General features: G+C 47.1%; 3 protein-coding genes across 5 annotated transcripts in view; 2 read left to right on the top strand and 1 right to left on the bottom strand.

Moving 5' to 3' along the window:
- The first annotated feature begins 130,762 nt into the window (after positions 1-130,762).
- On the top strand, positions 130,763-213,006 carry LOC140204745 (caspase recruitment domain-containing protein 11-like). Of its 3 annotated transcripts, XM_072271501.1 has the most exons (23): positions 130,763-130,973; positions 140,129-140,353; positions 143,923-144,060; positions 149,068-149,393; positions 156,568-156,747; positions 157,037-157,186; positions 157,824-157,949; positions 160,838-161,047; positions 166,266-166,382; positions 170,915-170,954; positions 178,533-178,564; positions 179,236-179,354; positions 180,924-180,976; positions 182,355-182,472; positions 184,702-184,864; positions 187,084-187,198; positions 190,375-190,615; positions 193,888-193,960; positions 196,184-196,295; positions 200,854-201,009; positions 204,795-204,910; positions 206,098-206,213; positions 211,560-213,006. In XM_072271501.1, the coding sequence occupies exons 2-23, from the start codon at positions 140,143-140,145 to the stop codon at positions 211,759-211,761; spliced, it is 3,114 nt and encodes a 1,037-aa protein (XP_072127602.1). In that variant the 5' UTR covers positions 130,763-130,973; positions 140,129-140,142; the 3' UTR covers positions 211,762-213,006. The 3 variants fall into 3 exon arrangements, with proteins under 3 accessions (XP_072127602.1, XP_072127604.1, XP_072127603.1); XM_072271503.1 differs by lacking the exon at positions 157,824-157,949; XM_072271502.1 differs by lacking the exon at positions 166,266-166,382.
- Positions 213,007-226,361: 13,355 nt separating this feature from the next.
- Positions 226,362-258,427, top strand: LOC140204744 (guanine nucleotide-binding protein subunit alpha-12-like). Its single transcript, XM_072271500.1, has 3 exons — positions 226,362-227,720; positions 254,981-255,031; positions 256,795-258,427. The coding sequence occupies exons 1-3, from the start codon at positions 227,235-227,237 to the stop codon at positions 257,362-257,364; spliced, it is 1,107 nt and encodes a 368-aa protein (XP_072127601.1). The 5' UTR covers positions 226,362-227,234; the 3' UTR covers positions 257,365-258,427.
- A 19,877-nt stretch (positions 258,428-278,304) lies between these two features.
- Positions 278,305-288,358, bottom strand: part of LOC140205382 (perforin-1-like) — an 11,059-nt gene continuing 1,005 nt past the window's right edge. Inside the window, exon 2 of the mRNA XM_072272973.1 lies at positions 278,305-280,680. Within this exon, the coding sequence (XP_072129074.1) occupies positions 279,262-280,635 (1,374 nt within the window). The 5' untranslated portion in view covers positions 280,636-280,680 and the 3' untranslated portion in view covers positions 278,305-279,261. The remainder of the gene's footprint in view (positions 280,681-288,358) is intronic.

The following is a 288,358-nucleotide window of genomic DNA, read 5'->3' as shown; positions in this document are numbered from 1 at the left end:
AGAATTAGGCCATTTGGCCCATCAAATCAACTCTGCCATTTTAACATGGGTTGATCCATTTCCCTCTCAGCCCCAATCTTCTGCCTTCTCCCTGTATCCCTTCATGCCCTGACTAACCACAAATCTATAGTCATATAGATCCCGGGGGAAATTAGTTTTCATTACAGTTGCACCATAAATAATAAATAGTAATAAAACCATAAATAGTTAAATAGTGATATGTAAATTATGCCAGGAAATAAGTCCAGGACCAGCCTATTGGCTCAGGGTGTCTGACCCTCCAAGGGAGGAGTTGTAAAGTTTGATGGCCACAGGCAGGAGTGACTTCCTATGACGCTCTGTGTTGCATCTCGGTGGAATGAGTCTCTGGCTGAATGTACTCCTGTGCCCACCCAGTACATTATGTAGTGGATAGGAGACATTGTCCAAGATGGCATGCAACTTGGGCAGCATCCTCTTTTCAGACAGCACCGTCAGAGAGTCCAGTTCCATCCCCACAACATCACTGGCCTTACGAATGAGTTTGTTGATTCTGTTGGTGTCTGCCACCCTCAGCCTGCTGCCCCAACACACAACAGCAAACATGATCGCACTGGCCACCACAGACTCGTAGAACATCCTCAGCATCATCCGGCAGATGTTAAAGGACCTCAGTGTCCTCAGGAAATAGAGACGGCTCTGACCCTTCTTGTAGACAGCCTCTGTGTTCTTTGACCAGTCCAGTTTATTGTCAATTCGTATCCCCAGGTACTTGTAAACCTCCACCATGTCCACACTGACCCCCTGGATGGAAACAGGTCACCGGTGCCTTAGCTCTCCTCAGGTCTACCACCAGCTCCTTAGTCTTTTTCACATTAAGCTCTGCCTTAAATATATCCATGACCTGGCCTCCACAGCACAGATTCACCAGCCTCTGGCTATAGAAATTCCCCCTCATCTCCGTTCTAAACGGACTTCCCTCTATTCTGAAGCTGTGTCTTCTGGTCTTAGACTTCCCGCACCATAGGAAACATCCTCTCAAGTCCACTCCATCGAGGTCTTTCAACATCCAGTAGGTTTAAATGAGGTCACCCCTCATTCTTCTGAATTCCAGACAGCAGAGGCCCAGAGCCAACAAAAGTTCCTCATATGACAAGCCTTTCAATTCCAGAATCACTTTTGTGAACCTCCTTTGTACTCTCTCCAATGTCAGCACATCCCTTCTCAGATAGCGAGCCTAAGTCTGCTCACAATACTTCAAGTGAAGCCTCACGAGTATTTCATAAAGCCTCAACACTATATCTTTGCTTTTATATTCTACCCCAGTATGGGCCTCAGAAGAGCTGCCATCTCACAGATGCAAGGGCCAAAGGCTTGATCCTGACTTCTGGTGCTTTCTGTGTGGAGTTTGCAGGCTCTGTCTGTGACCACAGGACCAACTTTTATCCCACATCCCAAAGACATGTGGACTGGTTAGTTGGTTGGTTGTCCGCTGTAAATTGCCTCTAGTATGGAGGTGAGAGGTTGAATCAGGAGAGGGGATGGATGCTGATGGGAATGTACAGACAATAAAATGGGACTAGGGTTGATTTGAAGTAAGTGGGGGCTTGCTGAAAGATGCGGACTTACTGGGTTGAGATGTTGTGACTTCCTGTTCTATTCCCAGCTCCAGTTTCCTGGTCAGCTGTATTCCTCATCTCATTGGATAAACCATCGGATACCACTGGATTCTGGAACACCCACTCCCAGCTCTCCCTGTCCCTCTGAACGAGCCTTATCATTGCTAATATATATTGTGAAACCCATTGTTTTGTTGCTGCAGTATGAGGTGATATATAAAATACTATAAATTACAGCAATATATATATAAATGGATTAAGTAAGTGGAGCAAAAAGACAGCAAAACTAGTGAGGTAGTGTCCATACATTCATGGACCGTTCAGAAATCTGATGGTGGAGGGGAAGAAGAATTGAGTGTATGTCTTCAGGCTCCTGTGCCTCCTCCTACTGTAACAATGAGAGGAGGGCATGTCTGGGGGTCCTGAGTGAAAGATGCTAACTCCTTCAGGCATTGCCTCTTCATGCTGGGAAGGCTGGTGCCCATGACAGAGTTGGCTGAGTTCACAGTCCCCTGCAGCTTTGTCTGATCCCCCATACCACCATGGGCTCCTGTGAAATGCACTGGACACTACGAGATGCTGATCCTGCTGTCGACCAAGGAACTGGTTGCAGACTTCAGCAGAAGGAAACCAGACATCCATAAGCCTGTACTCATCGGAGGATCAGAGGTAGAGAGAGTCTGTAACTTTAAATTCCTGGGTGTAGCTATCTCAGAGGACCTGTCCTGGACACATCATATAGATATGATTGCAAAGAAAGCACGACAGTGCCTCTACTTCCTCAGGAGTCTGCGGGATTGAGCATGTCATCAAAAACTTTGGCAAACTTCTATAGAAGTGTGGTGGAAATTGCGTTGACCGGCTGTGTTTTGGCCTGGTATGAAAACACCAATGCCTTCGAGAGGGAAATCCTACAAAAGGTAGTGGATTCAGCTCAGTACATCACGGGTAAAGCCCTCCCAACTATTGAGCATAACCACGTGAAACGTTGCCATAGAAAAGCAGCATCCATCATCAAAAATCGTCACCACCCAGGCCATGCTCTTTCCTCACCACTGCCATCAGGTAGAAGGTACAAGATCCTCAGGATTTGCACCACCAGGTTCAGGAACAGTTCCTACCCCTCAACCATCAGGCTCCTGAACAAAAGGGGATAACTATACCCATTCTATTTCTGGTGCTCCCACAACCAATGGTCTCACTTTAAGGACTCTTTGTCTTGTTATTTCATGCTCTCATTACTTATTGACATTTATTTATATCTGGGTTTTCACAGTTTGTTGTTCATTGATCCTGTTTACAGTTACTGTTCTTTTTGCTAAATATACTCATCTATTGAGATGTTCCCGCAACCAATGATTAGGCCATCAAGTCTGCTCCGCTATTTGATCAAAGCCAATTTATTTTGCCTCTCAACCCCATTCTCGTGCCTCCTCTCATGTAACTTTTTACACCCTTAATAATCAAAAATCTATCAACCTTCATCTTAAGTATAGCCAGTAACTTAGCCTCCACAACCATCTGGCTAAGCAAGTTCCTCCTCATCTCTGTTCCGAAGGGATGAGGAATTCCTTTCACTCTGAGGCTGTTCCCTCTGTTCCTGGACTCTCCCACTATTGGAAACATCATAGAAAACATAGAAAATAGGTGCAGGAATAGGCCATTCGGCCCTTCGAGCCTGCACCGCCATTCAGTATGATCATGTCTGATTATCCAACTCAGAACCCTGTACCAGCCTTCCCTCCACATCCCCTGATCCCTTTAGCCACAAGTGCCATATCTAACTCCCTCTAAAATATAGCCAATGAACTGGCCTCAACTGTTTCCTGTGGCAGAGAATTCCACAGATTCACCACTCCCTGTGTGAAGAAGTTTTTCCTCATCTCGGTCCTAAAAGGCTTCCCCTTTATCCTCAAACTGTGACCCCTCGTTCTGGACTTTCCCCAACATTGGGAACAATCTTCCTGCATCTAGCCTGTCCAATCCCTTTAGGATTTTATACGTTTCAATAAGATCCCCCTGCAATCTTCTAAATTCCAATGAGTATAAGCCTAGTCAATCCAGTCTTTCATCATATGAAAGTCCTGCCATCCCAGGAATCAGTCTGGTGAACCTGGAAGATCGTCTTCACATCCACTCTATCTAGGCCCTTCTGTGATGCATCTGTAAAAATTGATAAGGATTATGTCCATCGGAACTCCAGGCTGCAGTTTGTATCTTAACCAGAGCAACCCAAGCATGTGCCATCTTCAGGCCAGCTCAGGTTCTGAATAAACCACTCAGGGTCAGCTCAGACCGGTCTCCCAAGAAGGCAGCAGCTATCATAAAGGACCCCCTGGTACGGAGAGTGCTCGCAGGCTGGACCCAGGTGCGGAGGAATGGCAGTCTCCCTCTGTCACGGTGGGCCCTGGCATCGCCTCAGCCCGGGAGTGGTGGACGACAGGCTCACACCTCACCCCAAGAGCGGAGGAATGGCAGACGACCCACGAAGAGGCAGAAACAAGGGGGTTAGGCACAGGTACACCAACAGAGCCCCAGACAGATGACTGAGCGACATCGCGAGACAATTCATCCTCTGTAACGCAGTCGGACCCCACTAAAGAGCCAACTGGAGACCTCCTTAAATAATTATAGAATGAGGAAAGCCCATGCCAGTCACCATTAACTTGACAAGTTTAAACCGAAAGCACAAGGGTTTAATAATTCTGGTTAAGGTAACAACTAGTAAATATAGGTGCTCTCGAAACCTAGAAGGTTAACGTTGTACAGCAAGCCCGCAAGGTTCATGACACCCTCACTGTCTAGGACATGCCCTCTTCTCGTTACTGCAATCAGGGAGGAGGTGCAGGAACCTGCAAACACAGGTCTTCTAGGAAGAGCTTCTTCCCTTTTGCCATCAGATTTCTGAGTGGTCCATGAACCCAAGAACACTGCCTCACTGCTCTTCCTTTGCACCACTTAGAGCACAGAACGTTACAGCACTCTGCAGGCCTTTTAATCCCTTCTAAGGTTAACCAAACCCTTCCCTCGTACGTAGCTGTCCATTTTTCTATCATCAGCATTTTAAATGTCGTAATGTATCTGCTTCTACCGTCATTTCTGGCAGGACGTTCCAAGCATCCACCACCGACTGTGGGAAAAAAAACTACCTCTGACATCCCCCCCCCCCCACCATACTTTCCTCCAGTCACCTGAAAATTATGCCCCCTTGTTGATATGGCTCGACTGCATCAGCTTCTGGGGATTAGACGCTCCAACTCTCCGGAACACCGATAGCAGGCGAGGTCTCTCCTCTAACTTGTCGCCGTTTTAGGCACTAGGATTTTAATATTTAAAGAGCACCTGAAATGAGGTCCAGTGCTCCACTGTCAGCTCACTGTCTCGTATCTAGTTCAGGACCCTGTCTTTGTTTCAGGTCTGTATCATGTCTCAATTCTAGTCTCAGACACTCCCGCACTTGGCTCCTATCTATCCTCACCTAGATCTCTCATCACAGTTGGATTAACCATTTCTGCCCTGGGAAAAAGAATCTGGCTGTCAACTAGATCTAAGATCTGTACACCTCTGTCAAGTCATTGGTTTAATAGACTAAATAAAACGAAGTTTTCAATGGTAACGCCCAGTAATTTTCTCTGTATTGATGTATATTGCTGCCACTGCAGGTTTCATGGCATCTGTATTGGTGATAATAAACAAGATTCTGAACCAGGCTGTCTGACCTCCGAACCTTATCCATGTCCGGATAACTGGCTGCATATCTCCTTCTGTCCTCTGTTCCCGATTTATACCAGGATTAGGAGGATTACATTATAAGGAAGATCTAGACAGGCCAGGCTTGTAGAGTGACAGGGGACATATAAGGTCCTGAGAGTCAACTGTCTAACTGTAGAGAGAATGTTTCTCTGTGTGGGAGAACCTGGAACCATTGATCACTAAATAAATATTTATTTCTTTGTTTATTGATTGATTGAGAGAGATACAGCCTGGAATAGGTCCTTCCAGCCCCCGGAGCCGCACGCTCCTAGTTAACCCTGGCCTCGTCACGGGACAAGTTACAATGACCAATTAACCTCCCAACCGGTACGGCTTTAAATTGTGCGAGAAAACTGGAACACCCAGAAGAAACCCACGTGGTTCACGGGGAGAATGTACAAACTTTCTTACAAACAGCGGTGGGAATTGAACCTCGGTCGCTGGTACTGTAAAGTGTTGTGCTAACCATTACGTTACCATGCCACCCCAATAGCAAAATATATAAAAATAAAGGGCCACTAATCGAAAACCTGGATGAGAAGAACTTTTTTAGAGTTATAGAGATATACAACACAGAAAGAGGCTTTTTGGCCCAACTTGTGCATGCCGGCCAAGATGCCTTCCTGAGCTAGTCCAATTTGCTTGCCCATATCCTTCGAGACCTTTCCGATCATTTTTCCCTCAGAGGGTCACAAATGTTTGGAACCCTCTTCCTCAAAGCTGTTTCTTTGAGTATTGTTAAGGTAAAATTAGTGAGTTACTTGAGAGATACAAAGGGGTGCAAGGTGATTAGGATTAGACAGGGATGTTCAGTTAACTTTGATCCCGTGACCTAATTAAACAGTGAGGCAGGCTTGAGGCCTACCTCTGCTCCTAGTTATTATATTTGTAGATATCTGTGGTCCATACCAATAAATGCCATGGTAGCATTTAGCGCGATGCCATCGGAGTTCGGAGTCAGTACATTTTCCATGTGGACTGCATGGGTTTCCTCCGGGTGCTCCAGTTTCCTCCCACAATCCAAAGACCTACCGGTTGGTAGGTTAATTGGTCATTGTATATAAAAGTTGCTGGTGGAACGGAACAGGCCAGGCAGCATCTCTAGGAAGAGGTACAGTGGATGTTTCAGGCCAAGACCCTTCGTCAGGACTAACTGAAAGAAGAGATAGTAAGAGATTTGAAAGTGGGAGGGCGAGGGGGAGCCATCCCTCCCCCTCCTGTCTTCTCCTATCATTCGGATCTCCCCCTCCCCCTCCCACTATTTCGGGGTAACATGAGGGGGAAGTTCTTTACTCAGAGAGTGGTAGCTGTGTGGAACGAGCTTCCAGCAGAAGTGGTTGAGGCAGGTTGGATGTTGTCATTTAAAGTTAAATTGGACAGCTATATGGACAGGAAAGGAATGGAGGGTTATCGGCTGAGTGCAGGTCGGTGGGACTAGGTGAGAGTAAGAGTTCGGCACGGACTAGAAGGGCTGAGACAGCCTGTGTCCGTGCTGTAATTGTTATATGGTTATATTAGACTGGGGGGTGGTGAGGTCTGGGCCCGACGTCCCGCTCACCCAGGGAAAGTGAACGCACAATACATCGCCTCTCCTTTCCCGGTGTAGTGATCGCCACATGGTCACCGTCTGGCCTGCTAGGCCTCTCCTACATTACTGTGTCCGTAGCAACACCTTCTCGTCAGTGCCCCCTGTTTCCACCGAGCTTGCTACATCATGGCGTGACCGAGTGTCCAGCGGTATAACTGGATGGGTCGGCTGGGCTTGGTAGCCTTGGTTGGAATTGGCAGCCAGCCTAAAAGAAGGACCACTCTGAATCCAAATCCGGGCTGGTGGGGCTCGTTAGCCTTGTCAGGCTGCCCACCACGGAGAAGGACCCTCCGACGTAAATCCTACGACCCGAGGACCTCGTTGTCACCGTCCCAGCTTGCTGGGTTAGTGCAGATGAACTCCGGGTGTAAAGGATGGGGCCAGTACCACGCACACTGCACTCCACCTAAAATACCATCGCGCAGGCCGAAGGACGCGCCCACACCTACGACCATCCTCCCCGACACAGCCGCTGAGGCCAGGCCTGCCTGTCCCGCATTTGCCTCGTCAGCCACCAGCGAGCCTGCAGAAGGCGTGGGCAGCCCCCTTCCTGAATCTTCATTCGCGAAGCCGAGTTATGGTGATGATGATGATGAGGCTAGGGTTAAATCAGGGGTTGTTGGTGGTGCAGCTCGAAAAGCCAGAAGTGCCTGCTTCATGATGTATCTCTGGGTGAAAAGCAAAGAAAAGGTAATCATGGTTGTCTCACACACAGACGAAAGAGACAACAAAGAATTCCAGTGATAACAATTAACCTATAAAATCGATTCAAGTAATATGATATCTGCTCCTGAATACTAAGAAGTTTCTAGAGAAATACTGAAGCAACTGTAACATAATTACTAGAAAAATCACTGAACATGTGATGATAAAAAAATTCAACAGGGCTTAGGAAAGTTAGGCTACAAGGAAACTATCAGTTCCACACCCCCTAAAAAAGCCATCCTGTTTACGTAATTTATACAGAAAGCCTAATGATGGCCATTAACTGCCTTATGTGGATGGGCTTTGATACTGTCTCGCAATAGTGTAACGCCTTTACCAAAACGTGGAGATTATTCTCATCATAGGTCCCAGGTTCTGCTGTGACACAGTCCCTCAGGCAAAGTGACACTGTGGGTGCTGATCCTGAAAACCTGAAATAAATTCCGAGAAACCAGGAAGCATTCAACGTCGGCGGCATCTGTGGGGTGAACGTTTCCAGCGAAGACCTTCAAACTGACATCTGAACTCTTTCAGATTCATACAGCCATAGAGTCATGGAGCACAGAGGCTCTTCGGCCCATCTAGTTGTTCTGTGTGGGCGTGCCTTATTCTGAGTGTCAAAAGTTGCTTCCGTTGTGATTGGTTAGTTTAGAAACTGCAGCTGCTTTTCCTGCTGGTGTCCAGTTTCAAGAATCCTGGGTATATAAAATAGAATGTGGAAGGGGCTTGCTCTCATCTTCCTTTGCTTAAGGTAAGGATGCACAAGATGATTGGGAAGGTAGGCTCCATGCGCACTTTTAAATAAGTATGCTCAATAAATGTAAGTATGTTTGTTGAGTATTCAGCTTTGTAGTGTCTGTAACTTGGGGAACATGAAAGCTTAGTCAAATTTTTATTGTTTGTAAATAAGTGGTTTACAAACCCATTTGAAGTCAGTGCATTTCCTGTCTCACTTGCCAGACCCGCGAATCCGATTCAACATTACACTAGTCCATGCCAAGCTATTTCTTTGCTAGTCCCATTACCCCACACCAGGACCACATCCCTTCAAACCTCTTCAATCCATGTACTTATCCAAGCTTCTCTTAAATGTTGAGAGTGAATCCCCTCGCTCAGAGAAACCAGCCCTGCAGGGGTTAATGCTGCCACGTACTCCCCATCGTCCAGTCGAATGAGAACTGCTGGGAAAAGCCACCCACTAGACTTCTTCGAAAATGACTCAGTATTAATAATCACAGTAAAATTTGTGGGCCTGGTGTTAACATAGTCAGCTCCACTGCCAAACATCTTGTCCCTGGATGCACTTCCACTGAAAGCTGGCTGCAGGAGGTTCTTGGTGAAAGCAGCTGAATATTCTGAAGCAGCAAGGCTTCCAGCATCTCCAGCAGATGTCAACTATCCAGGGAGGCATGAGTTTAAAAGCCGATGCTGGACATCTGACAGAGAGCGAAGCAGAAATGATGTCTGACCTCGGGAGCTCACTGCCTTCCCAAAGTTCAAAGGTCAAAGTAGATTTATTATCAAAGCCCACATTTATATCTTCCTGATAGGCTGAATGATTTTTACGCTCAATTTAATGCACAGAACAATGTGCTAGTGAGGAAAGCCCCCCATCCCCCTGAAGAGCAGGCACTTTGTCTGACCCCAGCAGATGCAATGATAGCAAACCTTTCTACTAGGATATTAGTCCCTCTCCCGTTCAGGTGCAAACGTTCTCTTCTGTACAGGTCCCAAAGAGCCCTCCTTCCCACACCAACTCCTTAGCCACATGTTAAACTGTAAGATCTTCCTCTTTCTGGCCTCACTAACCCTTGGCACGGGTAGCAATCCTGAGATCACAACCCTGTAGGTCCTGTCCTTTAACCTAGCACCAACCTCCCCAAGCTCCCTTTGCAGAACCTTACACCTCTTCCTGCCGAGATGGACCACAACCTCCGACTGCTTACCCTCCCGCTTAAGAACGCCGAGGACTCGATTCGAGATATCCTGGATTGGGGCATCTGCGGGGCGACATGTCATCCAGGAATCTCGTTCTCGCCCATACAACTTCCTTTCTGTTCCCCTAACTAACAAATCCTCGATCACCCCAGCCCATCTCCTCTCTCCACTTGCCTTCTGGGTCACAGACAGACACCGTGCCAGAGACCTGACCACTGTGACTTTCCTCTGCCAGGTCATCCTCCCCCCACCCCCCCAACAGTATCTACCTGTTATTGAGAGGGATAGACAACATCAGTGTCACGGAGAGGGGTGACTTGCAGCATGGGCAACTGCTGGTCTTCCATACAACCTTGCCCAGGCCTGGTCATATCTTCTATCAAGCATTAGGGTAAAAAAAATATGGACAGCCTAATTATGCCACGTGGAAAGAGAAGGGGAATATTATGGTCAAGAGATGACGCCGTCTTGCTACGCCTCTTTCTTCTTTAATAAACTGAGTTATTCTTCTTTGATTTCCAAAGCACATCACATCAGACTGTGCTACCTTTCTTTCAAAGGGTGCCCCACTGGTCACCGGGTTGTCTAATATATATTAAAAAAAAGGCATCCGTTAGTCTTGCGAGGCCATGGATCTGTGCCTGGAAAGTCTTCACTCTCCAGGGCGCAGGCCTGGGCAAGGTTGTATGGAAGACCAGCAGTTGCCCATGCTGCAAGTCTCCCCTCTCCACGACACCGACATTGTCCAAGGGAAGGGCATTAGGACCCATACAGCTTGGCAGCCGTGTCGTGGCAGAGCAGTGTGTGATTAAGTGCCTTGCTCAAGGACACAACACGCTGCCTCGGCTGGGGCTCGAACTCACGACCTTCAGATCGCTAGTCCAATGCCTTAACCACTTGGCCACATGCCCACTAATATATATTTGTATATGAAATAGCTAAGGTTTCTGTACCTCCTTCCTGACAGTAGCAATGAGAACAAGGCATGACCTGGGTGATGGGGGTCCTTTAATGATGGTTGCCGCCTTCCTGAGGCATTGCTTCTTGAAGGTGGCTTGGGCACTACAGAGACTAGTGCTCATGATGGAGATGACTACTTTTATAACTTTCTGTAACGACTTCAATTCTGTGCAGTAGGCTCCCTGCACCAGACGGTGATGCAGCCAGTTAGAATGTTCTCCATGGTACATCTGTAGAAGTTTTCGAGTGTTTTAGTGACAAACCAAATCCCCTCAAACTCCTAAAGAAATATAGCCACTGTCTTGCCTTCTCTGTGGCTGCATCAAAATGTCACAGATTAGATCCTCAGCAATGTTGACATCCAGGTACTAGAAATTGCTCACCCTCTCCACTTCTGATCCCCCGATGAGGATTGGTTTGTGTTTCCTCGTTCTGCCCTTTCTGAAGTTCACCATCAGCTCTTTGGTCCTACTGACACTGAGTGCAAGGTTGTGGTTGTGACACCTCTCAGATAGCTGGCATATCTCGCTCTCTCATCACCATCCGAGATTCTGCCAACTATGGTTGTATCATCAGCAAATTTATAGATGGCGTTTGAGCTGTGCCTAGGTGTAGAAAAGGTAGCATGGTGGGCTAAGCACACACTACGGTGGTGGGCCAGAGTTGATTGTCAGCAAGGTGGAGATATTGTTTCCAATCCACACAGATTGTGGTCTTCCAGTAGAAACTCCAGTTGCAGAGGGAGGGACAGAGGCCCAAGTTCTGTAACCTTTTTGATCAGGACTGTAGAAATGCTGGTGTTAACCATGAGCAATAGTCAATAAACAGCATCCAGACATTGCTGAACACCTACGCTCTGTCCACCAGAGAAAGCAGGATCTCCCAGTGGCCACACATTTTAATTCCACATCCCATTCCCATTCTGACATGTCTATCCATGGCTTCCTCTACTGTAAAGATGAAGCCACACTCAGGCTGGAGGAACAACACCTTATATTCCGTCTGGGTAGCCTCCAACCTGATGGCATGAACATTGACTTCTCTAACTTCCGCTAATGCCCCACCTCCCCCTCGTACCCCATCCATTATTTATTTTTATACACACATTCTTTCTCTCTCTCTCCTTTTTCTCCCTCTGTCCCTCTCACTATACCCCTTGCCCATCCTCTGGGTTCCCCCCCGACCCCTTGTCTTTCTTCCCGGACCTCCTGTCCCATGATCCTCTCGTATCCCCTTTTGCCAATCACCTGTCCAGCTCTTGGCCCCATCCCTCCCCCTCCTGTCTTCTCCTATCATTTTGGATCTCCCCCTCCCCCTCCAACCTTCAAATCTCTTACTAGCTCTTCATTCAGTTAGTCCTGACGAAGGGTCTGGGCCCGAAACGTCGACTGTACCTCTTCCCAGAGATGCTGCTTGGCCTGCTGCGTTCACCAGCAACTTTGATGTGTGTTCCAGACATTGTTATTTGTATTGTCCAGGTGACCCAAGGCTGTGTGAAGAGCCACTGAGGTCGCGCCTGCCGTCGACCTATTGTGACGATATGCAAGTTGTCGTGAATCCAGGTCCTTCCTGAGACAGGAGTTGATTCTAGCCATGACCAATCTCTCAAAGCACGTCATCGTCGTAGATGTGAGTACTACCAGTCAATAGTCATTAAGGCAGCTCACACTGCTTTTCCTGGACACTGGTATAATTGTTGCCCTTTTGAAGCAGGTACAGGGGAGGCTGCTGCCCGTGACAGCGCTGGCTGAGTTTACAGCTTAATGCAGCTTTTTCCAATCCTGTGCAGTGGCCACTCCGTACCAGATGGTGATGCAACCAGTTAGAATGCTCTCCACGCTACAATAAGAAAGACTCTAGACACCTTTTTATCTATCTGCACTGCACTTTCTCTGGAACTGTAGCACTTTATTCTGCATTCAGTTATCATTCGACCTCAGTGCCCTGAGTAGTGATCTGATCTGTTTGAACAGTAAGCAAGTCAAGCTCTTCACTGTATCTCAGTACATGTGACAGTAGTAAACCAATATCAATACCGATACTCTGAATGGTTCCCCTCTCCCCACGTTCATATTTGGTTCACAGCCCACCTATCATCTTGCACTCACTCTCCCTCCAGCCGGTACGTGATGGCAGGGAGAGAGACAGGCAGACAGATAGCATCCAAGAAGGTTTAAACCAATCGATTCGTTGTTTCAGACCAACCCTTCAATATAACATCCCAACTTCTGTCCTCAATACTGTGGTTTATGAAGACCATAACTCTCTTTATGACCCTATCTACCTGTGACACCACTTTCAGGGAGTTGTGGATCCCTATTCCCAGATCCCTCTGTTCTAGTTCACTCCTCATGTTCTACTGTTTGCAGTGTAAGTCCCACCCTGGTTTGTCCTCCCAAAGTGCAACACTTCACAACTGCCTGAATTAAATTCCATTTGCCATTTTTTGTTCGCCCATCGAAAGCCTGGTGAGATTTTGATTTCCCCCTGGTCTGTTGCAAGGACGTGGCTGGGGGTAAACCCAAGTGCAGGATATAGATGCTGAGGCAGAGTCGTAGGCGTTAGCACCACCGCGAATGGGGAGCCGGTATCCGGGAGACGATGCGAAGCTTAGAACTAACAGTTCTCAGGAATAGGAGACAAGGTTTACCTCACAAGAGTCGACCAACGAACTGGCAGCTTACCGCTGTGGTCACAGGGTTTTTATCCTGCCGTTTCTCATGGGAAGCAGGTGCGTGTAGTTAGTGGAACCTGGGAATGACTGGAATCTAAATGAGGTGATTGAGGCCCAATTCTTGAGGCAAATGCCAAGGTGGGGGATTGCCAGAAGGAACCATGACATGGCCTGGCCAGAGCTTCCAGTCTGGGGCCTGTAAGGTGCCCACAACAGCATATATCTTCATACCATGCTCTGATTGTTGTGCTTCAGGTTAGACCCACACCTGAAGATCAGGTGGCAACTGCCCCAGGCAGGGATGAATTTGCCCTTCATGACTAGATGATGGCCTTCAGCATGGAGTTTGTGCAGATGGGTGTCTAATGGCTGCTAGAATGCTCTGTCACTTCCTCTTTTGCCCCGTTGGAAGTGAGCCGGTGTTGGACTTCAGCAAGCTCGACAGATCCACCACTGCACATGGCACCAGTCGACTTTCAAATCCTTAAGAAAGTTTCACCTCTGAGGACAAACAGCTTGTGGGGATGTAACAAGTTCAAGCTGAGAAACCTCAGCTTCCTTTTTTTTATTTTTTAACTTGTCACTGTTCCACTGAACCTTCACAGTTCCTTCCTCTTTTTTTGTTTGGTTAAAAGAAAATTAAGAGCATGAAGAAAATATATGTCCCCGGTGAAGAAAGAGTTCTTGGAATTATTCAGTAAGACCACAGGACCATAAGATATAAGAGCAGAATGAGGCTATTTGGCCCATTGAGTCTGCTCTGACATTGCCAGATGGCAGATCCATTTCCCTCTCATCCCCAGTCTTCTGCCCTCTCTTAATATCCCTTCATGCCCTGACTAACCACAAACCTATCAACCTCTGGCTTAAATGTACCCAATGACTCACAACCACCTGTGGCAACGAATTCCATAGATTCACCCCTCTCTGGCTAAAGAAGTTCCCCCTCATCTCCATTCTAGGAGGATGCCCATGTATTCTGAAGCCGTGTCCTCTGGTCTTAGACTCCAACGGCACATAGTCCAGAAATTGCTTCCTTGTTGGGCCATAAATGTATTTGTCAAGACAGTCGTCCTGAATATCAGAATCAGGTTTAATATCACCGGCTTATGTTGTGAAATTTGTTGTTATGTGACAGCAGTACATTGCAATACATAATAATGAAAACTGTAAATTACATTAAGAGTTTTATATATATGTTTAAAAAGTAAAATTAAATGAGTAGTGCAAAAACGCATTGAGGTAGTGTTCATGGATTCAATGTCCATTCAGAAATTGGATGGCAGAGGGGAAGAAGCTGTTCCTGGATCATTGAGTGAGTGCCGTCAGGCTCCTATACCTCCTTCCTGATGATAGCAATGAGAAGAGGGCACATCCTGGGCGATGGGGATGAACGCCACCTTTTTGAGGCTTTGCTCCTTCAAGATGTCCTGGATGCAGGGAAGGCTAATGCCCATGGTGGAACTGACTGAGTTTACAACTCTTTGCAGCTTATTTCAATCCTGTGCGGAGCACCCCTCCCCACCCCTCCCCACCCCTCCCCACCCCACAGCAGACGGTGATGCAGCCAGTTGGAATGCTCTCCATTGTACTTCTGTAGAAATAGGAGCTGTTCTGTGCCATTTCAGGCAGGACAGTAGCATGGTTGTAAGCACAACGCTTTACAGTCCCAGTGATCGGGGTTCAATTCCCGCTGCTGCCTGTAAGGACTTCTTACGTCATCCCCGTGACCGCATGGATTTCCTCCAGGGACACTGGTTTCCTCCCACAGTCCAAAGATGTATTGGTTGGTAGGTTAATTGCTCATTGTAAATTGTCCTGTGATTGGGCTAGCATTAAATCGGGGGTTGCTGGCAGCATAGCTCGAAGGATGGGAGAGACTATTACGCACTTTATCTCAATAAATTAATATCAAGGTATAGTGAGAAGCTTGTATTGCATTCTCATACAGATCATTATAGAGGTATAGCAAGGTACGATCACAACAGAATACAGAATAAAATGTAACAGCTACAGAGACAGTTCAAAGTTCAAAACTCAAAGTAAATTTATTATCAGTGTACATACAGTATATGTCTCCATAATCTACCCTCATATTTCACAGAAAATACAAATAAACACACCAGGATCAATGAAAAAACAGACAACAAAATGGACGAACAACCAACATGCAAAAGACAACAAACTGTGAAAATACAAAAAAGAAAAATAAATAAATACTATCCAGAATATGAGATGAAGAGTCCTTGAAAGTGAGTCTAGAGTGTTGGCAGAAAGAACGACAGTCTACAAATCAGTGAATGCGAATGAATCAAGGATGGTTTAAGCAGACACTCTAATTGTCTTTGTTCTTGCCGCGTGCTTGGGGATGGAGGCCGCCATTTTGTGAAGAAACTCTGTTCTCCATTTTGTGAGCTTGAATTTTTTTGGCTTGATTGATATTTTAAAGTAGGCGCAATGATGCTCCCAGTGATCTGCCGGACTAGAGATCGTTTCCAAATAAGAAGTTATTTGTGAAATGTTCTTTGTTTGGATATAACGTACAGGATTGTTGGGTTGGTGCTGGGCTGGAGTGATTCGAGCTCATTGCTGGTTGAGAACAAAGAGCCATAAATTATCGACAGTCACTTGCCGGGAGGAGGGCCGTAAATGGATGCTGGCTTGGAGCAGGGCCAATAACAAGGTGGTAAAGGTCAGACACATGACCTGTTGCCAATGGCACTGGAATACGATATTTGAATTGATAAGGAATGAATGTAAAAGTGGATGCTTTGTGTGTGCTGGCAGTGGTAACTTCGAAGGGTAACCATCACAGATACAAGAACACATGGAGAGTGAATCAGAACTATGAAAAATGCCTGGCCAGTGTAGACCCCTTTGCCCGGGTAATACCTTCGCTATTCTTTGACTAGTTCTCTGAGGAGAGCTAAGGCACCGGTGACCCCTCTTTCCATCCAGGGGGTCAGTGTGGACATGGTGGAGGATTACAAATACCTGGGGATACAAATTGACAATAAACTGGACTGGTCAAAGAACACTGAGGCTGTCTACAAGAAGGGTCAGAGCCGTCTCTATTTCCTGAGGAGACTGAGGTCCTTTAACATCTGTCGGACGACGCTGAAGATGTCCTACGAGTCTGTGGTGGCCAGTACGATCATGTTTGCTGTTGTGTGCTGGGGCAGCAGGCTGAGGGTAGCAGACACCAACAGAATCAACAAACTCATTCGTAAGGCCAGTGATGTTGTGGGGATGGAACTGGACTCTCTGACGGTGGTGTCTGAAAAGAGGATTCTGTCCAAGTTGCATGCCATCTTGGACAATGTCTCCCATCCACTACATAATATACTGGGTGGGCACAGGAGTACATTCAGCCAGAGACTCATTCCACCGAGATGCAACACAGAGCATCATAGGAAGTCATTCCTGCCTGTGGCCATCAAACTTTATAACTCCTCCCTTGGAGGGTCAGACACCCTGAGCCAATAGGCTGGTCCTGGACTTATTTCCTGGCATAATTTACATATTACTATTTAATTATTTATGGTGCAACTGTAACGAAAACCAATTTCCCCCGGGATCAATAAAGTATGACTCTGACTGTGACTATGACTACTCAGGAGAGTCAGGGAAACTTAGAGGATATGCACAAAAGGTATTTAATGTTTGAATTCACATACTTGTTAATTTAAACAATAAAGGTACTTGTCAGTAAATACAGATTCTCTCTCTCTGCCTCACTGACCATTGATACAAGGGGTGATTCTTATAAAAATATGTTGTGGGAACAGTTCATTGCTGGGTTGAGTCGAGTAATCTCCTCTGGTTGAACATCCTGATGGTTGAGGAGTAGTAACTGTTCCTGAACCTGGTGGTGCGAGTCCTGAGACCCCTGTACCTTCTACCTGATGGCAGCAGCAAGAAGAGGGCATGGGCTGGGTGTGGGGATCCTTGATGGTGGATAGATGGATGGTATGAAGTGCAGGTTCAAGATCTTAACAAGGTAGAACTGTGAGGTCGGGAGGATGTCGACTAAGCGGTCTCCTTCCGTTCTGTAACTAGAGAAAAAGATTAAGATTAGATTTACTTGTCACATGTACATCAAAACCTTGAAACACACATTCAAATGTGTTGCATTCGTCAACGACCAACACAGTCCGAGTATCTGCTGGGGCCAGCTCACAGTGTCGCCATACAGCATGCCCACAACTCAGCAGCCCTACCCTATACATCTTTGGACTGTGGGGGAAAACTAGAGCAGCCGGAGGAGACCCACATGGTCATGGGGAGAACATACAAACTCCTTACGGACAGCACTGGGAATTGGCGTGCTAACGTTCTACGCTAACTGCTAAGCTACTGTGCCGCCCCGCGTCATTCTGTGAACTTTCTGTGTGTAAATGACTGATAGATTTAATGAGTTTATCTCCATTTTAAATAGGAAGCAGTGTTTCTATGTCCAAGGGCAGTTATAAGATCTGAGCAAATTGAATAGAAGGTACAGGAGCCTCAGGACTCACACCACCAGGTTCTAGAACAGTTACTACCCCTCAACCATCAGGCTCTTAAACAAAAGAGGATAATTACACTCATCTAACTCTGATGTTCCCACAACTGATAATCTCACTTTAAGGACTCTCTATCTTGTTATTTCACACTCTTGTTATTTATTGCTATTTATTTATATTTGCATTTGCGCAGTTTGTGGTTCAGTGATCCTGTTTACAGTTACTATTCTATAGATTTGCTGAGTATGCCCGCAGGAAAAAGAATCTCAGGATTGTGTGTGGTGACATGTATGTACTCTGATAGTAGATTTTACTTTGACCTTTGTATAGAGTGTCATAGTTGAACTAAAGTGCACAAATATAATCAAATTTGTTTTTAGTTGTAAATCTTATCACACCCTACCTCATTAACATCTGGCGGCTGTTTTGGAACAGCTGACCCCTTATTTATAGACTGTTTTGGTAAATTTTCTGAAAGGCTTCATATTCCCATGAGACTGTGCAACTGAGCTCTCACGCACATCAAGCTGTCATACAACAGCCTCAGCCCAATGTTGCTTTTTCAGGCCTTTTTTTTTTACCAAAACAAAATATATTTCTTATCATCTGTCTATAGCAAAAATCTTTGGATTTTAGACAGGAAATGGCATCTTTCAGAGACACTTTCGCTCTCTCCCCCCCCCCCCCCCGTTCCTCTATTCCCCACTCTGTCCTCTTACCGCCTCTCACCTGCCTATCACCTTCCCCGGTGCCCCTCCTCCTTCCCTGTATCCCATGGTCCACTCTCCTCTCCTATCAGATTCCTTCCTCCCCTGACCTTGACTTTTCCACCCGCCTTGACCTATCACCTTCCAGCTGTCCTCCTTCTCCACCCCCCCACCTTTTTATTCTGGCATCTTCCCCCTTCTTTTCCAGTCCCGAAGAAGGATCTCAGCCTGAAACATTGGCTACGTACTCATTTCCATAGATGCTACTGGACTTGCTGACATCCTGCAGCATTTTGCGTATGCTGCTCCGGATTTACAGTGTCTGCAGCCTTCCTGGTGTTTATCTTTTCAGAGGAGACGTTTGTCATTCATCCCCTCAAAACTAATCAATAAGCTTCAAGACCTTAGCCTCAATAACTCCTTATGCAATTGGATCATTGATTTTCGTAGTTGCAGACCCCAGTCAGTTCAGATTGGCAACATCTCCTCCACAATCTCCAGCAGCACTGGTGCACCACAGGCCTGTGTGCTTAGCCCACTGCTCTACTCACGTTACACTTATGACTGAGTGGCGAAGTACAGCTCCAATGCCATATTCAAGGTGGTGACAAATCAGCATGTAGGAGGGAGATTGAAAACGTGACTGAGTGGTGCCACAACAACAACATCTCACTCAATGTCAGGAGGGGAGGAGAAGATGGCGGCACGACGCAGCGTGCGCGGCCGCTCCGAATTGATATTGTATTTGTTAAATAGGGGCCGTGCACAAGCCTGATTTGATGGAGACAGATGTAAAAAGCACAGAGGAACATCCGGAGAAACTTCTGAAATGCCTGCTTCGCTGCCGCTGCTACTGTGCAATCGAGAATCTCCGGAGGGGAAGGCCCCAAATCCTCGGCTTTGCCTATTGCCTGTTGCCGGGGCCGTGGTTGAAGCGCTCGGCAGAGATGGTGCTCGGTGCTCGGTGTCGGAGAGCCGGTCGGAGGCTCGGAGTTTTCGGACGGACTTGGAGTCGGACTGTGGTCGGGTGCTTCCAGGGTGCTGCATCGGCAAGTTTGCGGCTCTGGAAGCTCATGGCAGGGAGAGTTTCTCCCTTCTACCGTCTGCGTGAGGTGATGGGACTTTGGAGAGACTTTGAGACTTTATTTACCGTGTCCATGGTCTGTTCTTCATCAAATTACAGTATTGCTTTGCACTGTTGTAACTATATGTTATAATTATGTGGTTTTTGTCAGTTCTTTTTAGTCTTGGTTTGTCTTGTGTTTATCATTCTGGAGGAACAAATTGTATTATTTCTTAATGCATGCATTACTAAATGACAATAAAAGAGGACTTCATGTCCTCATAATCTAATGTCAGCAAGACCAGGAAGCTGATTATTGACTTCAGGAGGAGGAAACTAGAGGTCCATGAGCCAGTCCTCATAAGGGGGATCAGAGGTGGAGAGGGTCAGCAACTTTACTTCCTTAGGAGTTTACAAAGACTCTGCATGACACCCAGAGAAACATCTATAGATGTTTGACAAACTTCTATAGATGTGTAATGGAGAGTATATTGACTGGCTGCATCATAGCCTCGTATTGAAGCAGCAACACCCTTGAACAGAATATCTTACAAAATTTAGTGGATACAGCCCAGTCTATCGCAGGTAAAGCCCTCCCAGCTGTTGAGCACATCTACATGAAACACTGCCGTAGGAAAGCAGCATCCATCACCAGGGACCCCCACCACTAATGACATGCTCCCTTCTCACTCTGCCATCAGGAAGAAGGCACAGGAGTCTTCGATCCCACAGCACCAGGCTCAGGAACAGTTATTACCCCTCAACCATCAGGCTCTTGAACCAGTGGGGATGACTTGCCCCATCACTGAGCTGTTCCCACAACCAGTGGTCTCACTTTCAAGGACTCTTCATCTCGTACTTGATATTCATTGCTTATTTATTTATCATTATTATTTCTTATTGTATTTGTACTATTTGTTGTCTTCTGCATATTGTTTGTCTGCGCTGTTGGTATGGCCTTTCATTGATTCTATTATAGTTATGGGATTTATTGAGTATTCCCGGAAGGAAGTGAACTTCAGGGTTGAAATATGGTGACATATAAGTACTTTGATAATAAAGTCATTTTGAACTTTGAACTTTTCCCATTCCATCGTGGTTGATTTATTATCCTGTTCAACCCCATTCTCCTGCCTTCTCCCTGTAACCTTTGACACCCTGACTAATCAAGAAACTATCTACCTCTTCTTTAAATATACCCAATGACCTGACCTTCACAGCTGTCTGTGGCAATGAATTCCGCAGATTCACTACCCTCTGGTTAAAGAAATCCCTCCTCATCTCCATTCTAAGTGGATGTCCGTCTGGTCCTAGAAATAGCCAGCCGGTGTGATAGTGGCTTCAGCACTAGACCTGGAGGCGAATGGTCCCAGGTTCGAATCCGGCCGGCTCCCGGCACGCTTTCGATCCACGCTGGGTCGAGCGCCGAACTAGCAACTCAGCCTCGTAAAGAACAGACCAAGTGCAAAAGAGACGGCGAGGTTGCCACCTGGTGCATGACAAAGCGTGGAGATGATTACCAATAACTATAGGAAGCAACCTCTCCACATCAATTGTACCTCGGCCTTCCAATAGATCTCCCCATAGGTTTCAGTGGGATCTCCCCATCTTGATTCCAATTTATAGTCACTGCCCTTCTCCTGTGAATCACCACATTTCTACTTTCACTTCTTATTTTTGTGTCTATCTAAAAACTTTTTCAACACCACTGCTACCCCTGATAAACCACTACAGGTTACTACATGCTTCCAGCTACTCTATGTGTAAAAAACTTGTCTCTCACATCGCTTCTACACTCGCCTCCTTTCAAATGTAGAATCATGTCCTCTGGTGTTAGACATTTCCACCCCACATCCCCGGAGAATGATTCTCTCTGTCTACCTTATCTATGCCTCACAGATTTTTGAGAACCTCTCTCAGGTCTCCCCCCAGCCTCCAATGCTGTAGGGAAGAACAACATAAGTTTGTTCAGCCTTATAATTCATTTCCTCTTATCCTGGCAGCATCCCAGTAAAGCATCCTTTCCACAGTCTCCATCTTTGACCTGTAATTGTGATTGTGACTCCCTCCGTTGGCCAGTGTCGACCCCGGATGTTGTGTCCCAGCCGTCTACGTGACACGCAAGCCCGGACAGTATGATACGGGGAGCAAGCTGTTGCCCATGCAGTAGGCTCCCCCTCTCCATGCAGCTGATGAATCCAAATCAATGGCACAGACTGATACAGTTTGGCACCAGCGGCGTCGCAGGAGCTGCCAGTTAACATTGAACTCAAGGAGCCTTGGTCACTTCAGCTCTAGATTTTTCCATTGGGGTTTACTCCCAAAGCCTCCCCCATGAGTGGGTGTAGCCACAAGGCAGTGGAGGTTTGAGATCAGGGTTTTCCTTCTCCTAGGTGAGCTGCCAACCACAGGCCAGTCCAATCTGCCTGAAGCAACTGGTTGGTAACTGGGCAGGGATTTCTTCGAACAAGCCTCATTGAAATCCCCAACCATGGCATGAAATCCCGGGATGGGCTGTTTCTAGTTTGGTGACAGCATCATGCAGTATCTCAAGCGCTTGATTATAGTCAGCCGATGGTGAGATGTAACCTGTGGTTACGATCACAGATGGGAATTCCCTTGGTAAATAGAACAGATGGCATTTGATCGTTAGGTGTTAGTAAAGCTGACTCGATGGACTGAATGGCCTAATTCTGCTCCTATGCCTTATAGTTCAATAGTTCCATTTATTATCAGAGAATATAGATAATATGCAACCTGAAATTCTTACCCTCCACAGACATCCTCGAAACAGAAGAAAACCCCCAAAGAATGAGTGACAGAAAAAAAACATAAGAACCCCAAAGCCCCCACCCCCTCCCATGCACAAGCAGCAGCAATCCCCCTCCCCACCACCCACCATTCAAATAACAGCAAAGCCCCCAAAGAGAGACCATGGCCTACCGTGCATCAAAAACCAGCTGGTCATTCCAACTTTTCAACATCCAGCAGGCCCTCCCTCTGACTAACAAGGGACAAATATCAGTCGCTATTTCGATGTTACAGTCAGTCTGAAGTATTGCTTTTTACTTCGAGCCACCTGACTCAAGAACTGACAGTAAACTTGAGAGAGAGAAGTCGATTGTTCACCCAGTGCAGAGCCCCTCTGACAGCCACTCTAGCTGTCTTTGATGTTCCGTCTCCCACTACACTTCGGCTCGTAACACCAGCAAGATCCGTGTCCACAGGGCCGCGCAGGGCCCCGAAGGCACCCGACTTCAACTCGAACCTGGACATATGCAAAAACCGCTGACTGGCTAAGATTTGCACAATACGATGGGCTGAATGGCCAGTCCAGTGTTGTACCGTTCCATGTTTGACGTTCAGTGTTATCCTGCTTTTGCAAACAACAACAGAGAGATCACATGGTTTGTCACAGACTAGATGGGCTGAAGGTCCTATTTCTGTGCTGTACTTTTTTATGACTTTATGACAAATACTGCAACACCACCAGAATTTATTTTGAACTATGAGCAGCCCCCTCAATAAACAAGCTCTTTGCTTCTCTCCTTATCGTCCTAAATTTGGAAAGTCAAATTAGCATGCAAAAGTGTTTTTTCACTTATTTGCACAGTTGCTTAAGCTGTGTGGCACTCGGCACTTTGCATTTGGGCCTCCGTCCAACCCAACAGTCCGTCAGCCCAAGGAGACAAACCTTCCTTTCTCAGAAATGCTGCTCCCTTGCCTCCGACATACTGAGAAATCAAGTTCAGATCTGAAATGATGACTTGTAAAATTGATCTCATCTTGCTAGTGTGCTCCTCTCCTTCAAGTCTACCCAGAACCTTCGACTCGCTCTATAAGTTGTCGAACATGCCATGTACTATGAAGAAAACTCCACAGAATTTCATAAGCATTCATAGTTTTAAAAATTTCCAACAATATTTCAGTAACTTCACGTTTTTTTCTAAATCTTCCCACAGCTTACTGAAATTTATACATCAGTAATATTCTATAGCTCATGAGGAAGAGAAACAGAGTTAATATCTCAGCCAGTAGACTTTGTATTCGATTTTGCTAAAGTTTGATACAATTCAGAATCAAGTTTAATATCACCAGCATATGTTCTAAAATGTTTTGTACTATGGCAGCAATATAGTTCAATGCATAAGAATGTCCGGTGACAGCGTGGAGAGACAGCAGACAGCCAGGAAAGACTGGCACAGGGGGTGTCGGGATTGGCAGTCTGGGCACCAGCTCAGAAGAGCACCCACCTCTCGAAACTTCTAGTTTACACGGAGAAACATACCCTCGGGGTCCTCTGAGAGGGAGGGAGAATGATGGACCCAATCGGATGGATACAGTTAATTACAGGGAACGACTATGACCAAGAGCTGGGATAAGAGGCTCTGGGTGTCCAGTGTGTTGGTGTGGGAGAGCGTTTTCCAGCATTAAGGGTTTATGAGTCCACCAAGCAAAGTTGAGGTGCTATTCCATCCCAGCGGATGAAGATGAGGTTACTTCACCAAGCACGGATGATGTGGTCTTTTCAACCACTGATTCACAAGCCACAGCGATTCGCTCTGGAAAGAGTCATAGTCATAGTCATAGTCATACTTTATTGATCCCGGGGGAAATTGGTTTTCGTTACAGTTGCACCATAAATAATTAAATAGTAATAATAAAACCATAAATAATTAAATAGTAATATGTAAGTTATGCCAGATGGAAATAAGTCCAGGACCAGCCTATTGGCTCAGGGTGTCTGACCCTCCAAGGGAGGAGTTGTAAAGTTTCATGGCCACAGGCAGGAATGACTTCCTATGATGCTCTGTGCTGCATCTCGGTGGAATGAGTCTCTGGCTGAATGTGCTCCTGTGCCCAACCAGTACATTATGTAGTGAATGGGAGACATTGTCCAAGATGGCATGCAACTTAGACAGCATCCTCTTTTCAGACACCACCGTGAGAGAGTCCAGTTCCATCCCCACGACATCACTGGCCTTGCGAATGAGTTTGTTGATTCTGTTGGTGTCTGCTACCCTCAGCCTGCTGCCCCAGCACACAACAGCAAACATGATCGCACTGGCCACCACAGACTCGTAGAACATCCTCAGCATCGTCTGGCAGATGTTAAAGGACCTCAGTCTCCTCAGGAAATACTCCATCACACTCCAGGTCAGACGAGAGATAACCCAGGTCAGGTTTCAGACCACAGTACCCAGGTAGATCCTTCGCATGATGGCGGTGGTGAGGAGGTAGAGAAGAAGAGGAAGGTCAAGTGGCCAGCAATGGCAGATGAGAAGGCTTGGCGTGTGTTTGATGAGGATAGCAGTATGATGTTGGAGAACACTCTCAGGGGAACATCGAGGAGACAGTTGGAAGTGATGGGTGATATGATTTACGATGTTGGAAAGTACAGGTTTGGTTTGGTTGAGCTGAAGAAAGCAAAGCCTACACAGCAACCAAGCAGGCACCAGAAGGAGATTAGTAGGTTGAGGAGAGAGCTTAGATCGTTGAGACAGAGGTGGAAGGTAGCAAGTGAGGGTGACAAGCCAGGGCTTGCTGATCTCCGGGAGCATTTTCGAATAAAGTTAACATCACTCTGTCATGCAGAGTCACAATGTAAAAAGAGAAAGAAGAGAGAGAAGGCAAGAAAGTCGTTCTTTGAGAACCCTCACGAGTTCACGAAACTGAACAAAGTAAGAGCGGGCAGCTTAACATCTCTCAACAAGAACTTAAGGATCACCTGGCAAGCACTTACTCTAACAAACAGCGGGAGGTTCCTTTGCTTGACATTTCAGGGCTTGTGAAGCCTACCAAGCCAGGAGTGAAGTTCGATCTATTAGAACCCAAACTGGCAGAAGTCGAACAGTTCATCAGAAAGGCAAGGTCAGGCTCAGTGCCAGGACCTAATGGAGTGCTGTATAAGGTGTTCAAGAAGTGTGAAGAGCTGAGGAAATACTTGTGGAGATTGTTAAAGGTGGTGTGGAAACAAGGTGTTGTTCCTTTGTCATGGAGTGAGGCTGAACGAGTATGCATCCCAAAGGAAGAGAATTCTACTACATTGAATCAGTTCCAACCAATTTCACTCCTGAATGTAGAGGGGAAGATTATGTTTGGCATTCTGGCAGAAAGAATATCTTCATTTGTGATTGAGGATGGATTAGTAAATAGATCTGTGCAGAAGGCAGGAATACCAGGCTTCCCAGGATGCCTTGAACATTCTAGTATGATATGGCAAACCATCCAGGAATCAAAAAGGTTGAGAAGAAATCTGGCTGTAGTTTGGCTTGATCTGGCAAATACGTATGGTTCTGTTCCCCATGTCCTGATTGAGTTTGCGATGGAATTCCTATGGATTCCTGCTGAGGTGAGGAACTTTGTTACAACAATTTCCAGATGACGTTTTCCACTCAGCAGTTTACAACTAGGTGGCAGAGCTTGGATGTTGGAATCCCAATGGGATGTGCAATTTCACCCATCCTTTTTGTGTTAGCCATGGAGGTTATTGTGAGGGCTGCAGAATCAGTGGGACTAGGTGAGGAGTTACCACCAATACGAGCGTTCATGGATGACCTTACCCTTTTGGGTCCCAGCATGGAGGCAATGGAAAATGTACTATCTAGACTCAAGAAGCTGATGGATTGGGGAAGAATGAAATTCAAGAGCAAGAAGCCAAGGAGCCTTGTTCTTAGGAAAGGAAAGCTGGTTGACTTTCATTTCACCGTTTGTGGAGAGGAGATTCCATCCATTCAGGACCAACCAGTTAAGAGCCTCGGGTGATGGTACACAGAGGAGCTGAGAGACACCAAGAGGGTTCAAGAGACAGGAGAACAGATCAGCAGAGGTCTGATGTCTGTTGACAAGTGTGGCTTGCCTGGCAAGTTGAAGTTGTGGCGCTTGTAGTACGGACTGATGCCACGGATAATGTGGCCACTAACTGTCTATGAAGTGGCAATGTCCCATGTTGAGGCAATGGAACGGAAGATCAACAAGTATGTGAAAAAGTGGCTTGGAGTACCGAGCAGCCTCACCAATATTGCAATCCACAGTAGCCAGACAAAGCTTACCATCCCAGTGCAATCCCTTGTTGAAGAGGTCAAGGTAGCCAAGGTAAGATCATTCTTTTCAGGCCGAGACCCTTCGACAGAGTCCTGACGAAGGTTCTCGGCCTGAAACGTCGACTGTACCTCTTCCTAGAGATGCAGCCTGACCTGCTGCGTCCACCAGCAACTTTTATGTGTGTTGCTTGAATTTCCAGCATCTTCAGAATTCCTGTTGTTTGTGTAAGATCATTCTTGATGCTTCGAGACTCAAACGATCCTGTCATCAAGAACACCCAGCCGGATGTGAGATCAGGCAGGAAGTGTTCAGCCCATGTAGCAGTTGATGAGGCAGAGTCCAGATTGAAGCACAAGGAGACGGTTGGGGCTATCCAGCTAGGCCGCCAGGGACTTGAATGGACAACCAGCAAGTGGTGGTCATCTTCTACAGGTAAGGAGCGCCGTGAGCTTGTAACACAAGAAATACGAGAGGTAGAAGAGGAGAAGTGGTTAGCTAAAACAGCTGGCCTGGCCAAACAAGGGGCTTGGACCCGGTGGGAAAGTGTTGAACAACGACATCGATCTTGCAATGTTCTGTGGCAGATGGAACCGCTCCGCATTTCTTTTTTATGCAGAGCAGCGTACGATCGGCTCCCAACACCTGCCAACCTCAGCACCTGGTATGAAGATAAGACAGACAGGTGTGCTGCTTGTGGTGAGAAGGGAACACTTCAACATATCTTGAGTGTATGCAGAGTCAATCTTTCCAGCGGCATGTACATTTGGAGACATAACAACGTTCTCAAAGTTGTGACAGAAGCGGCTGAGCAGAGAGTACTGCAGCACAACTTATCTCATGCCCCATGCTGCACAGAACATCACATATCATTTGTGAAAGAAGGCTCCAAGTCAAGGGTGTACAGCGCAGGCTCACGATCAAGCATACTTTCTTCAGCCAGTGATTGGTGTGTCAAGGCTGACCTGGACGGGAAAGGCAGTTTCCCGGAGCAAATAGCTTTCACCACATTGCGTCCAGATATAATCGTACAGTCTGACACCAGTAGAGAAGTGGTTATTGGTGAACTCACAGTCCCCTGGGAAGACAACATCGATGAAGCCCATGAGCGCAAGTTAACCAAGTATGCAGAGTTGAGATCAGAGTGCAGAGACAGAGGGTGGAAGGTCTCATGCTATCCATTCGAAGTAGGCTGCTGTGGGTTTATTGCGTTCACTCTCCAGAAGTGGCTGCGTGACCTTGGCTTCACTAGAAGAGAGATCAAGTCAACCAGCAGGGCTGTAGCTGAGGCAGCAGAGAAAGGATCAGCATGGGTGTGAACCAAGTATGTCCAGAGGGGCAAATAGTCAGACAGTGTATACATATCTTGCAAACCCTTCAGTAGTTGCATAGACACCTGAAGAGTAGGCTATCTGCTGGATGGAAGTGACCAACAACTCTGATAGAGGCAGATGCCAAGTTTTTAAGCTCACCAGTGGGAGGTGGTGCTTTAGCACTGCTGGCCCACCACCTCGAAGGAGTCTTGATCATAAGCGGCCGACTCTCCTGAAGACAGGTGGCAGATCAACTGATGATCCCACTGGTGATAGCACAGGACAGTTAACATCTTAGTCCACGTGTATTTTTTAACTCTAATAAACACTGTGAATTGTAGTAATAAATAAATAAATAAATATATGTTTAAAAATGTATATGCATACGTAAAATTAAAAAAAGTAGTGAGGTAGTGTTCATGGGTTCAATGTCCATTCAGAAGAGGATGAAGCTGTTCCTGAATCGTTGAGTGTCACTGAGCGCGTTCTAACAGTTAGCTAAAGTTTTCAGGAGAATTTAGAGTTCTGAACATTCACACCCTTAGACCCCTCAAAGTTTCCCCGCGATATGATGGGGTTGCTAAGAAGGCATGTGCTATGTTTACCTTCCTCAGGTGGTTGATTGGGTGCATGAGCCGTGAGGTAATGTTTCTGCTGTATAAAACCTGGTTAGACCACAGTTGGAATATTGTGCTCAGTTCTGGTCACATCATTGTAGAAGGATTTACCAGCATGCTGCCTGGATTAGAGATCATGCCCCATCCCTTCCTCCCATAATACACATATACACAGTCTCCCAGCCGCAAGGCAGGCCACCTTCGGCTTCCAGTGGACTTGGACTCGCAGATGTTAGGCTTTTTTCTTTGGAATAAAAGAAGTTGAAAGATGAATTGATAGAGGTGTACAAGATAATAAGAGGTATTGATCACATGGACAGCCAGAGACTTTTTTCCCAGGGTGGAAACGGCTAATATGAGGGCATAATTTTAAGGTGATTGGAGGAAAGTACGGTGGTGGGGAGACTGATGCTTGTTGTGTATTTAATATTTCAGTTAGATTTGAGCAATATTGTAAATGTATTACTTGATAAAGAATACTTTGTTGTTTGCTTAATGCATTGTGAATTATATGTAGAAGCACGTGAATGGCATACGTCATCATGTCACCACCTCTTATGTTTGCACCTCACTTAAAAGTAAAGAATGAAACTAGAGTACACATTTATCCCAGTCTTCCCATGTTTTTCTCTCAATTAATTTCTGGAGTTACAAAATATAATAGTGGTGACAAGGTATTTTTAAAATGAACCTGAGATGAATACCTACCTGTTGAAGTGCAGTGAGACGTTTGAGTTTAAAAAATCAGTGCAGCACATGTCTCTTCATAAGGGAGAGAGAGAGAGAGAGGACAATTGAGCTAAAAGAAAGGCAGAAAATGGGTGAAATTCATGGGTTTATTATCAGTGATAATAATAATAAAGAAAAAAACAAGCAGAAATGGCTGGCTATATCAGAAAAATATATGCACTCAATTGCACAAGACAACTGGATATTGTGTACTGAGCCAATTGAGCAGTATTGTAAAGCAAATGGAATAACCAATGAGAAATAAGTGCCAGTTTTGTTGAGTGCTATAAGTAGAAGAGCATATAGTTTGCTTAGAAGCTTAATTGCTCCAATCAAACCAGCCAAATAAGTTTTGCTGATATTGTGAAAGTAATGCAGGAACATTTATAACAGAAACGTTTATTGATTGCAGAATGCTTCGGGTTTGATAAGTGGAATCAAAAGGAAGGAGAGTCCTTTTGTCCTTTTAAATGTTATGTGGCTGAATTGAAGAGATTTTCTGAGCACTGTCAGTTCAGTGATGGGCTTAATTACGCACTGAAAGATCACTTAGTTTGTGGAATCTTACAAGAAAACATTCAAAAATAGCTCCTAACTGAAGCACAATCACATTTAAAAGAGCAGTTGAAATTGCTGTATCAATGGAAACAGCAGATTGACACAATTGAGTTGCAGTCAGGAATGAAAGTGAGCATGAACAGAATTGCAATTTCTAAGACTGGGTACACATAAGCTGAATCAAGGCAGTAGGGCATTGGCCCAAGAACATGTCGAACCAGCAGGGCACAGGTCTGAGGACAGAGAATCATCTGAGGTTTGGATGCCTGGCCTTGTGTCTGTAGACTCACTTTCACAAACTTCAGTTCTGAATGTTATTTGTTGTATAAAGTATAATAACTTTGATAATAAGTATACTTTGAACTTTGAACTTTAAACAGAAACCAGCCTGGCTGAACAAATTGTGCTACCATTGTGGTAGGGATTTATCACCAGACCAATGCAGGTTTAAAGGTGAAATTTGTAGAAAATGCAACAAAGTAGGACACTTACAAAGAGCATGTTGGGCAACACGCATCAAATTTGCTGGTGAACGCAGCAGGACAGGCAGTATCTCTAGGAAGAGGTATAGTCGACGTTTCCAGCCGAGACCCTTCGTCTCTTCTCTCTCAAAGGGTCTCGGCCCGAAACGTCGACCGTACCTCTTCCTAGAGATGCTGCTTGGCCTGCTGCGTTCACCAACAACTTCGATGTGTGTTGCTTGAATTTCCAGCATCTGCAGAATTCCTCATGTTTACATGTCGGGCAAACCTTTTCTCTGCCACAGGTAACAGTTGAGGCCAGTTCATTGGCTATATTTAAGAGGGAGTTAGATATGGCCCTTGTGGCTAAAGATATCAGGAGATATGGAGAGAAGGCAGGTACAGGGTTCTGAGCTGGATGATCAGCCATGATCATACTGAACGGCGGTGCAGGCTCGAAGGGCCGAATGGCCTACTCCTGCACCTATTTTCTATGTTTCTATGTAAACAAAAACAAATGGATTGCACAGGGAAGAGAAAAGGATGAAAAGTCAAGTGTCAGTTTCAAAAAGAGCACTAACCTGTGTGCCGTTGAAAAATCTGAGAGCGATACAGGACTGCGTAGCCTTGAGATTTAAAATTTGAAAACTAACAATAGACAAGCAATATGAATTACTCCAGCAGTAAACAGGAAATTAGTTAAAATGGAATTGGGCACCAAGGCAGCTATCTCAGACATTCCACAAAATGAGTTTGAATGACATTTCAAAGGTATTAAACTGAAGCCTGTGGATATCAATTAAGAACTCATAGTGGAGAAAAAATAACTCCTGTGGGAATGAGCTTCGTAAGAGTGAAATGCAACAACCAAGAAGCCACATTGGGCTTGCACATGTGATAAAAAGAGGAAGGGCAGCATTGTGGGGTTATGAGTGGCAGAGACAATACAATTTGATTAGAGGTTCATCCACCATTTGCACTCCAACATCCCCTGTAAAAAAAATCAACGGAAAGTGAGTTAAGAAAGATACTGGATGATATCACAGCAGTATTCAAGGACTGCATTGGAAAACTCAAACATATCAAGGGGAAATCAGCGTTAAATGAAAATGCCACACCCAAGTTTTACAAAGCCCATTCGGTTCCTTACACCACCTGTAACTTCCCATTGAAATTGGAGGCAATTCGGTGTGGCGGAGCCGAGGCAGCTGAGAGTGAGGAAAGTAGTGAGGCCAAGTTGGAAGGATTGGGTACAGGCTGACCAGAGGCATCGGGATCCTGGCCCCTGAGGGTTTCGAAGCGACTGTACCTAATGTTTGGATGACAATTTAAGTGCCAGGCCAGATTGCTCGGAGTGGGGCCCGAGGTGAGCAACGGGACGGTTTAGCTCACTGCTCCACGACGTTTGCTCAGCTCTGCGCTGAACTGAGGATCTGTGAATGGACTCTCTTCCGTGGGCTTCAGTTCTGAACACTGCTTGCTTGTTTTCATTGTTTGCATGATTTGTTTCTTTTTCTCTTTGCACATTTGGGGTTTGACTGTCTTCTTTTTCATAGTGGTTCTTTAGGGGTTCTTTGTTTTGTGGCCGTCTGTAAGGAGACAAATCTCAAGGTTGTATAATATATACATACTTTGATAATCAAAGTGCTTTGAACTTTGATAAAGTAGCCAGTGAACGAGGTCACATGGAGGCTGAAGGAGTTCCCATGTGCTCCAAGGTTGAGTGGAGCACATGGGCAATGCCATTAGTCCCAGGAGCCAAGGATCTGTGGTGAGTTAACCCAGTACTGAAAGTAGATTAATGTACTCTGCCAAGGATAAAGGATAACCCTGGGAAGAAAGCACTTCAGCAAAGTGGACTTAACTGAGGCTTTCCTACAGATGGAGAAGGAAGAAGAGTCCAGAGTGATTCTCACCATCAACACTCACAGAGGGCTGCATTGCTATAACAGGCTTCTTTTTGGAATCACATTTACATCTGCATTCCGGCAAAAAGCAATGGATTAGCTGCTACAAGGCAGCTCAGGCACCCAGTGCTACCTGGATGACATTATTGTTACCAGTAAGAATGTCAAAGAATGACAAAGACTAAGGAGCTGGTGGTAGACCTGAGGAGAGCTAAGGTACCGGTGACCCCTGTTTCCATCCAGGGGGTCAGTGTGGACATGGTGGAGGATTACAAATACCTGGGGATACGAATTGACAATAAACTGGACTGGTCAAAGAACACTGAGGCTGTCTACAAGAAGGGTCAGAGCCGTCTCTATTTCCTGAGGAGGCTGAGATCCTTTAACATCTGCCAGTTGATGCTGAGGATGTTCTACGAGTCTGTGGTGGCCAGTGCGATCATGTTTGCTGTTGTGTGCTGGGGCAGCAGGTTGAGGATAGCAGACACCAACAGAACCAACAAACTCATTCGTAAGGCCCGTGATGTTGTGGGGATGGAACTGGACTCTCTGACGGTGGTGTCTGAAAAGAGGATGCTGTCTAAGTTGCATGCCATCTTGGTCAATGTCTCCCATCCACTACATAATGTACTGGGTGGGCACAGGAGTACATTCAGCCAGAGACTCATTCCACTGAGATGCAACACAGAGCGTCATAGGAAGTCATTCCTGCCTGTGGCCATCAAACTTTACAACTCCTCCCTTGGAGGGTCAGACACCCTGAGCCAATAGGCTGGTCCTGGACTTATTTCCATCTGGCATAATTTACATATTACTATTTAATTATTTATGGTTTTATTACTATTTAATTATTTATGGTGCAACTGTAACGAAAACCAATTTCCCCCGGGATCAATAAAGTATGACTATGACTATGACAAAGAACTCAAAATCTATGACGAAATCTCAAAACATTGTTAAAAAGGGGGTGGGGGGCTAAGCAGGTGCTACACCTTGCCCGAGGGTGACCTGCAAGCTAGAGGAGGGAAGGAGCACCTTACACCTCCTTTGGTGGAGACGTACCTCCACCCTGCCACCCAATATTTACAGTGTACTATATGGTACAGCTACCATATAGACATCACAGCATTGTAAATTTTAAATTGTCCTGTTCAGGCCTAAAGATGAAAATCCACATATAAAGGAAGTCTGAGAAATTGTGGAAAAACAAAAAGAAGCAAGTAATAATATAAATAAATAAATGATACTGTGAGCATGAGATAAAGACTCCTTGAAAGTGTGTCCATTGGTTGTGGAATCAGTTCAGATTTGAGGTTACTCACACCGGTTCGGGGGCCTGAAGAGAGCACGGCCTGGGTCACGGGGGTCCTCGACGGTAGATGCTGCTTTCTTGTGGCTGTGCTCCGTGGGGAGGCATGCTCAGTGCTGGAGAGAACTTAGTCTCTGCTGGACTGGGCCACCCACGCTTCTCTTTGTTGGCTCCTCCGTTCTTGGCCATTGGTGTTTTCATACCAGGCCATGATGCAAACAGTCAGGATACTCTCCACTGTGCATCTACAGAAGTTGTCAGATTTTTAGATGATGTGGCAAATCTGTGCAAACTTCCAAGAAACTAGAAGCACTGTAGTTCTTTCTTTGAAATGACACTTATATTTTGGTCCCAGGATAGATCCCCTGGTATGACAATGCCCAAGAATTTAAAGTTACCGACCCTCTCCACTCCCCATCCCCTAAGATGCCCAGTTTCGTCCACGTGCAGCTAATCAGCTCTTTGGCTTTGCCGATGTTGAGTGAGAGGTTGTTGTTGAGGATCCACTCAACCAATCTCCCACCTACAGTATATGGCGATTTGTCACCGCCTTTGATTCAGCCAACAACAGTGGTGTTGTCAGTGAGCTCAAATATGGCATTAGAGCCTCACAGCCCCAAGGGTAAAGTGAGTAGAGCAGGGGGCTAAGCACACAGCCCTGTGGTGCGACTGTGCTGATGGAGGCTGTGGAGGAGATGTTGTGGCCAATCTGAACTGACTGGGGTCTGCAGTGAGCAAATCCAGGATCCAGTTACACAAGGAGGTATCAAGGTCTAGATCTTAGAGCTTCTTGATTAGTTTTGAGGGGATGATAGTGTTAAATGCTGAGCTGTAGTCAATGAAGAGCATACTGATACATGCAGCTTAGAGCAACATTGTAAAATGCATACATCATTCACCTTACTCTGTTGGGTGGCAGCAACACTGACGAATACGGGCATATCCCAACAATTCCTTGCCCAACAGAGGTAAGCAACTTTGGCAGGGATTAAAATGCAACCATAAAGGTATTTGAGAACCAGTTTATTTTTCCCACTGTATTCATGTGCAGCTAGACAAATGCAGAAGGAAGGCTGCAGATTCTGGAAGTAAGGAGCAACATGCACAAATTGCCAGGGGAACTCAAGGTTCAAGATTCAGATTTATTTGTCACATGTCCAGTGACATATACAGTGAAAAGAGGCATTCATGTTAACAACTGGCATAGCCGAGGATGCGCTAGGGCCAGCGTGCAAGTGTCACCACACGTTCTGGTGCCAACATAACATGCCCACAGTGGTCAGCAGAACAACATGGTGCACAAAAAAAGCAACCGAACAACGGGAAATCGAGCTCTGAAAGAAGATGGCACCAATGATTGACACAACCAAGAGTGACATCCTCCAGAAGGTTCACAAAATTACTTCTTTCACTTCTTTTATGTCTTCTTTTTCTTTCAAATGTGGTTCTGCTGCTGTTGGGGTCTGTGGTCTACATTTTGGTGGTGCGTTTTTGTGTCAATTGATCGATCTGGTGCTTTCCTGTCTCTGAGGGCGTTCGGTGAGGATTCAAGCGAAGCGCGTGGCCTCGAGTCCAAGGAGCATGGACAGAAGACATGATCGACTCCATTTCTCTCTGTTTAAAGTGTCGAGTAAGATTGAAATCATCGAGGCGACAGTGGAAGGCAAGCAGGTGGTCAACACCATCTGCCAGCCTCTGCCGCCGGAGGAAGGTGTCTGCGTGTGGTGGTCTCTCACTCCCTCCCTCTTGCTCACTGTCACCAGAGGAAGGTCCCTGTGTTCTATGGTTTCTCTTTCTCTCTCTCTTTTGTGGTTTGGTCTTTTAAATTCTGTGTTTCTCGCTCATTTTTTCCCTTGACATTGCGTAATTTGCTTTTTTGCAAGTGGGGAAAGAGTGGGTGGGGTGATGTTTTTCTTTGAGCAGGTTCCATGGTTTCTCTTTGTATTATAGCTGCCTGTGGGAAGATGAATCCCAGGGTCATATACTGCATACGTACTTTGATAATAAATATACTTCGAATCTTTGAACTTTGACCTGCAGATTTGTTCTAGTAGTTCATTTTCTAGCTCCACGTCCCAGCACCTACAGTTTCTTGTGTCTCCATGAGGAGGAACACCTTCTGTCAGAAAATAATCTACCCTGAGAGAACTGTGGAGATGGAATCGTTGAAGAGCAGAGATCGATAGACATTTTAATTATGAGGGATGAAAACTGAGCATATCCCTGCAGGAAATCCAGACACTCTGCATCTACTAACTGCCAGGGTTTACAATGGTGTCAAAGGGGTCTGCCTAGACAGCCGTGTCATGCACCATTCAGCTAATACACAGCAAAAAAACTACAACAAATTCAGAGTGGATCAAATTTTAAGCATGTTTGTTATTTTACTTACAAAGGAAGTTCTATCTCAAGATGAGTCAAGGTCTGGAAATAGCTTCAATCTGATAGCTCAAAGCAAACCACTTTCATACATGCATTTTACAGAGGACAATAAATAAGTTGCACAACATTCCTCCATTATCTTATTCTGACATTTGATCTTCAATTTATCTTTAGAAGCTATGTCCTGTTTCCCTCTGTTGTCGAAACATCCCCGCAGCCATAAAACTCATCTCCTCTCAAAAAACACACACCAGTTCCTATAAGCCTCCATCCAAACCAGCAGGGATTTCATAGGTTCCATTTTGTCACATTATATTTTACAAAAATTTCAAATTCATAAAAGACTTCAGGGTTACAGATATATTTCCACAGAAGGAAAGAAGTGCTTAGACAACTGGATCGTGGAGCTGGCCTGATGTTCCAACAGGTCTTTGCTTTTTTTTCTCTTGAATTCGATGTTCTCTGGCTGACGTTGACTGTCCTTCTAAAATGTGTGGGTGAGTGGCCAGACAGTAACTGAAATGCTCCCATGCACGTAGCCTTTGTTGCCCTGCAGCTGGAATTTTATTTTATATAACGTTTTATTAAAGTGATGTGTAGTTTTCAGGCCATGTAACAATTTCCTGCTCAGAGCAATGGTAAGCCCAAGCAGCCGTAAAAAAAATAAAGGGAACATCATCCATATTGTTCTTTGTCAGGCCACAAAGTGTGACCATGTTAGGAATCCAAAATTCATTGTCTCAGTTTTCAGAGCCAATGATAAGTTGCCTTGGATGAAATAATGTATAAAGAGCAAAGAGAACCAGTTGACCCAGAACATCTGAGAAACTTGAACTTGTATATGTATTCTATTCCAGAACATCTCTAATGGGAATTACAGATTCCTTGACTTCATTTGGAACTCAGTCAAAGAATTTGTTAATCCTGGAGGATATATCTGGAACTAAATGCAAGAACATTTTTAAATTTCAATGTTTTTTTCAAGAAGTTTTTGGAAGAACAAGCTGTAGAGAATTGTAAACTCAGCCAGCTCCATCATTGGTATTAGCTCCCATAGTATCCAGGACATCTTCAAGGAGGAATGCCATAAAAAGACAGCCTCCATCAATAAGGACCCCTATCACCCAGGTCATGACCTGTTCTCATCGCTACCATCAGGTAGGAGGTACAGAAGCCTGAAGGCACACACCCAGCGATTCAGGAACAGCTTCTTCCCCTCTGCCATCCGATTTCTGAATGGACATCAAACTCATGGACACAGCCTCGTTAATTTTAATCTTTTTAATTTTGCACTACTTATTTAATATTACTGTTTTATATATATTATATATACTTACTGTACTGTATTTCCATTTTTTCTCTGTTAATATTAATTGCATTGTACTGCTGCTGCAAAGACAACAAATTTCACAGCACGTTAAACCTGATTCAGATTTTGATTCCTGAAGTTAGTTAAAGAATGAAGAAATTGGGAAGGGTCAGTCAAAAGCAGGGCTGAATATTTTTTTAATTTAGAGCTACAGCACATTTGCGCCCTCCTGACCCAACAAACCATATCACCCAATTACACCCACGTGACCAATTAACCTACTAACTAGTACATCTTTGGACTGTGGGAGGAAATCTGAGCACCTGGAGGAAACCCAGGCAGTCATGTGGAGAACGTACAAACTTCTTAAAGACAATGGTGGCAACTGAACCTGGGTCACTGGAGCTGTAATAGCATTACACCAGCCACCGTGATACCAGGCTGAGTGATGAGAAATTACCATAGCTGTCTGTGATACTGGTCTTACAATAATTATAAGGAAAATCTTGGAGACCACATCTAGAATATTATCTCAATATGTTGACATTAATATTCTTGATATTTATTTCTCATAATTTCTTTTCTTTCAATTAGTATTTGCAGTTTGTTGCCATTTGCATTTAGTTTCTTGTCTATCCTGTCGGGCGCAGTCTCTCATTAATTCTATTGTGTTTCTTTTATTTACTGTGAATGCCTTCCAAGAAAATGAATTTCAGGGTTGTATATGATGGCATATATATATATACTTTAAAAATAAATTTACTTTGTACTTTGAACTTTCATCCTCCAAAGACAGGTGTGTTTGTCTTAGAGGGAGCTCTTGACTGTATGGGAAGGTTTGTAAAGCAGGACTGAGTAAAACCAGCTCTGTGTGTGTTAGAGTAGAAACAAGATGGTGGGTGGAAGAAGCCACTGAGCCAGGCATCAACTGTGGAGAAAAGTGGACAGTGAATATTCAAAGATCAATGTAAATTTATTATCAAAGTATATACAGCATATGTCATCATATATGACCCTGAGATTCATTTTGTGGCAAGGCATTCACATTAAATACAAGAGGCACAATAGAATTAATGAAAGACCAGACCCAACAGAATGAGCAAACAACCAGTGTGGAAAAGACAACAAACTGTGCAAATAGAAAAAAATGAAGAATAAAAGGAAAAATACATAAATAAATGACTGAACATATAGAGAGATAGACAGACAGATAAACAGATAGATAGACAGACAGATAAACACAGACAGATAGACAGATGGATAGATAGATAGACAGACAGATAGACAGATAAACAGATAGACAGACAGATAGATGGATAAATAGATAGATAGACAGATAAACAGATAGACAGATAGATAGATAGATAGACAGATAAATACAGACATATAGATGGATAGATAGATAGACAGCTAGATAGACAGACAGATAGACAGATAAGCAGATAGATAGATAGATAGACAGATGGACAGATGGGCAGATAGAAGGATAGACAGGCAGGCAGAAAGATAAGCAATAAATATTGAGAACATGTGATGAAAAGTCCTTGAAAGTGAGTCGATAGGTTGTGGGAAGAATTCCATGATGTTTTAGGTTGTGTCCAGATGAAGAAAGAAAGATTGATAATTCCATTTTTTTTCTTGTAACCTTTGTGACACCCAGTTTAACTCTTGGCTGTGGCATGGGCAAGTGTTGTGTGGCTGGTGTGTTTACCAATTCGCAGTGCTGTTTTCATGGGTACAACGACAGATTCATTGTGAGCTATTTAAAATTTTCACAACTCTGCTTCCCCTGTACTGAGGCATATGCCCCACCCACCCTGTTGGTTGGGCTTGAACATGAATACTGCATCCTAACAGTCTACGTCTGACACACAAGCCAGTACAGGAGCAGGCCAGTGCCACGTGGAGAGCACGCTGCAGCAGGCACCCCCTCTCCACGCAGCAGCGCCGCAGGACTTGCCAGTGAATGTTGACCTCAACGTACGACTGTCTTAGGGACAGTTATTGATTTTCCCTTGGGATCTGCTTCAGGGCCCTCCCCATGAGTGGGTGTAGCCGCAAGGCAGTGCAGGTTTGAGATCAGAGTTTATCTCCTTGATGAGCTGCCAACCACGGCTGACGAACCCTATCTGTCCAAATTCCCATGTAAGTGTGTGTGATAAAGCAATCAGGCCTGTTTGCCATACAGGTGCAAGAACCATTTCCCTGTGGAGCCAAGGTTCTTGACAAGGGACCCAAAATACTGGCTAGTATAACCTTCCCTCAAGTTATTGCCGTTACTGATCATTTTTATCACTGTCTTCAGCGGTTACAATTTGTATTTACACTCAGCGGCCACTTTATTAGATACCTCCTTTACCTGTTCATGGTCTCCAGCCCGTCCACTTCAAGATTAACCTGTTGTGCATTCAGAAATGCTCTTCTGTACACCACTGTTGTAACAAGTGATTATTTGAGTTACTGTCGCCTTCCTGTCAGCTTGAACCAGCCTGGCCCTTCTCCTCTGACCTGTCATTAACAAGGCGTTTTCACCCACAGAACTTACGCTCACTGGATGCTTTTTTTTTTGTTTTCCGGACCATTTTCCACAAACTCTACAGATTGCTGTGAGTGAAAATAGTAGGAGATCGGCAATTTCTGAAATACTCAAACCACCCCTTCAGGGGACAACAATTCTTCTACAGCCAAACATACTAATATCACATTTCTTCCCCATTCCGATGTTTGGTCTGATTCCCAAATGAACCTTTTGACCATGTCCACATGCTTTTATGCATTGAGTTGCTGCCACATGATTGGCTGATTAGATATTTGCCTTAAAGCGCAGGTGTACAGGAAGTACATAATACAGAGGTTGCTGAATGTGTTTTCCTCATAAAATGGACAATTTCACATTTTCCCTCATTATACTCCACTTATTCAGAAAGTCAGAAGGCATGGGATCCAGGGAAGTTTGGCCAGGTGGATTCAGAATTGGCTTGCCTGCAGAAGGCAGAGGGTGGTGGTGGAGGGAGTACATTCAGATTGGAGGATTGTGACTAGTGGTGTCCCACAAGGATCTGTTCTGGGACCTCTACTTTTCTTGATTTTTATTAACGACCTGGATGTGGGGGTAGAAGGGTGGGTTGGCAAGTTTGCAGACGACACAAAGGTTGGTGGTGTTGTAGATAGTGTAGAGGATTGTCAAAGATTGCAGAGAGACATTGATAGGCTGCAGAAGTGGGCTGAGAAGTGGCAGATGGAGTTCAACCCGGAGAAGTGTGAGGTTGTACACTTTGGAAGGACAAACTCCAAGGCAGAGTACAAAGTAAATGGCAGGAAACTTGGTAGTGTGGAGGAGCAGAGGGATCTGGGGGTACATGTCCACAGATCCCTGAAAGTTGCCTCACAGGTGGATAGGGTAGTTAAGAAAGCTTATGGGGTGTTAGCTTTCATAAGTCGAGGGATAGAGTTTAAGAGTCGCGATGTAATGATGCAGCTCTATAAAACTCTGGTTAGGCCACACTTGGAGTATTGTGTCCAGTTCTGGTCACCTCACTATAGGAAGGGTGTGGAAGCATTGGAAACGGTACAGAGGAGATTTACCAGGATGCTGCCTGGTTTAGAAAGTATGCATTATGATCAGAGATTAAGGGAGCTAGGACTTTACTCTTTGGAGAGAAGGAGGATGAGAGGAGACATGATAGAGGTGTACAAGATAATAAGAGGAATAGATAGAGTGGATAGCCAGCGCCTCTTCCCCAGGGCACCACTGCTCAATACAAGAGGACATGGCTTTAAGGTAAGGGGTGAGAAGTTCAAAGGGGATATTAGAGGAAGGTTTTTTACTCAGAGAGTGGTTGGTGCGTGGAATGCACTGCCTGAGTCAGTGGTGGAGGCAGATACACTAGTGAAGTTTAAGAGACTACTAGACAGGTATATGGAGGAATCTAAGGTGGGGGCTTATATGGGAGGCAGGGTTTGAGGGTCGGCACAACATTGTGGGCCAAAGGGCCTGTACTGTGCTGTACTATTCTATGTTCTATGTTTGTCAGACCTTTACCCTCACACTGAACCTGTATATATCCCTCTTACTCTCCTTTTGTACATACGTAGTAAAAAGTCAAAATTCCTGCGATACACCACTTATTGTATCTTGGCAGACACTGAAAAACAATTTGGTTACTTTCTGTGTCCTGTTTGCCAGTCAATCTTCTATCCAGACCAGTATGTTATATCTCATATCAACAACTGTCATTTTCCATTGTATGTGGCACCTTACCAAAACCCTTCTGGTGATCTGGGTATAAAATAATCCTGTTCATCCACTCAGCATCATCATCATCATCATCAGGTGCCATGCCCAGTTTGAGCTTTGACTGCCATGGCCCACACACTCCTGTCTCGGGTCAAGTGGATCAATTCATTGGTATTCATTTCCAGTTCTCTGGCTGCTGTCTTCATCATCATTTCTCTTTGTCTTTCTCTTCTCTTCAATCTTTCCCATAACTACTGCGCATTCTTACTCCTCTTTCCTGATCAGATGTCCCATGAAGTTAGGTTGCCTTTTCATGATCTCATACATTGTTTCTCTTTTTGCATTTGCTCTGTTCATGACATCCTTGTTAGATATTCATTTCGTCCATGATATTCTTTGCATCCTCCTCAAAAACCACATCTCTGCTGCCTCAATTCGTTTCCTCATGTTACTAGATATTGTCCAACATTCTGAGCCATATAACATAACTGTCTTGAAGGCAGGAGGAGAAGATGGTGGCTCAGTGCAGCTCTCAGCAGCCACTCCGGTGGTGATGTCTGTTATCTGTCAAGTAGGGTGCCGTGCACAATCCTGATTTGATGGAGACAGATGTGAGAGCACGGAGGAACATCTGGTGAAACTTCTGAAATGCCTGCTTTGCTGCTGCTGCTGTGTGGTCCAGAATCTCCGGAGGGGAAGGCCCCGAGTCCTTGACTTTGCTTGTTGCTCGGCGGCTGGGGCGGGGTTGAAGCGCTCAGCAGAGGATGCTGCTCGGTGCTTGGTTTCGAAGGGCTGGTTGGAGGCTCGAAGTTTCTGGACGGACTCAGAGTCCGCTGCGGTCGGGTGCTTCCAACGGTGCTGCATCGGCAAGTTGGCGGCAAGTTCATGGCAGGGAGAGTTTCTCCCTTCTACCGCCTGAGTGAGATGATGAGTCTATTGGGACTTTGAGACATTTTTTTACCATGCCTGTGGTTTGCTCTTTATCAAGTGATGGTATTGCTTTGCACTGTTGTAACTATATGTTATACTTATGTGGTTTTGTCAGTTTTAGTCTTGGTTTGTCCTGTGTTCTCTTGTGATATCATTCTGGAGGAATGTTGTATCATTTTTAATGCATGCATTTCTAAATGACAATAAACGAGGACTGAGTGTCCTCATAATCTAATCTAATCTAATCTAATTCAATCTAATCGTCTTGACGCTGTTGTTGTGTGATACATTTTGTGGTTTTCTTAACAAATAGATTTGAGGAAACCTAGTATCTATCAACGGTGGTTTGCTATTTCTTTAAGGACTAATAATAACTTGGTCACGCATAGGCTGCCTTTCACAAGATCATTTTGATATGTCTAATTATCTGGAATTTTAATGCTTTGGCCTAGTTTCTAACACTTTCCCTTTGGCAAATGTTATGAGGCAATGCTTCACCTGTGAATCGGTTGGGGTTGTCCGCTGCATCTGGTGCTCCCAATGTGATCTCCTCTACATTGGGGAACGTAGACTTCACTTTATGTTTCGATGTACATGTGATAAATAAGAAGTAATTTTTTAAATCCAGAAGGCACCAATAGCAAAATCAGAGCCCTTAACTACAGAGGCTTAGTAAATAACATGCACAATATGATGGAGGAATTCAGCAGGTCAGGCATCATCCATGATAATGAATGAACAGTGGATGTTTCAGGCTGAGACCCTTCATCAGGACTGGAAAGGAAGGGAAAAGATGCCAGAATAAGAATAAGAAGATTGGCAGAGAGGAAGGAGGACAAGTTAGAATGTGATAGTGAAGCCAGGTGGGTGGGAAAGGTAAAGGGCTGGAGAAGAAGGAATCTGACATGAGGGGAGAGAGGACCATGGGAGAAAGGGAAGGAAGAGGGGCACCTGGAGGAGGTGAGAGGCAAGTGAGGAGAAGAGGTGAGAATTTGTGGTTGGATTTGAAAAGGGCTGTTCACTCACAATCCCCATACAATCTGACAGAGCTTGAGCAGTTTTGTAAAAAAGAATGGGGAAAAATTGCAGTGTCCAGATATGCAAAGCTGATACAGACCTATCCACACAGACTTGAGGCTGTAATTGCTACCAAAGTTGCACCTACTAAATACTGACTTGAAGGAGGTGACTAATTATAAAATCCATTATTTTGTGTTTACTAATTGTAATACATTTAGAAGAATTTATAGAAATTTGTTTTCAGTTTGACAGGAAAGAGTATTTTCTGTTGATCAGTGTCAAAAAAAAAGCCAAATTAACTCCACTGTGTTGTAAGACAATAAAACATGAAAACTTCTAAGGGAGCATGAATACTTTTTATAGGCACTGTCAATGTACTTTAAATCTTTGGATCTTTTCCGCCCACAGATGCTGCTCAATCTGCAGAGTTCCTCTACCAGATTCTTTGTTGCCCTGTATTCCAGCATCTGTATTTTCTTTGAGTCACAGTACAGCCACAGCCAGGCCTTTCAGCCCATCCAGTCTGTGCTAACTATTACTATGCCTAGTCCCAGCAACCCTTACCCATAGAGTCATCGAGTACTTGTGCCTCCTTTGTATTTCTCCGTTTTTTTTTCCTTGAATTTTTGAATAAATGAGTTAATCTTTTTTGTAATCTAATGGAGACTTCTCCAAATATGGGCAGTTTTAGAAAATTAAGACCAGTCCATCAGCTATCACACTGGCCATATGATACAACACAGAACATCAGAATCAGGTTGGATATCACCGGCATATGTTGTGTAACTTGTCTTTGCAGCAGCAGTACAATGCCATACATAATAATAGAGAAAAAAATAAGCAGAGTGAAAAATAGAATTTTAAAAAAGTAGTGAGGTAGTGTTCACGGGTTCATTGTCCATTCAGAAATAGGATGGCAGAGGGGAAGAAGCTGTTCCTGAATTATTGAGCGTGGCTGCAGGCTCCTGTACCTCCTCCCTGATGGTAGCAGTGAGAACAGGGCATGACCTGGGTGATGGGGGTCCCTTATGACGGATGCCGCACTGTTCCTTGAAGACGTGCTGGATATTATAGAGCCTAGCGCCCATGATGGAGCTGACTGAGTTTACAACTCTCTGCAGCTTATTTCGATCCTGTGCAGTTGACTCCCCAACCCATATCAGACAGTGATGCAGCCAGTCTCCATGGTACATGTGTAGAAATTTTCCAGTGTGTTTGGAGACATAGCAAATCTTCTCAAACTCGTAATGAAATATACTCGCTGTCGTGCCTTCTTGGTAGCTGCATCGATATGTTGGGCCCAGGATAGAACATAAATCATAAAACATAGAACATAAAGCCATAGACCATATCAGAAACTGAATTAGGCCATTCAGCCCATTGAGTCTGCTCTACCATTCTATCATGGCTGATTTATTATCCCTCTCAACTCTATTCCCCTCCCTTCACCCCCACTAATCTTTGATACCCTTACTAATCAAGAACCTATCAACCTCAACTTTGAATAGGAGGCAGAGAGTGGGAATAAAAGGATCCTTTTCTGGTTGGCTGCCAGTGACTAATTGTGTTCCGCAGGGGTCAGTGCTGGGACCGCTTCTTTTTATGCTGTATATCAATGATTTAGATGATCAAATAGATGGCTTTGTTACTAAGTTTGCAGATGATACGAAGATTGGTGGAGGGGCAGGTAGTGTTGAGGGAACAGGTAGGATGCAGAAGGATTTAGACAGATTAGGAGAATTGGCAAGAAAGTGGCAAATGAAATATAATGTTGGAAAATGCATTGTCATGCTCTTTGGTAGTAGAAGTAAATGTGCAGGCTATTTTCTAAACAGGGAGAAAATCCAGGAATCTGAGATGCAGAGGGACTTGGGAGTCCTTGTGCAGAACACCCTGAAGTTGAGTCAGGTGTGCATTCATTTCAAGAGATCTAGAATACGAGAGCAGGGATGTGATGCTGAGGCTTTATAAGACACTGGTGAGGCCTCACCTCGAGTATTGTGAACAGTTTTGAGCCCCGCATCTAAGAAAAGATGTGCTAGCTTTGGAGAGGGTCCAGAGGAGTTTCACAAGGATGATTCCAGGAATGAAAGGGTTATCATACAAGGAACGTTTGATGGCTCTGGGTCTGTACTCACTGGAATTTAGAAGGATGGGGAGGGATCTCATTGAAACCTTTCAAATGTTGAAAGGTGTAGGCAGAGTAGATGTGGAAAGGATGTTTCCCATGGTGGGAGAGTCTAGGACAAGAGGGCACAGCCTCAGGATAGAGGGGCGCCATTTCAAAACAGAGATACAAAGAAATTTCTTTAGCCAAAGGGTGGTGAATTTGTGGAATTTGTTGCCACAGGCAGCAGTGGAGGCCATGTTGTTGGGTGTATTTAAGGCAGAGGTTGATAGGTTCTTGATTGGACATGGCATCACAGGGAGAAGGCCGAGAACTGGGGTCGAGAGGATAAATAAAAAGGATCAGCCGTGATTGAATGGCAGAGCAGACTTGATGGGCCTGATGGCCTAATTCTTCTTCCCTGTCTTATGGTCTTATGGTCTAAATATACCCAATGACTTGGCCACCACTGCCACTGAATTCCAGATTTGCCAACCTCTGGTTAAAATAAATTCCCCTTAACTCTGTTCTAAAGGGATGTTCCTCCATTCTGAGGCTGTACCCTCTGGCCCTAGACTTCCTCACTATAGTAAATGTCTTCTCTAGGTCCACTCTATCTAGGCCTTTCCATATTCGATAGGTTTCAATAAGATTCCCCCCACCTTCTAAGCTCCAGCAAGTACAGCCCCAGAGCCATCAAACACTCCTCATATGTTAACCCTTCCATTCCTAGAATAATTCTTGTGAATCTTTATTCCCTTTCCAACTGGAAGATACAAAAGCTTGAGAAAAAAACCACCATGACGGCTGTTAGAAGACTTTTGAATGGACCTCTTATAACACAGAACAGTACAGTACAAACTCTTCAGCCCACAATGTTGTACTGACCTCTTAACCTATTCCAAGATCCATCTAACCCTTCTCTCCTACATAGCCCTCCATTTTTCTATCATCATGTACTATTCTCAGAGCTTCTTAAATCTCCCAATTGTACCTGCCTCTACTTCCACCCATGGCATCCCCTTCCGACATCCCCTTACACTTTCCTCCAATCTCCTTAAAATTATAAACACAAGAGATTCTGCAGATGCTGGAAACCCAAAGCAATGCACAGAAAATTCTGGAGCAAGTCAGCAGGTCATGCATAGATAGTCAACATTTTGTGTGAGACCCTTCTTCAGGACTGAGAAGGAAAGGGAAGGATGCCAGAATAAAAAGGATGTGGGGGGGAGAGAAAAGGTGCTATCTATGATAGGTGAAGCCAGGTGGGTGGGAAAGGTCAAGAGCTGGAGAGGTGGAGGAAGGGGAGGAGAGTGAGCCATAGCAGAAAGGGAAGAAGGAAGGCACCCAGGGGAAGGTGACGGGGGAGGTGAGAAGTAAAAGGTCAGAGTGAGGAATAGAGAAATTTGTTTACCAAAAGGAGAAACCAATATTCATACTATCAGATTGGAAGGCATTGCTCCTCCACCCTGAGGGTGGCCTCATCTTGGCACGAGGAGGCCGTGGGCTGACTCTTCTCAACTGCCTAATACTTCCCCCAGGTCGCAACATGTTGAAGTTTTGAAAGAATGTGAAAGAACAAGATCATCCAGGCCACGCTCTCCATCAGGAAGGAGGTACGGGAGCCTCAGGGCTCATACCAGCAGGTCCAGGGAAGTTATTACCCTGTAACCATCCGGGTCCTGAACCAGCGTGGATAACTTCACTCACCTCAACACTGAACTGATTCCACAGCCTACAGGCTCACTTTCAAGGACTCTACAACTCATGTTCTCAGTATTATTTATTAAACATTATAATTTGTTTGTATTTGTACTGTTTGCCTTTTTCACATTGGTTGCATTGCATTCTATTTTTGTGTGTGTGTTTTTTTTATTCTATTGTATTTCTTTGCTCTACTGTGAAAGCTCGCAAGAAAATGAATCTCAGGGCAGGATGAGACATTTCAGCCTCTTGAACATGGTCTGCTACTCAATATGATTAGAGTCATGGAGCCATAGAACAGTACAGCACAGAAACAGGCCTTTGGCCCATCTAGTCCATGCCAACCCATTTCCTGCCCAGTCAACTGCAGTAGACCATAGCCCTCCAAACCCCTCTCATCCATGCACCATAAGACATAGGAGCAGAATTAGATTATTTGGCCCATTGAGCCTGCTCTATTTCATCATGTCTGATCCCATTTTCCTCTCAGCCCCAATCCCCTGCCTTCTCCCCATATCCTTTCATACCCTGACCAATCAGGAATCTATCAACGTCTGCCTTACATACACATGAAGACTTGGCCTCCACAGCTGCTTGTGGCAAAGAATTCCACAGATTCACCACTCTCTGGCTAAAGAAACTCCTTCTCATCTCCGGTCTAAAATGATGCCCATCTAATCTGAATCTGTGTCTTCTGGTCTTAGACTCTCCCACCATAGGAAGCATCCTCTCCACATCCACTCTATCAAGGTCTTTCACCATTCGATAAGTTTCAATGAGGTCACCCCTCATTCTTCTGAATTCTAGTGAACACTTAGAGCCATCAGACGCTTTTCATATGACAAGCCATTCAATCTGGAACTATTCTCATGAGCCTCCTTTGAACCCTCTCCAGTTTCAGCACATCCTTTCTAAGATAAGGAGCCTAAAACTGTTCACAATACTCCAGGAGAGGCCTCACCAGTGCTTTATAAAGTTTCAACATTACATCCTTGCCTTTATGTTCTAGTCCTCTTGAAATGAATGCTAACTATGCATTTGCCTGCCTCACCATAGATTCAACCTGCAAATTAATCTTCAGGGAATCCTGCAGAAGAACTCCCAAGTCCCTTACACTTCCTCCCTGACCACCATTCAAGGCCCCAGACAGTCCTTCCAGGTGAGGCGACACTTCACCTGTAAATCGATAGGAACATTGCGAATTGCTTTAGCTGCATGAGAAAGTAGAGGCATCGGTGAGCTTTCTTGACTGTGACAGAAGTGTCGTTGGACTGGGGGACAGGCTACTGGCGAAGTTCACATATACCCACCTGAATCTCTGAGCCCTCTCAACAGCATCATTGAGGTAGACAGAAGCATGTGTACTTCTCCCACTTCTGAAGTCAACGACCAGCTCTTGTGTTTTATTGACGTCGAGGGAAAGGTTGTTGTCATGACAACATGTGACCAGGCTCTCCATCTCCTCCAACACACATAAAAAATACTGGTGAATGCAGCAGGCCAGGTAGCATCTATAGGAAGAGGTACAGCTGACGTTTCGGGCCGAGACCCTTCGTCAGGACTAACTGAAAGAAGAGATAAAGAGATTTGAAAGTGGGAGGGGGAGGGGGAGAACATATAATTCTCTGTAACTTCCGTCACCTCCAACGGGATCCCACCACTAAGTACGTTTTTCCCTCTCTCTGCTTTCTGCAGGGATCGCTTCCTACGTGACTCCCTTGTCCATTTGTCCCCCACATCCCTTCCCACCGATCTCCCTCCCGGCACTTATCCTTGTAAGTGGAACAAGTGCTACACATGCCCTTACACTTCCTCCCTTACCACCATTCAGGGCCCTGGACAGTCCTTCCAGGTGAGGCGACACTTCGCCTGTGAGTCGGCTGGGGTGATATACTGCGACCGGTGCTCCCGATGTGGCCTTCTATATATTGGAGGAACAACACCTTATATTCCGCCTGGGTAGCCTCTAACCTGATGGCATGAACATTGACTCCTCTAACTTCCATTAATGCCCCTCCTCCCCCTTGTACCCCATCCGTTATTTATTTATTTATTATTGTTAGTTTTTTTTTCTCCCTCTGTCCTTTTTCTCCCTCTGTCCCTCTCACTATACCCCTTGCCCATCCTCTGGGCTTCCCCCCTCCCCCTTTTCCTTCTCCCTGGGCCTCCCATCCCATGATGCTCTCATATCCCTTTTGCCAATCACCTGTCCAGCTCTTGGCTCCATCCCTCCCCCTCCTGTCTTCTCCTATCATTTTGGATCTCCCCCTCCCCCTCCCACTTTCAAATCTCTTACTAGTTCTTCCTTCAGTTAGTCCTGACGAAGGTCTCGGCCCAAAACGTCAACTGTACCTTTTCCTAGAGATGCTCCCTGGCCTGCTGCGTTCACCAGCATTTTTTGTGTGTGTTGCTTGAAATTCCAGCATCTGCAGATTTCCCCCTGTTTGTGCTCTCTGTCTCCTTCTTGTACTGACTCACTGTTATTTGAGATACCACCCACTACAGTGATATCATTTACAAACTCGTAGATGGAGTTGGAGTGGGATCTGGACACACAATCCTGAGTGTACAGGGAGCTGAGGACTCAATCCTTGTGGAGGACCAGTGTTTAGAATAATTGTGGTGGACGTGTTTCCGTCTGATTTTAGCGATTGCGGACTGTTGGTCAGGAAGTCCAGGGTCCAGTTGCAGAGGGAGACGTTAACTCGCGGGGTCTGGAGTTTGCTGATGAGTTTGTTTGGAATAACAGTATTGAAAGTGGAGCTGTAGTCAATAAGCAAGTCTGATGTAGATGTCTTGACTGCCCAGACCCTCCACAGATGAGTGCAGGGCCAGGGAAAATGTGTCCACAGCAGACCGGTATCGGTGGTAGGCAAATTGCATTGGGCTGAGGTTGTCTGGAAAGCTGGAGATCATGCGTGCATTCTGCATTGTTACTGATTTACTTTGTTCTTGTCATGAGGCCTGCAGCCTCTGCGGCTTCCAGGATTCGTGTACACCTGATCATTATCTTAAATAGGGTCATTAAGCCCTTGTAATTTCAGTTTAATCCGGTCAAATTAATTGCGACTGGCACGGGTTTCCTGCATTATATGAGTATTTATAGAATTAGTGCAGTCATTGTATTAGAGAGAATGATTTGTTGTGTGGTGTTACTCATTGTCCCCGAGGTTCTGTTGGTATTCCCCTTGTTTGAATTTGAATTTCTTTTATTTATTTTAATCTTACATCTGTCCTACAATGTATGAGAGTAAAAATCTTTGTGTTATAACTCTGTCACAATGTACAGACAGGTGAATTTTTGTAGTAAGAAGCTGTCCCGAAGCCTGTTGGTCCTGGCTTTAATGCAGTGGTACCGTTTGCCAGATGGAAGCAGCTGAGACAGTTTATGGTTGGGGTGACTGGTGTCCCCGATAATCTTCCAGACCTTCTTTCTGTACCTGCTGCTACAAATGTCCTCAATGAAGGGAAGTTCACATCCATGGATGAATGGTGCCCCTGTAGAAGGTCTTGAGGATTTGGGGGCTCATGCTGAACTTCTTCAGTTGTCTGAGGTGGAAGGGATGCTGTTGTGTTTTTTTTCGCCGCACTGCTGGTGGGTACAATCCAGGTGAGATCTTCGGTGATGTGTATACTGAGGAACCTGAAACTATTCACCCTTTCAACTGCAGACCCATTGATGTTGATCGGGGCGAGCCTGTCTCCGTTCCTCCTGTAATCCATAATCAGCTGTTTTGTCTTTTGGATATTGAGGGAGAGGTTGTTATTTTGGCACCACTGTGTCAGAGTGTCAACCTCCTCTGTAGGCTGTCTCGTCATGGCTGGAAATAAGGCTGTGCCATCTGTGAATTTGATCAGCAGATCGGAGCTGTGTGAGGCAGCACAGTCATGGGTGTAAAGGGAGAAGAGGAGGGGACTCAAGACACAACCCTGGGGGCACCTGTGAGGAGCAGAGGTCGGGGAGCCCATCCTCGCCACCTGAAGGTAATCTGATGGGAAGTCTTGGATCCAGCTGCATGAGGCGGAGTGCAGGCTGAGGTCGCTGAGCTTCCTATCGAGTCTGGAATTGTAATGTTGAATGCTGAACCGTAGTCCAGGAAAACGTTCCAACGTAAGCATCCCTCTTCTCCAGGTGAGTGAGGACGGTGTGTAGTGCTGTGGCTGTGGCGTCATCGGTAGGCGAATTGTTGGGGATCCAGTGTGGGGGATAGCATGCTGCAGATGTAGTCTTTAACCAGCCTCTTAAAGCATAGGCTTATAATTGAGTTAAGTGCGACAGGTCGCCAGTCATTCAGGCATGCTGCCTTGGTTTCTGTGTCTTCATTCTTCTGCTCCCAGGATCAGGTCATTGTCAGCACTTCCCACGACAGGGAAAGCAGGCTGTTCCCACACTCTTGGTTCCAGCCTGTCCTCCGAGAGCACACTGACAGCTCTACTTCAAAGCACAGAGTGATAATCTTATCTGCATGAGCAGCATGCAAGACAAGCTTTTCACTGTGTCTCGGTACCTGCAATCCAATTCCAATTCCAATGGCTCTGCCTGCACGTTCCCCTATGGCGATGAAGTCCAGCAATTCTCCACCCTCTGTGGTCAATCTGTGAATTCAGCTAAGCTAATAACTACCTCATAGCGCAAGAACCTGTCAACTTGTAAAACTTATAAATTGTTATAACAATTTGTAATTTTGCTCTTGCAAAAACAAACAGTTCGAGGATAAAGGGGAAGCCTTTTAGGACCGAGATGAGGAAAAACTTCTTCACACAGAGAGTGGTGAATCTGTGGAATTCTCTGCCACAGGACACAGTTGAGGCCAGTTCATTGGCTATATTTAAGAGGAAGTTAGATAAGGCCCTTGTGGCTAAAGGGATCAGGGGGTATGGAGGGAAGGCAGGTACAGGGTTCTGAGTTGGATGATCAGCCATGATCATACTGAATGGCGGTGCAGGCTCAAAGGGCCGAATGGCCTACTCCTGCACCTATTTTCTACGTTTCTATGTTTCTAAGAAATGAGGATTGATTCAGGCAATAATTGTGACTCTGAAGTAGTGGATATGACCCAGTCTGTCACAGGAAAAGCTCGCCCCACCGTTGAGTACTATCACAAGAAAGTTTTTGTTTGTGAGAGAGTGTCTGAACTGAGGCGATCTCAGGCGAAGATTTACTCTCTATAGGCATACAGTGGAGCGCATCCTGACTGGTTGCATCACGGCCTGGTATGGAAATGCAAAGGAACGGAAGACTCTGCAGGAAGTGGTGGGTACAATCCAGCCCATCACAGGTAAAGCCCTCCTCACCACTGAGAACATCCACACGGAGCACTGTCACAGGAAAGCAGCATCCATTGGCAAGGACCCCACCATCCAGTCCATGCTCTCTTCTCACTGCTGCCATTGGGAAGCAGGTCCGGGAGCCTCAGGGCTCAGGAGTAATTATTACCCCGAACCATCAGACTCCTGAACTAGCGTGGATAACTTCACTCACCCCAACTCTGAACTAATTCCAAGTAAGTAAAGGCATCCGTTCGTCTTGCGAGACCATGGATCTGCACCTGGAAAGGCTTCACTCTCCAGGGCGCAGGCCTGGGCAAGGTTGTATGGAAGACCGGCAGTTGCCCATGCTGCAAGTCTCCCCTCTGCATGCCACCGATGTTGTCCGAGGGAAGGACATTAGGACCCATACAGCTTGGCACTGGTGTCGTCGCAGAGCAATGTGTGATTAAGTGCCTTGATCAAGGACACAACACGTTGCCTTGGCTGGGGCTCGAACTCACGACCTTCAGGTTGGTAGTCCAATGCCTTAACCACTTGGCCACGTGCCCACACAACCTATAAACTCACTTTCACAACCTATAAACTCACTTTCAAGGACTCTACAACTCGTGTTTGCGATATTATTTATTTATTGCTTTGTATTTGCACTATTTGACTTTTCTACATGTTGGTAGTTTGCCAGACACAAACGAGAGCAAGTCTGTTGGTGCTGGATTTCCAGAGCAACACACACAAAATGCTGGAGGAACTCAGCAGGTCAGGCAGCATCTCTGGAAATGAATAAAATGTCAACGTTTTGGACCGAGACTGTTCTTCAGGACTGAGAAGGAAGGGGGAAGATGCCAGAATAGCTTGTTTGTTTGTGTGTAGTTTTTCATTGGTTCTATTGTGTTTCATTGTTTGGCTGTGAATGCCTGCAAGAAAATGCATCTTGGGGTAGTACATGGTGCCATATATGTATATACTTTGCGGGGGCTACTGAGGTGACTTTAAACTAGAATGGTTGGGGGGTGGGAATCAAATTAAAGAGGCTAGGCGTGAGGAGGTTAGTTCACAACAGGGGGATGGGAACCAGTGCAGAGAGGCAGAGGGGTGTAAAGTGAGGGTAGAAACAAAAAGTACTATGGAGAAAAGTAAAAGTGGCAGGCCGACAAATCCAGGGCAAGCATTAAAAAGGGCCACTTTTCAGCATAATTGTATAAGGGCTAAGAGAGTTGTAAAAGAGCGCCTGAAGGCTTTGTGTGTCAATGCAAGGAGCATTCGTAATAAGGTGGATGAATTGAAAGTGCAGATTGTTATTAATGATTATGATATAGTTGGGATCACAGAGACATGGCTCCAGGGTGACCAGGGATGGGAGCTCAACGTTCAGGGATATTCAATATTCAGGAGGGATAGACATGAAGGAAGGGGAGGTGGGGTGGCGTTGCTGGTTAAAGAAGAGATTAACGCAATAGAAAGGAAGGACATAAGCCGGGAAGATGTGGAATCGATATGGGTAGAGCTGCGTAACACTAAGGGGCAGAAGATGCTGGTGGGAGTTGTGTACAGGCCACCTAACAGTAGTAGTGAGGTCGGAGATGGTATTAAACAGGAAATTAGAAATGTGTGCAATAAAGGAACAGCAGTTATAATGGGTGACTTCAATCTACATGTAGATTGGGTGAACCAAATTGGTAAAGGTGCTGAGGAAGAGGATTTCTTGGAATGTATGCGGGATGGTTTTTTGAACCAACATGTCGAGGAACCAACTAGAGAGCAGGCTATTCTGGACTGGGTTTTGAGCAATGAGGAAGGGTTAATTAGCAATCTTGTTGTGAGAGGCCCCTTGGGTAAGAGTGACCATAATATGGTGGAATTCTTCATTAAGATGGAGAGTGTCAGAGTTAATTCAGAAACAAAGGTTCTGAACTTAAAGAGGGGTAACTTTGAAGGTATGAGACGTGAATTACCTAAGATAGACTGGCAAATGACACTTAAAGGATTGACGGTGGATATGCAATGGCAAGCATTTAAAGGTTGCATGGATGAACTACAACAATTGTTCATCCCAGTTTGGCAAAAGAATAAATCAAGGAAGGTAGTGCACCCGTGGCTGACAAGAGAAATTAGGGATAGTATCAATTCCAAAGAAGCAGTATACAAATTAGCCAGAGAAAGTGGCTCACCTGAGGACTGGGAGAAATTCAGAGTTCAGCAGAGGAGGACAAAGGGCTTAATTAGGAAGGGGAAAAAAGATTATGAGAGAAAACTGGACTGTAAAAGCTTTTATAGGTATGTAAAAAGGAAAAGACTGGTAAAGACAAATGTAGGTCCCCTGCAGGCAGAAACAGGTGAGTTGATTATGGGGAGCAAGGACATGGCAGACCAATTGAATAATTACTGTGGTTCTGTCTTCACTAAGGAAGACATAAATAATCTTCCAGAAATAGTAGGGGACAGAGGGTCCAGTGAGATGGAGGAACTGAGCGAAATACATGTTAGTAGGGAAGTGGTGTTAGGTAAATTGAAGGGATTGAAGGCAGATAAATCCCCAGGGCCAGATGGTCTGCATCCCAGGGTGCTTAAGGAAGTAGCCCAAGAAATAGTGGATGCATTAGTGATAATTTTTCAAAACTCGTTAAATTCTGGACTAGTTCCTGAGGATTGGAGGGTGGCTAATGTAACTCCCCTTTTTAAAAAAGGAGGGAGAGAGAAACCGGGGAATTATAGCCCGGTTAGCCTAACGTCGGTGGTGGGGAAACTGCTGGAGTCAGTTATCAAGGATGTGATAACAGCACATTTGGAAAGTGGTGAAATGATCGGACAAAGTCAGCATGGATTTGTGAAAGGAAAATCATGTCTGACGAATCTCATAGAATTTTTTGAGGATGTAACTAGTAGAGTGGATAGGGGAGAACCAGTGGATGTGGTATATTTGGATTTTCAGAAGGCTTTTGACAAGGTCTCACACAGGAGATTAGTGTGCAAACTTAAAGCACACGGTATTGGGGGTAAGGTATTGGTGTGGGTGGAGAGTTGGTTAGCAGACAGGAAGCAAAGAGTGGGAATAAACGGGACCTTTTCAGAATGGCAGGCGGTGACTAGTGGGGTACCGCAAGGCTCAGTGCTGGGACCCCAGTTGTTTACAATATATATTAATGACTTGGATGAGGGAATTAAATGCAGCCTCTCCAAGTTTGCGGATGACACGAAGCTGGGTGGCAGTGTTAACTGTGAGGAGGATGCTAAGAGGATGCAGGGTGACTTGGATAGGTTGGGTGAGTGGGCAAATTCATGGCAGATGCAATTTAATGTGGATAAATGTGAAGTTATCCACTTTGGTGGCAAAAATAGGAAAACAGATTATTATCTGAATGGTGGCCGATTAGGAAAAGGGGAGGTGCAACGTGACCTGGGTGTCATTATACACCAGTCATTGAAAGTGGGCATGCAGGTGCAGCAGGCGGTGAAAAAGGCGAATGGTATGCTGGCATTTATAGCGAGAGGATTCGATTACAGGAGCAGGGAGGTACTACTGCAGTTGTACAAGGCCTTGGTGAGACCGCACCTGGAGTATTGTGTGCAGTTTTGGTCCCCTAATCTGAGAAAAGACATCCTTGCCATAGAGGGAGTACAGAGAAGGTTCACCAGATTGATTCCTGGGATGGCAGGACTTTCATATGAAGAAAGACTGGATGAACTGGGCTTGTACTCATTGGAATTTAGAAGATTGAGGGGGGATCTGATTGAAACATATAAGATCCTTAAGGGATTGGACAGGCTAGATGTAGGAAGATTGTTTCCGATGTTGGGGAAGTCCAGGACGAGGGGTCACAGTTTGAGGATAGAGGGGAAGCCTTTTAGGACCGAGATTAGGAAAAACTTCTTCACACAGAGAGTGGTGAATCTGTGGAATTCTCTGCCACAGGAAACAGTTGAGGCCAGTTCATTGGCTATATTTAAGAGGGAGTTAGATATGGCCCTTGTGGCTACGGGGGTCAGGGAGTATGGAGGGAAGGCTGGGGCGGGGTTCTGAGTTGGATGATCAGCCATGATCATAATAAATGGCGGTGCAGGCTCGAAGGGCCGAATGGCCTACTCCTGCACCTATTTTTTATGTTTCTATGTTTCTATAACTTTGAACTTTGATTCTGGCGACAATTGCGACTTTAGGGGTCGTGTCACATGACTGACTGCCCTTCAGATGGAAACGAATTCTGTGAATTTCAGATGCCTTGGGTTCCTTGTGTCTCACGCACATCTCACTGGACACTGTATACATTTGTCGTTCATTTGTTTTCTCTCTTGTGCCTTTCCCTAGACCTCCTCTCCATTCCTTTCAATCCCTCTGCATCTCGAGACTTGCTTGTAACTATGCCAGCTAGGAGCAGCGTGAGAAAAGTTTACCAAGAGGCGAGCAGAACAAGAGGGTCACCCAGCAAAACAACAGGAGATTGCTTCATACTTATATAGAAAACAACAGCTTCTTCGCCACAACCATTAGATTTCTGAACTTTATAACCCTTCCTGTTGGTGCTGTTATTTTCTTGCACTCTTAGTTTTGATATGGGTTTATCAGAATCAGGTTTAATATCACTGACATATGTCATGAAATTTGTTGTTCTGTGGTAACAGTAGGTTTTATTTATTTTATATTTAGCGATACTGTGAGGAATAGGCCCTTCCGGTGCTCTGAGCCACAGTAACGCCACAAGCCCTGACTAATCCTAACCTAATCACAGGACAATTTACAATGCCATTTAACAGCTCTGGACTGTGGGAGGAAACTGGAACATCCAGGGAAAACTTATGCATTACTCAGGAAAAACGTACAGGGACTCCTGACAGAATGGCGCCGGAATTGAACTCTGAACTCTGGAGCACCCCACTACGTCACCCGAGACGGCCAACGCCATTGCAATAGATAATAATCAAAATTACAGTAAGTATATATGTGTGCGTACGTATGTAAGTAGTGAGAAAAGAGAAGTAGTGTTGATGCATTCATTATTGTTGTCACACATCCTGAGTTGCAATAAAAAACTTTTGTTTACGAACCACCCAGGCAGATCATTTCAAACATAAGTACATTACAGCAGCAAAATGTCTATAGATCCCTCTAAGTTGCCACATTCTCCCCGTGGCCACCTGGGTTTCCTCCAGCAGTCCAAAGACATACTAGTTGGTAAGTTAATTGGTCATTGTAACTTGTCCTGTAGCACTGGGACATAAATCGAGAGATAAACTCAGGACATACCTAATAAAGTGGCAACTGAATACGTTCATACATTCATGGTTTTCTGCTGCTGTAGCCCATCAATGGCAGGTTCAACGTGTTGTGTGTTCAGAGATGCTCTTCTGCACACCACTGTTGTAACAGTGGTTATATGAGTTACTTTCGCCTTCCCGTCAACTTGAACCAGCCTGGCCATTGTCCTCTGACCTCTCCCATTAATGAGGCATTTTCACCCACAGACCTGCCACTCACTGAGTGATTTGTTTTTGTTTTTCACACTATTCTCTGTAAACGTTAGAGACTGTAGTGTGTGAAAATCCCAGGAGATCAGCAGTTCCTGAGATACTCAAACCACCCCATCTGGCACCAACAATCATTCCACGGTCAAAGTCATTTAGATCACACTTCTTCCCCATTCTGATGTTTGGCCTGAACAACAACTGGACCTCTTGACCATGTCTGCATGCTTTTATGCATTGAGTTGCTGCCACATGATTGGCTGATTAGATAGCGGCATTAACGAGCAGCTGTACCTAATAAAGTGGCCACTGAGTGTGTGTTACATTAATATTGAATGACACTATACTTCAGAAATAATGCACATGTTAACTGGTGCGTTTACCATATCTGATTAAAGACTCAGTTCTGTCCAGTAGAAACAGTAAATTGGTATATTAGTTTACTGGTGTCACATGTACACCAGTCAACTGAGAAACACTGTTTTGTAAATCATCCACACAGATCATTTCATCACACCTGTGCTTCATGGTACTAAAAGAGAAAAATAAGCGGAATGCAGAATAAAGACCATAAGATTACTCACTGCCTGTTACATCGCTGGTGTTTAGGGCAGCAATGAAGGTCCTCCATCTCTGGCAATGCTCCAGGCTTCCTTCATCGTGTCAGTCATTTCCTCTCAGTTTTCACTACTGTCAGTCATGCAAGTCCCGGGTGGAGACTCAGGAATACCATCACACTCAGATGTAGGAGGATTCTTCATTGCTGTTTTTGTAACAATTTTGTTTTACCAGTCAGGGGTGTTAGCCCTGAACTGAACTTCTCTTGGTCTGGCCTCTACCCTTTGACCTGCTGGCATGGGCGACCCCACCAAGAACCCTTACTCCAGCCAACATTGCTTTCTAGGTCATTGAGGAAGACAAGGTTGTGGTCTTCTTGAAGGAAGACCATAAGATATAGGAGAAGAATTAGGCCCTTTGGCGCTATGCCTCTGCTCCGCCATTTCATCATGGCTGATCTATTTCTCTCTCATGCCCATATCTCTTATCAGGTGGGGAAGGCCCAACAGAGGCTCTACTTCCTAAGGAAGCTAAAGCATGCTCTCCTCCCTCATCACCTGCTGATCAACTTCTATCGGACAATTATAGAGAGTCTCCTGACGTACTGCTGTGCAGTGTGGTTTGCCAGCTGCACAGAACAGAACAGGAAGGACTTGCAGCGGATGGTGAGGGTAGCAGAGCGGGTTATTGGCACAACATTACCCTCCCTCAGAGACATTTATACTGGCAGACTTCAAAAGAAGGCTACTTGTATTTCAAAGGATCCCACTCATCCTGGACATCACCTGTTTTCCCCTCTACCTTCTGGGAAGAGATACAGAGCATTAAGAATAAAAACAAAGAGACTCCTTAACAGCTTCTACCCACGAGCAGTGAAATGTATAACACCCCCTTCCCTTCTCCTGCCCCCCTCCTAAGACGGCGGCAGCTAAATGCATCACACTTCCAGGAATGGCAGGTGTGCAATAGTCCTGCCCCCACCATCCATATATTATTAATTTTGGACTGCATTCCTGAGGTTTTAGAGATTATTTTATGTATATATTCTTTGTTATGCTGCAAAACGTTGAGCTGCTAAACCGTGTTTCATTGCTCCACAACAATGACAATAAAGATATTCTATTCTATTCTATCTCCTGCCTTCTCCCCATATCCCTTCATGCCCTGACTAATCAAAAATCTATCAACCTCTTCCTGACATATACCCAATGACTTGGCCTCCATAGCCAACTGTGGCAATGGATTTCACAGATTCACAACCATCTGGCTGCAGAAATTCCTCCTCATCTCCGTTCTAAATGGATATGCCTCTATTCCTCTCTATCCCTCTATATACTAAAGAGTTACAGTTACAAAGAAAGAGCAGCGCAGACGATAAGGTGCAAGGCCATGATGAAGTAGACTGTGAGGTCAGGACTCCATCCGATTGTACTAGACTCCATTCAATAGTCTTATAACAGTGAGACTGAACTTGACTCTGAGCCTGGCCCACAGGCTTTCAGGCTTTTGTATCTTGTGCCTGATGATGGTGGGGAAAGGAGAGAATGTCCAGAGTGGAAGGGCCATCATGGCAGCGTGATGGCTAGTGTGATGTTTTTCAGTGCCACCACGACCTGGGTTCAATTCCCACCACTCTTTGTAAGGAGTTAGTACTTTTCTCCCCATGACCACTTGGTTTTGGAAGAATGGGCAAAGAAGCGGCAAATGAAGTACAATGTTGGAAAGTGTATGGTTCTGCACTTTGGCAGAAGAAATAAATGGGCAGACTATTATTTAAATGGGGAAAGAATTCAAAGTTCTGAGATGCAAAGGGACTTGGGAGTCCTCGTGCAGGATACCCTTAAGGTTAACCTCCAGGTTGAGTCGGTGGTGAAGAAGGCGAATGCAATGTTGGCATTCATTTCTAGAGGAATAGAGTATAAGAGCAGGGATGTGACGTTGAGGCTCTATAAGGCGCTGGTGAGACCTCACTTGGAGTACTGTGGGCAGTTTTGGTCTCCTTATTTAAGAAAGGATGTGCTGACGTTGGAGAGGGTACAGAGAAGATTCACTAGAATGATTCCGGGAATGAGAGGGTTAACATATGAGGAACGTCTGTCCGCTCTTGGACTGTATTCCTTGGAGTTTAGAAGAATGAGGGGGGGTCCTCATAGAAACATTTCGAATGTTAAAAGGCATGGACAGAGTGGATGTGGCAAAGTTGTTTCCCATGATGGGGGAGTCTAATACGAGAGGGCATGACTTCAGGATTGAAGGGCGCCCATTCAGAACAGAGATGTGAAGATGTGGGGGGGGTTGATGCTTATTTTGCCGTTCTTTTTCTTGTGCAGGGGCTGGGTTTTCTGCTTCTCTTTGAACTGACTTCCATGGCTTTCTTTGTTTTGTGGCTAACTGGAGATGAAGAACTTCAGAGTTGTATACTTCGATAAGAGTACCAACAATTGTATACTGGCTCTATTGTAGGAGAAAATAGCTAACACTGTTAAAGCTCAGACAATTTCCCCCTCTCGGTTATATGTTCGGTTTCATTTTTTTGTGTGGGGCATTTCACATCACAGTCCCTCGCTCTGTGAAGACAGTGTGAATGTTTTTTTACCACCCCCAAACTCCGTTTCCAAACATCAAAGTTCTGCTTGTCCAGGCTTTGTCAGCAGTCCCTTCTCACACTTGTTCATGTCCAGGAATTTTAGTTGCTGTTGCCAGTGTGAATCACCCCAAAATTACCAAACATTAAAAAGCATTACATCAATACATTATTTATAACAGCATATTTTCAAAATTTTGTCATTCAGCACTTTTGTATCAGGAAGTTCGTTGAAACGAGTCCAAGAATCTACACAGGTCAGTTTCTCGTTGATGGGTGGAAAGCTTTGTAGAAGTTCTTTGTACTCTATTGATATCTCTGTCTCTCCCCCCCTCTTCCCCCTCCCTCTCTCCCTCTCTCCCTCTCCCCCCCCCCACCCCCCCCAGCTCTCTCCCTCTCTTGGAGAAGCAATGCAGAAGATTGTAACATCAGAATAGCCAAGTTCTGGTCTGCCCTTTCACTGTTGCAGGAGTGACCTCTCTCTCTCTCACGAGAGAGAGAGCCTATCAGAGATTCAGACCCTGCTGGGTTATGCACTGTGGTTTTGTTGGACTCTGGATCGAGGGCTTTTTGGTGCTTCTGCTTATACGAGTGGGGGTGGGGAGGGAGGGCAGGTTTCAGGGCTTCGATATTCTATTGCTCAATCTATGGGGTTTCTCGCCTCAGGATGTCTGTGAATAGTACGAGTTTCAGGTTGTTTACTGTATAGATTCTCTGATACTAAGTTAACTTAAATGAAATGAAATAAGAAACGTTGATCTGGGATGCAGTTAATGGTCTGCTGGAGGGAAATGGATTAAATGTGACAAATTTACATGGTTTGATTTAGCCAACTTGGCAGAGTTTTTTGATGAGGTAACGTTGAATGGAAGAGGAATACGTGAAGGACTTGCAGAAGGCTTTTGGTAAACTTGCACACAGCAGGCTTTTGAGCAAAGGGGGAAGATTGACAGCGTGTATAAGAAGCTGGCTAATCAGCAGGCCACTGGGCTCTGCGGTGAGCAGTTCCTTCTCTGACTGTGGGAAAGTGAGTTGTCAAACTGCCCAGAGATCACTGAGGGTTATGGCCTACACTTGTGGGGTGCAAGCCTCCACGTCTAAATTTGTGGAAGTTGGAAGACTTGGCAGTACGGGGAATTGCGAGGAGGCGGAGGAAACCAGACTGCTAGAATAGGCAGACATAGTGAGAAGGCAAAGAATAAAAGATTATAGATTGCCTTTATTCATCACACAGAGAGAAATGCTTCATTTGTGTCAAGTGAAATCAGTGAGGGTCGTGGTGGGGGCAGCCCGCAAGTGTTACCACACTTCCGGCTCCAACAGAGCACGTCCACAACTCACTAACCCTCACCTGTCCGTCTTTGGACTATGGGAGGACGCCGGAGCATCAGAAGGTCAGGGAGGGAATGTACAGATGGTGGCAGGAACTGAACGCTGTTGGCGCTGTAAAGCGCCATGCTAACTGCAATGTGACAGTGCTTAGGAAACTTGAGGTGATGCAAATAAGCAACAATATAAAATAAAGGGTAATGTTTTTAAAAGGGTGCAGAAGCTGACAGCCACAAAGATGTGGTTACACAGAGTACTGAAAGTGCCAGGGCAGCTGCGAAATTCAATAATAAGGCGTACACAATTTTGTGCGTACAGGTATAGTGAGGTAGAGCATTAAATCAGAGAATAATGCTGAATATGAATAAAACGTGGGTATGGCCTCATCCAGAGTATTGTGTTCAATGCTAGTTTCCTCATTACAGAAAGGATGTGGAGATATAGAGAGGGTTCAGTGGAGATTCACCAGGACGTGGGTCGGGATATTTACAAGGGGTCTTTTCGAGAGATTCCTTAAGGTTATCATAGCCGGGGTTGATGGTGGGGTTAAGCTCCCACTATTTAATGCTCCCAATAGCGTGTGTCTCAAATAGTCTCTAACAACCAAGTTCAGTTTCTGGCCTTCACGTGTGGCTCAGCTCCTAAGTCCAGCAGAACTTTTTCTACTGACAGGAGATTATTGGCACCTTAAAACCAGTCGCTTTCGGCAGATGGGGCTTGTCAGCCATGGTTGGCAGCTCATCTAGGAGAAGGAGATCTCTGATCTCAAACCTCCGGTGCTTTGTGGCCATACCCACTCACGGGGAAGACTTCAGGAGTAAACCCAGAGGGCAAATCTGCAGCTGGACTCCCTAAGGCAGTCCTGTGTTGCGTTCAACTGTTGCGTGAATCTCTTGGATTCATCATCTGTGTGAGGGGCAGCGGCTTGCTCTCCATATCGTCCTGTCCTGGCTCACGGATCACAGCTGGGACAAACGTCCATGATGGACCCCAACCAAGAGAGGACGTCATTTGGAGTTTTCTTTGGAGAAGAGAAGATTGAGGGGAGATCCAATAGAAGTATATAAAACAATTAGGCATCTAAGTAGTGAGCACCATAAGACCATGAAATATAGGAGCAGATCAGGCCATTCGGCCCATTGAGTCTGCTCCACTATTCAATCATGCCTGATCTTTTTTTCAACCCCATTCTCCTGCCTTCATGGGACCCTGGAAGCCTGTCCCTATTGGTGGAGGGATTGGGGTCACAGGCAGAGAATTAAGAATGATATGGGAGAAAAAACACTTCCCCAGAAATGTGTGATTGGAATTTGCAATCCACAGCCCACAGATATGTTGGAAATATTTTCAACCCTAGCCTTCAAGAGGGATTTGGATAACTATATGGTGGAGAATGATTTGTAAGGCTACAATGACAACGTCATGGTGTAGGAGTCATAATTAGCCGTGGTAGGGGGCTGGCCTGGAGAGGGTGGGCCAAATGCTTCTATGTCGCGATGTGTTATGGAGATGATTGGCTGCGTTCCTGCACTTTCCAGAAGCAGATTTATGATTACAGGTACAGTGAGATGCATTGTTTTTAACAGCCAGCACACTCAAGGGTGTGCTGGGCAGGCAGCCCACAAATGCTGCCACACATCCTGGTGCCAACATAGCTTGCCCACCATGTTCACACAACAACAAGACAAAACAAGCACCTGTCCCGTCCCTCCTACCCTCCACCCAACATAGCACAAAGCTGCCGGCTTATGATGGCACCATGGAAGAGGGGTGACAACTTACTGGTGGTTCCCAAAGCAAGGAATACAACTGCATACTATATTAGTAACACTGTTTCTGTACAACATCATGGCAAACAATCATCGTGAGCAATGACGAGACATGCGGAGACCAGACCGGGTCAAAGCTGGAGCAGAGGGAACCGGGGGGGGGGGTGCGGGCATTGGGTAGGGGCCAGAATGTGGACGCGGGGCCCGGGTTCAGAGCATATCGAAGCGACAGGGTCCAGGTCTCAGAGTGAGGGGGTGACCCAATGTTTGGATGATTTAAACACCAGGCCAGATGGATTGAAAAGGCCGGGTGTCGGGACTGGGGTGAGGGTCAATGAGAGCAATTTGTGAGAGCAGATTTTATTCTATATCTCAAATTCTTTGAAAGAGGTATGTTAATTCTGTGAGGGCAAAGTTGTTAGGCCGGCACAAGCAGGCTCCTCCCTGTTTCCATTCAGCTAATAGGAATCACCTGCCACTCGCTTCCAACTCATCACCTGCAGCTTATTTAAACCAGCTCTCAGGCACAGCCCTTGTTCACTCATTGAACCAGCCAGCCTCAACCAGTTGGTCCCAGCCTTCAGTTGCCTTGATGCATCAAGTATCTGTTTTGGTCTGTGGCCCCCTCATAGCTTGTTATTTTGCAGTTTGTTAGTAAAATATCATGCACTGCTGAATTGTCTCTGCTGCTCTGCTTTTGAGCTAGAGTTTGATGATCTGGACAGCTGCAATGTGACTGTATTCCTTCACTGGGGTTTTGAGTGTGCCATTGGGCTACTGTGTTTTGCAGATTGGCCTCAAAGGAACAATGTTTTGTTTAGCTGTATACATGTATATAGTTGCATAGCGATAAACTTGAACTAGACTGAACAGAAGCTGGATGGGGCCCTTCTAATATGGCTGGTGACTCCTTCACAAGGCTGTGGTATGCCTAGTCAGAGGACAGAGTCTCTGAATAGAGGGATGTCCACTTAGAACAGAAATGAGGAGAAATTTCTCTAGCCAGTGTGTCGTGGATCCATGGAATGTGTTGCCACAGACAGCTGTGGAGGCCAATTCATTGAATGTATCTAAAGTGGAGATTGCAAGGTTCATAATTAGTCAGCGTGTCAAAGGTTACGGGGAGAAGGTAGGAGAATGCGATTCAGAAGGATAATAAATTGGCCATGATGGAATGGCAGAGCAGACTCAATGATGGGATGCACTGCCTGAGTCAGTGGTGGAGGCAGATACACTAGTGAAGTTTAAGAGACTACTAGACAGGTATATGGAGGAATTTAAGGTGGGGGCTTATATGGGAGGCAGGGTTTGAGGGTCAGCACAACATTGTGGGCCGAAGGGCCTGTACTGTGCTGTACTATTCTATGTTCTATGGACGAATGCCCTGTGTGGTCTTCTGGAGTAATGGACTTAAGATGACAGTGTAACAGTAAGTAATCCTCTTTGTCACTTTTCTTGTGATTGCAAGACCCTGTTGGACATTGTTAGAGTGGAATGCTGCAAGACCGATTCCCTGATTGATTGGTGGATGGCGGGGGGCGCGTGGCCTGGGTCATGGCAAGGCCTAGGCCTTAAGCTGTGCTGTCGCCTGTTTACAGCCGATCAGGAGAGAGCCGCCAGAGTCACTGTGTTCCACCGGAGGCAGCGTGCGCAGCACCCGGGCTGGAGTCAGTGTGGCCCTCCACTGTTCACGCAACAGAAGACAAGCTGTATTATGTTTTTAATTGCAGACTGCTGCAACGTTCATGGACGCAGGGTCTTGGATTACAATACTCTTTGTGTGACTGTATTCTACTGATATTGTGTATGTGCTTACATTCCTATATGTGCTTACATTCCTCTATGTGCTCGTGCTGTCTATGACTATCAGTACTGTGTTTAGCACCTTGGCACTGGAATAACGCTGTTTCATTTCACTGTATTCATGTATGGTCGAATGACAATTAAGCTTGAACTTCAACTCGAGGGCACAGTTCTTCCAGTTTCTGTTGAAAGTTAGAATCTGAGATCAGAGAGAGTTTTCATTCTCTCTCTCTTCCAGTGGCTATATTATTAGGTATCAGATATCAACAAGGAAGGTACTAGTGAGGGGAATGTGTGTGCTGTGGTGGACTGTCAGTGAGTTCGAAGGAGAATGGGTACAGTTCCAGCAGTTGCCACACACATTTCAGAAAGAGAAGGAAGACTGGAGACTCCTTGCTAGTGGCACTCAGGTTGTTGAGACAGTCAGTGAACCAGAACCTGGCTGACTCCCACTCCTTCTACACCAGGGTCTGGAATATGCTCGCTCATGCAAATATCTAATCAGCCAATCATGTGGGAGCAGCTCAATGCATAAAAGCACGCAGACGTGGTCAAGAGGTTCACTTGTTGTTTGGAATGCTGGTTGTTGGTGCTAGATGGGGTGGTTTGAGTATCTCAGAAACTGCTGATCTCCTGGGGTTTTCATACACAAGAGTCTCTGGAGTTTACAGAGAATGGTATGAAAAACAAAAAAAACATCCAGTGTACGGCAGTTTTGTGGGTGAAAATGTCTTGTTAATGAGAGAGGTCAGAGGAGAATGGCCAGACTGGTTCAAGCTGACAGGAACGCAACAGTAACTCACATAACCATCCATTACAACAATGGTGTGCAGAAAAGCATCTCTGAATGCACAATACCTCAAAATTTGAAACGGATGGGCCACAGCACTCAGTGGCTGCTTGAGGTACCCTAATAAAGCGGCTACTGTGTGTAATCTTTCGTCTCCTGTCTTTGTTTAAACCCTATATAAGCTGTCTGACTTCTCCCCATTGTGATGAATGGCAATAGACTTAAATTGTTAACTCTCTTTCCTTCAAGGTAGCCTTTATTTCCAGAGCCATTCTCCACCACATTTCCTTACATTCCCCAAAACCGAAGAAAAATAATCAGTAAATTGGCTGCTCATTGTCACAAGTATTGAAGCCCAGCGGCTGTCCTGGGCCCAGCGTATTGGCTTATTACTGGCTCTTATTGTCACAAGTACTGGCGATCTATCCTGGGCCCAACATATTGATGCAGTTACAAAGGAGGCAAGACAGCAGGTAGATTTCATTCGGAGTTTGAGGAGATTTGGTATGTCACCAAAGACGCTCTCAAATTTCCACAGATGTTGAGATTAGAGCCTTGGTAAACTGTTGAATCAGAAGACAAGATACATCATCATCTAACAACTAGATACCACTTAAAAGTAGATCATTTGTAGTACCCAGTTTTGGGTATGAACACAAGGCTTTGGCTGCAGTGCACAGCCAGTAGGCCCTGGTGTATTTAGACACTGAGCGCCAAATAACTTGCAAATTTTTAAAGATATACCTTGGAGAGCATTTGAACTGGCTGCATCGCTGTCTGGTATGGGATGGGGGAGGGCACCGCACAGGATCGAAATAAGCTGCAGACAGTTGTGAACTCAGTCAGCTCCATCATGGGCACTCGCCTCCGTAGTATCCAGGACATCTTCAAGGAGCGATGCCTCAAAAAGATGGTGTCCATCATTAAGGCCCCCCATCATCCAGGATATGCCCTGTCCTCATTGTTACCATCAGGAAGGAGGTGCAGAAGCCTGAAGACACTCACTCAACAATTCAGGAACAGCTTCTTCCCCTCTGCCATCCGATTTCTGAATGGACATTGAACCCATGAACACTACCTCACTACTTTTTTGACTTAACTATTTAATATATTCAAAGATTCAAAGTACATTTATTATCGAAGTATACAACCCCGAACTTCACCTTCCCTGCAGACAGTCACGAAACAAAGAAGAAGCTAATTCGGTGCTGATAGAGTGAAAAATGTTGGTTTGCACACCACCCATACAGATCATTATTAGCCCAGGGGAAAAAATCACAGCATTAGAATCAGGTTTGTTATCACTGACATGTATCGTGTTTTGCAGCAGTACATTGCAAAACATAAAAAGTACTTTCAGTTACAATTAGAAATATTAACAAATAGTGCAAGAAGAGGGGAGAATAGTGAGGTAGTGTTCATGGATTGATGGACTGTTCTGAATATTCTGATAGAGGGAAGAGGGGGAGGCTGAATTTTCCAGTTACGGGGAAAGCACTCTGCAGGTACTCGGTGAGGAGCAAGGTCATAATGAGGTGTACTGTGAAGTCAGAGTCCATTTTATCTTACTAAGGGACAGTTCAGCAGCAGGCTAGATTCTGTCCTTGAGTCTGATTGTACGTGCTTTCAGGCTTTTGTATCTTCTTGCCGAGGGGAGAAGTGGACGGGGTCTTTGATTATGTTGGCTGCGCTAGCGAGATGCGTGGGCAGAGAAGTGGGAGTAGGCTATTTGACACATCACTACTCTAAAGACTAAAGATCTTTACCTCAATGCCTCTTTCCTGCACTATCTCCATATGCCTTTCCTTCTCGTAATCTCTACAAGTCTCTGCCTTGAACATACTGCAGCTGGACCTCCACAGCTTCTTAGGGAGAGAGTTCCACGTGTCCTCCAAAGTTCAAAGCCCAAAGTAAAGTTATTATCAAAGTGCATATATGCCACCATATACAACCCCTTTTCTTGTGGGCATACTCAACAAATCTATAGACTAGTAACTATAACACAATCAATGAAAGACTGCAAACTTAGGAGTTCAGCCAGAGTGCAGAAGACAACAAACTGTGCAAATACAAAGAGAAGAAACAATAATATAAATAAATAGCAATAAATATTGAGAACATGAGATCAAGAGTCATTGAAAGTGAATCCATTGGTTGTGGGAACGTTTCAATGATGGGGTGCTGAGGTCATTGGTTCTGGGAATGTTTCAACGATGGGGTGCTGAGTGAAGAAATTTCTCCCTGCCTGTCTTGAGCCCCTGACCTTCAGACTCAGTGGCAGCTGCCCGATCACCACTGATTCATGAGACCATGAGACTGGGTCAGGGATAATCCACGTCCAAATTATTTCAATATTTCAGCCCTACCTGGCATGACTGACCTCTCACTTTGAGACTGTGGCCTTTGTTCCTTGACTCTGGAGTCAGGAGAAAGATCAACTCTGCATCTACCCTGTCAACTCCCAGCAGAATTTTGGCTTTTCAATGAGATCTCTCTTTTCTCCAAGCACAGGACTAATCTCATGCAATGAAAAGATCTTTTGCACGCACCCATCTGTGTGCTCTTGCAGCTATTTTAACATCCTATTCACTGTAATGTCTTGTTTGCAGGTGTTTAAATGACTTGCATATCCTCCTTCACCCTGGTCTGTGACTGGCCAACCATATCTTCAGAGAATGGTTGCAAAGGTTGCTAAAATATTTTGTGACAGGTTTTGTATTCCCACTAGGTGCGGCAGGTGAAGGGTGTCTGGTTGTAGCCAATTCGTAATGAGTAGGGTGCACAAGAATTTTGTGCTGTGCAATTTTTTGCTCAGTGACATCAATATGTGTGTACTATTTTCTTCAGTAAAATCATTATAAATAAGCCAGTTCCAAAATCTGCAGACAAATCATTGCAAATTCCACCTTCCACATCAGAAATCAGGAAAGGAAGTATGATTGTGTACAATTATGAAATATACTTAACATCCCAATGAGGTAGAGGGGGACAAACTTTTGTGCGCAGTTTAAATTCCTTCGTGCGCTAGCAGCAAAAGAACTGTGCGCGCACAGGAGCCCAACTTGGAGGAAACATTGTTTGTAGCATATTTCAGAGACAAAAGGCATTCTGCTGATACTGGAAATCTGGAACAGCATGCACAAGACGCTGAGGGAACTCAGCCGGTCAAGCAGGGAAATGGAAAGTCAACATCTCGGGCTTTCCTCAGGGCTGGGAAGGAAAAGGGCAGAAGCCAGATTAGAAGGTTGGGGATTGGGAGGGAGGGGGGGAAGAGCACAGGTTGACAAGGTGGAAAGAGGAAATAATGTGATACCTCCAAGAGGACCACAATCTTGTCGTGGTTTGGAGACTTGCCTGCCTCAGTGACCCGGAGGGTTATGTTGGCCGGAGTCAGAGCTTTACACTTAGACTCTAGGTAGACTCACACTTGCCAAACAGGTCACAGGGCCGAGGCCAGACTAAGAGTGACCGACTGATCCTCCAGTTTCTGGGGTTCTGACACACTGACCTCTGATAGCACTATGCTAACCGCTATACTACTGTGGCAGTTAGAGGGCTCCTGACATCAAAGAAGGTTGGAGACGAGCCCATGATTAACTCCATTTGTCACCAATCCCACTGAGGATTGAAATCAATGAGGTCGCGAGCGGAAGGCAAGCAGTTATTCAGTGCCATCGGCCTCCCTGTGACTGATACCTCCCTCTCCCGCTCCCTTTCTCTCTTACCCCTCCACCCTCCACCCTCTCCCTTTCTCTCTAACTCCTCCCTTCCCCCTCCACCCTCCACCTCTCCTTTTCCCCCTCCCCTTCCCCCTCCACCCTCCACCTCTCCTTTTCCCCCTCCCCTTCCCCCTTTCTTTCTAACCCCTCCCCTCCCCCTCTCTCCCTCTCCCTCCTCTCCCTCTCCCTCCTCTCCCTCTCCCTCGTTACTCCCTGAGGAAAGTTTGATTTGTCTCTCTCTCTCTCCCCCCCCCCCCATCACTTGTTGCTGGAGGACGATACCGGAGGTTTGGGTCCTGAGCAAGGCGTAGTTGATGCGGTTTGTGGATTGGACTCTCTAGTTCACATTATGATGTGCTTCTGGTTCCTGGTCCTGACGAAGGGTCTCGGCCTGAAACGTCGACTGTACCTCTGCCTAGAGATGCCGCCTGGCCTGCTGCGTTCACCAGCAACTTTGATGTGTGTTGCTTGAATTTCCAGCATCTGCAGATTTCCTCGTGTCTGCCTTTGTTTTTGTTGCTGCTTGGTGCGATTTTGATCGGAGCGGGACCGGCTCTGCAGTAACACAACCCTGGACCGAACTGAGCTGAGCTGGAACTGAACATTCCTGGACCGTTGAGCTGGCACTGGCGAAGGTCCAGAGGGGGTTCATGAGAATGATTCCCGTATTTAAAGGGCTGTTTGCTGACTCCGGGCCTGTGCTTGCTGGAGTTCAGCAGAATGAGGAGGAGACCTCCCTGAAACCTACCAAATGTTAAACACCTTATTAAAGAATATAAAGTGGTCATGCAGAGGATGTCTCAGATCAGAGCACAGCCTCATTTAGAAGGACATCGCTTTCGAACCGAAATGATGGGGCATTTCTTCAGCGAGAGGATAGAGGAGGCCAAGTCTTTGGAAATATTTAAAACAGGCTGAGAGGGAAAATAAGTCAGCCATGATGGAATGGTGGAGCACTCTCAGTGGGCCAAATAGTTTAAGTCTTCTCCTTCATCTTATGATCCTGTGGTCGCTTTTACACCTGGAAGTCACTGTGACTGATGGGCCCGCTGACAAGTCTCCGGGAGGATGAGGTTCTGAGTTTCCTGGGGAGGAGGCAGCATTGTACAGGGAGCGGTCTGATAACCTCGACCAGTAGGGACAATTCCTGGCATGTCAGCCTTTTTACAGTAAAAAAATACTCAGCAGACCAACAGAACAGAACAGAAGCCAGTGAATGTTTCCTGAGTGACTCATTGCTGAGCTGTCACAGCTGTTGTCAACAACAATCTGCCTGTAATGTCAGCAGAGTGTCAACATGGCTCGGCCCCAATGTTGAGCTCTGCTCTGCAGCTGAGCTTTAGAACGGGGGGCTGGCATCTCAGTGAAACCCGCTGAATATTGAAAGGCCTAAACGGACTGGACCTAGAGAGAATGTTACCTTTAGTGGGGGAGTCTAGGACCAGCCTCAGAACAGAAGCACATTCCTTTAAAACAGAGATGAGGAGGAATTTCTTTAGCCATACGGTGGTGAATCTGTGGAATTCAGGAATCAGAATCAGCTTTAATACCACCGGCATATGTCGTAGAATTTGTTAACTTTGCGGCAGCAGTACAATGCAATATATATAATAAGGAAGAAAAAACGTGAATTACTGTAAGTATATGGTTAGGCCGGTTGGTGGCGTAGAGGCATCAGCGCCGGACTTCGGAGCGAAGGCTCCAGAGTTCGAATCCAGCCGGCTCCCGTGCACACTTTCCATCCGTGCTGGGTTGAGCATCGAGCTAGCAACTCAACCTCATAAAAATAAGAAAGCCTGCTAAAAAAACACCATCATGACGGTGTCCCAGTGACTCCACTCAGAGTTAAGGGCTAAAGAAGAAGAAGAAGAGGGGTATATATAGTTACATTAAATAAGTGATGCAAAAATAGAAAAAAGAGTTCACTGTCCATTCAGAAATCAGATGGCAGAGGGGAAGGAGCTGTTCCTGAATCACTGAGTGTGTGTCTTCAGGCCCCTGTACCTCTTCTGTGATGGTAGCAACGAGAACAGGGCAAGTCCTGGGTGCTGAGAGTCCTTAACGATGGTTGTCACTTTTTTGAGGCAGCGCTCCTGGAAGATGTCCTGGATACTATAGAGGCTGGAGCCCAGGATAGAGCTGACTAAGTTTACAACTCTCTGCAGCTTACTTCCATCCTGTGCCGTAGCCCCCCGCCTCCCCATACCAGACGATGATGCAGCCAGTCAGAATGCTCTCCACGGTACACCTGTCGAAGAGTCTTTGGTCACAGATGCCACAGACGTTGAGAGATTCTTGATTAGCAAGGAAATCAAAGGCTAAGGGGAGAAGGCAGGAGGATAGGGTTGAGAGGAATAATTAATCAGACAGGATGGAATGGCGGTACAGACTCGATGGGCTGAACAGCCTAAATCTTTTCCTATACCTTCTGGACATTATGGTCTAAGTTCCACAATGGGAAATGCTACTTTCCTACAACCTTCAGGTTCTTGATCCTACACAACTGGACCCCTACCTCCATAACGGAACTCTACCGATGGCCCCGTACACCTACCGTAGACTTCTGTCTGATCACGTCTTTGCTTTCACACTGACGTCTTGTCTGGTACAATCATTTTGCTCGTCACTGCCTTGTGTAATTTATAATCTGTGTCTTATCTGCACAAACGTGCCTGTGATCCTGCTTCAAACAAGTTGCTCACCGTACCTGGGCACGTGACAATCAACTCGGACTTGACTTTGACTGCCCCTCCTCAGGTAGAGAATAGAGCGAAGAAATTTCCCCCGCATCTCTGCCACGGTAGCGTAGCTGGTGGCGTGACGCTATTGCAGCGCAGGGAGTCGGAGCTCAGTCCCCGTGAATCCCTATGCCTCCCCCATGGAATACGTGGAGTTCCTCTGGGCGCTCCAGTTCCCTCCTGCAGTCCAAAGGCGTACCGGTTCATAGCTTAATTGGTTGTTGTAAGTAGTGTTAAATTGGGGTTGTTGGGATGCTGCTCAAAGGCCCATCTCGAAAGATAAATAAACAGCCTGATCCTCTCATTCTCAAACTGTGAGCCCTTTCCCTAGACCATAGTCATAGTCATACTTTATTGATCCCGGGGGAAATTGGTTTTCGTTACAGTTGCACCATAAATAATAAATAGTAATAAAACCATAAATAGTTAAATAGTAATATGTAAATTATGCCAGGAAATTATGAAATAAGTCCAGGACCAGCCTATTGGCTCAGGGTGTCTGACCCTCCAAGGGAGGAGTTGTAAAGTTTCATGGCCACAGGCAGGAATGACTTCCTATGACGCTCTGTGTTGCATCTCGGTGGAATGAGTCTCTGGCTGAATGTGCTCCTGTGCCCAACCAGTACATTATGTAGTGGATGGGAGACATTGACCAAGATGGCATGCAACTTGGACAGCATCCTCTTTTCAGACACCACCGTCAGAGAGTCCAGTTCCATCCCCACAACATCACTGGCCTTACAAATGAGTTTGTTGATTCTGTTGGTGTCTGCTACCCTCAGCCTGCTGTCCCAGCACACAACAGCAAACATGATCGCACTGGCCACCACGGACTCGTAGAACATCCTCAGCATCGTCTGGCAGATGTTAAAGGACCTCAGTCTCCTCAGGAAATAGAGACGGCTCTGACCCTTCTCGTAGACAGCTTCAGTGTTCTTTGACCAGTCCAGTTTATTGTCAATTTATTGACCACACTCAAGGGAAGCCAGCATATCAAGTGCTTATACCGGCTTCATCAAGATCTCTAACACCCACCACCCCTTGTACACCTACCTACAGGAAAGGTGTCAATAAGATTGAAAGAGTACAGAGAAAACTTCCAAGGACTTTGCCAGGACCCAAGTTACAGGGAAAGGTTGAATTGGTTTGGACTTTATTCCCTGAAGCATAGAAGATTGAGGGGAGATTTGATAGAGGTATACAAAATTATGAGGGGTATATGAAACGTATGTCACATCCGGAATTTTCTGGTTAGTAGGCAATTTCCTTCCAGGCCGCTCTGACGTATTGGGAAATCATGCTCAAGGCAAGTTATGCAGTAGTTTTTCATTCCCTTCTGCCAGGTGAGTTTTTTTTAAGAGATCACCAGCTCTTAACCCTGCACCGATGGAGAGCGTGCAAGGGTGCCGGCTGGAATCGAACTCGGGACCCCTCGCCCGAAGTCCAGCACTGATGCCACTACGCCACCAGCCGGCCATGAGGGTTATAGGTAGGGTAAATGCAGGCAGGCTTTTTCCACTGAGGGTGAGTGGGACTACAACCAGAGGTCATGGGTTAAGGATGGAAGGTGAAATGTTGAAGGGGACCATGAAGTGGAATTAGGTCACTCAGAGGGTCATTATGGAGGGTTGTGGTCCCGGTGCAGGTCAATGGGATTGGGCAGATCAGCAGTTTAAAACAGGCTAGATGGGCCGAATGTCCCGTTTCAGTGCTGGAGTGCATTATGACTCTAAAACCCAGTGAGTCAACTCCACCTGGCCTGGCTCATCTCCAAAAACCAGTTCAGAAATTTCACTTTCTTTGCAAGGCAAGTAACTTACTCATCAAGAAAGTCCTCCTGAATATCAGATTCAGGTTTAATATCACAGGCATATGTTGTGAATTCTCTTGTTATGAAGCAGCAGCACATTGCAATAGACAATAATAAAATCTGTAAATTACAGTCAGCAGTGTGTGCATATATATATATATATATCCCATACTTATTGTAATTTGCAGATTTTATTGACCTGCACTATTATATAATTTAACTTTATATATAAAAACTTTAAAAAGTTAAGTAGATAGTGCAGGTCAATGGGTCAAGACAGATTAATAGTTTGTATAGACTAGATGGGCCGAAGGACCAGGTTCTGTGCCGTAGTGTTCTATGACTCTAAGAATCTAGAAAATAAATTCACTGCCTGGTTTGATGGTTGAGGCAAATACATTTGAGGCTTTTAAGAGACGTCTAGATAGGCACATGAATGTGAGGAAGACGGAGGGATATGGGCATTATGGAGGTAGGAGGGATAAGTTCTGGGGTTTTTTAAATTTACTTTTTAGCTGGTCAGCACAGCATTGAGGGCCGAAGGGCTTGTTCCTGTGCGGTACTGTTCTATGTTCTATGTAAGACTCATCTTCTCAATCTCTCCTTATACAGCAAATCATTGTTCCTGGAAGAGCTTTGAGGACTCTGAGCTTTTTCTGTACTGAAAGCCATATAAGGAGTGGAAAACAAAAGCCCGTTTCAGATGCTAGTCTTTATCTAGCAGAGTGTTTCAACACACAGGCTTATCTCTCGGCCACCCAACTGAAATGTCTCCCCAGCAGATGATGTGAAGTTATAAACCGAGGACATCATGGACACTGGGGTCAGGGCACAGGGAAGCTCGCAAAGCCAGCAGCAGGATCTAAACCAGCTGGAAAAATGGGAGGTGGAATGCAAAGCAGACAAGAGCGAGGTTTTGCACTTTGACAGGACAAACACAGAGAACAGTAGGACACTGGGGGATGTGGTGGGACAGAGGGATCTGCGAATACAGATCCATAATTCCATGAAAGCAGTGTCACAGATACACAGGCTCATGAAGAGAGACTTGGGCACTTTGGCCTTAATGAGTCAGAGTATTGGGTACAGGGATTGAGACGTTGAGTTGACGGTTTGTCAGATGTTGGTGAGGCCAAATTGGAGAACGTGTGCAGTTCTGGGCACCTACCTAAAGTAACAATATCAATAAGACTGAAAAGCACAGAGAAGATCTACAAGGATGCTACCGGGACTTGAGGACCTGAGATATAGGAAAGGGTTAAATAGGTTAGGATTACTTTCCCTTGAGTGCAGGAGAACGAGGGCAGATTTGATAGGAGTATACAAAATATAGATAGCGTAAGGCTTTTTCCACTGAAGCTGGGTGAGATTACAACTAGAAGCCATGGGCTAAGGGTGAAAAGTGAAATAGATAAGGGGAACATGAGGGTGGAGCTTCCTCACACCGGACAGTGGTGCGAGTGACGAACGAGCTGACGGCAGAAGTGGTGGCTGTGGGGTTCGATTGCAACACTTAAGAGAAGTCTAGATAAGTAATTGGATGGGTGGGGTGCGGACGGCTATGCTCCAAGTGTGGGTTGGTGGAACTCATCAGAACAATAGTATGGAGTAGATGGGCTGAAGGGCCTGCTTCTGTAATGTAGTGCTCCGTGACTCTGTGACTCCAAACTGAAAGCTGCTCAGAAAGACTGTGCATAGACTTGCTGCAAACTCTCTCAGAGGAACAAAGTACCAACTCGCACTGTAAACAACTCCTGCCCCAGGGGCAATGGACACAATCCCACTGTAGACCCCTGCCCACGGACAATGGACACAATCCCACCGTAGACCCCTGCCCACGGACAATGGACACAATCCCACTGTAGACCCCTGCCCAGGGACAATGGACACAATCCCACTGTAAACAACTCCTGCCCCAGGGACAATGGACACAATCCCACTGTAGACCCCTGCCCAGGGACAATGGACACAATCCCACTGTAAACAACCCCTGCCCAGAGACAATGGACACAGTCTCACTGTACATCTCACAAGCCCTGGTTATGCGACCACTGACGCCAGGCAGACAATCTCTGAAAGAGAATTGATAATAGCTGGGGTCGCCTGTCTTGTAAAGACGCTGCCCAGAAGAAGACAATGGCAAACCACTCTGAGTCCTATCGGAGGGTCTCGACCCGAAACGTCGACTGTACTCTTTTCCATAGGTGCTGCCTGGCCTGCTGAGTTCCTCCAGCATTTTTTGTGTGTGTTGCTTGGATTTCCAGCATCTGCAGATTTTCTGTGTAGAAACATTTGCCAAGTACAATCACGTTCATGGAAGGACCATGATTGTCCGTGTCATATGACACAGCGCATAATGATGATGTCATATGACAAGCCACATACTGATGATGATGCTTACTGTAATTTATAGTTTTTGTTATCAGGTATTTCAGTGTACTGCTGCTGCATAACAACAAATTTCAGGGCATGTGCTGGTGATATTAAACCTAATTCTGATTGTTAGCGAGATGCCATGTTGAGACTAACAGCAAGCTGTGTGGCCCAATTGCATCCTATGTGACCAAATAACGCACTAACCTGTGCTTGTTTGTAATGTGTGAGGAAACTGGAGCACCCGGAGGAACGCCACGCCCTCTCCGGGTAAACGTACAAACCCCTTACAGTCAGTGGCGGAATTGAAACCGGGTCGCCGGGGCAGTAATGGCGATACGTGAGCCGCGAAGCTACTGGGTGGTGGTTGCGGTCCATTGTGGGCCACATCACAGGAACCGGCCTCCCCACCGTGGATTCTGCCCGTACTTCTCGTTGTCTCAGTAAAGAGGACAGTACAGTCAAAGACACCCCCCCCCCACCACGCCAGACATTCTCTCCTCCTACCCTCTCACACTCCACCTGACTCAAAGATAGCTTCTGCCCTGCTGTAGAAAATGCTCCCGAGTACGGTAAATTAGTCTCTTGATCTCATAATCTACCTCATTGTGATCTTGCACTTCATTGTTCCCCTGTACTGCACTTCCCCTGTAGCGTTACACTCTATTCTGCATTGATACTGTTTTACCCGTTCTCCCTCAGGAACTGTTTGCAAGACAAGCTTTTCACCGGATCAGAATCAGGTTTACGTTGTGAAATTTGTTGTTATGAGGCACCAGTACATTACAAAACATATTAATAAAAACTGTCAGTAACAGTGAGACGTATATACGTATAAACATTAAAAAGTTAAATTAAATAATTAACGGAAAAACAGTAGTGAGGTAGTGTCCAAAGAGTTAATGTCCGTTTGGGAACCTGATGGCAGAGGGGAAGAAGCTGTTCCTGAATCGCTGAGTGTAGGCCTTCCTCCTCTTCCTCCTCTGGCGGTAGCAATGAGAAGAGGGCGTGTCCTGGATGACAGGGTCCTTAGCGATGGACGCTGCCTTTCTGAGGCATCGCTCCTCGAAGATGTCCTGGACGCTGGGGAGGCTGGTGCCCATGGTGGAGCTGACAGAGTTTACAACTTCCTGCAGCTTATTTCGATCCTGTGCGGTGCCCCTCACACCCATAGCGATGCAGCCAGTTAGAATGCTCTCCACAGTACTTGTATCTCCGGACATGTGAGAATAATAAACCAATTCCAATAACAAAGCTGGGCCTCCTGTCCCATGATCCTCTCATATCCCTTTTGCCAATCACCTGTCCAGCTTTTGGCTCCATCCCTCCCCCTCCTGTCTTCTCCTATCATTTTGGATCTCCCCCTCCCTTCCTACTTTCAAATCTCTTACTTGCTCTTCATTCAGTTAGTCCTGACGAAGGGTCTCGGCCTGAAATGTCGACTGTACCTCTTCCTATAGATGCTGCCTGGCCTGTTGCATTCACCAGCAACTTTGATGTGTGTTGCTCCAATAACAATGCTGCCAGATTTAGGGAATTTCACGGGATGGTCCTGCTGGCTCCACCTTGGTCCAGAGGAACTTTGTTTCATTTGGTGGTGTACAAGTGTATAGCTGACTGACAACAAACTAGAACTGGAACGTACTCCTTGATTCGGAACTCTATAGGAAGTCAGTCATCAACAAACTAATACAACTAGAACATGAGTAAGTGACTCAGCCCTTCGTATCTGCTCCACCATCCAGTTTCAGAATCAGAATCAGGTTTATTATCACTGAAATTTGTTGTTCATGACAGTCTAGTGCAACCTCCAGGGGACCACAACCCTTTTGTTTGGTTTGGAGGCTTGCATGTCTCATTGTCCCACAGAGCGATGTTGGTTGGAGTCGGGGCTTTACGCTTTGGCTCTTGGTGGGGTCACCGATGCCAAACAGGTCAAAGGGTAGAGGCCAGAATAATAATGGTCCACCAGTCCTCCAGGTTCAAAGATTGGGCTCAGGGCTAACTGACGGGACAAACAAAACTGTTACAGAATAAGCAATGAAGAGTCCTTCTACATCTGAGTGCGACGGTATTCCTGCGTCTCCACCCGGGACTTTCTGACTGACGGTAGTGAAAACCGAGGAAGCTACTGACACGATGAAGAAAGCCTGAACACTGCCAGAGATAGAGGACCTTCATAGCTGCCCTAAATGCCAGCGGTGTAACGGGTAATGGAGATAGGGAGTCCAGTGCAAGGCAAAAACAAGCTGAAAAATACTATTAATTGCTCATCTGGCCCTGGTGTCAGCTTCTGGTAACCCTTCTCCCCTCACTTGCTAAGGCCTTACCTATACTCAAAGATCACCCACAGCCCTGTGAAGAGGAGAATTCCAATGTCACAAATCATCTCACCTCTGTCTAAAGTGGGCAATCCCTGATATTGGAACAGCACCGCTGGTTCACGGTTCTCCCAGCACAGGAAACGTCCTCTTCACATCCGCCTTGCCGAGGCCCTGAGGCCCTCACATATTTCAGTCGTTCCGCCTCTATCTGAATGATCACCTTTATTCGGAATATGCATATTACAGGAATTTTCTGTGGGTGCGTAGGCACAACTTGCAACAAAAAACAACAATATTCCCCCCACCTCCACACTATTCATCACAAGCAGGACTTCCCATTGGCCAAGCATTTTAATTTCAGTTCCCATTCCCGATCCAACGTATCGATCCATGGCCTCCTCTTGTGCCGCGATGAGGCCACCCTCAGGGTGACCATAAGACAAAGGAGCAGAAGTCGGCCATTCGGCCCATCGAGTCTGCTCCGCCATTTTATCATGAGCTGATCCATTCTCCCATTTGGTCCCACTCCCTGGCCTTCTCACCATAACCTTTGATGCCCTGGCTACTCAGATACTTATCAATCTCTGCCTTAAATACACCCAATGACTTGGCCTCTGTGGCAACAAATTCCATAGAATCACCACCCTCTGACTAAAAAAATTTCTTCGCGTTTCTGTTCTGAATGGGCGCCCTTCAATCCTTAAGTCATGCCCTCTCATACTAGACTTCCCCATCATGGGAAACAACTTTGCCATATCCACTCTGTCCATGCCTTTCAACATTAAACAGGGTGGAGGAGCAAAACCTTATATTCCGTTTGGGTAGCCTCCAACCTGATGGCATGAACATCGATTTCTCCTTCTGGTGAACAAATTTCACTCCCCCTTCCTCTGTTCCTCACTCTGACGTTTCTCTTCTTCTTACCTGCCTATCACCTCCCCCTGGCTCCCCTCCTCCATCCCTTTCTCCTATGGTCCCCTCTCCTCTCCTTTTAGATCCTGTCTTCTTCAGTCCTTGACCTTTCCCACCCACCTGGCCACACCTATCACCTTTTAGCTAGCCTCCTTCCCCTCCTCCCAGCTTTGTATTTTGACATCTTCCCCCTTCCTTCTCAGTCCTGGTAAAGAGCCTCGGCCTGAAATGTCGACCGTTTACTCTTTTCCACAGATGCTGCCTGCCCTGCTGAGTTCCTCCAGCATTTTGTGTGTGTTGCTTTGGATTTCCAACATCTGAACATTTTCTCAAATTAACATTCAACAATTATAAAGAAGGAAGAAATATATAAAAATAAAAGTTAAAAGTACAGATATGGAATAAAATGTGCATAAACACACAAAAAGCCAACATGTATTTACAGAGTAAACAGCTTTATGAACAGTGGTCTGAAGTATTTACAGTGCAGTGACTGAGGTGACCGGTAGAGGGTGGTGTGGAGGGCTAACCAGATTGGTTGACAACATTAACTGTGTGGGCAAAGACACCTTTAAGATGGTATGAAGTTTTTGCTTTAACACCCCTCTAGCCTCCTCCAGGCTACGAGCTTCATGATATTTTGCTCAACTGTGTGATGAACCAAGGCTGAAGCTGTGGACCCAGTCTGGCTGCTCCGGGCTTCGGTCAACGGACGCACCTTCCTTTGAACTTTGAACTAGTACTTTCCAGAAGGGAATTTTTGAAAAATCCACTTTGCTGGGAGGATAATGTCTGCAGTGATTTGTCCTGCCTGTCTCACTGCTGCTAGATTGAACAGTGGGTATGAGGTGGGATTTGGAGAAAGTAACCACCTTCTGGTTGCAAACTCACCCGTCAGCCCTCACCTTCACTCGCTCCCAAAATCTGCAGATCTGGCAACAAAGACCAGCTCCAGAACCAAGGACTGTACATGCCCCAGCCTGTGAAGAGGAGCCCATTTAACAGCTTTAACCAACTGGTTCGACCAGTTCTAAAACACACAAAACGCTGGAGGAACGCGGGGCCGCATTTATGAAGGGAAATAAAGAGTCGATGTTTCGGGCCGAGAGCCTTCGCCAGGACTGGGTTCTAACCAGTTGCACACGGGCAATGCAGTCAGCTGACATGCAGTGAATGAATTACAGTAGAAAGTAGTGGGGGTAGCATAGGTTCAATGGGATGAATGGCCTCTTCTATGTCATTAGGAAATTAACTTCTATTTCTAAAATATTCCTATCCTATAAAATTATGCACAGGAAATGCAATCGGTACACATCTTCCACTGCGGAAAAGATTGCTTTGGATCTCCGGCATCTGCAGAATCTCTTGTTTTTATGGTTTGCTGCTCCTCTGCAAAGTCTCTTCGAGGGATAGCTACCCTGAAGAAGTTTAAATCCTCTCTTCAATGGGAGTTCAGTGAGATCCTCCCCGTCTGTGATCTCTGCTGCCCTCTGACTCTTCGACCTTGTGACCTGGCTTCACCTATCACCTTCCAGCTTGCCTCTTTCTTCTCTTCCCACCTTTTTTTTTATCCTGGCATCTTTCCCCCTTCCTTCTCAGGCTTGATGAAGGGTCTCGGCCCAAAACGTTGACTGTGGACTCTTTTCCATAGATGCTGCCTGACCTGCTGAGTTCCTCCAGCATTTTATGTGTGTTGCTCTGGATTTCCAGCGTCTCACGTATAGAACTTTATTCCTTGGAGTGCACAGAGGGGCATAGATAGGGTTAATGCACCTAGATTTTTCTCCCCAGGGTTGAGGAATCAAGAATCAGAGGGCACAGGTTGAAGGTGAGAGGGGAAAGATTTAATAGGAACCTGACTTACTTACTGCCTGTTATGCAGCTGATGTTTAGGGCAACAATGAAGGTTGTCCGTCTCTGGTGGTGGTCAGGGCTTCCTTCATCGTGTCGGTAGCTTCCTCTCAGTTTTCACTACTGTCAGTCATGCGAATCCCAGGTGGAGACTTAGGAATGCCGTCACACCCAGATGTTGAAGGATTCTTCGCTGATGTTTCTGTAACCATTTTATTTTACATGCCAGGGTTGTTAGCCCTGAGCTGAACCCCTGAACCCAGAGGACTGGCAGACCACTCTTAGTCTGGCCTCTACCCTTTGACCTGTTTGCTGTGGGTGACCCCACCAAGAGCCAAAGCATAAAGCCCTGACTCCAGCCAGCGTAGCTCTCTGGGTCATTAGGGCACGCAAGCTACTTGGAGGAATAGGAACCTGGGGGAAAATGTGTCAGCGAGAGCAAGCCTACTACAGTCTGTAGTTGAACACAATCCAGCCTATCTTCCACCGAGCGAACACTGGAGACCAGCACCGATGCCAGCACGGATGCTGCGCAACACCACCTCAGGCAGCCTCTCTCCTGCACGGCTGCAAACTGCTGACCCCGTGGCCTGAGGCCTAGTTCTTGCTCCAGCCGAGGCCACGCAGCTTCCCCGCCATCAGCTCCCCCAATAAACCAGTGAAGCAGGGTTGCTGCATTCCACAACACCGCGGTCCTGCGATCACAAGGAGAAGGACTAGGACAATCACTCGTGGTTAGACTGCGCACCAACTCCAACACCTCTCTGTAGCAGGCAGCAACGCGGTCTGCAACAAGTTCAGCTCCTCCACCTACAAGCAACTCACTGATGGGGTAGACATGCAGAACTTGTAATCCTTAATTGAAAGGCTATGGATATACACTGTCCCAGTAGTAATATCTTCAAATGGTGTCATCCCAAAGGCACAACACAAAGCATTAAACAATTAGGCCGACACAGCAATATTATGTAAATCTTCAGAAAGCCACAATGCTAAACACCACCAGAAGTTTCTAGCAATTGAGAAATGAATGTGCTTGGCTGTGCCCCCACCTCAAGATTTACCAGACTGAGCTGAGAAAAAAATAAGAAGAACAATAATGAATAAATAAGCAATAAATATCAAGAACATGAGATGAAGGGTATTTGGAAAGTGAGTCTGTCGGTTGTGGAAACAGTTCAGTAATGGGGCGGGTGAAGTTGAGTGAAGCTATCCCCTCTGGTTCAAGAGCCTGTTGGTTGAGGTGAGAGCTCATTTCAGAATCGGAATCACCAGCGTAATTTGTTAACATTAATACATCGAGTTAATAGAAGGGAGAAGCAATTACTGAAAGCCAAATGTAACGTGACAGTTACAGGGGGAGCATCTCAGGGACCCTTACAAAGGCAGACCCTTGGATATATATTACAGCATGTAAATATAATTGCAAAGAAAGCCGGCAACATCTCTATTTCCTTCGGAGTCTGTGGAGATTCAGTCCAACATCAAAAACGTTGACAAACTTCTATAGTGGGAGTGTGATGGAAATTGTACTAACTGGCTACATTACAGCCTGTTGAGAACACCAAGGCCTCTGAGCAGAAAATCTTACAAGAGGTGGTGGATTTGGCCCAGTACATCATGGGTAAAGCCCTCCCAACTACTGGACACATCTACATGGAACGTTGCAGCATCCATCATCAGAGATCCTCACCACCCAGGCCATGCTCTCTTCTCGCTGCTGCCATCAGGCAGAAGGTACAGGAGTCTCAGGACTCACACCACCAGGTTCAAGAACAGTTAATACCCCTCAAGCATCAGCCTCTTGAACAAAAGAGGGTAATTAAACTCATCTATTGAGCTGTTCCCACAACTAATGATCTCACGTTAAGGACCATTTATCTTGCTATTTCATGCTCTCATTATTTATTGCTATTTATTTATATTTGCATTTCAACAGTCTGTTGTCTTCCATGCTCCACTTGCTCTTTTACTGATCCTGTTTACAGTTGTTATTCTGTCGATTCGCCGAGTATGTCCACAGTAAAAAGAATCTTAGGGTTGCATGTGGTGGCATGTACATATTCTGATAATAGATTTTACTTTGAACTTTGAACCTTGATTGTACGCAAGGGCGGTTCGCTGTTGCCTGCGGTGACGCATCTCTCCTCTGAATGCGTGGCTCGGACTTGGAGAAGGTACTGGTGCAACAGTGACCTCTACAGGTCCAGCCCTGAGCTGCGCTGGGTGGAGGCTCTTCTTGTGCAAGGACGAATGATTAGCTTTATTTCAATTTGAAGTTCAAGTTTGTCATCTGACTGTACAACCAAACGTTCCTCCAGGCCATGGTGCACCAGAAAATCATGTATCATACACAGCACGTAAAACAAAATGTTACCTCAAGTAAGTTAATAAAATATAATTCGTATATAGTCCATATCATGGGCAGCACAGGTAAACAGTAAACAGCTCGCTGTCCTCGTGGCAAGACCACGGTGGTGCCAGGGTATTCATTGGCCTCACAGCCTGAGGGAAGAAGCTGGTTCCCGGTCCGGCTGTCCCAGTCCTGATGCTCCTGTGCCTCCTTCCTGACGGTAGGGGGTCAAAGAGATTGTGGGGTGGGTGATAGGGATCCTCAACAGTACTTCGGGCCCTTGGTCTACAATTCTGCTGGAAAATGCCATAAATAGCAGAGAGAGAGAGAGAGACCCGGTGATTCTCCTGGCTATTTTTGCTACCCTCTGTGGGGTTTTTGAGGTCCGATGCCTCAAAGTGTCTGTACCACACAGTGATGCAGCCAGATGGGACACTGTCGATGGTGATCCTCCAGGAAGCTGTTAGAATAGAGTGGGGAGCATTACACTCTTCAGTCTCCTCTGAAGGGGTAGATGCTGCTGTGCCTTCTTGACTAGTGAGGAGCTGTTCTGGATCCAGGTTAGATTGTCCATTGTGTGCACACCGGGGAACTTTGTGCTCTTTTTCCCTTCACTCTCTCCACAGTAAATTTTATTATCAGGGTACATACACATCACCACATACAACCCTGAGATTCATTTTCCTGTGGGCATACTCTGCAAATCTAGAGCATAGTAACTATAACAAGATCAATGAAAGATCAGGTAGGGCATAGAAGACAACAAACTGTGCAAATGTAAACACGAGGAATTCTGCAGATGCTGGAAATTCAAGCATCACACATAAAAGTCGTTGGTGAATGCAGCAGGCCAGGCAGCATCTCTAGGAAGAGGTGCAGTCGATGTTTCGGGCCGAGACCCTTCGTCAGGACTAACTGAAGGAAGAGTTAGTAAGAGATTTGAAAGTGGGAGGGGGAGGGGGAGATCCGAAATGATAGGAGAAGACAGGAGGGGGAGGGATGGAGCCAAGAGCTGCACAGGTGATTGGCAAAAGGGATACGAGAGGATCATGGGACAGGAGGTCCGGGAAGAAAGACGGGGGGAGGGGGGAAGCCCAGAGGATGAGCAAGGGGTATAGTCAGAGGGACAGAGGGAGAAAAAGGAGAGAGAGAGAAAGAATGTGTGTATATAAATAAATAACGGATGGGGTACGAGGGGGAGGTGGGGCATTAGCAGAAGTTAGAGAAATCAATGTTCATACCATCAGGTTGGAGGCTACCCAGACGGAATATAAAGTTTTGTTCCTCCAACCTGAGTGTGGCTTCCTCTTTACAGTAGAGGAGGCCGTGGATAGACATATCAGAATGGGAATGGAACGTGGAATTAAAATGTGTGGGAGATCCTGCTTTCTCTGGCGGACAGAGCGTAGGTGTTCAGTAAAATGATCTCCCAGTCTGCGTCGGGTCTCACTAATATATAGAAGGCCACATCGGGAGCACCGGACGCAGTATATCACCCAGCCGACTCACAGGTGAAGTGTCGCCTCACCTGGAAGGGGGCCCTGAATGGTGGTAAGGGAGGAAGTGTAAGGGCATGTGTAGCACTTGTTCCACTTACAAGGATAAGTGCCAGGAGGGAGATCCGTGGGGAGGGATGGGGGGGACGAATGGACAAGGGAGTCGCGTAGGGAGCGATCCCTGCGGAAAGCGGGGGGGAGGGAAAATGTGCTTAGTGGTGGGATCCCGTTGGAGGTGGCAAATCCCACTATTCAGGACACTTACAGAGACAGGTGCGTAAAAAGGGCCTGAAGGATCATTGGGGACCCGAGTCACCCCAACCACAAACTGTTCCAGCTGCTACCATCTGGGAAACGGTACCGCAGAGTTAAAGCCAGAACCAGCAGGCTCCGGGACAGCTTCTCGCACCAGGCCGTCAGACTGTTTAATTCACACTGACACAATTGTATTTCTAAGCTATATTGACTGTTCTGTTGTATATCTTACTGTACATACTATTTATTACAAATTACTGTAATTTGCGCATTCAGACGGAGATGCAATGTAAGGATTTTTACTGCTCACATATGTGAAGGATGTAAGAAATAAAGTCAATTCAATTCAAACATAAATATAAATAAATAGCAATAAATAACAAGACCATAAAATAGCAAGATAAAGGGTCCTTCATTGGTTGTGAGAACATCCCAATAGATGAGTGTGGTTATCCTGTTTAATAACTGTTCCTGAAGCTGCTGGTGCAAGTCCTGAGGCTCTTGGACCTTCTACCTCAAGGCAGCAGCGAGGAAAGAGCATGGCCTGGGTGGTGGGGATTTCTGATGCTGGACGCTGCTTTCCTATGACAGCGTTTCATATAGATGTGCTCAGTGGTTGTGAGGGCTTTACCCGTGATGTACTGGGCTAAATCCACTACATTTTGTAGGTTTTCTATTCAAAGGCATTGGCGTTCCCATACCAGGCCATGATGCAGCCAATCAGTACACTCTACACTACACACCTATAAAAGATTGTCAAAGTTTTTCATATTCTGCTAGATATCTGTAGACTCCTGAGGAAGTAGAGGCACTAGCATGCTTTCTTTGCAATCCAATTTATGTGTTGGGTCCAGTACAGGTCATCTGAGACAGTAACACCCAGGAATTTAAAGTTACTGGCCCCCTCCACCTCTGATCCTCCGATGATTACTAGCTCATGCGCCTCTGGTTTTCCCTCTCCTGAAGTGTACAATCAGTTCTTTAGTCTTGCTGATCTTAAGCGAGAGGTTGTTGTTATGACAACACTTGGCTAAATTTGTAATCTCCTTCCTGTGTGCTGGTTCATCACCACCTTTGACGCAGTGCACCGCAGGAGTGTCATCTGCAAACTTGTACACGGTGTTGGAGCTGTGCTTAGCCGCACAGTCATAGGTGTAAAGCGAGTAGAGCGGGGGGCAAAGTACTCATCTCTGTGGTGCTCCTGTCCTGATGGAGATCATGGAGGAGATGCTGTTGTCAATCTGAACTGACTGGGGTCTGCAACTGAGGAAATCCAGGATCCAGTTGCACAAGGAGGTATTGAGGCCCAGGTCTTGGAGTTTACTGATTAGTTTGGAGAGGTTGATGCTATTAAAGGCTGAGTTGTAATCGATAAAGAGCATCCTGATGTATGTATCTTTGCTGTGCAGATGTTCCAGGGTTGTGTGAAGAGCCAATGAGATGACACCTGCTGAGGGCTTGTTTCTCCAGTAGGCAAGCTGGAGCAGATCCAAGTCGTCACTCAGACAGGAACTGATGTGTTTCATCACCAACCGCTCAAAGCACGTCATCACTGTGGTTGTAAGTGCAACCAGGTGATAGTCTTTGAGACAGGTCAGCATGCTGCTCTTGGGCACCGGCGTGATTGAAGCCTGCTTGAAGCAGGTGGGCACCACGTACAGCCGAAGCGAGAGGTTGAAAATATCTGTGAGCACAGCTGGTCAGCACAGATCTTTAGAACCCTGTCCAGACCAGATGCTTTCTCTAGATTCACCCTCCTGCAGGCAGCCCACATGGCAACATCAGATACTGAGACTGAAGGGTCATCAGCTGATGTCGGGGTTTGCCATGGTTCCTCTATGTTCTGACAGTCGAAACGAGCGTAGAAGGCAGTGAGGTCATCTGGAAGTGAAGCCCTGCTGTCTGCTGTGTCACTTTATATAACTTTGTAGGAGGTTATGGCATTCAAACCACACCACAGCTGTCGAGCATCCCTTGTTGCTCCCAGTTTAGACTGAAGAGTTTCGAGAGGCTCGTCATGAGGCACTTCAAGACCCTGCTGCCCCCCTCACTGGACCCCCTGTAGTTCACGTACGGCCTAACCGTTCAACAGAGGATGCCATTGCCATCACCCTCCACCTGGCCCTAACCCACCTGGACAAAAAAGACATGTACATTCAAATGCTGTTTGTAGACTTCAGTTCAGCATTCAACACAATCATTCCTCAGAAACTGATTGGAAAGCTGAAACTGCCGGGCCTGAACACCTCCCTCTGCAACCGGATCCTAGACTTCCTGACTGGGAGACCCCGGTCAGTCCGGATTGGAAGCAGCATCTCCAACACCATCACACTGAGCACGGGGGCCCCCCAGGGCTGTGTGCTCAGTCCACTGTTGTTCACTCTGCTGACCCACAACTATGCTGCAACACACAGCTCGAACCACATCATCAAGTTCGCCGATGACATGACCGTGGTGGGTCTCATCAGCAAGAACGATGAGTCAGCATACAGAGAGGAGGTGCAGCGGCTAACGGACTGGTGCAGAGCCAACAACCTGTCTCTGAATGTGAACAAAACAGAAGAGATGGTTGTTGACTTCAGGAGGACATGGAGCGACCACTCTCCACTGAACATCGACGACTCCGTAGAGATCGTTAAGAGCACCAAATTTCTTGGTGTTCACCTGGCGGAGAATCTCACCTGGTCCCTCAACAGCAGCTCCATAGCAAAGAAAGCCCAGCAGCGTCTCTACTTTCTGCGAAGGCAGAGAAAAGTCCATTTCCCACCCCCCCATCCTCATCACATTATACAGAGGTTGTACTGAGAGCATCCTGAGCAGCTGCATCACGGCCTGGTTCAGAAATTGCACCATCTCGGATCGCAAGACCCTGCAGCGGATAGTGAGGTCAGCTGAGAAGATCATCGGGGTCTCTCTTCCCGCCATTACAGACATTTACACCACACGCTGCATCCGCAAAGCAAACAGCATTGTGAAAGACCCCACGCACCCCTCATACAAACTCTTCTCCCTCCTGCCATCTGGCAAAAGGCACCGAAGCATTCGGGCTCTCACGACCAGAATACGTAACAGTTTCTTCCCCCAAATCATCAGACTCCTCAATACCCAGAGCCTGGAGTGACACCAACCTACTGCCCTCTACTGTGCCTATTGTCTTGTTTATTATTTATTGTAATGCCTGCACTGTTTTGTGCACTTTATGCAGTCCTGGGTAGGTCTGTAGTCTAGTGTAGTTTTTGTGTTGTTTTACGTAGTTCAGTGTAGTTTTTGTATTGTTCATGTAGCATCATGGTCCTGAAAAACGTTGTCTCGTTTTTACTGTGTACTGTACCAGCAGTTATGGTCGAAATGACAGTAAAAGGTGACTTGACTTGAAATCTCCTCCTCAGCCGTGAGATGGCTTTCTTGATCTCCAGACTTGAATGCCTCTGACCCGGCTCTCAGCAGATTTTGGATTTCACAGTTCATCCCGGGCTTCTGATTGGGGAAGGCGCTGAGCGATTTCATGGGGACACACTCATCTACAGCCGTTTGAACAAAATCTGCAATGAGTGCTTCAACGTGGCTCAGTCCGCTGACTGAAGACAATCCTGTAACCGTTCCTCTCCCTCCTGCAATCACCTCGAGTTGTCTTGATCTCTGAAGCCTTGCTCTTTAGATTCCGTCCGTATGCAGGTAGTAGGAGTACAGCCAAGTGGTCCGATTTACCAAAGCATGGTCTAGGCAAAGAATGATAGACAGTCCTAATCGTAGTATAGTAGTGGTCCAGTGCACTGGCACCTCTGGTACTGTAGCTTTTACACTGGTAATAATTGGGCCAATCATGTATAATTTGAAATGCGTCGGGATGGGTTGTTTCTTGTCTACGGATGTGGTTTCATGAGCGTTTGGTTACAGTCGGGCGCTGGTGGTACGTAAACGGTGGTCATAATCATAGATGAGAGCTCCTGAGGCAGACAGAGTGGCCTGCATTTGATTGGTAGGTGTTCCACGTTAGGGGAACATGAGCTCAACGTAACCACCACTTCAGAACACCAACGAGAATTAATCAAAACACACACACCACAATCCTTTGCCTCACCCGGGACTGCAGTCCGAAACATCCGAAAAACCGTAAATCCTTCTGGACTGGCTGTTGCGTCTGGCATATCCGCAGGTGACTAAAGTCTTGGTCCAGCATACAATTGAGATCTGCCTCAGCTGCCTCTGATACAGCAGCTTCACCCTCAGATCATCAGTTTTAATTATCCGGCATCTGCACATTCATACAGATGCTGGGTAGAGGAGGTCTCATCCCTTTGTGTTTTTCAGCCAGTGCAATGGAGAGTGGTCGACCGTTAGTCTTGCGAGACCATGGATCTGCGCCTGGAAAGTCTTCACTCTCCAGGGCGCAGGCCTGGGCAAGGTTGTATGGAAGACCAGCAGATGCCCATGCTGCAAGTCTCCCCTCTCCACGCCACCGATGTTGTCCAAGGGAATGGCATTAGGACCCATACAGCTTGGCACCAGTGTCGCCGCAGAGCAATGTGTGGTTAAGTGCCTTGCTCAAGGACACAACACGTTCCCTGGCTGGGGCTCGAACTCACGACCTTCAGATCGCTAGTCCAATGCCTTAACCACTTGGCCATGTGCCCACAGTCATCTTTTTTATGTTGTTTGTGTAGAAACTCAGGTTGTTCTGGCTCTGTATGAAAAACCTCTCTGTATGATGACTCATCGCTCTGACTGAGCATCATCATCATCATCATCATCATCATAATCATCATCATCATCATCATCATCATCATCATCATCATCACCATCAGTGAACTTGATGATGTGGTTTGAACTGTGGTCGTGAAGGATACCATCCACCCTGCTGATGGGCTGTTTGTCCCATTTCCTTCAGGGTGGAGGTTACGTAGCAGCCACACCAAAACCACGAGACTCAAAAACACTTTCCCCAATCAGTGACGCTGATCAACACCTCCACCCACTAACCCACCCCTCCACACCCCCAACAACCACTGCTTTAGTATTTCCTGTCAGTCACCTTATGTATAGAACTCCAGAGCCTAGTGTCACTTTATGGACATACGATCAATCAATGTATAGAAGCTACCTTATACATATATGTATTTATTGTGTTTTTTTAATTATAGTGTTCTTTATCTTTTGTGGGATTTTTTTTGAGCTGGATCCAATCCAGAGTAACAATTATTTTGTTATCCTTTGCACTTGCATACAGGAAATGACAATTTTGGCTCTTAAATCATGAATCTCGAACATCAAAATATTGAAACATACAGTGAAGTGTGTTGTTTGCGTCAACGACCAGCACAATCTGAGACGTGCTGGGGGCAGCTGGCAATTGTCGCCAGGTTTCGGCGCCAACATAGCATATGCACAACTCCATAAACCTAACCCGCACGTCATTGGAATGTGGGAGGAAACCAGGGCACCCTGGGGAAACCCACGGGATTACAGGGAAAACATGCAAGCTCCTTGTAGACTGCGTCAGGAATTGAACCCCGATTACTGGTGCTGTGAATTGTCTCTCTGGCCACTGCATTACCCTGCCACCCACCTGTAGTCTCCTGTGTCTGCAGTAACTCTGCGACTGGTAGGCCCCGCTTTTAAGGTAAAATCTTACTCCAGAATTTAACTGAATTTCATTTAATCCAGCCCTGTTTCACAACCTCCCCCTCTTCCATATGTGAGCGATATTCCCCCTGGTCACTCGCTGTACAATGTTAATGCACAACTCTGCAATATTTCAATTACATTACAGGTGGTCAAATATAATTTCTGTAATTAGAGTGGGGCCTACATTTTACTTTGATTTATTTAATTACTTATTTAGAAATGCAGCGAGGAACAAACCCTTCAGCCCAATGAGACAGACCGCCCCAGCAACGCACTGATTTTAACCTTGGGACCGTTTACAGTGAGTAGTTAAGCTACTAACTGGTACATCTTTGAACTGTGGGGGGAACCCAGCGGAAATCCAGGTACAGACACATGGAAGGAGCATACAGACTTGCTTACAGAGGACGGCGGAATTGAACTCCAAACTCCGACACCCTGAGCCGTAACAGCGTCGCGCTAACCTCGATGCTACCGTGGTGCCCCAAAGAAAGTGAAGAAATTACTTTATAATCTTCCCTGCACCTGGTCTCTGCTGTTGACCCAAGTAAGACTCAAGGCTTGTGTATGGAGCAAACCGTAAAGGCAAGATGCTGGACACAAAATACTGCGGGAGCTCTACAGGGCAAGACAGTAGTATTGTAGATCACTGCAGAACAGCACAGCTCAGTACAGGCCCTTGGGCCCATAATGTTGTGCTGACCTTTCAGCCTACCGTAAGATCAATCTAACCCTTCCCTCCTACATAGCTTTCTTAAAGCTTCCTAGGACAATAATCACAGGAAGATTCAGAAATCTGCACAGGTGAGGCTAGCATTCATTCTCCAAACTCATCTCCTTCTCTCGAAATGGCCTCCCCTACGTTGGCAAGACCAAACACAGGCGAGGTGACCATTTTGCCAAAAACCTGTGCTCCGTCCGCCATGGTCATCTGGAATTCCCAGCTACCAGCCATTTTTTCTTTAGGTTACTTAGATTATGAGGACACGCAGTCCTCTTTTATTGTCATTTAGTAATGCATGCATTAAGAAATGATACAATGTTCCTCCAGTGTGATATCACAGAAACACAAGACAGACCAAGATTGAAAAACTGACAAAAACCACATAATTATAACATATTGTAACAACAGTGCAAAGCAATACCGTAACTTGATGAAGAACAGGCCATGGGCACGGTAAAAAAAAAGTTCAAAGTCTCTCGAAAGTCCCATCATCTCACGCAGACGGGAGAAGGAAGAAAACTCTCCTCCTGCCACCCGACCACAGTCCGACTCTGAGTTGTCCGAAAACTTCGAGCCTCCGACCAGCCCTCCGACACCGAGCACTGAGCACCATCTCTGCCGAGCGCTTCAACCCCGGCCCCGGCCGCCAGCAACAGGAAAAGCCGAGGATTTGGGGCCTTCCCTCTGGAGATTCTCGATCGCACAGTGGCAGCAGCAGTGAACTGGGCATTTCAGAAGGTTATTCCAGGTGTTCCTCCGTGCTTCTCACGTTTGTCTCTGTCAAATCAGAATTGTGCACAGCTCCCTATTTAACAAATGCGAAATCATTTCACCGGAGAGGCCACGCGCACTGCGTCGCGCCGCCACCTTCTCCTCCCGCCATGACCTGCTACTCTGACCTGTCTGTCCTTGGCTTCCTCCATTACCAGCGTAACGCCAATCAGAATGCTCCCCCCCATATTCCCCCCGGTAGGCTACAATCCGATAGGATGAAAATTGAGTTCTCCACTTTCCCCTTTGCCCCTTTCTCTCTCCTTCTGATCTGTACAGGTCCTGTCGCTCAGTGTCGAACCGCACCCCCTCCCACTCCATCTGCTCATCACCCACACACACACACTGTGTCTCTCGGAGTGGAGGAGATCCCTCATGCTGTGTGAGCAGAGGGTGCACGACAAGCCAAGAGAACGATCTTTGGCCTCTGACATGCATGAAAGATCCAAAAGATCTCCAGTCACCAAGGTGTTAAACTGTGGTGTTTTTCTCTGTGGTTTTCTGCTTTTGGCTGTGGGTGTTATTTTTTTTTCTCCAGCTGCAGTTTGCTACGTACGCTGGCTTTCTTGATCATCTTGCGGAACTCTCTCAAGTCAATTCAAACCAACAGGGCTCTTTTCAGATACTGGGAAAGAAGCTGGGTGTCAAAGGCAAGGTCAAAGTTCAGCATCGGAATCAGAAACCGGTTTAATATCATTGGCATATCTTGTGAAATTGGTTGGCTTTGCGGCAGCAGTACATTGCAATGCATAATAACAAAGAGAAAACTGAATTACTGTAAGTATGCGTATAGTAAACAGTTACATTAAATAGGTGGTGCAAAAATAGAAATTAAAAAAAGTCGTGAGGTGGTGTTCATGGGTTCAATATCCATTCAGAAATCAGGTGACAGAGGGGAAGAAGCTGTTCCTGAATCACTGAGTGTGTGCCTTCAGGCTCCTGTACCTCCTCCCTAATGGTAACGATGAGAAGAGGACATGAACGGGTGGTGGGGGCTCTTAATGATTGCCGCTGCCTTTTTGGGGCATCGCTCCTTGAAGGTGTCCTGGATACTACGGAGGCCAGTGCCCATGATGGAGCTGACTGAGTTTACAACTCTCTGCAGCTTATTTCAATCCTGTGCCCTCCCCCACCATACCAGACGGTGATGCAGCCAGTTAGAGTGCTCTCCACGGTACATCTGTAGAAACTTGTGAGTGTCTTTGGTGACAGACCAAGTCTCCTTAATCTCCTGATGAAATATAGCCACTGTTGTGCCTTCGATGTAAATGCATCGATATCTTGGGTCCAGGATAGATACTCGGAGATATTGACCCAGGAGCTTGAAGTTGCTCACTCTTCCCACTTCTAATTCCTCTAAGAGGACTGGTTTCCTCTTCTTACCCTTTCTGAAGTCCTCAATCAGTTCTCTGGTCTGACCAGTTGAGCTTATATGTACAGGTGCCCTACAAGGACAGATTTGCACGAGGACCACCGCCACACCATCCTATAAACAAGAAAACACAAATTAAACATGAGTTCTACAGAATTATACAAGAAAGAACACTGTTAGAACAAAAAAAACATCAAAAGTTACACAATCAAGATGCTGAAGGAAATCAGCAGGTCAGGCAGCATCTTTGGAAATGAATAAACAGTCGATGTTTTGGGCTGAAAACCTTCTTCAGCACCGGAAAGGAAGGGGGAAGATGCCAGGATAAAAAATTATTGGGGGGGGGGGGTTGAGGAGGACAAGCTAGAAGGTGATTGGTGAAGCCAAGTGGGTGGGGGAGAGGGGATGAAGTAAGAAGCTGTGACGTGATAGGAGGAAAAGGGAAACGGCTGGAGAGGAAGGAATCTGATAGGAGGGGAGAGTGGACCATGGGAGAATTGGAATAAGGAGGGGCACTAGGGGGAGGTGATGGGCAGCTGAGAAGAGGCAAGAGGTCAGAATGCAGAATACAAGAAGTGGGAAGACAGGGAAGAACAAAAGAGAAAATAATTACCAGAAGGAGAAATCAATGTTCATGCCATCAGGTTGGAGTCTACCCAGACAGATTATGAGGTGTTTGAAAAGCATTGAAGGCCAGTGTAATGTAAAGTCATCAAGTGGCCATATTGTTGCTATAAGGGAGGAGAAGATGGCGGCGCAACGCAGCGCGTGCGGCTACTCCAAAATGATATCGTATTTGTAAGTAGGTACCGTGCACAATCCTGATTTGACGGAGGCAGACGTGAGAAGCGCGGAGGAACATCTGGAGAAACTTCTGAAATGCCCGCTGCGCTGCCGCTGCTACTGCGTGATCGAGAATCTCCGGAGGGGAAGGCCCCAAAACCTCGGTTTTGCCTGTTGCCTGTTGCCGGGGCCGCGGTCGAAGCGCTCGGCAGTGATGATGCTTGGTGCTCGGTGTCGGAGGGCTGGTCGGAGACTCGAAGTTTTCGGACGGACTCAAGAGTCAGCTGTGGTCGGGTGCTCCAGGGTGCTGCATCAGCAAGTTTGCGGCGCTGGAAGCTCATGGCAGGAAGAGAGTTTCTCTTCTTTCTACCGTCTGTGTGAGGTGATGGGACTTTCGAGAGACTTTGAGACTTTTTTTACCATGCCCATGGTCTGTTCTTCATCAAATTACAGTATTGCTTTGCACTGTTGTAACTATATGTTGTAATTATGTGGTTTTTGTCAGTTTTTCAGTCTTGGTATGTCTTGTGTTTCTGTGATATCATCCTGAGATAATGATCGGGGTTGTGTAGGTTGGTTCAGGAAGTGAATCACTAAAAAGAAGCAGCTGCTGGTGTGAGAATTCAGGTCTCTGTACCTCCCGCCTGGTGGCAACTGAGAGAAGGTGGCATGTCCAGGATGTGTGTTGCCTTTTTGAGGAAGCACATCATGTCAAATCTCTCAGCGGTGGGTAGGAATGTGTCCAGGTATATTGGACTGTGACCACTATATCTTCTTATGTTCCTGTTCACTTGTTGGTTACAAGTGTTGAAAATGAAGTAAGGTGACAAACTTTGGCAAATTTCTATAGATGTGTAGTGGAGACTGTATTGACCGTCTGTATCATGGCCTGGTATGGAAGCACCAATGGCTTTGAGTGGAAAACTCTACAAAAGGCGGTGGATATGGCTCAGTCCATCACGGGTAAAGCCCTTCCACCATTGAGCACATCTACATAAAACTCTGCCATAGGTAAGCAGCATCCATCATCAGAGATCCCCACCCCCCAGGCCATGCTCCTTTCCTGCTGCCATCAGGTAGAAGGTACAAGAGCCTCAGGACTCACACAACCAGGTTCAGGAACAGTTACTACCCCTCAACCATCAGACTCTTGAACAAAAGGGGACAACTACACTCATTTGTTCATCCACAACCAGTAATCTCACTTTAAGGACTCTTTATCTCATTATCTCATGTCCTCGTTATTTTTTGCTATTTATTTATTTCTGCATTTGCACAGTTTGTTGTCTTCTGGTTGATCTTTCACTGATCCTGTTATACTATTCTATAGATCTGCTGAGTATGCCCACAGGAAAATTAATCCTAGGGTTGTATGTGGTGACATATATGTACTTTGATAATGAAATTTTCTTTTAACTTTGAACTTCGGGGTGCACATGGTGAAACTTTCTTCTGAAATTCAGTTCCATCAGCTAGTAACCCCAGAGGGCTAGACTAATGGCGTAGAGCTGAATTCAAATCCCATCTGCAGCTAAGGAATCAAATTTAAATCATCTGGAGTTCTTTAAAATTTAGTCTCATTAAAGAAGTCTTGTTGAAAAATTCGTTGTTATGGCAACTGCTCTGCCCATGAAACTGCAGAGAGCTGTGGCCACAGATCAGCACAGCACGGAGACCAGTCACCCCCTCCACGGATTCTGTCTGCACTCGTCACTGTTTCAGAAAGGTAACCAGTAAAGACCCCTCCCACCCCAGACATTCTCTCTTCTCCCCCCCCCCCATTGGAGATGATAGCAGAGTCTGAAAACGTGTACCACCAGGCCCAAGGACAGTTTCTACCCCACCGTTGTCAGAATCCCTTTGGTGCAAGATGAACTGACAATCGCCCTCATTATGATCTTGCACGTTATTGTCGACCTGCACTGCTCTCTCTCTGGAAGGTCGGGTACGGGGGGGGGGGGGGGGGGAAACATGACAGCAGGGACCAGGCCCAGAACGTATCAACACGAGTAGACATGGGTCTCAGAGTGAGGAACGACCCAATGTTCGGACGATTTAAATGCTGGGCCAGAAAGGTTGAAAGAATAGGGTCTCAGAACCAGAGGCAATGATTGGGCCAGTTCTACTCACTGCTCTGTACTGAACTGAGGCTGAGGCTGTGGCCTGCTCCGGGCCGCTCCGGGCTTCAGATCTGAGGACTCACTTTCATTCTAAATGCTATCTGCTACCTTTTATTGTTTGTATGATTTGGGGTTTTCAGCTCTTTTTTTGGGTACTTCTGGGTTCCTTTGTTTTGTGGCTCCTTATAAGGAGAAGAATCTTAAGGTTGTATAATGCCTTCATACTTTGATAAATTGTGTGGGCACGTGGCCAAGTGGTTAAGGCATTCGACTAGCGATCTGAAGGTCATGAGTTCGAGCCCCAGCCGAGGAAATGTGTTGTGTCCTTGAGCAAGGCACTTAATCACACATTGCTCTGCGACGACACTGGTGCCAAGCTGTATGGGTCCTAATGCCCTTCCCTTGGACAACATCAGTGTCATGGAGAGGGGAGACTTGCAGAATGGGCAACTGCTGGTCTTCCATACAACCTTGCCCAGGCCTGCGTCCTGGAGAGTGAGGACTTTCCAGGCGCAGATCCATGGTCTCGCAAGACTAACGGATGCCTTTTTTACTTTGATACTAAATGTACTTCGAACTTTGAACTTTAAGATTAAATAAGTGGTGCAAAAAAGAGCAAAAGTACTGAAATAGTGTTCATGGGTTTATTGTCCAGTCAGAAATTGGATGGCAGAGGGGAAGAAGCTGTTCCTGAAGTGTTGAGTGTGTGCCTTCGGGCTCCTGTACCTCCTCCCTAATGGTAGCAATGAGAAGAGGGCATGTCCTGGGTGATAAGGGTCCTTAATGATGGATGCTGCCCTTTTAAGGCATCACCTTTTGAATGTGTCCTTGATAATGGAGCTGGAAGTGTTCTGTGTAATGAACAGTATGCAAGGGAAGCTTCTCACGGTAGATCAGTGCATGTGACAATAATTAAGTGATTTAATTTCCAATTCCGGTGGTCAGCCTGAAATGTTATACAATCCTGTAGAAGAAAGACATGGAGACTGTTCTTCGTGCAGATGGTCGAAACCATATGAGAGAGTGACTCATCACCAAAGCTCATGAGCAAACAGCAAAACCTGGCTTGGCTGGCAATGAAAGAGGCGTTCCTTGTTCATCCCTGTACTGTCAGAGACCCATTCGCATTACATACCAGATCAAGGCCACGATGAGAGCTGTGAAGGAGGCCAGCAGAAAGAAACAAGAGTGTTGGTCGAGGGCCATGCCAAGCAGCTACTTAATAGAAGACTGGCTAATCTGCCAGCAAACGTAACAAAATAATAAAGAAAGAAAAAAAAAAGATTAGCTTTACTTATCACTTGTACGACACAGTTCAGCAGCATTCTACCTTGTAAGAGGTTTGCAAAAATTCGGCATGTCACCTAAAACTTCGACGAGCATCTTTAGATGCACACTGGAGAGTATCCTGAGTGGTTGCATCACGGCCTGATATGGAAACACCAATGACCGTTCATTCCGATGGCTGTGATCACAGTCAGAATCAGAATCAGGTTTAATATCCACCGGCATATGTCATCAAATTTGTTGTTTTGCATCAGCAGTACAAGGCAATGCGTAATAATAGAAAAAATAGTTGCAATGCGTATTGGGGCCCTCTGTTGTTCAGGGCAGAATGATATGGAGAGCAAACTGTTGCCCGTGCAGCAGGACTCCCTCTCTCCACACAGCCAATGAATCCTGTCATGTGTGAAGCCAAGCAGAGCTACAGAACGGATGCTGTTAATGAGACAGAGATAATGAGAGACAAGGGAGAGCCATTCAAAATGCTGATAAGAGAGAAGAGAGAGATAACGAGAGCGAGACACATAATTCAGTATGTTGGCGTCTGCCACAGACAGTTTGCTCTGAACCTGAACTGTTCATAAACAATCCTGCTGAGACAATAGGAAGTGTGAAGTTTGATGGATAGGTGATACCCAATCGGGGGGAGGATAAAATAGCGGGTTTGCTAAGGCACAGATACACATGCCACAAGACCCTGGAAAGAGCATTGTGCCCCCACAAGTTGGTGAGAGTTTGGAGGACCGATTCGCGAAAATCAGTCAGAGACCCACAGGGTGTAAAGGTACGACAAGTGGGAACCTGTAGTGTGTCCGCCCTTGCCTGGGTGCCGGGTTCACCACGGAAGAATGGTCGCATCCGGAACGGAGGGGTCACAGTCGGTGACCACAGCGGGATCAGAAGGCATCAAAAGGTTTGCCTGAAACCTCAACTGTATCTCTCACTCTCTCTCTCTCCAACGGTACAACAACAGCGATTACTTCGAACTACACTAGACTGAACTGAACTCTGCTTCACCTTAAGACTGATCATTTTACCCCTAGACTGCAATAGAGCTTGGTTGATTTCTATCACCCTAGTTCTGCGTATATGTGTATACTATCATTGCAAACCTGTTACATTTATATCCTTGCCGTTAGTGTACTGTATTACTTATTTTCTTAATAGAAAAAACTTTATTAGTTTCTGGTACTCACAGACTCCAACGAGTGTTCCATTTCTGCTGGTTTGGCAACCCAGTTACGGGGTACGTAACAATCCAAAGAAACGCCAGTGACCGATACAGTTTGGCACTATTGAACTCAACTCCCTTGGGGACTGTAGCTCCCGATTTTTCTTTGAGGTTTACTCCTGAACCCCCCGCCCCCCATCAGTGGGTGTAGCCGCAAGGCAGCAGAGGTTTGAGGTCAGAGTTTTCCTTCTAGATGAGCTGCCAACCACGGCTGACAAGCCCCATCTGTCCAAAACTGATTTTAAGGCACCAGAAACCTGCCTTTGCCCCTTCTCCTGCTAGTAGAAACAGCGTATATAAATTTAAATTAAATAAATCGTGCATAAAGAGAGGAGAGAAATAGCGAGGTAGTGTTCATGGGTTCATTGTCCAGAAACCTGCTGGCAGAGGGTAAGGCGCTGTTCCTGAATTTCTTCAACCTCCTGTCTCCCGTACCTTCTCCATGATGATAGCAAAGAGAAATGTCGCAACCAGGGATTCGGCAGCGCATCAGATTGGGCAACTGCGCTCGTGAACGTGCACGTGTCAGCTAGTTATCATTTCATAGTGATAGTAACGTTCATTCCATCATAGTTTTTGTCGAGACTTGGACACAGCAACACTTCACTTCCTGCATTCCGCCTTGCCTGAGAAATCGGACTGTTGAGTCAACTGAATCTGAAGACTAGTCTTAGATCTTCTTTTCAGCCGCAGTGTAGGCTTCGTTTTCCATTTGAGAGTTTTATTTAACGGGCCTATTTGGCCTGGCGTTCATAGTTTTCTTTCCCGTTAACACTGTTCGCATTAAAGTCCGTGATCTATCGATCCTGCTTCAGTGTTCCTGACTCCGCACTTGGGCCATGTCCGAACCCGGGTGATGGGGGTCCAGAGAAATGATTGCTGCCTTTTTGAGGCATTGCCTTTTGAAGATGTTCTTGATACTGGGGCAGCTAGTGCCCAAGTTGAAGATGACTGAGTTTACAACTTTCTGCAGCTTTTTCCAATACTGTGCAGTAGCCCCCCCCCCCACCCCCATACCAGACAGTGATGCAACCCAGTTAGAATGCTCACCACGGTACATCCATTGAAATTTGCAAATGTCTTCAGTGGCATACCAAATCTCCTCAAACTCCCAATGAAATATAGCCCCCATCATGCCTTCTTTGTAACACCATCAATATGCCAGACGCAGAATAGATCTTCAGAGATGTTGACACCAGGAGCTTGAGACTGCTCATTCTTTCCACTGCTGACCCCTCGACGAAGATGGACGTGTACTCCATCAACTTCCCCCTTCTAAAATCTACAGTCACTCCTTGGTCTTACTGACATTGAGTGCAAGGCTGTTGTGATCGTTCCACTCGACCAGCTGATCTATCTCGCTCCTGTACGCCTCCTCGTCAGGATCTGAAATTCTGCCCAACAATAGTTTTGTTGTTGGCAAATTTATAGATGGTGTCTGAGCCGTGCCTGGCCACACAATCATGGGTGTAGAGAGGGTGGAGCAGTGGGCTAAGCACACATCCATGAGGTGCACCAGTATTGATCGTCAGTGAGGAAAGACGTTACTTCTGATCCGCACAGACTGCGGTCTCCCGATGAGGAGGTCAAAGATGTAGTTGCAGAGGGAGGTACAGAGGCAGGTTTTGGAGCTTGTTGACTAGAACTGAGGGTATGATTGTGTTGAACACTGAGCAGTGATCAATAAACAGCAGCCTGCTGTAGGTATGGCTGTTGTCCATGTGATTGGAGGCTGAGTGGAGAGCCTGTGACAGTGCATCCACTGTAGATTTATTGAGGTGATAGGCAGGTTGTAGCGAGTTCAGGTCCATGCTTGGGCAGGAGTTGATTTTGGCCATGACCAACCTCTCAAAGCACGTCATCACAGGAGATGTGAGTGCAATTGGACAATAGTCTTTGAGGCCGCTCACCCTGATCTTCTTGGGCACTGGAATGATTGTTGCCCTTTAGAACTAGGTGGGGAATCTCTGACTACAGCAGTGAGAGATCGAAGGTGTCCTTTCACACTCCCACCAGCTGGCTGGTGCAGGTTTTCAGAGCCTTACCAGCTACACCAGCAGGGCCTGGCGCCTTGCAAGGTTTCACCTTCTTGAAAGACGTTCCAACGTTACCTCTGGAGACAGATATCACAGGGTCACCGGATGCTGCGGGGATTAACACTGGTGCCGTTTTATTCTCCCGTTCAAAGCATAGAAGACATTGAGCTCATCTGGGAGTGAAACATCATGGCCATTCATGATGCTGGGTTTCGTGTTGTGATTTTTATTTAGAGATTCGGTACAGTGTAATTACTTACAGCCCTTCGAGCCATACCCACAACCTGATTAACCCTAGCGCCTTTGGACTGTGGGTGGAAACCAGAGCAACCGGAGGAAACCCACGCATTCCATTTGACCGTGTAGGAAGTAATGACCTGCAAACATTGCCAGAGCAGATGTGCTTCCGATTTCGTGTCCAACCTCAATTGAGTGAAGTCTGTACAAACTGGTCTGCCGGGACAAGAGTCCCTGGTCTCCTCTAGGTGACTGGGTGTGTTGGATATCTACCCAGTGAGTAACTGTGAAGGGCTGAATAATGAGGGAAGCACCTCCAACAAAACCTTGTTCTGGCCACAGGATGGAGAACAGCCACAACATCCCCATCTGTAGTCTAGCGTTGGGTACAATAGTTGGAATGCCAAGAAACAGGTCCAAATGAGCTTGGAATTTCTGAGTTCACGTCTGTCTGCCTAGGGCTCAAAAGGCTATTGCCAGTCATCTGGAACGTAATGGCAATTCCCCACAAACCCAGACACCTCGGGGACGGAAATTTAAAGAGGAACAAATGGAGAGATGGTGATTCACTACAGAAGAAGTATTGGCTATATCAAGTGATAAATCCTTTGTCGCAGAAAGATTTTGTTTGAGATACTTCCCTCATCATTCAACCCTTCTCGATTACTCACTGGGTAAATACTCGACACACCCAGTCACCTAGAGGAGACCAGCAACTCTTGTCCCGGCAGACTGGCTGGCACAGACTCCCCGTGATTGAGGTTAGAGACAAAACTGGATGCACTTCAGTGTGGGCAAGTGTTATATTCAGTTTGGGGTCACTGTTAGATGGACCCAGTGATGGAGAGCGCTCACAACTCTGGGCCTGAATTTTAGAGAAAGAGAACAAGTGGTGTCATGGTGACTCACTGCGAAGGAAGTATCTATTATATCAAGCATGAAATTCTATGGCCAGAGGCATGTCCATCATTGTTCAACACTGCTCGATTATTCACTGGGTAGATTCCCAACACAGCATGTCACCTAGAGGAGACCAAACTCTCCCTACACCCATGACTGGATGGCTAGGCACAGCTCAAATGCCACCAGGAAGCTGGATGCACGTCAGCTCTGGCAGGGTTTGCAGGCCATTACTTCCCACAAGGTGGGGCGATACAGTCGTGTGGACAGCATGGGTCTCCTCCGGGTGCTCTGGTTTCCTCCCACAGTCCAAAGACGTACCAGGTAGGTTAACTGGCCATTGTAAACTACCCTGTGATTGGGTTAGGGTTGTTGGCCTGTTGGGGCAGCGTGGCTCGAGGGAGCTGAAGATCCTACTGTATCTCTAAATAAAAATCAGAACACAAAACCCAACATCATGAATGGCAGTGATGTTTCACTCCCAGATGAACTCAACGTCTTTTATGCTTTGAAAGGAGGAACATAACCACACCTATGTTTATCCCTGCAGCATTTGGTGACCCTGTGATATTTGTCTCCGAGATGGACTTTGGAACGTCTTTCAAGATGCTGAACCCTTGCAAGGCATCAGGCCTGATGGTGTACCTGGCAGGGATCTGAAAACCTGTGCCAACCAACTGGTGGAGTGCTCAGGACATCGTCAGTCTCTCACTGCTGCAGTCAGAGATTCCCACTTGTTTCAATATGGCGACAATCATACTCGTGCCCAAGAACAGCAGGGGTGAGCTGCCTCAAAGACTATTGTCCAGTGGCACTCACATCTCCTGTGATGAAGTGCTTTGAGAGGTTGGTCATGGCCAGAATCAACTCCTGCCTCAGCAAGGACCTGGACCTGCTGCAATTTTGCCTGCCACCTCAATAAATCTACAGTGGATGCACTGTCACGGGCTCTCCTCTCAGCCTCCAATCACCCAGACAATTGTGATACCTCCAGGCTGCTGTTTATTGATTACAGCTCAGTGTTCAACACAGTCATACCCATAGTTCCAAGCAAAAAGCTCCAAAATCTGGCCCTCTGTACCTCCCTCTTCAACAACATCTTTGACTTCCTCACCGGGAGACCACAGTCTGTGCAGATCAGAAATAACACCTCCTCCTCACTGACGATCAATACTGGTGCGCCTCATGGATGCGTGATCAAGCCACGGCTTTACTGTCTCTGCACCCACAAATGGATGGCTGGGCACAGGTCAAATGCCACCTATAAATTTGCTGAGGATACAGCTATTACTGACAGAACCTCGGATGGAGGTGTACAGGAGCGAGTTAGATCAGCTGGTTGAGTGTTGTCACAACAACCTTGCACTCAACATCAGCAAGACCAGTACTGTATGTAATGTCCTGGCTAAAACTCCTATTACTACACTGTGAGGCATTTCATTTTAGAGGTTTTCTGTAAACAGTAGTGTGTCCTGCTGGTAGAATGTTTTGGTTACGGCTAAAGATAAGGGCCCACGTTGTTCAACTTGCGTCAGCCATCAGGTGGTGGGATCGGGAGACAGTTCCACAAATAAATGAGCAGAGAGAGATTTATTACGGACAGAGGTCGGGTTCGTGGTCTTTTGGCGAGAAATGCGGAGAGGAGAGCATCCAGAAGGATGTCCTGGAGGATCCAATCCGAAGGGGAGACCCTAATGCAAGGATTACTTCGCAAGATGAAGGAGTCCAAGAAGGGATGTTCTACCTGTGATTGGTGATGAGAATTCAGCACCGTGACTGAAACGCTACACCCAGCCACTACAGTCATGACATCAGCTCCAACATTGTGTGCATGTTTAGACTGGTTTAATTGTTATGGCCCCTATTATTTTTTTCTTTTCTTTTTCCTGTTAACTGTTTGGTAAAGCTGAAATTAGTAAATATACTTCCTCTATAATTTTATATGGTGTACTGTCTGTTATTTCTTGCGGATTGATAATTGTGTGTGGGCAGTGCTTAATCAGCATTCCCAAAGTTCCTGTTTGGTTAAACCCTGAATAATACTGACCCTAGACATATATTGTTTACAAAAAGTGGCCTTCTCACCGCTGAATTTCGTGGCTGCTCACAGATCGGTCAAGTTTGTATATGAGCGCGGTGAGGGGATTGCATGTATACCAGTTGTTTGGATGAGAATGTGCAAGCCATGCGTATCAAACTTGCGAATGACACCAAAATGACACAGTGAAGATGGTTATTAGGATTTATAGAGGGATCTGGATCAGTTGGGCAAGTGGGCCAAGGAATGGCAAATGGAGTTTAATTCAGACAAGTATGCAGTGTTGCATTGTGGGAAGACTTTCACAGCGAGCAGTCGGTCCCTGTGGAGTGCTGTAAAACAGCGGGACCGAGGCGCATAGGTAGAATATCCCCTGGAAGTTGCAGTGAAGGTGGATGGTGGTGAAAAAGGCTTTTGACACACTGGCCTTCATCACTCCAAACACTGAGTACAGAAGGTGAAATGTTACAGACATTGGTGAGGCCACATTTGGAATTCTGGTCGGCCTGCTATGGGAAAGAGGTAAGAGATGTGTGACTGCACAGTAGCATACTGGTTCGTGAGGCACTATTACAGCTCGGTGCGTTGTGCAGTTCAGCGTTCAATTCCGGCGCCGTTCTGTAAGGAGTTTGTACGTTCTCCCCATGACCACATGCATAACTGAAAGGGCATGAAAACGTGACAGCACGCAGAGTTCAGTCCCGGCGTCATCTGTAGGAAGTCTCGGTGTGTCCTCCCCATGGAATGCATGGGCTCTCCCTGGGTGCTCCGCTATTCTCCTACAGTCCAAAGAGGTACTGGTCATTTTAAATTGTCCCCTGATTAACACAGAAGCACAGAAAAGCTACAGCACAATACAGGCCCTTCGGTCCACAATGTTAACGCCGAACATGTACTTACTTTAGAAATTACCTAGGGTTACCCATAGCCCTCTGTTTTTCTAAACTCCATGTACCTATCCAGGAGTCTCTTAAAAGACCCTATCGTATCCACCTCCGCCGCCATCGCCAGCAGCCCCTCCCAAGCACTCACCACTCTCTGCATAAAAAACTTACCCCTGACATCTCCTCTGTACCTAGTTCCAAGCGCTTTAAAACTGTGCCCTCTCGTGCTAGCCGTTCCAGCCCTGGGAAAAAGCCTCTGGCTATCCACACGATCAATGCCTCTCAGCATCTTATAGACTTGGGTTAGGGTTAATTGGGGCTGTGGGGTTGCTGAGGCGGCGTGGCTCGAGGGCGGGAAGGGCCTATACTGTGACGTACTTACTTGGTGCTTATTGCCCGTTATATCTCTGGCGTTTAGGGCAGCAACGAAGGTTCCTCCATCTCTGTCTGACCATACTGTCACACTCAGATGTAGAAGGATTCTTCACTGCTGCTTCCATAACAATTTTGTTCTACCGGTCAGAGGTGGTAGCCCTGAACCTGGAGCACTGGTGGCCTCTACCCTTTGACCTGTCTGGCGTGGGTGACGCTACCAAGAGTCAAAGCACGAGGCCCTAACTCTAGCCAGCGTAGCTCTCTGGGTCATTGAGGCATGGAAGGTCGTGGTTCTCTTGAAGGACTATGCACTGTATTGTTAAGAGAAATCAATTAAGCTGGAAGATGTGCTGAAAGATTTACAAGGCTGTTGTTAGGACTCAATGGACTGGGTTATTCTGAGAGATTGGGCAGGTTGCAACTTGACTGGAACTTAGGAGACTGAAGAGTTACCTTGCAGAGGAGTGCAAAATGATCAGGGGCACAGACAGGGTGAGTGCATATGGTCTTTCTCCCAGGGTGAGGGAATCGAGAACCAGAGGGCACAGGTTTAAGGTGAGAGGGGAGAAGTTTAATAGGAACCAGAGAGGCTACATTTTTCACAGTGTGTGGTTGGAACAAGCTGCAAAACAAAACTGGTTAAGGCAAGAACAATGACAACATTTGAAAAACACTTGCACAGATACATGGATGGGAAATGGGCCAAATGCAGAAAAATGGGACTAGCTTAGACAGGGCCAGCATGTATGCTGTGTTACATTATGACTCTAACACTATATAACCATATAACCACATAACAATTACAGCACGGAAACAGGCCATCTCGGCCCTTCTAGTCCGTGCCGAACTCTTACTCTCACCTAGTCCCACCGACATGCACTCAGCCCATAACCCTCCATTCCTTTCCTGTCCATATATCTATCCAATTTAACTTTAAATGACAACATCGAACCTGCCTCAACCACCTGCTGGAAGCTCATTCCACACAGCTCTCTGAGTAAAGAAGATCCCCCTCATGTTACCCCTAAACTTTTGCCCTTTAACTCTCAACTCATGTCCTCTTGTTTGAATCTCCCCCATTCTCAATGGAAAAAGCCTATCCACGTCAACTCTATCTATCCCCCTCATAATTTTAAATACCTCTATCAAGTCCCCCCTCAACTTTATACTTTATACTTTATTGTCGCCAAACATACAATCATCACAGTGATATTTGATTCTGTGCTTCACAGTCCCTGGATTAAAGATATTAAATATTATAAATACTAAAAATAGTAAAAATTAGTAAATATTAAAAATTTAAATTATATATCATAAATAGAAAATAGAAAAATGGAAAGTATGGTAGTGTAAAAAAAACCGAGAGGCAGGTCCGGATATTTGGAGGGTACGGCCCAGATCCGGGTCAGGATCCGTTCAGTAGTCTTATCACAGTTGGAAAGAAGCTGTTCCCAAATCTGGCCGTACGAGTCTTCAAGCTCCTGAGCCTTCTCCCGGAGGGAAGAAGGACGAAAAGTGTGTTGGCTGGTTGGGTCGTGTCTTTGTTTATCCTGGCAGCACTGCTCCGACAGCGTGCGGTGTAAAATGAATCCACGGACGGAAGGTTGGTTTGTGTGATGTGCTGTGCCGTGTTCACGATCTTCTGCAGCTTCTTTCGGTCTTGGACAGGACAACTTCCATACCAGGTTGTGATGCACCCTAGGAGAATGCTTTCTACGGTGCATCTATAAAAATTAGTGAGGGTTTTAGGGGACAGGCCAAATTTTTTTAGTTTTCTCAGGGAGTAAAGGCACTAGTGGGCTTTCTTGGCAGTGGACTCTGCTTGGTTGGACCAGGTCAGGTCATTTGTGATATTGACCCTGAGGAACTTAAAGCTTTTGACCTCTTCCACTTGCGCACCGCCAAAGTAAATTGGGTCGTGTGGTCCGCTACTCCTTCTGAAGTCAACAACCAATTCCTTCGTCTTGCTGACGTTGAGGGATAGGTTATTGTCTTCGCACCATGCCACCAGGTTCTTAATTTCCTTCTATGTTCCAAAGAATAAAGACCCAACTTGTTCAACCTTTCTCCGTAACTTAGGTGATGAAACCCAGGTAACATTCGAGTAAATCTTCTCTGTACTCTGTCTATTTTGTTGACATCTTTCCTATAATTCGGTGACCAAAACTGCACGCCACAGTAACACTGACCCCACACCGTTCGACCCCAGTGACGGAGAGCAGTCACAGATCCTCCGCTCCACACTCTGGGGTCCAACCTTGGGAACAAGTCATTGGAATGCCAAGAAACAGGCCCGAGTGAGCCCAAAAGGGACTGCGGATAATGTAGAACCGGACCATGCACACAAAATGCTGGAGGAGCTCAGCAAGTCAGGCAGCATCTGTGGAGGGAAATGGACAGTCGATGTTCTCCGGCCTACGACCTCAACTGTTCACTTCTGATCATTGCTGTCACCTCACCTGCTGAGCATTGTAACTGTGAGCAAAGTCACTGGAGGGACACTGAAGCTAGTGGGTATAGAGGCCTTCATTCTAACAATACGAGTTTACCCTCAATCTGCTGAAGATCCAAGGTAACAGCAGGACAATTCTGTAGTTCCATTGTATCTACAATGCTTCCTTTGAATTGCATACAATTTCACACCGCCTTCTTCGCACCTACACCCAAAATGAATGTTAACCCCCACTCAGCACACATCAAAGTTGCTGGTGAACGCAGCAGGCCAGGCAGCATCTGTAGGAAGAGGTGCAGTCGACGTTTCAGGCCAAGACCCTTCAGCAGGACTAACTGAAGGAAGAGTGAGTAAGGGATTTGAAAGTTGGAGGGGGAGGGGGAGATCCAAAATGATAGGAGAAGACAGGAGGGGGAGGAATGGAGCCAAGAGCTGGACAGGTGATAGGCAAAAGGGGATACGAGAGGATCATGGGACAGGAGGTCCGGGAAGAAAGACAAGGGTGGGGGGGGGGACCCAGAGGATGTGCAAGAGGTATATTCAGAGGGACAGAGGGAGAAAAAGGAGTGAGAGAAAGAATGTGTGTATAAAAATAAGTAACAGATGGGATACGAGGGGGAGGTGGGGCCTTAGCGGAAGTTAGAGAGAGAGAAAGAATGTGTGTATATAAATAACGGATGGGGTACGAGGGGGAGGTGGGGCATTAGCAGAAGTTTGAGAAGTCAATGTTCATGCCATCAGGTTGGAGGCTACCCAGACGGAATATAAGGTGTTGTTCCTCCAACCTGAGCGTGGCTTCATCTTTACAGTAGAGGAGACCGTGGATAGACATATCAGAATGGGAATGGGATGTGGAATTAAAATGTGTGGTCACTGAGAGATCCTGCTTTCTCTGGCGGACAGAGCTCTGTCTGTATATGTCTATCCACGGCTTCCTCGTGTTTACGTTAACCCCCACTGATTCTGGGCAGCATTCATGTATATACAGGCATCTGAGACCTAAGTGGAGGGTTTCTTTGTTTGTGATTGACCCCAGCCTGCAGCTCCAGGAAACCCCTTGTTCTGAGCTGTGTTTTAAATTCCACCTGCAATCCACATTCAAATCTGAAGAATGGTTGCTGGTGAAATTAGCACTTGCTGTATACCCTATCTCCAGAATACGCCCTAACATTGAGTTCCTCCAACATTTTCTGTATGTGTGTGAATCCCTGAGTTTACGCCTGCCTGCTGGGAATCGAGAGCCAGCTGCCGGTCATCCGGAATGTTCTGGAATTCCCCCTCAAATCCAGGTCTGAACTTGAGAGAGATTGAGCGCAGGGGGATACGATAGTGAGTCACTGCAGAGAAAGACTACTCAAGCGTTAAACCACGTGGCCAGGGAAATGCTTTGCGGTGGCGGGGACTTCGCTCACGATTTAGCCGGCCCGGTTACTCACCGGGTAGATAACTGACGCAAACACGATGCTGGAAATCCAAAGCAATACACACACAAAATGGTGGAGGAACTCTCCAGGTCAGGCAGCATCTACGGAAAAGAGTAAATAGTCAACGTTTCGGGCCGAGACCTTTCTCCAGAACTGAGAAGGAAGGGGGTAGATGCCTGAATAAGGAGGGGGGAGGGGAAAGAGTCTGGCTGGAAGGTGATAGGTGAAACCAGGTGGGTGGGAAAGGTCAAGGACTGGGAAAAAAAAGGAATCCAATAGGAGAGGAGTGAAATAGGTTGGAGGTTACCCAGACGGAATACAAGTTATTGCTCCTTCACCTGGGGGTGGCCTCTTGGCACAAGAGGAGGCGAAGGATTGACGTGTTGGAGTGGGAATAGGAATCAAAATTGAAATGCTTGGCCACCCAGAAGTTGCACTTGTGGCAGACGGTGCGGAGGTGCTCAATGAGGCGGCCCCCCAATTTACGACGGGTCTATCAATGTAGAAGGGGCTGCATGGGGAGCACTGGACCCAACAGGCGACCCCAGCAGACTCGCAGGTGAAGTGTGGCCTCATGGGGAGGACTGTCTGGGGCTCTGAATGGGGGTGAGGGAGGAGGCGATAGGACAGGTGTAGTACTTTGGCTGCTTGCAGGGATAGGTACCAGGAGAGAGATTATAGGGGAGGGATGAATGGACAAAGGAATTGCAGAGGGAGAGATCCCTGTGGAAAACGGAGAGATGGGGAAGTAGATGTGATACTTAAGATGTCCCGTCACCCTGCGAAAGCCAAAGACTTTGTCTCAGCAGGCCAAATGGCGCAGGGATCGTTCCACCAGCCAAACCCAGAATGTGGCCACTTGGCCCTTCGAACCTTTTCCATCTTCAGTAAAATTCAGTCTGATCAGAGCCTTGCATTTGGTGGCAACAAGAGTACACAGATTAGTTGCTTGTTCAGTAACATATCGTCCTCAGGACAGTCATGCAGTGTCTCACCAGATAACTAACAATTAATGGTCACAGAACTGTATCAGCTTTCCACCAAACGACAGCATTAAATCTCCCCAGAATTGTAACTGAAAGGACTCCAAATAACAACCAACTGCAGCAGCTGCCACAGTGTGGCACGGCCACCGTCTTTGTCCAAGCGAGAAAGTGACAGACATTGTTGTAGCGAGAGGCTTGGGCATTTATGTATTCATGACGGAATGGGCCATGGTGATTTTGGAACTGGGGGCTCTCCGCAGCTGTCTGCCAATTTCCGCCTGGCCAAATTGCAACGGCTTCCTAGCATAATCGTGGATACGAGAGATTCTGCAGACGCTGGAAGTCCAGAGCAACACAAACAAAATGCTGGAGGAACTCAGCAGGTCAGGCAGCATCTGTGGAAAGGAATAAACAGTCGACATTTCAGGCTGAGACCCTTTCAGTCCTAAAGAAGTGTCTTGGTCAGTATTTCTCTGTTTCTCCCACCTCCCTTTCTCCCCCAGTTTCACCACTGTTTCTATCCCTTTTACTCCCCTTATTTCTGACACCTGTTTCTCCCCCATTTCCCCTGATCCTGCCCCCCTTTCTCCCCACTGTTTATCCTGCGATGGTTCACCTTCCCCCTCGTTCTCCACTCCCATTTCCCCCAACTTTCAGAGCCAGCGTGGTCAGTGTTAAACCCAGCATGGTCAGTGTCTGACCAGCGTAGTCAGTGTTAAACTCAGTGTGGTCAGTGTCTGACGAGTGTAGTCAGTGTCTGACCAGTGTGGTCAGTGTTAAACCCAGTGTGGTTAGTATCAGATGCAGTGTGGTCAGTGTTAAACCACAATGTGGTCAGTATTGGACCCAGTGTGGGTCAGTGTCAGACCCAGTCTGGTCAGTGTTATACCAAACGTGATCTGCTTGTTAGTACCTGGCCTTGTCAAAATCCTCTGTGCAACATTAGATAGACGCCTAATCCACCAGCCAGATCCTTCCCTGGCACAGGAGGTGATCAATAATCCTGGACTTCTCCCTGTGACTGTGGTTATTAGGGACAGAAGAACCAGGATCTTACGGGGCGGGTGAAGATCTTCCCGGTTCCAGGCTGTGATGGGAAGTCAATCCAGTGTGAATCTGGAGCTGGCTGATGAGGAGAGTGAAGAACATGGGGTGTGGAACGGGGGGTGGGGGTGAGGTCCGGGAGGCGAGAGGTGATTTAAAAAGGTAGCTTGTCAGCTTTATGTCTAACCATATATGTACTTTGATAATAAATTTACTTTGAACTTTGAGTGGAGAGCTATGAGGAATGGAGGGGACCTGAGGGAAGGGGCGAATAGGAAGAGCAAGGCCACGTGGGATGGGAGAGGTGAGAGAGAACCGGCAGGAATCTGTGTCACAAATAATAATTAACAAAGGATCAGCAAAGCAGGCAGCCAGCAACAGCGGGTGAACAGTGACATTAACCAGGTCAGAGTGGTTTATCTGCTGGCCACTCCCTCCCTGTGGGTGAAACTGAGTTTACAGTGAGTGCAATTGATCTGAAAATTCAGAGTGTGTTAGCCGTGAACTGTACATTGCAACATCACAGCCGGGGGAAACGCAGGACATCTGCTCTGACTCAAGGAGATGACAGGTAGTTTCTATCACTTCTGAGGCCTTGATCTCGACAGAGCCTCCTGCAGCCTGGTCGAGATTGTTTAATGGCATTTCCTGCATGCAAGTGTAAGGAGAGGAAATAATTGTTACTTGGGATCCAAAGCAACACTAAAAATGTGCAATAATATAAATAACACAATAATAATAAAAACATAATAAATATAAATAGATAAAACAGCTTCTATACATAGAATATTTATTCGTCCCCCCATCCCTCCCCACTGATCTCCCTCCTGGCACTTATCCGTGTAAGTGGAACAAGTGCTACACATGCCCTTACACTTCCTCCCTTACCACCATTCAGGGCCCCAGACAGTCCTTCCAGGTGAGGTGACACTTCACCTGTGAGTCGGCTGGGGTGATATACTGTGTCCGGTGCTCCCGATGTGGCCTTCTATATATTGGCGAGACCCGACGCAGACTGGGAGATTGCTTTGCTGAACACCTATGCTCTGTCCGCCAGAGAAAGCAGGATCTCCCAGTGGCCACACATTTTAATTCCACATCCCATTCCCATTCTGACATGTCTATCCACAGCCTCCTCTACTGTAAAGATGAAGCCACACTCAGGTTGGAGGAACAACACCTTATATTCCGTCTGGGTAGCCTCCAACCTGATGGCATGAACATCGACTTCTCTAACTTCCGCTAATGCCCCACCTCCCCCTCGTACCCCATCCGTTATTTATTTATATACACACATTCTTTCTCTCACTCTCCTTTTTCTCCCTCTGTCCCTCTGACTATACCCCTTGCCCATCCTCTGGGTTCCCCCTCCCCGCCTTTTCCTTCTCCCTGGGCCTCCTGTCCCATGATCCTCTCGTATCCCCTTTGCCAATCACCTGTCCAGCTCTTGGCTCCATCCCTCCCCCTCCTGTTTTCTCCTATCATTTTGGATCTCCCCCTCCCCCTCCCACTTTCAAATCTCTTACTATCTCTTCCTTCAGTTAGTCCTGACGAAGGATCTTGGCCCGAAACGTCGACTGTACCTCTTCCTGGAGATGCTGCCTGGCCTGCTGCGTTCACCAGCAACTTTGATGTGTGTTGCTTGAAATTCCAGCATCTGCAGAATTCCTCGTGTTTATGTCTATACATAGATTGACCGTATGTCCATAGAGTGACTGTAGGCTGTACACACGGTGACTGATGGGAAATAATAAAGTCGTGGTGGAGTTAGTGGGTGGAGGTGTTGATCAGCCTCACTGCTTGGGGACGGAACTGTGCTCGACTCTGGTGGTCCTGCTGTGGATGCTACGTAGCCTCCTCCCTGATGGGGTGGGACAAATAGTCCATGAGCAGGGTTACTCAGGAAGAACACAGCTGAACTTGAAACGCGCCACATTGTTTGTCGCCTTTAAGGAAAAACATGAATCGGTTTTATTTTGCTTTATCTATTTTTTATTCTTTTATTTCGAGATAATTGTGGGCACGTGGTCAGGTGGTTAAGGCATTGGACTAGCGACCTGAAGGTCGTGAGTTCGAGCCCCAGCCAAGGGAACGTGTTGTGTCCTTGAGCAAGGCACTTAATCACACATTGCTCTGCGACGACACTGGTGCCAAGCTGTATGGGTCCTAATGCCCTTCCCTTGGACAACATCGGTGTCGTGGAGAGGGGAGACTTGCAGCATGGGCAACTGCTGGTCTTCCATACAACCTTGCCCAGGCCTGCGCCCTGGAGAGTGAAGACTTTCCAGGCGCAGATCCACGGTCTCGCAAGACTAATGGATGCTTTTACTTACTTATTTCGAGATATAACACAGAAGAAGACCTTCCGGCCCTTCGAGCCACTCCGCTCAGCACCCCACCAATTTAATCCTAGCCTAATCACAGAAGAATTTACAATGACCACCTCACCTACTAACCGTTATGTCTTTGAACTGAGAGAGGATACCAGAGAACCCGAAGGAACCCCACACACATGGGGGAAACAGACAAGCTTTCTTTCAGAGGAAACCAGAATTGAACTGCAAACGCCAGCGCCCTGAGCCGTAATAGAGTCAGGCTGACCGCTACGCTCCCATGATGTTGCAGTCCTGAGAACAACCCAAGCAACTTCCACAGAGAGTTTCCTTACTCCGAGAACATAGAACGTAGAACAGTACAAGAGAGAAACATTCCTGTGCCTCTTAAACACCTCTGTGGTAACTGCCTCCACCACCATTCCTGGCAGCATGTTCGATGCACCCATGCCTCTCTGTGTAAAAAAAATACTGCCCACGTCCTTAACTCTCCCTTAAATGTATGCACTCTACTCTTAGACATTTCAAACTTTGAACAAAGGTATCTAAGCCTCTTGTCATCTTATAAACTCCAGTCTATCTACTCCCCTTTGTTCCTCGACCCAGCAAATTGTTTCTTTCCATTGAAATTCAACTTTATTTTAAATCATTTCTAAACTTGTGGTAATAAAAACTAGAACAGATGCTGTTGGCAAAACTCAGTGAAGATAGTTTGGTTTGGTTGCTCATTGTCAAATCAGGTTCAGGTTTAAGTTGTGGTCATTCGGAATGTATACCACCAAACGAAACGATGTTCCTCCAGACCAGGGTGCAAGGCACAGTACACAACACTCAGAGTAATATTAACACAAATCAATTAACGAATACATTTACAACACAAGTTCAAAAGCGCTTCGTACATGATGAGACCTGGGTGGTGACAGGGAGTTCAGTAATCTCACGGCCTGAGGGAAGAAGCTGTTTCCCATCCTGACTGTTCTTGTCCTGATGCTACGGTGCCTCCGGCCTGGTGGTAGGGGGTCAAAGTGATTGACGGATGGATGGGAGGGATCGTTGGCAACGCTAAGCCCCTTCCGAATGCAGCACTTCTGATAAATGTCTCTAACAGGTGGAAGAGAGACCTTGATGACCCTCTTGGGCACCTATACCAAAAAAAGCTTTCCTTGCATATTATTTATTTTTTATCTAGAGATACCACTTGGGTGCCAGGACTTGAGTTATAGGGAAAGGTTGAATATTTTATACTTTATACTTTATTGTCGCCAAACAATTGATACTAGAACGTACAATCATCACAGCAATATTTGATCCTGCGCTTTCTGCTCCCTGGATTACAAATATTAAATATTAAAAATAGTAAAAATTAGTAAGTATTAAAAATTCAAATTATAAATCATAAATAGAAAATAGAAAAATGGGAAGTAAGGTAGTGCAAAAAATCCGAGAGGCAGGTCCGGATATTTAGAGGGTACGGCCCAGATCCGGGTCAGGATCCGTTCAGCAGTCTTATCACTCCAGTTAGGACTGGAGCGTAGTAGGATGAGGGGGGATTTAATAGAGGTATAAAAGTTATGAAGGTATCGATAGCATAATTGCAAACAGGTATTTTCCACTGAGGTTGGGTGAGATTAGAACTTGAGGTCATAGGTCAAGTGTAAAAGGTGAGATGTTTAAGGGGTACGTGGGGGGAACTTCTCCATCCAAAACGTGGGACGAGCTGCCAGCGGAAGTGGTGGACGCAGGTTTGATTGCAATGCTGTAGAGAAGTTTGGATAGGGACATGGATGCGAGGGGTATGGGGGGGCTATGGTCCTGGTGCGGGTCGAAGGGACTGGCTGAATAACAGCCTGGCATGGACTAGATGGGCCGAGAGGCCTGTTTCTGCACTTTAATGCTCTGTGACTCTATGAATCTAACCCTGGGGCCACTGGGAATGGATGGCTGGGCACAAATGTGAGGCAAGCGGGGTGCGGATTCACGAAGCCTTTAAGAATACAATTGGCAGCCCATGGATCTGCCCAGGAGATGGTATTGACAGGGTGTGCGTGTGGCTCCATGGAGCACGAGTCTGGAGGTGACTCTGTGTAACACACCGCTTCCTGCGTTAAACATTTCACCGGGCAGCACACTGGTCCTGGGAAACACAGGGCAAGTTTGATTGGCTTGGTTACTCTCCGTGATTGCTGGGGAGATGAGAAACACATCTTCATGTCAAATCCAAATTCCAGGCACAAGTAACAGAATGAACATTGATTTCCATAACTCCTGGTCATTGTTCTCCACTCCCCCTTCTCTCGTTTCCTATTCTCAACTTTGGCTCCCCTCTTGCCCCTTCTCTTCTCCTCACCTGCCTTCCCTCCTTCCCTTTCTCCCATGGTCCACTCTCCTCTCCTTCTCAGCCCTTTACCTTTTGCACCTATCACCTCCCAGCTTCTTACGTCACCCCCGCTTCCCCCTCACCTGACCTCACCTATCACCTGCCAGCTTGTACTCCTTCCCCCTCCCCCCACCTTCTTGGCCCAAAATCTTGACAGTTTTATCCCCCTCCTTAGATATCTTCTCGTTCAACCTTTCACCTCTTCCACCTACACCTCCCAGCTTCTCACTTCATCCTGCCCTCCCCTGCCCAGCCACCCACCTCGCCCCTCACCTGGCCTCACCTATCTCCTGCTTGCTTCTGCGTCTTCCCCTCCCCCACCTCCCTGTCCTAGCCTCTTCCCAAATGACCCGGACTCCAGCAACGACCATGGACACCTTCACAGCGATTGCGCAACCACCAACTGCGACGCCAGCCTTGAACTCCAGGCCGGGTCTTTATGTGCTGCTATTGTGACTCCCATCTCCCCTTCCCCCACAATACTCTGCAACCCCGTCTCCCTCAGACCCCACCGTCAGCTCCTGGGCCCTCAGAGGCTCCATCTTCCTCTCACCTCAACCCTCCTCTCTCCATTGACACCCCCAGTCTCCCTCCCCCTCCCCCCTCAGATCCCACTTCTCGTCCGTGCCGGGTCTTTACCATCCCCTCCGACCTTCAACTCTCTGAGGCAGAGCGCTCTGTCCTCAGTAAGGGCCTCACCTTTGTCCCCCTTCGCCCACACCTCAGCAAGTTCCGCGTTCACCATGACGCGGAACTCTTCTTCCACTGTCTCCGTCTCCGAGCCTACTTCTTCGGCAAGGACCCTCCCACCCCCACCAAAGACCCCTTCTCCTGCCTTCAACCCTCCTCCTCTTCATGGACACCCCACTCTGGTCTTCTGCCTGCTCTGGATCTCTTTATCGCTAACTGCTGACGGGACATCAACCGTCTCGACTTCACCGCACCTTGTCCCCATTCCAACCTCACTCCTTCGGAACACTCTGCTCTCCACTCCCTCTGCACTAATCCTAACCTTACTATAAAACCCGCCGATAAGAGGGGTGCTGTTGTAGTCTGGCGTACTGACCTCTACCTTGCCGAGGCACGGTGACAACTCGCGGATACCTCCTCTTATTTACCCCTCGATCGTGACCCCACTAAGGAGCACCAGGCCATTGTCTCCCACACCATCACCGACTTTATCCGCTCAGGGGATCTCCCATCCACTGCTACCAACCTTATAGTTCCCACACCCCGCACTTCCCGTTTCTACCTGCTACCCAAGTTCCACAAACCTGCCTGTCCTGGCCGACCTATTGTCTCAGCTTGCTCCTGCCCCACCGAACTCATTTCTGTATACCTCGACATGGTTTTATCCCCCCTTGTTCAATCCCTTCCGACCTATGTTCGTGACACTTCTCTCCCTCCCCCTCCCACTTTCAAATCCCTTACTCACTCTTCCTTCAGTTAGTCCTGACGAAGGGTCTCGGCCTGAAACGTCGACTGTACCTCTTCCTGGAGATGCTGCCTGGCCTGCTGCGCTCACCGGCAGCTTTGACGTGTGTTGCTAGGAATGTCAAGAGTCTTTGAACTGCATCTCTTTTTCTTTTCAGATAATATTTTTGTTATGAATTCAGAAACACAAACCCTGTGTGTTTGCGAGGCTGGAGGGATGGATCCTACGGCTGCTGTTGGCATCCTCTGGCACGTGGGGACTCAGTTACCGTCTGCATTTGCGACCTTTGAACCTCCTGGGTTACCAGCAGGTCACAGAAAGGGATCCTGCCGGTGACCCATGGAAGAGCTTTAAGGGCCATGGTACGCTGTGTGGGATCTTTCCAGGGTTCACCGAACTGTTTTGGAGGGAGGTAAACAGTGAGGTCAGGAAGCACACCTGTGGCTGAGGGTATGGGTGACTCACTCACACCGAACAGGAAAGGCAGCAGGAATTAGGTTTAGTATGTTGTGAAATCTGCATCTTTGCGGGAGCAGTGCTTTGCAGAACGTATTAATAAAAACTACAAATTCTAGTAAGCACGCAGTCCTGCACAAACATCTTAGGCACACACACACGTGTAGCCAGAGTATCTAAGACTTTTGCACAGGACTGAACGGTATGGTCCCTGAGCCATAGCTGGGGCATGATAGAGAAGGCAGCCCAGGACAGACCAGAGATGGAGAACCTTCATTGCTGATGAAACATTAGCAGCATAATGGGCAGTCAGGAAGTAGACAGGTGGGTTGACAATCAATCGATGTACAGAAGCTGTCTTGTGTATTTATATTTATTGTCTTTTTTCATTATTATTGTGTTCTTTATCTTTTGTGGTTTCTTTCTGAGTTGCATCCGTTCTGGAGTAATAATTTATATATCAGAATCAGAATCAGGTTTAATGTCACTGGTATATGTCATGTGGATAGAAACATAGAAAATAGGTGCAGGAGTAGGCCATTCGGCCCTTCGAGCCTGCACCGCCATTCAGTATGATCATGGCTGATCATCCAACTCAGAACCCTGTACCAGCCTTCCCTCCAAACCCTCTGATCCCTTTAGCCACAAGGGCCATATCTAACTCCCTCTTAAATATTGCCAATGAACTGGCCCCAACTGTTTCCTGTGGCAGAGAATTCCACAGATTCACCACTCTCTGTGTGAAGAAGTTTTTCCTCATCTCTGTCCTAAAAGGCTTCCCCTTTATCCTCAAACTGTGACCCCTCGTTCTGGACTTCCCCAACATCGGGAACAATCTTCCTGCATCTAGCCTGTCCAATCCCTTTAGAATTTTATATGTTTCAATAAGATCCCCCCTCAATCTTCTAAATTCCAGTGAGTATAGGCCTAGTCGATCCAGTCTTTCTTCATATGAAAGTCCTGCCATCCCAGGAATCAATCTGGTGAACCTTCTTTGTACTCCCTCTATGGCAAGAATGTCTTTCCTCAGATTGGGGGACCAAAACTGCACACAATACTCCAGGTGTGGTCTCACCAAGGCCTTGTACAACTGCAGTAGTACATCTCTGCTTCTGTACTCGAATCCTCTTGCTATGAATGCCAGCATACCATTCGCCTTTTTCACCGCCTGCTGTACCTGCATGCCCACTTTCAATAACTGGTGTATAATGACACCCAGGTCTCGTTGCACCTCCCCTTTTCCTAATCGGCCACCATTCAGATAATAATCTGTTTTCCTGTTCTTGCCACCAAAGTGGATAACCTCACATTTATCCACATTAAATTGCATCTGCCATGAATTTGCCCACTCACCCAACCTATCCAAGTCACCCTGCATCGTCTTAGCATCCTCCTCACAGCTAACACTGCCACCCAGCTTCGTGTCATCCGCAAACTTGGAGATGCTGCATTTAATTCCCTCATCTAAGACATTAATATAGAAAGTATATTGTATTTTGTATTTATTGTAGATTGTATTTTATGTTGTATCTAAAAGCCAGAGGCTTTTCTCCAGGGCTGAAGTGGCTAACACAGGGGGTATAGCTTTAAGGTGCTTGGAAGGAGGTTCGAGGGGATGTCAGGGGTAAGTTTTTCACACAGAGAGTGGTGGGTGCGTGGAATGCACTGCTGGTGACAGTGATGGAGGTGGATTCAACAGCGGTAGGTTTCCGCTTCTAGAGTAGGTTACATGGTCAGCACAACATTGTGGGCCGAAGGGCCTGTAATATGCTGTAGACCTCTGTGTTCTGTTGCATATGTCGTGAAATTTGTTGTTTTTGCAGCGGCAGTACAAGGCAATACATATTAATCTAGAAAAAACATGAATTACAGTGTATATGTATATTAAGTGGTTAAATTAGTAGTGCAAAAATGTAGTGAAGTAATGTCCATGGGTTCAATGTCCATTCAGAAATCAGATGGCAGAGGGGAAGAAGTTGTTCCTGAATTGTTGAGAGTGTGTCTCCAGGCTTCTGTACCTCCTCCCTGATGGTAGTAATGAGAAGAGGGCATGTCCTGGGTGATGGGGGTCCTTAATAACGGACGCCGCCTTTCTGAGGCATCGCTCCTTGAAGATGTCCTGGATACTATGGAGGCCAGTGCCCATGATGAAGCTGACTAAGTTTACAACTCTCTGCAGCTTATTTCGATCCCCCTATCCCATACCACAGGTCAGTTTAATTTGTCACAAGTACATCCAGACATCAAAACATACAGTGAAATCAGAATCAAAATCAGGTTTAATATCACTGGCATGTGCCATGAAATTTGTGTCTTAGTGGCAGCAGTACAATGCAATACATAATAATAGAGAAAAACTGAATTACCGTAGATATATATACAAACGTTCGTATATAATAAATAAACATATATAGTAGATGCACCTTTGGCAGCAGTTACAGCCTTGAGTCTGTGTGGATAGGTCTCTATCAGCTTTGCATATTTGGACACTGCAATTTTTCCTCCATTCTTCTTTACAAAACTGCTCAATCTCTGTCAGATTGCATGGGGATCACGAGTGAACAGCGCTTTTCAAGTTCAGCCACAAATTCTCGATTGGATTGCAGTCTGTACTCTGACTTGGCCACTCCAGGACATTAACTTTGTTGTTTTTAAGCCATTCCTGTGTAGCTTTGGCTTTATGCTTTATGTCTTGCTGGAAAACAAATCTCCCAAGTCACACACATCAAAGTTGCTGGTGAACGCAGCAGGCCAGGCAGCATCTCTAGGAAGAGGTACAGTCGGCGTTTTGGGCCGAGACCCTTCGTCAGGACTAACTGAAGGAAGAGCGAGTAAGAGATTTATAAGTGGGAGGGGAAGGGGGAGATCCGAAATGTTAGGAGAAGACAGGAGGGGGAGGGATGGAGCCAAGAGCTGGACAGGTGATAGGCAAAAGGGATATGAGAGGATCATGGGACAGGAGGCCCAGGGAGAAGGAAAAGCGGGAGGGGGGGAAATCCAGAGGATGGGCAAGGGGTATAGTCAGAGGGACAGAGGGAGAAAAAGGAAAGTGAGTCGCAGTTCTCATGCAGACTGCATCAGGTTTTCCTACAGGATTTCCCTGTATTTGCTGCACTCATTTTACCCTCTACCTTCACAAGTCTTCCAGGGCCTGCTGCAGTGAAGCATCCCCACAGTATGATGCAGCCACCACCATGCTTCACAGTAGGGATGGTGTGTCTTTGATGATGTGCAGTGTATGCTTATGCCAAATTTAGCATTTAATCCGAAGGCAAAAAAGCTCAATTTTGGTTTCATCAGACCATAGAACCTTCTTCCAGCTGACTTCAGAGTATCCCATATGACTTCCGCCAAACTCTAGCCAAGATTTCATGTGAGATTTTTTCAACAGAGGCTTTCTCTTTGCCACTCTCCCATAGAACTGCGACTGGTGAAGCACCTGGGCAACAGTCGTATGCGCAGTCTCTCCCACCTCAGCCACTGAAGCTTGTAACTCCTCTAGAGTTGTCATAGGTCTCTTTCTGGCTTCTCTCACTAGTCCCTTTCTTGCACAGTGATTCAGTTTTTGAGGATGGCCTGTTCTAGGCAGATTTACAGCTGGGCCATATTCTTTCCATTTCTTGATGATTGACTGAACTGTACTCCAAGGGATATTCAGTGACCTGGAAATGTTCTTGTATCCATCTCCTGACTTGTGCTTCTCAATAAGTTTTTTGCAGAGTTGTTTGAGTGTTCTTTTGTCTTCATGGTGTAGTTTTTGCCGGGATACTGACTCACCAGCAGTTGGACCTTCCAGATATATATATATACCATACCAATCAATTGAAACACCTTAACTGCATACAGATCTCCATTTAACCAATTACGTGACTTCCAAAACCAATTGGCTGCATCAGTGATGATTTGATGCGTCATATTAAAGAGGATGAATACTTACTGAATTATTTGTATCTTATATTTGTAATTAATTTAGATAACTTTGTAGAAATCTGTTTGAGTCATTTCCTGTTGATGAGCATCAAAAAGCAAATTAAATCCACTGTGATTCAATATTGTAAAACAACAAAATATGAAAACTTCCAAGGGGTCTGAATACCTTTTATAGGCACTGTATACTGTATATACTTCCTGTAATTCACAGATTATTAAGTATCGCATTGCACTGCTGCTGCAAAACATTAAATTTCACAACATATGCAGATGATATTTAACCTGATTCTGATTCTGGTCCAAATTCAATGTTCAAAAGACATTTAAATAGCTACACAGCACTGAGAGGTTCAAAGGGACATAGGCCAAATGCAGGAAAATGGAATTAGATCAATGGCTGGCATGGACTAGATGGACCAAATGGCCTGTTTCTGTGCTGTATAAATATGAATCTATGTATAAATCCATAGTTTAGAAACTAGCCATTCAGTCCATCATGTCTTCACAAGCCACTGGGCTGCCATCCATATTAATCCCATTTTCCGACACTTGGCCCATAGTATTCTACGTCTGCTCATCTAGATAATGATGTTGTCGACTCTGTCTCCACCACCCTCTCCAGCAGTGGATTAAGAATCAAGTTTAATATCATCGCCATATGCCATGAAATTTGTGGTATTTGCGGCAGCAATAGAATGCAATACATAATAATGGGAAAAATGTGAATTCCAGTTAGTTTCCATCTTGTGTCTATAATCAAATAAACAGTGCAAAAATAGAAATACAAAAGTAGTGAGGTAGTGTTCATCTGGTTCACTGTCCATTCAGAAACCGGATGTCAGAGGGGAAGAAGCTGTTCCTGAATCATCGCGTGTGTGCCTTCGGGCTCCTGCATCTCCTCCCTGATGGTAGCAATGATGATCTGCTTGATGGGAGTCCTTAATGATATATGCCTTCTTTCCGAGGCATCGCTCCTTGAAGATGTCTTCGGTACCGCGGAAGCCAGCAGCCACGAGGGAGCTGACTAACCACCATCATGGCGCTTTCCACTGTCTGGTGAGAAAAACATTCCCTCTGATTGTTTTCCCACCCTTAATCTCAGTCCATGCCCTCTAGTTTATCTGCCCTTGAATATGGAACACTTCCACTAATGGCATCCAATTCCATATTAAGCACCAGATAAGGCCCCTTGAACAGATGCTAATGCACTAACACTCTGCAAGCAACTATAAGGCAGGTATGCCAACGTACCAGGTGCATACCACACACTGAGAATATGATAGAAGTTATATGGGAAACCAGAGATCATGGCAAGAGGTCACCTGAAGGGGAATTTGGAAAGATTAATGTTGCGTCACACAGCACAAAGCACATATAACACATAGAAGATATCAGTAAAATACAGCCACACCAAGAAAAGACCAAGGCCCTGAGTCTGTGATTGTTGCAGCAGCCTGCTGAGGAACACAATAGTACAGCTTTAGATAGATAGATAGATAGATATACTTTATTAATCCCGAGGGAAATTTGGTTTCGTTGCAGCCATGCCAACCAAGAATAGAGCATAAATATAGCGATACAAAACCCCCCAACAATCAAACATCAAAATGCAAACTATGCCAGATGGAAAATGAGTCCAGGACCAGTCTATTGGCTCAGGGTGTCTGACCCTCCACGGGAGGAGCTGCACGTTCGATGGCCACAGGCAGGAATGACCTCCCGTGTCGCCCAGTGTTGTATCACGGTGGAATGTGGCCGAAGTCCAACAGTAAAAAGTTCAACATCCAGTCTGTAAGCACGTTCCTCGATCGTAATATGACCCGGATTGCATCATCCATTGTTAACCAGAACAGTAAGCACTCAACTCCTTTACGTTTACCGCTCTCAGTTCACTTCCGGTCAGGCGGAACGGTGTTACCCACCGAACTCCTCTTCTCCAAAAGTCTCTGTTGTCTCGACCCAGTCCTCTTTCCTCGGCTTTGTGATCCCCCTCTGCATCCTCCGTGTGTTTTCCTCCGGATTTCAGCAGGGGTGTCCGCCGCTCTGTTCGCTAAGCCAGCCAGTATTTGCTGTTCTGTGGAATACACAATGCGACCTTGCTTCTGTCCTGCGTGTCGGGATGTAATCATTTCCAGCACTAAAAGAAACCCGAATAAAACTCTCTCTACCAGCATGTTAGAGAGGGTGCAGCTTTGACGTGTTACCGTGAGGAAAAAAATACAAAAAAAAAACGTAAATTAAAAAGTAAGAAGAAGAATGTAAGAATAGATCGGAACGGCTGTACCAGGCTGCATGCATGCGCACTGAAAAAAAACTTGTGCCGAGTGGACACTGGCGGGCAGCACCAACACTGTGACACCACACTGCCCCTAATGGTGCGCAACGACTCTGACACCTCTCGTCTGGGAGGCTGCAAACAGGCAACACCGCGGCTTGAGGCCTAGTTCCCAATATGACCGAGGCCACGAGGCTCCCCCTGCCACCTGTTAATATAATCAGTGAATAGGACTTCCAGCATTCCAACACGTCCAACAGGGCCTGGGGATCACAAGAAAAGCAACTGACGCGATCATTTGCTGTGAGACTACACACCGACACGTCTGGTGCCTCTCTGATGCTGGCAGCGGCAGCACGGTCCGCACCAAGTCCATCTCCTTCGGTTTCTTTGCCTATGAGCAACTCGCTGATGGGGTAGACCTGCAGTGCTTTAAGTTCCCAATGTTCAGCAGGGTCTCGGGATCTTTAAAAAATATGTTTAAAAAAGGACAATAATACCTTGGGTTGGCCCCGTAGAAACCGCTGCAATCAAACGTACCGCCATCTTACCAGAAGGACTAGTGAATTAGTGAGTTGTGGGCGTGCTATGTTGGCACCTGAGGTGTGGCGACATTTGCGGGCTGCCCCCCCCCCGGCACAATCCTCGTTTCAGACGATGCATTTCCCTGTGTGTTTCAATGTTTTGATGCACATGTGACAAGTAAAGCTAAAGGAACTGGATTGCTGTCACAGGGCCGGTGAGATGCGAGTGGGAACAGTTTTGCGACCCGGAGGCTTCCGCCTTGGGCAGTGTTAAACACGTTTAGAACACACAGCAGTACAGCTCAGGAACTGGCCCTTCGGCCCACAATGCCTGTGCTGAACAAAACCCCAATTAAACTACTGCCAGGTGCAAGTTCAAGTTTGTTGTCAATCAGCTGTACACGTGTACACCGCCAAACGAGGCAACGTTGCTTCCCCGCACCAAGGTGATCAACGCTCCAGATAGCCAACTCCTGCTCCTATTTCTTGTGCTCCTGCGTTCTTACCCCTGCCTCTGATGGCTGTTGGTAGTAGTGTCAATGAAGACTAGTGAAATGGGCAGTTAAAAAAAGTGTAAAACATTGACGTTCTTTAACCAGGAACTCAGGAGGGGCTTCAACACCAAGGGAAGGGTGAGTGACTGGGACTCGGCCTCAGTTGGTACCTGAAATGGGGTACTTAAGTGCGTAGGCAGGGGTTAGAAACAGGCTTGTGGGCAGCATGAAGCTTAGCCCAGATCTATTGGGCTGAAGGGAGTCTTGATCCGAAACGTCAACCATCCATTTCCCTCCACAGATGCTGCCTGACCTGCTGAGTTCCTCCAGAGGTTTGTTTATAAGTGTTGGGGTGAGTGGCCAGTTCTCCTGCTGTAGGCAGGGAGCAGCAAAGAGATACAGCACAGAAACAGCCCCTTCGGCCCATCGAGTCTATGTTGACCATCAACCACCTATTTTACATTGTGGCATCCATTTGTCTCGCGAGACCATGGATCTGCGCCTGGAAAGTCTTGCTTCAGTCTGTGTCAGAGCAGCGTCTGTTGTGGCTGTAGGGGCCCACACGGGAGTGACAGTCTCGGCTGCAGCGACTGCACTTGAAGGAGCTGTCCTCCAGTGTTGTCTTGGTGCTGTTTTTCCAACGAGTGTGCTTTCCTTCAGCAGCAAGCCTCAGCTTCTCTTCTCCTCTTTTTAGACCTCTGCGTTGTTCCAGCCTCCAGTGAGAGCGATCGCTTGCAATGTCCTCCCACCTCTCGACGTCCCTGTTCAGTGAATTCATGTCTCTCTTGCAGACATCTTTGAAACGAGGATGGGGCCGCCCTTGTGCTCTCTTGCTGGAGGCCAGTTCCCCGTACAGCAGGTCTTTCGGGATCCTCCCGTCTGACATGCGGTGTACGTGGCCCAGCCAGCAGAGATGGTGTTGTTGGAGCATGGTGAAGAGGCTGGGTATCTGGGCGTGGCCAGGATCTCATTGTTGGTGACTCGGTCAGCCCACTTGATGTCCAGGATGCGTCTCAGGCTGCGAAGGTGGAAGGCGTTGAGACGCAGCTCTCGTCTGGAGTAGAGGCTCCAGGTCTCACTGCCGTAAAGCAGTGTGCTGAGGACGCAGGCCCTGTAGACTGCAGCCTTGGTGGTACATTAATCCTACCCTAATCCCATTTTTCCATATTCTCCTGACATTGCACCCACCCCAAAACTCACCTCTGATTCTCACCTCAGCTACACACCGGGGGTAACCTACAGCAGCCAGTCAACCTACCAACCCACACGACTTTGCAATGTGGGTGGAAACTGGAGCCCTCGGAGGAAACCCACCTTTCACCCATAACCTATGAACTGTAGCTCTAGTCTCACCCAACCTCAGTGGAAAAAGTCCATTTGCATTCAATATCTATAACTCTCATAATTTTGTATACCTCTATCAAAATCTCCTCTCATTCCCCTACACTCCAGGGAACTACAGCCTTTCCCTGTAATTCAGTTCCTCAAGTCCTGGTAACATTCATGCAAGTTTTCTCTGTGCTCTTTCAATCTTATTGATGTTTTTCCCGTAGCTAGGGAAACCGAACTGCACGCAATGCTCCAGGTTTGACCTCACCAGCATCTTATACAATCTCAACATAACATTCCTTCTCCTGTACTCAGTAATGTGATTTATGAAGGCCAATGTACCAAAGTCTTTCTTTATCGCCCTATCCACCTTTGAGGAATTATTTCTCTGCATTCCCTGATCCCTCTTTTCTACCATAGTCCTTAATGCCCTGCCATTCACTATGTAAGACCTGTCCTAGCTGAACCTCCCAAAGTGCAACACCTCACACTTATCTACATTAATTTCCACCTCCCATTTTTTCAGCCCATTTCTCCAGCTTGTCCAGATCCCGCTGTAAGCTTTGATAGCCTCCTTTATTGCCACGGTTCTGACAAGCCACATCGGCGGGAGGAGAGAGAGCAGCGCGCCGTGCGTGCGCAGCCCTCCGGTGAAAAATGATATCGTATCCGTTAAATAGGGGCCGTGGACAATTCTGATTTGATGGAGACGGACGTGAAAGCACAGAGGAACGTCTGGAAAAATTCCTGAAACGCTCGTTCGCTGCTGTCGTTACTGCGCGGTCGGGAATCTTTCGGAGGGAAGGCCTCAAGGTCCCCGGCCTTGCCTGCTGTTGGCGACCGTTCGGATAGTGATGGCGCTCAGTACTCGGTGTTGGAGGGCTGATCAGAGCTCGAAATTGTCGGATGACTCAGAGTCGGACCGTGGTCGGGTATGGCAGGGAGAGTTTTTCTTCCTTCTCCCGTCTGCGTGAGATGTGGGACATTTGAGAGACTTTAAACTTTTACTGTGCTCATGGACTTCTTCATCAAGTTATGGTATTGTTGCACTGTTGTAACTATATGCTATAATTATGTGGTTTTGTTAGTTTTTTCAGTCTTGGTCTGTCCAGTGTTTCTGTGATATCACACCGGAGGAACATTGTATCATTTCTTAACGCATGCATTACTAAATGACAATAAAAGAGGACTGCGTGTCTTCATAATCTAAGCCTTATAAATGGCATTTGCACTGTGCCTAACCACACAGCCTAGGTTTAGAGAGTGTAGAGCAGCAAGCTGAGCATGCATTCTTGACATATGCCTATGTTGATTGCCAATGAGGAGGAGGAGGTGTTATCTCCAATCTACACTAAATGGTCTCCCATTGAGGAAGTGAAGCGTCCTTTTGCAGAGGAACAAATGCTATTTCAATGGTTCAATTGAATGTCAGAGAATGTATACAGTGTACAGTTTTCTTCTTCTTCATGTGTCTTGCGCGTTACATGCTTGGGCGATCATGGCTTTCCACATCGATTGATCCCTCGCAGCTTCAATCATATCTCACACACTTAGATCTGTTAGCTCTTTCGCTGTGTCCATATATTTTCTTCTTTGCCTTCCTCGTATACAGTACACAACCTGAAGTTCTTACTCTCCACAGACATCCACAAAACAGAAGAAAACTCCAAAGAACGATTGACAGAAAACCCCTCTCCCATGCACAAGCAACAGAGAATGCATCAACCGTCCACCTTCCCTTCCCCACACTTGCTCCAGCAAAAGAATCAACACCCCCCTCAGCCACCCTGCAAGCAATAACAAAGCCCCCCCAGAGTCCATCAAAAACCCCCTGTCCATCCCAACCCTTTGACGTCTCAGACAGGCTCTCCTTCACTGGTGAGGGAGAGAGAGAGATATCCTCCTGCAACAGCGATAGCTGAGACCAACAGCTCGCTGTTTCGATGTCACAATCTGCAGCATCGCTTATTCGAATTTAACATCCCTATAAATGATCCGGATTTAATAGTAAGCCTAAAACCTTGGGAATTAGCAAATGCAGAACAGTGCGACGCAAGAACCAGCTCTTCAGCTCATAATGACTCTGCCTAACACAATGTCAAATGAAACTAAATCTGTTCTACCTGAACATGATCCATCTCACTCTATTCCCTGCAGATTCATCTCTCTCTCTCTCTGTCTCTCTCTCTTGCTCCCTCTGTCTCTTCCTCTATCTTCCTCTCTCTTTCGACACATCTCTTTTAAACTTTCCCCCTCTCACCTTAAGTGCATATGCTTAAGTATTTGACATTTTTACCATGGGAAGAGGATTGTGACTGCCTATCCTCTCATAATTAGTTAAACTATTTATTGAGATGCAGCACAGAATCGGCCCTTCCTGTCCTTTGAACTGTGCTGCAGAACAACCCGGGCCTGATCACGGGACAATTTACGATGACCCACTAACCCACTATCTGGAAGGTCTTTGGACAGTGGGAGGAAGTCAGAGAGTCCAGAGGAAACCCACACATCCCACGGGGAGGGCATACAGATTCTTTTCAGATGACATCAGAATTGAACTCTGAACTCCAATGCCCCGAACCATTAAGGTGTGGTGCTAACTGCTACACTATTAAAATTCCCCTAAGGGAACGGGGTGTAATTCAGAGTGTGTGAGCCTACATCACTCTCAGGTGTACAGCTCCCTCCCCCGCTTTACCTCACTGTTATTACGACCTGTATTCCCGGGGACAGACTGACATCATTTCTAATCTGCAATTAACTATGACTCTGACAGTTCTACACCACCCACTCTGTTCTCTGGCTGTGGGACGCATTCACATCTCCAGTGAGTTCTGGGAGCGGTTAGCATACACCTCCAGCTTCTCCTGAATACCTGCCTTGCATAGTTCAGCTCAGCGTCAGACTGCAGCTCACCGGCCGTTCGCAGGCTGCCTGCTCAGTCACGCTTGTCAGCTACAGCAGAAAGGAAAAGCAGTTTGCCTTTGGTGATCTGAGGAGCTGCTCAAACCCGGCTCCATACAGCAGGTAAGCTGGGAAAAGCTGGTTGACTGCTCACCAAGATGGGACTCGGAGAAGTCGACTGTTTACTCTTCTCCATAGATGCTGCCTGACCTGCTGAGTTCCTCCAGCATTTTTTTTGTATGTGATACTAAGGCTCTGTGTTTCCTGTGAGTCAAGCCAATGATTGTTGCCTGGTAAATTGCAAAATGTGTACGACTTTGTTCCAGCCATGGGGCTTGGAATGCTGAGAGTCCAAAGAGAGGTTTTTCAGGCTGTCATCTCTAAGCCTTGTGCTGGGGGGAGGGAGTCAGTCAATACTCACTGGGTGGAAGCGACTAACGGAAACAGACGAGATTCCGCAGAGGCTGAAGATCCAGAGCAACACACACAAAATGCCGGAGGGACTCAGCAGGTCAGGCAGCATCTATGGAGAGGAATAGACAGTCGACGCTCCAGACTTAGACCCTCCACCAGGATAGTGAAATCCAAATTAGCTCTCACAGAAAGTGACATTAAAAAAACAGCTTACGTACAGGAAATGATACTCATACTAATTAAAGTCACGTAGTGGTTAACGTGATACAATTACAGCCCAGGGCGTCTAAGTTCGGAGTTCAGTTCTGGTGTCCTCTGTAAGTTTGTACAATCCTTCCCGTGACCATGTGGGTTTCCTCCAGGTGCTCTAGTTTCCTCCTGCAGTCCAAAGACATACTGGTTGGCAGATGAATTGGTCATTTAAAATTGCCCCGTGATTAGGCTGGAGTTAAATTGGTGGGTCATTCGCACAGCTCAAAGGGCTGGAAGAGCCTGTTCCACGCTTTCTCTCTAGAAAAAACTGTACACAAAATGAACTGTGCTTCTGGATGCCAGAACAGGGTCTGTGAATGTGGATGTTTCATTTCTACTAACTTCAGAATCATGGGGTTTGAAGACTGATGCACACTTGACTAAAGTTTCTTCGTCACTGGATGTAAGGCATTCTTCTGCATCCCTGTTAAACCCAGAAATTCTCCAGAACTGAGCTGGGCAAAGGTAAAAGGCACAGAGACAGAAGAATTATACCAAAATCTAAAGCAGCAAGGGAGAAGAGGCAGGAGGGGGGAACGAGGGCCTGTCAGTCAGCGAACCCAGAGTTCGGGGTCCTGTCATCAGCTAGCCTGGGGGCCAGTACCAAAGACTGAAGCACAAAGGTCATTCAGAAGTCTAGAAATCAGAGCCTAATGGCCTAAGACTGGAGACTGAAGGCCCGGAAGCCTGTCCCGGAGTTGGAGGCCTATCGGTGTTTGTGGGAGGGAGGGAGGAACGGGGGCTTGTTTTGCTGTTGCTGTTTTGTTGCTTGTTGTGCCCTGTGTTGTCCTGCCGAGAATTGTGGGAATGCTACACTGGCACTGGAATGTGAGACAACACTCGCGGGCTGCCCGCAGCACATCCATAGCTATGTCGGCTGTGAATGCAAACAGATTTCACTGTGCGTTTCCACGTACGTGTAATAAATAAATAAATCTGAAACCTGATTGTAAAGCTGAAAAGCTGCCATGTGAGGAGAAGAACAAGGAGCGTTTTCCCAGGGTAGAGGAGTCTAAACCAGACATCCCACCTCTCCCGGAAGTTCCGAGAGTCTCCCGCATATCGATAGTGGCTCCCTGACGCCCGGAAATTATATACAATATCCCGGAAATAGATTTTTTTGAGAGGGAGAGCGAGCATCCTGATTGGTCTCTCTTCGTGCTAAGAGTGTTCCCAACCACCAGGCCGCGAGGAAACAATATGATTTGGCGATATGAGTCAGCTCACCTTTCCGCATTCCCTGTCACGCACTGTTGAATTTTAACGTATGCGGGGTCATCAGTGACCCAAGACATGCAAAGGAATGGATCCGTGACCCATTTGTGAATGTCCCCGGTGAATCATCCGTGTCAGCACGGGAAAAAGATCAACTCCTCGAGCTTGCTAATGACGGCGGGCTGAGAAGTATGTTTGACATAACATCTCTGCCGGCATTCTGGATCAAAGTCAAGGCTGAATTTCCTGAGATAGCCATGAAAGCACTGAAAACGTTACTTCCGTTTCCAACGTCATATCGCTGTGAAGCGGAGTTTTCTGCAATGAATGCAACGAAAACTAAATTGCGGAATAGACTGGACATAAGGAAACCCCTTCGAGTATCGCTGTCTCCCATCACCCCTCGATGGGACCGTGTTGTTGCAGGGAAACAAACCCAGGGCTCCCACTGATTCAGCGATATTGGTGTGTTGCAATGATTTTATATGTTCATACGAGGAAAATATGTGCTGTGTGTTTAATATCCAAATGTTACTTAAAATGTTATGATGCTATTGACTTATAAGTGACCTATAATTCAGTGGTCCCCAACCTCCGAGCCGCGAAGAATACACTGCAACAGCGGTGGCCAGGATGCACCCAGCACATCTTTAAGAAAAAAGCCGAAATAAACAAGCTGATTAATTAGGTGCTGCCCGGCACGTAAATGTCGGCCCAGATCAGAGGCGATTGCTGATTGCATCGCCTCTGATCTGGGCTGACATTTACGTGCCGGGTAGCACCTAATCAATTAGCTTGCTTATTTTGGCTTTTTTCTTAAAGATGTGCTGGGTGTGTTCCAGCCACCGCTGTACCGCTGCATTCTTCGCAGCTCGGAGGTTGGGGACCACTGTTATAATTGACTTATCACTATATTCATGCGAGGAAGATATGCGCTGTGTGTTTAATATTAAATTTGTTAGATAAACCCCTTTAGAAACAAAATTGAGTGTACTAGCTACTTACAAGTGACTTATAGTTGACGTATCACCTATATTCCGGTCGCGTTTAACACCTCCCCCCCCACCCCACCCCTGGGTCGGCCGGTCCGCAAGAATATTGTCAATATTAAACCGGTCGGCGGTGCAAAAGAGGCTGGGGACCCCTGATTTGAACTAGATGGCTGGCTGCCAAGGAACTACGCTATCGATGTCCTACGTGATGAGGCCAAACTCCCTGTAGACTTGCTTAAAGTTGTAATAGAATAAACATGATAATATAATATAAGTACATATTTTAATGTCACATTTGCTGCATATACCCAACTTGGTTTACAGATTAGACAAAATCACTGAACAAAGTATTACATACGCCCTTGGAGGTCAACGGGGGGGCGGGGGCGAGGATATGGGATTGCGGGGAGGTGGGGGTGTTACCCCCCTGAAATGAGTTCCTGCAGGGCGGGATGTCTGCTAAACCTTGAGGGCATTGATTTAAGGTGAGGGCTGAGGATGATTTAAGAGAGACCTGAGCAGCAATTTTTTTTTCCACACAGAGTGTGGAGGGTAGGTAAAACAAGCTGCCAGAAGGGGTTATAATTACAACATTTAAAAGAACTTGGAAAGGTACATGGATAGAAAAGACCTAGAGGGATATAGGCTGAGACCAGCACACATACACACACACTAGGGGCCACTTCATTAGGTGGGGGAGTGGACCCCAGTGTGGTCTTCTGCTGCCGTAGCCCACCCATTTCGAGGTTCAGCGTACTGTCCCGTTATTTAAGTTACTGTCAGCTTGAACCAGTCTGGCCATTCTCCTCTGACCTCTCTCATTAACAGGACATTTTTGCCCACAGAACTGCCACTCACTAGATATTTATTTTGCTTCTTTTGCACCATTCTCTCTAAACTCTAGAGACTTGTGTGTGTGTGTGTGTGTGTGTGTGTGTGTGTGTGTGTGTGTGTGTGTGTGTGTGTGTGTGTAAAAAAAATCCCAGGAGATCAGCAGTTTCTGAGATATTCTGCCACCAGCAATCATTCCACGGTCTAAGTCACTTTGATCACATTTCTTCCCCATTCTGATGTTTGGCCTGAACGACAGCTGAACCTCTTGACCATGTCTGCATGCTTTTATGCATTCAGCTGCTGCCACAGGATTGGCTGATTAGATATTTGCATTAATGAGCAGGTGTACGTAATGAAGTGGCCACTGAGTGGAAGTCCATAAGACATAGGATCAGAATAAAGCCCATTCAGCCCATTCAGCTGATCTACTATCCCTTTTAACCCAATTCTCTACCTTCCCCCACTAGCCTTCGATACCCCTACTAATTCAGAACCTGTCTCAGTTGGCACGGATGAGATGGGCTGAAAGGCCTGTTTCTGAGCTGTGGCCTGAAGGATGCTCGTGACCTGTCAGAGACAGAATGGTTCCCCTCTGCTGCAAGTAGGCAAGGACCTCTAACTGTACGTTGTACGCACACCGCAGCGCTCTTGTGCACATGACGGTCAACTTGACTTTACGTGACTCGATGCACAACGAAGTGTCTCAGAACCGGGTTTAATATCACCGGCGTACATTGTGGAAGTTGTTGTTACGCTGCAGCAGTGCAATGCAATACCTTAGTGTTATGTTCTGTCAGTTCAGAACATTAAACTAATTCAAAGGAAGGTGTGGGAGTCTGAGAACACAGGTCTAACTTTGTGTTTACTTTAAACAAGGTGCGCACGTATGGCGTGGTAGCATGATGATGCAGACAATTCATGTATTTTTATTTATAACCTGTAATTAATTACTTAAACGAACAAGAATGCTTAATCAAACAAGGTATATACAAGATTACTCAAATATTACTTAAATAGTAAACAGACAACAATAATAATAAAAACTGTAAATTACAATAAGTATATATACTGTACATACATATATATAGATAGGTAGATAAATAAATAACTAACTATATGTTATAATTATATGTTTTTTGTCAGTTTTTCAGTCGGTTTGTCATGTGTTTCTGTGATATCATTCTGGAAAAACATTGTATCATTTCTTAATGCATGCATTACTAAATGACAATAAAAGAGGCCTGCGTGTCCTCATAATCTAATCTAATCTAATCTAAATCGATAGATATACACATACAAGAATATAAAGTAGTGCAAAAAGAGGAGAAAAATATGTGTCCTGGTGGTGGAGGGGAAGAATCTGTCCCTGAAACGTTGAGTGTGGGTCTTCGGACTCCTGTCCGTCCCCCCGATGGGTGGACATGCCCAGGCGTGTTCACACACACACACAGCGCAGCTGCTGTGTAGTATGCTGACACTGTGATTTTTTCATGTTGAACGCTGTGTTTTGGAGACTGCTTTAGCATTCCCCCACCACACCCTGAATCCTAGGATGCCAAGTTTGATGTCTCTTTTATGTAAACACAAGAGATTCTGCAGATACTGGAAATCTTGAGCAACACACACAATACACTGCAGCAACTCAGCAGGTCGGGCACCATATGCGGACAGGAGTAAACAGTCGACATTTCGGGCTGAGGTCCTTCATTAGGAGCCACATTCCTTTAGCCTCCTAAGGAAGTACAGGCGTAGGTGTACTTGTTTGGCCTTGGCATATACGTAGATGGACCAGGACGTAAGGGTTTAGGGCCGCCTTGTCCTGCGTTATCAATCATCAGAGCTCCCTCAGAACATCCGCCCCCACTTTGACCCCCCAGTGTTTGCATTTTCAATGGTTTCCTTCACCGTGTCGCTCTGACCCAGTTCACACCAGCGTCTGCGGGAGCTACCGGCAGTGAGAAGTGACACACCGCTTTGCACTGGCCTCCAACAAGCCCTGACTCGCTTTCAGTTTGCAACTATGGTGAAACTATTTCCAAGATCCCTCCTGCCTCACAAACATCAGGCTCATGAACATTCAGAGATAACATCACCCTCCTCAACTCTGAACTGATTCCATAGCCTATGGGCTTACATTTAAGGACTCTACATGTTCTCAGTATGACTTATAAAGGAACACGGTAGCATTGTGGTTAGCACAGCGCTTTACGGTACAGGCAACCCGAGTTCAGATCCCGCTACTGCCTGTAAGAGTTTGTACGTTCACCCCGTGACTGTGTGGGTTTCTTCCGGGTGCTCCGGTTTCCTCCCGCAGTCCAAAGATGTGCCAGTTGGTGGGTTAATTGGTCACTGTAAATTGTTCTGGGATTATGTGAGGGTTAAATCGAGGGTCACTCGAAGGGCCGGAAGGGCCTGTTCTGCGCTGTATCTCCATAAATAACTTTTTAAAAAATTATTTGCATGATCCGTCTTCTTTTGCCAATTGGTTCTTTGTCACGCACCGTTTCTGCATAGTTTTTCATAAATTCTATTATATTCCTTTATTTTCCTATAAAAGCCTGCAAGAAAATGAATCTCGGGGTCGCATATGCACTTTGATAATAACTTTACTTTGACCTCAGCAGATCAATAAATTATTCCTATTTAACAAATATGAACTGTGAGCAGTTCAAAGAAAGTTTTTAAACTCACACCTGGAATGGATTATGAGGATGGGTTGGGCAGGCCGAGCTTGTCTTCACTGAGGAACAGAAGAGTGGAAGGCGAAGATTGTAATGTTTAAGATCTTGAGGTGTCTGATAGGGAGGATGTAGGAAGGACTTTTCTTCTTGTGCAGAAATGTAGAACTAGGCACTATTGATTAAGATATAGAGCCATACAACTGAGGAACAGGCCCTTCAGCCCGAAAGGTTGTGCCAAACCAATTATAATAGTAATTGAATGGCCAACTAAACGAATCCACTGGTATACCCAATGTCCATCTCCTTCCATTTCCTTCACATTCCTGTGTCTACCTGAGCATCTCTTGAAAGACTTTAATGTTTCTGCCTCTGCCTCTTTCATGGGCAGTCCACTCCAGGCACCTGCCCTTCTCTGTGTAGAAAGAGAATGCCTTTCACATCCCCCTTGAACCTACCCCCTCTCGCCTTCAATGCATGCCCTCTGGTGTTAGACATTTCAACCCTGGGAAACAGATATTGTCTTTCTACTCTAGCTCTGCCTCTCATAATCTTATAAACCTCTATCAGATCTCCCCTCAGCCCCCACCACTCCAAGTTTGTCCAATCTCTCGTTATAGCTCTGCTCTCCTCTACTGCCTGTTACACCGCTGGCATTTAGGGCAACAATGAAGGGTCTCCATCTCTGGCGGTGGTCAGGGCTTCCTTCATCGTGTCTGTAGCTTCCTCTCGGTTTTCACTACTGTCAGTCATGCAAGTCCCGGGTGGAGACTCAGGAATACCGTCACACTTAAATGTAGAAGTTCTTTATTGCTGTTTCTCTAGCAGTTTAACTTTACCAGTCAGTGTTGTCAGTCCTGAACTGAACCCCCAAATCAGGAGGCCCAGAGGACCACTCTTGGTCTGGTTTCTACCCTTTGACCTGTTTGGCATGGGTGACCCCACCAAGAGCCAAAGCATAAAGCCCTGACTCCAGCCAACATCGCTCTCCGGGTCATTGAGGCACGCAAACCTCCAAACACTATGACGTAATTGTGGTCTCCTTGGAGGACTCTCATTATAGCATGTGCCTTCTAATCCAGGCATCATCCTGGTAAACATCTTCTGCACCATCTCCAAGGCCTCGACGTCTGTGGGGTGACCAGAACTGTACGTAATACTCTAGATGTGGCCAAGCTAGAGATTTATAAAGCTACAACATAACTTCCTGACTCTTGAACTCAGCGCCTCGACTAGTAAAGGCAGGGCATGCCAAATGCCTTCTTAAACACACTATCAACGTGTAACCCTGTGTAAATTTAAGATGTTGCCTTCTTAAGACAGAATTGAGAAGGGTTGCTCATCCTCTGAGGGGAATGAGTCCTGGAATTAACAGTTTGGTAGGAGCAGTCCAGGAATAGTTTTAAGGTAGATATAGATAGATATTGGATAAGCAAGGGAGATGATCTAAGTTTATGTGGGCGAGATGGGAATGTGGACTTGTTTACAAGCATATTATTCAAGATGGAGTAGATTATACTGGCATGTGCTGACATTGGAGAAGGTCCAGAGGAGATTCATGGGACTGAAAGGGTTAACATATCAGGGGCATTGGATGGCTCTGGGCATGTACTTGCTGGAGTTTGGAAGAATGGGGGGGGGGTGTCTCACTGAAACCTATCGAATACTAGGGAGGTCAAGGCCTGGTGTCTACAGGCCTGAGTGACCTGGGGAGGTCAACGCCTGGTGTCTGCAGGCCTGAGTGACCTGGGGAGGTCAACGCCTGGTGTCTGCTGGCCTGAATTCGCTGGGAGGTCAAAGCCTGGTGTCTGTAGGACCAGGTCCAATGGGGAGGTCAACGCCTGGTGTCTGCAGGCCTGAATCCGCTGGGGACGTCAAAGCTTGGTGTCTGTAGGCCCGAGACCACTGGGGAGGTCAACGCCTGGGGTCTGCAGGCCTGAGACAATGTAAGCTGGAGCTGGAGGCCTGCCCTAGATTTCAGCAGACCTGAGTCTGTGTACGCTGGAAGCTGGAGCTGGAGGCTTGTCTGGGGTTAAGGGACCGTGTATGTGCATGGCTGGGAGGAAGGAAAGGGACTTGTTTAGCTGTTGTTGTTTCATTGTTTGTATTCTGTGGTGTTCCACCAAACATGGTGGGCGCTGGAATGTGTGCCGATACTCTTGGGCTGCCCCCAGCACACCCTTGTGCGTGTTGGTTGTTGATAAGAACAGAACATTTCACTATCAATTTCAATGTACATGTTATAAATTTCAGAATTGGATCTTAACTTGAAACTTTTGTGACTCTGGACCAGGATTCCCCAAGAATGACTTGTAGTGCTGAAGTTTATAAATCAAACAACCTGCTGGGTCGGTTGTGGGGTGGGGGGGTGGAAAACCCATCGATGTTTTAGGTCAAAACCATGCAACAGAACAGAGAATGGAGAGGGGAGAGGGCTGGGAGAAAGAGGAGGGGTGGGGCTGTAGCCTGAGGTGATTGGTGGACCGGGGAGGGGTGAAGGGTGATGGACAGATTGTGCCAGGTGGGGGAAAGGGAGAGGGGGATGGGAGGACCGTAGCCTGAGGTGATTGGTGGACCGGGGAGGGGTGAAGGGTGATGGACAGATTGTGCCAGGTGGGGGAGAGGGAGAGGGGGAGGGGAGGGCTGTAGCCTGAGGTGCCCCAGCCTCGACATAGTTTCTGGTTATGGTCACATTACAGATTATGGGATCTTGCTATGTACTTTAATGGCTGCCGTGCTGGCTGCGCTGGAACACTGTACACTGGCTCTAAGGCACTTTTGTCTGTGATGAAGGGTTCTGTATAAATACGGGTCTCCTCTTTCCACAACAGGTGCTTGAATTGCAGGCTCTTGCTGTGCCTCACTGATCCAGTGGTCCTGTTGTCTCTTGCAGTGCGGAAGGAGGCGATGGACTGCGACCCAGACCTGAGCCCGGAGGAGGCGGAGAAGGAGCAGGAGAAGCTGTGGGAGAAGATCGAGAGCAAGCGTCACATCCTGACCAAGACCATCAACCCCAGCAAGCTGACCGCCTACCTCCGCCAGTGCAAGGTCATCGATGAGGAGGACGAGGATGAGATCCTGCACTCGCATCTGCTGACCTCCCGCAGGACACGTGCAAGTTAGTTGCTCGCTCGCTGACCGGTTGCCTCTTTTGGGAGTTTCCCGCCTGAACAGACCAGAAACCCCTCCCTGCATTTAGGCAGAACCAGACTGAGCCCCTGGGAAACTGTGAGCCATTGCCCAAGGGTGGAGTGATACTCTGTCCCAGCCCCCCCCCCCCGCTGCTTCAATGTCTTGGGCTAGGACAAGCAGGATGGGCAGAATGTTCTCCTCATAGAGCCATTGTGTCCTTCAGTACAGAAATATGCCCTGCTGTCCACCATCATCACACTGGCTAGCAAAGCTCCCATCTGTGCTAGTCCTATTTGTCAACACTTGGTCCGCATCCTTCACTGCCTCAGTAGATCAAGTGCTTCCCTAGATACTTAGTGATAGCATCAGGCTCTACCACCAGACTCCTCCAAGTTGCCAACCTGAGCTAGTCCCAGCGATTAGCCTGGGTCCTAGAGCGAGGGACAGCCCAGTGTTTAGATGAGTTAAACGCCAGGCCGGGTGGACTGAAAAAGCAGGGTGATCTGACCGGAGGCAAGGGTCGGGTCGGTTCTGCACACTGCTCCACTCTCTGCTCCAGTGAGGCCGAGGCTGTGGGCCTGCTCTGGGCTGCGTGTCTGCAAACTCCACAGCGTTTTGCCCCGCTGTGTGATAAACTGAGGCCAAGGCTGTGGGCCTGCTCCGGCCACTCCGGGCTGCGTGACTATGGGCTCACTTTCACTCTGAATGCTGTAGCTTGTTTTTATTGTTTGTACAAAGTGTGTGTTCATTCCTCTCTCTGCACATTGGGAGTTTGTTGGTCTTTTTTAAATGGATTATTTCGGGTTTCTTGTTCTGTGGCTGCCTGTGAGGAGATGAATCTCAAGATTATATAATTTATACATACTTTGCAGTGGTCAAGTGGTCGGTGACTTAGGCCGGGCCCCCACCGGATTTAGTCTGGTGAGGAGGGTGGGAGGACACCCAGCAGGACTAAAAAAAACAAGATCTGACAAAGAGTGGATGAGCTCCTTGTGAGCCAACGGCCATATTCCGTGGAAGAGATTAAAGCCTCACCACGTGTCTACGAATCGTATGCTATGCACCCAGTGAGAAGAGACATGATGAGCTTGGGTGCTGCACCGTGTGCCTGGACTTGCCCAAGGCCTCCGCCTAAGGAAGGGCCGAGCTCGAAGAAGCAGCCGTGGCTGGAGGCCAACATGGCTTCGGGCTCGAGTTCGGCGGGGGTGGTGGCGGGCGGTGCCAAGGCCGCCAGCGAGAACAAACTGGAGGAGAGGCTGTACTCAGCGCTGTCACAAGATCGAAGACGATGGAGGTGCAGAGCCGCCAACCCCAGATTCAGGACGGCACCCACTGACTGACTGACTGACTGACATACTTTGTTGATAAGTGTACTTTGTACTTTGCACTTTGAACTTTGAACCCTTTGGTCATGATAGGCCCATATCCCTCCACACCTTCTTATCCACGTCTCTGTCTACCATTTCCTCTGGCAGTTCATTCTATACACCCACCACCCTCTGTGTGAAAAACCTGTCCGTCACCTCCTCTTCAAATATATCCCCTCTCACGTTAAATCTATGCCTTCTAGAGTGAGGAATAGAGGGAAAAAATGTTTACTGGAAAACATTTCCGGTGAGAAAGAGACTGGAAGGAGACTGATACCATTCACTTAACTCGGCAAGCATGGCCTTTTTCAGGAGTGTTAGCAAACAGAGTATGATATGGAACAGCTTAATAACACACAATGTTGGTTGATGGGGTGGGGCTTTGAGAGGATGTGGAGGAGAAAGGCAAATATTTTGCAAGGGTGGTTTAAACTCTGGTTAGGCCGCATCTGGAATATCGATTTCAATTCTGGTCTCCCCAGGAAGGACGTGAAGGCTTCACAGAGGGCACAGAAGAGGTTCACCAGGATGCTTCTTGGATTAGAGGGCTTGAGCTATAACGAGAAGTTGGACAGAATCGAGTCAATTTCTCTGGAGTGACAGAGGCTGAGGAGAAATCCGACAGAGATTTAGAGAGGCTAGATGGAGTAGACAGCAGGAATATTTTTTCCCAAGGCCGAAATGTCTAATACTAAGAGGCGTGCATTTACAATGATGGTGGGTGAGCTCAGGGGGGATGAGAGGGGAATCTAAGGCAATGGGCAGGTGTGAGTAGATGGAACTAGGCAGGACATCAGGGTCACATGGACTACGTAGGCCGAAGAGCCTGTTTCTGTGCTGCAGTGCTCTCTGGCACCACGAGAGGTGCAGAGTAGTGGGTGTCTGGAATGCACTGGTAGGGGTGGTGGTGAAGGCAGACAGAACAGAGACGTTTAAGAGGCTCCAAGTCACATGACTGTGCAGAGAATGGGTGATGTGTAGGCAGCAGCGATTAGTTAAGCTAGTTTAATTAGTTCAGCACAGATTGTGGGCTGAATAGCCCTGCCTAAGCTGTACTGTTCTATGTTTTATATTTCATCATTTTGACTGTCCACTCGATAAAACCATGTCCATTCAAAGGTTGAAATGCAGTACCTGTTCTGGAAGTCTCAATGACGTGACCGACCCAGTGTAGCAGGGATGACAATGTTGGCCCGAGGAAAGACACTGACGTTGCTTTGCAGATCCAGCCACTGAATTTGGTAGCCTCCAACCTAATGGCATAAATATAAATTTCTTTTTCTGGTAAACATTCTTTCCCTCCCCCTCCCCTCTTCTTCTATTCCTCACTCTAGCCTTTTACCTTTTCTCAGCTGCCTTTCACCTGCCTCTGAGTTCCCTCCTCCTTCCCTCTCTCCTACTGTCCGCTCACCTCTCCTGTCAGATTCCTTCTTCTCCAGCCCTTGACCTTTCCCGCCCATGACCTTCCAGCTATCTTCATTCCCCTCCCCCCCAACTTATTTATTCCGGGGCCTTCCCCTTTCCTTCTCGGTCCTGAAGAAGGGTCTCGGCCAAAAACGTTGACTGTTTATTCATTTCCGTAGATTATTCATTGCCTGACCTGCTGAGTTCCTCCGGCATTTTGTGAGTGTTGCTCAGGATTCCAAGCATCTGCCAACACACTTTTCGTCCCTCTTCCCTCCGGGAGAAGGCTCAGGAGCTTGAAGACTCGTACGGCCAGATTTGGGAACAGCTTCTTTCCAACTGTGATAAGACTGCTGAACGGATCCTGACCTGGATCTGGGCCGTACCCTCCAAATATCCGGACCTGCCTCTCGGTTTTTTTGCACTACCTTACTTCCTATTTTTCTATTTTCTATTTATGATTTATAATTTAAAATGTTAATATGTACTAATTTTAACTATTTTTAATATTTAATATTTGTAATCCAGGGAGTGTGAAGCGCAGAATCAAATACCGCTGTGATGATTGTACGTTCTAGTACCAATTGTTTGGCGACAATAAAGTATAAAGTATAAAATATTTTCTTGTATTTATGATTTTCTACATTCTGTTACTGCCTTTCAAAACCTTAAGGGTGGTTTTCAAGACAAAGTTTATCCCTGTATCTCTGCACTTGTGAAAATAATCAACCAGTTACATTTATCAAGGCTTTCCATCACCAGCAAGTCTTTCTCCTCCCTTCAGGCCGCCTTCTGGACATCTTGCGTTCCCGTGGTAAGCTTGGTTACCAAGCCTTCCTCGACTGCCTAGAACTTTACTATGCTGAATTGTACAAGTTAATCACAGGCAAGGAGCCAACCAGATGTTGTTCGGTGCTAGTTGGTAAGTTAACCACTGCTTACCGTTAAGCATTCATCACTGTCTAGTGAGCCAGTTATTAAACTTACACCAAAATGCATTTGTTCAGACTGATGATGTTTGTTTGTAGAGTTATTGATCTTCCCCTGGACTGACGTCTGCTCAGCTCGATCAGTGGAGGGAAATTGGTTATGACCTTGTTCCGTGTGGTGGAGAATGGGCATTTTGTGATGGTAGAGATCGGCTTTCTTTTTCACATTTGCATCAAACATTGAAGCATACTGTGAAATGCGTTGCTTTCATCAGAACGAGTCAGAGGATAGTGCTGGGTGGCACATAAGTGTTGCCATGCACTCGGTACGAGCATAGCATGTCCACAACTCACTAGCCCTAACCGTACGTCTTTGGAATGTTGGAGGAAACCAGAGCACCTAGAGGAAACCCATGCGGTAATGGAGAGAAAGTACAGACTCCTTACAGTTAGCGACAGCAATTGAGCTCTAATTGGTCATTGCTGGCACTGTAAAGCGATGCGCTGTTGGATCCCTGTTTATTTTCTGATCCTTAGGATTCTTCCGGAGTCAGGAACGAAGGGCAATCTTAATTCTAATGATTGTTTATTTTAGAGTACAAACAAACATGCAAATAGTAAGGAAACTAAATGAGGAGCTGAGAAACAAAGCTAAGAGGTAAATGAACAATAAAGAATACGAAGACAAAAAGAATATAGGTGGCATCTCTGAAAAATCTATCACTTTTATCGTTGAGACAAGAAATTCCTTGAATAGAAATAAACTAGTTAATAGGTTACATAATTAAAACAACTACATCCCGTGGGTAATGTGTTAATACTTAGCCAATGAGAATTGACAAAGGTGAAGAAAGGTTAGTTTAGCTGCTATACCACTTTCTGCCAGTGAGTGGGGATGAGCCACCACATACAGTGAAAAATACATGAGTTTGTTAAAAAATACAAAGCTTATAAAATGTGAAAAAGGCATGAGTGCTTTCCCAGTGTATATGACAAATAAATGCACCTCGGGCTTCCAACCGGCTACAGGTATCGATTATAACCGAGGTTTCGATGACAAACTCTGCCACTTTCTTCAGGGAAGATACTTGGGCATGTCTAGTCTGGTGGTATTTGTGCCCCTGTAGTCCATCCCTCCTGATTGGTTAGTCCTCATCCAATCAGGCGGCAAGACTACTGTGCTGTGCCAATGGCTTTTGGGACCGCCTGGTAAAGGAAGCCATTGAAATAAAACCATAGAAAAAGAATTTTTACAAAGACAAGGTCTCGCTCTAAGTAAGAACTGGAATTCAATTGTAAGCAAGGTAGGAGAGCAGAAACCTGATTGGATGAGGATTAACCAATCAGGAGGGACGGACTACGGGGGTATAAATACCACCGGACTAGACATGCCCTGACACCATCCCTGAAGAAGATGGCAGAGTTTGCCATCGAAACATCAGTTAGAATTGATACTTGTACCTGGCTGAAAGCCCGAGAAGAGTTTATTTACCCTTATAAAAATTATTATTTTAAAAAAACAATGGTTATCAACAGCACTAACTGCTACACTATCACGCCACCAGCATGTTGTTTATAGAAAATTTTAAAAATGCTGCAAAAACTGAGCAGTTGATGCCACATCTGTCCAAAGAGAAACAGAGTTAAAGTTTCATATTGACTAATTTCAATTAGCTTAGTAAATGTAGGTGGAAGGGTTTCAGCCCGAAACGTCAACTGTACTCTTCTCCATAGACCCTGCCTGGCCTGCTGAGTTCCTCCAGCATTTTGTGGGTGTTGCTCGGACCTCCAGCATCTGCAGATTTTCTCTCGTTTGTGTCCAGATTACTACTGATGGCTAACACGGGAGAGCGTAATGTTAAGATGATTAGAGGAAAATAACCACCAAGAAGACTACAACCTTGTCATAGGGTTTGAAGGATCACATGCCTTGATGACCCGGAGAGCCTTGTTGGCTGGAGTCAGAGCCTTGGGCTTTGGCTCTTGGTAGGGTCACCCATGCCAAACTGGTCAAAAGGTAGAGGCCAGACTAAGAGTGGTATTTGTTGTCTTTGGGGCTTGCAGTACAGTGCAATACATATCATAGGAAAAAATGTGAATTACCCTAAATATATATCTATTAAATAGTTCAATTAAATAAGTAGTGCAAAAATAGAAATAAAGAAGTAGTGAGGTATGTTCATGGGTTCAATGTTCATTCAGAATTCGTTTGGCAGAGGGGAAGAAGCTGTTACTGAATCACTGAGTGTGTGTCTTCAGGCTCTTGTAACTCCTCCCTGATGTTAGCAAAGAGAAGGGGGCATGACCTGGGTGATGGGGGCCCTTAATGATGGATGTCGCCTTTTTGAGGCATTGCTCCTGGAAGATGTCCTGGATACTATGGAGACTGGTGTCCATGATGGACTTGTCATCTTCAGAAGTTTTCGGATGACTCTGCCATAGTTGGATGCATCAGCAAGGGAGATGAGGCTGAGTACAGGGCTACGGTAGGAAACTCTGTCACATGGTGTGAGCAGAATTATCTGCAGCTTAATGTGAAAAAGACTAAGGAGCTGGTGGTAGACCTGAGGAGAGCTAAGGTACTGGGTGACCCCTGTTTCCATCCAGGGGGGTCAGTGTGGACATGGTGGAGGATTACAAATACCTGGGGATACAAATTGACAACAAACTGGACTGGTCAAAGAACACTGAGGCTGTCTACAAGAAGGGTCAGAGCCATCTCTATTTCCTGAGGAGACTGAGGTCCTTTATCATCTGCCAGACGATGCTGAGGATGTTCTACGAGTCTGTGGTGGCCAGTGCTATCATGTTTGCTGTCGTGTGCTGGGGCAGCAGGCTGAGGGTAGCAGACACCAACAGAATCATCAAACTCATTTGTAAGACCAGTGATGTTGTGGGGATGGAACTGGACTCTCTGACGGTGGTGTCTGAAAAGAGGATGCTGTCCAAGTTGCATGCCATCTTGGACAATGTCCCCCATCCACTACATAATGTACTGGGTGGGCACAGGAGTACATTCAGCCAGAGACTCATTCCACCGAGATGCAACACAGAACGTCATAGGAAGTCATTCCTGCCTGTGGCCATTAAATTTTACAACTCCTCCCTTGGAGGGTCAGACACCCTGAGCCAATAGGCTGGTCCTGGACTTATTTCATAATTTACTGGCATAACTTACATTTTACTATTTAACTATTTATGGTTTTATTACTATTTATTATATATGGTGCAACTGTAATGAAAACCAGTTTTCCCCGGGATCAATAAAGTATGACTATGCCTATGACTATGACTAAGTTTGCAACTCTCTACAGCTTGTTTTGATCCTGTGCAGCAGCCTTCCAGCCCCTCACCCCACACCAGACGGTGATGTAGGCAGCTGGAATGCTCTCTGTGGTACATCTGGACAAACTTCTGAATATCTTTGGTGTTGTACCAAGTCTCCTAACCCTAAAAGTTGATCTAAAACTTTCAGATCCCTGAAAGTTGCCTCACAGGTGGATAGGGTAGTTACGAAAGCTTATGGGGTGTTAGCTTTCATAAGTCGAGGGATAGAGTTTAAGAGTCGCGATGTAATGATGCAGCTCTATAAATTTCTGGTTAGGCCACACTTGGAGTACTGTGTCCAGTTCTGGTCGCCTCACTATAGGAAGGATGTGGAAGCATTGGAAATGGTACAGAGGAGTTTTACCAGGATGCTTCCTGGTTTAGAAAGTATGCATTATGATCAGAGATTAAGGGAGCTAAGGCTTTACTCTTTGGAGAGAAGGAGGATGAGAGGAGACATGATAGAGGTGTACAAGATAATAAGAGGAATAGTTAGAGTGGATAGCCAGCGCCTCTTCCCCAGGACACCACTGCTCAATACAAGAGGACATGGCTTTAAGGTAAGGGGTGGGAAGTTCAAGGGGGATATTAGAGGAAGGTTTTTTACTCAGAGAGTGGTTGGTGCGTGGAATGCACTGCCTGAGTCAGTGGTGGAGGCAGATACGCTCGTGAAGTTTAAGAGTCTACTGGACAGGTATATGGAGGAATTTAAGGTGGGGGCTTATATGGGAGGCAGGGTTTGAGGGTCAGCACAACATTGTGGGCCGAAGGGCCTGTACTGTGCTGTACTGTTCTATGTTCCTCAAACTCCTGATGAAATATAGCCACTATTGTGCCTTCTTTGCAGCTGCATCAATAAGTTTGGTCCAGGGTAGATCCTCAGAGATGTTGACACCCAGGAAATTGAAGCTGCTCACTCTTATCATGAAAGCAGCAATGAAGGATCCTGTTACATCTGTGTGTGATGGTACAGAGATGGAGGGCTTTCAATGCTGCCCTAAGTGCCAGTGGTTTAACGGGCAGTAAGTAAGGAAGAAGTATCATAGTAAATCTTTTACACAGAGATTGGTGGATATGTGGAACATACTGCCTCCACGGATGCTGCCTGACCCCCTGAGTCCCTGTCAGGGCAACACGATCGTTAAAGATAATGAGGTTGGCTTGATTTACCGCTCGAGGAGTAAAAATATTTACCTTACCACATACATCAAAACATACAGAAAAACGTGTTGTTTGCATCAAATCAAATCAGCGAGCATTGTGCTTGGCAGCCAACAAGAATCGCCAAGCTACCAGCGGGCCCACATAGCATGCCCGCAACTCACAGCTCACTAACCCTAACCCGCGCGTCTTTGGAGAGTATGAGCAATCCGACCCCGGGTTCAAATCTTGCTGCTCTCGATAAAGAGTTTGTACATTCTCCCCTTGACAGTTTGTGTTTTCTCCGGGTGCCCCAGTTTCCTCCCACATGCCAAAGGTGTACCAGTAAGTATAGTATTTGGTCAGATGGTTACAGTTGCGGGGGCGCTGTCTCGTTGGGCTGGCAGGGCCTGGACTGTGCCCCATCTCTGAAATTAAAAATTAAAATTCAGCCCAACTACTACATGCCACAATCTTCACTAAAGGTGTAACATTATTGAATGGCGTTTGTCTCCTGTGTTCTCTCCTTGTAGTGGAGGAGGGTTATGAGGGACTGACTCAGTTCCTGATGTGTGAGGCCGTGAAGGTTCAGAAGCAGCTGAAGGACCGCGATGTGGAGATCCACAAGCTCCAAAGCAAGTGCGAGGAGCTGCAGGAGGCCAACAAGCAGCTCGGCCACCAGGCCCAGGCACTGAGGGGCTTCGAGCAGCGCTACAGCAAGCTAAAGGAAGAGTTCAAGGTCTTCAACAACCAACTCAACAAGCTGAGGGAGGACAGCTACCTGCTGGCAATGAAGCACGCCCAGCTCCACGAAGAGAAGAATATTGTGGCGATGAGGAACCGAGACCTGCAGCTCGAGGTGAGGTACCAGGCTGCCAGAGAGGGAGCTTGATCCATGTCCCTATTAATGAGCTAGTGTTTGACCCACTCTCCCAACATATGGGAAAGGCTTGCACTGCAGTAATACCTGTCTGCGTGTGAATCAGTGTGTGTCTGTGTGTTACTGTGAGTGTGTGTGTGTGTGTCTGTGTGCTACTGCGAGTGTGTGTGTGTGTGTCTGTGTGTTACTGCGAGTGTGTGTCTGTGCGTTACTGTGAGTGTGTGTGTTTGTGTGTTACTGTGAGTGTGTGTGTGTCTGTGTGTTACTGTGAGCGTGTGTCTGTGTGTTACTGTATGTGAGTGTGTTTCTGTGTGTTACTGTCAGTGTGTGAGTGTGTGTCTGTGTGTTACTGTGTGTGTGTGTCTGTGTGTCACTGTGTGTGTGTGTGTTACTGTGAGTATGTGTGTGTGTATGTGTGTGTCTGTGTGTTACTGTGTGTGTGTGTCTGTGTGTTACTGTGTGTGAGTGTGTGTCTGTGTGTTACTGTGTGTGTGTGTGTGCATTACTGTGAGTGTGTGTGTTTGTGTGTTACTGTGAGTGTGTGAGTGTGTGTGTGTGAGTGTGTGTGAGTGTGTGTGTGTGTGTGAGTGTGAGTGTGTGTGAGTGTGTGTGTGTGTGTGAGTGTGAGTGTGTGTGAGTGTGAAGTTCAAGTTCAAGTTTAATCGTCATTCACCCGTATATGAACACCTATGAATTCAGCTAAACAAAGCAGTGTTCTTCCAGGTGGTCCCCGCAGTCACTCAGCGCACGGCACACAGAGCACCTACACGTAGTTATGTACCCCGTAACTGGGTTGTCAAACCAGCAGAAATGGAACACACATTGGAGTCTGTGATTACTAGGAACTAATGAAGTTTTATTAAAGAAATAAGTAATACAGTACACTAACAGCAAGGATATAAATGTAACAGGTTTGCAATGATAATACACACATATACACAGAAATAGGGTAATAGGAATCAATCAAGCTCTATTGCAGTCTAGGGGTAAAATGATCAGTCTTAAGTGAAGCAGAGTTTAGTTCAGTCTAGTGTAGTTCGAAGTAATCACTGTTGTTGTACGGTTGGGGAGAGAGAGAGAGAGAGAGAGATGCAGTTGGTTTCAGGCAAACCTTTCGATGCCTTCTGATCCTGTTGTGGTCATCAACTGTGACCCCTCTGTTCTGAATGCGATCATTCTTCCGTTGTGAACCCAGCACCCAGGCAAGGGCGGACACACATCAGGTTCACACCCATCGTACCTTTACACCCTGTGAGCCTCTGACCGATTCCCACGAATCGGTCCTCCAAACTCCCACCAACTTGTGGGGCACACTGCTCTTTCCAGGGTCTCGTGGCGTGTGTGTTGTGCCTTAGCAAACTCGCTATTTTTATCCCCCTGATGGAGTATCACCTGTTCATCAAACTTCAAACAGTTCAGGTTCAAAGCAGATGGTCTGTGGCAAACGTCTCTTTCTCGTTAATCTCTCTCTTCTCTCTTATTAGCATTTTGAATGTTTCTCCATTGTCTTTTGTTATCTCTCTCATTAGCATCATCCGTTCTGCAGCTCTGCTTGGCTTCACACATGACACCCCCACCCTTAAAAGGATTTTTGTCAGGGTAAAAATTTTGGGCATGAATGCACATTATAAGATACACACTAATATACAGGTAGTTATCAGCTATTCGGCTAATACAGAGAACTTTAAGTTTTAACACCTGGACAGACAATCAGCAATCACATTGTCGGTTCCTTTTATATGTTTTATCTTTATATCAAATTCCTGTAATACCAGGCTCCAACTTAACAAGCGTTTGTTTTTATCCTTCATTGTGGCCAAAAACACTAATGGATTGTGATCAGTGTAAATTATCAGTGGTTTCTGTGCCGGACAAATATAAACCTCAAAATGTTGTAATGCCAGTATGATTGCCAGTAATTCCTTCTCCACAGTGGAATAATTTCTCTGATGGACATGAAACTTCTTAGAAAAATAAGCCACTGGGTGTTCAATTTCCTTTTTGTCTGTCTGCAACAGCACTGCCCCGGCTGCTTTGTCGCTAGCATCTGTTGCTAGGGAGAAGGGTTTTGAAAAGTCAGGCACTTTCAATACAGGGTGGTGACACAGAATCGCCTTCAGACTCTCGAAGGCTTGTTGACAGAGGTGGTTCCACACAAACTTCTCATTCTTCGGCAAGAGCTTAGTAAGTGGGAGGATAATATCCACAAAGTTTTTGCAAAACTTCCGATACTACCCCACCATCCACAAAAACCTTCTCAGGGCTCTCTTGTCCGTTGGGATGGGAACTTCAGAGATAGCCCGCACCTTAGCCTGCATCGGGTCCAGCTGCCCCTGTCCTACCACATACCCCAGATAAGTGACCTTAGCGTGGCCGAATTCACTTTTTGCGAGGTTCACTGTCAGGTTGTCTTCAGACAGCCGTTTAAACAGTTCCCGTTTAAACAATGTGCTCCTCCCACTAAATCGTCAATATATGCTTCTGTGTGCTTTAACCCTTTTATTACTGAATTAATCATCCTTTGGAAGGTCCCTGGGGCATTCTTCATGCCAAAAGGTAAAACATTATACTCGTATAACCCGGGTGGAGTGACAAATGCTGAGATTTCTCTAGCCCGGTCGGTTAAAGGAACACACCAGTACCCTTTCAGCAAATCGATCTTTGTGATGTACTTAGCTCTCCCCACTTGATTGATGCAATCGTCTACCCTTGGGATGGGGTAAGCATCAGTTTTTGTGATGGCGTTCACCTTTCTGTAATCTGTACAGAATCGTATGCTCCCATCGGGTTTCGGGACAACCGCACAGGGGGACGCCCATTTCGATTTGGATGGCCTAAGAATACCTGTGGCTAGCATGTGTTCAGTTTCTTTCTCCACTAGCTTGCCCTTCTCCAAGTTCACCCTATAGGGTGTTGCTTAATAGGCTGATCTGATGTAACGACAACATTATGTACCGTCCCTTTGCATCGCCTCGGGACATCCGGACATACATCTGCATGCCAGTTAATTAGCTTTCTCAGCGGCTCACTCTGGTCAGGGGTTAAGTGAGAGACCTTATCAGCAAAGTTGGCCAAAACAATAGAGTTCTCCAATCTGGTCGGCACCATATTTATCTTTCCAAGATGGGTTTTCCCCTTACCATTTGGCACCCCAGCCTCATTTATTTTTGTGATAACACCGACTAGATCTGCTTTCTTATCGTGGTAAGCTTTTAACATATTAATGTGTCCTAATTGTGTCGGCTTACATCTGTCCGGCGTTTCAATAACATAATTCAAAGAGTCTATCTTTTTAATCACTTTGTACGGACCGTGGAAACTCGCCTGGAGGAGGTTGGTTACCACTGGAAACAGAACTAAGACCCTATCGCCCACTTGAAACACTTGTTCGCGTTCCTGTGCCTGTATAAATTCCTTCCACGCTAATGATAAATCTACCTCAACTCCCTCACTTCCTTCCGCTCCACTATGCTCCTTCTTCCCACTTTCTAACCCCTCCTGGTACCAGTCTGGTAAAAACATCTCAGCTAAATCCACATTCGCTTCGGCAGCCTTTCTCGACATGCGCCGAGTCACTGCGCAAACGGGATAAACCTGTGAGTCCATGAGCGGGTCCTCAGTCCTGGCAAGCTGGCTCGTCAGCTTTACTGCTGGGTACACATCTCCGCCTGCAAGGTCATTACTGAGTAAGACCTTCACGTCTTCCATCGGTAATTCGGGCCTCACCCCTATCGTGACCGGTCCGGAGACCAAGTCACTTTTCAGGTATATCTGGTGCAAAGGTACTGCTTCAGTCCCTTTCCCAATGCCTTTTATCACACTAACCTCCCCAGTCTCGGTCTCTGAACTAAAGTCTAACACCCTCCTCAAATCAATGATTGACAAGCCCCAGTGTCTCTCCAGATCCGTACTGGAACTGGGGTTGACCCCTCCTTCACCGACGCCAATCCGGCCGAAATAAACTTCTCGCGTCCTTCCTCAGCTCTATCAGACCTCTTCTCCCCTAGCGGTTTGTTTGCCGGCTCAATACAGCCAGTCGGAGTCGTCGTTTTTCCTTTCCCCGTCTCTTTGGGGCAAAGCACCTGGACGCAAAGTGTCCGGCTTTCCCACAATTATAGCATACGACCCCAGGAGTCTTCCTACCAAACTGCTCCCGGTCTTCCTTATCCTTCTCACTAGTCCCCAGCTTACTTTCTGGCTTTGCCAGAGGATTTTCTCCACCCTCTCGACTACCCTCCTGGTAGGGTAAACTTTGCTTTGTGTGTTAACACGTACTCATCCACTAACTTAGCAGTTGCGGCTGAGGTTTCTGCCTCTTTCTCATCTAGATAGGACCTCATACCTTCAGGGACACAACCTTTAAATTGCACAATCAGTATTAGCTGTAGCAATTTGTCATAATCTCCAGTGACCCCTTTCGAGGCACACCAATGCTCACAATACATCTGCACTTCATGGGCAAACTCTAAATATGTGCGGCCCCACTGCATCCTCGCATTCCGGAACCTCTGCCGGTATGCCTCCGGGACCAACTCATAAATCCTGAGGATGGCCTCTTTCACCACATCATACTTCTGGGCATCTTCTGCTGACACTCCCCTTGCTGAGCTTTCCCCTTAAGCACGCTCTGAAGTAAAACAGCCCACTTATCCCTCGACCAGTCCTGACTTGCAGCGACTTTTTCGAAATGTAGAAAGTACCGATCAACATCGGCCTCCTCAAATGGGGAACCAACCTAACCTCCTGGGTCACCCTGAACCCTCCACCTTGGTCCGGCATTTTGCCCCTCTCAAGCACTATCCTTAACTTTTCCAGCTCAAACTCCCTTTCCTTCTGCTTCTCTCTCTCTTCCCGTTCTAGCTGCCTTTCTCTCTCTTCCCATTCTAGCTGCTTCTCTTCCTGTTCTAACTGCTTTACTCGGAACTCATGCTCGAGCCTTTAATTTTTCCATCTGCAGCTGCAGCTGCACCGCCTCCCCACCAGGTTTGCTGATAGACACCACCTCCAGCTCCCCGTGGGGAAACACACCTTTAGATACATAATGCTCAACGATAGCTCTGTGCATCGCCGCTCTCCTCATTGTCTGCTTCCCCTTAAAAAGATTCAACCGTTTTGCAACAGTCACCAAGTCTGATTTCTTGGCATCCTCTAATGCCTCCAAGATTGGTGCCTTTAGAAATTCCTCAACTTCTGTTTCTGCTGTTTGCTCCTTTATTTTTCTTTCGGGAATTTAATCCAATCAATCTACCCAGTCCCAATTTTGGCATTCAAAATCGCAGACGAGATCCCCGCTTATGTTACGTACCCCGTAACTGGGTTGCCAAACCAGCAGAAATGGAACGCTCGTTGGAGTCTGTGATTACTAGGAACTAATGAAGTTTTATTAAAGAAATAAGTAATACAGTACACTAACGGCAAGGATATAAATGTAACAGGTTAGCAATGATAATACACACATATACACAGAAATAGGGTAATAGGAATCAACCAAGCTCTATTGCAGTCTAGGGGTAAAATGATCAGTCTTAAGGTGAAGCAGAGTTCAGTTCAGTCTAGTGTAGTTCGAAGTAATCGCTGTTGTTGTACTGTTGGAGAGAGAGACAGAGTGTGAGAGATGCAGTTGGTTTCAGGCAAACCTTTCGATGCCTTCTGATCCAGCTTTGGTCACCGACTGTGACCCCTCCGTTCCGGATGCGATCATTCTTCCGTTGTGAATCCGGCACCCAGGTAAGGGCGGACACACACCAGGTTCCCACCCACCGTACCTTTACACCCTGTGAGTCTCTGACCAATTCCCATGAATCGGTCCTCCAAACTCCCACCAACTTGTGGGGCACACTGCTCTTTCCAGGGTCTCGTGGCGTGTGTGTTGTGCCTTAGCAAACCCGCTATTTTTATCCCCCTGATGGGGTATCACCTGTCCATCAAACTTCAAACAGTTCAGGTTCAAAGCAAACGGTCTGTGGCAGACGCCAACATCTGAATTGTGTCGCTTTCTCATTAATCTCTCTCTTCTCTCTTACTAGCATTTTGAATGTTTCTCCATTGTCTTCGTTATCTCTCTCATTAGCATCATCCGTTCTGCAGCATTGCTTGGCTTCACACATGACAATAGAAACACAGAAAACCTACAATACAGGCCCTTCGGCCCACAAAGTTGTGCCATACATGTCGATAAACGATAGCAGTGAACAAGCAGGTGTCAGCAGCCACAGACAGATGTATGTGCACGCACGCAGTCCAGCTTATCTTCTCCCAAGTGAACACTGGGGGGTGGGGCTGATGGCAGGGGCCAGCCCCCCGATCCAGTATGGGTGCCATGTCACACTCCCCTCCAACACGTCTGCAACAGATAAAGCCGCAGCATGCGGCCATGCAGCTCCCTCGCAATAAATCAGTGAACCGGACTCGCAGTATGTTACAACACCAATGTCCAGCAGGGTCTTACAATAACAAGAAAAACATCCAAGACAATCACTGGCTGTCAAACCGCACACCGCCTTCGCGCACCAACTCAGATGCCTTCCAGTAGCAGGCAGTAACACAGACTGCACCAAGTCCAGCTCCCCCGCCAACGAGCAGCACGACCTGCAGTAGCTGAAGTTCCTTATGTCCAGCAGTATCTTGCAATCGTAAAAAAGAAAAAAACATGTTTGGTTGACCCCAGAGAGGCCACTGTGTCCAAGTCACTGCCATCTTACTCTGTGCGAGTGGATTAACTTTGCAACTCATAGTACGTTTCATGCATTGTACTGTACTGCTGCTGTAAAGCATACGTATATCAGTGACAACAAACCTGGTTCTGATTCTGTTGTTTGAAATTCTGATTGTGATTCCAATTCCGATTGTGATTCCAATTCTGATAGTGATTCCCATTACGATTGCAATTCCGATTCTGATTGTGATTCCCATTGCGATTGCAATTCCGATTCTGATTGTGATTGCGATTGCGATTGCGATTTCCAATTCTGATTGTGATTCCAATTTCAATTCCGATTGCGATTCCAATTTTGATTGTGATTCCAATTCTGATTCCGACTGCGATTGCGATTCCGATCCTGTTTCTGTTTCTGTTTCCGATTACATTGCTTGTGTCAGACTGGGAGCCAGGGCAGACTGGCCGGCTTCTCGGTAACGATGGGCTGTCTTGCAGAACGACCAGATGAGGTGCAAGCTGGCGGGGATGGAGGAGGAGTGCCTGCGGGTCCGGAGGCACTCCAGCAAGCTGCGAGAGGACATGGAGAGCATGCCCAGCAAGCAGAGCATCAGCACGCTGCAGCTCGACAACCAGCAACTGCGCGCCACCATCCAGGAGCTGCAGCACTTCCTGCAGGTGAACCACTTGCGGCGCATGGCACGGGTGGGCTGCTTTACTGATCTCAGGTAGATTCAACCTTCCTCATAATGCAGGGCCATGATGTGTATGGGTTCATGTGTGTGAATGTGTGTGTGTCTAGGTTAGTGTGTGTGTTTGTGTGTGTGTGTGTGGGGGGGGGGGGATGTTTCCTATAACATTCCTAATAAATGATTCCCTCATATATCCACCAATCCCTCAATTCTCCTGCTGTTCACTCAGACTGGGATGATTCACACTTTATTTCTGTCATTTGTCCTCCTGGCAGACAAAGAACAACTTTGCCAGCACAGACAAGGTGTTCCTGGACATCGTAGACCATGACCGGAGGGAAGCCCTCGAAGAGAGACAGGCGCTGGTAGAGAAGATCCACAACATTAGTCTGGAGCTCCAGCAAGCCGAGGAAATCCGAGACAAGGTTCGTAAACCTGGTCCAGATACTCCGTAGATTCCCCCTCTGTTCCCTCTCATTGGCTGTGGCTGGTGTCCACGTCCACAGGGAGTGTCTGTTTCCACCCTACCATCAGCAGTGTCTCAGTCACCTGAGCCAATGGCAGCTTGAACCCCACCCAATGCAGCAGGGTGGGAATCATGAATTGACTAGGAGCAGGGATCCAACACCCTAGCAACACACACAACGTGCTGGACCAATTTAGCACGTCAAGCAACATCTACGTAAATGAATAAATAGTTAGCGGTTCAGGCCAAGGCTCTTCATCAGGACTGGAAAGGAAGGGGGAAGAAGCCAGAATGAAGGTGGGGGAGGGAGAGGGGTAGGACGACAAGCTAGAAGATGGTAGGAGGAGCCGGGTGGGTGGGAAAGAGGGATGAAGTGCAAAGCTGGGAGGAGATAGGTGGAAAAGGTAAAGGGCTGGAGGAAAGGGAATCTGATAAGAGAGGAGAGTGATTGACACCACCTCACAGTTTGAACAACAGTGAGACCAATTTTCTGAAGAGCCACTCTTTAGAGATACTGTGGCACCTTGAGACCAGCCCCAGGTTACCTTTCCTAATCGAAGTCTGCGCAGTACTGAAGGGATCTTATTTTGATCTAGCTCCAGAGGGAGAAAGAAGACCTGGGCCTCCAGTTTACACTGCTCATAAAGGAATGTCAAATGCAAAAGCGGAGGCTCGAGACTGTTCTGCAGCAAATCGAAGAGGTTGAGAAGGAGCGGGACCAGGTACAGTTCAAAGTCAGCAGCACAGACCCCGAACCAGGGCGGATTCACCTTATTCACTCCAATGCATGTTCTTAAGGTTTTCAACGGCCTAGTGTTCCTTGTCGTCTCCCAGACTCCTAAACGATCAGCCTCCTGAACCAGAGTGAACAATTTCACTCACCACAACACTGAACTCATTGCACAACCTATTGGCTCACTTTCAGGGACTCTGCATCTCATGTTCTCGGTATTATTTATTTATTTGTTTGTTTACTTGTTTATTATTTGGGTTTCTTTGTGTATTTTCACAGCTTGCCTTCTTTTGCACATTGGTTCAGTGACTCTATTCTGCTTCTTTGTATCTACTTTGAATGCCCACAAGAAAATGAATCTCAGGCAACCATAAGGCCATGAGATATTGGAGCCATTTGGCCCATCGAGTCTGCTCTGCCATTTCATCTCAGCCCCAATCTCCTGCCTTCTCCCCGTATCCCTTCATGCTCAATAGGTTTCAATAGGTACATTTAATAGATAGATAGATAGATAGTCATACTTTATTGATCCCGGGGGAAATTGGTTTTCATTACAGTTGCACCATAAATAATAAATAGTAATAGAACCATAAATAGTTAAATAGTAATATGTAAATTATGCCAGGAAATAAGTCCAGGACCAGCCTATTGGCTCAGGGTGTCTGACCCTCCAAGGGAGGAGTTGTAAAGTTTGATGGCCACAGGCAGGAATGACTTCCTATGACGCTCTGCGTTGCATCTCGGTGGAATGAGTCTCAGGCTGAATGTACTCCTGTGCCCACCCAGTACATTATGTAGTGGATGGGAGACATTGTCCAAGATGGCATGCAACTTAGACAGCATCCTCTTTTCAGACACCACCGTCAGAGAGTCCAGTTCCATCCCCACAACATCACTGGCCTTACGAATGGGTTTGTTGATTCTGTTGGTGTCTGCTACCCTCAGCCTGCTGCCCCAGCACACAACAGCAAACATGATCGCACTGGCCACCACAGACTCGTAGAACATCTTCAGCATCGTCCAGCAGATGTTAAAGGACCTCAGTCTCCTCAGGAAATAGAGACGGCTCTGATCCTTCTTGTAGACAGCCTCAGAGTTCTTTGACGTGTCCAGTTTATTGTCAATTCGTATCCCCAGGTATTTGTAATCCTCCACCATGTCCACACTGACCCCCTGGATGGAAACAGGGGTCACCGGTACATCAGCTCTCCATACATACATAGATTGATTGTGTGTCCACAAAATGACACTGGGCTCTACATAGGGTGACTGACAGGAAATAATAAGGTTGTGGCGGAGTTACTGGTGGAGGTGTCGATCACCCTTACTGCTTGGGGAAGGGAATTGTGTACTGGAAATGAGTTAAACAGGAGAATAAAATAATTGTTACTCCATATCCGATGCAACACAAAAGATAAAGAACACAACAATAATGATAAATATAGAATAAATATAAATAGATAAGATAGTTTCTATAATGTACTGCAAGAAAATGAATCTTAAGGTAGTACATGGTTTCATATGCGTATTTTGGGAATAAATTTTACTTCCACATAATGCCACGGCTAGCCGACGCTATTGCGGCTCGGAGTGTGGGAATTTGGAGTGTAATCCTGCTGGCTCGGTGAGGAGTTTATACTGTTACGTACCCCGTAACTGGGTTGCCAAACCAGCAGAAATGGACCACTTAGTTGGAGTCTGGATTACTGGAACTAAGAAAGTTTTGTTAAAGAAATAAACAACACAGTACTCTAATCAAAAGGATATAAATGCAGCAGTTTAGCAATGATAAAACACGTACACAGAACTAGGATAACAGGATCAATCAAGCTCTATCGCAGTCTAGGGGTAAATGATCAGTTTCAAGTGACGCAAAGTTCAGTTCAACTGAGTTCAGTTCAGTTCAGTTCACAGTAATCGCTGTTGTGCTGTTGGGGCAGGGAGAAGAGAGAGAGCGAAAGCGAATGAATATTCAAAACGGATTCCACACAGACCTTCGATATTCCTCGCAGTTAGCTTTCGGGCGAACCCTTTGTAATTTCTTCTGAGGTCACCGACTGTGACCCCCCCGTTCCGGATACGATCGTTCTTCTGCGGTGAACCCGGCACCCAGGCAAGGGCGGACACACACACCAGGTTCCCGCTGACCCGTACCTTTCTACCCTGTGCGTCTATGGCTGGTTCCGCGATCTGCCCTCAAAAACTCACCAACTTGTGGGGGCACACCGCGTCCAGGGTCTCGTTACCTCGTGGAGTCGTGTGTCTCTTGCCTTAGCGAACCTGTTCCTTTTTATCCCCCTGCTGGGGTATCGCCTGTCCATCAAACTTCAAACAGTTCAGGGTTCAAAGCCACCGGTCTCTGACAATACTCGGAATCGTGTCTCCTTTCGGTAATCTCTCTCGTCTCTCTCTTATTAGCACCTTGCATGTTCCCCCATTGTCATCTTATCAGCATCAATCTTCTGATAACTGGTTCTTTTGTCACAATACGTCTTCTCCATGGAATGTGTGGGTTTTCCATGGCTGCTCCAGTCTCCTCCCACAGTCCAGCGCGTACCGGGAAGGTTAGCTGGTCATCGTAAATTAACCTGTGATTGGGTTAGAGTTAAATTGGAGTTGTCGGGGGTTGCTAGATGATGTGGGTCAAAGGGCCAGATGAACTATTCTGTGTTGTATCTCTAAATAAATAAATAGATTGATTGTACGTCCATAAAGTGACGCTAGATTGTACGTAAGGTGACTGACAGGAAATAATAAACTGCTGGTGGAGGTGTTGATTGGCCTTACTGCTCGGGGAAAAGGAACTGTTTTTGAGTGACAATAAACATAATTCTGATTCTGAAGCCTTTCTTACTTGTTCAATGTCTCTACCAACAGGCACATAAAGCTCGGGACGAGGTGCACTCCATCAACGCCCAGCTCTTGCTGGACAACAGCAGGTATCGGCGGGAGATTTGGAGCATGGAGGAGAAGTGCGACCGGCTGCAGATTGAGCTGACCAGAAAGGAGGGAGAGATGTCGGTCTTACGGTACCAGTTGATGGAGCAGAGATCAACCAGCGTCAGTCTGGATCTCCCGGACCACTGTGTAATACCTTTACTTCAGTCCTTTAAAGAGCATAAGACAGAGGAGTATAATTTAGCCATTAATTGTAAATAAGGTTGAAAGAATAAAGAGAAAATTTACAAGGATGTTGCTGGGTCTAGAGGACCTGAGTTATAAGGAAAGATTGAATAGGTTAGAACTTTATTCCTTGGAATATAGAAGATTGAGGGGAGATTTGATAGAGGTATACAAAATTATGAGGGGTATAGATAGGGTAAATGCAAGCAGGCTTTTTCCACTGAGGTTGTGATAGACTATAACTAGAGGTCATGGGTTAAGGGTGAAAGGTGCAAAGTTTAAGTTGAACATGAAAGGAAACTTCTTCATTCAGAGGGTGGTGAGAGTGTGGAATGAGCTGCCAGCACAAGTGGTGCATGCGAGCTCGATTTCAATGCTTAAGAGAAGTTTGGATACATACATGGATGGTACATGCAGGTCAATGGGAGCAGGTGGTTTAAATGGTTCGCACGGCCCAGATGGGCCGCTGTGCCTTGTTTCTGTGTTGAACTTTTCTATGATTCTATGAGTCTATTCAGCCCCTCGGGGCTGCTCTGCTTTCCCTTTCCCTATCAATCCCATTCTGTAAATGTAACGTTATATTCTGCATTCTGGCATTGTTTTCCCTCGATGTACTGATGTGACAAAAAGATCTGTGTGGACGGCACGCAAAACAGTTTTTCACTCTACCTTGGTACGCATGTTGATAATAAGCCAATTCCGGTTAACCCAAGGCACAGCTCACAGGATCTCCTGGTGGTCAACCATTTTAATTCCTATCCCCATTCCCATTCCGACATGTCGGTCCATGGGCTCTTCTTTCGGCAAGATGAGGCCAGTCTCAGAGAGGAGGAGCAACTCCTCATATTCTGTTTAGGTAGCCTCCAGCCTGAAGGCATGAACGTCGATTTCTCCTTTCGGTAATCTTTTACCCCTTCTCCTTCCCTCTTCTTCCATTTCCCACTTTGCTCTCCGCCCTATCACCTCCCCCCGCTGCCCCTCCTCCTTCCCCTTCTCCCATGGTCCACTCTCCTCCCCTATCAGATTCCTCCTTCTCCGGCCTTTTACCAGGCTTCACCTATCACCTTCTAGCTTGTCCTGCTTCCCCACTCCACCTTTTCATACTGGAAATTTGCCCCTCCCTTCTCAGTCCTGAAGAAGGGCCTTGGCTAGAAACGTCAACTGTTTATGCATTTCCACAGATTCTGCCTGATCTGCTGAGTTCCTCCAGCAATTCATGTGTGCTGCTCATGGGATCTCAGCTTGGTCCGGCTTTCATGAGCGACCCCCTCACCAACAGCACAAAACTATTCAACTATGCAGTATATTAGACTATAAAACACAGGAGCAGAATTAGGCCATTTGGCCCATCGGATCTTCTCCTCCATTCCATGATGGCTGATTCACTTTCCTTCTCAACCCCATTCTCCTGCCTTCTCCTCATAACCTCTAACACTCTTACTCATCAAGAACTTATCAAACTCCACCAATCTCCTTACTTGAAAGAAGATATATGGCTCTTGAGGTGATATAGATGAGGTTCAACTGATTGATTTCAAAGTTGAGGGGTTAGCCTGTGATGAGAGATGGAGTTGATTAGAACTACACTGCTACAGTACGCACCCAATCGCGCCAGCCTCCAGGGTCTACAAGCTCCGATTCTCCAGAGTATAGGTAGCTGGTTCCCTTCTAAGAATCTCACCCATTCCGCTAGTTGGCAGCCATGTTTTGGTGCCAAGATCTGGATATCTAAAGAGCACCTGAACTCAGGTTCGGAGCTCAATCGTCAGCTCAGTCTGTGATGGCATTTAGGATCTCTGTCTCATTTGGATTCCTATCTGGTCTCGTCTAGCATCTAGTCAAGTACCCTGTTCTCATCTCAGTCTTGAAATCGTGTCTCAATTCTCAGGCACCCGGGTCCTTACCATCCTCGTCTAGGCCTCTCGTCACATATACCCGCTGAAGAATGAGAATAAGAGGATCTTGGGGAAAATAAAGTTATAAAAGGGATGGATGGGATAGACTGGTAAGTGAGACTAGAACCTGGGGACACAGCCTCAAGATTCAGGAGATTTAGAACAGAAATGAGGGTCTGGAGGACCTAAATTATAAGGAAAGATTAAATAGGTTAGAACTTTATTTCTTAGAAAGTAGAAGACTGAGGGGAGATTTGATAGAGGTATACAAAATTATGAAGGGCGTGGATAGGGTAAATGCAAGCAGGCTTTCTCCACTGAGGTTGGGTGGGACTACAACCAGAGGTCATGGGCTAAGGGTGAAAGGTGAAAAGTTTAAGGGAAATGTAAGAGGAAACTTCTTCACTCAGAAGGCCATGAGAGCGTGGAATGAGCTGTCAGCACGTGGTGCATGTGAGCTCGGTCTCAACATTTAAGAGAAGTTTGGATAGGTATATGGATGGAAGGCTGTGGACCCAGTGCAGCTTGATGGCAGTAGGCACTTAAACGGTTCAGCATGGACTAGATGGGCCAAAGGGCCTGTTTCTGTGCTGTACTTTTCTATGACTCTGTGACTTTGAGCTGCTTTTCCCAGAGAGAACTGAATCTGTGGAACTCTCTGCCCTGTGAAGCAGTGGAGGCTGCCTCACTAAATATACTTAAGAGACAGTGCGATAGATTTTTGCAGAGCAGGAGAATGAAGGGCGATGGGAAAAAGGTAGAGAGACAGAGCTGAGCCCATGGGCTGATCAGCCTTGATATTATAGAACGGTGGGGCAGGCTCAACGGGCAAGATGGCCGACTCCTTTTCCCATCTCTTGTGATCTAAATACTTTCGAAGTCATCAAGACAAAAGAAGTATACAAATTTGGGAGGCCATACAGTCAGTGATGTCTGTGCAGACCCACTATTCCCACCTCCACTCTGGGTCCGCACTCCTCTGTATATGACCATCTCCCCTCGCCGCTCTCAGTCCCGATGTAGGGTCTTTACCAGAAACATTTCCTTCACAGATTCAGCTCAAGCTGCTGAGTTCCTCCAGCAGTCTGGCTGTTGCGCCAGATTCCAGCTGAGAAGGGTTCATCTTCTTCCCTGGAAAACCTGCCGAGTGCAACCTGAAGCGCTCTGAACTTCTGCAGAAACGTTCTGTGGTGTGGAAAACGATTTAGTGCTTTCCCAGCACTTAGGATGAATAAATTCCTCTCAGGCTTCCAGCCGGGTACAGGTATCAATGTTAACTGACTTTTCGATGCCAAACTCTGCCATCTTCATCGCTGATGAAGAATTTCCCTCTCAGGTTCCCCCTAAACATTTCACCCCAAACCCATGGCCCCTAGTTCTAGTCCCGCCCGGCTCAGTGGAAAATCAGGTGTCGTGTAATCCTGCTGAAGGGTCTCGGCCCAGTACTCTTTTCCACAGGCGCTGCCTGGCCTGCTGAGCTCCTCCAGCATTTTGTGTGTGTTGCTGAATGGGAAAAGCCTGTTTGTATTTACCCTCTCCACACCCCTCAGAATTTTGTGTACATGTTTACAGTTTACAGTTACTATTCTATAGATTTGTTGAGTACGCCCACAGAAAAAGAATCTCAGGGTTGTATGTGATGACCTGTATGTACTCTGATAATAAATTATATTTTCAGCTTTGTACATCTATCAAACCTCCACTCATTCTCCTGCTCTCCAGGGAATAAAGTCCAAACCATTTCAATCTTTCCCTATAACCCAGTCCTCAAGTCCCAGCAACATCATTGTAAATTTTCCCTGTATTCTTTCGCTCTTATTATGTGACCAGAACTGCACATAGTACTCCATCTTTGGCCTCATTTGTCCTCTGCCAGTGCTCTATCTGTTCAATTTAAAAATATCTGCGGCTGGTGCATCTAGGGTTCTTGGTACTAAAGCATCTGACTGGCCTGGGACAAGGCGGTTAGATTCCAGAGGCGGGTTTTAACTTGGGGGGGGGGGCGCGGTACGGCTCACCAAACCACAGAGGCTGGAAGATTGGCTTTGTGCAGCAGAACTACTGGGCAAGCGTTCAGAGGCCTGGCGGCCCACACCACCAGGTTCAGGAACAGCTGCTTCCCTTCAACCATTTCGTTCTTGAGCAAACTGGCAAAACCCTACTTCAAGTTCAAAGTACATTTATTATCAATGAGTATGAACACCCAACATGCGGGGAAAAAAAAGAACAAATCGCGGAAACAATAAAAAACAAACAAATAATACACAGAACATGAAGCAAAGAGCCTGCAAAAGTGACCCCACAGCCATAGAGCTGGTTCAGCGTCACAGCCAGTCCAGAAGCCTGATGGCTCCAGGCCACAGCCTCAGAACTAGTTAGCGTCACAGCCAGTCCAGAAGCCTGATGGCTCCAGGCCACAGCCTCAGAACTAGTTAGCGTCACAGCCAGTCCAGAAGCCTGATGGCTGCAGGCCACAGCCTCGGAACTAGTTAGCGTCACAGCCAGTCCAGAAGCCTGATGGCTGCAGGCCACAGCCTCGGAACTAGTTAGCGTCACAGCCAGTCCAGAAGCCTGATGGCTGCAGGCCACAGCCTCGGAACTAGTTAGCGTCACAGCCAGTCCAGAAGCCTGATGGCTCCAGGCCACAGCCTCGGAACTAGTTAGCGTCACAGCCAGTCCAGAAGCCTGATGGCTGCAGGCCACAGCCATGGAGACAGTTCAGCCCTGAGGTGAATGAAGCCACGGTGTAGCAATCCTTTGATTGCTTTGCACCAAAATCTTTTCTTTTGTTTGAATTGTAGAAATGTGTACAATGTGTGGATGATCAGCCATGATCATAGTGAATGGCGGTGCTGGCTCAAAGGGCCGAATGGCCTGCTCCTGCACCTATTGTCTATTGTCTATTCTGGTTTTCTTGTGAATGCTGCTTATCTGATGCTGCTGCAAGTAAGTTTTTCATTGCACCTGTGCATACATGGACTTGTGCTTTGACAATAAATATGACTTTGATGGTGTTTCACCAACCCCCCTCCCAACAGTACTGAGCCCCCTTAGGAATGGGTGGAGGGGAGTGTCGTTGAGGAGAGGGGGCATGAACCGTGCTGGATCTGTTCAAAGTCCAAAGTAAATTTTATTAACAAAGTACGTATATGTAACCATATACAGCCCTGAGATTCATTTTCCTGTGGGCATACTCAACATATCTATAGAATAGTGACTATAACAGGATCAACGAAAGACAACGGTTCTCTCCATTCAGCTAACGCCCGGTTTCGTTGACTCCTTAGAGTCTGACGAGCAGCAGTCCCGATTCCACTGGCTGTGCCGAGGAATGGAGCAGCGTCGATCCAAAAAAAGGCAGGAGCTTCCCGACGTCCAACCTCAGCAGGCGGAATTGCGTCAAGGTACGGAGTTACGGAGTGGGGAAGTTGGGGGGGGGGGAGATACATTATCTCTCCACCTCGAGTCATCCGTCCCTTCACAGTATCAGCTCTCTGCACAGTGAGCTTCCAGACGCTCTCTTCCAGATTGCAGGAGACTTCAATCATGAACTTTTACCCAAACTCCACCACAAGTCACCATGGCCATTAGGGGATAAACAGACTGGACACGCACTCAACATTTTTCGGAACAACTTCTTCCCCTCCGCCATCAGATTTCTGAATGGACAATGAACCCATATACACTACCTCAGTATTTCTTTTTTTCTCTTTTTGCTCTATTTATTTACTTTAATTCTCTTCTGCACATATAATTTATCCCTCTACCGCCCATCCAGCCACTGGTGCTTAGGGCAGCAATGAAGTTATGAAGGTCCTCCAGCTCTGATGGTGTTCAAATGTTCCTTCATTGTGTCACTAGCTTGGTTTTCACCACTGTCAGTCACTCAAGCCCCGAGTGGAGACTCAGGAAAACCGTCACACTCAGATGTAGAAGGATTCTTCATTGCTGTTTCCACAACAATTTTGCTTGACGAGTCAGGGTTGTTAGCCCTGAGCTGAACCCCCGAACCTGGAGGACTGGTGGACCTCTACCCTTTGACCTGTTTGGCATGGGTGACCCTACCAAGAGCCAAAGCATAAAGCCCTGACTCCAGCCAACGTGGCTCTCCGGGTCATTGAGGCACACAGGCTTCCAAACCCAACGACAAGGCTGTGCTCCTCTTGGAGGTGTTATAATTTGCACATTTTTTAGCAGCACTTTGCGATTTATAGTTTTATTCTGCACTGCAATGTACTGCTGCTACAGAACAACAAATTTCACAACATACAGTGTGCCAGAGATATTAAATCTGATTATGATTGTGATCATATTTATGTGAACAGAGACATTACTTGCAGAGCCACCCCACGCCCTTATCTTGGCCTCCCTGACCACATCTCTGTAATGTTAATCCCAGCATGAAGACATCTGCTGAAAATGTCAATCATTTCCTTGGAGCCATAGAGAGATTGAAAATTACAGCACAGAAACAGGCCCTTCAGCCTATCTAGTCCTTGCCGAACCAGAAAAGAAAGGTTGAACAAGTTGGGTCTTTATTCTTTGGAACATAGAAGGTTGAGGGGGGACTTGATAGAGGTATTTAAAATTATGAGGGGGATAGATAGAGTTGATGTGGATAGGCTTTTTCCATTGAGAGTGGGGGAGATTCAAACAAGAGGACATGAGTTGAGAGTTAAAGGGCAAAAGTTTAGGGGTAACATGAGGCGGAACTTCTTTACTCGGAGAGTTGTAGCTGTGTGGAACGAGCTTCCAGCAGAAGTGGTTGAGGCAGGTTCGATGTTGTCATTTAAAGTTAAATTGGACAGCTATATGGACAGGAAAGGAATGGAGGGTTATGGGCTGAGTGCAGGTCGGTGGAACTCGGTGAGAGTAAGAGTTTGGCACGGTCTAGAAGGGCCAAGATGGCCTGTTCCCGTGCTGTAATTGTTATATGGTTATATTTAATCCACCTATTCCCATCGACCTGCACCGGGACCATAGCCCTCCATAACCCTCCCATCCATGTACCTACCCAAACTTCTATTAAACGTTGAAATCAAGCTCGCATGCAGCACTTGTTCTGGCAGCTCATTCCACACTCTCACGGCCCTCTGAGAAAATGGTAGTAAGCAATCTTGAGTTTCCTTCGTATTCAGGAGATCCATTGATCCTCTCTCCGTGGTTCCGTGTCTGTCGTACCTCTGGGGTACAGTTCCAAAGGTTTGTAGTCCTCCACATTAGGAAATCTCTCTGCATGGCAGTCCTTCCCTGCCCCGCACTCGTGGATGTTCTTCGGCGTGGTAGCGTAACGCTTTAGAGTGCAAACGATTGGGTTTCAATTCCTGCCGCTGTCTGTAAGGAATTTGCATGTTCTCCCTGTGGGTTTCCCTCCGGGAGCTCTGGTTTCCCCCCACACTCCAAAGGCGTACAGATGTGGGCACAGTATGCTGGCACCAGCAATGTGGCGAAGCCCAGCATATCCTTGGACTTTGTTGGCCGCTGACACAAATAGAATAGTACAGCACAGTACAGGCCCTTCGGCCCACAATGTTGTGCTGACCCTCAAACCCTGCCTCCCATATAAGCCCCCACCTTAGATTCCTCCATATACCTTAAACTTCACTAGTGTATCTGCCTCCACCACTGACTCAGGCAGTGCATTCCACGCACCAACCACTCTCTGAGTAAAAAACCTTCCTCTAATATCCCCCTTGAACTTCCCACCCCTTACTTTAAAGCCATGTCCTCTTGTATTGAGCAGTAGTGCCCTGGGGAAGAGGCACTGGCTGTCAACTCTATCTATTCCTCTTATTATCTTGTACACCTCTATCATGTCTCCTCTCATCCTCCTTCTCTCCAGAGAATAAAGCCCGAGCTCCCTGTATATCACATACTTCACTGTATATTTTGATGTACCTGTGATAAATAAAGCTAATCTTTTTACTGTATATCCCTGTCTCCCTCCAGTCCTCCTTCCCACTCCATCTCCAGATATCATGGCTTCTTTCTCACTCAAGAGATCTAATGATCTCCCCCTCCACAGGGAAGTGTCTGTATTCCCTCTGGGGTACAATTCCAAAGACTCACAGCCATCCACATGAGGAAATTTCTCCGCATCTCAGTCCTCACTGGCCCATCAGTACTGGGAGTGAGACCTGTGAGAGCTGGACTTTCTAGAAGTGGCTTCTCAGCGTGCAGCCGACCAGTCCCACTCAGATCCCTAGTGAAGGACAGAGCACTCTCTCCTGTGGAACACATTGTAAAGTGTTACGCTGGCTGCCGTACTATCCTGCAGCCCACGCTAATGAGGGACTTTCTCATAGGCTTTCCCCATGGATTATAGTGAACACAAGTTACGGGTGCATAGAGTTGTAAAGAAAGCTTTTGGCACATTGGCTTTCAAAGATCAAAGTACTGAGTACAGGAGATGGGATGCTGAAATTGTATAAGACATTGATGAGGCCTAATTTGGAGTATTGTGTGCAATTTTGAAAGAGTACAGTGAAAATGTACAAGGATGTTGCCAGGACTGAAGGACCTGAGTTATAGCAAAGATTGATTAGGTTAGGACTTTATTCCTTGGAACATAGAAGACAGAGGCGAGATTTGACAGATATATACAAAATTATGAGGGGTATAGATAGGGTAAATACAAGAAGGTTTTTCCACTGAGATTGGGTGGGACTACAAGGGGTCATGAGTTAAGGGTAAAAGGTAAAAAGTTTAAGGGGAACATGAGGGGAAATTTCTTCACTCAGAAGGCTATGAGAGCGTGGAATGAACAGCCAGCACAAGTGGTGCTTGCGAGCTCGATTTCAATATTTAATAGAAGTTTGGATAGGTACCTGAATGGGAGGAGTACAGCGGGCTCTGGTAGTGGTGCAGGTTGATGGGAGTAGGCAGTTTAAATGGTTCAGCATGGACTAGATGGGCCAAATGTTCTGTTCTTTCCTATGACTCCATGACAAGCTGCCGGAGAGGGCACTTGTAGAGAATGGTAAGACTTGCCGGCTGAAGGAGACAGAATTGAGAGGATGCAGCAGAAATCCTAGACTTGCAATTATGTCGTTGCTGATTAACTGAGCTGTGCCAACTTACACTCCTTCCTCAACCGCACTTACTTGTGGACAAGGAGAACAGCATGGCCCCTCTCAACAAATGGTTTTGAAGTCCGAACAAAGAAAAGCCATTTTTATACAGAAATTGACCAGTTGTACACAGATACTGACCAATTGGTAACCCTGGTCCCTGCCACCAGACATTTCTGAAGCTTAAACAAAGAAATGTAATTTTTAAACAGAAATTGGCTAGTTGTACATGAAACCTGATCCAATGGAAACTTTGTGCATTTCTGAATCGCCACTGTTTGCTTGTTTAAATACCAATCATAGTACGTATCGCAGCTGCATGTCGAAGGCCAATAATTGAGAATTTACGAAGTAACTGCCCAATAGGATTATCCTTTAGTTTGCAACTTTATCTTGCCTTGATCTGCTCGGTATCTGTGGTTCCCAGGCTTGAACAGAAAGGCTGTACAAGGATTAGGCGTTCAAGGGCAAAGTTCAGCCTAGATGACTGTACTGCATCGGCACTCTGTGTCTGTCAGCTTATCATCTTACCTATTGCTTTTGTGACTTTCCACACAGAGCATCTGCACTCTGTTCTGTTCGCACAGCACTTTGACCCTTGCATTGCCGCAGTCTCCATGATTACAGTGCAGCAGCAGGCAGGTGTAGACGACTGGGGATGGGGCTGCAGGTGGACGGTGGTCTGGGACCTGACCCACTGAAGTAGGGTCAGCACAGAAGGGTGGACATGTCCAAGTGGGTGCACTGAAGGAGGACAAAACTGGGAGTGAATTCATCCACCCGGCTGCCCGGCCCACGCGGTTGGTGAGGAACGTCGGAATATTTGCCCGTCCCACTGTCTAATCCTGACCTTCTTTTCCTTTCAGAGACAGGAATTACCGTTGTTGCAAACATCAGAGTTTCCAGGTGAGTCTTTAATCGTCAGCGACCACACGGTGTGGTGCTTTCGCTGTAGGACTGAACCGGTGTTAATACACAGTCTAGGTTATTCAATATTAGTACATCTCTTTATATTAAAATGAACAGGGATTGTCAATAAAACTAATCCAAAGTGTCACACACAGAATGCTGGAGGAACTCAGCAGCTCAGGCAGCGTCTATGGAAATGAACAGAGAGTCCTGATGCGGCCTCCTCAACATTGGTTACACCCATCGTAAATTGGGGGACCTCCGCTCAATCCACCACAGACGGGAATTCCCAGTGGCCAAACAGTTTAGTTCCCATTCCCATTCCCATTCCCATTCCTGTTTTGTCGTGTCAGCCCGTTGCCTCCATTTGTACCAAGATGAAGCCACCTTCAGGGTGGAGGCAACAACTTATATTCCAGCAGGGTAGCCTCCAACCTGATTGCATTAATATCAATTTCTCCTTCCGGAAAACAAATCCCCCCCCCCACCCACCTCCTCTATTCCCCACTCTGACCTTGTACCTCTTCTCACTTGCCTATTACTTCACCCTGGGTTCCCTTTCTCCCATGGTCCACTCTCCTCTCCTATCAGATTCCTTCTTCTCCAGCCCTCCATCCACCTGGCTTCACTTATCACTTTCCAGCTAGCCCCCTCCCCTGCCCCTCCTTTCTATTCTGGCATCCTCCCCCTTCTTTCTCAGTGCTGAAGAAGGGTTTCGGCCCGAAACGTCGACTTTTTATTCATTACCATAGATGTTGCCTGACCTGCTGAGTTCCTCCAGAATTTTGTGTGTGTTTCTCTGAATGTCCAGCATCTGCAGACTTTCTCATGTTCATAATACACAATGTAATTTTAAAGCAATAATTATTATTATGAGATAATGTTGCCACTCCATGAAACTGTGGTTAGACCACATTTGGAGTATTGTGTTCAGTTCTGGTCATCCCATTATAGGAAGGATGTGGAAGCTTTAGAGAGGGTGCAGTGGAGATTTACCGGGATTCTGCCTGGATTAGAGAGTTTTTCTTCAAGTCAAAGTCAAAGTAAAATTTATTATCAAAGTACGTACATATGTGCTGTCGTGCCACCTTGAGTTTCGTTTTCGGAAGGCATTTACAGGAAAATAAAGAAATACAATAGAATTTATGAAAATTATACATCAACAATGGCAGACAAACAATGTACAAAAGAAGACAAAATTGTGCAAATAAAATCATAAATTGTACTGAGAAGATGGGATGTAGAGTCCTTGAAAGTTCAGAGTTTTTATTGTTTTCTTTCTTTTCTCTTTTCAAATCTTTTTATTATTATTATTATCCAAAATTAACAAGAGTGCATCGAAGTAGGCAACACTTACATTGTCTCAGGAAAAACAAAACATTGTTTTAAAGATTGAAAAAAATTGGTGATAAAAAAAACCCTACTACACAAGGAAAAGTGAGGAAAAAAACCCCCATTAGGTGTTCAACCCCGGAGCCATGCGTCATACAAAAAGCTTCTAAAGATAAACATCAAACCACCAGCAAGAAAAAAAAAGTACCAAAAATTTACAATTAGATCGTGGAGGAAATCTGCCAATTAACTCAAATGATAGTAACAAGCAAATGAACCCCATCTCTCCTTCGTCAAATAGTGACGAAGTACAACTTTAAATTGAATCAGTGAATGACTAGCACAGGTCGAAGAAGAGTTAACCAACTTCAGAATCCGTGTGCAGTCCTCCGTCATAAAAGTCAAATTAAGTTCCTTTTCCCAATCTTGTTTAATCTTAAATAAAGGATGCTTATCCCATTGTAATAGTAAATCATAAATTCTTCCAATGGAACCCTTCATCAAAGGGTTCATACTCATAATAGCAGATATTCCACCTCTCCCGGAAGCTCCCGGAGTCTCCCGCATATTAATAGTGGCTCCCTGATGCCCGCAAATTATATACAATATCACGGAAATCAATTTTTTTGAGAGAGAGCGCGCAAGAGAGAGCGAGAGAGTGAGCACAAGAACAAGAAAGCAAGCACGAGTGAGAGCGACCACGAGAGAGAACGTGAGACCGTGCGCGAGAGAGATCGAGAGAGCGAGAGCAAGAGCAAGAAAGCAAGCGCGAGAGCGAGCGTGAGTGAGAGTGGCCACGAGAGAGAGAGAGCACGAGAGAGAGTGAGAGAGAGAGAGAGAAAGCGAGAGCAAGATCAAGAGCGAGAGAGTTCCAAAAAAAAGTCAGAGTGGCAGAGTGTTCCAAAAAAAGAAAATATAAAACGTACGTCACCCCAGACTACACTAAAGTGTACCCCTGCCTAATAGGGGTCAAAAATAATGACAATGTTGCTCGCTGCACTGTTTGCAACAGTGACTTTTCTATTGCCCATGGTGGGTTAAGACTGTAAAAGACATGTTGAGGTGAGTTAACAGGTGTCATTCGTTCATTAGCATAGCTAACGTTATTTAAACTAGCTGGCTAGCTGCTCAGGAGCTACTCTATTGCAGACATCCAACCTCTCCCGGAGGTTCTGGGAGTCTCCCACAAATTGATGGTGCTACCTCCCTGAAATGAGTTTTTGCAGCGTGGGATGTCTGTAATAGTATCTAATAGGTTGGCATCCAATATGTGAGGAAAATTACGTAAATATTTTTGTAAGAAATGTCTAGCTTGAAGGTATTGTAAAACGTGTGAGTATGAAAGAGAATATTTATCAACTAATTGTTCAAAAGACATCAGTCTATCTTCTTTAAATAAATCCAAAAAAGAATTAATACCTTTATTTTTCCAAAGTAAAAAAATTGGATCACTCAAAGAAGACTTTAAAAAGTAATTTCGATAAATTAAACTACAAAGTTTAAATTTTTTAAGATTAAAAAAATTACGGAACTGGAGCCAAGTTTGTAAAGAATGCTTAATCACAGGGTATAAATTTAAATTAGCAACTTTAGCTAATTGTATAGGTAAAGCAACTCCCAATAATGAGGTTAAATAAAACTGTTTCACAGCTTTCAATACCAAGTCTGCCCAAATTGACCGATCATTCTTATAACCCAGTGTAACCAAAAGGACATGTATCGTACATTAACAGACCAGTAATACATTCTTAAATTAGGCAAAGCGAGACCTCCATCCTTTTTCAACTTCTGTAAGTGACATTTACTAATTCTTGGTCTTTTATTATTCCAAATAAAAGATAAAATAATAGAGTCAATCCAATCAAAAACTTCTTAGTCAGAAAAACAAGGATATTCTGAAATAAATATAAAAATTTTGGTAAAATTATCATTTTAACTATATGGATGCGACCAGCAAGTGAAGATGTCAGTGGGTTCCATCTACTAAATAAATACTTCATAGAGTCTACCAAGGGAACAAAATTAGCTTTATAAAGATCCTTATATTTTTTAGTGATTATAACACCTAAATATCTAAAGGAATCCGTGACTTTGAAAGGAGTATTATCATATATAGAAACAGATTCATTTAAAGGAAACAGTTCACTTTTACTAAAATTTATTTTATGTCCTGAAAAATCTCCAAATTCATTAAATAATTTTAGCAAGGCAGGAATAGATTCCTCGGGATTGGATATATAAACCAGTAAATCGTCAGCGTAAAGAGAAATCTTATGAATAGTCTTATTCACAAAAACCCCATAAATATCTTTAGCTTCACCAACAGCAATAGCAAGGGGTTCTAGTACTGTATTAAATTAAATAACAAAGGACTTAATGGACAACCTCGTCTTGTCCCCCGTGAAAGCTGAATAAAGGGGATCTACAGTTATTAGTAATGACAGTAGCAATAGGAGTTTTATATATCATTCTAATCCAATTATTAAAATTAACACCAAAGCCAAAATTCTCTGAAACATTAAATAAATATTTCCATTCTACTCGATCAAACGCTTTTTCAGCATCTAAAGAGACGACGCATTGTGGAGTCTTAAAAGAGGACGAATATATAATGTTAAATAGTCTCTGAACATTTGAAAAGGAATAGCAACCCTTTATAAAGCCTGTTTGATCTTTAAAAATAATTTTACCCAAAATATTCTCCAACCGATTGGCTATTATCTTTGACAGAATTTTAGCATTGACATTCAATAATGAAATAGGTCTATATGAGGCACTATCAGTAGAATCTTTATCCTTTTTAAGAATTAAACAAATTGAAGCCTCATAAAAAGTAGAGGGTAAATCACCTTTCACTAAAGAATTCTTAAAGATTTCCAACATATATGGAGAAAGCAATTTTCCAAATTTTTTATAAAATTCCACAGGATAGCCATCAAGTCCAGGGGCTTTACCAGATTGCATTGAAAAAATAGCTTTATGAATTTTGGCTTTAGTAATTTGGGCAACAAGAGTTTTTTGATCCTTAACAGAAATTTGAGGAAAAGCAATCTTTCCTAAGAAAGCATTCATTTTAGAAGAATCTACTGGACATTGAGATTTATAAAGTTCAGTATAAAAATCTTGAAAAATCTTATTAATTTCTTCTTATTCCCAAGCCAGGATACCATCTTTCCTACGGATTTTCAAAATTTGCCTTTTGGCTCTAGCCGTTTTTAATTGAGATGCAAGCAGTTTGTTATTTTTATCTCCAAACATAAAATTGGCTCTTTAGCTTAAGCGAGTAGCCTTCAATGGGATGAGTTAATAATAGATTATATTGTGATTGAAGTTCCACCCTTTATTTGAATAAATCAATATTAGGGGAGATTGCATAAATATTAACTAAGTCTTTAATTTGTTTTGAAACCTTATCTAATTCTACTTGAGGCTGTTTTTTAAGCTTAGCTGAATAAGAAATGATCTGACCATATAAAAGTGCTTTAAATGTATCCCATATGATTAATTTAGACGTACCCCCATATCATTAAAAAGAAAAAATTATTTTATCTGGGTTTCAATGAAGCTGACAAAGTCAAGAGTTCTGCAATAATGTCTGAGACATGCACCATGGTGGGTGGGCAAGGATGACATCATCAAATTCGAAAGACGAGAGTTTTTATTATTTTATTGTTGAGCTACAGCACCGAGTTCCAGCCCTTTGAGCCGCACTGCCCAGCAATTTCCCTGATTTAATCCTAGCCTAATTACGGGACAATTTACAATGACTAATTAACCTACCAACCAGTATGTCTTTGGACTGTGGGAGGAGACTGGAGCACCCGGAGGAAACCCACATGGTCACGGGGAGAATTTACGAACTCCTTACAGGCAGCGGTGGGAATTGAACCTGGGTCACCTGTGCTAGCCACTACACTGCCATGTTGCCCTGTGCTGAGTGAAGTTGCCTGCGCCGGTTCAGGATCCTGATGGTTGTAGGGCAATAACTGTTCCTGGACCTGGGGAGCCTTATGAAAATAGGTCGAGTAAGCTAGGGCCTTTCTCTTTGGAGCAAAGGTGGTCGAGAGGTGACTTGATAGAGATGTATAAAATGCTAAGAGGCATAGATTGAGAGGGCACTCAGAGACTTTTCCCCAGGACAGAAATGGCTAATATGTGGGGGCATTGTTTTAAGGTGATTGAAAAGATGTATAGATGGCCTTTTCACACCAAGAGTGGTGAGTGTGTGGAATATACTGCCAGGGAGGGTGGTAGAGGCAGATACATTAGCAGCAGTTAAGAAACTCTTGGATGGGCGCATGGACGAAAGAAAAATGGAGAACTGTGCAGGAAGGAAGGATTAAATTGATCTCAGAGTAGGTAAAAAGTCAGCAAAAGATCCTGGGCTGAAGGGCCTGTACTCTTCGATCTTCTATTTTCTATGACTGGACCCAGTTATTGATGGTGGCAAGACATTAAGGCACAATCTGTGATTTAAAGAAAGCCTTACATTTCCATATCACCATCCACATTCATTTTCAGAGGCCCTTTTTTTTTACAGAAATTTACATATGTTTATTCACTAACAAAATACATATGATAATCAGGGGTTCACTAAACTATTTGCAATTACAAATTAAAATTTGATTTCTATTATCTATGAATCATACAAGCCCCTGTGGTGGGCCACTGTAATTGGAATTCTGCCACCGCGCCCATAGACACTGCATGCTCCTCCTCCAAGGTCACCCGGGCACAGACGTAACCCTGGAGGAGGGGCAGGCAGTCTGCCTGGGCAAAGCCCACAATTGTCCGGCACCTGCACCCGTGAATAGTTCCAGAGGCCCTTTGCCGCAGTTGCTGTTGCAACTGGAAATGTAGCAGTCAAATTGTGCATAGCGAGAACCCACACCAAGTGTTGTGAGAGAGATCAGATACCCTGGAACTATGAAAGAGGGGCAAATATTGGCCTCAGCTGGGGACTTTTCCATTAGTTTCAAAATCTTTTGTATCTTGCTGAGAAAGATGGGGAGTATTAACACACAATATCCCCAACCCTCCCTCCACTGCCCCCCTTGCATTACAAGATTCCCACCGTACTACAGTTAGCTGTCAGCATAGATGTTTGTGGAAGCAGAGAGATTTGAACCCACAGCCCCAGAGATTCAAAGGTCAAAATGAGCTACACCAGGAAATTGACACATTGCATGCAACTCCCACCTGAATGAAATCTCCGCTGAGGTCAGTGGTGTCGCTTCAAGAGGGAAACACAACTGATGTTCCTTCAGCTCTGACAGGGGTTTGGGGTTAGGTGTGATCCTGTGTTTGTCCGGATCCTGATGGGCTGAAAAGCTATTTTGAGTTTCCACAGAAATCCAGAGAATCTAGAGAAATTCAGTAGGAGGGTCAATCCGGAGAAAGATAATCTTACTGAAACCACAGCATGGAACAGAAAATTGTGCAGCAGATAAAGCAAGTTAGTGTTGTAGAGGGCAGCTTTGGCTGAAAATCACACCGGCTACAGGAGAGCAGTGTCCATCACCAAGGACACTCACCAGCCATGCCACGCTGGCTTCTCACAGCTGTCATCAGGAAGTGGGTAGAGAAGCCTCCGGTCCCACACCACCATGTTGAAGAACAGTCTTACCCTTCAACCATCAGGTTCCTGATCCGGCGTGGAAAACTTCACTCACTCCCACAGTGAACTGATTCCACAATCTATGGACTCACTCTTAAGGACTCCACAACTCTGTTCTTCATATTTATCGCTTTATTCCCTTTTAATTTGCATTTGCAGTTTGTTGTCTTTTACACATTGGTTGTTTCTCAGTCTCGTGTGTAGTTTTTCTTTGATTCCATTGTGTTTCTTTGTATTTATTGTGAATGTCCACGAGAAAATGAATCTCAGGGCAGTGAATGGTGACATGTATGTACTTTGGTAATAAATTTACTTTGAACGTTTCAAAGCTCCTGTTCAGGTAGAAAATGTTGAAGGAACTCAGCAGGTCAGTCAGCATCTACAGACAGGTATAAAGAGTCAATTTGTGGACCGAGTTCCTCCATCATGCTTATTCCCCTCCGTAGATGCTGCCTGACCTGCTGTGTTTTCCCAGCATTTTGTGTGCGCTGCTGAAGGTTTCCAGCGTCTGCAGAATCGCATGTGTTTATGAACTACTGTTCACATAGTGACTGAGCAGACCTAACCAACTGGGGTCAGGCTAATTGCACTCCCACAGCAGTGATTTCTGTCCTTCTGATTCACAGAGAGTGAATGCGGTGAAGGAACGTCTGTGATGGTATGTCTCTTCTGATTTTAGCATGAAACCGCTTTGCGGGCAGCAACACATCGGGTTCACCTCTGCCACTTCATCTTGACTTTCTCCTTAATACTCGTTGTTGCCCTCACACATTACTGTCTACCTGCACTGTACTTTTTCTATAACTAGTGGAAAAAGCATTGGGGAGGAACCTGGGTCACCTCACTCTGGTGCCTCTCCTCCTTCTCTTTCTCCCATAGTCCACTCTCCTCTCCTATCAGATTCCTCCTTCTTCAGCCTTTTATCTCTTCCACCTATCACCTCCCAGCTACCTTACTTCATTCCACCTACCCACCTTCCCCCTCACCTGGCTTCACCTGTCCCCTGCCAGCTTGTACACCTTCCCCTCCTCCCCAACCTCTTATTCTAGCTTCTTCACCCTTTCCTTTCCAGTTTCAGAACAAAACGTTGACTGTTAATTCATCTCCATAGATGTTGTGTGACCTGCTGTGATCCTTTCGCGTTTTGTGTGTGACCCTTAACCCATTTGTGCTTTTATTAATAACTCCACGCTGCTGACTCCCGGGATCCAGGAGAGGGGAGGGGAAGCCTTTCCTTCACTTCTCTCACTCCAGATAACAAACTGCCATTAAAAGTGGACATGGCAGAATGGGCTTACGCTGTTGTCCCTTCTCCTTTCTCTGTTGCAGGAAGTCCTCTGGCTGGACATCGAAAATGACCAGAACATCAACAGGTTCTCAATGATTCCCTTCCCACCTTGCAAGGCATCTTTGATGCGACGGGTTAGAGACGAGGAACTCAGTAGCAGGTAATGCATTAACTGCGACTTGGCAAATGTACAGCTTGTTTGCATCGGAGACGCGGGTCCCAGCTCAGGTCAACCCCCAGACTCTTGGTACAGATTCCACCCTGCTCCCCGAATCTAAGGGTCCTTTGGTATTCATTGGGCAACAGCCTGGGAACTCTGTCCTCTTTGTTGACTTTGCTTGAGTTGAGAAAAATCACCAATCCAGTTTAGGTATGGTGCCAAAGGGCTTGGCTTTTTCATTGGTTGACCTCAGTTAGTAGGTCATGATAATATTTTCTTCATTCAAAGTTCAAAGTAAACTTATTTCAAAGTACATTCATATCACCATATACAACCCTGAGAATCATTTTCCTGTGGGCATACTCAGCAAATCTATAGAATAGTAACTATAACAGGATCAATGAAAGATCAACCAGAGTGCAGAAGACAACAAACTGTGCAAATGCAAATATCAATAAATAGCAAGAAATAATGAGAACACGAAATAATGAGATAAAGAGTCCTTAGGTGAGATGATTGGTTGTGGGAACATCTCAGTGGATGGGAGAGTGAGTGGGGAATGGAAGAAGAGGGTAGGGGGAAGGGGGTAAATTACTGCAAGTTAGAGAAATTGATATTGATGCCATCAGGTTGGAGGCTACCCAGATAGAATATAAGGTCCAGCTTCTCACTTCATCACCCCTCCCCCACACACCAGGTTTCTCCTATCTCCTTCTACATTATCCTCCTTTCCCAACAGCCTCCACCCCAGAACCTTCTTATTCTGCCTTCCTTTCCAGTCCTGATGAAGAGTGGCAGATTGAAACGTTGACTCTTTGTCCCTTCCACAGATGCTGACTGATCTGCTGGGTTCCTCCTGCATTTTGTATATGTAAATGACATGCATTTACTTATTTCTCCAAGGGTAAATGCGAGCAGGCTTTTTCTACTGAGGTTGGGTGGGACTACAACTAGCCGTCACGGGTTAAGGGTGAAAGGTGAAAAGTTTAAGGGAAACATGAGGAGAAACTTCTTCACTCAGAGGGCCAGGAGAGTGTGGAATGAGCTGCCAGCACAAGTGATATGCATGAGCTCGATTTCAACATTTAAGAGAAGTCTGAATAGATACATGTATAGTAGGGGTATGGAGGGCTATGGTCCTGGTGAAGGCCTATGGGAGTAAGCAAGGACTAGATGGGCTGAAGGGCCTGTTTTTGTGCTGTACTTTTCTATAACTCATTCTTTTCACAAAACATTCCTGAGGGAGAGTCAGCAAGCATTGCAGTGGAGCATTGGATTTGAATTCCTTTTGAATGATTCTATATTTATGTTCCGTCCAGAGTGTAATGATGTGTATGGGATGGCATGCAAATCAAGTTCAGTATGTATGACAGTAATAAACTAATTTATCAGATCACCAAGTTAGTGCTAAGGCCCTGGGTAAATAACAAGATGAAGAGAGAGATTGGGCACTGAAGCTGGAGCTCAGCGGAATGAATGAGGTTCACAAGCTGATGTTTTGCCCCAGGTTCTTCATCCAGGTTGCCCAATGAGATTTTGTTCATCGTCTGCCTTTCTTTTCACACCCAGATTTGAACTCAGGCCCCTCAGGAGCTCAAAGGATTTTGGCAACAGTTGTCCAGGTACCTGGCTACAAAAGTCTCTGAACATCCCAGGGGGTGGGTGGGGTGGAGAGGGTGGAGAACTGTGAACTCTGGAGTAGGAGCTGAAAGTCCTCAACAACGGCACTCGTTCTGCACCTACCCCCGTTTCCTTTGGGCTTGATTTTAGCCTGAAACCCTGTGACACTGATGAACAGCTAGTACTGTAAAGCGTTGCGCCATGCTGTGCCTCCCCACTTCAGTGTGCAGTGTTCCATAATCATCATCATATTTATTATCACTTGTTTATAAAGCGTCACGGCAGTGTAGTGGTTAGCACAATGCTTTACAGTACCGGCAACCCGGGTTCACTTTCCACCGCTGCCTGTAAGGCGTTTGTACATTCACCCCGTGACCGCGTGGGTTTCTTCCACGTGCTCTAGTTTCCTCCCAAAGCCCAAGGACATAGGTTAGTTGGTCATGGTAAATTGTCCTGTGATCAGACTGGGGTTAAATCGAGATGCTGGAAGGTACAGCTCGAAAGACTGGAAGGGCTTATACATTGAAATGTATTGGTTTGCAGCAGTGGTCGAGAATCAGAATCTCTCTTTTTCCATTCACCATCTGGTTCCCCTCTTAACCCTTCTCTTGTCCTCACCTGCTCATCACTTCCCTCTGGGTCCCCTCCTCCTTCCCTTTCTCCGATGGTCCATTCTCCTCTCCTCTCAGATTCCTTCTGCTTCAGCCCTTTACCTCTCCCACCCCTCACTTCCCGACATCTCACCTTATCCCTCCCTCCTCCACCCACCCGCCTGGTCTCACCTATCAACTTCCACTTTGTACTCTTCCCTCTCCCCTCCACTTTCTTGTTCTGGCTTCTACCCGCCTACCTTCCTTCTCAGCCTGAAATATCGACTGTTTATTCCTCTCCATAGATGCTATCTGACCTGCTGAGTTCCTCCAGCATTTTCTGTGTGTTACACAGGAAATCTGTCTGTCTGTGGTAACCCATTCGCTCTCTAGCTTTGTTTCAAATCCATCACCTGCTCCATTATTTTGCCTCCTGTAATTGTCTTCTTTTTCTCCTTGGTTCACACTTATCATCTGTGAAGTCAGTAGCATGTGCCCTGTGCCCAGGAAAGCCCAAGCTCTCCCTTCTTTACAGCCTACCTTTTGGTCACCTCCCCTAAGGTGCTTTCCTCTGAGCCACCCCAGGGTGGGCGGCACTGCGGTGCAGTGGGTAGAGTGACACCTCCCAGTTCCAGAGACCCCGGTTCGATCCTGACCTCTGGTGGTGTGTGTGTTTGTGTGTGTGTGTGTCTGTGTGTGGAGTTTGCCAAATATCATGAGAAAATATCATGACAAAATGCTTCAAGTGCAGTCATTGGCACCATCAAAGCCTCAGCTGTTTGCTCTGCAGATCAAATTCAAAACCTGTGTTTATCGTCCACTACTGGCTCCGAGAGGAATCTCTTGTCCCCGTATTCGAAGACAACGGCCAGGGCATCGAACAGTGTCGGAGTCGGCAGTGATAGGAGGTAACTCACGGACTATGCTCCACCCCTCGCACGCCCTCAGCCTCACCGATACTGTGCACTCCTCCTCTGTCCTTCACTTCGACCATCACCATCCTCCTCACCCCTCCATCCATCCACCCTTCATCCTCCAAAGCCCTCTTCTCCTCCAGCCCTCAAACACCCTCCATTCCTCCATCCATCACCTATCCCTCCACCTGTCACCATCACCCTCTGCCCTTCCATTAGTCCACACCTCACCCGCTCCCACCAAACACCCCTCCTGCTCCAAGCCTCAACCACCCTCCGCCCAACACCCCCCAACTCTCTAGCATCTCCACTGATCAACCACCCTCATGACGTTCCTCCACTCACCCTACTCCTGAACCTCTCAATGACTCCCTCCAACCCTCCACACCTCTAACCCTCAACCACCTCCTCCAGCCATCTGCCATAGAAACCATAGAAACCATAGAAACTACAGCACAGAAACAGGCCTTTTGGCCCTTCTTGGCTGTGCCGAACCATTTTCTGCCTAGTCCCACTGACCTGCACACGGACCATATCCCTCCATACACCTCCCATCCATGTATCTGTCCAATTTATTCTTAAATGTTAAAAAAGAACCCGCATTTACCACCTCGTCTGGCAGCTCATTCCATACTCCCACCACTCTCTGTGTGAAGAAGCCCCCCCTAATGTTCCCTTTAAACTTTTCCCCCCTCACCCTTAACCCATGTCCTCTGGTTTTTTTCTCCCCTTGCCTCAGTGGAAAAAGCCTGCTTGCATTCACTCTATCTATACCCATCATAATTTTATATGCCTCTCTCAAATCTCCCCTCATTCTTCTACGCTCCAGGGAATAAAGTCCCAACCTATTCAACCTTTCTCTGTAACTGAGTTTCTCAAGTCCCAGCAACATCCTTGTAAACCTTCTCTGCACTCTTTCAACCTTATTTATATCCTTCCTGTAATTTGGTGACCAAAACTGAACACAGATTCGGCCTCACCAATGCCCAACACAACCTCATCATAACATTCCAGCTCTTATACTCAATACTTTGATTCATAAAGGCCAATGTACCAAAAACTCTCTTTACGACCCTATCTACCTGTGACGCTACTTTTAGGGAATTTTGTATCTGTATTCCCAGATCCCTCTGTTCCACTGCACTCCTCAGTGCCTTACCATTTACCCTGTATGTTCTAACTTGGTTTGTCCTTCCAACGTGCAATACCTCACACTTGTCTGTATTAAACTCCATCTGCCATTTTTCAGCCCATTTTTTCAGCTGGTCCAAGTCCTTCTGCAGGCTCTGAAAACCTTCCTCACTGTCTACTACACCTCCAATCTTTGTATCATCAGCAAATTTGCTGATCCAATTTACCACATTATCATCCAGATCATTGATATAGATGACAAATAACAATGGACCCAGCACTGATCCCTGTGGCACGCTACTAGTCACAGGCCTCCACTCAGAGAAGCAATTCTCTACCACCACTCTCTGGCTTCTTCCATTGAGCCAATGTCTAATCCAATTTACCACCTCTCCATGTATACCTAGTGACTGAATTTTCCTAACTAACCTCCCATGCGGGACCTTGTCAAAGGCCCTTCATCCTCCAACCCCTCTACCTGTCACTGTCACCCCTCGCCCTCCAACCCCTCCACCCTTTACCCCTCCACCCATTACCCCTCACCCTCTACCCCTCCACCCATTACCCCTCACTCTCCAACCCCTCCACCCATTACCCCTCACCCTCCAACCCCTCCACCCATTACTCCTCACCCTCTACCTCTCCACCCATTACCCTTCACCCTCTAACCCCTCCACCCATTACTCCTCACCCTCTACCCCTCCACCCATTACCCCTCACCCTCTACCCTTCCACCCAATACCCCTCACTCTCCAACCCCTCCACCCATTATCCCTCCACCCTTTACCCCTCCACCCATTACCCCTCCACCCTTTACCCCTCCACCCATTACCCCTCACCCTCTACCCCTCACCCTGCAACCCCTCCACCCATTACCCCTCACTCTCCAACCCCTCCACCCTTTATCCCTCACCCTCTACCCCTCCACCCATTACCCCTCACTCTCTACCCCTCCACCCATTACCCTTCACCCTCCAACCCCTCCACCCATTACCCCTCACCCTTTACCCCTCCACCCATTACCCCTCACCCTCTAGCCCTCCCCATTACCCCTCCACCTGTTACTGCTTACAGGTTTTGTTCTCGGTGCAGGGCACATTTTCTGTCGTTGTCTTTGCCGGACCTCAGCAACGTCAAGCACAAGCGTGAACGCACCCTCAGTGAACTCACTGTCGTCAGGGGTGATACGGCCTCCATCTTGGACAACCCCGAGCATCAAGCCTTGGAGCCAGAGCAGGGCTACAAACTACTGGGGGTGAGTCAGACTTTTAGGTTTCTGATGTTTCAAAGAGGTTCTTTTAGAAGTTGAGAAGGAAGCACAAAACGTGTTGATTCATGATCGTTTTATTAAGCATTGATAGAAAAAGGGAACTGGAAGTGCTAAAGTGTTAACTGTGAAGGGAAAGTTGAGATTAAAATTGCACCTATACATACCACACAGATAAGGAAAATTTCATTCAAATTTATAAATAAGCATTAACCAATTAGAAAGGTATTATTTAAATACTGCAGCAGCAAGTTAAGACCATAAGATACAGGAGCAGAATGAGGCTATTCGGCCCATCAGATCTGCTCTGCCATTTCATCATGGCTGATCCATTTCCCTCTCAGCCCCAATCTCCTGCCTTCTCCCCGTATCCCTTCATGCCCTGACCAATCAAGAATCTATCAACCTATGTTTTGAATATACCCAAAGACACAGCTGCTTGTGGAAACAAATTCCACCAATTAACTACTCTCTGGCTAAAGAAATTCCTCCTCATCACCTCTCTAAATGGATATCCCTCTATTCCAAGGCTGTGTCCTCTGGTCCTAGACGCCCCTACTATAGTAAATATCCTCTCCACATCCACTTTATCAAGGCCTTTCAACATTCAATAGGTTTCAATGAGATCCCCCTCATTCTTCTAAACTTCAGCAAGAAGCCATCAAGTGCTCCTTATATGACAAGACTTTCAATCCCAAAATCATTTTCATGAACCTCCTTTGAACCCTCTCCAATGTCAGCACATCCTTTCTTACATAAGGGGCCAATGAGAAAACACTTATTCAAGTGATCAGAACAAAGGGTTTCCAGAGTTCTCCAGAATTATACTTTGTACAGCCACCAGAGGCACATTAAAACTGTTAAACATATAAGAACTACTTAAAATACAAGCAGATAATGAATTGTAAAACTGCAAAGAAACTAACAATTAAACAGTCGAATCTAAGAATTAAATAGTCGAATTCAACAGTGCCAGGGTCTCACTGCCCATCTATCCCTATATTGGTCAACTATCCTCCAGCCTCTACTCGTTAGTGCTGAACAATAAACACTGGTGTTGCCAGTGACTCCCAAGTAATGATGACGATAACGATAATGATTAGCTTTAGTTTTCACAAGAATACCTACGCACCCACCAACAAAAGGACTGGCACTGCCCAATCACCACCAATAACAGGACTGGCACTGCCCAATCATCCACCAATAACAGCTCTGGCATTGCCCAATCATCCACCTCACAGCACACTTTCAACCCACAATATCTGCGGGCATATCTCACCATTGCAAAGGAGAAAGATTCACTTTATCACATGGGCATCAAAGTATCGAAAAGCATTTGCATCAACAACCAGCACAGTCCGAGGATGTGCTGGGGCAGCCTGCAAGTGTCACCATACAATTGGCACCAACACAGCATGCCCAAAGTTTACTACCCTAACCTGTATGTCTTTGTATTGTGGAGAAATCCGGAGGACCCGCAGGAAATTCATACAGTCAGGGGAAAACATACAAACTCCTTACAAACGACGGTGGGTATTATTATGATCCCTGGCTCTGTATAAAGTGTTATGCTAACTGCCAGGGTACCGTGCCACATTACCTGCCACTATGCCACCCAACACACAGATTCTGAGTTCAAACCTGTTCGTTGGTTTCCCGGGACATAAGACACTGAAAATGTTGGAATAAAATATAGAACATAAAAGAGGACAGGACAATGTTGTGCCGGATGGCGGTTAGCGCGACACTGTTACAGCTCGGGACGCCGGAGATCAATCCAGCGTCCTCTGTAAGGAGTCTGTCCTCTCCGTGGAATGCGTGGGTTTGCTCCGGGTGCTCCGGTTTCCTCCTGCAGTCGAAGGACGTGCCGGTTAGTAGATTTATTGTCCTGTGCTTAGTTTAGGGTTAAATCGGGGGTTGCTGGGGATTGCCGGGCGGTGCGGCTCGAAGGTCTGGAAGGCCAACTCCACACTGTATCTCTGAAATGAAGTAGGTGAATAAATGGCTGCTGCAGGTTGTCCCAGCCATCTGGGTGAGTGGTGTAACCTGGGGAAGGTAAGGGGAGGGTAACATGGATCAAGGTATAACAGAGATCAACAGTACCCAATGGGCCAAGAGGATGTATCCCATTAGGCGTAGCTGGGCTCAGATCACAGAGTTAAGTGGATGAATTTTTGGACTCATCCTGTGTTTGAACATTTCCTCAGCTGGACAAGGAAAACGAGCAGAGGACCATGCTGCCAAACTGTGCCGGACAGGGCACCTTCTGGGCCGTGCACCATTGTGCTTTGCCAGATCCCCTTCAGTTCCAGCCAACTGAGGGTAAGTGGGTCAGGAACGTGCCCATAGTTTCCTCCTGGAAGCCATCTTTGGTTGATCCTCTTGTCTTTGGCAACAGTGCCTTTGGTACATAAATCCTCTTCAAATACTGTTTTGTCACAAGGTGCATCACCTGAAAACAGATGGTTATCGAAAGCTACCTCTGACCAGCCTATTGTCCTTATGGTCCCATGTGGCTTAGTCTTCGACTCAGAGTCACGCAGTGTTGAAACAGGGTCTTTGTCCCCACTGAGCCACCCCAACCAAAATTCCTATTCAAGATAGCCCAATTTACCCATATTTGGACCATTTCCCTCGATACCTTTCCTATCCATGTACCTGTCCAAGTCCCTTTTGAATATTAATCGTGTATTTGCCTCAAACACTTCCTCTGGCAGCTTATTCCATGTGCCAATTTTAACTGGCTCTATCGCCCTCTGGTATGGAGAGGGGCTACTGCGCAGGATCGAAATAGGCTGTAGAGAGTTATAAGCTTCGTCAGCTCCATCACGGGCACTAGCCTCTGTAGTATCTAGGATATTTTCAAGGAGCGATGCCTCAAAGCAGCAGTGTCCATTATTAAGGACCCCATCACCCATTCCCTCTTCTCATTGCTACCCTCAGGAAGGAGATACAGAGGTCTGAAGTCTCAATGTTTCAGGAACAGCTCCTTCGCCTCTGCCATTTGATTTCTGAATAGTCATTGAACCCATGAACACTACCACCCGGATTTTATTTTTATTTTTGCAATATTTATTTAATTTAACTAGATATATTATAATTCACATTCTTTCTTTCTTTTTAAATCTTTTTATTTTCAAAATCATAAACTCAATAACAAAGATGGTACAAAGAGATTGGAATAATCTTAATCAACATATACAAAATGGATTTTAAGTAACATAGATATAAAAGACTTCCAAACTCATAATGAAATTATTCATTAAAAAAAAAGAAATAAAAAGAAAAAAACATATATAAACAAAAAAAAATCCCCAAAAGAAAAAGAGAAAAAAAACCAAAAAAAGAGAACAAAACAGGGCTAGATCAATATCTTGTTTCAGACACGTTCAATAATGTCGTCAACTCCGTTCCTCTAATCATATAATTTAAGTTTAAAAAAAAGATTCGGAAAGGTCGGATTTCACATTTTCTTCTCTACCATTATGTATTGCATTGGACTACTACTACAAAGACAACAAATTCCATGCCATATGCCAATGATATTAAACCTGATTCTGATTCTGATACTGACCACTCTCTGGTTAAATTACTCCACCTCGGCTTTATATTAGGACTCTCTCCTCTCACCTTAAACTTGTGCCCTCTAGTTCTTGATTCGCTGAAGAGGACAGTGTCCATTCATCAGCCAATGCTCCTCACACCTCTGTGAGATCATCCCTCATTCTTCTATACTCCAATGGACAAAATTCCAACCTGCTCAGCCCACTCCTTAAGTCACGCCCTTCAGTTCTGGCAACAACTTTGTAAATTGTCTCTCTACTCTTTCCAGCTTAGTGGCATCCCTTTTACAACAGGGGTGATCAAATGCCCCAATATTCACAATATTCCAGGTATGAACTCAGCCACGTCCTGTACAATTCCAACTTAGCATCCCAAATTCTGAATGCAATGCCCTGGCCAAACATGTCTGCTTGCTGTTGCTTGGACATGTGTATGTAGAACATAGAAGAGTGCAGCACAGGAACCAGCCCTTTGGCCCTCAATGTTGTATCAAACCAGTTTAAACAGTAAATCAAACAATCCCAAACACTATTCTCTCCTCCCTACACACTGTCCATATCCCTCCATCCATGTGCCTCTCTAAACGTCTCCTAAAAGCCTCTAATGTATTTGCCTCTACCACCATACCAGGCAGCACATTCCAGGCATCCACCTCTCTCTGAGTAAAATAACTTACCCCTCACATTCCCCTTTGAACCTAATCCCTTTCACCTTCAATGCATGCCCTTAATGGTACTAGATATTTCAACCCTGGGAAACAGATACTCCCTGTCTGCTCTAGCTATGCCTCTCATAATTCCTCATTTCAAGAGGAATAGTGTATAAGAGTAAGGAGGAGTTGATGAGGCTCTATGGGGCACTGGTGAGACCTCATTTGGAATACTGTGTGCAGTTTTGGGCCCCCTATCTTAGAAGGGATGTTCTGATGTTGGAGAGAGTGCAGAGAAGATTTACGAGGATGATTCCTGGAAAGCAGGGGCTAACATATGAGGAGCGTTTGTCGGCTCTTGGACTGTATTCATTAGAGTATAGAAGAATGAGAGGGGACCTCGTAGAAACATTTCAAATGTTGAAAGGACTGGACAGAGTAGATGTGGAAAGGCTGCTTCCCTTGGTGGACGACTCCAGGACAAGAGGCCACAGTCTTAGAATTAGAGGGTACCCATTTAAAACAGAGATGAGGAGAAATTTTTTTAGCCAGTGGGTCATGGATTTATGGAATTCGTTGCCACATACGACTGTGGAGGCCCGATCATTGAGGGTGTTCAAGGAGGAGATTGATAGGTATCTATTTAGTCAGGTATCAAGGGATATCGGGAAAAAGCTGGAAGTTGGAACAAGATGGGAGAATAGTTTAGCTCATGGTGGAGTGGCAGAGCAGACTCGATGGGCCGAATGGCCTACTTCTGCTCCTTTGTCTTGTGATCTTGTGATCTTATAAACCTCTATCAGATCTCCCCTCAGCCTCCGCTGCTCCAGAGAAAACAACCCAAGTTTATCCAGCCTCTCATGATAGCACATGCCCTCTAAACCAGGCAGCGTCCTGGTAAACCTCTTCTGCACCCTCTCCAAAGCCTCAACATCCTTCCTACAGTGGGGTGATCAGAACTGTACACAATACTCCAGATGTGGCCTAGCCAGAGTCTATAAAGTTGCAGCATAACCTCATGACTTTTGAACTCAATGTTTTGACTAATAAAGCAAACATTCTGCAAGGCTCTTAACCATCTTACTGACTTGTGTAGCCACTTTGAAGGAGCTATGAACTCAAATCCCTGGATCTCTCTGCTCAGCAACACTGTATATGGACAATGTTGTATGAACAGTGCACACATGTGTCAACAGGCTGGTGGCCAATTCACCCTCCTCAGTCACTATCTGCTCTGTGCCAAAAGCTCCTTCCTCCACACCAGTAATAATTTGTGAATGTCCAGCCTACAGGATGCTCCAGAGGGTGTTGCAGGATGACGAGCGACTGAATGAAGACTCCTTCTACATCCGAGTGAACCTCAATATTCTGGGACAGGTGGACAGCTGCTCCTTGCAGGTGAAGTGTGATGAGATTTTGCACGTGTTGGACACCGAGTGCCATTCAGGCAGCGAGTGGCTCTGTGCTCGCGTGGACCCAGTCACTATGCAGGACCTAGAGCAAGGAACCATTCCCAGCTATAACAGGTACAGTGGTGTGGGAGACTTCCAAAACTTATCAGCAACACCACGTCAGTGTCTATGACCTGCAGGTATTTTATTCAAAGGAGTATTGTTTTTTTGTTGTTGTGGAGGGATCAGAAACTACTGCAACTTCTCCTAATAATCGTAGGTTGGTTTCTCCAGAAACAAAAGTGGAGTAAGTGGAGTCAACGTATCGGGTCGGAGGCCTCTGCTCAGAATGAGAGGTGGGTCGGGGGGTGGGGTGGGGAGGAGTGAGGTGTGTGGCCAAGGATGACAGGTTATAACAGGTCAGGAGATAACTCCACATAAATCCTGTACCACAAAATGGTTGAAAAGATTAATCGACAGGACTCTACTTTCCTGTGAAAGCGCCTACTAACCTAAACATTGTTGGAATGTGGGAGGAAACTAGAGAGGAAAACCACATGGTCACGGGGAAAATGTACAAACTCCTTGCAGAGGGCAGCAGAATTGAATCTGGTTCACTTGCACTGTAATAGTGTTCTGCTGACCGGCACGCCATTGCACTGACGTAACACTTCAAGGGTAATTAGGGATGGATTACTAAATGCTGGCTCAGCTCAAGAGGACCACAACCTTGTCGTGCATGCCTCAGTGACCCAGAGAGCTATATTGCTTTGTGCTTTGGCTCTTATTGGGGTCACCCATGCCAAGCAGGTCAAAGGGCAGTGGCCAGACTAAGAGTGGTCCTCCAGTCCTCTGGGTTCAGGGGTTCACCTCAGGCCGAACAACACTTACTGGTGAAAAAATGATTATTATGGAAACAGCAATGAAGAATCCTTCTATGTCTGAATGGCAAAGGACTTACAGAGGTGGAGGACCTTATTTCTGCCCTAAGTAGCACCAAGCGAAGTGGGCAGTAAGTCAGCCCATAAGACCATAAGACCATAAGACAAAGGAGCTGAAGTCAGCCATTCGGCCCATCGAGTCTGCTCCGCCATTTTATCATGAGCTGATCCATTCTCCCATTTAGTCCCACTCCCCCGCCTTCTCACCATAACCTTTGATACCCTGGCTACTTAGACACCCACATGACTTGACCAAACAGAGGACAGGTAAATCACAGAGACTGAAATCAGAAACACTGGGAGAACTCAGGCAGTCAGTATCTGTGGAAGGAGAATTCAGTCAAGTATCGGGTCAAAGGCCCTTCCTCAGAATGAGAGGTGGGTTTGGGGGGTGGGGTGCAGCGGGGAGGAGTGAGGTATATGGCCAAGGATGACAGGTTATAACAGGTCAAGATATAAGGAGCATAGGTACTGACCTTCAGAAGACAGGTGTCAGAAATAGGGTGAAATAAGACCACAAGATATAGGAGCAGAATTAGGCCATTAGGCCCATTGAGTCTGCTCTGCTATTCCATCATGGCTGATTCACTTTCCCTCTCAGCCCCAATCTTCTGCTTTCTTCCCATATCTCTTGATTCCCTGACTAATCAAGAATCTATCAACCGCTGCCTTAAATATACCCAATGACATGGCCTCCACAGTTGCCTGTGGCAACAAATTCCACTGATTCATCACTCCCTGGCTAAAGAAATTCCTCCTCATCTCCGTTTTAAAAGGAGATGCCCCTCTATTCTGAGGCTGCATCCTCTGGTCTTAGACTCACTCACCAAAGAAAACAGCCTCTCCACATCCACTCTAACGAGGCTTTTCAACACTCAATAGGTGTCAATGAGCTCACCCCCTCATTCTTCTGAATTCCAGTGAGTACAGGCCCAGAGCCGTCAAACGCTCTTCATATGATAAGCCTTTCAATCCCAGAATCATTTTCGTGAAAATGAAAAAGAACAAAATCAGAGAACAGTTACCTGAATTTGGAAAATACCAGTATTAATTGCATGATAGGATATTATATTACTTTCTCGTACTGATGAAGGTTCTTGGCCTAAAACATTATCTGGCCATTTCCCTCCATAACTGCAGCCTGACCCGCCAAGTTCCTCCAGTGTCTTTGCTGCTGCACAAAGTATTAGTTATATTCCGTCTGGGTAGCCTCCAACCTGATGGCATGAACATTGACTTCTCTAACTTCCGCTAATGTCCCACCTCCCCCTCGTACCCCATCCGTTATTTATTTATATACACACATTCTTTCTCTCTCTCTCCTTTTTCTCCCTCTATCCCTCTGACTATACCCCTTGCCCATCCTCTAGGTTTTTCCCCCCTCCCCCTTTTCCTTCTCCCTGGGCCTCCTGTCCCATGATACTCTCATATCCCTTTTGCCTATCACCTGTCCAGCTCTTGGCTCCATCCCTCCCCCTCCTGTCTTCTCCTATCATTTTGGATCTCCCCCTCCCCTTCCCACTTTCAAATCTCTTACTAACTCTTCTTTCAGTTAGTCCTGACGAAGGGTCTTGGCCCAAAACATCGACTGTACCTCTTCCTGGAGATGCTGCCTGGCCTGCTGCATTCACCAGCAACTTTGATGTGTGTTGCAAAGTATTAGTCCTCCAGTTTCCAGTCCTCTCTACGGCTGTGGAGGAGGCTGCGGAGAAATAGGTCGGAATGGGATTGAGAATTACAGTGGCGGGCAATGGGGTGCTCGGGATCCTCCTTGGTGACTGATCGCAGTTGCTCTGCAAAGTGGTTTGCCCAGTGTAGAGGAGGCAACATTGTGGACACAAAATGCAGCACGGTAGGATGGAAGGAATGCAAGAAGTCTAGTCAGAGCCCATAGAGGAGTGTGGAGGAGATGTAGTGAAGGGTGGACAGAAAGAAATGGTGGGCAGTATACTCTGGGCACATGGCCAAGTGGTTAAGGCATTGGACTAGCGATCTGAAGGTCATGAGTTCGAGCCCCAGCCGAGGCAACGTGTTGTGTCCTTGAGCAAGGCACTTAACCACACAGTGCTCTGCGACGACACCGGTGCCAAGCTGTATGGGTCCTAATGCCCTTCCCTTGGACAACATCGGTGGCGTGGAGAGGGGAGACTTGCAGCATGGGCAACTGCCGGTCTTCCATACAACCTTGCCCAGGCCTGCGCCCTGGAGAGTGAAGACTTTCCAGGCGCAGATCCATGGTTTCGCAAGACTAACGGATGTCTTTATTTGTACTCTGGGTGTTCCAGTTTCCTCCCACTGTCTAAAGATGTACCCATTGGTAGGTTAATTGTTCATTGTAAAATTGTCCCATTATTAGGCTAGGGTTAATTCGGGGGTTGCCGGTGACACAGCTCATTTGGCCGAAACGGCCTATTCCACACTGTATATCTAAATAAGTAAGTAAATAAATAAATCTATTTGTTTCAGAGCTCATCAGCTACTCATGGTAAAAATTCACGCACTGATTGGAAATTTCCAGAAGAACGGAAGAGCAAAAAAGGTATTTTGTCAGAAAATTGTGGCTGAGGTGCATGAATTGTGTGGCTAGGCCTCAGGTCAAATGGGGGCTTGCACACAGGACATAGATCAATACAGCCCACAGGCCCATGATGCGTTCAGCTAATCGACCAATCAGTATCCGGTTTAATATATCATGAAGTTTGTTGTTTTGCAGAAGCAGTACATGGCAATACACAATAAAAACTATAAAGTACAAGAAAAATAGATTTGAAAGTTAAATTAAGTAAGCAGTGCAATAAGGGAGCAAAGAAGATGTTGAGGTTATGCTTTGTTCTCATTGCCACCATCAGGAAGGAGGTACAGGAGTCTGAAGTCACACACTCAACGATTCAGGAACAGCTTCTTCCCCTCTGACATCTAGTTTCTGAATGGACATTGAAACCATGAACACTACCTCACTACTTCTTTATTTCTATTTTTGCACTACATTTTTAAATATTTTACATATATACTCATTATCATCCACAGCTTTTCTCAGTTATTTGGTATTGCATTGCACTGCTGCTGCAAAGACAACAGATTTCATAACATATGCCGGTGATATTAAACCTGATTCTGATTCAATGGAATGAGTGGACTGTGTAGGAAAGAGCATCCCAGCTCTCCAGTTGATCCAGAATTATGTTGGGAAGAGCACAAACACAAGGTACCTCCATAAGAAGAGACCGAAGGCAACTGAAATAGATCTGTTGTACTAAATAATATTGATGGTCTCTGCCCTGCCAAGCACCTTAAGGATGCTGAAGCCTTGTAGGTATTTACATGTGGTCAGACTTTCTGTCCCTGTCACCCAGTGGGTCCCAGTCCACTATCACCAGAGCTTCAGAATAGACGACTCCTGTTCGAAAGGACCTCAAACTGAAACTCCCCCTTTAACTTGCGTCACCAAAGTCAATTTTTCAGCCAAGCAGCTGGCCCCGGCAATGATCTCATCATCACCGAATGGGCAACGGATGGCACCCTGCTTTGGAGTTCAGAGTTCAGTTCTGACGTTCTCTGTAAAGAGTCCCTACGTTCTCGGCATGGAATGTGTGGTTTTTCTCCAGGTACCCTTGTTTCCTCCCACCGGCCAAAGACAATGCCGGTTAATAGGTTAATTGGTCATTGTAAATTGTCCCGTGATTAATTTAGGGTTAAATCGGGGTTTGCTGGGTCGTGTGGCTCAAAGGGCCGGAAGGGGCTACTCTGTGCTATATCTCTAAATAAATAAAAATAAACATTGTGGGCCGAAGGGTCTGTATGTTGTACTCTATCTAAGGATATCACCCCTGGGGTTTTAAAGCATCTTCCCACCCTCCCACCCAGTTCTAGAGTCTCAATCCCCTACCACTGTGCAGCTGTAAAAAATGCTTTCTAAAACAGTCCCCTCACCACAATATTTTGATAAATTATGGTAACTCTAAGACCTCACTTAGTGGCATCTTTGCTGGGCTGTTGTTGATCACCTCTCTGGGAGACATGTTGACGTGCAGTCAAATGGCGCTCTCTCCCCGGTACCAGGTAGTAGAGCTACTAGGACTTGATGTTTCAATCCCTATGGTAAGTTGGCACTCTCGATGTTGGCAGTGGGTTTGGAGTGGTGACAAGGAGGGAGGGTAGGTACGTCATCGGGGTCATCAGGTGGACACCCTCCTTCTTTGACGTTTCGTTGATAAGCTCACGACATCTCCAGAGGGCTCAACGGGGCTACCTGGCGTCCCAGATACATCCCCCTCAGTTCCATACCCTCCTGTCCTCATCTTGCAGCCCAGTTGTTGTCTTTCCTTTTAATCCAAATCCAATTGCTGCTTTCTTCTGCTGCATTTGACAAGGACTTGATTGCTTGTTGGAAGGAGTTACCCCTCACCCCCATCTTCCTCAATAGACTGGTCGTAGATATAGCAACGAATCCCCTGCATCCCACTTCTACAGGGAAAATCTTGGCCTTCCAGCCATTCTGGGCAGCTTCAGTTGCCAGTTCAGAGTACTTGGTCTTTTTCCTCTCATAAGCTTCTTTGACACCATCTTCCCATGGTACTGTCAATTCCACAAAATATGCCAGCTTGGCTGTTGTGGACCACAGGACCATGTCTGGCCGGAGTGTTGTAGCCGCAATGTCTGGGGGAAACACAAGCTAGATAAGAACTTGAGTCCAAGTCTGCTACATTGGCATGGCAGCTACAAGATTTTTTTTTCAGTCTCTGTCTATTTGTGTTTCATGAAGAATCACAATAATCTGAAGATGCTGGGTGGAGACCGAGTGAGGATTGTGGCAGCGCGGATTTCCGGGAACCCTTCCAGCACCTGTAGTCCTTCCTACAGCTTCTCCCTTGAAGGTGAGTCAGAGTCTGGAGATTATGGAAGCAACTTCCAATGGAGGAAGCAGTTAAACTATCCCAAACAGGGGGTTCCTGTTCAAAAGGTTCTCAAGATAAAAATTCCTCTTTGTTTTGCTCAGTGCTGAAGGCCTTTAGTTACCTAAAAGTTGCTTATAAAGAGGCCAAGTCACACGATGTGAGAGATTCTGTGATGTTGGAAGTCTAGAGCAACACACACAAATACGCTGGAGCAATTCAGCAGGCCAGGCAGCATCTGTGGAGGGAAATAGGCATTTTGGGACGAGAACCTTTATCAGGACTGAAAGGAGAGGGGGCAGAAGCCACAATAAGAAGGTGGGGTGGGGGTGGGTGATGGGGGAGGGTTATAAACTGGAAGATGATAGGTAAGATCATGTGAGGGGGAGGTGGGGGATGATGAGAGAAGCTGGGAGGTGAGATTTGGAAGTGAAAAAGAAGGAATCTGATAGGGGAGGACAGGGGAGAAGGTGGAGGACTGAAGGGAGAGGATGGGAAGGTGACAAGGGGGGAGGGGGGGAGAAGACCACCAGAATGCAGAAACAGAAAGAGACTAAACTGCCCATTAAACAAGTTCTGCTTCCTAAGCTTATTTCACTGGCTAAGCTCTGGAATCAGAGTCACAGAAAGAGACCCTCCAGTCAGTTTTTCCAGGCAACGGAGATGCCCACCTGACTTGGTCCCATTTGCCAGTGTTTGCCTCATTTCCCTCTCACCCTTTCCTATCCACGTACTGTCCAGCTGTCTTCTGAATGTTGTTATTGCACCTGCTTCAACCACTTCCTCTGAAACTTGTTCCAAATACACACCACCCTCCACCTAAAGGAATTGCCCCTTGGGTCTCTTTTAAATCTTTCCCCTCACATCTTAAATCTACGCCCTTGACATCCAGATGCGCATGGGCCTCCAATCCCAGCGACCTGGGCCCTCGGGGTTCCTCGGGACCCTTGTGTCTCCGTCAAAATGCGTCCTGCATTCTTCAGCCTTCAGCTTTGCCCTCCAAACCTCACTGGGTTTGATCTTTGGGCATCTGCTTCTGGACCCTCATGGGCTCGCACTGGAATTCACGTCCGTTTTAACCCTTTCTTAGGCAATATTCAGTTTTTTTAGAAGAATGAGGGAGGATCTCATTAAAACCTGTTAAATATCGGAAGGCCTGGATAGAGTGGACATGGAGACTATGTTTTCTGTAGTGGGGGAATCATGGACCAGAGCCATAGCCTCAGAATAGAAGGACATCCCTTTTGAACGGGTGCGAGGAGGAAATTCTTGAGCCAGAGGATGGTGAATCTGTGGAATTCATTGCCACAGACGACTGCAGAGGTCGAGCAATTGGGTATATTTAAAGCAGAGGTTGATAGGTTCTTGATTAGCAAATGTGTCAAAGATTATGGGAATGGTGGAACAGACCAGATGGGCCAAATAGCCTCTTTCTTATGATTCCCTCCACCTTTCCATTCTCCCACGGTCTATTCACCTCTCCTATCAGATTCCTTCTTCTCCAGCCCTTTACCTTTCCCACTCACCTGGCTTCACCTGTCACCTGCTCCCTTCCCCCTCCCCTACCTTTTTATTCTGACATCGTTCTCCTTCCTTTCCAGTCCTGAAGAAGGGTCCCGACCCGGAACAACTGTTTATTCATTTTCATAAATGCTGCCTGATCTGCTGAGTTCCTCCATCACTGTGTGTCTGTGTCTGTGTTTCTGTGTGTGTGTTTCTGTGTGTGTGTGTTTGTGTGTGAGTGTGTGTGTCTGTGTGTGTGTTGCTCTGGATTTTCAGCATCTACATAATTTCTCGTGTCTATATTTCCAGTGGTTTATTTAATAAACGTTTTAAGTTCCTCAAATATTGTGCTGGGGTCTAAGTACCCATTTAGATCACTGGCCCAGTCACGTACGCAGCCAGTTCCCCTTCGTAAGTTCCAGAAGAATCTGGTTCCACAGCTATTCAGTCAGCTAATTCCCAAAGGCAATATTGCATTTCTAGTTGGATTATTTTGAAATTTAACTGTGACTTCGGATTCCTAGTCTCTGTCATGGTAAATTAAGTTACAAAGACTAGAGTCGTAGAGTTCTGGAATTATACTACACACAACAAGCCTTGCAGCCCATCACGTTCATGCTGGCCCTCTTGCCCAACGACACTATTTCCATTTCTCCTCATTAGGTTTGTCTCTCCTATGCCCTGCCTACATAAGTGATAGATGGTTCGACCCACGGGGAAAATATGCTGGCTTTCTACTCTGTCTAGGCCTCCTATACTTTTTTTTAACTCCATTGGGTCTCTGCTCAGCCTCCAAAACCCCAAAGGAGACAGCCCAAGTTTACTCAATCCCTCCTTATAATACATACTCTCCAATCCAGAAACCATGCTGGAAAATTTCTTCTGAACCCTCTCCAAAGACTTCACTTCCTTCCTGTTATGGGGTGACCTGACCTGAATGCAATTCTCCAGAAATGTGATATCACTTCCTAAAAGAGCAGGTGCTGCATTTCCTGTTCTGACTTCTTTTTGAAAAAGGAGAACCACGCGGTCACAGGGGGAGGTGGGGGCGCGCGGGGAAGGGTAGGAACTCCTTACTGACAGTGACGGCAACTGAACCCCAGCCGCTGATCGCTGGCACAGTTATAGCGATGAAAGGAGACCTGTGCGGGAGAGTTTTTAAAGTGGAAAAGTCGGCACACTGGGGCAGTTCCCCTCTCTCGACCTCAGAAGTCCAGCTCCATTGGTGCGAGCAAGCGTCACAAACCGGGGTCTTCTCTGGTTGTGGTGGAGGTCCATGATGTCTTCTGGGCCTTGTCATGTCCTTCGCTCTCCTCGGAGCGTTGCAGTGCCGCCCTCCTGACCACTTGGATCTCACTGTAGATTTGTTTGTTCATTGATTGAGATATGGCATCGAGCAGACCCTCCTGGTCCTTCGAGCCGCACCGCACCACACAGAAGCCCACCAATTTAGTGCATGGGACAATTAGCCCACCGACCAGTAGGTCTTTGGACTGTGGGAGGAAACCCACCAGCCATGGGGAGAGCGTACTAACTCCTTACAGGCAGTGTCGGGAATTGAACCCTGGTCGCCCGCACCGTAAAGCGTTGTGCTGACCACTACGCTACTGTGCTGCCCGGTGCACCGGCGCTGACTTCGCATGCTAGGACGGGCAAGTCCCGATCTCACCGGGGTACGAGGCCCGCCGGCTACACTCGCCCAGTTCAGGCTGTCTGTCGAAGTGGTGCTGACACACGCAGACAGCTACTTGGAGCCGCAGGTGAGAGCTGAGTGTCCGGTGAGGACCAAAAGTGAGTGAGCTGTCCCAGAATGGGCACAACAAGCCCCTCCCTGGGCATCCCACGTTTTATATAGATATCTTTACATTCGACAGACATTAGCACAGTACATTCAGTAGTGTTAATACAATTTCAATAAACTGTTGCCCCATTCCCACTCTGGGATGGTACACCCTTTCATTGTTTGAGCAGATCCCCACTCGGCTCAAACTCTCCATGATCTGTAGCGGAAGAAGTCTAGACTGTATTACCTTGTTAACAGTAAAAGGAACATCGTGTACTTTAAAGGTTAAAAGATCTAAAGATTAGCTTTGTTTGTCACTTGGGCATTGAAACTTCGGAACATACAGTGAAATGCATCACCTGCATCAACGACCGACACAGCCCGAGGATTGGTGCCGGCCGCAGGTCACAAATGGCACCAAGTTCCAGCGCCAACGTGACGTGCCTAGCCCACACGCCTGTGGGATGTGGGAAGTAAATGGAAAGCCTGGAGGGAGCCCACGCTGTCACAGGGAGCTCGTACAAACCGCTTCCAGACAGCGGCAGGAATTGATCGCCAGTCGAGATTGCTGTGTCACACCAACCACTGCATTATCGAGTCACCCATCTGTCAAACCGGTGCCTTTGTTTACTAATCAAAGGAAGGGCCGCACGGGGTTAAGTTAAGCTCTGTTGCTGTATCCTGGCTGTGGTTCATGTCTGACCACAGATGAGTCCAGTTTGCAAGGATGTTGCCATGACTTGAGGGCCTGAGTAATGGAGAAAGGTTCAGACTTCATTCTCCTGAGCTGAGGAGAGTGAGGGGAGATTTGATAAGAGATATACAAAATTATGAGGGATAAATGCAAACAGGCTTTTTCCACTGAGGTTAGGTGAAACTAGAACCAGAAGTCAGGGGTTAAGGATGGAAGGTGAAATATTTAAGGGGAACATGAAGGGGGGAGGTGTTTCTTCACACACAGAGTGGTGAGAGTGTGGAACAGGCTGACAGCCAGTTCGATTTCAACACTTAAGGGAAATATGGATAGGTACATGGATTGGAGGGCAGGTCAATGGGGCTCAACAGATTAATAGTTCAGCACAGACAAGATGGGCCAAAGAGCCTGTTTCTGTGCCATAGTGTTCTATGACTCTGACTCTAGTTAAACTCAACTCTCATGTAGGGAATGGGTCTCTAGCCTGCCAGAGAAAGGGTTTTGGGGAATGAGCGAGACCAAGAATTGTATTAAAGCTGTGATACCTTCTTGAATTGCAGATAAGAATAAGAAGGTTACACCTTACAGCCTCGTTCAGCCCATCAGTGTGCATCAGAAGAGACCGGTGCTGATCATGCCGACAGTTTTAGCCAAGCCCCTGATCCAACGCATCCTCCAGTTACCGGCCGCCTCAGAGTTTGACATTGTGCAGCCAGGTAGGAATGTCAATTTGAAGTTCAAGTTTATTGCCTTTCAGCTGTACACATGTATACCACGAAATGAGACAATGTTCCTCTGGACCAAGGTGAACAATACAGTACATATAACTCACACACATAACTCACACACATAACTCACACACATAACTCACACATATAACTCACGCACATAACTCACACACATAACTCACACACATAACTCACACACATAACTCACACATATAACTCACGCACATAACTCACGCACATAACTCACACACATAACTCACACACATAACTCACACATATAACTCACACACATAACTCACACACATAACTCACACACATAACTCACACACATAACTCACACATATAACTCACACACATAACTCACGCACATAACTCACACATATAACTCACACATATAACTCACATATAACTCATATGTACATATAACTCATACACATAACTCCCACATATAACTCACACGTAACTCCTAAAGTGAGTGAATGAGGCATCTGTTGGCAAGGTCAGCAATGGATGTTGGTCCTGCCTGTCTAGATACGCAAGCCAGTGCTGTACGATATGGAGAGCAAGCTGTTGTTCAGGTAGAAGGGTCCCACTCTCCATTTATCTGATTAACCCAAAGGAACGGCAAGGCAGTTCGACACCAGCAGCATCGCTGGGGTTGCCAGTCAGTGTTGAGCTCAGTGTAGGACTGCCTTAGGGACTCCAGCTCCAGATTTTTCCTCGGGATTTACTCCCAAAGTCTTCCCAATGAGTGGGTATAGCTGCAAGGCAGCGGAGGTTTGAGATCAGAGTTTTCTTTGCCCTAGATAGGCTGCCAACCACAGCTGACAAGCCCCATCTGCCCAAAGAGACTGGTTTTAAGAACCAGTAACTCACTTTTGCCCCTTCTCCTGTCAGAAGAAACTGTTCCACCGGGTTTAGTAGCTAAGCCACACGTGAAGACCAGGACCTGGGCTTGGTTGTCAGACCCTATTTGAGATGCACCCCATTGGGAGCATTTAATAGGTAGTGGGAGCTTATCCCCACTACCACCCCCAGGTATAACAGCCTTAAGAACACATAAATGAATACTGCCACAAATAAATTAACACATAATAAGGAACACATAAGGCACAAGTCAAAAAGTAAAAGTGTAACACTCCTGGTGCCTCACACATGATGAGACCCAGATGGTCCTACAGCCTGAGAGAAGAAGCTGTTTCCCATCCTAATAGTTCTTGTCCTGGTGCTATGGTACCTCCTGCCTGACGATAGGGGGTCAGAGATTGTTGTATGGAAGGGAGGGATCACTGACAAAGCTAAGGGCCCTGCGTACTCAGCACTCCTGATAAATATCTCTAATGGAAGAGGGACCCTGATAATCCTCCTCACTCAGGAATGACACACAAGGAGACCAGTCACCCACTCTGGCTCTAGGGATGGGTTCATAAATCGAATTGTCCGTCACAGAAACCGGCCCTTCGGCTCTCCCGTCCATGCTGACTCTGATGTTAATACCATTTAACCACATTAGGACCATAACCTTCCGTGCCTTTCCCATCCAAATGCCTGCTAAATAGTGCACTTTTATCTGTGTTACTCTTCCCCTGGCAGCTTTGACCCTCGGAGTTCTTCCAGCGGTATGTTTTCTGTCTCCTGGATCCTGGGTCACACCTTGCCAGGTAGTGGGATCCTAACCAACACACTAGGCGCTGGTAATACTTGTTCTTTAACAATAATACTCTCAGGAAATGTAGCGGAGCCTTGATCCGAACGCAAAGCAGTGGAGATGATTTAGTGGTGAGCGATAGCTTTCATAATAAACTCCAAAATAACGAGCCATTGGGGGGCCACAAAACAAGAGAAGAGGGTTACTGAACACGACAAGGCAACAAGGTAACTGAAGGCCAGAAGTAACTGGTTAAGAATGGCCGGTTCAGTGGGTGTACAAAGATTTTGGATGAGAGCTGGGTTTAAATAGGCTGCAGGCGATGAGCTAGAAATGAGTGTCAGGTGACTTCTGTTAGCTGGGTGGAAACTGTGCAGTCCTGTCAAATACATATTTTTTAAATTTTGCACAATCGTCTCCTGTGCTGTGTTGGCGCCCGAATAGGTGGTCAGGCTTACAGGCTGCCTCCAGCACACCCCTGGCGTGTTGGTTGTTGACGCAAATGATGCATTTCACTGTATGTTTCGATGTACATGTGAGAAATAAGCTTCAATCTTAAACCTTCTGTGGGACTTTATTGGTCTCTTAAAATATCCAGCTAGACTACCTCATCTGTTTCCACTTCAGTATTGTACCAGTTAGAACCTCAAAAACATCAGTAGGTTTGTTAAGCATGATTTCCCTTTTCATAAAACAGCCCTGACTTTATTTAATTCCATTGCCAGTTTCTGCGTGTACGTTTACTGCTAATATTTGGCGATTGTGCTGGCCTCGGAGGGGTCCAAGGGAGGATCATCAGAATGATCCCGGGCATGGAAGGGTTAATGCCTGAAGGGAGTTTGATGGCACTGGGCCTGTACTCACTGGAGCTTAGAAGAATGGTATAAAAAATGGTTTTGTTGAGGAATGAGCTGCCAGAGGAAGTGGCTGGGAACGGTATACTAGCAACTTTTAAAAGAAAGGTACACGATTTGAAAGGTTTAAAAGGTTATGGGCTAAACTCTGGAAGATAGAATTAGCTTGGATGGGACATCTTGGTCAGCATTGGCCAGTTGAGCCAAAGGGCCTGTTCCTGTGCTGAATCTTTGGCTAGCTACGGATAAAGCGCAGTGCAGGTAAACGATGAAGTGTAAGACCGTAACCAGGTAGTGATTATAAAAATAATGAGAGAAACTATAGGGAGCAGCTTCCAGCACCATCAGAACCAGAATCAGGTTTAATATCACCGGCATGTGCTGTGGAATTTGTTACCAGCAGTGCAATGCAATGCATAATAATAGAGAAAAATGTTAGTTACAGGAAATATATATAAATAATAGTTCAATTAAATAAATAATGCAAAAATAGAAATAAAAAAGTAGTGAGGTAGTGTTCATGGGTTCATGAGGCATTACTTCTTGAAGATTTCCTGGATACTACATCTCTTGCTGCCTGGAATATACAACGTGAGTAAGCGATGGAGGCAGGGACTCTCACAACATTTAAAAATGACCTAGATGAGCACTTGAATTGCCAAGGCAAAGAAAGTCAGCTTCCTCACTTTTCTCCCCTGGTCCAATGGCCTCTCCTATCAGATTCCTCCGTCTTCAACCCTTCACCTCCCAGCTTCTCAATATCATCCCCCTTCTCCCTCACCCAGTCTCACCTATCAACTGCCACCTTGTACTCCTTCCCCTCCCCGCGCTTCTAACTCTTCCTTTCCAATCCTGAAGGAGGGTCTCAGGCCCAGACATCGACTGGGTATTCATTTCCATAGATGCTGCCTGACCTGCTGAGTTCCTCCAGCACTCTGTGTGACTTGCAATAGACCAGGCGCTTGTAGTTGGGATCAGTGTGAAGGGTCAACACAGACATCTTGGGTCAAAGGGCCTGAGAACTCCACCACAATACTTCCAAGTCGAGCCACACAGGAGCAGCTGGAACCCCAGCTAGAGGATGGTGACAACGGTGTGCCAATTCCTCAGTTATCATTAGAGTCTCAGCTTCTCTTGAGGAGGATGGGAATGGTGACTTGAACAAAGGAGCTTCTGGCAGAGTAAAACTTGACACCAGCGTTTACTGTAAAAGGTGGTGTCGGCAGCTTCTTCTCTCCACTGAATAGAATCTTTATGGCTTTCCTTTCTAGAGGTTCTTACTGAAGAGGAACTGAAGACCAAAACGCGGTTCTCCTTCCAAAGGATCCTGAACCAGGACAAGTATGAAAGCATCACGCTCGAAGCCATCAGAGATGTCATAGCTAAGGTATGATTTGCCCAGAAGAGTTGAGTCACTGATGCCAGGCTGATGCCGGTAGCTCTGTGTCGATCTCTGCACCGTTTGGTCTTATGGCATGAATTTGTGGTTTTAAACATGAATTGTGAAGATTATCCAGGTAGGGGAGTCCAAAACTAAAGGGCCATAGTTTAAAGTGGGAGGTGAAAGCATGAGTATTGATTTCTCCAACTTTTGGTAAGTTCTCCCTCCTCCCCATCTTTTTCCTAATTCTTGCTTCCCTCTTACCCCTTACCTTCTCCCCTGCCCATCACATCCTCCGCTCACCCTCCTCCTTCCCTTTCTCCCACAGTCCACTCCTATCAAATTCCTTCTTCTTCAGCCCTTTAACTTTTCCACCGATCACCTGCCAGTTTCTCACTTCTCCCCCCCCCCCGCCCACCCAACCACCTTCCCCCTCACCTGGCTTCACCTATCAACTGCTAACTTGTCCCCCTTCCTGTGTCACCTCTTTCTCTGGCTTCTTCCCCTGTCCTTTTCAGTCCTGTTGAAGTGCCACAGCCCAAAATGTTGACTCTTTACTCTTCTCTATCAGCCTGACCAGTAGTGTTCCTCCAGCATTTTGTGTGTGCTGCCCTTGGGCTGTGAAACCTCACATCCTCCCCTCAGCCATTTGGATTACCTACTAAACATCAAAGTTCAAAATAATTGTATTATCAAGGTATGTGTGTGTCGCCATATACCACCCTGAGATTCATTTCTTTGCGGGCATTCACAGCAGAACAAAGAAATGCAATAGAATCGACGAAGGACTACACACAAAGACTGACAGACAGCCAATCTGCGAAAGAAGGCAAACAGTGCAAACACACAAAAAAAACAATAATCAATTAATCACACTGAGAACACAAGTTATAGAGTATTTGAAAGTGAGTTTATAGGCTGTGGAATCAGTTCAGTGAAGTCATCCACTCCGGTTCAGGAGCCTGATGGTTGAGGGGTAATCACTGTTCCTGATCCAGGTAGTGTGGGGCCCAAGACTCCTGTACCTCCTCCTTGATGGCAGCAGAGAGAAGAGAGCACGGCCTGGATGGTGGGTCTTTGATGAATGGGGCTGCTTTTTTGTGGCAGTGCTCCTTATAGACATGCTCGATGGTGGGGGGGGGGGTGGGGGTGCTATTCCTCTAAATCTTAATCACCAACATTCTCCTTTTCAGAACAAACATGGCTTGCTTCCTTTGGGAGTGCACACTGTGAAGGACTTAATCGGCAAGGATATCTATACCATCATCATTCACATCAAAGTGACTTCAAAAAACATTAAGAAACTGAGGTAACCGACTACGACGTGATGACATTGAATAGCGGGACAGGCTTGAGCAGCTGAGTGGTGTACTGCTGAGGTTGTACCAATGGAGGGGAGTGGGAAGGGATGGGATACTGCAGGCTGTGTTGGGCGGGTGAGGTGCAATGCCCCTCCTGATCATTTAGTGGTTGAGTACACTTCGTGTTCGGGTCCTGGTCTCTTACAGCAGGGCAGATGCCCAGAATGTACCCTGGTCTTATCAGGTGCCCATCCCTGAATTCCAACTGATAACCTGACTTTATCGTGCTGTTAATGGCTTTGAGACTTCAATATATTTCCATGTGAACAATACACAAAACATGGAGGAACTCAATTTGGGCGGTGCGATCGCGTAGTGCCTAGAGTAACGTCATTACGGCGCTGGTGAATTGGGAGGGTCGCTGGTCGTGCATAACGCCGTTACGACGCTGGTGAATTGGGAGGGTCGCTGGTTGTGCGTAACGCCGTTACAGCGCTGGTGAATTGGGAGGATCGTTGGTCGTGTGGCTCACTGAGCTAGAAAGGGGCTGTTACCGTGCTGTATCTCTAAATAAAAATAATTAACCGACTAGCCAGGACGTCTTTGGACTGTGGGAGGAAAGCGGAGCACCCGGAGGAAACTCACGGGGTCACAGGGAGAACGTACAAACTCCTTACAGGCAGCAGCGGGAATTGAACCCGGGTCACTGTTGCTGCAGTAACATTATGCTAATTGCTACATCACAGTGCTGCCCATGTTAATTGGTCACATGGGTGTAGATGGGCAGCACGGAGCCAGAAGGGGTCTGTTACCGTATTGTATTTCTTAATTAAAATACACCTCAGTGGGTCAGGCAGCATCTGTGGAAGGAAATGGAGTGACATTTTGGGTCAAGGACTGAAGAAGCTTAAATTCTGGCTGGCACAGTGGTGCAGCTGATAGAATCACAACCTTCACCTCTCCACAGACCCAGGTTCAATCACAACCTTCACCTCTCCAGAGACCCAGGTTCAATCACAACCTTCACCTCTCCACAGACCCAGGTTCAATCACAACCTTCACCTCTCCAGAGACCCAGGTTCAATCACAAACTCACCTCTCCAGAGACCCAGGTTCAATCACAAACTCACCTTTCCAGAGACCCAGGTTCAATCACAACCTTCAACTCTCCAGAGACCCAGGTTCAATCACAAACTCACCTCTCCAGAGACCCAGGTTCAATCACAAACTCACCTCTCCAGAGACCCAGGTTCAATCACAACCTCACCTCTCCAGAGACCCAGGTTCAATCACAAACTCACCACTCCAGAGACCCAGGTTCAATCACAACCTCACCACTCCAGAGACCCAGGTTCAATCACAAACTCACCTCTCCAGAGACCCAGGTTCAATCACAAACTCACCACTCCAGAGACCCAGGTTCCATCACAACCTCACCTCTCCAGAGACCCAGGTTCAATCACAAACTCACCACTCCAGAGACCCAGGTTCAATCACAAACTCACCTCTCCACAGACCCAGGTTCAATCACAAACTCACCTCTCCACAGACCCAGGTTCAATCACAAACTCACCTCTCCAGAGACGCAGGTTCAATCACAACCTCACCTCTCCAGAGACCCAGGTTCAATCACAACCTTCACCTCTCCAGAGACCCAGGTTCAATCACAAACTCACCTCTCCAGAGACCCAGGTTCAATCACAAACTCACCACTCCAGAGACCCAGGTTCAATCACAACCTTCACCTCTCCAGAGACCCAGGTTCAATCACAACCTCACCACTCCAGAGACCCAGGTTCCATCACAAACTCACCTCTCCAGAGACCCAGGTTCAATCACAAACTCACCTCTCCAGAGACCCAGGTTCCATCACAAACTCACCACTCGACAGACCCAGGTTCAATCACAAACTCACCTCTCCAGAGACCCAGGTTCAATCACAAACTCACCTCTCCACAGACCCAGGTTCAATCACAACCTTCACCTCTCCACAGACCCAGGTTCAATCACAACCTCACCACTCCAGAGACCCAGGTTCAATCACAAACTCACCTCTCCAGAGACCCAGGTTCAATCACAAACTCACCACTCCACAGACCCGGGTTCCATCACAAACTCACCACTCCAGAGACACAGGTTCAATCACAAACTCACCACTCCAGAGACCCAGGTTCAATCACAACCTTCACCTCTCCAGAGACCCAGGTTCCATCACAACCTTCACCTCTCCAGAGACCCAGGTTCAATCACAAACTCACCACTCCAGAGACCCAGGTTCAATCACAACCTTCACCTCTCCAGAGACCCAGGTTCAATCACAACCTCACCACTCCAGAGACCCAGGTTCCATCACAAACTCACCTCTCCAGAGACCCAGGTTCAATCACAAACTCACCTCTCCAGAGACCCAGGTTCCATCACAAACTTACCACTCGACAGACCCAGGTTCAATCACAAACTCACCTCTCCAGAGACCCAGGTTCAATCACAATCTCACCTCTCCACAGACCCGGGTTCAATCACAAACTCACCTCTCCACAGACCCAAGTTCAATCACAAACTCACCTCTCCAGAGACCCAGGTTCAATCACAAACTCACCTCTCCACAGACCCAGGTTCAATCACAAACTCACCTCTCCAGAGACCCAGGTTCAATCACAAACTCACCTTTCCAGAGACCCAGGTTCAATCACAACCTTCACCTCTCCAGAGACCCAGGTTCAATCACAAACTCACCTCTCCACAGACCCAGGTTCAATCACAACCTTCACCTCTCCGCAGACCCAGGTTCAATCACAACCTCACCTCTCCAGAGACCCAGGTTCCATCACAAACTCACCTCTCTGCAGACCCAGGTTCAATCACAACCTCACCACTCCAGAGACCCAGGTTCCATCACAAACTCACCTCTCCAGAGACCCAGGTTCAATCACAAACTCACCTCTCCACAGACCCGGGTTCAATCACAACCTTCACCTCTCCAGAGACCCAGGTTCAATCACAACCTCACCACTCCAGAGACCCAGGTTCCATCACAAACTCACCTCTCCAGAGACCCAGGTTCAATCACAAACTCACCTCTCCAGAGACCCAGGTTCCATCACAAACTTACCACTCGACAGACCCAGGTTCAATCACAAACTCACCTCTCCAGAGACCCAGGTTCAATCACAATCTCACCTCTCCACAGACCCGGGTTCAATCACAAACTCACCTCTCCACAGACCCAAGTTCAATCACAAACTCACCTCTCCAGAGACCCAGGTTCAATCACAAACTCACCTCTCCACAGACCCAGGTTCAATCACAAACTCACCTCTCCAGAGACCCAGGTTCAATCACAAACTCACCTTTCCAGAGACCCAGGTTCAATCACAACCTTCACCTCTCCAGAGACCCAGGTTCAATCACAAACTCACCTCTCCACAGACCCAGGTTCAATCACAACCTTCACCTCTCCGCAGACCCAGGTTCAATCACAACCTCACCTCTCCAGAGACCCAGGTTCCATCACAAACTCACCTCTCTGCAGACCCAGGTTCAATCACAACCTCACCACTCCAGAGACCCAGGTTCCATCACAAACTCACCTCTCCAGAGACCCAGGTTCAATCACAAACTCACCTCTCCACAGACCCGGGTTCAATCACAACCTTCACCTCTCCACAGACCCAGGTTCAATCACAACCTTCACCTCTCCGCAGACCCAGGTTCAATCACAAACTCACCTCTCCAGAGACCCAGGTTCAAACACAACCTTCACCTCTCCGCAGACCCAAGTTCAATCACAACCTTCACCTCTCCAGAGACCCAGGTTCAATCACGGCTTTGGGCGATGGCTGTGTGGAGTTTGCACATTCTCCTTGTGGCCACGTGTGTTTTTCCTGTTTCTTCCCACATCCCAAAGATCAGCTGGTTAGTTCAGAGGCTGCTGTAAATGGACCCCTGGGGAAGAATCTCGGGGAGATTGAAGGGAACGTGGGGTGAAAACAATGGGATTCATTAAAATCTATTGTATGTTGAAAGGCCTCGATAGAGTAAACGTGGAGATGATATTTCCCATGGGGGAGTCTAACACCAAAGGGCACAGCCTCAGAATATAGGGATGCTCATTTAGAATGGAGATATAAAGAGGAATTTCTTTAGCCAGAGAGTGGTGAATCTGGAATTTGGTGCCAAAGGTGGCTGTGGCATAGATTCTTGATCAGTCAGGGCATGAAGGGATAAGAGGAGAAGGCAGGATATCAGAGCTGAGAGGGGTACGGATCATCCATGATAAAATGGCAGAGCAGACTTGATGGGCCAAATGGCCTAATTCTGCTCCTACATCTTATGGTTTTGTGGATTGTTATTGAATTTGTTGTTTGACAATTGACACATTAGATGAGCTGAAGGGTATGTTTCCCTGTGGTGTGGCTATACGACTCTAAGTATCCAGCTGTCACGATGGATTTTCTTTATTCTAATTTTATTTTATTTAGAGATGCAGTGCGGAATGAGCCTTTCCAACCCAATGAGCCAAACCACATAGCAACCTCCGACGACCCCTGATTTATCCCTAACCTAATCACAGGACCAATGATCAATTGACCTACTAACTAATGTGGCTTTAGACTGTCGGAAGAAACCAGAGCACCCCAGGAAAATCCACGCATTTCACGGGGAGGGCATACAGAGACTCCTTACAGATGACGCCGGGATTGAACCCTGAACTCCGATGCCCCGAACCGTAATAGCGTCATGCTAACCGCTACACTTCTGTGGTGCCCTCAAGATCCAGAGCAAAGCTTTACTTCTCAGGATGGTGGAAAAGTGTGTTACCCACTTAAGTGGCTGACATGACTGGGTTTTGACGAGAAGCTGTAAATCCACCAGTCCAGCTACTCGTCCGCCCATCCCTGGAACCCAGGACAGTGAGGTTGACACTTGACACTAGACATTGTCCCACCATCCTGAGCTGAGCTCAGCCTCACCTGGGTACTTCCAGTTCACCCCTCTCCCTGCCTCCACCTCTTGTCAGTCAGCTTGGAAGGTAGCAGATGAGAATACTTTGGGAGGAATGGTGTTGGATGGACGTTAGAGAGGGATAGAATTGGCAAAGAGTGGTGGAGTCTTGACAGAAGGGGTAGACCTTTGGGAAGGGAGTAGATGGTTGGAGAGGATGTAAATGTTTTGGAAAGGGTTAAATTGGTGGCAGATGTAGGTAGATTTTGTGGAGGAAGTAGACAGACTGTTGTTAGAAGGTGATGGAATGTTGGTGGAGAGGGGAGACTGTTGGCAGAAGGTTAGATGTTTGTTGAGAGAACTAGATGTTGCAGGGAGCGTTTGAAACCTTCTTTCATCTCTCACTGCAGGAAACTGGTTCCCAAGTCCTGCAGCAGTGACGAGGAATTCCTGAAACTCTACCGGATTGAGCAGAAACACCTGGAGTCTGTGCCCTGCCTCTCAGCCACGGTGGAGCCCAACACCTGGGGCAACGTCAATGAGCTGGCCAAAGCCATGAAGGAGAGCATCTTGCAGGAGCAGACAAAACTCGTCTGGATCGAGCAGAACTAAGGCTCCTCAGCCAGCTGAGCTTCGGTCCGTAATATGGAATGGAAGGACTATGGTCCTGGTGGGAACTGATGTGGGAATCCAGCCCAACAAGGTATCTCCTGTCAGATGTCCAATGACATTGAAGCCGCAGTCACTCTCCTCTAGGCACAGGTCCAAAGAGAAAGCAGAAAACTACAAGGTACCAACTGGTAGATACATGCTGGTGGCTGCAACAAGATTACATCTGATACATTGATCTCAATCCTTCTCCAGCGATACTACCCATGATGCCAGAGAAGCAGGACTGGGCGGCTGGATGGAGGAACGTGGAGATGTAGAGGGCGAGTCCGTCACACCAGAAGGGAGCTGGATAGGTATCTGTAAAGAATGATTTGCAGGGCTATAAGAGGATGGGCGAGACAAACCAACTGGATTATTCTTCAGCTGAGTCAGCATAGACTGAACAGGCTGAATGGCCTAACTATTCTCTAACACTATGACCTTTTGTTTTTCCAGCTCCCATTCCCAGCCCCTTTTTCCCCTGAATTGTCGTCCCTTTTATCCTTTTATGGAATCTCCTCTTCTATTTAAGAAACATATAGAGAATAGAAAAATGGAGGGCTATGTAGGAGGGAAGGGTTAGATTTATCTTAGGGTAGGTTAAAAAGTCGGCACAACATCGTGGGTCGAAGAGCCTGTACTAAGCTGTTCTATGTTCTATATTCCTAACTAACACACCTCCGCTTTCATTTGCTCCTCCCCCTCTCTTTACTGCATCTGAAAAATTATTTTCCCTCTTAATGTTTACCCAATTCCATTTAAATGTCTTTGACCTTAAATATTCAGTTTCAAAGTCAAAGTCAAGTTTATTGTCGTCCGCACAAGTATGCGTGTGCCCCGTGAGAAACGCACTTGCCACAGCATGGCAGGCACAGACCATCAGGTGGGCAGCATTCAGAAGAAAAACATATATTAAAAATAATTTATACACAACTTTTACAGAAACAACACAATTAGAACAAAACGATTGTCCATTTTAATGCAAAGTAGTCACAGTGTACAGTTGTCTAACTGTAGTGACTAGTTAGTTCCAGAGCTGAATGGTTAAAACATAGAACACAGTACAGTACAATACAGGCCTTTCAGCCCACTATGTTGTACCACGCTTTTAACCTACTCCAAGATCTATTTAAAAACGCAAACACGAGGAAATCTGCAGATGCTGGAATTTCAAGCAACACACATCAAAGTTGCTGGTGAACGCAGCAGGCCAGGCAGCACCTCTAGGAAGAGGTACAGTCGACGTTTCAGGCCGAGACCCTTCGTCAGGACAAACTGAAAGGAGATAGTAAGAGATTTTCAGTTAGTCCTGACGAAAGGTCTCGGCTCGAAACGTTGACTGTACCTCTTCCTAGAGCTGCTGCCTGGCCTGCTGCGTTCACCAGCAACTTTTATGTGTGTTGTCCAAGATCCATTTGACCCTTCTCTCTTATGTAGTCCTCCATTTTTATTTTATCTATGTGCCTATCTAAGAGATATTAAGAGACTTAGATATATTATCTTCCTCTACCAGCACTCCTGGCAGCATACACCATACTGTGTAAAAAAAACTACCTCTAATATCCACCCCCCCACACACTTTCCTCAAACACCTTAAAGTTATGACCCTTTGTATTAGCCATTTCCACCAGGGAAAATGTCTCTGTTTGTCCACTGGATCTATGCCTCTTATCATCTTACACATCTCTCATCCTCCTTTATTCCAAAGAGAAAAGCCCTTGTTCACTCACCCTTTCCTCATCGAGAAAGGGGAAGTAGCTCCTTTTCTCACCCTCCACTAACCCTTTCCATTGTATGTGGCATGTCATACACGGGTGCGTTCTCCCAACCTGCCAAGTGTTTTGAGTGTTTTCTCTTTCAAGTTCTGATTTCCAATATCTACGACGTTTTGCTTTGTGTTAAAATTTTAACAGTTTATTTTTCGTTGTTAAATAATATTTCAAAGTTACTGATAACTTTAGTTCAAAAGGAGTTCAGGATACTGATAAGCAGGAGAGAAGCAGATAATAAACACGAGACAGTCTGCAGATGCGGGAAACGCGCACGAAATGCTGGAGAAACTCAGCGGGACAGGCAGCATCTATGGAGAAGAGTAAATAGTGGACATTTCAGGCTGAGGCCCTTCATCGGGACTGGAAATGAAGGGGAAAGAGAATAAAAAGGTGTGGGGAGGGGAAGGAGGCTAGATTGAAGGTGATAAGTGAAACTGGGTGGGAGGTAGGGAGATGTAAGGGCTGGAGAAGAAGGGATAAGCAGAGGGGAAAGCAGATAGATCATAGGAGAAAGGGAAGGAGGAGGGGGCCGAGGGGAAAGTAATAGGCAAGTAAAAGGTCAGAGTCAGGAATAGAGGAAGGGAGGGTACATTCCAGTACCTCTCTAAATATCTCTTAAATGGATCTTATTTGCCCACACCACCCCTGGCACATTCCATGTACCCACCACTCTCCGTATAAGTAACTTGAGCCACACATCTCCTTTGAATCTACTCCTCTCACCTTTAGCGCACATTCTTCAATGTTAGACATTTCAACCCTGGGTAAAAAGTACCAGCTGTCTCTTCTAACTCTGCCTCTCAAAATCTTCTAAACTTCTATCAGGTCTCCCCTCAGCCTCCAACACCCCGGAGAAAACAACACAGCCTCTCGTTACAGCACATGCCCTGAAATCCAGGCAGTGTCCTGGTAAACCTCTTCCTCCCCTTCTCCGAAGTCTCCACATCCTTCCGATAATGGGGCAACTAAAACTGAATTCAACGCTCCGGACGTGCCCAAGGCAATTTCAATGAGGAGTATGGATTTTTGGTGGAAAATGTCTACGTGGGTCTGTGAGAGAAAGACATGGACTGGAAGAAAGTTTTAAAGACAGATTTTTTAAAATATATTGTAAATACATCTTATTTTTGATTCTGTTCAACTACTTATCAAATTTAATTATATTATCAGTGTTATTATTTGATTGGTGGTTGTCCGTTATGTCCTGCGATGACAGGAAACCTGTGCGGGAGATTTTTGAAGTGGAAAGGCCGTTGCACTGAGGCAGTTCCACCCTCTTGACATCAGAAGCCCAGGTCCAGTGGTGCGAGTAGTGTCACAACCGGGGTCTTTCTTGGTTCCAGTGGGTGACCATGACTTCTTCCACTGCCCTTCGCTCTCCACGGAGCATTGCAGAACCGCCTTCCTGGCTGTTTGACCTCTCCGTTGATCTCATCCGCCCAGTCCGTCAGAGCTGACTTCGCATGCCAGGACAGGCGTGTCCCCGTCTCACCGGAGTACGAGGCCCACCGGCTACCCTCACCTGGCTTAACCCGCCATTTGAAGCTGTGTGCTGGGCTGCGGCCGCTGTTGCAAGCAAACAGTCGCAGGTGAGCGAAGAGTGTCCGCTGGGGTCTGCTGAGTGAGCTGCCCCAGAATGGACACGGCAAGCCCCTTCACCAGAGGTGTTACCCTCTCTGGACACCCCACACACCTCATTAGTTGATTACCCTCAGGGGTAAATGGGTTTCTACAAACTGTACTCGTAGACAGACACAAGAGTAGGTACTGCAAACTGGAACAATGAACAAACTGTTGGAGATATACAAGGGGTCGAGCAGCATCTGTGTGAGGAAAGGAATTACTGAGGTACCAGACCAAAACCCTGCAAAACGTCTGTAAAACCATAAGACATGGGAGCAGAATTAGGCCATTTGGCCCATCGAGTCTGCTCCATCGTTCAATCATGGCTGATTTATTATCTCTCTCAACTCCGTCCTCCTGCCTTCTCCCCGTAACCTTTTTCACCTTGATTAATCAGGAACCTATCAACCCTTGCTTTAAATATACCCCAATGACTTGGCCTCCACAGCCACCTGTGGCAATGAATTCTACAGATCAACTATCCTCTGGCTAAAGGAATTCCTTCTCGTGTCTGTTCCAAAGGGCCGTCCCTCTATTCTAAGATTGTGCATACTGGTCCTAGACTCCCCCACTACAGGAAGCATCCTCTCCATGTCCAGTCTGTCTAGGCCTTTCAATATTTGATAGGTTTCAATGAGATCCCCCCCTCATTCTTCTAAACTCCAGCCAGTACGGGCCCAGAGCCATCAAGCGCTCCACATACGTTAGCCAGACTCATTTGTGTGAACCTCCTCTGGACCCTCTCCAATGCCAGCACATCCTTTCTTACATAAGGGGCCCAAATCTTCTCACAATACTCCAAATGTAGTCTGACCAATGCCTTATAAAGCCTCAACATTACATCCTTGCTTTTATGTTTCAGTCCTCTCGAAGTGAATGCTAACATTGCATTTGCCTTTCTCACCACCAACTCAACCTGCAAATTAGCCTTTAGGGAACCCTGCACGAGGATTCCCAAGTCTCTTTGCACTTCTGATTTTTGAATTTTCTCCCCTCCGTGCAAACAGGAGGCACATCAAAGGTTAATTTTTTTCATACAGATGCTGCTCGACGCGCTGAGTTCCTCCAGCGAGATTGACTGATAGCCGCAGACTTCATGGGGAGGTTTAGTCTTCCGTGTGAGTTTGCCTTGGAGTTCAGGATGTTCAGTAACCACACAGCAGAGACAGGGTGGATTGGCTACAATACGTCTCCCAAACTTCCTACAATCCCAAAGGTACTCTGCAGAGAGCTGATCACGGAAGTTCCCTGCACTGAAATCAAGTGGTGGGGGGGCATTCACAAGTGAGTTCTGGCAGAGAACGTGAGTGGGTTCTTTAGCTGTGGTGCGGACAGGTCGGTGTCTGTTATCTCGTGACGGGAGCATGAGGCATGAGGGCTGGTGAGTTGGAGAGCCTGGAGCTCAGGGTCCCATACTCAGCCAGTCCCATACTCGGGGTCCCATACTCGGCCAGTCCCATACTCGGAGTCCCATACTCAGTCAGTCCCATACTAGGGGTCCCATACTCAGCCAGTCCCACACTCGGGGTCCCATACTCAGGGTCCCACACTCGGGGTCCCATACTCAGCCAGTCCCACACTCGGGGTCCCATACTCAGCCAGTTCCATACTCGGGGTCCCACACTCGGGGTCCCATACTCGGCCAGTCCCATACTCGGGGTCCCACACTGGGGGTCCCATACTCAGCCAGTCCCATACTCGGGGGCCCATACTCGGCCAGTCCAGGGATCAATACCAAAGGTCAAAGCATGAAGTCCTGGAAGTCCGGAAGTCAGAGCCCAATGGCCGAAGCTTGGAGACTGGTGTCCCGGAGGCACACGCGTGTGTGTGTGTGTGTCTGTGTGTGTGTGTGACTGTGTGTGTGTGTCTGTGCTTCAGTGTCTGTGTGTGTGTCTGTGTCCGTGTCTGTGTGGGGGGGGAAGGGGTCTGTTTTGTGGTTGTTTTGTTGCTTGTTGTGTTCTGTGTTGTTTTCCTGAGCACGGTGGGAATGGGATGTTGGTGCTGAAATGTGTGGTGACGTTTGCAGCCTTGGCTGCAGCACATCCGTAGACTGTGTTGGTCGTTAACACAAACGGCGCATTTCGCTGTTTCCGGATGTACATGTCCTAAATCCGAGCACAAATGCCATCCGTATGAGGGGGTTAGCAGGACGGCGATGGGTGCTAACTGCTGATGCTGAGGCAAACTCTTCACCCCGTCAGATCCCCAAATCACCTCTGACCATTGTGCTTGGGACTAAGAATCGCAGTGAGCATGGCCCCCTCAGAGCCAGCACACAGCACGTCAACGGAATAACCTGATTGTGATCCGACTGGAACAGCATTCCATGTCAGCCACACTCCCCTGTCACTGGTCCACAGGTCTCTCCATCCCATCACTGATCCACAGATTCTCTCAGTCACAGGACTATAAGCCCCTCCCCTGTGGTTGGAACACAGAGCTCCTCAACACTGGTTCACAGAGCTCTCCATCCCGTCCTGCAGCTCCTCTGTTGTAGGACCACAAAGCCCCTCCGCCACTAGACTACAGGACCCCTCCTCTGTTAGTGGCCATCTTGTCTCTGTGTCTGGCCTTCTGAACTCTCTCACAGGCTCAGGAAGCTCCACTACGGGCCCACAAATGAGCGGCTGTAGCGGCCGTCAGATTTAGGGCACATGGTATTAGGGGAAGAGTACTGACATGGATTGAAAATTGGCTGGCTGACAGAAAACAAAGAGTAGCGATTAACGGGTCCCTTTCGGAATGGCAGGCGGTGACCAGTGGGGTACCTTAGGGTTCAGTGCTGGGACCGCAGCTGTTTACAATATATATTAATGATTTAGATGAGGGAATTAAAAGTAACATTAGCAAATTTGCTGATGACACAAAGCTGGGTGGCAGTGTGAAATGTGAGGAGGATGTTATGAGAATGCAGGGTGACTTGGACAGGCTGGGTGAGTGGGCAGATGCATGGCAGATGCAGTTTAATGTGGATAAATGTGAGGTTATCCACTTTGGTGGTAAGAACGGGAAGGCAGATTATTATCTAAATGGATCAAGTTAGGAAAAGGAGAAGCACAACGAGATCTAAGTGTTCTTGTACATCAGTCACTGAAAGCAAGCATGCAAGTACAGCAGGCAGTGAAAAAAGCTAATGGCATGCTGGCCTTCATAACAACGGGAATTGAGCATAAGAGCAAAGGGGTCCTTCTGCAGCTGTACAGGGCCCTGGTGAGACCACACCTGGAGTACTGTGTGCAGTTTTGGTCTCCAAATTTGAGGAAGAACATTCTTGCTATTGAGGGAGTGCAGCGTAGGTTCACAAGGTTAATTCCCGGGATGGCGGGACTGTCATAAGTTGAAAGATTGGAGCGACTGGGTTTGCATACTCTGGAATTTAGAAGGCTGAGAGGGGGTCTTATTGAAACATACAAGATTATTAAGGGATTGGACACGCTGCAGGCAGGAAGCATGTTCCCGCTGATGGGTGAGTCCAGAACCAGAGGCCACAGTTTAAGAATTAGGGGTAGGCCATTTAGAACGGAGTTGAGGAAAAACTTTTTCACCCAGAGAGTGGTGGATATATGGAATGCTCTGCCCCAGAAGTTTGTGGAGGCCAAGTCTCTGGATGCTTTCAAGAAAGAGATGGATAGAGCTCTTAAAGATAGTTGAATCAAAGGTTATGGGGATAAGGCAGGAAATGGATACTGATTGTGGATGATCAGCCATGATCACAGTGAATGGCGGTGCTGGCTCGAAGGGCCGAATGGCCTACTCCTGCACCTATTGTCTATTGTCTATTTCCGCTCGCTCGGGTACTCCGTCATTTTTGTGACTAGCCCACAAGAACTCTTCCCTGACAAGCCCACAGAACCTGTCAGAGTCACAGGCCTCTGCAGCCACCTAGCTTGACAGATCTGCTTCCTCGCCAGCCACGGAGCAACTCCAACACCGAAATATATCGGCTGTCCAGTTCAAGTGTATTGTCATTCAGCTGTATGCCTGAATACAGCTAAACGAAACCATGGGACCAAGGTGCAAAACCGAGTACATATATCACACGCGCCACGGTGTCATAACGGTTAGCATGACGGCGGTTAAGCTTGGGGCATTCCAGAGATCGGAATTCAATCCCAGCAGTTTCCACATTCTCCCAGTGAACCATGTGGGTTTCTTCCCAGTGCTCCAGTTTCCTCCGACAATCCAAAGATCGAGGTGTTCGTCGGTTAATTGGTGATTGTAAATTGTTCTGTGATTAGGCTAGGGTTAGCTAAGTGGGCAGGATGGCTCGTTAGGCTGGAAGCGGCCTGTTCTGCTCTGTATCTCTAAATAAAATTTTAAAAATAAAATAACACTAACAGACAAGAAGGTATTCTATAGATTACAAGTTGACATAAAGAGCATATAGGACATGCAGTGAAATATTCAACAGTACAATGCCTCTGCCGCTGTCATAGGTAACGTGAACTGGCTGGCAGCAGGGTGTTCAGGAGTCTCACAGTCTGGGGAAAGAAACTGTGACCCAGCCTGACAGTCCTTGTTCTTATACTGTGGTACCTTCTGCCAGATGGTCGGAGCTGAAAGAGATGTGGAAGGGATGGGGGGGGGCCCTGTCTGTGCTGAGGACTCAGCTTTCCTGCCAAGCGAAGGGCTAATCGGTGAAGGCCCTTGTATCTCAAGGCAGCTGCCTCTCCAAGGCGGACGTTGGAGCTACAGGAGGAACTTATGCTTATCATCTGTCCACGTTCCACCCTCTGAACCACCAGCAAGAGGAACATATGGGTGAACAAGATATGACTTCCTCCAAAACACACAGGCAGAGGGAAGGCACAGGCCGACACTTTATAAGGCATTGGTCAGACCGCACTTGGAGTATTGTAAACAGTTTTGGGCCCCTTATCTAAGAAGGGATGCGCTGGCATTGGAGAGAGTCCAGAGGAGGTTCATGAGAGTGATCTCGGAATGATTGGGTTGACCATTGGGGTATGTTTGATGGCTCCAAATCTGTACTTGCTGGAGTTTAGAAGAATGAGGGAGGGATCTCATTGAAACATAGTCATAGTCATAGTCATAGTCATACTTTATTGATCCCAGGGGGAAATTGGTTTTCATTACAGTTGCACCATAAATAATAAAAAATAATAGAACCATAAATAGTTAAATAGTAATATGTAAATTATGCCAGTAAATTATGAAATAAATCCAGGACCAGGCTCAGGGTGTCTGACCCTCCAAGGGAGGAGTTGTAAAGTTTGATGGCCACAGGCAGGAATGACTTCCTATGACGCTCTGTGCTGCATCTCGGTGGAATGAGTCTCTGGCTGAATGTGCTCCTGTGCCCACCCAGTACATTATGTAGTGGATGGGAGACATTGACCAAGATGGCATGCAACTTGGACAGCATCCTCTTTTCAGACACCACCGTCAGAGAGTCCAGTTCCATCCCCACAACATCACTGGCCTTACGAATGAGTTTGTTGATTCTGTTGGTGTCTGCTACCCTCAGCCTGCTGCCCCAGCACACAACAGCAAACATGATAGCACTGGCCACCACAGACTCATAGAACATCCTCAGCATCGTCTGGCAGATGTTAAAGGACCTCAGTCTCTTCAGGAAGTAGAGACGGCTCTGACCCTTCTTGTAGACAGCCTCAGTGTTCTTAGACCAGTCCAGTTTATTGTCAATTTGTATTGAATATTGAATATTGAAAACCTATTGAGTATTGAAACACCAAGATAAAGTGGATGTGGAGAGCCTGTTTCCTACACTGGGGGAGCCTAGGACCAGCGAGAACAGCCTAAGAACACAAGGACGTCCCTTTAGGACGGAGATGAGGAGGAATTTCTTTAACCAGAGGGTGGTAAATCGGTGAAATTCATTGCAACAGATAACTGCGGAGGTCGTCACTGGGCATATTTAGAGCGGAGTTTGATAGGTTCTTTGTTAGTCAGAGTGTCAAGGATTGTGGGGAGAAAGTCAGAGAATGGGTTTGAAAGGAATATTAAATTAGCTATGATGGAAAGGCAGAGCAGTTTGATGGGCCGAATGGCCAGATTCTGATCCAATGTCTTGTGATCTTATGGTCTAAGAGGTGAATTTAGAGCACTGAGCTCAGTGCTAAAGAAGGAATTTCAAGAACAGTTTCGAGTGAAGTACACATGGGAAGCAACTGGTTTATGTGAATTTGTAATCTCAGAAATGGATGTGTCAGTGTGGGCTGGAGCATACGTGCTGACTTCCCACTTTGTCAGGAACCTATTTACCTCATGAGTTCATCTCTTAAACTTCCACATTCCAGGACATTTAACATCACATGTGCTGTCTCCTCTCATAACTTCAAAGTTCAAAGTAAATTTATTTTCAAAGTATATATATATATATGTCACCATATACAACCTTGAGATTCATTTTTTGCAGGCATTCACAGTAAAAACAAGAAAGAATAGAATCAATGAAAGACTGCACCCAACAGGACCGACAGACAACTGATGTACAGAAGACAACAAACTGTGCAAATATAAAAAGAAAGTGAAAAAAAGAAATAATAATTAATAAATAAATAAGCAATAAATATTGAGAATGAGATGAAGAGTCCTTAAAAGTGAGCCCATTGTGAGAACAGTTCAGTGAAGGGGCAAGTGAGGCTGAGTGAAGTTATCCCCTTTTGTTCAAGAGCCTGACTGTTGATAGTACTAACTTTGCTGAACCTGGTCGTGTGGGTCCTGAGGTTCCTGTACCTCTTTCTTGAGAGTGTATTGACTGGCTGCATCACGGCCTGGTATGGAAACACCAATACCTGCAACGGGTAGTGGACTCGGCCCAGTACATCACGGTAAAGCCCTCCCAACCACTGAGCACATCTTGAAATGCTGTCGTAGGAAAGCAGCATCCATCATCAGAGATCCCCACACCCAGGTCATGCTCTCTTCTCGCTGCTGCCATCAGGTAGAAGGTACAGGAGCCTCAGGACTCACACCACCAGGTTCAAGAACAGTTACTACCCTACAACCATCAGGCTCTTAAGCAAAAGGGGATAACTATACTCACTTGCCCATCATTGAGATGTTCCCACAACCAATGATCTCATTTTAAGGACTCTTTATCTCATTATCTCGTGTTCTCGTTATTTATTGCTATTTATTTATATTTGCATTTGCACAGTTTGTTGTCTTCTGCACTCTGGTTGATCTTTCATGGATCCTGTTACAGTTACTATTCTATAGATTTGCTGAGTATGCCCACAGGAAAATGAATCTCAGGGTTGTATGCGGTGACATATATGCACTCTGATAATGAAATTTACTTTGATCTTTGATCTTTGATCTTTGACTATGATGGCAGCAGCAAGAAGAGAGCATGGCCGGGATGGTGGGTAGCCCTTGGACAGTAAAGGAGACATCCTGATTGACGTTCGATCTGTGGTCGGTGTCTCCTTCCCAAGCTGTACTGTCTCGGTGCTCTCCAGCCAAGGCTGAAGATCATTGCTTCTATCCCTGTTACCAGCCCGAAGGCCAGCATTCTATCAGCCATTGTCATTTAGAGATAAGCACGGTAACAGTTCCTTCCTGCCCAGAGAGCCAGTGATGTCCACTTACACCCTTGTGACCCAGTGAGCAGTAGGTCTTTGGACCCAGTCGGTCACCGGAGAACGTACAAACTCCGTCCAGACAGCAGCGGGATTGTAGCCGGGTTGCTAGCGCTGTGGTAGTGTTATGCTAAGTGCTACTCTACTGGGGCTGCGGTGGGTTGTCCACCATACCCAACAATAGCAGGAGATCTGGACAGATGAGACTTTAAAGTGGAGAAAGATGTTGTACTGGGACAGTTCCATTCTCTCGACCTCGGAGGCCCAGCTTCAGCGGTACAAGCAGTCATCACAAACTGTGATCTTCCCTAGGTGACCGCGATTATTTCTGTGCCTTGTCATGCCCCTCCGTCTCCAAGGAGCATCACTGAACCTCCTTCCTGGCTATCAGACCTCATCTGCCCAGTCTGGCAGAGCTGACTTCACAAGATAGGCCAAGTGCCTCGACAAAGATTTAAAGCACATTTATTATCAAAGTGTGAATGCAGTATAAAACCCTGAGATTCGCCTTCCCACAGTCAGTAATGCAACAAAGAAAACTATAAGACTGATTCAAAGAAAAACATCAAATCCCTACCAATGACCAAAAACACAAATCGCACAAACAACAGCAAAAATACGAGCAAAAATCATAGAAAATAAAACACAAAATCAAAGGGGTCCGGGCACATCCAGTTTCAGCTCAGTGCTCATTATCTGCAGAGTGCCCCAATTCAAAATCGCCCAATAGCAACAAAAAAAGGAGTGACCAGAAACCAGACGCACATCTTAACATGAACTACAGACCGTGTCGATTACACCTTGCTCAGGACCCAAATCTTCCAACAGCATCGCGGGAGAAAGAGACCGTCAGACACAGGCACCTTCCTCTGGGAGCAGAGAGAGAGACAGACAGACAGACAGACAGACAGACAGAGAGAGAGAGAGAGAGAGAGACAGTCACACACAAACACCTTCCTTCAGCAGTGGCGAGAGGCTGGTAGACAGCGCTGAACTCTCATTTGCCTTCCACACTCGCCTCACTGATTTCAATCTTCCTTGGCTCTTTAATTTAATAATAATGCACACTTTAGGAACAGCTTCTTCCCTTTTGCCGTCAGGTTTCTAAACGGTCCATGAACCCATGTACACTATCTCACTATTCCCCTTTACATTGTACGTCTTCCCAGTTGCCAAATAATACAAAACTACTGAGCCAACACAAAGCTAAGTACCCTTATTCCTGTTTCCCAGCCACCTTCTACTTTAACCAATATACAGTACTGTCTTAGGCACCCTAACTATACATGTGCCTAAGATTTTTGCACGGTACTGTATTCATTTTTTTTATTGTAACTTAGAGTAATTTTTGGCCCTTGTATCTCAAGGCAGCTGCCTTTCCAGGGCAGAAGTTTTAGCAGCAGGGAGCCTACAACAGGAACTTGTGCTTATCAATTCCCTTCACTCTCCACGTTCCATCTACTGAACTACCAGCGAGTGGAACATATGGGTGCATAAGATACGACTTCCTCCAAGACTCACGTACACATTGTGCAAACAATAAAAATGAGCAAACAGCGTTCAGAATGAAAGTGAGTCCATAGACATGAAGCCTGGAGCAGGCCACAGCCTCAGCCTCAGTTCATCACACGGTGGAGCAGAACGTCGCGGAGCTCACAGACACAAGGCCCAGAGCAGAACGTCGCGGAGCTCGCAGACACAAGGCCCAGAGCAGAACGTCGCGGAGCTCGCAGACACAAGGCCCAGGGCAGAACGTCACAGAGCTCGCAGACTCAAGGCCCAGAGCAGAACATCACAGAGCTCGCAGACACAAGACCCAGAGCAGAGCGTCACAGAGCTCGCAGACACAAGGCCCAGGGCAGAACGTCACAGAGCTCGCAGACACAAGGCCCAGGGCAGGACGTCACAGAGCTCGCAGACACAAGGCCCAGAGCGGGCCCGCAGCTTCGGCCTCAGTGTAGCGAAGAGCGGAGCAAACATCGCAGAGCTGCAGGCAGATCTGGGCCAGCCGTCGCCTCCAGTCCTGACACCCTGCCTTTTCAATCCATCCAGCCCTGCGTTTAAATTGTCCAAACCTCAGGTAGTTCCTCATTCAAAGACCCGGTCCCTGTCCCATTGATACACTGTCAAAACAAAACAAACAGAATAAATATAAAAGCAATCCTATGAAGCACAAACTGTGATGTACATAGACAACACCTCCACCCACTAACCCACCTCACTGCCACTGATCCCCCTCTGCGGCGCTGCGCGGCCACGCGGTAACTGAAATGCTCCCATGCACATAGCCTTTGTTGCCACACAGTTGGAATTTTCTTTTACATAATGTTTTATTAAAGTGCCACACAGTTTTCAGGCTGTGAAAAAATTTCCTGGTCAGAGCAATGGTTGGTCCACGCAGCTGTTAAAAAAATAGAGGAATGTTGCCCACCACACCCCCAACCACCATTTCTTTACCACTAACGAGAGAAAATCTGCAGATGCTGGAAATCCAAGCAACACACACAAAATGCTGGAGGAACTCAGCAGGCCAGGCAGTGTCTATGGAAAAAAGTATAGTCGATGTTTCAGGCTGAGAACCTCCAGCAGAATTCACTGTCCTGCTGAAGAGTCTCGGTGTAAAACGTCGACTGTACTCTTTTCCATAGACACTGCCTGGCCTGCTGAGTTCCTCCAGCATTTTGTGTGTGTTGTTCACTTTATCATTTTCTGTCAGTCACCTTATGTCCAGACACTCCTGTGCCCAGCAACACTTTATGGATGTACAATCAATCTGTGTGTATCTTATGTATTTATGTTTAATGTGTTTTTATTATGATGTTCTTTATCTTAATGTGTTTTTTGTGATTCATTAGGTCTCCTTTACATCTGTGTACAGGAAATTACATTAAATAATATTGAACTTTGTTGTATGATTCCCTGCCGATGTGTGAAGGTCTACTCTCTACTCTGGCACTCTAACCATACCTAAAGCAAAGGCATCCGTTAGTCTTGCGAGGCCATGGATCTGTGCCTGGAAAGTCTTCATTCTCCAGGGCGCAGGCCTGGGCAAGGTTGTATGGAAGACCAGCAGTTGCCCATGCTGCAAGTCTCCCCTCTCCACGACACCGATGTTGTCCAAGGGAAGGGCATTAGGACCCATACAGCTTGGCACCAGTGTCGTCGCAGAGCAATGTGTGATTAAGTGCCTTGTTCAAGGACACAACACATTGCCTCGGCTGGGGCTCAAACTCATGACCTTCAGGTCGCTAGTCCAATGCCTTAACCACTTGTCCACGTGCCCACTCTAACCGTTCCTACTGCCTGATCTATCATCGGCACTGATGACCCACAGCACCATTCCACATGCACAAAGACCAGAGGATGATAGAAAATGTGCAACACAGGGGGCTGCCCAGCTGGGGTCAGGACAGCTGTAGGGAGACCCCCCCCCCCCACACCACTGCACTCTGTCTGTGCTCCTGAAGGGAACACTCTGTTTAACTGTGATGAGGGGTTTCTGTCCCTCCCTCCCACACTTTCACACAGGGATGTCCAGACTAAACCCCACCCCACAACCTCCCCCATCTCTCCTCCATTGATTCCTCTTACTCACTCCACCCTGTAAGGGTACTCTGTTCTCTCTCTCTCTGTCTCTCTCTCACTCTCACTCTACCTCTCTCACTCCCTCTTTCTCTTCCTTTCTTTCTCTGTCTATCTCTCCTCTCTCTCTCTTCTCTCTGCCTCTCCTTTCGGTCTCCCCCTCTCTCTCCCTTTTCCTCTCCCTCGCCCTCTACTCCCCTCTCCCTTCCACCCTTTCTCTCCCCCTTCCTCCCCTCACTCCGTCCCTCCCTCCCTCTCCCCTAACTCTCTCACTCGTTCTCCCTCTCTTTCTCTCTCTCCTCTTTCTCATCTCCCTCCCTTCCTTCCCTCTGCCCCTCCCTCCTTCCCTCCCTCCCTCTCTCCTCGAGCAGCTCCTGACAGACTCCCAGTAGCTGTAGGTTTACGCTGACTTTCCGAACTTCCCGCCCGCCCATATCCCAGAGGCTGAGATGATGAAGGAAGTGTCCTGTTTGACAGGGTGTGAAAACCGCTTTTTCCAGAAAGATGCGGTGGGAGAGCTGCTGAAGCGGGTCAGCGCTGGAGGAAGTTAGAGGCTCGGGTTGCGGCGGGGGCGGTGGAGAGAGAGAGGGGAGAGACGGACAGAGTGAGGGAGAGAGGCAGTCAGACAGACAGCGAGCAGCTGCTTCAACTCCGGCCCTCTCAATGTCATATCCTCACCATCTCTTACTCGGGACGCTACATCCAGGAGAAGGCGACAAATCTGAGTCGTAATATCCAGGTTAGACTGACAAGATGATGCGAGCTGATTAATTTCCAATCTCATTGTCAGTGCCGCCGCAGCGAAGCGTCAGAAAGTTGAGGCAAAAAAGTTGTAGCAACTTTTCCAAAAGTTTTTTTCTCCTCCCTCTTGCCTGCCCCCGCCCCGGGCGCGATGGCCGGGCCGGAGGGTGCTTGGAAACACGGCTGCCTGCCGAGTTGCTTCGCCTCCGGGGACGAGCTGGAGATGCGACGAAGGAGCAAAGGGATCGACCAGATGCTGGCGAGGGAGCGACCGCACATGAGGAGGATGGTGAAGATTCTCCTGCTGGGAGCGGGCGAGAGTGGGAAGAGCACCTTCCTGAAGCAGATGCGGATCATCCACGGGAAGGAATTCGACAGAAACACCCTAGAAGAATTCCGGGATATAATTTACGGGAATATCGTCAGCGGGATGCGGGTCCTGGTGGACGCGAGGGAGAAGCTGGAGCTTCCTTGGGAGAACAGCGGGAATGAGAAACACGGGCTCTTCCTGGCAGCTTTCGAGAGCAGTAGCATTGGAGTGGAGGGACGTTTCCAAAGCGTTCTCCCGGCCGTCAGAGCCCTCTGGAATGATGGAAATATCAAAGAGGCCTATAGGAGGAGATCGGAGTTCCAGCTGGTAGGTAATTCAATGCAAAGCGAAGGAGCAGTTGTTCAAAGGGAGATGTCACCCTCAACTCCCTTTTGTGTGAAGACACGGGAGTAGAATCGGGCCATTCGGCCCGTCCAGTCTGCTCCGCCTTCCATGTTGGCTGATTTATTATCCCTCTCAAATCCGTTCTTCTGTCCTCACCCCATAACCTTAATCGCCCTGGCCAATCAAGAACCTATCAATCTCTGCTTTAAATGTACTCAGTAAATTGGCCTCTGCAGCCATCTGTGGCGATGAACTCCACAGATTCACTACCCAATAGCTAAAGAAATTCCATCCTCACCGGATCTAAAGGAACGTCTCTCTAGTCTGAAGCCATGCCTTCTACCCCTAGACTCCTCCTTTATAGGAGATATTCCCTCCACATCCACTCTATCCAGGTCTTTCAATATTTGGTATGTTCCTATGAGACCTCCCTCCCCCACCCAGCTCCAGCAAGTAAAGAGTGGAAATGTCCCGGTCAAGGGCAGGAAAGGCTGGGTTCGCCAAGGTCAAGCTGAAGTGCTGGAGACCTTGGAATCGAGGGTCAAGGTCGCAGCACAAAGGTGAGGGGCACTTTGGACTGAGATAAGGGAAATTCCTTCAGTCCGAGAGTTGTGGAACTTTGGAATTCCTTCCCCAGGGAGATTGTGCACTCACTGGGAAGCCCTGAGGCTGAGGGTCCTGGGATGAGGCAGGGAATGCGGCTGAGGTGGAAGATCACATCCAAACTCATCAAAATGGTGCAAAAATGTATTGCCAAACTTCATATATGTCACCATATTACTATCCTGAGATTCATTTTCTTGTAGGCATTCATAGTAGATCGATGACTCAATGAGATACCAGACACAACGCAAGCAGGCTTTTTCCACGGAGGTTCGGTGGGACTACAATGAGAGGTCATGGGATAAGGGTGAAAGGTGAAAAGTTTAAAGGGAACATGAGGGGAAACCTCTTCATTCAGAGGGTCAAGAGAATGCAGAGCAATCTGCCAGTGCAAGGCAAGCTCAATTTCAACATTTAAGAGAAGTTTGGGTAGGTACATGGATGGGAGAGGTATACAGGGCTATGGTCCTGGTGCAGGTTGATGGGAGTAAGCACTTTAAATGTTTCAGCACACACTAGATGGGCCAAAGGGCCTGTTCTGTGCCGTACTTTTCAATGATTCTAGTCATAGTCATAGGCATACTTTATTGATCCCAGGGGAAATTGGTTTTTGTTACAGTTGCACCATAAATAATTAAATAGTAATAAAACCATAAATAGTTAAATAGTAATATGTAAATTATGCCAGGAAATAAGTCCAGGACCAGCCTATTGGCTCAGGGTGTCTGACCCTCCAAGGGAGTTGTAAAGTTTGATGGCCATAGGCAGGAATGACTTCCTATGACGCTCTGTGTTGCATCTTGGTGGAATGAGTCTCTGGCTGAATGTACTCCTGTGCCCAACCAGTACATTATGTAGTGGATGGGAGACATTGTCCAAGATGGCATGTAACTTGGACAGCATCCTCTTTTCAGTTTCTATGACAGCAAAGATGGACAAACAACCAATGTTGAAACATAGATAAACTATGCAAATACAAATCAAAAAGATTCCAGGAATGGAAGGGTTAACATACAAGGAGTATTGATACTGCACAGCCTACTGCCACTGTTACTTTCCGGTCTTCACTAACGCTCCCCTCCCTGAACCGGGGGTACCAGCACACGAAGGGGGTGATTGGTGTCTCTGTGCCGAACACTCTCTCATAGTTCTTCATACAAGAGGGAAGGGAGTATTTCCACGAGAGAGATGAATGCAAAGGGGAGCTTAAACACAAACTGCTGGAGAAGGTCAGCTAGTCATGCAACTTCCTCGGAGTGGAACGGACATTCTGTGTTTCAGGTTGAGACCCTTCATCTGAATGAATTGTCAGCAGTGGCAGCTGGAACACAGTGTCGGGAAGTGTATGATCATGCACTATGCTAGAAGGGATAAAGGCATAAAGACTATTTCCTAAGCAGGAAGCAAATTCAGAAATCAGACCTGGGAGTCCTCATGTAGGATTTTCTAAAGGTTAATTTGCAAGTTGAGAAGTTGTAAGGAAGGCAAATGCGATGTTAGCGTTCGTTTCAAGAGGACTGGAATGTGAAAGCGAGGATGTAATGCTGAAGCTTTATAAGGCAGTGGTCAGACAGCATTCGGAGTATTGTCAGCAGTTTTGGGCCTCTTATCTACGAGAAATGTGCTGACATTGGAGAGGGTCCAGATGAGGTTCACGAGAATGATTCTGGGAATGAAAGGGTTAACATTTGAGGAGTTTTTGATGGCTTGTGGCTTGTACTCTCTGGGAGGGGGGATCTTACTGAAACCTACTGAATATTGAAAAGCCTCCACCAGTCCATCATGGCCAATTTATTATCCCTGTCAAGCCCATTCTCCTGCCTCCTCCCTGTGACCTCTGATGTCCTTATTAATAAGGAACCTATCAGCCTCTGCTTTAAATACACTCAATGACTCGACATCTGTGGTAACGAGTTCCACAGATTCACCACCCTCTGGCTTAAGAAATTCCTCCTCATTTCCATTCTAACTAGACATCCTCTATTCTGAGGCTGTGCCCTCTGGTCTGAGACTCCCCCATGCTTGGAGACATCCTCTCTATCTAACCTTTCAATATTCAGCAGGTTCAAAGGGATCCCTTCCCCATTCTTCTAAACTCCAGCGAGTGCAGGCCCAGGGTTATTAAACATCCTCATACGTTAACTCATTCATTCCCAGAATCATTTTTGCACAGTAGGGGAGTAAGGGTTATGGTGAAAAGACAGGTAGGTGGAGATGAGTCCACGGTCAGAGCAGCCATGATCTTATTGGCGGAGCAGGCTGGATGGGCCAGGTGGCCGATTCCTGCTCCTACTTCTTATGTTATCTTATCTTATTCTCATGAACTTCTTCTGGACCTTCTCCCATCGCAGCACATCCCTTCTTACATCTGAAGCCCAAAACGGGTTAGTTGTGGGTTGTGGGCATGCTATGTTGTGCCAGAACCAAGGCAACACTCTGACTATGTTGGTCAGACACTCTGTCCAACACTCTGACTACGTTGGTCGTTGGCACAATGTTTGATGTTTCCATGCAGATGTGACAGATAAAGCTAATACACTGCCTGAGAGAACACTGATGGCTGGAGGTGTAGCATCTGGACAGGAAAGGAGAGTTTATGACAGGTGGCTAAGGGCTGGGAGATGCCAGGACACTTAGGGAGAGGTTGGGATGGGTTGGTAAATCTGGGAGATGCTAGGATACTTGAGGAGGGGTTGGGATGGATGCATAAGGTCTAGGAATTGCTAGGACACGTGCAGAAGGGTTGCAAGGGGTGAGTGAAGGCTGGGAGATGCCAGGACAGGTAGGGAGAGTTTGGGATGGATCAGTGAGGGTTGGGAGATACCAGGACACTTAGGGAGATGTTGGAATGGGTCAGTGAGGGTTGGGAGATGCCAGGACACATAGGGAGAGGTTGGGACAGCGGAGTAAGTCTAGGAGATGCAAGAACACACAAGGAGGTGTTGGGATGGCTGAGTGAGTCTGGGGGATGCCAAACCACATGGGGAGGAGTTGGGATGTGCATAAGGTCTGGGAGATGCCAGTATGTATGGGTAGGGTTGTGATGGGTGGGCAATCACTGGGAGATGCCAGGACAATTATACAATTAATAACATGGCTGATACAATCAGTGCACAAGGATTAAACCATTACTATCAGTGATGGGGACTACTGGTAAGAAATTAAGATGTTCTCTCAGTCCTGGTGAAAGCAGATTCAATGGGAGCATGGCCGCACTACACTTTCTCACAGCTGCAGTGACCCAAATTCGACCCGGACCTTGGGCGTTGTCTGTGTGGAGTTTGCATGTTCAATCTGCGGTGCTCCTCTGGATGCTCTAGTTTTCTCCCATCGCAAAGGCGAGTGGTTTAACGGATCAGCTCGCTGCTACGCGGCACCGCCGGTGTGTGGGTTAAGTGACAGAATCCCAGAGTCGATGGGACAAGGGCAAAATAAAATGCAATTTAGTGTAGATGGTCGGCATGGAGAGGGAGCTGAAAAGAAAAATGTGATTTGCTTTATTTGTTACACGTATGTCAAATCAAATAAACAGGAATTGTGCTGGGGGCTAGATTCGCCATGCTTCCATGCCCACAACTCACAAGCCTCTTTGGAACGTGTGAGGAAACGGTCATGGGGAGAATGTGCATCCTCCTACAGGCACCAGTGGGAACTGAACCATTGACTACTGGCACTCCAAAGCATTATGCCAACCGTTAGGCTGCCGTGCCACCCCTAGGGCCAATATCTGACTTTATGTCTCTGTAACTCTATAAAGCTTGAAGGGACCTTGGACAAGTAGATGAAAAGAAACTGGTTGGACAGATGACTTGAAGTTCCAGTATCGGCATGATGGGCTGAAAGGTCACTTGTGTGTTGAATGATCCCAGGACCTCACTGTGGGAATGACAACATGAACAGTGATTTTTTTTAAATACTGGAAATCTTTACCTCCCCCTCCCCCTTCCCTCTTCTCCCATTTCCCATTCTGGTTCCCCTCTCACCCCTTCTCTCTTCCTCCCCTGCCCATCATCTCCCCCTCCTTCTCTTTATTCCACGGTCTACTCTCCTCTCCTATCAGATTCCTTCTTCTTCAGCCCTTTACCTCTTCCTCCTATCACCGCCCCCCCTCATTTCATCTCCCCTCCCACACCCATCCACCTTCCTGCTCACCCAGTCTCACCTGTCACCTGTTAAGTCGTACTTCTCCCCTCTGACACCCATCCACCTTCCTGCTCACCTGGTCTCACCTGTCACCTGTTAGGTCGTACTTCTCCCCTCTCCTCACCTTATTCTGGCTTCTTCTTCCCTTCCCATACCATCTTGATGAAGGGTCTCGGTCTGAAATGTCAACTGATTGTTCTCCCCCTCCGCAGATGCTGCCTGACCGCTGAGTTCCTCCAAGCATTTTGTGTGTGGTCCCTTGCGTACCTCTTGCATTTTTCTAGCATTTTTGATGTATTAATTGTCCCTGGGCGAGTTGAGGGATGCAATCGTACAGAGTCCGGCAGCCAGCAAAGCGTGAGCAAATCTGGGGCAGGTAAGCTGAAGCTTGGTTGGGGTGGGAAGTTGGAAAGAGAAAGATTATGGAGGGGTGAGGGAATGAAGAGCTCAGGGCCAAGGAATGACCAGCAAATCGAACACAGGCGATGCAAGTCAGGTCTATCTACACTAATTCTTTTTACCTATATTTTGCTGATATCTTTTTAAATCTTTTCTTATCCATGTGGTCTAACAACAGTATTTTAGACATTGTAGTTTGTGCCTGCCTCTGCCAGCACCTCTGGTAGTGTATTCCATAAACCCACCGCCCAGTTTGGGAAATACTTGTCCCTCAGACCCTTTTTAAATGCAAGAGATTCTGCAGACACTGGATACCTTGAGCAACACACATAAAATGCTGGGGGAACTCAACGAGTCAGGCAGCATCTATGGAGGGGAATAAACCTGGAGTCGGCACTTCGGGCTGAGACCCTTTATCAGGACAGGACAGAAAGGGGGAAGAATTCTCTCTACCATCCAGACATGCTCTCTTTTTGCTGCTGTGGAGGTGTAAGATCCTCAGGAACCATTATTACCCTAGAACCATCAGGCTCCTGAACCAGTGTGGATAACTTCACTCTGCGCAGCAATGAACTGTTCCCACAACCTATGGACTCCCTTTCAAGGACTCTACAACTCATGTTGTCAATACGCATTTTTTTAAATATTTGCCCAGTTTGACTTCTTTTGTATTTCGGTGGTTTGTCAGTTTTTGTGTGTAGTTTTTCACTGATTCCATTAGTCAAAGTCATAGTCATAGTCATACTTTATTGATCCCAGGGGGAAATTGGTTTTCGTTACAGTTGCACCATAAATAATAAATAGTAATAAAACCGTAAATAGTTAAATAGTGATATGTAAATTATGCCAGGAAATAAGTCCAGGACCAGCCTATTGGCTCAGGGTGTCTGACCCTCCAAGGGAGGAGTTGTAAAGTTTGATGGCCACAGGCAGGAATGACTTCCTATGACGCTCTGTGTTGCATCTCGGTGGAATGAGTCTCTGGCTGAATGTGCTCCTGTGCCCACCCAGTACATTATGTAGTGGATGGGAGTCATTGTCCAAGATGGCATGCAACTTAGACAGCATCCTCTTTTCAGACACCACCGTGAGAGAGTCCAGTTCCATCCCCACAACATCACTGGCCTTACGAATGAGTTTGTTGATTCTGTTGGTGTCTGCTACCCTCAGCCTGCTGCCCCAGCACACAACAGCAAACATGATCGCACTGACCACCACAGACTCGTAGAACATCCTCAGCATCGTCTGGCAGATGTTAAAGGACCTCAGTCTCCTCAGGAAATAGAGACAGTTCTGACCCTTCTTGTAGACAGCCTCAGTGTCCTTTGACCTGTCCAGAGTATTGTCAATTCGTATCCCCAGGTATTTGTAATCCTCCACCATGTCCACACTGACCCCCTGGATGGAAAGAGGGGTCACCGGTACCTTAGCTCTCCTCAGGTCTACCACCAGCTCCTTAGTCTTTTTCACATTAAACTGCAGATAATTCTGCTCACACCATGTGACAAAGTTTCCTACCGTAGCCCTGTACTCAGCCTCATCTCCCTTGCTGATGCAGAGTCATCAGAAAACTTCTGAAGATGACAAGGCTCTGTGCAGTAGTTGAAGTCCGAGGTGTAAATGTATTTCTTTGTTCTACTGTGAATGCCTGCAAGAAAATGAATCTCAGGGTGACATATATGTACCTTGATACTAAAACTACTTTCCACTTTGAACTTACCTTAAAAGTATGTCCTCTTGTTTTAGATCCCCTCACCCTGGGAAACAGACTATGACTATTGGCACTGGTGATTTTATAAATGTCTCAATCTTCGCTTCCTTCACTGCAGAGAAAGCTGTTGCAGTCTATCCAGCCTCTCCTTGTAACTCAGACTTGCCTGTCCAGGCAGCTTTGACTATTTTCTGCACCCTCTCTAGCTCAATCACATCCTTCAATTTACCCGCACGTGTACAGAAGAAATATGGAAAGCTCGCGATCAGAGAACCACCAACAGATAGAGCCGCCTGCACTTACACATCAGGCCTGAGCAGCAAGTTTCCAAAATACTTCGTGACAAGGGAAAGGAAAGCACACCAAGGATGAGCTAGGGAACACTAAGAAAAACGTCTGTGCCCCCGAACCCTGTGAACTTATGAATGCATTCTTTATTTAGAGACACAATGCGGAAAAGCCCCTTCCGGTCCTGTGAACCCCACTGTCCAGCAACCCCCTATTTAACCCCAGCCTAATCACAGGTCAATTTACAATGACCAATTAACCTACTAACCAGTACGTCTTTAAACTGTGGGAGGAAACCAGAGCACCCGGAGGAAAGCCACACGTTCCACAGGGAGGACGTACAGGCGGGACACCGGGATTGAACCCTGAACTCTGACAGCCTGAGCTGTAACAGCGTCACTGCTATGCTGCCATAGCGCCCTTAGTGAGTTACTGGGCTGGAGGAGGTTACAGGGCTCTGAAGGGTTCGGGGGTTCAAAGGTCGAAGGTGAGGCTGAGGAGAGAATGAAACACTTGGAAGGGAGTTTTATTCTGTAGTTTTGACAGCTGGAGAGGCAGACATTAAAAGGAATAACTTCACAAAGAGGCAGATCTTCTCCCTCCTGGCAGGTATCCCTGCAAGCGACAGAAGTGCTACGTCTGCCCGTTCACCTCCAATCAGGCCTCCTAACAGTCCTTCCAGGTGAGGCAACACTTCACCTACATATCTGTTAGGGGTCGTCTACTGCACCGATGCTCCCGATGAGGTCTCCTGTACATTGCTGAGACCCGACATAAATTGGGGACCTGCTTCATCAAAGCATCCGCACCGTAACTACAAAAAGCTGAATTTCTCGGTAGCCAGCCATTTCACTTCCTATTCCCCACTCCAGCCTCTTAACCTCTTCTCCTCACCTGCCTATCACATCCTGCTGGTGCCCCTCCTCCTCCCCATTTCTCCCATGGCCCACTCTTCTCTCTTATCACATTCCTTCTTCTCCAGCCCTTTACCTTTCCCACCCACTTGGCTTTACCTATCACCCTTCAGTTATCCTCCTTCCCCTCCCCACACCATGTTACTCTGGCATCTTCCCTTCCTTTCTCAGTCCTGATGAAGGGTCTCGGCAACTGTTTATTCATTTCCGTAGATGCTGGCTGGCCTGCTGAATTCCTCCAGCATTTTGTGTGGGTTGTTCTGGATTTCCAGCGTCTGCAGAACCTCCTGTGTTTAAGGTCTCCGAAATAGCATTTTGAAGATCGTTTCAGAGAAACGCTTCTGACAACGACTTCCCCATCACCCTAAGACCGCAACTCTGGACCCTGACTGCTGCAGGCTGGTTATACGGGCAGCTCTTTGAGGTGGTGTTCCAGTCAATATTCACACTCTCTTTCAACCACAGCTGCTTCGCCTGGTCTCAAGGCATTGGTGGGTTGGGGGCGTGGGAGGGGGTGGGAAGTCATGCGTAGGCCTTAATTAATTTCTTTCACTTAATTACACTTCATGTGAATTGTTCAACCGCTCAAGGGATGAATGGTTTAAGAATTCAAACTCGCTCTCAGTGCCAATTTCTCTGTGTCTGAGGAAGTTGTTAGTGGTTGGGGCCCAGATGAAATTTTGCTTTCAGATAATAACTACAGGCAGACTCAAACAATCAGGGGAATAGTTTTGGTGTAAAGATTCAAGATTCAAAGATTCAGAATACATTTATTATCAAAGTATGCATGCAGTATGTATGGGAAGAGATTTGTCTTCCCTTAGACAGCCCTGAAACAAAGAAAAACAGGGAACCCATTCAAAGAAAAAAAATCTAGCCACCAATGCACATTAAAAATCACACAAAAGGCAAAAAAAAGAGCAAACACATAGAATATAAAATATCAAATCAGGCAGTCAATGAAACAGTCCAGGAATGTTCAGTTTCTGTTCAATCTCGCACTGTGTCGTTCGTTCACTGGAGGCTGCAGCCACTCCGCACCGATCAAAATCGCACAAAATGGCAACTAAAAAGAGGGGACCTTTATTCTACAGCCGTTCCAGCACCATCCTCCACCAGCAACCAACGAGAGGGAAAGAGAGAATGATCAGTCGAATGAAAGCACCTTCCTCTGGAAGCAGCGAGCAAGAGGGTGAGAGAGACAGAGTGAGAGAGAGAGAGAGAGAGAGAGAGAGAGAGAGAGAGAGGGGGGGGCAGAGAGAGAGGGAAAGAGGAAGGGGAGAGAGAGCAATCAAACATAGGCACCCTCCTCCAGGAGCAGCAATTGAGAGTGAGTGAGAGACCGGTCACTCGCACCGCAGACGGTGCTGAACACCCACTCGCCTTCCGCTCTCGTTCTTGTTGATTTCAATCTTCCTCACTGCTTTAATCGCTGGGAAACGGAGTCGATAGTGGGCTCACGCTCCGTCTCCAGGCTTCTTGGCCTCCAGGCCTCCCGCTTCACTCAAAACCTCACCGAACCCTTCAGAGACAGGAAAGCGCCAGCTCGCCGGAAACCACAGCATCAAACTGTAGTCCCTGGAGGGTGAGTGATTCAGCCGTGGAGACTGTGAGAGAGGAATAAGGTGCCATTATCCTGGAGGTGGTTACAGTACTGGGCTTGATGTCTGTTTTCAAAGGGCTGTGGAGGACGAGAGTGATGGAGGGACTTGTGGTTGCTGCAGCTGCTTTCTACCCTCAGTGGCCACTTTATTAGGTACCCCTGTACACCTGCTCATTAATGCAAATATCTAATCAGCAACACAATGCATAAAAGCATGCAGAGATGGTCAAGAGGTTCACTTGTTGTTCAGATCAAACATTAGAATGGGGAAGAAATGTGATCTAAGTGACTTTGACGGTGGAATGATAGTTGGTGCCATACGGGGTGGTTTGAGTACCTCAGAAACTGCTGATCTCCTGGGATTTTCAGACACAACGGTCTCTAGAGTTTACAGAGAATGGTGTGAAAAACAAAACAGAACAATAAATATCCAGTTAGCAGCAGTTCTGTGGATCAAAACATGTTAATGAGAGAGGTCAGAGGTGAAAGGTCAGACTGGTTCAAGCTGACAGGAAGGCGACAGTAACTCAAATAACCACACGTTACAACAGTGGTGTGCAGAAGGGCATCTCTGAATGCACAACATATTGAACCTGTAAGTGGACGGGCTACAGCAGCAGAAGACCAGGAACATACACTCAGTGGCTACTTTATTAGGTACAGGAGGTACATTGTAAATTGGCCCATGATTGGGCTAGAGTTATATCAGGGATGGCCGGCAGTGCGTCTCGAGGGCCAGAAGGGCCGATTCCATGCTGTACCTCTAAATAAATAAATAAATACAATTCCCTTCCTCTTCCAGTCACACTCTGGGAAGTTGCAGAACCATACAGCACAAAAACAGGTACTTCAACCCATCTGGTCCATGCTGATCAAGATGGCCAACCTGGTACCATTTGCCCGCATTGGTCACAGTTCCTTCCAGACCTTTCCTGCCCATGTATCTGTCAAAGCTCAAAGCACACTTTTATCAAGGTATGTATACATTATACAACCTTGATTCATCTTCTTACAGGCAGCCACAAAAGAAAGAAACCCATTTTTTTAAAAGCCAGTCAAACACCCAGTGCGCAGAGAGAAAATAAAATTGTGCAAGCAATAAAGGTAAGCAAATAGCATTCGGAACTGAAGTTTTATGAAGGACATGGAGCCGTGCTTCACTGCAGCCGCAGCAGACCGCAGCTTCAGTTCAGCGTGGAGCTGAGTGACCATTGTAGAGCAGTGAGCAGAACCTGGCAGGATCGGCCCTCGCCTCACCTCTGGACACCTAAATCATCCAAACGTCGGCTAGCTCCTCACTCTCAGACCCATCTGCGGCCTCGACCCAGCCGCCATGATTCGGCCCCTACCTGACCTTTCCAATTCGGTCCAGCACTTAAATTGATCAGGCATTCCGACATTCCTTGCTCCCACCACCGCTTGCCTTTGCCAAGCCTTGATTTCACACAGGGATGCACGGTAGCGTTGTGCATAGCAGAACACCTTACAGTGCCAGCGACCCGGGTTCAATTCCTGCTACTGCCTGTCAGGAGTTTGTATGTTCTCCCCGTGACTACGTGGGTTTCCTCTGGGTGCTCTGGTTTCCTCCCACAATCCAAAGACGTACCGGGTGGTCAGTGTAAATTGTTCCGTGATTAGGCTGGGTTAAATCAGGGGATTGCTGGGTGGCGTGGGTCAAAGGACCGGAACAGACTATTCTGCACTGTGCACTTTGCCCTATTTGATGGGAAATGGGAGTGGAAAAGGGAGCGTGAAAAATGTGGGCCGAATGGCATGTTGTATCTCTAGGATAGAGAATTCAAGCCAGGAGGTTTATTATCACTGAGGTATGGCCTGAAATTTCAAAGTACATTTATTATCAGAGTATGTATACGTTGTACAACCTTCAGATTTGTCTCCTTACATGCAGCTGCAAAAGAAAGAAACCCAAAGGAACTGATTAAAAACATAGTCAAACGTCCAATGTGCAGACAGAGAAAAAACACGAATTGTGCAACTAATAAAAGTAAACACAGAAACACAGAAAACCTACAGCACAGTACAGGCCCTTCGGCCCACAAAGTCGTGCTGAACATGCCTCTACCTTAGAAATTACTAGACTTACCCATAGCCCTCTATTTTACTAAGCTCCATGTACCTATCCAAAAGTCTCTTAAAAGACTCTATTGTATCCGCCTCCACCACCGTTGCCAGCAGCCTATTCCACACACTCACCACTCTCTGAGTAAAAAACTTACCCCTGACATCTCCTCTGTACCTACTCCCCAGCACCTTAAACCTGTGTCCTCTTGTGGCAGCCATTTCAGCCCTGGGAAAAAGCCTCTGACTATCCACACGATCAATGCCTCTCATCATCTTATACACCTCTATCAGGTCACCTTTCATCCTCCGTCGCTCCAAGGAGAAAAGGCCGAGTTCACTCAACCTGTTTTCATAAGGCATGCTCCCCAATCCAGGCAACATCCTTGTAAATCTCCTCTGCACGCTTTCTATAGTTTCCACATCCTTCCTGTAGTGAGGTGACCAGAACTGAGCACAGTACTCTAAGTGGGGCCTGACTAGGGTCTGATATAGCTGCAACACTACCTCTCGGCTCCGAAATTCAATTCCACGGTTGATGAGGCCAATACACTGTACGCCTTCTTAACCACAGAGTCAACCTGCGCAGCCACTTTGAGCGTCCTATGGACTCATAGCCCAAGATCCCTCTGATCCTCCACACTGCCAAGAGTCTTACCATTAATACTACATTCTGCCATCGTATTTGACCTACCAAAATGAACCACATCACACATATCTGGGTAAGCAAATAGCATTTGAGACAAAAGTGAGTCACCAGACATGAACTGCGGAGCAGGCCACAGCCTCAGTCTCAGTTCAGTGCAGAGCCGAGTAAATGTCATGGAGGAGCGAGCAGAATTTGTTGTTTTTGAGGAATGCAGTACAGTGCAAGACATTAAAAAAATACTGTAAGTTCCAATTTTAAAAAAGTAGTCTGAAAGAAGAAGATGTGATCCAGACTCCACAGCTGTCCCGGGCCAAGAATTCCAGAGGCTCATCACCTTCTGTGGGAGGAAGTTCCCACAAATGGCTTGAAAATGGTGGAAGATGTTCGAGGGTAAGACCTATCTAATTAGATCGAGAAGCTTCTATGCAACTCAGATGAAAATGACTACCCCTCCTGTCTGTCCTCACTGCAGCATATATACACACACACACACACACACACACACAAGTGTGCACATATTATTTATACATATATACATAGTGCCTATAAAAAGTATTCACCCCCACTTGGAAGTTTTCATGTTTTATTGCTGTGCAACATTGAATCACAGTCGATTTAATTTGGCTTTTTTGGGTATTGAACAATAGTAAAAGACCCTTTCATATCAAAGTGAAAACGGATCTCTACAAAGTGATCTAAGTCAATTACAAATATAAAACACAAAATAATTGTATCAACAGCGTTGTGCTAACCGTACCGCCCCGGGACGTGGGAGGAGACCCAAGCATGCAGGGGAAGTGTCGCCGTGAGAGCATGCAAACTCCACACAGAGAGCGCCAGAAGTCAGGACTGAACGTGGGTCACCAGAACTGAGAGTTTCACCCCACTGGGTGACCTAGAGTCGTATTGGTCATCACAGATGTGACGTGACTGGTTTTCGCGCATGGTAACACTCCCACAAACCGCGCAGGTCAAGTCACTTCTGTGTGCTGGTGCCACATAAGTGTTCCTCAGGAAACTTTGCTGTGGGACAGGCATCGTCTGGGAGAGGAGGGGCTCGGTATCATGTGTAGCTGTGCTATCACTCGAGTCGAGTATGATTTTCTCCCAAGGGGTTGTCTATCGGCGGCTGTCGTGTGAAAGATGCCCATGATGCTATCAAGGGCCTGAAAAATGGCAAAGCCACCAGTCCTGATGGAATCCCAGCAGAGATCCGTAAGGAAGGTGGACCAGTGTTCCTACACTGCATACACGTCCTTCTCCTGAGGTCTTTAAAAGGAACAACTACCCTCAGAGCTCAAGGATTGGCTCACTTGACAGTTGGCTCTAACCGTATACCAGCCCAGCAGTGTCCATCAGTGTACATTGTTCCATCAAGTCTTTGACTCTGGGATGAAGGTACCCTGAGGACAATAAATAGACAAAGCCTTCAGAAGGAGGCCTGGCAGTTCCAGCAACTTAGAAACATAGAAAATAGGTGCAGGAGTAGGCCATTCGGCCCTTCGAGCCTGCACCGCCATTCAGTATGATCATGGCTGATCATCCAACTCAGAACCCTGTACCTGCCTTCCTTCCATTCCCCCTGATCCCTTTAGCCACAAGGGCCTTATCTAACTCCCTCTTAAATATAGCCAATGAACTGGCCTCAACTGTTTCCTGTAGCAGAGAATTCCACAGATTCACCACTTTCTTTGTGAAGAAGTTTTTCCTCATCTCGGTCCTAAAAGGCTTCCCTTTTATCCTCAAACTGTGACCCCTCGTTCTGGACTTCCCCAACATCGGGAACAATCTTCCTACATCTAGCCTGTCCAATTCCTTTAGAACTTTATACGTTTCAATCAGATCCCCCCTCAATCTTCTAAATTCCAGAGAGTATAAGCCTAGTCGATCCAGTCTTTTTTCATATGAAAGTCCTGCCATCCCAGGAATCAATCTGGTGAACCTTCTTTGTACTCCCTCTATGACAAGAATGTCTTTCCTTAGATTAGGGGACCAAAGACATTCTATCTCCCTGGAGTTTGATCAGCCTGACAAGGTTTCTCAGCGAGGGCAGCGACCATCTGTTTAGATAAATAGGAATGCTCTATCCCCTGGATAATCACAGACTCATTTCCCGTGTCTGTACAAGAACTTGGACAGCCACCAATCCATTCTCAGAAGTAGGTGCAACAAGCTTCTTAGTTCTCTTTATTCACACTCTCGTGTGGACTGCCACGACAAGGCCACTCTCAGTTTGGAGGAGCAACTTCGCATGCTCCATCTGGATAGCCTACAACCTGAATACATGAACATCACTTTCTCCTTCCAGTAATTTTGCCCCTCCCCTTCCCTCTTCTACTCCCCACTCCAGCCTCTCCCCTCTTCTCCTCATCTGCCTATCACCCCCCTCCCCCGGTGCCCCTCCGCCTTCCCTTTTTCCCATGGTCCACTCTCCCCTCCTATCAGATTCCTTCTTCTCCAGATCTTTGCCTTTTACACTTGTCACCTCCCAGATTCTTACTTCATCCGCCCTCCCCCACCAGCTTGCCTTCACCCGTCACCTTCGAGCCTATCCTCCTGCCCCCTTCACATTCTGACTTCTCCCTCCATTCCTTTCCAGTCCTAATGAAGGGACTAAGCCTGAAACATTGGTTATTTATTAATTTCTATAGATGCAGCCTGACCTTCTGTGTTTTGTGTGTGTATCATTGTCACGTGAAGGGCATTTTATGGCTCTGGGCCTGTACTCACTGGAATTCAGAAGAGTGAGGGGTGGCCTCTGAAACCTATCAATTATTGAAAGGCATCAATAGAGTGGATCTGGAGAGGATATATCCTAATTTGAGAGAGTCTAAGACCAGAGGACGCAGTCTCAGAATAGAGTGCATCCACTTAGAATGGAGATGAGGAGGAATTGGTTTAGCCAGAGAGTGGTGAATCTTTGGAATTCATTGGCACAGTTACCTGTGGAGGCCAGGTCTTTGGGTATATTTAAGGCAAAGGTTGATAGAATCTTGATTAGTCAGGGCATGAAGGGGTATGGGGAGAAGGAAGGAGATTGAAGCTGAGAAGGAAATGGAGCAGACTCGATGGGCCAAATGACCTAATTCTGCTCCTATATCTTAAGATCTTACTGTCAGTAATTATTCCAAAAAATTAACACAGCTTTTAAAGGTGATGTATTTATCAATGGAGTTGGGATATGGAGCCCTTGCCCTTAGAAAATTGAACAATAATTATACCCTCAAGGAAAGTATGCAGAGACAAAGTCAACATTTTCTCTGCTATTAATTGTCAACAAAATGAATTGAGCTCATCCTATTTGTGTGAATCTGGAGTTGTATACAGACCAGACAGGTTGTAAACTCTTGAAAACTGTGGTAAATTTTATATGGCACAAGATTACACTCAGCAACAATTTTCTTCAAAAATGCTGCTTTGCCAGAATGTTTTTTTGTTTATAATAGACCACTTGAAGCTGAACACAAATGTAATTTCAGACTAGTATCATGTCGGAATTTGGAGAAACAAGAAATTAACTTTCATTGAATATAATGTGTTTAATTGCATAATGGCGCTGATGCTTTGCAATAGTTCCGCAAAGCTAAAGATGTTTTGTTGATGGTTTTCATTTGTACTCATTGTCCAAGGCTTCTCACTTAAGTGTTCAACAATAATCAGCCAGTACTGACGGATTCTAGTTGCCCTGATACCGTTTCTTCATGACCACAATGTCCTGGTGGAACCTTTCACCATGATCATCACTGGCAGTGCCAAGAATAAACCATCTCTGGGATAAGGTGGACACTAATAAGGGGCTGGTGACAAGGAATGTGAATTCATGTTGGAGGTTCTCTGATCTTCTATCATTCATAGAGTTATACAGTATGGAAACAAGCCCCTTGGCCCATCTGGTTCTGGTCCACGTTGACCAGGATTCCCACCTAAGTTCGTCTCATTTCCCTGCTCTCAGCCTATATCCATCAAGCCAGCCCATGTCATCACATAGCTATCCTTCTTCTCTCAGTCACATTGCTCCCTCACATGCCTTTGAAGATCTTCCTCTTTGAGACCCAGTAGAGTTGCCAACTCCACATGGGCACATGCCTGGATGTTTCATCACATCACTTCCTGTTCTGATTGCTCCACCCCCCCCCATGTTCGTGCATTGGTCACTAGACATGTCCATCTTCACAGAGCCTCACCTTCAAAAGCCAATGAAATGTGAGTGGTTCTTTATAAGACCATTAGGGTTGGGTACCTCAAGAGCCTGTCTGCAAGACAATGGATGGTCTTTTACCTCCTACCCAATCCCTGCATCCTGGAGCACTCCTAATGTCCAGGAACCTCTCAGTCTCAGGTATGAATGTAATCAAAGACTGATCCTTTAAAAAAAGATAAAGGTTGGCTGTATTTGTCACATATACATCGAAGCATGCAGTGAAATGCGTCATTTGCAACAACTCAGATCAGTGACGATTGTGCTGGAACAGAGCATGCCCACAGTTTACTAACCTTAACCTGTATTTCTTTGGAATGTGAGAGGAAATGTTGAAATGTGTTTTGTGGCAGCAGTGCAATGCAAGGCATCAGAAGTACTATATAAACCAGTGATGTTTCAGGCAGAGACCCTTCACCAGGACTGGACTGGAAGGGGGCAGTAGCTAGAATAAGAAGGTGATAGGTGAGACCTGGTGAGGGGGAAGGTGGGTGGGTGAGTGGGGGAGGGGGGATGAAGAAAGGAGTTGATAGTTGATGGATGGAAGAGGAAAGGGGGTGAAAAAGGTGTTATCATGTCGGAGGATCTGTCCTTTGGTGTTATTTTATCAGAGGGCCTGTCTTGGGACAGCATGTAAATGCCATTACAAAGAAGGCACAACAGCACCTCTCTTTCCTTAGAAAGTTTGCACAGATTCAGCACGTCTTCGAAAAGTTTGACCAACTTCTATAGATGCATTGTGGAGAGTATACGGACTGGTGGTATCATGGCCTGGTATGGAAACACCAATGCCCAAGAATATACTGGACCTGGCGTTGGGTAACAAAACTGGCCAGATGACTTTCAGTGGGTGAGCAGTCAGGAAACAGTGACCACAACTCCTTAACATGTAGGATAGCTATAGAAAAGGATAGGTATAGTCCGCGCTGCAGAGCTTTAAATTGGAGTAGAGTAAATGATGACCATATTAGACAGAAACTAAAAGGAGTTAATTGGGAACACATTTTCTTCTGACAATTCCACATCAGACGTGTGGAGGGCATTAAAAGATCAATTGCACAGAGTACAGGAAAGGTATGTTCATGTTAGAAGGAAGGACAAGGATGGAAAGATAAGAGAACCTTGGATGTCCAGACAGGGGATGAATTTAGTCAAGAAGAAAAAGGAAAAGTCTGTAAAGCTTCGAAAGTCGGGATCTAACAAAGCACCTGAGGATTATAAAGAAGCCAGAAAAGAACTAAGGAAGGGAATTAGGAAAGCCAGGAGGAGTCATGAAAATTCCTTGGCCAGGAGGATTAAGGTGAATCTCAAGGCATTCTATGCATGCATCAAGAGCAGAAGGATAACTAGGGAGAGGGTAGGACCACTCAAAGATAAAGGCAGGAACATTTGCTTGGATGCGGACAATGTGAGTGAGATATTTAATGAGTTCTTTGCTTCAGTATTTCACAAAGAAAAGGACATGGAGGACTAGGAGATCAGTACAGAGTGTATAAGTATGTTGGGGCATTTAAAGGTCAAGGAGGAGGAAGTGTTGGGCCTTCTAATGAGTATTAGGGTGTATAAGACCCCAGGGCCTGATGGGATTTACTCCAGGTTATCGAAGGAGGCAAGAGACAAGATTACTGGGGCATTGACCAGTACCTTCATGTCCTCTCTAGGCACAGGTGAGGTCCTGGAGGACTGGCAAGTGGCTAATGTTGTACCTCTATTTAAGAAGGGAACAAAATCCTGGGAACTATAGACTGGCGAGTCTCCCGTCAGTTGTAGGGAAATTGCTGGATAAAATTCATAGGGACAGGATATATGAGCATTTGAAAACCCATGCCCTAATTAGGGAGAGGCAGCATGATTTTGTGTAAGGCAGGACATGTCTTACCAACTTGATTGAGTTTTTCAAAAAGGTATCTAGAGAGACTGATAAGGGTAGGGCAGTGGGTGTTGTCCACACGGATTTTAGTAAGGTGTTTGACAAAGTTCCTCATGGGAGGCTAAACCAGAAGATTAAGATGCTCGGGATCCACGGTGAATTGGCTGTTTGGATTCAGAACTAGCTTGCGTATAGATAGCTAGATAGATTGATACTTGATTGATCCCAAAGGAAATTACAGTGTCACGGTAGCATTACAAGTGCACAGATATACAAATATACAAATATCAGAAGAGAAGTAAGAAAGAATAAAAAATGACTTACCTCAAACAGCCCAACAGAAGGAGGTCATCACTTCCCCAGCTATAGGTTGACTTATTATTGAGCCTAATGGCCAGGGGTAAGAATGACCTCATATCGCGCTCTTTGGAGCAGCACAGTTGTCCTAGCCTATTACTAAAAGTGTTCCTCTGTTCAGTCAAGGTGGCATGCAGAGGGTGAGAAACATTGTCCAGCATTGCCGGGGTTTTCCATAGGGTCTTTTGTTCGACCACAGCCTCCCGTGTGTCCAGTTTGACTTCTATAACAGAGCCAGCCTTTCTAATCGGTTTATTGAGCCTGTTGGCATCACCCTTGGTGATGCCATTGCGCCAGCATACCACCGCATAGAAGATTGTACCAGTGACAACAGACCAAAGGGACATGTGAGGGAGAGGCCTGTGTACTCCAAAGGCCTTCAGTCTCCTCAGGAAGTAGAGGCAACTCTGGCCCTTCTTGTACCCAGCCTCTGGGTTGGTGTTCCACTCAAGTCTGTCATCCAGATGCACCCCCAGGTACTTGTAGGTCCTCACAACGTCCACATCCTCACCATCAATAGTAACAGGGAGTTGTACAGGCTGAGTCTTCCTGTAGTCCATCACCATCTCCTTCTGTATAGAAGACAGAAGGTAGTGGTTGAAGGGACTTTGTATATAAATGACCTGAATGGAAATGTAGATGGGAGGGTAGTAAGTTTGCGTATGATACCAAGATTGGTGGAGTTGTGGATAGTGTAGAAGACTGGTAAAGTGTGATATAGATCAGTTGCAGATATGGGCAGAGAAATGGCAAATGGAGTTTAACCCGGACAAGTGTGAGGTGTTGCACCTTGGTAGGGCAAATGCAAGGAGACAGTGGAGCAGAGAGATCTTGGGATCCAAGTTCATGGCTCCTGGAAAGTGGCTACACAGGTTGATAAGGTGATTAAGAAGGCTTATGGAATGTTTGCTTCATTAATCAAGGCATTGAGTTCAAAAGTCAAGAGGTTATGTTGCAACTTTATAAAACTCTGGTTAGGCCACATCTGGAGTATTGCATACAGTTCCGGTTACCCCACTGTAGGAAGGACGTTGAGGCTTTGGAGAGGGTGCAGAAGAGGTTTAGCAGGATGCTGCCTGGTTTAGAGGGCATGTGCTATCACGAGAGGCTGGGCAAACTTGGGTTGTTTTCTCTGGAGTGTCAGAGGCTGAGATGAGATCTGATAGAGGTTTATACGATTATGAGAGGCATAGATAGAGTGGACAGGAAGTATCTGTTTCCCAGGGTTGAAATACCTAATACCAGAGGCCATGCATTGAAGAAGAGAAGGGGTAGGTTCAAAGCGGAATGTGAGGGGTAAGTTATTTTACTCAGAGTGGTGGATGCCTGGAAAGTGCTGCCTGGTATGGTGGTAGAGGCAAATACATTAGAGGCTTTTAGGAGACGTTTAGATAGGCACACGGATGTGAGGATGATGGAGGGATATGGACATGGTGTAGGTAGGAGGGATTAGAGTTTGGCTGTTTTTGATTTGTTTTTTAGCTGGGTCTGTACAACACTATGGGCCGAATGGCCTGTTCCTGTGCTGTACTCTTCTATGGAAAACCTGCAAGAAGTAGTGGATACAGCCCAGTCCGCCAGAGGGAAAACCCTCCCCTCCATTGAGCACATCTTCAAACGTACGAGGAGCACTGCCACAGGAAAGCAGTCTCCATCATCAAGGACCCCTTCCATCCAGGCCATGCTCCCTTCTCACTGCTGCCATCGGGAAGGAGGCACAGAAGCCTCAGGTTCCACACCACCAGGTTCAAGAAGTTATTACCTCTCAACCATCCTGAACCAGCGCGGATAATTTCACTCGCCTCAACACCCAACTGGTTCCTCAACCTATGGACTCGCTTTCAAAGGCTTTACAACTCATGTTCTCAGCGTTATATATTTACTTATTACAGCTTATTGTGATACCTTCTTGCCTTTTGCACACTACTGTATTTGTCAATGTGGAGCGGAGAGCGAGTTTGCAAATCTGGTGGGAGCAAAGGATGTCGGGAATGGCGAGGGTAGGGCGCTGCGGGAGGGGTGAGGCACAGGTGGCGGAGAAGGAGTGCCGGGGCGGGGGGGGGGGGGTGTAGTGAAGTGGGTGCAGACACACCAGGCAAGGTCAATTGATTCCAAACAATCGGTTTATTGATCATTACAGAATGTCTATCTGGTGCTTCCCGCTCCCTCCCCCCTCCCTTCCCCTTTTCCCAACCATGATTCCCCTCTCCCTGCCTCCTTCCCACTCTCAGTCCACAACAAGACCCAGATCAGGTTTATCATCACTCATATGTTATGAAATTGTTTTTTTGCCACAGCAGTACAATGCAATACATAAAATTACTACACTACTGTGCAAAAGTCTTGGATACCCTTGCTGTATGTATGTACCTAAGATTTTTACACTGTACTGTATTTACATTGTTTGCCAATCTTTGTGTGTAGTTTTTCATTGATTCTGTTGTATTTCTCAGTTCTGCTTTCAATGCCTGCAAGAAAATGAATCTGAGGGTTGTATATGGTGAGATACTGAATGTTGACTTTGATAATAAATTCACTTTTGAACTTTGAAGAAGGACTCTGATAGGAGATGACAGTGGACCACAGGAGAAAGGGAAGGAGGGGCACCAGAGGGAGGTGATAGGAAGATGAGGAGAAGAGAAAGGGTGAAATGGGAACCAGAAGGGGAAATATTAAAAAAGAGAAGGGGAGAAATTACCAGAAGTTAGAAAAATCAATGTTGACATCAGTTTGGAGGTTATCCAGATGGAATGTGAGGAGTTGCTCCACCCAGACAGAATATGTGGCAAAGTTTCTCTGGTTAACAGCTGCCACTGTGATTCATTGTACTTGCAGTACTTGGGGCAATGCCTAAGCCTCTGGTTCTCAGTATCTGGGGCGAATCTATCTTCTCCAAAGTTTGAATTTCAAATAAAGGTTCCCAGGACGCTGCCCGGATTCGAGAGCGTGTGCCAAAGGAGAGGCTGAACAAACTTGTGTTGCTGTCTCTGGAGCGGCAGAGGCTGAGAGGAGACCTGATAGAGGTTTCCAAGATCACAAAGAGCAGTGATAGATGGCCAGTGTCTTTACTCCAAGGTCAAACTAGGTGAGAGGGAGTAGGTTCAAAGGAGGTGTGTGAGGCAAGTTTTTTACACAGAGGGCAGCGGGTGCCTGGAATGTGCCGGGAGGGGTGGTAACGGAGAAAAATATGACAGAGGCATTTAACTCACACAAAATGCTGCAGACAGCATCTATGGAGAGGAATAAACAGTCGACATTTCGGCCCGAGACCATTCATCAGGATTTTCAGTATCTGCAGAAGCTCTCATCTTTATAGAGGCATTGAAGAGGCTCTGTACAGAGAATGGAGGGACATGAACGCTGTGTAGAGAGAAGGGTTTAGTTTATTACTAGCTTAATTAGTTCAGCACGGCATTGTGGGCTGAATGGCCTGTTCCTGAGCTGTACTGTTCGATGTTCCACACTCGGTTACTTTATAAGTACCTCCTGTACCTAACTGAGTGTATGTCCGTGACTTTCTGCTGCTGTGACCCGTCCACTTCAGGGTTTGACGTGTTGTGCATTCAGAGATGCTCGTCTGCACACCACTGTGGTAACGTGTGATTATCTGAGTTACTGTCGACTTCCTGTCAGCTTGAACCAGTCTGGTCATTCTCCTCTGACCTCTCTCATGAACAAGGCATTTTCACCCACAGAACTGCCCCTCACTGGGTGATTTGTTTTTGTTTCTCGCACCATTCTCTGTAAACTCTAGAGCAGGGGTTGCCAACTTGGAGTCCACAGACTCATCAGTTAACAGTAAGGCTCTGTGGTAGAAAAAAGATTGGGAACCCCTCCTCTGGAGCTTGTTACGCGTGAAAATCCCAGGAGATCAGCAGTTTCTGAGATACTCAAACCACCCCATCTGGCACCAACAATAGCTCCACAATGAAAGTCACTCAGATCACATTTCTTCCTCAGTTTAATGCTTGGTCCGAACAACAACTGAACCTTTTGACCACATCTGCATGGTTTTATACATTGAGTTCCTGCCACCTGATTGGCTGATTAGATATTTGCATTAATAAGCAGGAATACGGGTGTACCTAGTAAAGTGGCCACTGAGTGTATATTTTGCCTTAAAAGTAATACATGCAGAAATCTGTTCTGCCAATTCAGTGCTTTGGTGGGTGGGATTAAAAAATCCGACCCTATGGGCCGGTGAGTAACTAACCATTCCCAGCAGTGAGTATGAGAGGGCCTTCTCGCTCATGAGGGGAAAACAGGAAGGAGCCCATCTAATTGGCTCACGATAAAATCAGCTGCTGACTCCACGTTTGCCAAACCAGTGATTTTTTTTTCTAAGGAATGCTGCAAAAAATGCCTTGTTATTCCAGTCAGAGACTCAATTTATTTCTCGTTCAAACAAAAGGAAAATAAAATTAGTCAGACATTTCTGCTGCAATGGAGGCAGCCGTTACTGGCAGTGAATCCTATATGGTCAGACTACAACTCCCAGGGTGCCTTGCAAGGTGGGTGACCATTAGACCATAAGACATAGGAGCAGAATTAGGCCATTTGGCCCATCGAGTCTGCTCTGCCATTCCATCATGGCTGATTTATTATCCCTCTCAACCCCATTCTCCTGCCTTCTCCCTGTAACCTTTCAGGCCTTTTCTAAACAAGAGCCTTTTAACTTCCTCTTTAATTGTACCCACTGACTTAAATATACCCGGTGGCTTCATCTCCCCTAGAAAATGATCTAGGAAACGACTCCACCACCAGGCCATATTCTGCTCCCCTCCACACCCCAACCCCTTCAAAGGGATCTTTCCCTCGAGAATCTTTGATCCGCCCTTCCACACCAGCCCGCCACTGACCCTTTGCAGCCTCAGGAGATGTGACTCCAAAGCAGGGGACCTACGCTCAGTGCTCGCAGGGCGGCACCACGACCCTTGGTCAACCAAACGCCCACTGGGTAGTCGCTTTGAATCAGAATCACGTTTATTGCCGCTGACATGTGCCATGAAATTTGCAGCAGTACACCTGCAAGGCATAAAAAATTACTTTAATTTACAAAAGAATTCGTGGGGCACCGTGGTAGCGTCACAGTTAGTGCACCGCTATTATAGGTCAGGGCGTCGGAGTTCAGAGTTCCATTTCATCAGCCTCTGTAAGCAAGTTTGTACGTTCCTTCCGGTGAGTCTGTGGGGTGCCTATGAGTGCTCCGGTTTCCTCCCGGTCAGTCGCTGGATTGGTCATTGTGAATTGTCCCGTGGTTAGGCTGGGGTCAGATCAGGGCTGCCTGGCTTGGCGGGAGGGCCCATTCCATGCTGTAACGCTAAATAAATAGTGCAAAAGTGAGTTAGTGTGACACACGCAAAACGTCAGAGGAACTCAGCAGGTCAGGCAGCGCCCAGGCAAAGGAATAAACAGTCAACAATTTGGGCTGAGACCCCTCATGGTTTCATGGACCATTCAGAAATCTGATGGTGGAGAAGAAGAAGCTGTTCTTGAAACATTGAGTGTGGATCTTCAGGCTCCTGTACCTCCTCCCCATAGAAATGAGAAGAGAACACGTCCCAGGTGGTGAGGGTCCTCAATGATGGAATCTGCCTTCTTCAGGCTCCACCTCTTGAAGATATCCTGGATGGAAATGGACAGTTGACGTTTCACTTAGACATTACATCTTCTGACCTGAAACAAGTCTGTGGGGAGGCTTGTGTCCATGATGGCACTAACGGAATCCACAACCCTCAACAACCTCTTTCAGTCCCGTGCACTGGAGCCCCCAGACCAGACGGTGATGCAGCCAGTCAGAATCCTCTCTGTGGTACATCAGTGACATACCAAAACTCCTCAAACTCCTAGTGAAGCATTGCCTCTTCTTCATTGGAACACCTTTGATTTGTGGAACACCTACCCAAGGTATCTTAATTCCCAGTTCCCCTCCCTCTCTGGCCTCCAGCGCTGTTACAAGGAAGTCTTGTGTAACCTCAAGGTAGAATATCTAACTAGATGGGATATCTAACTCGGTGGAATATCTAACTAGATAGAATATCTAACTAGATGGAATATCTAACAAAGTGGAATATCTAACTAGATGGAATATCTAACTAGGTGGAATATCTAACTAGGTGGAATAGCTAACTAGATGGAACATCTAACCAGGTGGAATATTTAACTAGGTGGAATATCTAACTAGGTGGGATATCTAACTAGGTGGAATATCTAACTAGATGGAACATCTAGCTGGGTGGAATATTTAACTAGGTGGGATATCTAACTAGGTGTGGTGCAGATGTATGTCTCCGTACTGAAGTTTCCAGTCTTAGATAACTTGCTCCTTCTTTATACTTAAGCAGAACGTGATTGCTGCCTCGTCCCATGTCCTTTTGGGATGGACTGTGCTTGGTAAACACATTCGTTACACACACATACAAGCTGCTGCCGTTGTACTGAGTAGACACACTTCAATGCCTTCCCCGGCATATTCTTATAAGGGGTTAGCTTTATGGTGCCTTTCCCGCCATACACAGGGAATATTCTATTTCTTTAGTAATGGGGATGTGTAAATGTGTATATGTTGTTTGTATTTAATGTAGATCCTTCTGTTTATTTTGTAACATGATTGTAATTACTTTGTGGGATGCATCATGTGTAGCCTTGAGTTAACTTTGTGGGTAATTAAAGACAGTACGTCCTGGTGCCTGATAAATGGGGTTCATCGCTCTCAGTGGGAGAGACAGATCAGGGGTACACACAAGGCAAGAATAAGCTATTATTGTGTTTTCTGCCATATATCTTTTCATAAATACTGGCAGTTTTCTTTTCACTATTTTTTAAGTTTGATTTTTGACGCAGCTAATAAACGCCCTTGCACTAAGGTGCTAAGCGACTCCAGCCATTTTTCCTTTGGTCATAACCCACATATCTAACATATTTCACCTGTCCATCCTTTTAACCTTCACCATGATCAACCTAACACTTCCCTCCCACACAAAATGTTTCTTTCATCCATGTGCCTATCTAAATGTCTAAATGCCCCTAATATATCAGCCAAAGCCAACACCCCAGGTGTACACTCCAGAAACGTACTGTAGAAACAATCTACCACGGACATCTGCTACATTCACCATAAAAACATGTCCTCATTGGCACCCTGGGAAAAGCCCCTGGCTCTCCACTGGATTTGTGTCTCCTATAAATCGTACACGCCTCAATATTTTCATTCTCCTTCGCTCCAAGGTGAAAGCCCCCAGCTCGCTCAGCCCTTCTTCAGAAGCCATGCTCCCTAACCCGGGTAACATGCAGACCAGGAACACAAGAGATGTCCTGTTGAGGGGCCTCAGCCTAAATCACTGAGGCCTAGTCTCCTCCTGCCTGACCTGTTGAGTTCATCCAGCAGTTTCTGTGTTATGTGTGTTTCACTGAATGTGTAGACCAGAGGTGGTCGGTCCCCTGTGAAATACTAGTGAACCAGCTATGGAAAATGGATCAGGCATGATGAAACTGTGGAGCAGGCGCAATGGGCCAAATGCCCTAATTCTGCTCCTACATCTTATGGACTTATAAAATCCATTTTCCCTCTCAGCCCCAATCTCCTGCCGTCTCCTCGTATCGCTTAACGCCCCGGCCTATCAAGAATCTATCAACCACTGCCGTAAGTACACCCAGTGACTTGGCCTCCACAGCAGCCAGTTCCACAGACTCACCACTCTCTTCTCCTCACCTCCCTTCTAAAAGGACGCCCCTCTATACTGAGGCTGTGTCCTCTGGTCCTAGACCCTCACACCATAGGAAACATCCTCTCCACATCCATTCCATCGAGGCCTTTCAATGCTCAGTAGGTTTCAATGAGATCCTCCCTCCCCCTTTCTTCTGAATTCCAGCGAATACAGGCCCAGAGCCGTCAAGCGTTCCTCATATGACAAGCCTTTCAATCCTGGAATCATTTGGTGAACCTCCTTTGAACCCTCTCCAATGTCAGCACATCCTTTCTCAGGTAAGGGGCCCAAACTGCTCACAGTATTCCGAGTGAGGCCTCACCAGTGCTTTATAAAGCCTCAACATTACATCCTTGCTCTTATATTCTAGTCCAGTTGAAATGAATGCTAACATCCCTTGACCTTTCCCACCCACCTGGCTTCACCTATCACCTTCCAGCTAGTTTCCTTCACCTCCCCCCACCTTTTCATTCTGACATCTTCCCCCTTCCTTCTCAGTCCTAAAGAAGGGTCTCGGCCTGAAACGTCGACTGTTTATCCATTTCCATAGATTTTGCCTGACCTGTTGTGTTCCCCCAGCATTTTGAGTGTGCAAGACAGGCTTTCCTCTGTATCTTGGTACCTTTGACATTGATAAGCCGATACAAAACCAAGCGTCATCCCCACCCCCCTCCTTCCCAGACCCCCCTCCTTCATTGCGTCTCCCTTTTTTTCCCTCACAGGCGGAATCGGTACAGTATTTCCTGGATAACTTGGATCGAATCGGCCAGCCGGTGAGTGTTGCTGCTTTTTTTCAAGTTTCCGCGCTGGCGGTGCGTAAACGTGGTGTCGGTCGGACTAACCCACAGCTCAGCCGGGCAACATGTGGGGGTTGTTGTTCACCCTGGGTGACCCAGAGAGTCAGGGCTGCAACAGTTGCCCTCAGCAGGCAAACAGGGCAACTCCCAGTGCGTCCCCGTGAAGGCAGAGACATAGAACACGGCACGTACAGAGAACGAGGCCTTTCAGCCCGTCGTGTCCATGCTGAGCATGACACCACGTTAAACTAGCTCCCTTCTGCCTGTACGCGATCCGTGTTCCTTCATTCGCCGCAGATTCATGTGTCTTTCTCAAAGCCCTTTTAAACACCATGATTGTATCTCCTTCCACCCCTCCCACCAGAAGCCCGTTCCAGGCATCTCTGTTTAAAAAAAATATTGCCCTGCACATCTCCTCTAAACTTTCTTCCTCTCACTTTAGAACATAAAATACGACAACTGAGTGCAGGCCCTTTGGCCTGCAATATTGTTCTGACTACTTAAGATCAATCTGACTGTTCCTCTCCACACAGTCTTCCACCTTTAACTGCCCGACCTCTAACGTCAGACATTTATATCTCTGGAAAAAATTCTGGCTATCTCATTTACAGGGGTGATGGGCCTTTTTCAGAGTGTGCTCCCAAATTAGCGATAATCTTCCAAAACAATTCTCTTGCAAGTCATGGTAATTTTGAGCCAAGATTGTCATTGATTAATGAATTAGTAATAATAATTACTGACATTCTTCACAGAAAAAGGATGAATCCTGTTGCTTACTTACGTGTATTCATTATTTTTTCTTAACAAAAGTATAGCCAATTGAAATAAAGGAAGCATCTTAATACCATTGATTTTTAAAAAGACAATTTAAAAATAGCATCATTTCTAAATAGTATGGTTATTACAAACATTTACTATCCAAATACTACCGTATAGACCGGTCTGCGAGGATTTCAAAACGTATCATTTGCAGACAAATAGAAGATAGGTGGAGGGGCAGGTAGTTTTGAGGAAGGAGAGAGGCCACAGAAGGACTTAGACAGATTAGGAGAATGGACAAAGAAGTGGCAGATGGAATACCGTGTCAGGAATTATATGGTCAATCACTTTGGTAGAAGAAATAAAAGCTCAGGCTATTTGCTCAGTACTTCTCTGTGCATCACTTCAACCCCGCCTCCCTGATGTAAAGGGGGAATTCTGCTGCGTAAAGAGGCCTCAGATGCTGGAGAAACTCAGCTGGTTGGTCAGTATCTACAGAAAGAATAAACATTCAACATTATGAAGGTCTCGGCCAGAAATATCACCTGTTTATTCCCCTTCATAGATGCTGCCCCACTCTCTGAGTTCCTCCGCCATTTTCTGTGCATTGCTTAAGATTTCCAGCATCTGCAGAATCTCGTGTGTCTCCTATCAGATTCCTTCTTCTTCAGTCCTTTACCTTTCCCACCTATCACCTCCCAGCTTCTACTTCACCACGCCCCTTAGCTCACACGTACACCTTCGCCCCTCACCTTTCACCTGCCAGTTTGTACTCCAGCTCCAAGCTTCTTATTCTAGGGTTTGTCCCTGCCCTTTCCAGTCCTGATAACGTGTCTCAGCCCAAAACGTCCGCTGTTTACTCCCCTCCATAGAAGCTGCCTAACCTGTTGAGTTCCTCCAGTGCGTGTTACTCCCTGTTTCGGGAAAGCCACCGTGTCCAGAGTTGATGCTAACCAAAAGCATGTCTCATTGTCTTGTAGAACTACCTCCCCAGCAAGCAGGATGTCCTGTTCGCCCGCAGGGCCACTAAAGGCATCGTGGAATACGACTTCCTCATCAAGGGGATCACCTTCCGGATGATGGATGTGGGTGGCCAGCGTTCCCAGAGGCAGAAGTGGTTCCTCTGTTTCGAGGGCATCACCTCCATCCTCTTCATGGTGTCCTCCAGTGAGTTTGACCAGGTATTGCTGGAGGACGGGTGCACCAACCGCCTAGTTGAGTCCATGAACATCTTCGAGACCATCGTCAACAACAAGCTCTTCACCCGCGTCTCCGTCATCCTCTTCCTGAACAAGACCGACCTGCTGGAGGCCAAGGTGAAGACGGTGAACATCGGCAACTACTTCCCAGACTTTCAGGGACGGCCCCACCACCTCGGAGATGTCCAGCGCTACCTCCTCAATTGCTTCAGCGGCAAGCGGAGAGACTGCAGCCGGCCGCTCTTCCACCATTTCACCACCGCAGTCGACACCGAGAACATTCGCTTCGTCTTCCAGGCAGTCAGGGACACGGTACTGCAGGAGAACCTCAACGACATCATGCTGCAGTGAGGCTGCGCGTCCCTGCGGACATTCCACGCAGGGCCCGCGAGGCTTTCTCGCCCCAGTGAGGCCCGTGTGCAGCCCATGTGTTCGTCCCGTGTAGCCCGTGTGTAATAACCAAAGAAGCCCTGTGTGTGTACACGTGAACGTTGATGGGTACCTGCACCCCTAATCTCATGCCTGCTGGTAACCTCTTTTGTACGCACGTCCGTGTGCACCCAATATGGATTGTGTGTCTAATCCTGTGTGTGTGACCCTGAGTATTGCACCTTCCATATCCAGCAGTTGTCCCATATGTAGCACCTGTCTACCCCTGTGTGTACCCGTCCATATTCCAAGTGAACCTGTGTCCTGCACATATTCCCCATATCCCATATGCTCTCGGTATATATCCCGATGTCAACCTGTTGCGTCTGCACATATTCCCCATCCCCATGCACGCATGGTATAAATCCCATTTTACCCTATGTTTGTCCCAGGTACATCAAAGTCAAAGGCAATACAGCCCGTATATGCTTGCAGGAACTTGTGATTATGGAAGGCAGAGAGAGATTTAATATTTAAGAGATTCCCTCAGCCCTGTTAGATAATCACTGAGGGTTTGTTCAGACCTCACTGATCCCAAGAGATTACTTTGACCTCGCCATGATGATGTTGACTCTTCCCGGGACACAAGTGTACGAACCTGGACAGGGAGCGTCAGCGGCCCTTTGAACGAGGGGGAGGGCAGAACAGGTGGACACCCCAAACAAATCTCTGTCCTTCCTAACTTGACAAGCTTGGACCCCTTGGAGAGAAGGGAGGGTTATAAGACAGCAGTGGGAATTGATCCCTTGACCAGTTGCCCGTGGTGTGCAGCCGCAGAGTTGGCAGAGCCCTCCCCTGTCATTGCCAGTTAACTGGACTCTGAAATCTCACACTCATTCCTCAAACATACTTTATTTTACTTGTGCACAAGGAAAACAGCATGGCCCCTGTCACCCACCACTGTTCTGAAGGCTGAGCAGAGAAATTCCTTTTTTATCAGAGCAGTTATGGATATTGGCCATTTAATAAACTGTGTATGTTTGAATTCCGGACTTGCAAGATCAATCGCCATTCACAATAGGGGTGTTGCACGTCAATAAAAACTACGAGGTGACAACCAATAATTCTTTGAAGTTAGTAAAGCAATTGTCCCTTAGTTGGTGTGTTTCACATCATTCTGTTATTCTTATTACACCTCTGAAAGTGAAATGGTTCCAAGAATCGCGATGCAAAAGGAAGCTATTTCTCATCTGGGCTGTCTGCACTCTGTCTGCAAATTATCCTTGCCTGGACATTATGGTCAAAGTTCAAAGCCAAGTCAAATCAAGTTAAGTCAAGTTTATTGTCATTTAACTGTATACATGTATACTGTCAAACGAGACAATGTTTCTCCGGACCAGGGAGTAAAGCACATAACACACAATAACTTAAGAAAGTAAGAATTAAATCTACAAATTAATCATGCATAGATAAACAAAGAAAAGTGCATTAAATTAAATATTGTAAGGTACAGAACAAATTAGCCAGTTACACTTTGAATGCGATGTGGCAGTGAGTTCAGAAGCCTAATGGCCCGAGGGAAGAAGTTGTTTCCCATCCTGGCCGTTCTTGTCTTGTCTTCTGCCTGATGGTAGAAAGTCAAAGAGGATGCTGGATGGATGGGTGGGATCCTTGATAATACTAAGGGCCCTGTGTTCACAGTGCTCCTGATAAAAGTCTCCAGTCGATGGTAGGGAGACCCCTATGATCCTCTCAGCCGTTCTCACAGGGACTTCCAGTCCGATGCTCGGCTGCTCCCATACCAGATGGAGAGGCAGCTTGTCAGGACACTCTCAATGGTGCTCCTGTAAAATTCAGTTAAGATGGGAAGGAGGAGCATCGCTTACCTCAATCTGCTCAGCGAGTGTAGGCGACACTGTACCTTTTTGCTCAGAGAGGTGATATTGAGGGATCAGGTGAGGTCACCCATGATGTGAGCTCCCTGAAAGTGGTGCAGTTAACTCTCTGAGGAGGAGCCATGTATGTGCAGAGGGGATGGTTCATCTGCACCTTCCTAAAGCCCACAACCATTTCCTTGGTCTCCACAGTCAGACTCATCATTCACTATTACCATACACAACCTTGAGATTCATGTTCTTGCGGGCAGCCACAAAACGAGGTAACATGATAGAATCCATTAAAAGCCCCACACCACAAAGAGTCATCTATCCAGTGTGTGAAAAACCAAGAACAAATCGTACAAATGATAGAAAAAAGCAAATAAATATCAACAGAACATGAACTTCAGAGTCCCTGGAAGCAAAGCCACAGCCATGGAACCAGTTCAGCGCCATAGGCAGTCCAGGAGTCCACACAGCCAGTTCAGCACTGAGGTGAGTGAGACCTCACAGAGCAGTTTGTCCCCCTCACCCTTGACACCTTAATCTTTTTAATCTTGCCCAGCTCGTAAATCGGCCAAACATCTGTTCATTGTCCGCTCTCGGGCGCAGGCCCTGCCACTTCAGAATAGCTCGAAATTTCAGCTCAGCCCCAAGTCCACTCCAGCAATGGCCGCTGCGGCTGTAGCTGCTTTCTCGAACCTTTGCTTTATTGCAAGTTCCACATCCTGGCTGCGGTGTGGGGTCACTGACGCTGGGTTCAAGCCTGCAAGCAGCTTTGAATGTTTTTAATCGAGAGATTTGTCCCTGATGTTGGCAGCAGCTGAGGCTGACACTGTCATTCACTGCTTGAAGAAAAATGTTTCCAGGAACAGAGGGTATTGAGGGTGAGGAATCCTTAGGCTTACCTCCTTTGTTAGATAACTCACTCTCAGGTCATTGATAATCGGTTCAGCATTGTCACATAGATCGAGATGCAGTGAAAAGCTTTTATTTGCCATCTAGACACACCTTTTCCATCTACATGTACATGGAGGTGATACAATAAACATACAACATACACACTCAGTCACCACATGATTAAACCTGCTTGTTAATGCAAATATCTAATTAGCCAAACACGTGGCAGCAACTCAATGCATAAAAACATGCAGACATGGTCAAAAGGGTCAGCTGTCGTTCAGGCCAAACATCAGAATGGGGAAGAAATGAGATCAAAGTGACTTTGACCGTGGAATGATTGTTGGTGCCAGATGGGGTGGTTTGAGTATCTCAGAAACTGCTGATCTCCCGGGATTTTCATGTACACCAGACTCTAGTCTACAGAGAATGGTGTGAAAAACAGAAAACATCCGGTGAGGGGCAGTTCTGTGGATGAGAACACCTCGTTAATGAGGGAAGTCAGAGGAGAATGGCCAGACTGGTTCAAGCTGACGGGAAGGCGACAGTAACTCAAATAACCACGCGTTACAACAGTGGTGTGCAGAAGAGCATCTCTCTGAATGCACAACATGTTGAACCTCGAAGTGGACGGGCTACAGCAGCAGAAGACCACGGACATACACCCGGTTTATTATGTACAGGAGGTCTAGTGGCTGACATCCCTGTCTCTGAGCTCTCTTTCCCCACCCCTTGTCATCCAATTTTAACCCAAAAGGTCTATTAACCTCACATCTGAAAGTCAGAACTGGGAGTGAGATTTGCAAGGTTCCTATGAACAGATTCCTCTCCCCTTTGCCCTGAGGTGTTGAGACGTTCCAGTCCGAAGAGGCACATTGTCGTCATCCTTGCTGGCTCCCTGTCCGGATGAAGTGAGCAGCTCCAGTTCTTGGGCAGCACTGCCACCATGTGGCTCAATTCGGAACAATCAGCAGCCTCCCCTCCTCTTTCCTCCTCCCTCTCCCTCCCCCTTCTCCCATCCCCCTCTCCACCGTTCCTCCTCTCCCACCCCCCTCTCCACCCCTCCACCGTTCCCCCCTCCCACCCCCTCTCCACCTCTCCATCGTTCCCCCTCCCTCCCTTCCCACTCCCTCCTCTTTCCTCCTCCCTCTCCCTCCCCCTTCTCGCATCCCCCTCTCCACCGTTCCTCCTCTCCCATCCCCTCTCCACCCCTCCACCGTTCTCCCCTCCCGCTCCCTCCTCTTTCCTCCTCCCTCTCCCTCCCCCTTCTCCCATCCCCCTCTCCTCCCCCTCCCCTCCCGTTCCCTTCTCTTTCCTCCTTCCTCTCCCTCCCCCTTCTCCCATCCCCCTCTCCACCGTTCCTCCTCTCCCATCCCCCTCTCCACCCCTCCACCGTTCCTCCTCTCCCATCCCCCTCTCCACCCCTCCACCATTCCTCCTCTCCCATCCCCCTCTCCACCCCTCCACCGTTCCTCCTCTCCCACCCCCTCTCCACCTCTCCATCGTTCCCCCCTCCCTCCCTTCCCACTCCCTCCTCTTTCCTCCTCCCTCTCCCTCCCCCTTCTCCCATCCCCCTCTCCACCGTTCCTCCTCTCCCATCCCCCTCTTCACCCCTCCATCATTCCCCCTCTCCTCCCCCTCCCCTCCCGCTCCCTCCTCTTTCCTCCTTCCTCTCCCTCCCATTTCTCCCATTCCCCTCTCCACCATTCCTCCTCTCCCACCCCCTCTCCACCTCTTCATCGTTCCTCCTCTCCCACCCCCCTCTCCACCCCTCCATCGTTCCTCCTCTCCCACCCCCCTCTCCACCCCTCCATCGTTCCCCCTCTCCCTCCCCTCCCACTCCCTCCTCTTTCTTCCTCCCTCTCCCTCCCCCTCCCATCCCCCTCTCCACCGTTCCTCCTCTCCCATCTCCCTCTCCACCTCTCCATCGTTCCTCCTCTCCCACCCCCCTGTCCACCTCTCCATCATTTCCCCCTCCCTCCCTCCCCTCCCACTCCCTCCTCCCTCTCCCTCCCCCTTCTCCCATCCCCCTCTCCACCGTTCCTCCTCTCCCATCCCCCTCTCCACCCCTCCACCGTTCCTCCTCTCCCACCCCCTCTCCACCTCTCCATCGTTCCCCCCTCCCTCCCTTCCCACTCCCTCCTCTTTCCTCCTCCCTCTCCCTCCCCCTTCTCCCATCCCCCTCTCCACCGTTCCTCCTCTCCCATCCCCCTCTTCACCCCTCCATCATTCCCCCTCTCCTCCCCCTCCCCTCCCGCTCCCTCCTCTTTCCTCCTTCCTCTCCCTCCCATTTCTCCCATTCCCCTCTCCACCATTCCTCCTCTCCCACCCCCTCTCCACCTCTTCATCGTTCCTCCTCTCCCACCCCCCTCTCCACCCCTCCATCGTTCCTCCTCTCCCACCCCCCTCTCCACCCCTCCATCGTTCCCCCTCTCCCTCCCCTCCCACTCCCTCCTCTTTCTTCCTCCCTCTCCCTCCCCTTCCCATCCCCCTCTCCACCGTTCCTCCTCTCCCATCCCCCTCTCCACCTCTCCATCGTTCCTCCTCTCCCACCCCCCTGTCCACCTCTCCATCATTTCCCCCTCCCTCCCTCCCCTCCCACTCCCTCCTCCCTCTCCCTCCCCCCTCCCATCCTCCCTCCACTGTTCCTCCTCTCCCATCCCCCTCTCCACCCCTCCATCTTTCCTCCTCTCCCACCCCCCTCTCCACCTCTCCATCGTTCCTCCTCTCCTCCCCCCTCCCCTTTCCATCTCACTCTTCTCCTTCCCCCTCCCTCTCTCTCCCTCCCCTCCCACTCCTTACTCTTTCCTGCTCCCTCTCCCTCCCCCTCTCCCATCCCCCTCTCCACCTCTCCATCGTTCTTCCTCTCCCACCCCCCTCTCCACCTCTCCATCATTCCCCCCTCCCTCCCCTCCCCTTCCTCTTCTCCTCCCTCCCCCTCCCCTCCCCTTTCCATCTCACTCCCCTTCTCTTTCCCCCTCTCCTCCCTCTCCCTCCCCTCCCTCACTCCCTCCCCTCCTGCCCTTTCTCCCTCCCCCTCTCCCTCTCTTTACCCTTCCCTCTACCTCTTCTCCTTTCCCAGTTCTCTCTCCCCTTCCCTTCTTCCTCTTTACCTTTCCCACTCCTCTCCCCCTCCTCCCCTCTCCTACTCCTTACTCCTTCCACTCTCCCTCCCTTCCCCTTCCCCCTCCCTCCCTGCCCTATCCCCCTCCTCTCTTCCCCTCTCCTTCCACTCCCTTCCCTTCTCACGAACCCTTTCCTCCCCTCTCCCTCCTCCTTCCTCCCCTCTCCCTCTCCATCCCCTTCTCTCCCTTCTCCCTCCTCTTTCCTGTCCTCCTTCTCCTCTCTATCTCTTCTCCTTACCCTCGCCCTCTCCCCCTCCCACTAACCCCTCCCCACATCATCTCTCTCTCTCTCAGAGTGGTTAGACAGACATTGAGCTGGAAGGCTGTGTCAGCACACTCGGTGAGGAGATTCACTCTTCCTGTCAGATGGCCTCTGCGAATTCTCTTGTCCAGGGAATACATCAGTGACTGAGGGGGTCAGCGAGACTGTGGGGTGACGCTCTATAACAGGTGATCTGTGAGAGGGAACTGCATGCTGAATGGCTTTTGTGTGCCTGGGGCTGAGGGTTTTTCCTCGTCTGTACTTCAGGGGAATTCTCATCCCCGGGACCTGGGGAACATCACAGGCAAATGCCCAGCAGAGGTCAGTGAAGAGTACGGACTCTGTAACCCACACAAAATGCTGGAGGGATGATTAAAGTTCAAAGTAAATTTATTATCAAAGTACATATATGTCACCATGTACAACCTTGAGATTTAGGATTCCCAACCATCAGGACAGACAAACAACCGATTTTCCAATAAAAAGTCCAACAAACTGTGCAAATACAAAAAGGAAAGAGAATAAAAGAAATAATAATAAATAAATAAGCAATAAATATCGAGAACATGAGATGAAGGGTCTTTGAAAGTGAGTCCATAGGTTGTTAGGGCAAGTGAGGCTGTGTGAAGTTGTCCTCTCTGGTTCAGGAGCCTGACGGCCAAGAGGTGATATCCATTCCTGAACCTGATCGTGTGGGTCTGGATGACAGCAGCAAGAAGAGGACATGGTCTCACCTCAGCAGGTCAGGCAGCATCTATGGAGGGACATGGGCAGGCAAAGCTTTGGGCCAAGATCCATAACTATGTGTGTGTTACTCTGGATTTCCAACATCTTTCCAGAGTCTCGACAAGCTGCTTCCTTACTCTCCAGAGACCCGCCAGGTTCGGTCCTGACTTTGGTGCTGTCTGCGTGGAGTTTGCATGCTCTTCCTGTGACCCCGTGGGGGCCTCCGGGGTGTCCCAGTTTCCTCCCACATCCAAAAGGATTGTGGGTTGGGGGGGGGTAAGTCAATGCCTGTGAGGGTGGCAAAGGAAGCTAGGAGATGAGGGAACGTGTGAGAAGGAATACACAATCGGGGTAGTGGCGAGTAACGGGAGAGGGGAAACGGTTGTTAGGATTACTTTGTAGGGAGCTAGCACAGAGATTATGGGCTGAATGTGCACCTCCTGTGAAACATATCCATAAAGTATAGGAGCAAATTAGGCCATTCAGCCCATCAAGACTGCTATACCATTCCATCATGGCTGATTTATTATCTCTCTCAACCCCATTCTCCTGCCTTCTCCCAAAACCTTTGACAACCTTACTAATCAAGAGCTTATCAACCTCCGCTTTAAATATACTCAATGACTTGGCCTCCACAGCAGCCTGTGCTAATGAATTCCACAGATTCACCTCCCTCTGGCTAAAGAAATTCCTCCTCACCTCTGTTCTAAAGGGATGTCCTTCTATTCTGTACCTTCGCACTCCCCCACCATAGGAAACATCCTCCCTACATCCGCTCTATCTAGGCCTCTCAATATGCAATAGATTTCAATGAGATCCCCCCTCGTTCTTCTAAACTCAGCAAGTACAGGCCCAGAGACATCAAATGCTCTTCATACATTTTTTTAATTTATTCATTTTTCATTCTCCTCGCCCCCCCCCACGTCATTGGCGCTCTAAAAGCGTTACGTTAACTGCTGTCCCATCCTTTGGAAACCAGAGGAAACCCACACACCCAGGGATGGATTTATTAAATGGGTTTCTAATGCCGAATGTAGAGAGTGCTAGGTAGGAGTGAGAAGTACGCTGCCTGATTTTATGGAATGAGGGTGGTAAGTATTGGCCCCCCGGTCTCAGAAAGCCTTCTTTAAACCAGTAGACACCGGGTTCTCCATCACCCTGGCCTGTCTGGGTGAGTACTGCCCGCTGGCGCTCACATCCACCATCGAGTGCTCTGGGAGCGTGCTCATGGCGACAATCAGCTCCTGCCTCGGGCATGGCCAGAACTGCTCCAGTTTACCTCTAGCCACAGCAGATGTGATATCATTGGCTCCCCGCTTTGCTCTGGGCCGTCTGGACAACAAACAGATCCACCAGACTGCTGTTCATTAACCTCAGCTCAGCGTTCAACACGACCAACCTCTCCAGACTCGTCACCCAGCTGCAAGGACCTGTCTCTCTGCGAATGGATCCCACCGGCAGTTCCCAGACAGGGACGATTGGGAACAACTTCTCCTCCTCACTGACTGTCAACGCGGACCCACCGCAGCGCGAAACTCCACTCTCGGCACAACCACGTGTGTGTGACTGAGCATAGCTCCAAAGCAATCGGCCAGCCCAGCTCACCGACGACGCCCCTGCAGTTGGCGTAGTGATGGGCGGTGAGCCAGCAGACGGGAGCGAGGTAGAACAACCAGCTGAGCGGTGTCACAACACCAAACCCACGCTGAACCTCAACAAAACCAAGGAGCTACCACTGAACACATCTTTCCCTGCCCCCGCCCTGCTTTCCGCAGGGATCGCTCCCTATGCGACTCCCTTGTCCATTCGTATCCCTCCCCACAGATCTCCCTCCTGGCACTTATCCTTGTAAGCAGAACAAGTGCTACACATGCCCTTAACACTTCCTCCCTCACCACCATTTAGGGCCCCAGACAGTCCTTCCAGGTGAGGCGACACTTCACCTGTGAGTCGGCTGGGGTGATATACTGCATCCGGTGCTCCCGATGTGGCCTTCTATATATTGGCGAGACCCGACGCAGACTGGGAGACCGTTTTGCTGAACAACTACGCTCTGTCCGCCAGAGAAAGCAGGATCTCCCAGTGGCCACACATTTTAATTCCACATCCCATTCCCACTCTGACATGTCTATCCACGGCCTCCTCTACTGTAAAGATGAAGCCACACTCAGGTTGGAGGAACACCACCTTATATTCCGTCTGGGTAGCCTCCAACCAGATGGCATGAACATTGACTTCTCTAACTTCCGCTAATGCCCCACCTCCCCCTTGTACCCCATCCGTTATTTATTTATATACACAAATTCTTTTCCTCTCTCTCCTTTTTCTCCCTCTGTCCCTCTGACTATACCCCTTGCCCATCCTCTGGGTTTCCCCCCCCTTCCCCTTTTCTTTCTCCTTGGGCCTCCTGTCCCATGATCCTCTCATATCCCTTTTGCCTATCACCTGTCCAGCTCTTGGCTCCATCCCTCCCCCTCCTGTCTTCTCCTATCATTTTGGATCTCCCCCTCCCCCTCCCACTTTCAAATCTCTTACTAGCTCTTCCTTCGGTTAGTCCTGACGAAGGGTCTCGGCCCGAAATGTCGACTGCACCTCTTCCTAGAGATGCTGCCTGGCCTGCTGCGTTCACCAGCAACTTTGATACGTGTTGCTTGAAACTCCAGCATCTGCAGATTTCCTCGTGTTTGCAAGGAGCTGGTCGTTGGTTTCATAAAGGGGGAGGTGAGAGACCACGTGCCAGATCTCAGTGGTGGGTCAGAGGTGGGGAGAGTCTGCAGCTTCAGATTCCTGGGTGTTAACATAACAGATGGCCTGTCCTGGCTCTGCTCAGGGAAGGCATGCCCACCTCTTTACTTTCAGAGAAATTCAAGCTTCAATTTGTCACTAATACCCAAAGTTGAGTTTACTGCACAAACGCACATAAATGTCTACCAGGTTGCAATGAAAAACTTACTTGCAAAAGCATCACAGGCACGTAGCATCGTATAAGCAGCATTCATAAGGAAAACATAAACCTAAACATTAATTATACATATTTTTATCATACGGTGCTTCTGCTGGTGTAAGTGGAGGGAGTGGGGGGAGAGGAGGGTCGATGCTTCTGCTATTGCTTGTGCAATGGGAGGGGGAGAGTGGGCTTCAGGGTTATGATGTCTCTATCATTCATTCTATATATTTTGTGGATGTCTGTGAAGAGTAAGAATTTCAGGTTGTATGCTGTATGCCAGGGGTCCCCAACCTTTTTTGTATTGCGGACCGGTTTAATATTGACAATATTCTTGCGGACCGGGGGGCAGGGGGGGTAGGGTTGCCAACGGACAAGAGTAGCAGTCAAATACATTGGGTTTACCCCGAGAAAGACTACAATGACCATGAAGCTTTGCGCGGGCTTGCACATGCATGTACGTGCCGATTTTTTTCTACAAATCGTTTTTAGCGATTCTGTTCGGGGAGGGGTGTTAATCAAGACCGGAATATAGGTGATAAGCGGCTAATACACTCAATTTTGTTTCTAAAAGGGATTATCTAACGAATTTAATATTAAACACACAGCGCATATTTTCCTCACATGAATATAGTGATAAGTCAATTATCAGGGGAGGACAGGGGAGCTTGAAGTAAGTATTGAACGAACTTCCAGTAGAAGTAGTAGAGGCAGGTTCGATATTATCATTTAAAGAAAAATTGGATAGGTATATGGACAGGAAAGGAACGGAGGGTTGTGGGCTGAGTGCAGGTCGGTGGGACTAGGTGAGAGTAGCATTCAGCACGGACAGAAGGGCAGAGATGGCCTGTTTCCGTGCTGTAATTGTTATATGTGTAACGTTCCGTTATTTTGGCTCGTGTATGTCTAGGGGAAATCCCGCCCAGCACCTGCTTCAGCAGTCCCCTCAGGGTCAATCGTCGCCCGAATCAATCACAAACATCAATCATCAGCCAGCACACCCAGTAAATTTTAACACATACACTTTATAGATATTACTAATTCTAGGGCATTAATATACATGTGATACAGAGAGGAAAGTAATGAAAAAAAAAGGCGCCAACACTTATTCAAAGTCCAAGTTCTTCGCGCGCTACCGTTGGAGCTCAAGTTCGACGTCAGACGACCACCCGAATTCCGTCGACCCACGGCTCGGGACCACCCGAAGTGATCGACCGGAGCCTCTCCGCACGTCCGCCGTCCTCCTCGTCTCTCCTCCCGACTCTCCGCCAAAACTCAGTCCACAGTCATATCATACAGCATGGCATCCGAAAACAAAACGATACATAACCACCCATTGGCTAATAGCACCCTCTTATCACCCTCTAAACCACAATAAACTGCTAGCGCAAACTCTCTGCAGCGTTAAAACACAACAAAGCCGCATTCCACAGATTAACATAACAAAAATCGCCATTTTAAATGTAACAAAAGAAAGACCCCGTACACTCTCCCCCCACCTAAAAAAAGTCATGCCCTCATGACGTTAACAGAATTCACTAGTACTCCTTGTAAAACACAAAACCCAACCCAGGTGCATAAAGCAGTGACATAACTTTGCAGGGCAGTAGAGATTACACCCTGCTCTCCCGGCGCTATATAAGTGAGTCTTTCCGGGGGATGCCTACTCCTCTGAGGCCTCAGGACTTCCTCTGTGGACTCTCCCTGTTCAGACACCCCAGGTGACCCCTCGAGCCGATCTGTCGGACCTTCCCCTTCACCGGGATCCCTCTGCCCCGGTGAGCCCTCTGGCTCGGGTTCTGCCTCCACCCTCTCCTCCCCCAATGCTGGCTGTAATACAGGCGGCTCTGCAACACCCTCCCTCGGTCCCCCTGACTCAGTGATGGAAGGGCCAAGAGTCTCTTCTCCCCGCACCGGGGAATCAGCGAACGGAAGCAGGTACCACACGTCCGAATCATCATCTTCCGATGACGTATCCCTTCTCGAGGTGGGGACCGGCCCCGTTTTCTTCGCAGCGGCCTCTTCCCGCGCCCCGCGCCCTCGCAGAGTCCTCGTACTAGGAGTAAACTCCCATTTGGACTCTAGGTCCATCTTCACCTCTCGACCCAGAGGCAACAGGTGGTTCCGATGGAGTACCTTGACAGGCCCCTGCCCGCCCTCAGGTCTCACCCGGTAAACCGGGAGATTCGGCATCTGACTCTCCACCACATATGGGGTGGCTGCCCAACGGTCCGCCAACTTGTGCTTACCCTGTAGTCCTAAATTCCGGATGAGGACTCGGTCTCCCGGCAATAGCTGGACGAACTTTACCTTCTGATCATACCTCCTTTTATTCCGCTGGTTCTGCTTGGTGGCTGCCGCCTCAGCCAACTCGTACGCCCTTTTCAACTCTCTCCTCATATCGGACACGTACTTCAGACATGGCTTCGAAGGTATTTCCCCCGCTTCAGTCCCAAAACACAGATCAATGGGCAACCTCGCTTCCCGTCCGAACATCAGATAGTAGGGCGAGTACCCCGTAGCATCATTGCGAGTACAATTGTAACAATGAACCAAATGGGCGATGTGCTGACTCCACTTACTCTTCCGTCCAATCTCCAAGGTGCCGAGCATGTCCAGCAGGGTCCGGTTAAACCTCTCGGGCTGAGGATCACCCTGAGGGTGATAGGGGGTGGTTCTGGACTTTTCAACCCCAAGCATATCCAGCAATTCATGGATAAGCCTGCTCTCGAAGTCCCGTCCCTGATCACTGTGGATCCGCCGGGGAAGGCCATAATGAACAAAGTACTTCTCCCATAACACCTTCGCCACTGTAGTCGCTTTCTGATCCTTAGTAGGAAAAGCCTGCGCATATCTAGTGTAGTGATCCGTGAGGACCAAAACATTCGCGGTATTGCTGGTGTCCGGCTCAATAGACAGGAAATCCATACACACCAGGTCCATGGGTCCTGCACTCTGCAAGTGGGATAACGGAGCCGCCTGCGCAGGCAAGGTCTTCCTCCTGACGCAACGGCTACAGGTCTTACAGTATTCTTCCACCTCCCCCCTCATCCGGGGCCAGTAAAACCGGTCCTTGACTAATCCATAGGTCTTCTCTACCCCTAAGTGCCCGGAATCATCATGTAGAGCCTGAAGCACAGCCTTTCGATACTTCTCGGGCATGACCAGCTGCCAGCGCCGGGGGTGGTCCGGAGGCGAAGTGACTCGGTACAGGACGTGGTTCTTCAGCTTCAACCGGGGCCACTCCTTCAGTAGTAGAGGAACGGAGGCATGTTTCGCCTTCTCCACCTGCCCCATATCACCCTGGCTAACCGCGTACCAGATAGTGCCAAGGCTTGGGTCATCACGCTGAGCCGCCTGTACTTCCTGGTGACTCAACTCCGGCAGCTGCCGGTTCCTCAGAGCAGTCACATTACAGTAACCAGTGGGCAGCGCGTCACCGTCAGCCCCCAGTTGATCTACTGCCCGATCCGTTCCCATCTGTGCTCCTACTTCCCCGTCGCTCCCAACTTGACACATGGCCTTTACTCCCTGGGCAGGGACACTCTTCCACTCCTCGGCCGTGCCCGACTCGTCGTGCGCCCGACGAGACAGGGCATCTGCATCGATGTTCCGACTCCCCGGGCGGTACTTCAGGCTGAACTCATAGGCAGACAAGGCTGCTACCCACCGGTGCCCAGTAGCGTCCAGCTTCGCCGAAGTCAGGATATAAGTGAGGGGGTTGTTATCAGTTCTCACTTCAAACTGGGCCCCGTATAGGTAGTCACTCAACTTGTCTACCACCGCCCATTTCAATGCCAAGAACTCCAGCTTGTGAGTGGGATAGTTTCTCTCAGATGGCGACAAGCTCCGACTGACAAACGCCACTGGCCTCAATCCGTTTCCCTGTTCCTGGTACAGAACAGCCCCAAGACCCTCGTGACTGGCATCAGTGTGTAGAACATACGGCTTCCGGGGATCAGCAAAAGCCAACACTGGGGCCTGTGTCAGCGCCCTTTTTAGAGATTGGAACGCCTCCTCACATTGAGCATCCCACCTCACTCCAAAAGGCTCCCCCGGGTTCAAGTATCCTCCTACCTCCGACCCTCGGTCTCCCTTCCTCCTCCTCCCCCCCATAGGTGGATAGCCACACAACAGCTGGTTCAATGGATGACTCATTTTCGCATATCCTTTCACGAATCGCCGGTAATATCCGCAAAACCCCAAAAACGAGCGTAAGGCGCTCACCTTCTGAGGTCTCGGCCAGGTGGTGACTGCGGCTATCTTATCCGGATCGGTGGCCACTCCATTTCGCGAGATTATGTGCCCAACATAACTGACTGACGTCTTACAGAACTGGCATTTATCCAGGGAAAGTTTTAACCCTTCCTCTTTCAGCCGACTCAGCACCTTCAGCAGCCGCTCCTCATGTTCCTCCAACGTAGATCCGAACACTATCAGGTCGTCCAGGTACACCAATACCTCCAGCAGGTTCATGTCCCCCACTGTCCGCTCCATGAGCCGCTGAAAGGTGGCTGGGGCCCCCGAGATACCTTGGGGCATTCGTTCGAACTGGAAAAACCCCAGGGGACAGATAAAGGCTGTCTTCTCCTTATCAGTCTCGCTCATCGGAATCTGGTAATACCCACTCCGCAAATCCAATACACTGAACCACTGTGCACCACTTAGACAGGCCAATGCATCTTCCACCCTCGGGACCGTATATTGGTCGGGAACAGTGCGGCGGTTCAGGGTCCTATAGTCCACGCACATGCGTACCTTCCCATTTTTCTTCCTTGCCACCACTATGGGGGACGCATATGGGCTTCGGGCCTCCGCAATAATCCCGGCATCTTTCAACTGCCGCAAGTGCTGCCGCACATCCTCCACATCTGCTGGGGCCAACCGCCGCGACCTCTCCCTAAACGGGGTGTCATTTGTTACCCGAATGGTGTGCCGAGTGCTCTTGGAAAACCCTACATCAAACTCGCCCTGAGAAAAGACATCCCCTAACTTCAGCATCTTCTCCACCAGCCTGCTCTTATACGCCGGCGGTACAGGGGAGTTTTCAAAATTAAAGGCCTCCTCGGTCAGCCGCCCCCCGTCTCCCAATAGTTCTCTTCCAGTGGGCTTCACAGGGGCGCTGGACATCACCGTCACCGGGAACAAGTGCGCGAGGGGCATCCCGCGCTTAAAGGTGATCTCCCTCTCCGTTATGTTCCGTATCATCACCCCCATCCGCCGTGCCTGTACAGCTGAGGGCCTCTGCAATTCAGGTCTCACCAGCGCCCCAGCCGGGAACCAGAACTCCCTTTCCAGGTCGTCGGGGGCGTCTACTAGCAGGGCCTCTCCCGGCGGCAATCCGGGGAATCTGGGGGTTCCCATCACTAATGCCGCCTCCCCTGGCTGTATCACCTTAGGCCTCGCCTGAGTGCACCACACCGTCCCTCGTTTGCACTCCGGGTCCAGCCCCTGGGGGTCACTCACTCCTTCGTACACTCCTCGGAACACGGGGTGTACCGAGAGGGTCTCCAAAAAGTTCTCCCCCCCCTTCTTCTTACAGGCTCCCAAGAGCCGTCGCACCAGAGGGGAGTTAGTCCCCACCAACAGGGCAGCACCACCGGTCTCCACCGGATCCGGACAAACCAACACCAGCGTCTCAAAGGCTTCCGATACTCCCACATCTCCCTCTGAAAATTCCACTCTCACTGACAAGTATCCATCGTACGGGTAATCACCATCACTTATGCCCCAAATCTCCAATGCGTTAAACGGAGTTACTGCCAAATGCTTCAGATATTGGTTGTAGAACGACCGGTACAGTAAGGTAACCTGCGACCCGGTGTCAAGGATGGCTTTCGCAAAGATCCCCTCTATCCGTAGGGACACGCTGGAACGGGGTCCCACCAGCCCATCAGGAATTTGGGCTTGTTTGTTCCGGGGTTCCATAGGGGTTTTCTGGGAACGTGTTCCTCCCGAGACTCCAGTCCGTTCCCTCACTGAGCCTCTCTTAAGTTTCCCGACACCTCTCCCTTCTTGGTGGCCTGGGGGCCCTCCCCCCTCGGCGCATTTCGTCTCTCACAATCCTTCCGTAAGTGGCCAGCTTCCCCACAGTGGTAGCACGCCCCCGGCCACTCACATTCCCGGCGGAAATGCCCCTCTCTCCCACAGTTATAGCACCCACTACTCGCCGCCTCTCTCCTCCCGATACGGGCCCCCGAGGACCCCTTGGATTTCTCTGGTCTCATCCCGGCTACCACCTCCTGAACCGCTGAAAACCGTCCCTGAGGGTCCGAGCCCCCTGGTCGGCCCAAAGCACACTCCTCGGCCCGTACCTCTCGGATCAGCCGTCCGAATGATGGAGGGGAGCTCTGCTTAAATGACTGCCGTACACTCCAAGCCACCCTGTCATCCTCCCGGGAACCGCTACATATCTGGCTCATCCTTAACTCCGCCACATCGTCCTCCCTCACTATACCTCGTCGCAGCAACCCCGTAAGCTTTCCTTCCAGCCTGAAAGCATAGTCGGAGAGCTTTTCCCCTCTTCTCTGCCCCATCCGTTGAAACTCTGCTAAATGCCGCCAGGGATCCCCTGACAGTCCAAACACTTCCTCCAAAGCGTCTAAACACTCCGATAGGGAAGCCAAGGGGCGTGCCGCTCTCAGATCGCGGACCACCCGGGCTGCCCCGCCCCTTAAGCTTTCCACCAATCGCTGTCTCTTTTCCTCATCCGAAACTGGCCACACCTCTAACAATTGGGATGTATCTTCAACCCAGGTCTCATAGTCATCCTCCCCTTCCGGGGTGGGCTTGGCTCCCGAGAAAATTCTCAGCTTCGGGCGGTGCACCTCAACCCTTCTCGCCAGGGAGATAATGGCAGCCGTTAACTCGGCAGTCTCCTCAAGCCCATGGGGGCGAGGCCTGGCCAAACCTTCCCACTCCGCACCTCTACCTCTTGCTACGGGCACCCGGCCGGGGGCCTCAACTAGCTCCTCCGGCACCTCCTCACTTGCGTCCTCGGGGAGGGTATGGAGACCCCACGGCCCCGCCTCCCCCTGGACATGGACTGTCGCTGGTAATTCTAAAGCCATGACGTCGGCACTCGCCCACACCAACATCCAGCAAGCCTCCAGTTCTTTCCCACCCCTTCTAGCTACAAGTTCTACCTGCCCGATACCTTTAATCAAACTCAACCCTCGCACCAGTACCTCTGCCGGAATGCGATAATCGACCCCGCTTACCACACACGCATGATTCACCGGTACCTCCTCCATTTCACACCAACTTACAATCTTATCTCGCTCCATCTTCACACCACTTACCGCAACCACAAGTACAACTTTCCCGAAAAAAAAATCCAAATCCCGGACGAGCCCCCACTTGTAACGTTCCGTTATTTTGGCTCGTGTATGTCTAGGGGAAATCCCGCCCAGCACCTGCTTCAGCAGTCCCCTCAGGGTCAATCGTCGCCCGAATCAATCACAAACATCAATCATCAGCCAGCACACCCAGTAAATTTTAACACATACACTTTATAGATATTACTAATTCTAGGGCATTAATATACATGTGATACAGAGAGGAAAGTAATGAAAAAAAAAGGCGCCAACACTTATTCAAAGTCCAAGTTCTTCGCGCGCTACCGTTGGAGCTCAAGTTCGACGTCAGACGACCACCCGAATTCCGTCGACCCACGGCTCGGGACCACCCGAAGTGATCGACCGGAGCCTCTCCGCACGTCCGCCGTCCTCCTCGTCTCTCCTCCCGACTCTCCGCCAAAACTCAGTCCACAGTCATATCATACAGCATGGCATCCGAAAACAAAACGATACATAACCACCCATTGGCTAATAGCACCCTCTTATCACCCTCTAAACCACAATAAACTGCTAGCGCAAACTCTCTGCAGCGTTAAAACACAACAAAGCCGCATTCCACAGATTAACATAACAAAAATCGCCATTTTAAATGTAACAAAAGAAAGACCCCGTACATATGGTTATATAAGTCAATAGCATCATAACATTTTAAATAACGTTTAGATATTAAACACACAGCACATATTTTCCCCGTATGAACATATAAGATCATTGCAACACACCAATATTGCTGAATCAGTGGGAACCCTGGGCTTGTTTCCCTGCAACAACGTGATCTGATCGAGGGGTGATGAGAGACAGTGGTAATTGGAGGGGATTCCTTATGTCCAGTCTATTCTGCAATTTAGTTTTTGTTGCATTCATTGCAGAAAACTCCACTTCGCAGAAAAATGTTGGAAATGGAAGCAATGTTTTCAGTGCTTTCGTGGCTACCTCAGGATATTTAGCCTTGACCTTGATCCAGAATGCTGGCAGAGATGTTATGTCAAACATGCTTTTCAGCCCACCGTCATTAGCAAGCTCGAGGAGTTGATCTCCTTCCCGCGCTGACATGGATGATGCGCGGGTAATGACCGCTCGTGCGTAATGACCTCGCGTGCGTTCAAGCTCAACAGTGCACGTGACAGGGAATGAGGAAAGGTGCAGCTGACTCATAGCGTTTCCTTGCGGCCCGGTACCAGTCTGCGGCCCGGTGGTTGGGGACCGCTGCTGTATACATCTTCTGATATTCGTGGATGTCTGTGAAGAGTAAGAATTTCAGGTTGTGTACTGTACACATTCTCTGATATTAAATGGAACCATCTGATGGGACACAATTAGCAACAAACTGCATCAGTGAGCAACATGATCACAGTGTTCCAGTACTGAGGCAGTGCTGGTTGGTTCCAGACTGAATGGTTGAAGGGGAGTCGCTGTTTCTGAACTTAGTTGTTTGGGACTTCAGGCTTCTGTACCCCCTGTCCAATGGGAGTTGATGGTACTCGAACAAACTTCTGCAGGTGTGCTGGTGAAAGTACCCTGTCTCGTTGCGTCAGGGCCTGGTATGACAATTCCAATGCTCGGAAACACAAGAGGCTGCAGAGACTAGTGGACATAACCTGGTCCATCACGGACGTTTCCCTCCCCACCACTGGCGGCACCTATAGGAGGAACGGCCTCGAGAAAGAACTATGCGGATTTACCGAGATACAGCACAGAACAGGCCATTCGGGCCCTTCGAGCTGCACCGCCCAGCAATCTTCACACCCCCCAATTTAATCCCAGCTTAATCACGGAACAATTTACACTGACCAACTAACCTACCAACCGGTATGTCTTTGGACTGTGGGAGGAAACCAGAACACCCGGAGGAAACCCACGCAGTCACAGGGAGGACGTACAAAGTCCTTACAAGCAGTGGCAGGAGTTGAACCCAAGTCACAAGTACTGTAAAGCGTTGTGTGAACCACTACACTACCATGCCATTCCTCCTGCCTTCTACATCAGGCAGGAGGAACAGAAGCCACAGACGTCACACCTCCAGGTTCAGGAACAGTGACTTTCCTACAGCTATCACGTTCGTGAGCTGTACACAACCCTCACTCTCCCTCAGCACGACCATGGACCTGTTTCTGACTGTTGTTTTCTGCTTTACACAGTCTTGTTTCCTTCACCATCTGGTGGAATCTGTGGATGATTGGCACTCCGTGTGCCGTCTATACCTACGTGCCTGTGTGTTCATCGTCCCTGCTCCTCACTGTGATGATTAACACAGCTGCTCCAGCCCCTGCACTGACCCCACAGGTACAGATATCTCTGACACCCCCCCCCCCATGTACAGATATCACTGATTCCCCCACCCCCTGGGTACAGATATCTCTGACACTTCCCCCCCCCAGGTACAGGTATCACTGACCCCCCCCCAAGGTACAGATATCACTGACATCCCCCGGGTGCAAATATCACTGACCCCCCCCCCCCGCCTGGTTACAGATATCACTGACCCCCACAGGTACAGATATCTCTGACACCCCCCCCCCCGTGTACAGATATCACTGATTCCCCCACCCCCTGGGTACAGATATCTCTGACACTCCCCCCCCCAGGTACAGGTATCACTGACCCCCCCCCCCCCCAAGGTACAGATATCACTGACACCCCCCCCCCAGGTACAGCCTTGGTAATGTCCCCTACCTTCACCATTCCCCATTCCCATGTCCCTCTCTCACCTTCTCTCCTTACAGCCCATCACCTCCCTCTGGTGCTCCTCGCCCTTCCCTTCTGCATGGCCTCCTGTACTCTCCTATCAGACTCCCTTTATCGCTTTCACCAATTGACTTCCCAGCTCTTTACTTCAGCCCTCCCAATTTCACCTATCACCCATTCCTTGTACTTGTTCACCCATCCGACTGCTCCTTTTCAGCCCTGAAGAAGGGTCACGGCCCGAGACGTCCATAGGTGCCCATTGGCCTGCTGAGTTCCTCCAGCTCTGTGTGTGCTGCTCGGATTTCCTGCAGGTTTCCTCGTGTTTGTGCTGCTCTGATAGTTCATTCATTCCCTCTGTAGTCACCATTCTGTTATCACAATGTAGTTTTACTGGAATGTAAAAGCCATACCAAATTCATGCTCAGTGGATGAGCTTTGACTGGTCTCCTGGTGCACACCAGTTTTTTAATAAATCACCCGTTATCTCAAACACCAAGTCTGTGTGGCCATTTCAGTTTGGTTGTACAGGTGGTGACAGGAATGACAGGCCTGTATAGGAATTGGTTATGATGTGATCTGTTTGTGATCGGGGACGGGGGAGAGTGAAGGAGAGAGAGAGGGAGGTGAATAGAGAGAGGGAGAGGGAGGGGAAGAGAGAGGGAGAGAGTGAAAAGGAGGAATGAAAAGGTGAAGAGCAGGAATGGTGGGTGGAAAGTGACCGTGTCCCATCAGGGAGGGATTCTCTCTACCATCACAGATCGCTTTTAAAGAGTAAATCTCTCCCATTCACAGACCCCTGGGAAAGACGGTGTCTCTCCCCGACAGTCTCTGTGGTGTGTGTTGTGGTGCTGATCTCTGTCCCTGCAGATTCCTGCTTCTCCACTCTCCCGTGTTCCTCCCATCAAACCCCATTGGGGACAATACCCTTCCTCCCCCTCCCCCTCTCCCCCCTCCCTGTCCCACGTTCCTGTCCTCACCACCCCAGAACGCCACATCCCAGATCACCATGGTAACCATTCACACCCAAAGGCTAAATGATGCTCAGTGATGTTTATTGCAAAAACACAAGTGGTACAAAGAAGGCAAGAGGCAATCAAACAATCTCTTCTGTCTCCAAAACATCGCTTTGCAAAGCTTCTCGTGCACAGGGAGGCGTACGATGTTCCTGTGATGATGCTCGTGCTCCGACACAATCTACCCGTCCTGAGACACAGGTCAGCCGGGGACTCTCCAGTTGGTCCCTGTCAGCGACAGGATTGTGGGAAATGGAGCCTGTGAGTCACCTCCTGCACGGGCCAAGTGGATCTGTAAATGACGTTACGCTGAAGCCGTTAAGCTGCCTGCAGTTTGGCAAGCTGGTTGGGGCACCCTCCCTCCAACACAGGTCTTTGCTGGGGCGAGGGGGGTTTCCGCTGGGGTGATACAGTGGCGATATGACAAATACAGAGTGGTTGGTTCCTCAATGGTCTTCCCACCCTGTACTCTTCCCCAGCCCCCAATCACCAGTGACTGAAAGCTTGGTGCAGTCAGGCAAGCCGGGACTCCCATTCCGACTGGGAATTCCTGGTGCCCAGAGAATTGGAGGAATTGGGAAATCTATGAGGGTTGTGTGGGGTCTCTCTCTCTCTCTCTCTCTCTCAGAGGTCAGGCACCGGATTGGTGGGAGTGTGGGATGTGGTGGCCTGGGCTAGCAAGGGTTATAGTGCAAAGGTCAGGAGAATGAACTGAGTGATAGAGGGTAAAATTCAGGCCTAGAGAAGTCCTAGAAAAGAGGCCCCCTGGGTCAGTGAGGGTGAGAGGGTAAAGGTCAGGGCAATGGTAGTGATGAGTTGACTGTCTCAGAGAGACAGAGGACAAAGGACACATGGTCAAGCGGAAGAGGTTACAAATGTTTGGACAATGAGACTGATGATTAGAGGGAGAGGGAAGCTATGGCACCAGGACCAGGGAGAATGGAAAGGCCAAGTTGGGTCTGGGAGTGAGGTCAGTGAGAGGACAAAGCTCAGGGGTAGATAACTTTGAGGAGGGTGTTCCCCGAAGGAGAGGAGGTGGCAGTGCCGTGCGAGGGGAAGGACTGATTGGTCCAGTGAAGCTCACGGCCCCTCACAATGGTTTCCGTCAGAGGTCCCATGCCCTCCTGCCTGGGGCAGCAGACGCGGTCGACCCAGTTGTTCTCCTGACAGAGGCAGGAGCAGGGGTCAGAGCGATTCTTGCGCTTGCCAGCAGGGCAATGAGCTTTGGGGCAGTCCCGCTTCACGGCGTTGGCCATAATGTACTCACTGAGATAGCGCCTCAGATGTTCCCGGCGAATGTCGGTTCTGGGCAGCAGGAGATGGAGGGGGGCCAGCCGGTAGTGTATGATGCCCGGTGAGGCCGTCAGACTGTTCAGCCAGCTGGTGAAGGCACGAGGATTGGAGGAGAAGAGGAGGTCTGTGTGCCCAGTGGCATGGCCTCCGGAGACTTCTGTCATCCTCTCGCTGAAGGCCTGGTGGAAGCTTCGGGCGTGGCTACGGGCCGAGGCCTTCTTCTCACACTGCTTGTATGAGCCTGAGACTGAGACGCTGATTCCTTTGTTCACCCCAACACTGGCCTCCACACCGAGGCAGTCCCCCACCTCTCTAGCAGTGAAGCCCTGAGAAAAGGCCTTACAGGTGCGGATGGCCGTCACGTCCTCATAGGAGCCACCCAGCTCCACTAACCGGATGTAATGTGTCCCGAAAGTCTCCACTAGTTGGCGATACTGGGGCTTGGCTCCCTGATAGGAGCTACTGGTGATTTGCTTGAGCTGCTCAGAGAACTCAGATGCCAGAGGGGGTGGGTTCCTCAGACGGTAACGGTAAAGGCGGCAATGGAACTTCTGACTGGAAAAGCTGTAGTGGGCTGATCGGGCTTTCTCATCGGCAAAGGAAGTGGCCCGAGACTTGGAGCCAGCCAATCCGAAACCTACTGACACTGCGGGATGGATGGGTAGATCCAGACCAACACTCCAGCTTTTATCCACACTGGAGCTGGCCGAATTACTGAACTCAGAGGCTGAGTGGAAGAGCTGGCTGGACACGGCCCGGCGGCATTTACGTTGGGCTCGCCAATCCTTCACAGCCAGGGGGAGGCGCTGCCGTCTACCCCTCATCAGTGAGTTCCTGCAGAGGATGCAGGCCCCATCCGGACGACTCCAGCTCTCCACGTCCACCACGTACGCCCCCTTGGGGGCCAGCGTCACCACATCAAAACCCTCCCCGGCCAGACTGGTCCCTGGTACCGGGGACGCACGGTGGCATTCGCTGGTGCTGCCCGTCTGGCAGATAGCCCCCACACCCCCCAGGAACAGGAGAGCCCAGAGCAACACTCCCACTCTCCATCCCATCCCAGTATCCATTGCAATGTTGACAGGTCTTCCCTCAATCAATGGAGGGCGGTCAATCTGTAATGAGAATGGGAGATGGGGGTCACCAATGGATGGCATCACACATTCACCCCTCCCCACCATCCATGCCATCAGAAAGGGACCCTGCCATGACCTACCCCTCCACAGAGGGTCCCTCTGTTGGACCTGAAGGAATTAAAACATGAAATGACATTAAACTTGAATGAGTCAAGGACATTGGCTTGGCCCAGGGCCACTATTTTCTGAATATCCTGCAACCTCCAATTTGTGACCTGTTCTTGTTCAGGGCTGATTAGTCAAGGCAGGTAAATGTGGGCACAATGGGCCCCTGTTATAATATGCTAAATCAGAGATAATTTCCAAAGAGAAAGTTGTTGATGAGATAGAAGATAGAGGCTGATGTAAAAGGCTGAGCAACATACGAAAGGTGTTGGAGGAGCTCAGCAGGTCAGCAGCTAAAGAGGGTCGACGTTTTGTATGACAGCCCTTCACCTGTGACCCGAAGGAACCTGAGCCCGGAAGTGACAGGACTGGTTTGACTTGGTCCGATTCAGGGAGAGCCACGCAAGGGAGATGAGGTGCACGTCCACATTTGGGAGAAGAGGAGTAATGCCTTGCTGCCTTGGACCAGAGCTGATGGAAAGTTGGCCAGAGGAACCCAGCAGGTCAGGCAGCTACTATGGAGGGAAATAAACAGTTGTTGTTTTGTCCCAAGACTCTTCATCAGCACCTTATGAAAAGGTAATCTATATCTGTGACCTGAAGGAACCTGTTATTTTCAAAGTGAAACTGAGCTACAGTCTCACTAAGGCTGTGGCTCAGACTCAATTGTTTTTGTAAGTTTATGGGGAAGGTTTAGGGACAGAGACGGGAGTTGGAGGTCTGGAGTCAGAGCCTGATGACCAGAGCTTGGAAACTGAAGATTGGACGTCTATCTTGGAGTTAGAAGACTATTCTTCAGTGTGGGTGGGTGGCAGGGTGGAAAGGGTCTTGTTCTGTTGTAAGTCTGCTGGGAATTGTGGGCATGCTACAGTATGTCGGCGCTGGAAGGTGTGGTGATACTTACAGGTCCCTAGGTTGTATTGGCTGTAAAACAAACAACACACTTCACTGTATGTTTCGATGTGCAGGTGATAAATAAATCTGAATCTGAGCCTGGAACTGGTCTGACTCAGGGAGAGCAAAGAAAGGGAGATGAGGTCCATGTCCACGTTTGAGAGAAGAGTTGCTGGCTTGGAACCAAAGCCCACGGAAAACCGAAACACTTTGACCAGATAGACCAGGTTCTGAGAAATCAGAATTCAGCAGCTGGAGCTGAAAACCAGAGAAATCAGAGCCTCAGATACAAAGGAGGAAGATCTCCAGAGACAGACCATTACCTGGAGCAAGGAGAAGAAAGGGCAACCATTTGGCCAACAGGAGGTTCCCTGTTTTAAGGTTATAAGCTGGAGTGATGGTCTGAGTGAATGTAGGTATAAAGGGGACAGCAGTTCCTGACTGGGGGGGCAACTGAATTTATCTGTATATTTGTGTAGAGGCGATAAAGTGTGAGTTTTGAGTGAATTAAGTTTTTGAGGTAATTTACCAAGCTTAAGTCCGTTTGACAAGATATGGGTCAACACGTTCCACCATCCCTCCATTCAAAAAGCGTCCCGCCCACACACCAACCCCTAATGAGGGTCCCTCCGCATTACCCCTCCGTTCACAGAAGGTCCCTTCCACCACCGATCCATTCACAGAGGGTCCCTCCCACACAGCAACCCCTCACAGTGAGCCCCTCCCACCACCCTCCACTTCATGGTGACTCCCAGGCCCCCAACTACTTGCTGCCCAAACAAAACCTCCCTTCAGGGTCCTTCTGCCTCTCCTGTCAGGTCATCCTGAGGTGATGATTCTACTGAATGAATGACCTGTGTAGGATCCCCTTGTAGACTCCCTCAGTTCCTCCACTCTCTCCACAGCCCAGGACTCTGATGAGTGGAGTGACTCGGGGAATAGTAGTGCTGTGATCACCCAAGTATGATATTCTACAAAAGGCTTGTTTATTGGTGGGTATGGAGGCCAGTGGAGGATCCACTTGGTTTGTATACTGTGGGTCCCTCAACGGAGAATACCTGTCTATGAGGCTGCATAATCCTTGACAGATCAGTGTTCTGGAATGCAAGACAACTGAGGACCCTTCACTGCTGTAGCCTTCCTCTGTCTTCACGGCCGTTGTGATGTGTCACCGTCTTCCACCAGCCCCACTCTTGAGCTCTTGGTTAGATCGCTCTTTGTCTGAACCTCCCCTTGGCCTTACCGCCTTGGGTGACCCTCCCAGGAGCTAAATGCCAGATGACTAAGCTCCAGACAAAATCGCTCTTGGGATCTCGGGAACTCACAAGCTGCTCTGCCACGACAAGGTGATGATCCTCTCTCCTGGACCCTCTCCAAAGCTGTGCCATCTTCCCTCAGTGTGGCTTCCACAACTAGACACAAGACTCCAGTGATTTACAAAGGTCCATCCTGACTCCTTCCCTGGTAGTCCAAGATTCAATGTTTAAACCATGCACCACATCTTCTTTCCAAACTTCTTTCTCACAACGTTTGATAGACTATTTACCTGTACCCCTAGATCTCTCTGATTTAGTTTCCAATATTACTGTTTATTTTTCCTCATCCCCTTCTTCCCTCTGAAATTAAAACATTCAGAATTCTCAGCATCAAATTGCATCTGCTGTCCCTCTGCCCAATCCAGCAGCTCTCTCTCCCTCCCTCTCTTTATCTATCTATCCCTTCCCTCTCCCTTCCTTTCACTTTCTCGCTCCTCTCTCTCTCCCTCTCCCACCCTCTCTTTCCCTCTCTCTCTTTCCCCTCTCCCTCTCTCTATTTCTCTCTCCCTCTCTCTATCTCTCTATCTCTTTATCTCTCTGTCCCTCTGCCTATCTTTGTCTCGCTCCCTCTCTCCCCTCTTCCTCTGAAGTTTCTTACCTTCCAGCCAATGTGCCATGAACAATCTGACAGCCTGTGGACACAGCGAGGAAGGTTCTCGACATTTTGACGGAGATCTTGACTGGCAAGGCATATGGTCTGAGGGCTGGCAAATGGTCTTCAATTCAAATCAGGGCCAAGTGTTACGTTTTGTGAAGTCAGGTCAGGGTAGGATTTGTACAGTGAATTTTTAATGCTCTGGCGAGTATTGTAGAATGGAGGGACCAAGTGACTAAGTACAAAGAGTCATAGAACACTACTACACAGACACAGGCAGTCTGACCATCCAGTCCATCCTGAATTCTGCCTAGCTTCACCGTCCTGCGCCTGAATCATAGCTTTCCATACCACTTCATACCCTTCCACACCCCTCCACATCCCTCCACACCCGTCATACCCCTCCATACCACTCCAAACTCCTCCACACCCCTCCACACACCTCCATACCCCTCCACACACCTCCATACCCCCCCACACCCCTCCACATCCTTCCAAACTCCTCCACTCCCCTCCACATCCCTCCACACCCCTCCACATCCCTCCACTCCTTTCCACATCCCCCCACTCCTCTCCACACACCTCCATACTCATCCGCACCCCGCCACACCCCTCCACACCCCCCACGCCTCTCATACTCCACCACACACCTCCATACCCCTTACACCTCCCCATAATCATTCACACCCATCCACACCCCTCCATACCCCTCCACATCTCTCCATACTCATCCAGACCCCTCCATACTTCCCCCTCCAAGGACCTATCCAAACCTCTCCTAAATGCTGACATTGAACCCGCATCCGCCACTTCGTTCCACCCTCTCATCACCCTCTACGCGTAGGGTGGGTACCCACATGCCTGAATCATACCAGTGCCTAAACCTGCCTCGATGACTGTCATCCAGTGGCACTTACACCCACGGTGATGAGGCACATCAACTCCTCCCTGAGAAGTGAGTTGGATCTCACTCTAATTTGCCCACCATCACATCAGGTCAACAACGGATGCCATTTCACTGGCTTTTCACTGAATCCTGGAACATCTGGACAGCGAAGATGCAGACATCAGGATGACCTTCATTGACTGCAGCTTGGCATTCAATGCTATCGTCCCCTCCAAACTAATCAATAAGCTTCAAGACCTTGCCCTCAATACCTCCTTAGAAACCATAGAAAACTACGGCACAGAAACAGGCCCTTTGGCCCTTCTTGGCTGTGCTGAACCATTTTCTGCCTAGTCCCACTGACCTGCACACGGACCATATCCCTCCATACACCTCCCATCCATGTATCTGTCCAATTTATTCTTAAATGTTAAAAAAGAACCCGTATTTACCACCTCGTCTGGCAGCTCATTCCATACTCCCATGCCTCTCTGTGCGAAGAAGCCCCCACTAATGTTCCCTTTAAACTTTTCCCCCCTCACCCTTAACCCTTGTCCTCTGGTTTTTTTCTCCCCTTGCCTCAGTGGAAAAAGCCTGCTTGCATTCACTCTATCTATACCCATCATAATTTTATATACCTCTATCAAATCTCCCCTCATTCTTCTACGCTCCAGGGAATAAAGTCCTAACCTATTCAACCTTTCTCTGTAACTGAGTTTCTCAAGTCCCAGCAACATCCTTGTAAACCTTCTCGGCACTCTTTCAACCTTATTTATATCCTTCCTGTAATTTGGTGACCAAAACTGAACACAATACTCCAGATTCGGCCTCACCAATGCCCAATACAACCTCATCATAACATTCCAGCTCTTATACTCAATACTTTGATTAATAAAGGCCAATGTACCAAAAGCTCTCTTTACGACCCTATCTACCTGTGATGCCACTTTTAGGGAATTTTGTATCTGTATTCCCAGATCCCTCTGTTCTACTGCACTCCTCAATGCCTTACCATTAACCCTGTGTGTTCTACCTTGGTTTGTCCTTCCAACGTGCAATACCTCACACTTGTCTGTATTAAACTCCATCTGCCATTTTTCAGCCCATTTTCCCAGCTGGTCCAAGTCCCTCCGCAGGCTCTGAAAACCTTCCTCACTGTCTACTACACCTCCAATCTTTGTATCATCAGCAAATTTGCTGATCCAATTTACCACATTATCATCCAGATCATTGATATAGATGACAAATAACAATGGACCCAGCACTGATCCCTGTGGCACACCACTAGTCACAGGCCTCCACTCAGAGAAGCAATTCTCTACCACCACTCTCTGGCTTCTTCCATCGAGCCAATGTCTAATCCAATTTACCACCTCTCCATGTATACCTAGTGACTAAATTTTCCGAACTAACCTCCCATGCGGGACCTTGTCAATTCCTTGTGAAATTGCACCCTCAATTTCCTCTCTTGCAGATGCCAGTCAGTTCAGATTGGCAACAGCATCTCCATCAGCACAGGCTGTGTGCTTAGTCCCCACTCCACTCACTTTACACCTACGATTGTGAGGCTAAACGTAGCTGCAGTGCCCTACTTAAGTATAGGAGGGAGAGTGGAAATCTGGCTGAGCTGTTCCACAACAACAGCAACTCTCAGTCAATGTCAGCAAGACCAGGAAGATGATGATTGAGCTCAGGAGGAGGAAGCCAGAGGTCCGTGAGCCAGTCCTCACTGGGGGATGAGAGATGGAGAGGGTCAACAACGTTAAATTCCTGTTTCAGAGGATCTGTCCTGGACCAGCCATTGCAAAGAAAGCACAGCTGCACCTCTGCTTCCTTAGAAGTTTCAGCACGTCATTTAAACTTTGACAAACTTCTATAGATAAGTGGTGGAGAGTATATTGACTGGCTGCATCACACACACCCTGACGTGGAAGCACCAATGCCCTTGAGTGGAAAATCCTACAAAAGGTAGTGGATACGGCCCAGTCCATCACGGGTAAAGTCCTCCCAGCCATTGAGCACATCTACATGAAACATTGTCGCAGGAAAGCGGCAGCCATAGTCAGGGGCCCCCAGCACCCAGGACGTGCTCCCCCCCCCCCCACCACTGCTGCCATCAGGAAGGAGGTACAGGAGTCTCAGAACTCACACCAACAGGTTCAGGAACAGTTATTACCCCTCAACCGTCAGGAGCTTTGGCAGAGACATTTTTGTATCTTCCTTTGTCCTAGCTGAAGCAAGGACAGACTGGAAGGGGAAAGTGTTGTGCTTTTGTTTCAGAAGGTCTGCAGGGATAGGCCATTAAGCCTGACAACAGGGATTCGAAGTTACCGGAGGGGATTCAGACACACAGTATTCTACCTACATTTGGAAAGACAAGGAATGATTGAGGAAAGTTGGCATAGCTTTGAACATGGGAAATCGTATCTCACCAATTTGTCTGAATTTTTAGAAATGATGCCCAAGAGGACTGATGAGGGCAGGGTGGTGGACATTGTCTATGTGGACTTTAGTTTAGCTTTTGGAAAAGTCCTGCACAGTCCAAGTCAAGTCAAGTCAAATTTATTGTCCATTAACTATATACATGTCTATAACATATATAACCATATGATGTATATAGAAACGAGACGTCTCTTCGAACCAGGATGTAAAACACATAACACACGATAAATTATGAAGGTAAGGATAAAATCAACAGATGAATCACACAGAAGAAACAAACTAAAGTGCATAAATATTAAATATTGTAAGGTGTGAAACAGACTATCCAGTGACACTTTGAATACAATGCAGAGGGGAGTTCAAAGCCTAATGGCCTGAGGGAAGAAGCTGTTTCCCATCCTGACCGTTCCTGTCTTTATGCATCAGAGTCTCCTGCTTGATGGGAGAAAGTCAAAGAGGATGCTGGGTGGATTGGTGGGATCATTGATAATACTCAGGGCCCTGTGTACGCAGCGCTCCTGATAAGTGTCCCCGATGGATGGTAGGGAGACCCCCTGATCCTCTTGGCTGTTCTCTCAGACCTTTGTAGGGACTTCCAGTCCGATGCTCGGCTGCTCCCATACCAGATGGAGAGGCAGATTGTCAGGACTCTCTCAATGGTGTCCTGTAAAATTCAGTTAAGATGGGGGGGGGGGGTGTTGCGGAGAGCCTTTCTTGCCTCAGTTTTCTTAGGAAGTGGAAGCACTGCTGGGCCTTCTTGTTCAGGGAGGTGATATTAAGGAACCAGGTGATGTCATCTGTGATGTGAACTCCCAGGAACTTTGTGCATTTAACTCTCTCCACGGAGGAACCATGTATTTGCAGAGGGCGATGGTTCATTGTACGGTTGGGAAGGTGGGATCACATGGGAAACAGGGTGAGCGAGCTACTTGGATCTAAAATCCGAGGTGGAAGAAGTCAGAGGCCTGTAGTCAGTGGTGTGCTCCAGGGGTCAGCGGTCAGTGCTGTTTGTCATTTGTACAATCAGCTTGGATGAGAATGGAGGTGAATAATTAATAAATCAGTGGGTGACACAAAAATTGGTGGTGTGGTGGGCAGTAAAGAAGGTTAGGGTAAGGTTATAACAGGATCCGGGTGGAGCAAAGACACAATGGCTCTGCTGGTCTGTCTTTATTTCAGATGGGCTGACAAAGGAATGGCAGATGAAATCTAAGACAGACAAGTTCGAGGTGAATTTGTGAAGTTAAACCATGGCAGGACAGAACAAGTGGTCGAGGCAGCTACAGTTACAATGTTTAGGAGACGTTTAGACCGTGATGGATAGATAGAGTTTATAGGGATATGGGAGCTAACACAGGCAGACAGGATCAGCTCAACAAGGGAGATTGGTTGGTTTGGATGAGTTGTGTGGAAGGCCTT

The sequence above is a fragment of the Mobula birostris genome, chromosome 11 (assembly GCF_030028105.1).
Source record: "Mobula birostris isolate sMobBir1 chromosome 11, sMobBir1.hap1, whole genome shotgun sequence".
Lineage (NCBI taxonomy): Eukaryota > Metazoa > Chordata > Chondrichthyes > Myliobatiformes > Myliobatidae > Mobula > Mobula birostris.
The sequence above is the reverse complement of the archived record's forward strand: the minus strand, read 5'-3'. Positions and strand labels throughout refer to the sequence as shown.

What these genes read in the sequence shown, in the direction of transcription:
- LOC140204745 (XM_072271501.1), top strand. Translation starts at nt 140,143, where the DNA reads ATGGACTGCGACCCAGACCTGAGCCCGGAGGAGGCGGAGAAGGAGCAG. An exon ending in TTTTGGCAACAGTTGTCCAG is followed by an intron (nt 180,977 to 182,354) that starts GTACCTGGCTAC and finishes TTTGCTCTGCAG; the next exon opens with ATCAAATTCAAAACCTGTGT. An exon ending in GTTTGACATTGTGCAGCCAG is followed by an intron (nt 201,010 to 204,794) that starts GTAGGAATGTCA and finishes TTTCCTTTCTAG; the next exon opens with AGGTTCTTACTGAAGAGGAA.
- LOC140204744 (XM_072271500.1), top strand. Translation starts at nt 227,235, where the DNA reads ATGGCCGGGCCGGAGGGTGCTTGGAAACACGGCTGCCTGCCGAGTTGC. An exon ending in GGAGATCGGAGTTCCAGCTG is followed by an intron (nt 227,721 to 254,980) that starts GTAGGTAATTCA and finishes TTTCCCTCACAG; the next exon opens with GCGGAATCGGTACAGTATTT. An exon ending in TGGATCGAATCGGCCAGCCG is followed by an intron (nt 255,032 to 256,794) that starts GTGAGTGTTGCT and finishes ATTGTCTTGTAG; the next exon opens with AACTACCTCCCCAGCAAGCA.